Genomic DNA, 288,358 nt, shown 5'->3' on the forward strand with positions numbered 1-288,358 from the left:
CATAGAATAAAATCCAAAAGCCATCTAGAAACTCTCAATAGACCGCACACATAAAAATTTAGAATTTTTGCATGGAAAAAAAAAAAAGCTATGACAAAGCAAGAAAATGAAAAGGCAGATGACAAGCTAAAATAAGTTTACAACATTTAGGACAGAAATAAGTTGACATATTTGGAAGAAGTATTTTTAATCAATAAAATATTAAGTAACTAAAAATAAAACAAAAAACAAAAAACAAGTGAAGAACATGAAACAGGTCACAAATGGCCAGTAAAAATATGAAGTACTGTCCAATATCAATAGTCACCGAAGAATGCAAAGCATTCTTAAGATAATTATCCTTTATCACTAGGCAAAGATGTTTTTTTAAGTATTCTTAAAGATTCAGGAATTGCACATTCTCATACACCATCAGTGGGTGTAAACCTATATAACTTAAAAAGTGATTTGGCAGCACTCATAAAATCCATAAAATGTGCATAACATTTGACTTAATAGTCTTTCTTTCTTTCTGGAATTTATTCCATGGAAATAGTCATACAAAGGGTCTAACTATGTGAGCAAAAGAATGATTGTCTTGACCTGTATGAAAAGTGAAAATTTAGGAAAAGCTTGAATGTCCATCATCCGCCCAAGCCTGCTACAGTAAAGCATGGCAGGGTAGACTCCTGCACAGCCGTGAGAACTGATGCTACAGGTCCTGGAGCCAGGCACCCGCCCTCTCCACCGCAGGCACCCCCACCTCCAAGATGCCCGGGAGTCGAGGCGATTCAGCCCAAAGGCAGTAAAGGGACCCCAAGCAATGAGCAAAATGGTCCACCAAACCTGTTTCTGCAAAAGTTGCAGAAGGGCAACAGGGAGCACTCAATCTTCAGAGTGCAAATAAAACAGAAAAAAAAGGAGCAGAAGAAGAGGCTGAACTGGGTCACAAAAGAACTGTAGCCTGAACTGCCAAAAACAGAACAAACAGGAGCATCCAGCCTCTGATGAAGCAGGAGCAAAAGAAGCCAAGTCTGGTGATGAATATCACATCCCAAGGCTTCTCCATGACCCCCACACTTCCTGGATTGTCCAACTGTTTTGTAAAGGCAAAAGTTTTAGAAGCCCTGGAAATAACTGAAGTAACTGTTAAGAGGTTATTATTTTTCTTTTTACATATTTAGATAAGTGCAAATGCTTTTTTCTTAAAAAGTTCAATTAGCCCCTGTTGTTTAGCATTTCCGCACAACCAGGAATTACAGGAATATTGGATTAAGGAAGTCTTTGCCTTCTTGTGAACCAATTTGCCATTCTCCAGGCTGGTGGTGGGAAAGCTTATAGCCTATAATACAAAGCATAATTAAAAACAATGCAGGGCGCCTGGGTGGCTCAGTCGGTTAAGCGTCCGACTTCGGCTCAGGTCATGATCTTGCGGTCCGTGAGTTCGAGCCCCGTGTCGGGCTCTGTGCTGACAGCTCAGAGCCTGGAGCCTGTTTCAGATTCTGTGTCTCCCTCTCTCTGACCCTCCCCCATTCATGCTCTGTCTCTCTCTGTCTCAAGAATAAATAAACGTTAAAAAAAAAATTTTTTTTAAAGAGCAATGCACACTCATAATCATGCACCTAGCATGTCTCAAACATTTCAAATTGCTAATCTTCTGTTCCCCTGTTCTTTGGTGGAACTGTTTTCTCAAGGCAACTACTCCCTGACCTTGGCCCTCCCAGTTAGACTTGAGTGCCAACTGTGACGTCTTTGCTGGCAGTTGTCCAGGTTATCCTCGAGTTTTGCTAATACGCTGCTACAGATTGGATTTTTTTTAGAATGTTCCAAGTATGATATTAAGTCATGGATTAGTGGAATGTTAGACTTTAACTGAAGTAACTGGGTAATTTTTTAGAAAAAGATTTCAACTATTTTGTTTAGATTGTTAGTGTACAATTAAAACCTTGGTTTGCGAGCATAATTTGTTCCAGAAACATGCTTTTAATCCAAAGCACTTGTATATCAAAGCAAATGTCAAGAAACCCTGGCTCTGTTGTGATCATGTAACGTTTGGTGTCACGTACTACTCATATTGTAAGACATCGCTCATTTATCAAGTTAAAATTTATTAGAAATGTTTGCTCGTCTAATGGAACACTCGCAGAACAAGTGACTCACAATCCAAGGTTTTACTATACTTGTATAAGAATTATGTATAGATTCTTATGTGTACAGATTCTTATATGTAAGGATTATATGTAGATTGCTTATACTGTCTGTGAACAAATCAGGCAGAAGCCAATAATATCTCAATTATTAAAAAAAAAAAAAAAAAAACACCAACTCAAACACCTACATTTTTCACATAGGTGAAAATGCTAACTTCCTAACCGTTCGGAAATGCATGAACCCCAGCAAAGCTTCCATATAGTTATCATTTCAAATTCAGTTATGCACTTCATCGGTAGTAGATCCACTGAGTTTAATTGTTTTTTTTAAACACCTTTCAAAAGATTTCACCATAACAGGCATTGGAACAAATTTACATAATGTATGCAGAAAGATAAGGAAACAAAAAAGCAAGGCACAAATTTAATATTACCGAAGCAAATAATCTTCAATGGTAGGATGAATACAATTTCATATTTGTTTTCTGGAGAAGACACAACCAAATGCTTAAGGGGACCCAAGAAAGAAAATACCCAGAAGTGGCTGAAGATAAGAAAATGCAGTAAGATTGCTTTCACACACCGTGCAATACAGCTGAAGTGTGGAGAAACTGGCCAAACTCAGAATAGATGAAGGAAATGGTAAAGCATCAAGAAGCTGGTTCTATCAGACAGAGAAACACAAATACCATATTGATCTCACTTACATGTGGAATTTAAAAAACCAAAAGTCCAAACTCATGGGTACAGAAAACAGATAGGTGGGTGGCCAGTGGTGGGGACGGGGAGTAGGCAAAATGGGTGAATGGGGTCAAAAGGTACAAACTTCCAGTTATAAAATAACCCAATCCTTGGGATGTAATGTACAGCATAGTGACTATAGTTAATACTATATTGTAGGGACCCCTGGTGGATCATTCAGTTGAGCATTTGACTCTTGGTTTAGGCCCAGGTCATCATCTCGTGGTTTCGTGGGTTCGTGCCCCAGGTCAGTCTCCACTCTGAGAGTACAGAACTTGCTGGGGATTCTCTGTCTCCCTCTCTCTCTGCCCTTCCCAACTCACACTGCCTCTGTCTCTCTCAAAATGAATACAAAACTTTAAAAAGTAATACTGTCTTGTATATTTAAAAGTTACTAAGAGAGGAGATCTTAAAAGTTCTCATCACAAGGGAAAGAATGTTCACTATGTGTGCTGATGAATGTCACCTAGATTATCATGGTGATCAGCTCACAATACATACAAATATCAACTCATATTGTACACTAGAAACTAATATAATGTTATACACGTCAATTATACCTCAATTGAAAAAAAAAATAAGCAGCAGATTATGACACAGGACTAACAAAGCATTGTCCCACAGTTTAATTGGAAGATTTTTTTTCTTTCTCAGCAGTACATAAAATAAGACTCTAACAATCAATGATACCTTACATTCAGTGAAACGTAGTTTCTTGGTTAACATGGAAAGAAATCCTTGGTACATTGTAAGTTTTCCTTTTAGAAGCACATATGCTAAAATTAGAATGATCCAGGGTAGGACAGCACCTGGATAAGGGCCTCATACAACCATGAAATGTTCCATAGTCGTTCTATTTCTTAATCTAGGTGTTTATTTGTGAACATTCATCCATCTGTACACTTATGTTTTGTGCACATTTCACTAGGTGTGCCATGCTTTAATGTAAGTTTTCTTGAAATATCAGCATATAACACAGTTTATATAGTATGGATCCCATTTTTTCTAACTGGGTGCAGGTGCACGCAGTCTCCCGTTTGTGTGCATATCTGCGTATGTAGGCATAGAATCTAAATATCAGGAGGAATTATCAAAAGACAGGTAACTTTTACTTTCTTCTTTACGCTTTTATGTGTCTGAAGATTTTTTACAATGCTCATTATTTCTCTTACAATCAGGAGAAAAAGACAGAAAGACCTATGAGCACTTTAAAAACACGTGTATATGAAACAAAACCTGCATATGCTTTGAACAGCAATTGTGCTTCACAGAATTTGTGCACAGACGTAATTAAAGATGTGTGCAATTTAGCTATTAGAATATTCATCACATTTCATATCTTCTACCCAGTATATTCATCTCTGAAAATTTAGCCTACAAAAGATTAGAGATGTTGATAAATAGTTATTTATAAAGTTTTTCATCATAGTGTTCTATAAAATGTCAAACACTTCCAATAACCTAAGAATAGTTAAATAAATTAATGTACATCACATGATGAATGTAACCAACCACTAATATGGGTGTGGATTTTGAAGAAGATGTGATGACATGTGAGATGTTTATTAACACTGTCAAATGAAAATGTGCAATACAAAACTCTAAATGCAGCATAAACCAAATCTTGTGAAATATGCATAAAATAAGTATATGAAATATATACATAAATTAAAAAGTGAGGAACATATATAAATGTTTATAACGGTTATCCCTAACTGAAATTGTAATTTTTTAATTCTCTTTTTATACCTTTCTGCATTTTCCAAATTCTATAAATTGAATACTACATATTCTGTAATTTTTAGAAAGTTAATTTTTAAATCCCTGAAGTCAGAGACATTTATCCAGAGAGCAAACATCCACAGCAAAACAAAATGCTAATTCTACAAAGAAGCACATAAGGTGCCTCGAGCTCTGCTTTGCAGGCTTGCACTCAGCATAATTGAAGGATGGCCTATTAAAGCCTATTGAGTTCATTTAAATGCAGTCCTATTACACCTGCTCATCTCATTTTCTTCCTCAAAATAAACTATAAATACTGATGGAGGAAGGCAGAGGAAATTAGTTGTCAAGAGACATAAGGGGCACCTGGGTGGCTCAATTGGTTAAGCACCCAAATTCGGCTCAGGTTCTGATCTCCTGGCTCATGAGTTCAAGCCCCACATCAGGCTCTCTGCTCTCAGCACAGAGCCAACTTCAGATCCTCCATCTGTCTCCTTGTCTCTTTTTCTCTCTCTCACAAAAATAAATAAACGTTTAAAAAAGAGCGAGACATAAAAATTCATGTAAAAGTCGGGAAGAAGAAAACAAAAAGTAATACTAGGCATTGCCATAATGTAGGGTGTTTAGTCACAGGACATAGAATCTTATGGACTTGAGGGCAACAGTGAATTAAAAACATCCACATCCAATTCCAGAACATGAGTCAAGTCATTAAAAACTTTTATATGCAGCGCTTCTCTATTAAAACACTCAAGTTATAAAATTTCATAGAAATGAGTAGAGTTACAAAAGATAGACCAAAGAGTTTTGTAATTCTCCTGAATGTGCAAAAATAAGTATTTTAATAGGTTAATATTGTACTGCCATATTTATATAAAGAGAGAAATGTAAAAATATAATTTTTGAAGGATCAAAGTTAGAAATATGTGTTTTACATCATAAATGGGTCATCTTGGGCACTGATTTGGTTCAGAACTCAGCAAAGTAATGTCTATGATTTTTTTATTCACTCTTTTTACTACCGAACACTTCTTAAAACACAAGATAAATACAGAGAATCATTTTATTTACATTTTTACTGAGATTTCCCTATTTTTAAAAAGAAGGAGGAGGTAGAAATCACCACGTGGTCAATAGTTAATTTATTTGTCACCTTATGATCCTCCTGACAATCTTATAAGAGATCAGAAGAACAGACCATACCCCTAGTCTAATACTATTGGATGAATAAATCAGGCAACATTTTGATACATAATAAAGCATCTCTTTACCTGACAGGCTTAAGAAAAATGAAAAGCAGAATAGATCATCTTCATAATATCTATACTGTTACATGTTATATGGGGAAAGGGGAGTATCTTTACTTATGTCTGCTCATGTCTTTTATAGGTCACAAATTTTTCTCAATGTAAGCATCTAGGATTTGGGACAAAGGAAAGCAATTTTTGTAATCATAACAACAATAATCATATATACGGATCTATCTATCTATCTACCTATTATCTATAGTGAGTTATGCTAATATGTGAGCCCTATATTACATAGTAAAGGGTATTTACACTTAGAAGTGATTATGGGCAAAGATGAATTAGAAATAAGAATTGCACCAATAATTTACAATAGCATTTTTACCAACGGTAGCTGGCAAATTATGGGGGAAAGTATTCTAGTTAAGAGATATTTGCTTATTTTTTTAAATATTACATGAGCAGCTGACTAGTTAATGGTTATCACTTACTAATATTTGTAAAAAATGTTTACATATTATGTATTTTATCCCAGTGTTTACAAAAGCATGAGAGATGCAACAAAGAGAGCCACTGTAGACAACAGGATCAAAGGCAAATGTGGCTCGGCCACAACAGTAGGGCACATGCAACACACGTAGGAAACACTCCTGAAGTACCAGATTCTGGTCAACAAGGGACATTGCACTGCAGGGTACTATGGGACCTCTTCTTCAAAAGTTCACTACTTTCAATGGGAGACACATGGACTTTTCTAACACATAGAAACAGACACAGGCAGTTAGACAAAATGAGGAGACAGAGGAATGTGTCCCAAATGAAAGAACAGGACAAAATCCCAGCAAGAGAGCTAAATGAAACAGAAATAAGTAATATGCCTGCACAGATTTTAAAGCAATGGTCATAAAGATACTCACTAGATATGAGAAAAGAGTAGAGGATCTCAATGAGACCCCAACAAAGAGATGGGAAACATACAAAAAAATCCATCAGAGATGAAGAACTCAATAACTAATATTAACAATACACCACGGGGAATAAATAGTAGACAAAAGGAAGAAGAAGAATAGATCAGTAGCCAGGAAGACAGAATAAGGGAAAGCAATCAAGCTAAACAGGAGAAAGAAAAAAAGAATAATAAAAACTGAGAACAGATTAAGGGAATTTGCCGATACCATCAAACATAACATAATAGGGATCCCAGAAGGGGAAGAGAAAGTAAAGGATGCAGAAAGTTTATTTGAAGAAATAATAGCTGAAAATTTCCCAAATCTAGAAAAGGAAACAGAAATCTAGATCCAGGAGGCACAGAGAGCCCCTAATAAAATCAACCTAAGACACACAGTAATTAAAATGGCAAAAAGTAGTAATAGAGAGAGAATTTTAAAAGCAGTGAGCAAAAAGAAAACAGTTACATACAAGGGAAACCCGATAAGGTCATCAGCTTATTTTTCAGCAGAAACTTTGCAAACCAGCGGGAATGGCATGATATATTCCAAGGGCTGAAAGAAAAAAAAAACTGCAACCAAGAATACTCTATCCAGCAAGATTATCATTCAGAATAGAAGGAGAGATAAAGAGGTTCCCAGACAAACAAAAGTTAAAGGAATTTATCACTCTAAACCAGCCTTACAAGAAATGTTGTAAGAGATTCTTTGAGTGGAAAGGAAAGACCATAAGCAGGAGTAAGAAAAGTAGGAAGCACAAAATCAATAAAATTATGTATATCTATAAAAATCAGTTAAGGAATTCACAAAATAAAAATAATGTGAAGTATGACATTATTTGTCTAAAACATGGTGGGAAGGAAGAGTAAAAATTTAGTACTTTTGGAGTGGATTCAAATTTGAGAAACCATGTATAGACTGCTATATGCATAAGATATTATATGGCCATAAATTAAAAACTAGTAATATATATGCAAAATATAAGAGAAAGGAATCCAAGTATATCACTAAAGAAAGCCAACAAACACCAAGAGAGGAGAGCAAGAGAAGAAAGGAACAGAGAAGGACTACAAAAACAACCATAAAACAAGGAACAAAATGGTGACAAGTACATGCATATCAATAATTACTTTGAATGTAAATGGACTAAATGCTCTAATCAAAAGATACAGAGTGATGGAATGGATAAAAAAAAAACCCACAAGATCCATCTGTACATGCAGATTGAAAGTGAAGGGATGAAAGGTATTTATCATGCAAATGGAAGCGAAAAGAAAGCTAAGTAGCAATACTTAGACAAAATAGACTTTAAAACAAAGACCATAGCAAGAGACAAAGAAGGACAGTATATTATCATAAAGGGAACAATCCAGCAAGAAGATATAAAATTGTAAATATTTATACACCCAACATAAAAGCACCCAAATGTATAAAACAGCTATTAACAAACATAAAAGAAGTAATTGATAATAATATAATAATAGTAGGGGACTTTAACACCCCACTTACATCAATGAATAAACTATCCAAACAGAATATCAGCAAGGAAAAAGTGGCTTTGGGGGCACCTGTGTGACTCAGTCAGTTAAAAGCGTCTGACTTGGGCTCAGGTCATGATCTTGCAGTTCATGAGTTTGAGCCCCAGATCAGGCTCACCACTGTCAGCCTGTCAGCACAGAGCCCACTTCAGATCCTCTCTGCCCCCTCTCTCAGCCATTCCCCCACTTGCACTCTCCCAAAAATAAATAATTTTTTAAGTGGTTTTGAATGACACACTGGAGCATTAGAGCGATGGATGTAATGGGTATATTCAGAACATTCCATCCTAAAACAGAATACACATTCTTTTCAATTTAAGGAGAACATACACCATATGCCACAAAACAAGTCTCAACAACTTCACAAAGTCTGAAGTCCCACCAGTCATCTCTTCTGACCACAATGCTATGAAACTAGAAATCAACCACAAGAAAAAAAGCAAAAAACTCATGGAAGTTAAATAACACACTACTAACCAATGAATGGGACAACCAAGAAATCAAAGAGGAAGTCAAACAATACATGGAGACAAATGAAAATAAAAACACACTGGTCCAAAATCTGGGATGCAGCAAAAGCTGTTCTAAAAGGGAAGTTTATTGCAATATAGGCCTACTTCAAGAAGCAAGAAGAATTGCAAATAAACAACCTAACCTTACACATAAAGGAGCTAGAAAAAAAAAAGAACAAACAAAACCCCAAACCAGTAGAAGGAAGGGAACAATAAAGATTAAAGCCTAAATAAATGAAACAAAAACTTTAAAAAAGCAATAGAACAAATCAATGAAACCAGGAGCTGGCTTTGAAAAGATCAACAAGTTGATAAACCTTTAGCCAGAGGCTCACACACAAACACACACACACACACACACACACACACACACACACACACACACAAAAGAGAGAGAAAGAGAGGGAGTGGGGGATTCAAACAAATAAAATCAGAAATGTAAGAGGAGTAAAAACCAATACCACAGAAATACAAAGGATTACAAGAGGACATTATGAAAAATTATATGCCAACAAATTGGACAACCTAGAAGAAATGGATGAACTTCTAGAAACATATAATCCCCCAAAACTGAATCAGGAAGAAATAGATAATTTGAACAGACCAATATTGAGCAATGAAATTAAATCAGTAATCAAAAAACTTCCAACAAACATAAGTCCAGGACCAGACAGTTTCACAGGTGAGTTCTACCAAACATTTAAAGAAGAGTTAATCCCTATTCTTCTCAAACTATTCTTTAAAAAAAATAGTAGAGGAAGAAAGCTTCCATATTCATTCTCTGAGGCCAACATTACCCTCATACCAAAACCAGATAAAGACACTACAAAAAAAAGAACTGCAGGCCAATATCTCTGATGAACATACATGTAAATATCTTCAATAAAATATTAGCAAGCATATCCAACAATACATTTTAAAATCATACACCATGACCAAGTGAAATTTATTCCTAGGATGGAAGGATTGTTCAATATTCACAAATCAATCAATGTCATACATCATATCAAGAAGAGAAAGGATAAAAACATATGATGATTTCAATAGATGTTAGAAAAAGCATTTGACAAAGTACAACATTCATTCATGATAAACACCTTTAACGAATTAGGTTTAGAGGTAACACACTTCAACATAATAAAAGCCATATATGAAAAGCCCACAGTTAATGTCATACTCAAGGTGAAAAGCTGAAAACTTTTCCCCTAAGATCAGAGAAAAGACAATGATGTCCCCTTTCACCACTTTTATTCGACATAGTACTGAAATTCCTAATCACAACAATCAGAAAAGTAAAGGAAATAAAAGGCACCCAAATTGATAAGAAAGAAGTAAAACTTTCACTATTTGCAGATGACATGAAACTATATATAGAAAACACAAAACACTCCACCAAAAAAATACCAGAACTGATAAATGAATTCAGTAAAGTCACAGGATACAAAATTAATATACAGAAATCGGTTGCATTTCTGTACACTAATAATGAAATAGCAGAAAGAGACATTTAGAAAACAATCCCATTTACACCAAAAATAATAAAATACCTAAGAATAAACTTAATGAAAGAGGTGAAAGGCCTGTATTTTGAAAACTATAAAACACTGATGAAAGAAATTGAAGATGACACAAAAAAAGGAAAGAAATTCTATGCTCATGGACTGGGAGAACTAACATTGTCAAAATGTCCATAGTAGCCAAAGCAATCTACACAATTAACACAATCCCTATCAAAATACCAAGAGCATTTTCACAGAACTAGAACAAATAATCCTAAAATTAGGTTGGAACCACAAAAGACCCTGAATAGCCAAAGCAGTCTTAAAAAAGAGGAACAAAACTGAATATATCACAATCCCAGATTTCACAACAAAGCTAGAGTAATCAAAACGATATGGTCTGGCACAAAAAAAGACACATAGATCAATGGAGCAGAATAAAGAGCCCAGAAAAAACTCACAATTATATGATCAATTAATCTACAACAAAGGAGGCAAGAATCTGCAATGGGAAAAAGACAGTCTCAATAGATGGTATTGGGAAAACTAGACAGCTACATGCAAAAGAATGAAACTGGACCATTTCCTTACACAATACACAAAAATAAATTCAAGTGGATTAAGGACCTAATGTGAGGTCTGAAACCATAAAAATCCTGGAAGTGAGCACAAGCAATAATTTCTCTGACATTGGCTGTAGCAACATTTTTCTAGATATGTCTCCTAAGGCAAGAAAAACAAAAGCCAAAATAAACTTTTGGGACTACATCAAAATTAAAATCCTCTGCCTACCAAAGGAAACCATCAAGAAAACTAAAAGACTACCTACTGAATGGGAGAAGATACATGCAAATGATATATCCAATAAGAAGCTAGTATCCAAAATACATAAAGAAGTTATATAACTCAACACCCAAAAAAACAAACAATCTAATTCAAAATGGGCAGAAGACATGAACAGACATTTCTACAAAGAAGACATACAAATGGCCAACAGACACACGAAAATGTGTTCAACATCACTCATCATCAGGGAAATACAAATCAAAACCACAATGAGATATCACCTCACATCTGTCAGAATGGCTAAAATCAAAAAACAACAAGTGTTGATGAAGATGTGGAGAAAAAGAAACCCTGTGCAGTGTTGGTGGGGATGTAAACGGGTGCAGCCACTGTGTAAAACAGTATGGAGATTCCTCAAAAAGTTAAAAATAGAATTACCATATGATCCAGTAATTCCACTATTGGGTATTTACCCAAAGAATATGAAAACACTAATTTGAAAAGATACATGCACCCCTATGTTTATTGCAGCATTATTACAATATGTATATATTGTAATATATATGTACAATATGTATACATATTATAATATATATATATATATATATATATATATATATATATGCAGCATTATTTACAATAGCCAAATTATGGAAGCAACCCAAGTGTCCATCAAGAGATTAATGGATGAAGATACACACATACATATACATACCCGTAATGGAATATTACTTGGCCATAAAAAAGAAAATATTGCCATTTGCAATAACATGGATGGACCTAGGGAGCATAATGCTAAGTGAGCTAAGTCAGAGAAAGACAAATATCACATAATTTCACTCATGTGGAATTTAAGGAACAAAACAAATACACAAAATAAAAAAGAGACAAACCAAAAAAACAGACTCTTAACCATAGAGAACAAACTGGTGGTTGTCAGAGAGTAAGTGGATGCGTTGCCAGAAAGGAGGTAGGTGGGGAGATGGGTGAAATAGGCAAAAGGGAGTAAGGAGTACACTTATCATGCTGAGCACTGGCTGTTGTATGGAAATGCTGACTCACTATATTGTACACCTGAAGCTAATGTAACACTGTATGTTAATTACACTGGAATTTTAAAAATTAAAAAAATAATAATAAAATAAAAGCATGAGAAACACTCTTCGACAAAGCAGTTCTGTGATGAAGTAAGTTTAGGAAATACTACATCTTTCTTGGAAACTGACAGTGTCTTTAACATATCAAAGGCTCTGAGAAGGCCGATGGTAAATATTTAATCTAATCGAGAACTGTCTAACATGGAATTTCTCAAATGTATTTGACCACAAAACCCTTTTCGTGTGTGTGCCATCTACTAATATCTCATGGAACTAGTGTTCCTGGGACTATACTAGAGAAACTTTATCGTCAGTTTCCAATAATGAAATTAGCCATGGAGAAGTTGAATAACCTGTCCAAGATTTCACAGCAAGAAGAGGCAAAACTAGAATAAGTGTCCAGTCTTCTTACCCACATCCACAGTCTTCCCCTGACAATGTGTCCCTCACTCACTGTATGATTAATAAAAAAGAAGCCTGGCAGAGAAGAAATGTACCAATTCTCATTTAAAATACGTCTCCTTGTTTTGTAATCTTGTTTTGTGATTTCTCAGTTAAAAATGAGTCTGCTCTTGCCAATAGTCTTGTCAATTATTAATGAAAAAATGAGGGACTTGTAGTAGAAAAATAAACGCCTTGTGGAAACTGAAAAAGAAATGAGGGAGTACTTTATTCTGAACAAGATTAGGTTTTCTTTCCTTCAAAAAAAAACATTGAATGGTGAGCTTTCATTCAAATAAATTACAATTATACTTTATGCTCCAAAAACCGATTCTTGAAAGTATACAATGGAAAGAACCATAAGAACAATCACTATGCAGATCTTTTTCACGTATTGCTTTCTAAATGGCTCAAATAACATTAACATTGTATTGTGTTAAAAAAAGAAAAAAATAACTTCAGATACTAAGAACACTCTTACTGAGTTCCTGTGATATGCTAAGTACTTCATGTACATTATCTCATTTAATTCTCAGTGGCACCCTGCAAGGTACATGCTCATATTCCCATCTGAAAGATAGGAAAATAAATGTTCGGGAAGTTAGCACAGAGATTAGGAGCTCAGAACTCCGGAACCCATGTGCCTCAGTTTAAATCCTCCCTGTCCCATATATGTTACCTCAGCAAGGCCCTGGGCTTCTCTGTGCCTCAGTGTCTTTATCAGTTAAATGGGGGCAATAATCCTCAAAGTTGTCATGATTAAATAAGCCTCAGAAAAAGTATGTTTTCCTGTTTCTAAGTAAGTTTCACAAGCTCATCAAGTGGAGGCTTGTTTTCTCTCATGAACCAGCTCCCCCCACCCTCTGAATTTATTATCCTGTAAATACTTTGAGTCTCAATTCCAAAGCAGTAATGTGAGTGGTACTGAATACAGTGCATCTAGGTCACAGAATGAGCACCCACATTTGGCATTCCATGCCCATCACTTTTTCTTTTCTTTTTTTAAAAAAAAATTTTAACTTAATTTTCTTTAACTTGTGAGAGGAGAGAGAACATGAGTGGGGGAGAGAGAATCTTAAGCAGCTCCATGTTCAGCACAGAGCCCAATGTGGGGCTTGATCCCAAAACACTGGGATCATGAACAGCCTGAGCCAAAATCAAGAGTCGGACACTCAACCGACTGAGCCACCCAGGCACCCCTCCATGCCCATCACTTTTATACACCACAGGAAACCATGGAGCCCAGAGTCCTGGTGCTGAAATGGAGGCTGGCTGCCATAGGGCATAACCCCTGAGACAATGGACAAGCAAGGTCCCAAAACCACTGGCTTCCTGACTGCTGCAGATCCTTCCATGTTCGGTGAAGATGTGAATCAACAGAGCACACACCGGAAAACGTGGCCAATCCAAAAACAACAACAACAAAAATCTAGCAAGAAACGATGGAGAAGCTTGCATTTAACATGCTCAACTTTAATTTTCTCAAGTTTGTGAAGGTGGTGAGGAAGACACATCAGAAAAGCATTCAGACAGCTGACTGTGACCACGAGGAAAATTCACTTCAGCTGAGCAAATATTTATTGAGAGTCTATTTGCTCGGGCCCTGGAGGATGCAAAGGAGTGTAGGACTGGAATGTTAAGCAGTTTATAATTGGGCTTCCTATTAAATATGGCAGGTTGAACACCTGTGTTCCGTCCCTGACTCCCTCTAAAATGACTGTAAAAGAATTTTTCAAAAAGAAAAAGTTTAAACTCACCCCCCTCAGCTTACCCTCATCCTCACTCTCAGCTAATGACCTCACCTTGTGTTCCATGGAAACCCTGAAGCAATCAGAAAAAAACTCCCCCGGCCCCATCACATCTACCCCTCCAGCTGCCGCAATCTCTACACGCATGCACTTTTCCATCCTGTGGATGGAACATGAGCTGAGCATGGGCACCTAAGGCCACATTCCAGTCATAAAGCTCCCCATGCTGTCAGCTAGTTCAGGAAACCACTCCAAAGTTCTCCCTGTCCTGCATCACCCTCTCTGGGACCATCCTGCCAGCATACAAACCAGCTGGAATTCTCCTTCCTCCTTCAGCTCCCTCCATATTTCTCCATACAACAAGTCTGCAAAGCCATCTTACATACTATCTCATTCTAATTCTTCTCCCTTTTTAGGCCCACCCCAATCAATCAAGTTTCCCACCCCACAATGACCACCAATGACATCCACATCACTTATTCGAACAGTCCTTTCCTTACTTGGCACAATCCATCACTCCCTCTGACTTAACACACTTCTCTCCCTTCATTCCTCTAACAAACACACTCTTCTGACTGCCCCGCCTAACTGATCACATCCCTCACGGTAACCCTCTGTTCTCTATTCCTGTTCCAGGGGAAACTTGGAGGCCACATGTTGAAGATGGTGGCATCAAGAGCTGGAAGGAACTTGAGTTCCTTGAAGGTGTGGAGAACAACTCTTTACTTCCCTGATGACCTACACTGGGAAAGAAATAAATCTTAATTGTGTCAAGCTAGCATGATGGGGAGGTTGTCTATTACAGGAGCTAGTATTATGTGGCCTGAATAATATTCTCAACCACTGTAATGAGAAGGCAATGAAAAAGATGATAAATCAAGAAACCGACATTGAAGAAATTACTTAGATATATGGATGTACACAGCAAAAAAAAAAAAAACAAAAAAACAGGTAAAAGTGGTACATCTGAGGACTGGAACTAGGGTGGGATGAGACAGGTGACTGTTGGATTTTGTTATAAGCCTAAGAGCAATACCTAAATTTTCACTATATGAATGTATAATTTAAATAAAAATATAAATTATTGATTTAAAAGAGGTTTACAAGTTTCTAGGAGTAGATATGAACATAGACAATTATAAAATACATACTATAAATACCCAAAGTAAAGCATGACATGTTATGAGTAAACCACAGAAAAAGTTCTTAAAATGAATCAAACACACTTGAATGCAATAAAAGTTGTGTTCAATTCAGTTAGGTTGTTTTGTTGTAGATTTGGGGTATGGCTTCACAGAGGTAAAAAACTTGGCAGTGTTTTCTTTCTTTTTTCTTCCATTTTTTTTTTTCTTTTTGGTGGTAGGGGTGGTGTAAGAGGAAGATATTTTAAACAATAAGTGGAAGAAGGCTGAAAATCAGGACTTTACTACTACACACTTCCTTTTGTGCAAATTTTTTTAAAGTGCCCCTTCCTCATGATACTTTCATCTGTTGGAAAATTGCCTCTAACATACTTATGTTGTCAGAATGAGACACTTTACTGACATCTGGTGGATAAGCATCATAATAAATGCTCAAGTTCAAATACCCATACCTGCAAAGTGAATTGCCCTCCTTACATGTGTAATTTGTTCCATGCACAAACTGTACGGCTCATTCCTTGAGTGTTGTTGTTCCCAAAATATCTGTCGACTGCCCCAGGCCTTGTAGACCCTGGCCCCTCAAAAGATTCAATTGCTAGCACCCCTCTTTCCCCTTCTCCTCTCCCTCCTCTCCTTTCTCTCTGGCCTCCTGGTGAAGAGTGCCTCTCCCCTCCAAACTACCACCTTCTTCTTTGGTTTCAGCAAACAAGACCTTTAAAGCTTCACATTCTATCCAGAGCTCTATCCGAAACTAAGATGTAAATCCAGAGTCTGTTGTTAATAAAACAAGTTCTTTTCTACCCCAATATACACTCAGGCCACAATTCAGTATGTGGTTTAATTTAAGGCCCATGTACCAGGTGAATGAAGTCAGGGTGGGGGGTGGGGTGGGGGAGGGGGTTACTCCCAGCAGAATCTTGCCCTGAGGCTCCCCACCTCCACCACAAGGACCAGGAACACCACTTTCTTGGAAGGGAGTATTTACCATGCCCACTCCAGTCATCTTCCAGGGCTCAACTCGACCAGTGGCCAGGAAGGCAAGAGTGTGCTTTCTTGACTTCTCTTAGGAATCCAAGTTGGTTTTGCTGATGCTTGCATATAGCCTCTGCCTGATTCAGCTCAGCTGATTAAAAGGAAAGCCTTCCTCATTTTCCTCTGCTTTCTCCTGGTTTACTCAAGGGATTGGCTGATACACACCTGCAGAAAAAACATACTTCATTTTTTCCGGGCCTAACTTCCCTCGTTCTCTGTGAGGAATTGAATGAAGCAGACTATGATCTGATAATGTAGAGTGGCCCAGTCCCTTTTACCCACGTGCATGGTTCATGCCACCAATTCTCTATATTACTTCCTAAAACCCATAATCCCAAATTGGATTAAAAGATTTATTGTCAATGAATCCCTTTCTTGCCTTCCATCTCCCCTAACACTAGTAAAGGGAAATGAGGTGCCTTCAAGCAGGCAACCCGATCTCAGTGACTAGCTTCTGAATCATTTTGGTTCTTTTTTTTAAATAGATTTTTTTTAATGTTTACTTATTTTTTGAGACAGAGACAGACAGAGCACGAGCAGGGGAAGGGCAGAGAGAAAGGGAGAGAGAGAATCCCAGGCAGGCTCTGTGCCATCAGTGTGGAGCCCGATGCGGGGCTCGAACTCATGAACTGTGAGATCATGACCTCAGCTGAAGTCGGACACTTAACTGACTGAGCCACCCAGGGGACCCTGAATCATTTTGGTTCTTAAACATGCTGAACTCTAGGAAACATTGTCTCTAAATCAGGTGCAGTATAAATTCAAACATTTTTGACCAATTTCAATCATAATCTGAGGGTAAGTCCTAGATAAATTTTAAGAAATTGGGTTAATTTCATTTAGAAAGAAAAAACAAGTGAAAGAAGCCAGGGAAGGTATGAATACCTTCAGATATAAAAAGAGTTATTTTGGGGGGGTGCCTGGGTGGTTCAGTCAGTTAAGCACCTGACTTCAGCTCAGGTCATGATCTATCTCATGGTTCATGGGTTCGAGCCCCCCATTGGGCTCTGTGCTGACAGCTCAGAGCCTGGAGCCTGCTTCGGATTCTGTGTCTCCCTCTTTCTGCCCCTCTCCCACTCACACCCTGTCTCTCTCTGTCTCTCAAAAATAAATAAAATGTTAGAAAAAATTTAAGAAGAGTTATTTTTTATGTTTATTTTTGAGAAAGAGAGAGAGAGAGAGTGCAAGTGGTGGAGCGCAGAGAGGGAGGGAGACACAGAATCAGAAGCAGGCTCCAGGCTCTGAGCTGTCGGCACAGAGCCCAATGGGGGGCACAAACCCATGGATTGCCGGATCATGACCTGAGCCAAAGTCGAATGCTTAACCAGCTGAGCCACCTAGGCTCCCCTGCAAAGAGGTATTATAGAAATCTTACCATTCATTTTTATTTATGTCCAACAAGATTAGCTTAAGTGGCAATTCTATGGCATTCAGTTAGAGAAAGATTTTAAACGTGTGGGTGAACAATGTTTGGAAGACCCTCCTCACCCACACTGGGGAGCTTTTTGCTTTGAGGTACACCCACTGGAGGCAGGGGGATGAAGAGATGGCGTCCTGAGCTCCCTGGAGCCGTAAGTCTACACTGCTCATTCAACAAGCAGTAAGTGGGTGTCTCTATTTGCGAGACATTGACGAGACGAGGAGGACAGAGTAAATCCACTAAAATCCTTGCCCTAAGCAGCTCATGATCTGCCAGTGGAATCCAGCTTGCACGATTTTGAAACAGCTCAGTTTGTCCAACACATAAGAGGAAGTCACTCCCTGGAACTAAATTCCTGCCGATCTGAGCATCTCTCAGACCCACCTGCCAGTGTAAATGCAGCTGTAATTCAGCCCAAATCACTGAACACCAGGAATCCGTGCCCTCCCTGAGAAGACCCTTTGGCTCTCTGTTAGCCAGCCAGCATGGGAGGAAAGAGGATTTTGTACGTGTCCCAGAAGTACCTTTAGTTGTATTATACATTAGGGATGATTTAGGAGTAGCGGAGGGGAGAATTCTGACCCCAAATTGGAAAATTCAGCGCTGACCTGGATTTTCTGCAGCTCGACTGTCCAGGCTTACAAGGTTTGTAAGAAATCAGAGCAAGCCTAAAATCAAGACTGCACACACTGAAATCCGGACATGTTGTATTACCTGTTATATTAACTACCCTTCTTAATCCTCTTACAATTAGGTCATCATTATCATGCTTAATTCATGATAATTTTTCATAGGTCCTATTTATTATCAGTTAGGATTCTGGCAGGAAAGACATGACACATTCAAATGAGCATACTTTAAGAAATATTAAACAAAAGAACAATTTTCAGGCACAGAGGGAAACCACAAGGAAGAGTGCAGTCCCTGGACTAATGGAACTGGTACTAGACATCTGACACTCAGGATGGGAGGGGACGGAGCGGTCACCCACAAGAAGGTATAGGTGGTAGAGAGGACGCTATTTGAAGAGGAGCTGTGACCTTTTGTGAAAGGGCACAGGCATCCAAGGCCAGCCCACAGGGAGCAGAGATCAGAGAGAACAAAGACCCCCACCTGTCCGCCCTCCTTCCTTCCAGTCCTCCCCAGGTGGGAGATGGAGGGCAAGGAAGCCCATTGGTTCCATCAGGATTGTCAACAAAATGCAGAGAGCAGGATAGAGTAGAGGCGGACGGGCAAAGAAAACATCTAGCCCAGACTGCAAGGTCTGAAACTGATATCCAGTTCCCTAGAGTTCCCCAAACAACCTTAAAATTAACTCAGTCCACCCCCGGTGATTAGAAAACAGATGTAGCAAATCCTCAGTCCAAACTGGACCATTCTTCTGACCCGCCCTCCTACCCACCATGCACCGTTTCTAGCCGTGTATCATCAGATGCCGATGGACATCCTTAATAGGTCACCTGAATGTGTTCATTAACTTCATGAGGGAGACCCTTTCCTAATGCATGCATCTATGAAATCATCATGTGGTACACTTTGAATGTCTAACAATTTGTTTATGTCTCGATAAAGCTGAAAGAAATAATAAAAATTTTTTTAAAGTACAAAAATAATAAGGCACCTGAAAAAATAAAGATATTGGCAACAATTTAATAAATGTATTTAATATTTAGGATTCAGGGTCAGAAGCATGATGAAGGAGCACCGGTAAAAACCTAAAAAGCTTCCACTACTTTTTCTTCTCATTGTTCTATATAATCTATATTGTTCCATCTGTATCTATAGATACATATTCTAAAATAATAGAATGAGACTTTACATTCAAAATAACCAAAGCATTTACTTTTTCTGTCAACCATGTCCCACGGAAATAATATAAGAAATACTAATAATTAAAATAAATCCATAGCAATTCCCATAAGCCAGGGCAGTGCCACCAGAAGACCAGACAGTGACAAATTTAGAGGTAAAGCAGAAGCAAAACAGCAGATGCCACACTCCATGGACCCGAGGAGCTCATAAATGCAGAGTCAGCAGAGAGGAGCATCCAACAATGGTGAGAAAGGCTATTCAGAACCTCTGTATAAACCCAAGTCAGCAATAAGGGCCTGGAGAAGAAGCCATCAGGATGCGAAAATCTGATCGTGGTGCACCTGGGTGGCTCAATCAGTTGGGCGTCCGGCTTCAGCTCAGGTCATGATCTCATGGTTGGTGAGTTCAAATCCCACATCAGGCTCTATGCTGACAGCTCAGAGCCTGGAGCCTGCTTCAGATTCTGTGTCTCCCTCTCTCTCTGCCCCTCCCCGACTCATCTCTTTCTGTCTCTCAAAAATGAATAAACACGCTACCAAAAAAAAACCAAAAATTAAAATCTGATCATTGGCTCTAGCTTTCTGAAAACGCTCTTCTGGTGTGGCAGCGACCCGGGGTGGTGGGTGGGGCCACCAGAGCTGATGTTTATAAGGAACAGGGTTGGAGTCCAGAAAACAAGTTACCAGCATTCCAGCCTAGCCACACACCTGGCCAAAAGAACGAGCTCACCATGAGGGCTGCGGCACTGTCACCCACACTGGGACACTCTGGAGGGACTCGAAGACTCCAGGCCCAAACCAGTGAATGCCAGAACTTTCCCTAAGCCCAGGGAGTTCAGGAGGGGAGCAGAGGGTGAATGTAAACCACTGTAACATTCCACTTTCTAGCTGGCTGGCAGGGGTGGAAACATAGTTTTTGTTTTATTATTTACGCTTCTTGCGGGTGTAAATACCTCGTCATTTTTAAAGAACTATAATTTTAAAAGAATTGTTTAAAAGAGTTGTAAAGAACTCTGGTGATTGAAAAAACATTTACCTGGGCACGTCCCTCAGTTTCCTTTCAGCTGCCTTTTCTAACAACTTCAAATGATATTAATCTTCATATCTATTGTATTTAGAAATACAACCCACGGTATAATTGAGAAGGAAAACTGGTAAAAAGCAGATAAAAGGGGCCAGTCATATGTTCTGGCCAATACTCCCCTGGCATGCTCTTGGTTTCTGTAGTCTTGTTTGCCCCTTGGATCAGCCAGCAACCCGGAACCAGAAGCTTGACTGTACTAGCCCCGCCCATCCCGGAAGCTCCTATGTATAAAAGATCCGGTAAAACCTGAGCGGGATGCTCATCTTTTGGAGGTGACTCCACCGGGCCGGCACCGGTGCGAAGTCAAGTCTTTTCTGATTCCCGGAGTGCGTGTGGCTTGTCTCCTCCTGGGTGTCTTGTATTTGCTGCAACATAATCCCACCCTTCTGAAATTGTTTCTATACACATGTGTGTGCACACACCCATGTGGATGCACAGAAATGTATCTTTTCATTCAGAAAATATTAATGCGGTGTGTTGGGGATAGTTGGACTTAGTGTGATTGGCCATTTTCATTTTGTAGTTTTAAAACGTCACGTTAAATTTTTAAAGTGTTTTTTTTTTTTTTTTTTTTTAATGTTTGTTATTGAGAGAGAGACAGACAGAGTGTGAGCAGGAGAGGGGCAGAGAGAGAGGGAGACACAGAATCGGAAGCAGGCTCCGGGCTCCGAGCTGTCAGCACAGAGCCCGAAGCGGGGCTCCAACTCACAAGCTGTGAGATGATGACCTGAGCCAGTCAGACACTTAACCAACTGAGCCACCCAGGTGCCCCGATCATGTTAATTTTTTATAATGAGCATATGTCATTTGTGGAGAACAACAATCATTAGACCAAGGAGCTGAAATCCTTGGGATCTGGACCACTTGCCCTTGAACATAATGCAGAGGGAAGGAACGTTCTCCCATTTTTTGAGGAATGACCAAGGCTGGTCAGGACACGAAACCTCTGCTAGTTCACTGAGAGAGGTACCACTTCAGTCAACACGGGAGTGCAGATATCTTTTTGTGATAATGATTTCGTTTCTTTCAGATAAATACCCCAAAGTGGAATTTCTGGATCATACAATTAAAAATACAGTTCTATTTTTAATTTCCTGGGGGAAACTCCATACCATTTTCTGTAGTGACTGCACCAATGTATAGTCTTACCAACTGTGCACAAGGACTGCCTTTTCTCATCTTTGTCAAAACTTGCTATTTCTTTTTTTTTTTTTTTTTTCAACGTTTATTTATTTTTGGGACAGAGAGAGACAGAGCATGAACGGGGGAGGGGCAGAGAGAGAGGGAGACACAGAATCGGAAACAGGCTCCAGGCTCTGAGCCATCAGCCCAGAGCCTGATGCGGGGCTCGAACTCACGGACCGTGAGATCGTGACCTGGCTGAAGTCGGACGCTTAACCGACTGCGCCACCCAGGCGCCCCGCTATTTCTTATCTTTGCGATGATAGCTATTCCAAAAGGCGTGAGGTGCTCATTGTGGTTCTGATTTGCGTTTCCCTGATGACTAGTGATGTTGAGCATCTTTCCAGGTAGCTGTTAGCGGCTATCTGTATGTCTTGTTTGGAAAAATGTGTATTCGGTCCTGTGTTCGGTCCCCATTTTAAAATCTGTTTCTTTTCTACTGAGTTGTAGGTCTTCTTTATATATTTAGATAATAACCCTTATCAGATATGATTGATTTGCAAGTATTTTTTCCCATTCCTTAGGCTGCCTTTTCAACGTGTGGATCCTTTGCTGTGCTGACGTTTTGGTTGCAGGTTTTTTTTTTTTTTTAGTTTTTTTAGTTTTGGGGGTTTTTTGTGTGTTCGTTTGGTTTGTTTTTTTATGTAGTCCCGCTTGTTTTTGCCCGTGCTGCCTTTGCTTTTAGTGTCAGATCCCAAAAATCATTGCCAAGACTAATGTCAAAGGTTCTGGGGTTTCCAGTATTTAGTTCTCTGGTCTAATTAGATTAAAAGGCATTAGTAGGTCTGCTTCTAGTGGTAAAGAGAGGACCCGTCTTTCATTAAGCGATAAAACAAAACAAAGCACTGTTTGCAACACACTCTCTTCTTTAGCGCTGCTCTGTGTCAACTGTTCCGTCTCTTGAAAAGTTTGCTCCAGACGTAAGATTAGAAATTAGATATTACGCTACTCTTCCAACTAGCTGTGCCTGAAAACTAGAGGTTATACATTTTAAAACATATGACTTTCATGTTTTTATTTGATTTCTTAAAGCTTAATTTACCCTTTCTCTTTATAAAATACATTCTCTTTTATACATTTTATAATACATTAAGTTTTTGTTACTTTCCTCATTGATTCATGCTCTTGATTAACCCTATTATTCTATGTCATTTGGTATCTATTCACCCAGAGCCCTCCTATGGAAAATCACTCTATCCATAGCCCCTGTGGCCTAGTTTTAAAGCACTTGACCCTTTTACCCCCTAGTCTTGGCGTAGTGGATCAGAAAGAACCACTTAATCCAAGGGCACCCAATCCATAAACTTGCCAGCATACCATAAGAGGAACTAGACTGAGCAGACTTTCTCTGTAATTCAAATTGGGAAAATCAGAGATAGTGATAGTCACCTGCAAATTAGAGTCATGTGTAGGTAGAGCAAGCCTGTCCACAAATTTCATGGAATAAAGCAGGACACACAGAAAGCTACAGGGATCTTGGGAGCAGACTGGTGGCTCTTGAGACAGAGTAACCGAATCCTGGGTGATGTTCAGTCTTTGCCACTTTTCCAGTTCCAGAGCCTGTCCTTGCGTGCCATTCTCCTGAGTCATTTTCCTGAGATAATAGCCATCCAAGGCTTATCACAGATCATTATTTTCACTACTAACTAATAAACTTAAAAGACAAGAGACAAACAGAAAAACTGTCACAAAAATGACAACGTTAAGATCAGGTGATCTGTAAATAGCTCTTACCAATCAAGGAGAGAAACGCCAACACCCCAGCAGAAATATGGGCGAAAGAGAACAGACACTTCAGAAACAAAGAAGTACAAATTGCTAACGGACATAAGAAAGTAATCAAACTCAATTGTAAAAGGAAAAAACGAGTATGATTTTTAATGTATCAAATAGCAACATTTAAAAATGAATGACAGAGAGAGGGAAGGTCCAGGGTTGGGGCAATCAGTGCAAAGTGTGCATGTGCGTGGAGGAGATTGCTCACTGAGGGAGTGGTGACGGAACGGAGGTGGTCGCCCAGAAGGACAGGCCCCTCAAGAGCAGATTATGCTGTAGAGGGACCAGGCTCATCTCTCCTGGTGTCCTGGGGCAGAGCCCTCGGGACACCGTTTCCCCAGAGTCCTGTTTGGAGTGGTCCCTGATAGTCCCCATCCATCTGCACATTCTCACCTCCTCTCATCCTGGTGATGAGGGAGTGTAAGGCAGGCGGAGGGCAAAATATAAGCTAGCACACACCGTCCCCCCAGGTGGGACATGTGTGATATCCTTCGGCACTCCTGGCTGCCCAAGGACAAAGGAAAGGAAAGAAAACAAATGGTTAACTGGTAGAGATCACAGTCATACACAACAGGAGTCTTCATCGGTTTGCAAATATCGTAGAAAATTACAAGAGGCACTCTTATCAATAGCCTAATCTTCAGAAACCTGTAGACTCCGTTTCCTGGAGCCCCAGCATCACCCCTCTGTAGTGATGTGGGAAACAAAGGCAGAAGGAAATGGCAGACAGAATGAAATTTCCTTGTAACCTGCAGCCCATTGACAAGTACAGGAGGCAGGCAGAGCAGAAAGTTTCTCCAGGAACTCCCTACTGTCTTAATGTTGATGCTTTGCTAGAGGGAAGAACAACCTTAGCTTGACAATAGCCAGGCCTCAGGTACCTTAGGAGTCCTCTCTAGCAAACCAAAGCCCCCCTGGAGGCCTCCCTTAGGCTTTCCCTCCCCACCTTCATAGTATATAACCAGCCACTGTTCACAACCCCAGTGCAGCTCTTTCTGCCCACAGGCCCTGTCCCCGTGCTTTAATAAAATCACCTTTTTGCACCAAAGACGTCTTCAAGAATTCTTTCTTGGTCATTGTCTCCGGACCACCCCCTCATCACCCCAAAACTGCATCACTAGGACATGAAATCTTTTGAAAGTTTGAAGCAAAGTAGCTGTCCATACTTAAGAATCTTTTTGTTTGTTCATTTGTATTTTAGATTCCACACGGAAGTGAAATCATATAGTATTTGTCTTTGTCTGACTTATTTCACTTAGCATAATCCCCTCAGGTCCATCTGTTGTCACAAATGCATGATCTCATCCTTCTTTTGGCTGAGTAATATTCCATTGTATATATGTACCACATCTTATCCATTTGGCTGCCAGCGGGAAGGTGGGTGGGGGGATGGGTGAAATAGATAAAGAAGATTAAGAGGTACAAATTTCTAGTTATAAAATAAATAAGTCACCAGATGAAAAGAGCAACATCAGGAATATAGTCCACAATACTGTAATAATGTCGTTTGGTAGCAAATGGTGACTACACTTGCCATGGTGCACCCTGAGTCATGTGTAGAGTTGTTGAATCAATATGTTGTACATCTGAAACTAATATAACATTGCATGCTAACAATACTTGTAAACAGACAAACAGACGAATGAATAAATAAAGCAAAGTTGCTATAAGCCTCCTATGAACAAACAAATGCAGGACATCAGTAGATTATGGACCTCACCAGTCAATCGTCAACTTACTCTATCCTTCCTTGTCTGATTCTCTTTCTCAAATGGTGGAGACACCTTTCTTTTCAAGTTGTTTTGTAATAACATTAAACAAGTGACTGTTAGAAGGTTGGTTGGAAAAATCCATCAAATGCCCCGACTGTTGCTAGCTCTCCGAACTCACGAGCTTTGTAAATGTTTTTGAAACACAAAGCTTTCTCCCATTTTGGGGGTAGACACATCGGATACATCCAGCATTGGAAATTCAGAATTTACAGTTTCTCCGGAGAGGACAAAAGGAAAAAGGAAAAAGAAAAAATTACCCACAAAGACATTGCCTCTGGGGAAGATCTGGTAAATATTTAAGACTCTAATCTCAGCACAAGTTGACATCCTCTCCCCTAATCCCACCCTGTGGGGCCTTGTCAGCTAATTCATCACCCTTCCAACCATGAAAAGAACATTCTTTCTCGCAGAAGAGCTCCCAAGAACCTCCAAGGCAGGGAGGAAAAAAACATCTCCACAACAATAGTTTCAGGGGAAATTTACGGAAGGAAAAGCTGCTCAGAGGAAGAGGGGCAATGGAGCTGCTCTTCAGCAAATCTGTAAGAATTTGGAAGAATACTGGGAGGGGGGAAATTTGAAGTGGTCTCCCAGGCTGCAAACAAGGAAATGGAAACTGAGCGGGCAAGGAGTGAGGCTGGAAACTCCCCTGTGAAGTTACTTGGAGGGGGGTGAGCATCACAAAGAGTGGAAGATCGGAACACATTTCGGGTCTTGAAGCAAGTGTTTGAGACACCCAAGTGAGTCATCCAAGTGGCGGAGCTTTGTGAGGAGGGAGAACTCAGATTCTGAGAATGCGTCAAGGTGGTTCATCCAGAGCCTTGCTCACACCAGCTGGAGGGTATCTTCACAACAGGGTACGCTGAGATCTGAAACAGGAGGGCACAATGGTTTAAAGCAGCTTTATGATGCTAACAACTTCAACATAAAGGTAATTTACGCTTAGCTGTGGGGAAGCCACGCTGTGCCTCACTGCGGGCCTCCTGCAGCTATCAATGCCCATGGCCACAGCCAGCAGTGTGACATCGGGGCATAGGTGCATAAGGACACATTCTCATGTGGAACCTATCCTTTATGGCAAGCTCAGAAGAGAAGTTTTTGAATGAATAAAAAAAAGGGGGAGCTACATTTTGAAGAGCCACTTTGGGATTCTATAAGCGACAGTGCTGAAAGCATTTCCAAACAACTTCTAACAGTGGATCTTGCTCCCAGAATCACATCTGAGGAACTGTTGGATAACCAGTGGTTAGCAGGCAATCCGCTTTCTTTGGCAAGATCAGCCACGGGGCTAGAAATGACCTAAGAATGGAAAACCAACCCAGGGACTGATGAGGAAAACAGCAGACCAGTCCTTCCATTTAAGGACCGTTGAAAATTACCAACCCAGGAGACGCGTCCCTGGTTCATAAGACTGCAATTGAAGTAGAGGAAAACCAGCCCTCTACTTGTGAAAATGGTCTCCTATGACCCGGAGGAAGGCCCAAATGGACAGTGTGGACTGTTCTCTCCAGGCTCCATATCTAGGAAACTCCTTTCCAGCTGGTTTGAGGAAGAAATAGAGAAACCCTCTGTGACTTCAAGCCAAGGAAGAGCAAACAAAGGCAATACGTTTGATGCCCTGCGGAGAACCGAAAAGAAAGGTTACCGTTTCCTCCCCTGCTAACCGGCTGCTCTTTCTGGCCCTAAAATGGGAGGGCAGGAGGGGGAAAGGAGAGACCGTGCCAAACCCGTTAGTGCTGCTGACCCCCATATCTGCTTGCATCCGTAGAAAACTAAAGCTAGTCATCTCCAAAGCAGCGTGACCTGCACAGGGGGCACTGAAGGATAGACACCACCTGGCTTGATGGCGGACTGCAATGGGAATCCAGTGAAGCCAGATCCACATTTGTCTAGATAGACACCTTCAAGGCAGCAAAGCCAGGTGGGGAGGCTTCAGAAAGTACCCGCTCAGTTTTACTTAGATTTATTTTACATGGAGTCACAATGATCTGTAGGTGAATCCGAGAGGCCAGGTAGGGTCTTGGAGGTCCCAGATGAGGTGCACTTCACATTAGAGGACTTTGTTAGAAAATTGCTAGTACCCTTGCTGCAGTCAGTATTCAGGCAAGTGCTTTGCCACTTACATGTGTTCTCATGGTTTGGGGTTGCCAGAGATTGCTCGAGGCGCCATATTTCAAATTTAGAAGAATAGGAGAATTTACAACCGCTTGATATTAACCCGCCGCTAAATTAAACAGTATGGTGATTAAATCAATCAAAACTACACGGTATCTATATCACACACACACACACACACACCCCGCCAAAAGGAATGCTGCAAGCGTGTGGTGACACTCACCACTGGTCATAACGCAATGCAGAGCAAATTTTCTGAAAAGTAATGGAATATGCAGCAAAACCCTTAAAAGCACGCGTATTCTTTGTACAATCTCCCTCGACCTCAGGTTTCTCACTGTAAGGTGAGGACAATGACCCCCCCTCCTCGGATTGCTGGGCCAGCTGAAATTCTGTGTTCAGATCAAGTGAAAGGGACAGCCGTTCAATAAATGCCACTTCATTTCTCCCTTCCCTCTGTTAAAACCCCATCTTGTTCACCACCCGTGTCCCTTTGCTGAGGTCCCACACGTGCATAGCAATCCGGTGGATACATGATTAGCTGTGTTAGCACGTAAGACCTGGTGCCATGTGGCATAAGCTTTGAGATGGCTTTTCTTTATTTATTTTTAATTTAATTTATTTTTTTAATTTACATCCAAATTAGCATACAGTGTAACAATGATTTCAGGAGTAGATTCCTTAGTGCCTCTTACCCATTTAGTCCATCCCCCATCCCACAACCCCTCCAGTAACCCTCAGTGTGTTCTCCATATTTATGAGTCTCTTCTGTTTTGTCCCCCTCCCTGTTTTTATATTATTTTGGCTTCCTTTCCCTTATGTTCATCTGTTTTGTATCTTAAAGTCCTCATGTGAGTGAAGTTACATGATATTTGTCTTTTTCTGACTGACTAACTTTGCTTAGCATAATATATTCTAGTTCCATCCATGTAGTTGCAAATGGCAAGATTTCATTCTTTTTGATTGCCGAGAAATACTCCATTGTATATATACACCACATTGAGATGGCTTTTTTTTTTAACACTTATTCATTTTTGAGAGGCAGAGAGAGACAGAGTGTGATCAGGAGAGGGGCAGAGAGAGAGGTAGACACAGAATCCGAAGCAGGCTCCAGGCTCCGAGCTGTCAGCACAGAGCCCGATGCAGGGTTCAAACTCATGAACCGCAAGATCATGACCTAAACGGAAGTCAGATGTTTAACCAACTGAGCCACTCAGGCACCCTGAGATGGCTTTTGAATAGGGAAGGTGATCAGTGTAAGTCTGAGGCCAAGAAGTCGGTTGCAACCAGCTGATGAAACATGAAATTAGTGATGCCCCCCCCCATGTTAGCTTTAAGTTCTGAACAAATAAACCAAGGGGAATAGAAAACACACCGTGAACATTTTTTACATACCCAGTACTGTCCCATGTATTACCTTATTTAATCTACAACAACAACCTGAAATAAAGCATTCACTCCACTGCACAGACGAGGAATCTGCAGCTCAGAGCAAAGAGGTGGCTCCCACATAGTGGTCAGAGGCATATCCAGAATTTGAACCTAGGTCTTCTGACTCTTGAGACGCATCCAGGGTATTTCCTCCCCCATGCCACCTCAGTGATGCTCCTGATTCCATCTGACTCCACTGACCCTACATGCTGTGCCGTGGTGTTGCAGAGAGGGCAGTGGCCTGTCTTCTTCCGTCTTTCATCAGATACTAATTGAGCATCTTCTATGTGGGCGCCATGATAGTTACTGGGAATGCAGAGGTCAATGAGCCAAAGCCCCTATTCAGCACATGGACTTATATTTCTGTTGGGGAATCGGCTTGTGGGGAACTGGGAATGTGATGAGGGAGGCACTTGGGATGAGACAGCTACAGGATCCAATGGGGGCACGTGTGAAATGAGATCCAGAAGATTTGACCCTGTAAAGCTCTGTAAAGGTGGAGAGGTCCAGGCAGAAAAGTAGAAACTGCAAACGCACTGGGGTGGGTGGCGGGTGAACAAGGAGAGGATCAAGAGGATGCTGGTGTAGCTGGAGTACAGGAAGGAGGAGAGTGATGTGAGAGAGGGCAGGAGGTGAGCAAAGTCTCATCAGCCACAGCCTTGTGGGCCACAGTTGGATCATGCTCTAACATATGGGGGGAAGCCACTAAAGGCTTTTGGGCAGGGAAGTTACACCACGTGGTTCATATTTTTAAATGATTTTAAATGATTTAAATGATTTTAAACATTTCTGGCTTTTTGTGTGGAGAACGGAATGAGAGTAGTAAGACCACCTAGAGGGTCATTATAGTTCTTCCTGAGTGAGCTAACAGCAGTCAAGACAGAAGCAGTGAAGACGCAGGAAAGCAGACCATTTTGACACCTACGTTAGAGATAGCACTGAGGTAATGTGCTAATAAACTGAGTCTGTGACTATTGGGAGTGAGGTAGGGGCAGGGGAAAGAAAGAACTTGAACAAGGTGGATGGTGAAGCCATTAACTGAGGCAGGGAGGCCTAGGGGAGAGGCAGATTGGAAGCTGGAAACAGGGAATTCTATTTTGGCCATTTGAGATGCCACTTAGAAATCCAAATGAACATGAAAAGTAGGCAAGGGAATTAGCCTTTTGCCCTGAAGACTGGTCATCGTTGGACTGGATCAACTAGGAAGTGAGTATAGAGAAGAGAGGGAGTCTGGGTCCTTGTTTACAAAGTTGGAACAACGATTCCTATCCAGTCTACCTTAAAGATGGTCTTCGCTAGGGCTGCATGGGGGGAGGGAAGATCTCTGTTGCAATGCTGGGGGTCATCACTGAGTTGTAAACACCACCTTCCCAGAGGTACGGTGGCTGACGAGGATTTTCCGATATGGAAAAACCCTCCAATAGTGAAGAGATTAGAATGGGAGTTGGAGTGACCTCACCGCCCCTCCAGGGCCTGCTGGCTTCTCTGAGCCTTAGCTTCATCTCAGTGACCCTGGAACAACTTAGAGTGAGCCCACGTTCTTCCCCATCCCACCCTTGTTTCAGTGACACCTGTCATCACTGCAGTGAAATATGTAGCACAACAGAGCCCATCATGATGTTGAGATGCCCACGGAGACATTGGGCAGTTGGTCTGAGAAGTTTGAGTAAAGCCAGTGCTTGCTTTTTTCAAATTTTCAGAGGCACATTTTGTTTCATGGACAACTGAACATATGGAAGGTTCCATTCTGTAATTGCCAGATGTTCTTCTGTTATCTGTGAGGAAGACAGATCCTTTCTATTTTCTTTGCTTGCGTGTCACACACACACACACACACACACACACACACACCCTTCCTCCCATCTAACTGCAAAGCAGAGAACATCTTTTCTTTGATTTTTCATCTCCTGTCCCTGTGAACAAAGACCCATCATGGCAAATTTCCAGCCAAAGAAGTGATTCTTCCCCAAGCTGTGATGCGAGCAAGGACAGGTTGGTAACGTACACCTGCACGCATTGCTGCGGGCTCATTGCTCATCCTTGCTGCGGGGCGAGCACTGGTCTGGGTCTGCTCTCTAGTCACACCTCCACAACTTGTCCTGCCTTTTGGTGGCCTGGGGCCTCACTTCCCACTCTTCCGGGGAAAAGGATGAAAGCATTTGCTTCCTCCCCAGGGATGCTGTGGAAAATGCATGGGAGAATCCACAATGTGTGGTTGTGTGGGCTGAGTCACTCAACAATGGGAAAAAAAGGAAGTATAAAATAAATGCGTTAGGGAAGTCTTCTTTGATCTTGGTGATTAAATACGTCAGTATCACTCACTCAATACAAGGTTCTCCTCATGCCCTCAAAAACACTACATTCAAATACATTGTGCATGTATATGTACATCTAGTTACATAGACACACTGCTACATTTACTCCTTTTTTTAAATTTTCTTTTAATGTCTATTTTTTAGAGAGAGAGAGTGCGAGCAGGGGAGGGGCAGGGAGAAAGGGAGACACAGAACCTGAAGCCAGCTCCAGGCTCTGAGCTGTCAGCACAGAGCACGACACGGGGCTGGAACCCACGAACCGCGAGATCATGACCAGAGCCGAAGTTGGATGCCCCGCTGACTGAGTCACCCAGGCGCCCCCACACTTGCTTCTTGCGCACAATTACACACAAGGGGCTATAGTTTACATGAATATGTTACACGAAGCCCTACACTATGTCCGGGTCTATGCTGGAGAACTACTGATTCAAAAATGAATAATGCACAAAGTCCCTTTTCTTTTTTTTCTCCCCAATGTCTTTTTTTTTCCCAATATATGAAATTTATTGTCAAATTGGTTTCCATACAACACCCAGTGCTCATCCCAAAAGGTGCCCTCCTCAATACCCATCACCCACCCTCCCCTCCCTCCCACCCCCCATCAACCCTCAGTTTATTCTCAGTTTTTAAGAGTCTCTGATGACAAAGTCCCTTTTCTTGTGGGGTTCACGTCTGATAGCAGATACAGACTTCTAAACAATCTTGGTCTGCTTATCAAATACAACATGAGGATTTTTTTCAGATTTAGAGGACGTTCAGAGGACAGACAGGGCAATGCAATCTGGCAGAAAAATAGGTAGGCTGAATAAAAGCCCCCAAATATATCCACATCCTAATCCCCGAAGCCTGTGACTATGTTACCTTACGTGGACCTTGCAGATGGGATTAAGGATCTTGACGTGGGGAGATTATCTTGGATTATCCAAGTGAGCCCGATGTCATTACAAGGGGCCTTAAAAGAGGGCAGCATAGAGGATCAGAGTCAGAAAAAGATGTGAGGGCGGAGGCAGAAGGCAGAGGGCCTTCTTTCTAGATGGGCCACAAGCTGAGGGCGTGGCAGCCTCCAGAAGCTGGAAAAGCCAGGGAATGGACTCTTCCCCTGAAGCCTCCCAAAGGAGCACAGCCTTGCTCTCATCTTGAGTTTAGACTTTGAAACTCCAGACCTGAGACAGAATAAATGTGTCTTGTTTTAAGCCGCTAAATGTGTAGTAACTGGTTAAAGCAGCAATAGGGAACTAATGCAGAAGGCTAGGAAGGGGTACCTGGAGGGGACCAGAAACTAAGTGGGATGTTTCCGGAAGCCAACGCAGGGGTGACACGTTGCGGCGGCCCGGCAGAGGACCATGGGCCGAGGCTTAGCCTTCATTTTAAATTTGGTTCTGCTGGTAAAGGTAGTAGGGAGGGGGATGAGGTGACACTAAGCAGGCAGAATGGCCCCGAATTAGGACAATCAGTTACCTATGGCCACAGTGAGGTTAGGTAAAAAGCCACCCCAAAACTGTGCTTCCAAACACCGTCCACTCATCATTTCTCATAAATCACCGGGACATCTGGGTAGTTCTACTGATCTGAGCAGACAAGGTTGTTCTAGCTGGACTTGCTCATGTGTGTGCAGTCAGACAGGTCGGCTGTGGGCTGGTTGGTGCAGCCTGGCCTCAGCTGGGAGGCCGTGGCTCTCCTCCACCTGGGTCTCACAGCCTTCCAGGGGCTAGCCTCAGTATATTCTCTTAGTAGTGGCCGGGGTCGAAAGAGAAGAAGCACGGGGCACCTGGGTGGCTCAGTCGGTTAAGTGTCCAACTTCGGCTCACGGTTCGTGGGTTCGAGCCCCGCGTCAGGCCCCGTGCTGACAGCTCGGGGCCTGGAGCCTGCTTCAGATTCTGTGTCTCCCTCTCTCTCTACCCCTCCCCCTCTCACGCTCTGTCTGTCTCTCTTTCTCAAAAATAAATAAACATTAAAAAAAATTTTTTTTTAAAAAGAGAGAAGAAGCAGAGGGGTGCCTGGGTGGCTCAGTCAGTGGAGCATCTGTCTCTTGATTTCGGCTCAGGTCATGATCTCACACTTTGTGACTTGGGGCCCCACATCAGGCTGTGCGCTGACAGTGCTGAGCCTGCTTAGGATTCTCTCTCTGCCCCTCCCCGGCCCCCCTTAAAAGTAAATAAATCTTTAAATAGAGAGAGAAGAAGGATAAACTCACAGAAACCTTCTCAATCTTCTGTCCGCATGAAGATTGCTACTGCCCCATTGGTGAAAGCAAGTCACGTGGTATATTAGTTTGCTACGGCTGCCATAACAAAGTACCACAGATTGGCTGGCCGAAACAGCAGAAATAGATTTCTTCACTATTCTGGAGGCTAGACGTCTAAGATCAAAGCGTTGGCACAGTTATTCCTTCTGAGCTCTCTCTCCTTGGTTTCTGGGTGGCTATCTTCTTCCTGTGTCTTCACGTGGTCTTCCCTCCGTAGGACCTCCATGGGGTCCTAATTTCTTCATCTTATAAGGACACCAGTCCTACTGCTTTAGGGCCCACCCTCATGACCTCATTTTAACTTGCCTTTTTAAAGGCTGTACCTCCAAATATGATTACATTCTGAGGTACTAAGAGTTAAGACTTCAACATATGAATTTGGGGGAGGGGGCGCAATTCAGCCCATGACACATGGCCAGATCCAGGGTCATTGTCGTGAAGGGAGAGTATCATAGGGCATGGACCCAGGGGAAACATGAAAATGTGGGGCCATTAAAGTAATCAATGCACCACATGGAGAACTGAGAATTTTTATTTAGATCCATGAAATGATTAGAAGTCTGCAAATTATTAACTGGGAAGTATAATGATGTTTTTAAATGTTTTTAAAGAGATTATAGTTCCAAATATATTTTTTTTATACAGAACACTATTTACAGAACATTAGTAAGAATGGATTCTAAATGTCATGGCTCTTATCCAACATACTGATTTCAGTTATCTATTGCAAAACAGCCCCACGCTTAGGGCCTAAACAACCATTTTTCTTAGGTTTCACAATTTTGTGGGTTCGGAACTTGGGCTGGACCAAGCTAGGCACCTCAGAACACCCAGGGAGAGCATTCCAAGAGAGAGAAGGTGGAAGCTTGCGGTCTTTTAAGGACTGTGCCCAGGAACAGGGATGATTCCACTGCACTCTATTGGTCTAAAAAGTCACAAACAAAATCAGTCTCTTTATTTCTAAAGTCCTGTTGCTTCCTTAGGACAACAGGGTCTGAGTAGCTGGGTTTACATGTGATCCTTTTGCACGTGTTTGAGAAGGACTCTGCAAGAACATGAGCAGTGTTTCACTCCTGGGTAGGACAGTAGTGGATCTGCAAGGTGGGTTGGGAGCCCGTTCTCAGTCCTGCTGTGTGCGATTCAGTCTGGAGAACAGAGCCCATTGCATTGCATCCGGACCCAACTGGTGACAATTGAGGCTCACTCTAGCTGGGGGCCCCTGGGGCTCTTGTAGAGCGTGGTTCAGAGTGGCCCGGTCCGCAAGGCGGGAGCCAGGATATTTACCTTCCCTTACGGTGAGGAACACCAGCTCCCCTGCATATTCAGCCTGCCCCATGCACGGGCCTAGCAGCCAAGGTGGCCTCAGGCAGAGAACAGGTGCTCCCGGTAGGAAGCTGCCGGCACGAGCTGGGTAGGAACAGTAAGTGTCAAGGGAATAAGGATGGGGCACCAACAGGATCTACCAGAAACTCATACCCAGGGACCCACATTAGACCTCATATCGTGGCCATTTTTACCGATTACGTCGCTGAAAAATTTTTTTATCAAATAAGAAAAAAAGCAAAATTCAAATGACATACATGTCTTGGCAAAATAAAATACACTGAAATAAGATGGAACATGACAGAAATACACGCAATCAAAAATAAAAGTGCCTCTCATCTCTTTGTTCCTGAACCACATTCCACAGGGCTGTCCACTGTCTTAACTGTTTCTGTTGTAACTGGTTGGTTACAATCATCCCTCTAAATCATATATAGACAGGATCCTCATTATCCAAGTACAGTTGGCACCGGAAAAAAAAAAAAGCCACTTAAAGTGAATCCATTTGAAACAGAGATCAAAATTTCACAGTAAATGGTGATTAGGAGATTATCTTGAAAACTGAAACTAAAATTATAAAAATAAATGTGTTTTTATTTAATAAAACTTACGTTATAATGGCAGCGGGGCCCTAGTTCTTAGAAAGAGTCAAAAAAAAATCAAGCATTTAAAGGGTCGGGAGAGTCATTTTTCAGACAAATTGTACAGTAAATAGTAGGATACAACCTCCTTCGATTCATGTTTGACTTTCACGGTTCAATCATAGGATAGTCATTTTTGCCAAGAGCCTTCGAGGATTTCACAAGTGTTCCAAAGGACTTCTCTTTCTCCTGAGATATTAAAATTCATTTCTGGGCAACTGTACTGTTGCCATTCTGGTCAGGCTTTCCCTTCACAGTTGTTAACCTGCCTCATTCTGCCCGGCCCTCATTTGTCATTGGCTGAGTTTAGGGGCACCTGGTGGCCCGGTCGGCTAAGTGTCCGACTTCAGCTCAGGTCACAGTCTCATGGTTCATAAGTTCGAACCCTGCATCAGGCTGTGCACTGACAGTGTGGAGCCCACTTGGGATTCTCTCTCTCCCTCTCGCTCTGCCCCTCCCCACTCATGCATGTGCACACGCTCTCTTTCTCTCTCCCTCTCAAAAATAAATAAAACATTATAAATAAGTAAATAAATACATAAATGCATGGATAAATAATAAATAAATAAATAAATAAATAAATAAATAAATAATTTTTAAGAAGGGAGGGTGTCGGTGGGATCTAATGAATCGATATTCATATAATTTTTAAATACACGCATACTTTGACCACTTTTGACTTTGTACAACCTCGTAACCACAGAGATCGCGTAACAAATACTCAGATAACAGGGCCACGATACCTCCATGTCTTACCAGCTTTAGGCATATCTACTGACATTCCCACCATGAATGATGGGAAATTGTTGCCCACAAATTGCCTGCTTCATCCCTAGCCTATACCTCTTGATTTCTGCTGTATACTCTTTTAGTTCTCCAGGTTCACCTTCACATTTTCAGGCACACTTCAACTCGTACCTTCTGACCCAGAGATAGCAACCTGCATCTGTTGGCTCTGACCCGAGAACCACCGGATTAAGCCACCAGCCCAGCCTGCCCAGTGGACCGACCAGAGAGCATGGAGACAAACGTAGGAAGGCAGGACACGGAGCTGCTGAGAAAAGGTCACACTGCGCAGGGGTGCTGACCCTGGGGAAGGGCAGTCCTGAACCCCAAGGCAGTTGAAATGGAACTTGACTCAATCTGGATCTCCAGATCTGGTCCATCCTCAGTTTCCAGGGGAAACTGAGGTAGCTGACTCCACTAAAAAGATACATGCATGTCTGGGAGAGAAAAACATCTTTGATATAACGATCTGTCAAAAAACAAGCAAAACAGAAGCTAATGTGGATGAGACTTTTCAAGCCATACCCTTGTACCTGTATCTAAAAGAACAGTAACTTCCAGGACAGCAGTCCCCAACCTGGCGATACATCCCAAACACACGAGGAGTCCGATTCCCAGGCCCCACTTCTGGTCTCTGGGAGTGGGGCCTGGAAATTCGAGCTTTTCATCAGGAGCCCCAGGTTTCTGATCTTTCTGGGGACACTCCAAAGGGCATTTAGTGACTGCGTCTGCAGATAAGTGGTTCTCACTTACCCTGGCTGAGCCACAGCACGGGGAAGTGGGGGTGGGGTGAAGAAAAAGAGGCCACCAATGTTTAGTGGGGGGCTCCCACACCTGGCACAGGGCCAGGCTGTCTACATACACGATCCCCTTTAATCCTGACAACGCCACCATGAAGTGTGAGTGTTCCCATTTCACAGGTGATAAATCTGAAGCTCAGAGCGGTCAGGTAAGTCGTCGGGTCATTTGGCTTATAAATGGCACAACTAAGATTTGAACCTGTGTCACTTGATTCAGCAAGACCATTTCTGAGGACAGAAGTGGAGAAGAGGGTGTTATGGGCTGAACTGTGTCCCCTGAAAATTTATATATCGGAGCCCTAACCCCCAGCACCTTAGGACATATTTGGAGATAGGACGTTTTTAAAGGTAATTAAGGTTAAATGAGGTCACAAAGGTACACCCTAATTCAGTAGGACTGATGTCCTTACAAGAAAAGGAAGATATACCGGGGATGCACGGGTACAGAGGAAAGACCAAGAGAGGACACCGTGAGAAGGTGTCCACAAGCCAAGAAGAGAGACCTCAGGAGAAACCAAACCGGCCAGCACCTTGATCTTGGACATCCAGCTTCCAGAACTATAAGAAATAAGTTTCTGTTGTTTAAGCCACCCAATCTGTGATATGTTGTTATGGCAGCCCTAGGAAATGAATCCAAAGGGGCAATGGAAAAGGAATGGCAGAAGAAGCAGAGGCAGGGAAAATAAAAGAAAGGCAAGCGGAGTAAGTGAGGAAAGAGGGTTTTTTGCTGGTTTCACTTGTGCTGGGGGAGAAGCCTGCATCATGAATCAGTGAGAGAGCAAGGAACAGAACTTCGAGGGACACTCTCTTAACCATTGACAGGGAAGCTTCTAGAATGAGCTGTGCATAGACACGCCCTCCACACACACTTTCTCATCCCTCCAAAGTGTCTGTTGATGCTAACAAGAATGGCCTTTGTTCTACCATCTCTTGCACCCTTGACATAACACGATGCCCTCAAAGGGAGGTACCAAAAGGAAATCACACTGAATTCCTACTAAACAGTCAGATGCTGTTTTTCAGACGGGTTTCCAAATTCATGGAGGAATGGTTCAGATCTGCATGTTTTTCCTAACCTTGGAGCCCCTATTTTTCCCCCCCGCCCTCACTGCTTCTAGTTCTGACTTCAAAGCCCCAGGGAGATTGAAAGAAGCAAATTGAAGACAAGCTCCTTTGTCTCCAACAAAAGCCGATTCCACAAAGCACAGCAGTGCTCTCCACAGAGCGTGCCATCGCTCCGCGTCCACGGTTAACAGCATGCCAGCCGGAAAGGGGTCCGCGCCGGGGGCCCGAGGCACCCGCCAAGGTGTGTTCGCGGCAGAGGCTTAGAACTTGCTTTAATGTCGTGCAATCACTAGAGGGAGCAAAGCTTGAAAGAGATCCCGTCCGAGGACGCAAAGGGCTGAGCACCTGCCGCTGAGAAAGCAATGTCTTCAAAGATGCGATAAATTCATGACCCCAGAGAAGTGCCGTTAGTGTTGAAAAGGGAGGAATTTTTTTTTAACTTTTCATTAGAGGTTCTCAAGATAATAGACAGGACATATTTGACATATTTATAAACAACAGGAATTTCTTTCTCACAGTTCGAAGGCTGGAAGTCCAAGTTCAAGGTCCTGGTAGGGTCAGGTTCTGGTGAGACCCCTCTTCCAGGGTGTAGACGGCCAACTTCTCACTGTGTTTTCAGATGGTAGAAGGGGGGAGGAAGCCCTCTGGGGTGTCTTTTATAGGGACATGAATCCTAATTGTGAGGGCTCTACCCTCATGTGTCTTTATCACCTCTCAAAGGCCCACCGCCTAATAACATCACACTGGGGGGGTCAGGATTTCAACATACGAACTTGGGGGGTGACACAAACATTCAGACCACTGCATAACATGACCAGGAAAGATTCCTCCTCAATGAGGCAGGACCGTTGGAGTTGCAGGTCTTAACAAACCCAACTCCAGGTAAAAAGCACGCACGCACCAAAAGGCTTTATTGGCTTGCCTAATGAGAAAGTCTAGGAGTGGCTGACTTCAGCCCTGAGTGAATCTGCGACAGGGTCACTGACTGCATTATTGGTTTGTGTTTGGCTCTCACCCTGTTTTTCTCTCCGAGAGCTCAGAAGGCATCCTTGCCTTTCTTGCTCCCTGGCTTCAGAGCAGCATCGTGTTGTAGAGAAAACAGCCGGCATTACCTGTACCCCATTTGCCTTTTGTTTCACTGAAACATGGCATTTTTGAGAGGATGTCTGGGTTTGGGAGCCTCCAAAATAGTGCCCGAGGCAAGGATGGCGATGTCAGGGGGCCCCGTAGGAGCGCAGAGAAGCGAAGAAGGGGAGGGAATCGGCAGGTTTATCCACGCAGGCAGCTGCGGCTCGTGCCTGCAGGAGAGCTTTGGGAAATGGTGTCAACCACACCTCTGAGAGGTCCCAGCCAAGAAGAGAAGCATCCGGGGCATTTATCCACGATATCCCTTCCATCAGTGGTTGAGGGTTGCTCCTGGGGGGAACTTGACAGCCACATACTTCAGTCTGCCCCAAGAGCAGATGCTTATAAACAACAGAATTTTATTTCTCATGGTTTGAAGGCTGCAAGTCCAAGATCAGGGTGCCAATATGGTCCAGCTGCGGTGGCCAGAGGAAGGCAGAATCTGCACTTGTAGTTGGAAGTGGGCTTCCGGGGTATGTGAGAAGGATGAGAAGGATGAGGGCTGGGAGGACTTGGGTAGGACACCACAGTGTCTGCCACAGAGGTTACGCTAAGGGCAGAGAGAGAGGTGAGTGCCTTTGAGGACGGCAGGAGAGAGGAAGAGAGCTCCCAGGAAGAAATGGGTCATGGAGAACCCACAGGGTGCAGGTGGAAGGTGGTCAGGAACTAAGGCTATGAGCGCCAGAGAGGTACAGGCCTGGACTTGCCATCCTGTGTTTGGCTTCCACACTTGGGACCCGGGAATTATTCCTGGTGCCGGAGTCCAGCCTCCTTAGGTGACCACAACGGCCAATCAGAACAGATGCCCACCAGTCATAATGGACAATCAACCAATCAGAATAGATGCCTGACAAGTTAGAACTGACACTCATCAAGTCAAGAAGCAACGATGGCCATTAACAAGGGGTTGTATTGGTGAAGGAGCTCTAGCTGCAGGAAAACCCAGACTTAAATACAAGCTTGCGGTCAATGAGCTCTGACCACCAGCCTCTACTCTCTGTATCCTGTTCTCTCCCTCCCACTCTACCACTTTCAGCCATCCAATATCTTCATGTGGCCCAGTGCTCTTTGCTTCAGGATTCTCCCTCGGAAAAATGCTCGTGTGTCAGCCATTTACACTATAGTATGAATTTAAGACACTAAAGCATCTGAATGATGAAGTTCATCTTGACTGTGGAAGAAAAGGCAGAACCTCCATGAAAGACACATTCACAACAGGGGGGCTTTGTCCAGTAACCCCACGGTGGCATCCCGCAAGGGTAGGCTCTAAAGCAGGCCACTCTTAACTTTAGTGTTTTGAGGAAGCTTGCTGCCCGCCTTCCCAGATACGTCACAGCCTTTGGTCCTCTTGTCCCTCACACGTAAAAGTCTAATGACCCCCTAGGATACCAACTCAGGTCTTCCTTGGTGCCCCAGCCAACCACACATCACACCATCTCACCAGAAGCCAGCTCTGTGTTTTATTATTCCACTAGCTGGTGAGGAACCTTGGACCTATTCTAAACAGAAGCCCTGCTTTTGTAAGACTGTGCCAGCCGGGTTCCAAAGCACACCCTGCATGTGCTCTGTTATCTAGGATGGAGCAGGGAGCGGTGGGGGATGAGGAAGGACTGTCTAACCTCTCACAGCAGTGGCGCTTACACCGGCCCCTCCTCCCAGTCCCCACGGCCATGTTTACCCAAGCCTGTGTCTCTTCTACATCAGTCAGAAAAAGGCCGGGCGGCTTCCTCCACTCCACTTTCCAGCCTCCTCCCACCACCCTGTCTTGGATTTTGCTGCAGATTTTTCTCCTAAAAGCACAGCCTGAGGTAAGCTGCTCCCTGCAGCAGACCTTCCAGTGGGTTCCTGCTGCCTGTTTCCTAAGTTCCAGCCCTGAGACCAGACTTGGCTTCAAGGTCACAGAACAACCTGTGCCAAGCAGCTTTCCCACACTCATGTCCCAGTTTCAGCGTCCAGGGAACAACCACGCTCACCTCGGGGAGGAAAAACAACAATCCTTTGACGCACCCACGGATTCTGTGGATCAGGAACCAGAGAGGGCATACAAGGATGGCCTACCTCTACTCCGCCATGTTTGGGCATCACCTGGGAAGACATGGAGGTTGGGTGCAACTGAATGGGCCAGCAGGGGGTCAGGACTGCCCGCCAGAGCATGTACGCGCAGCCGCTCTGTTTGCTGGCTTCCTCATGCTCGGGGGTAGGACTTCTTACTGCGGATTCGGGGCTCCATCTGTGAGTGTTCCCACTCACAGGGTGGGAACTGCCACTCCATTTATGGCCCAGCCTTGGAAATCTGGCACCGTCATTTATACAGCATTCCAGTGGCTACATACAGAGCACCAGCCACACACTTCAAAGACAGGGGAGCAGAACATGGGGCATGGAAGATGTTTTGGGGTCCATCCTGTGAAAACATGATCTGCCTTCATACCTCAAAGCCAGATGAAACCATTAGCTGTTAGCCAAATATGCTCACACTGTCCCACCCTTTGTCCCCCTGTGTCTAAAAACAGCCTATCCTTTAAGGTCCTCTATGAAGCTAGTGTCCCAGCCAAAGTAGGTCTTCCCCCCATGCTCTCCCCATGCCCTAGCTGTTCTTCTAGGTGCCCCCCCCCTTCTACCTTGTGTGCTAGGTATCTGGGCCTGCCCGGCTCCCCTGCCATCAGAGCTCATGCCCCACACCTCTTTTGTGGCCCCTCGGTGTCTGGAAATTGGCCTGATTAACGTCGATGCACACTCTGGAAGTTTTCCAAGAGCACACCGCGATGGGCCAGTGTAATGGAAACAACATGTGCTGAGGATAGGTCTGTTGGCAAAACATGTCTCTAGAAAGTTGACCGGCCTCTGAATGCAGCCCCAGCCCTGGCCCAGCCCCAGCTGGCAAGCTGTGGAGAACAAGCTGGACAAGCTGATCATGACTTATGCTATCCAGGCCCATGCTCCTATTCATGGCTCCTTAAATACGATGCTCTGAAACAAGGTTCCTCAGGCTTCTGAGCCAGACAGACATCGCCCCTGGGGCTGCGGAGAGCAGACTGTGTGCAAAGCTCTTGGCTGTGCAAATTCTGGGTCTTGGATCCGTCTGAGATGTCTTTTCTATCTGGGCAATGGTACTCGTGCGACGACTATGGCTGCTCCACCTTCTTTTTAAAAACTTTGCCCACTTTACGGAGGTATAAGTGATAAATAAAATCGTAAGATCTTTCAAGTTGTACTTGGTGATGATTCGATATATGAATACATTGTGAAAGGATTCCTCCCCTCTGGTCCACCTTCTTGGCCAAGGTTGGCCAACTATACCTGGGGGCCGAATCTGGCCTATCACTCTTCTTGGTAAATAAAGTTTTATTGGAACACAGCCATGCCCATTCGTTGCATGTTGTCTATGGCTGCTTTCCCACTTCAGTGGCAGAGTTCAGGAGAATGACAGAGATTGTATGACCTGGAACGCCTAAAGTATTTACTCTCTGGCCACTGACAGAAAAGCGTGGCTGACCCCAGCTCTAGACACTCATAGATGGCTTCACCATCCCTCGCCAGGGAGGAAGAGTCCCAGCTGGCATGTTCAACGTGTGACTCAGCCCAGGAGTGCGAGCAAGGGAGGAAAGTCTCCGGAAAGACCACTACGCAGAGTCTCGCATTATATCAGGTCAAAGGCATAACAAGAAACAGACTCCCAGGACCACCAGGCCACCCAGCCTCTACTTCTCCCATCTCCCCTAAAGAGATGGGCCAGCTGTTTTTACCTGTCTCAGCTAAGAGACAGGATTGAAATTGTATTAAAAGAAAATCCAGAGAAACAAAAAAAATGGGGTGGGAGATATTTAAAACTCAGGGTCCGGCTCCAATCAGTTCAGCGAGAACTGCCCCTAGACTCGGAGCCCACAGCCCCCTTCAGCCAGGCTGGAGAGCAGGGTCTCCAACTGGCCACAAAATCTGGGTCCCGGGCATAAGATTCGGGTCTGCTACACCGGGTCGTGGTCGTCTGGGGTGATTTCCCTTCTCAGATCACAGCTGGCACTGTGGTCCCAGGGTCCCCTCAGATGGTACAAGTAGACCACAGTGAACCACCCACCAGGTGACTCTCCTTTACAAGAAGGACACCTCTATTGTCACCCATCTGCTGGAGAGAGATAAAGACCCTACACAGAGCCCAGGGAAGGCTCAGATGCTTTCTTTCTCAGGTGAACAACTCGTAGCCTTTTCCTTCAGGAAGGAAGCCTGCAGAATTCTATTCCATAAGGCTTTCACATAATGAGTTCCAAGAATGAGTCTGTCACTTGCCAGCTTTGAACCTCACGCAAATCACTTAAATCTCCTGAGCCTCATTTTAATCTTCTGGAAATGGGATAATAATACCAACCTCATATGATTAAATGTTTTTTGGAGGCCCTCACTAGAGTGACCAGTGCAAAGGATGAATGAGGGCTTTGAACAAATGGGAATGATAATACCTATAAGGCAAGGGAAGTGTTATTCACAGTACCTCTGGGGAATATGCCTGTTTTCTCCCTTTATCCTATTTCATTCAATTTACCCTCATTTGTCTCCACAGAAGTTTCTTTCCCTTTTTATTGCATTCTCAAGGCAATGAAGAATAAGAGATACACTTGTAAATTAAATTTCTATTTAGTTAATTATATTATACTGAAACATAGAATTTGGCAAGACAGCCAATCAAATTCCTACTTCCTTTCTTTCTTACTTCAGACCAAAGTTAGCCCCCCTACTTGCAGCCAGATTGATCGATGCCCAATACACATATGCACGTGCGCCTGGTTGGCATAAGGAAGTAACGAAATAAACATTTTAAGTGCTTGGACCGAGTGTCCAAAGACCGTAGATACTTTTGTGTACCCTGCAGAGATTCACTTGATCTCCGCGAGCCTCAGTTGCCCCATCTGCAACAAAAGGCATTTGGATTAGACTCTATTATGTCCGGCCCTGTCATAGGATATCAAATTGGAGGGAAAGCATTTGGATTCTCATGCATTCTTGTAGAACTGAGATTTTTTTTTTTATCATTACGTGAGATCCGTCTTTCTTTCTGACAACTTCCCTTGCTTTGAAGTCTGTTCTCTCAGAAACTAATACAGCTACTTGTTTTCTTCGGAATGATGTCAGTAGGATGTACATTTCCTCATTTCCTCGTTCCTAATCTGTATGGGTTTAAAGTGAGTTTCTTGTAGGCAACAGAGAGTTGAGTCTTGTGTTTTGATCCACTCTGGCAATCTCTGCCCTTGAACTGATGCATTCAGACCGCTGACGCTCAGAGTGGTTACGGATAGAGAGTGATAGCTATCATATCTGTCACTGTTTTTTATTTGTTCTTGTTCTATTGCTATCTTCTGTGCTTTCTTTTTCTTTCTTTCTTTCTTTCTTTCTTTCTTTCTTTCTTTCTTTCTTTTTTGCCTTGGGTGGTTTCAATTGAGCATTTTATGTGATTTCATCATCTCTCCTTAGCATGTTGCTGTTTATTTTTTTTAGGAGTAGATTCAGATACTCAGGCATCATGTGCTTTACACTCCAAGGTGCCTGCCGGAGCTGCCTCATCTTAACGGCCATACTCTGCCTCCAGGACTCCCCTGCGTTTCTCTGCAGGTGACGTTCCGGTGCTCACACGATGAAGCCGTAAAACCCTGGCCCACACATAAAAACCTTTTACTTGAGCTCATACAGCATTCTGGATAACTGAGAACTGGAACGGACATTTTTTTTTTTATTTTTTTTTTTAACGTTTATTTACTTTTGAGACAGAGAGAGACAGAGCATGAACGGGGGAGGGGCAGAGAGAGAGGGAGACACAGAGTCAGAAGCAGGCTCCAGGCTCCAAGCCATCAGCCCAGAGCCCGACGCGGGGCTCGAACTCACGGGGACCGCGAGATCGTGACCTGAGCTGAAGTCGGACGCTTAACCGACTGAGCCACCCAAGTGCCCCTGGGACAGACATTTTTGTTCCAAATTTTCAGTCTTTCTCCCACACAAACGGAGCTGCAGTACTCGTAACAGACCAAAACTGGAAACAATTCAAACATCGACCGGTGAGTGGGCAAATAGAATGCGGTAGGTCCATACCGTGGAATACTCTTCAGCAGTGAAAGGAAGCAGACGGCAGACAGAGAGACATGGATGGACCTCAAAAATGCTTTGCTATGTGAAAGAAGCCAGACACAACAGAGTGCATATTGTATGATTCCATTTATAAATAATGTCTGGAAGGGGAGCCTGGGTGGCTCGGTCAGTTAAGCATCTGACTCTTGATTTAGGCTCAGGTCACGATCTCAAGAGTTGTGAGACAGAACCTCACATCGGACTCTGTGCGGGACGTAGAGCCTGCTTGAGAGTCTCTCTCTCCTTCTCCCTCTGCCCCTCCCCAGTGTGCACTCGTGTGCTCTCGCTCTCTCTCTCTCTATCCTTCTGTAAAAAAAAAAAAAAAAAAAAAAAAAAAAAAGTCCAGAAAAAGGCAAATCCGGAGAGACAAAGTAGATTACTGCTTGCCTGGAGAGCAGGTAGGGAGAAATGGGGATTAGAAGTAAATGTGCATAAGAGATGTTATTAGAGTGACAGAAATGTTCTAAGTGTGATTTACGGTGATCACACAACTCGGCAAAGCTACTAAAAAACCAAAACAACAGCAACGACGTTGAATCATGCACTTGAGATGGATTGATTACGTGATATGTACAATACGCCCCAATACACCTTTTTTTTTAAATTCTAACATTCACAAGCCTGTATTTTAAAACACTTTTTGTAAAAAAAATAATAATAAAATAAAAAAATAATAATAAATAAAACACTTTTTGTGTGACTCTGCCTCCCAGCCTCCGTCAGTCAGTAGGATGGACCATGCTACCTTCTCGTCTAATTACCGCAGAAGAGTTTACACTACAGATGCAGAAGCTTCAAATACAGAGCTACTCTCCTGAATCCCACGGGACCTACCTAGAAAGCTCTTTTATTTTTAGTTTTATTTTTTTATTATTAATAAGTCTCCGGCTCCAACACACCTGCAAAGTGTTCATATCTCTGTAGACTGAGTTCTAAATTAATCAGAATTTTTATCGTATTTTCTTCTCTCGTCCTCCAGATTCCTCCTCCCCTGGGGAAAGGGAGTCAGGCCATCTGATGCAATTGAAGATGGGGGTCCTATTCACTGCTACACTCCCCGTCACTTAGCACTTAGTAGGACCTCCGTATTTGTGAAGCCGTAGAGAAAGGCAGGTCATTTGTACTGCACTTGGGAAACGCTCGTGACCCACTTCCAAAGCACCTTCAAGTGGAGCAGGTGGCTAAGCACAGCCCCAGTGCCTCAAATTTGTGTTTGCAGGAAAAGCAGATAATTAAAACAGATCAAAGACTCGATGTGATAATTAGAAACATGCTCATCACTGTGCACACACTGGCAAGATCTCTGTGCTCCAAGAAGGAGAAACAGCCCCAGGCACTATTTTAACCCTGTCCTCATTCCCACCCCCCACCACTTGGGTTCATTGCCTTTTTTTCCTGATGGGGTTTGAGGTTTCTGCTGGCTGTATTTGCAACCTAAGGACCCATTTTCTTTCTCAGCCCGTTGGCCTCTGACACATCCTTTAAGACAACCTCAAACGCCACGTGGTCTGAGAAGCTAGTCTTGGTCCCTGGGGCTCAGGCACATGGCCCTGGTTGCACTTCCTCCGTTGGGCTTTGTTGTACCCCCAGGATGAGGCTGCAGGTTTCACCCCCGGGCCTTCTGCTCCGTGAGGGGCAAGGCTGGGGCGCTCCCTTCCAGACCTTTGTACAGCCATTTGGGTCCCAGGGCCCAGCAGGTGGGCAGCATATCTCACCCAGAACACGAAGCTGTCTATGCAGTGTCTTTCCCATTCTTCCAAGAGCCACCAACACACCCACAGTGCCTGCATTTCAGCCTTTTTTCCCTCCAGACCCACAGAGAAAAGAGTAACGTTCAGAGCTACTATTTCGTCTTGCCAGGTCTCACCTGCTCCCTGAGTGTCGAGAGGAGGAGACCCTTTCCTCTCCCTTCCCCTTTCTTCTGCCTTATTCCACTTCCAGTATGATCGCGTATCAGATCTCCCCAGATGCTTCTATCTCTCCCCGCTGTATTTCTTACCTCACCTCCCAACAAACTCCAGTTGACTCCGCCTTGATCTCACCCAGGGGCGTGCTTGCTTGTCCACTTGCCCCCATGTGGCATGAGACACTCGATAGTAAGGGAGAGGCTGGGGAGGGAAGCTGAGAGAAGGAAGTGACTAGATTGGGGATGACCCCAGAGGGATCACCACTGGCTTCCCCAGGTCTCAGTCAACTTCATTCCCAGCTGAGGCTCAGTGAGGAGCGACAACCACACTGCCAAGCCGCCCCTAACTCGGGCCTCCCGCGAAGGTTCTACAAACAGGTAAAAATCTGCCCTTTGCTTGTCCTGCCCCGTCCACTCCATTCCCCCACCCCTGCCCGCAGGCCCATCTCCCTTCACAGAATCACATCACCCACCCTGTGGCCCACACACAAACGCTCAAGACTTCCCACGTTCACTCACCAAGGCCGGGTTTCCAAGCCTCCAAAATGATTCTTGGATCCTTCTCCCCGCACCACTTTGCTTCTCCTCAAGTCCCTGATGGGTGACATGAGAGACCCCACACCTACTCTCATCGACTCCAGTCTCACACGACATTTCATCTGTCACCTGCTTGTAAGCCTTTGCTGGCCCCTCATCACTCAGAAAGCAATATCCACAATCCTGGGCACAGCATTTTGAAACCTTCTAAAATCTCCATCCCGAGCCTTCCTGCCATCCCCCGCCCTGCATTCCAGCCACACCAAACTACTCTTACTGCCACCAAGCCTGCCCCAGCTCTGTGCCTCTTCGGAGGCTTTTCCTCTTCTCATCCTTCAAGATCCGGCTCCAAACCATCCGTTCTGGCTCCCTTCCCTTGGTGTTTATGGCACATGCGTGAACCCAGTGCTTCCTGCACTGTGCTGTCCATCTGTGTTTGCTTGTCTGTGTCGACGTGCAAACCGTAAGGGTCCCTAGAGCGGGGACTCTGTTGTGCTCATTTTCACATGGCAGTGCCTAGCACATTTTACTAAGTTTGACTATTATTCAGGAAGGCCAAAGCCAACAGGAGAGCACAGCTACTGAAAAGAGTTTGCTGCTCACACTTCCCATGAGAAGAGGGCACACCATGTCATGGTGGGCCATGCGGGGAAGCAGCTGAGTTGGCCAGGAGGTGGCGGGAGTAAGGGAAGAACGTGGGCAAGAGCCTTTATTGTGGTTTCCATGAGAAGGAACAGGTGAGGAGGGTGAGCAGGGTTAGGATTGGCTCTTTGGGATAATTTCAGAGGACAAGAGGATAGAGGAGCCATTCCTGGTAGCCTAGCATCTGGCCCTGGGGTGAAAGGCAGGTAGATAGTGGCCCCACGTGTGAGTCCCATAAGGGAGGCAGCTGGGTGTGTAGACTCTGAATTGGCTTCTTTGTGTTTGAAAAGCATACCCCTAGGAGGAGGACTCCTCCCAAGGATGTGGGAGACGCCGAGACAAGGTGATCAGGTTGTCCAGAACAACGCGGGTCTGACATATGCACGCGGGGCAGATGTTAAAGCCTCAGGTTTACGCAAGCTAGAAACACGGTTAATACAGTAGGTGCTTAAAAGAAGTAGAAATAGGGGTGCCCGCACGGCTCAGTCGGTTAAGCGTCCGACTCTGAATTTCAGGTCAGGTCATGATCTCACGGTTCATGAGTTTGAGCCCCGAGTCAGACTCTGCACCAACAGTGAGGAGCCTGCTTGGGATTCTCTCTCTTCTTCTCTCTCATCCCCTCCTTTTCTCATTCTCTCTCTCTCTCTCTCTCTCTCTCTCTCAATAAATAAATAATTTTTTTTAAAAAAAAGAAGTAGAAATAATGACCAAATGGGTGGATGGTGGGGTGGATGGATGGATAGGTGGATGGATAGATGGGTGCATGGATGTGTGGGTGGATGGGTGGGTTAATGGATGGATGTGTAGATAGACAGGTGCATGGAGGGGTAAATAGGTCACATGCTAGTAGCTTCGGGTAGTCTAGAGAAACCACCGAGGCATTTTGATTTTCCATCCTTTAGAGTTTTGCTTATTTCAAATATGGGAGAATTAGAATTTCTCCCTGAAGCATGCTTGAAAAAAAACCTAAGAAATGGCAACAGTTTTTGTTCATAGCCTGGTTATGATAGAGATATTGTACAGATACTATTAACTCACAATTTTTCCTTCTAATTACCGTTACATATAAAATTCATATTATAGTCCTAATTGGGGGTGGGGGGATCTATGTTCACCATCCCAGGAAATGCAGTAAAGACTGTAATATCCCACTTTTGAAGAGCTCATTTGCGCCGGTAGAGTCCAGACCTGGATAGGGACGTTCAAGGTCAGAGATAAAGAGGCTTTGAGGAGACTGAGGCTCAGCATAGTTCCGTGGCTTCAGAAACGGCTAAAACTGAGACTGCCAAGTCCCTGATGATGCCTGATGCCCAAGCACCCCCCACTCTCCCTCTTTTTCTCTGTCCATCCTCTCTCCCCCTCTCAGTGCAGATGCCAATTCTTCGCCACCAATTAAAAATTACTGGTGACTTTATAATTTTTTTTTAAGTTTTAACTTATTTATTCATTTTAAGTAATCTCTTCACCCAACCTAAGGCTCGAACTCACAACCCCAAGATCAATAATCTCACACTCTTCCAGCTGAGCCAGCCAGGCACCTCACAGATTACTGATGATTTTAAACCTAATGCAAACATGTTTCAAAAGAAAGCCACACTCTGGAAACAGAGCAGAAATCCAACTTCCAGGCGCATCCCAGGATTAGCCCCGTGGTGCGCCTGCCACTTTAATCTGTTTTATGTGATTATAAGACTTTAACTTTTTTCTTTTAACATTGGCACCATCAGTCTCATTAAAAAACACCCTGCCGGCTTACATAATCCAAGTTAATATAAATCCAAACAAATACAAAAGGAAAAAAGATTTCATTTATAAGACAGAAGACGGCAAACCACTGTCATTACTGAAATCTCATTTTCTGTTCTTTTTTTTTCTTTTTTCTTTTTGAAATCTCGTTTTTGATGGCATTGGTTTACCACCGCAAAAGCATTGGAAGACATTTGAGATGCTCAGAAGGCAAACGTGAAGCTAAGGTTTCCACTGCTCCCAAAAAGAAGGCCACGGGGGCCCATGTAGCAGAGCCCTTAGCTGGGAGCTAATAAAAAGTGGGGAAATAAAACACATTATTGCAGGCAGTGCAAGAGAGACTGTATTCCATTAAGTGGGCCAGAATGTTTATTGCTTATTTCTCAGGCCCCAGTTCATTAAGCATTGCCGTTGAAAGGGATGGTGGTTCCAAGTTCTAAATGAAATAGACTCTCCTGGCAATGAGAGTCTCGGGGAACCTCGGACCAAACCTTTGTTTGGTTTTCTCCCCACAGGGCGTCAGAAACAGGGCTACAGAGCACAGGGAGCAGATGCTGGGACGTCAGCCCGCCCAGCCCCTCATTACAGAAACACACAAGGGGCACCTGGGTGGCTCAATCGGTTAAGCGTCCAACTCTTGGTTTGGCTCAGGGCCTGATCTCACAGTTCGTGGGTTCGAGCCCTGCATGGGGCTCCACGCTGTCAGTGCAGAGCCTGCTTGGGATTCTCTCTCTCCCTCTGTCTCTGGCCCTCCCCAGTTCCCTCTCTCTCACTCCCTCAAAATAAATAAATAAACATCAAAAATAAATTTAAGAAAAGAAAACAAGAAACACACAACAACTCTGTGCGAAGGACAAGGCGTCCTCAGGAGCCTATGATCACCTGCCACTTTCTCTGGCCCCCAACACCAAAATCGCATCTTCCGCAGCTTTGTTACTTCATTGCTTGTTTTCTCTCTGCTGGGCTCATTGCAGTTACTGCCCTGACGTGGATGGCCACGTTTCTCCTTCCTGCCCCTGCCACCACCCCTGAGCCAGGGGATCCTCAGTATCTCGTCTCCAAAAAAATGTGCTAACCTGCAGAACAACTTCCAAGTTTAGAAAAACCCTCCCCTCCCACCCCTAACCCCCAAAGGTCCTTGAAGAATTTTGAATCCAAGATCCTGCACCTGTTGAAAACGGAGCCCCAAGTTTGTGATACATAAGCCCAGATAGAGAGCCCTGAAAGGTTTTCTCTACATATTATGTAGTGGAATAATACTCTGCATATACTGGGTTGGTTTGAATATGGACTAGACATTACATGATATTATGAACTTATCAATAATTTTCTTAGGTGTGATAATAGTGCTGTGGTTGTTAGGAAAACTTAAATACACACTCGTATAAATAGAGAGATAAATCCTACATAGCAAAACGTCAATACTTGAATCTAGATGGAAGCATGCAGGTGCTCACTGAACTATTATTTCAACTTTTCTCACAGTGTGAGCTTCTTCATAACAAAAAACTGCAATTAGCAAACAGCCAAATAAATACGATTCTCACAATTTATGAAAGAGAAAACAGCCCCTCATTCGGGGCTGATAGAGCCACAGGATGGGATAATATTCCACCATCACGATTTAGGATATGGAGCCATATATATTAACCCTGAAAGATGCCAATAGCTGGAAAAGGCAGGGTGGATAGAAAGAGGTAGAAACAGACACAGAGACACTATAGCTTTTTTTTTTTTTTTTGGTCTTTATGCTTTGTTTCCTGAAAATTTTCAAATTTTTTTAACGTTTATTTATTATTGAGAGACAGAGAGAGACAGAGCACGGGCATGGGAGGAGTAGAGAGAGGAGGAGACACAGAATCTGAAGGAGGCTCCAGGCTCTGAGCTGTTAGCACAGAGCCCGATGCGGGGCTCAAACTCACAAACCCAGTAAGATCATGACCTGAGCCGAAGCCAGATGCTTAACTGACTGAGCCACCCAGGCGCCCCATGTTTCCTGAAAGTTTTTTAAATGAACTTTCATTATTTTTGTAATTAGGGGAGAAAATGGCCATAGTCCATTTGGGAACCAAAAGGACACATGCCTGGTCACCCAGAGTAAACCAGCGGGGGCACAGCGTGTGTCACATGGCCCCACCTGTCTCCAGCAAGAGGAAAGACCATTCTCAACAGTCCCTGGTCACCGGTCACTGGGGGAATATGTCCTCCAGGACCCCTTCCGGGGACTAATGAGTTAATCAAGTGTGCAGTTCTCAGGAGAAAGAGGAGCACACAGGGTTATTATTTCCCTCTTTCTCTCCAGGCATGCCAGGCTGCATTTCATAGTTTGATTGAAATTGTGCCATCCAGTCTGTGTCTCCACAAACAAATGGAATATTCTCAGCTTCCAGCATTTGGAGGCACACAGCTTGCATCTTTCTATGAAGAAAAATAAACACGGTGTATGGTAACAACCAAGTCACGATGGGTAAAACATGCCTGCGATCCAGAACCACACGCCCAGCCCAGGCAGCAGACTCCAGGCAGGTGAGGGCCGGCTGGGCGGTGATGGGGAGCAGGCCGCCCCATGGGAAAACACGTGGGAGTTGCGTGCGGACGTGCCATCGGGGAGGACACCCTTATCTGGTCACGTCCCCACCCTTCCTGAAGGACAAAGCCACATGTTGTGTATTCCAATAGTGATGGTCAGTGATGCCGTCCAGTTCCTTCTACGCTTCTCATCCACCATGACTCCAGTCATTCAGATGGGGCCTCCCCCCCCCCCCCCCCCGCCCCCGCCAGATGTCTCCCAGCCACTCTGGGGACTGGAAGGAATCAAAAACCACTCACATGTGACTTTCCAACCCATTTCTTAGGATGGCTGAGCAGTGGTTCTCCCAGTGTGGTCCCTGGACCAGCAGCATCCACAAGGGCAGAAGCTGGTGAAAAATCCAAGTGCGTAGCCCCCTCCCCAGACCTACTGGAGGGGGTGAGCAAAGGGCAAAGAACACGTGCCAAGTGAATCTGCATCCACTTATAGACGCTCCAGAAGGTTCACCCAATAAGTTCTATTGTGCCTATAAACACTACTCACTGCGAGGGAGGTGGAAAATGTAGGCTTTTTGGTGGGGCCATTTAGTGGGGATGCATCCACACACATCCCCAGGAAACTAGGGTTCCATCAGTGTGGAAGAAGGGAAAGAAGGCTGCTGAGTAATGACCCGGGAAAGCAGTGATTTTGTACCTCTTGTTCATCCTTCTTCTCTCAACCTGTATTGCCCAAAGACTAAGGAGAACTGGTCTACCATCTACACATGGGCACACTGGAGAGTCCTGGAGTCATCAGCTTTCCCGCTGGTCAAATTCAGTTTGTCCCTGATCACCTTTGGCATTGAGGGCAGGAGAAAGTTACCCCCTCTCTGTACTCTGTCTTCTCTCATCGTTGGATAATAGTCCCTTCTTTGGTACCTCACTCCTTAGGTGTGACATTGAATCTAGAAGGAAGAAGTAGGAAGTCGTAGTAGGAAGTGGTTGTAGAAAGATGTCTCTATCCTTAGAATAGTGTCTTTTTCCCCACAAGTGCATTTTCTGTGTTTGGGAACTGCCCACGTCTCCGTCGTTCTCTCTCTGTGCCGAGAGGTTGATTGTGTGACCTCACCGTACCGCGAATCCCACTGTGGCTGCTCTTCGGTATACTTGATGCTCTTTGCTTGCTTGTATGGGACGCTTTGTCATTGTACTTGCAGTGCTTAGTAAAGCTTCCAAGCCCCGTAAAGGATGTCCGTGCAAATCCCTTGGGTTCCAGTCAAACATCACTGCATAACAAAACACCTCAGAACTTGGCTTGATACGATAACATTATCTCCCATAGTCCAGTGAGTTTGCTGACCTCAGCCAGGGGTTCTCATGGAGGCTCTCACACAGTTGCATTCAGATGTCGGCTAGGGTTGTATCCTCTGAAGGCTCAGCTGGCCTTGGCATGCCCATAGCAATGTCCTGGGGCAGGTGCTGGGTTCTGGTTGTCAGCTAAAAGCTCATCTGGGGCCAGACACTGGAGTGTGTGCACGTGACTTCTCCTTGTGGCTTAGGCTTCGCCCCAGCATGGCAGCTGGGTTACAGGGGGGAGTTTCTCAAGAGCGAGCATTCCAAGAGGCCCACACAGAAACCGCAAGGCTCCTTACGACCCTCTCAGAAGCCCCGGCCGCATTGTAGTGGTCAAGCAGGTCACTAAGGCCAGCTCAGATTGAGGAGGGGTGGAATCCGATGCCGTCACTCAATGGAAAGAGAAACAAAGGTTTTGTGACCATCTTTAATCCACCATGCATTGTTTAATCAATGAGGAAACCGAGGGCCAGGGAGGGTTTATCCATAGCTGCCCACACTAATGGCAGACTCTGAACTGACACGTCATTTCACCCACCCCACTCCAGCCCAGCAATCTCCACCACTGACTCATCAGCCTGAGTCCCAGATGAGGACAAACTGGTAAAAAGGACACAGTTTTTGTTGAGAAACACAAACATCATGCTAATTACAGAGGGGGAGAAAACTTTACGTAATAATTCCAGGCTTTGTTCTAGGGAATATTTATTGAATATAGACTTCTTCATGAAATGTCACAAGATCTCTCCCTGTTTCAAGTATGACAGAAAGAGGAGGCTGTCCATGAAGGCAGAACACTCACTTGTAATAAATAAATGGCGATAACCTCTTGTGGCCACTCAATACAGAACTAGATCCTGGGGAAATTCTCAAAGTATTTGTGACAAGGGTTTATTGAGCCTCCATATTTTCTAAGTATGTCAAAAAACAGATCATAAAGAAGATCTCTACCTGTTGGCAGGGAGGGGTTATATTCTAAGGCCGGAAACTGAATGAGCAAGTTGTCTTAGAAATCAAACTATCCTAAATGCCTCCCTCACCACATCTTTCTCAGATACTCCAACATTAACCAAAAGCATTCAGAATTTTTTGCCAAAGGGACCTCCTGGTGATGTCGCCAAATGGAGCCTCCAATGTTTCCACACATTTTATCGGGCCGTGTGGCCACTCACATAAGAACTATAATTCCCAGCAGACCATGCAGCTAGACCGGCCTTGTGACCACATTTGGACCAATGGGATATGCACTGTCTGGATTGTGACCTGAAAGGGAAGGGGCATGCCTCGCACCTCCTTTGTCCCCTTTCTGCTGAGTCAAACACAGATGACGTCCTGGCAGGAGCTCGAGCAGCCATCCCAGGGGTTGGAAGCCCTCTGTGAATTGCCGCGTGTGGCCACCGTTAGTGCTGCTGGCCAGCATTCACTTCTCATCTCTGTCCGGGCACACCGGTAGGAGAATATCTGTCCATTGGGCTGTGTGCATGTCAACTGCTGGTATGAGGCCTCTGCCAGGACCACCAGACGTGTTCCAGACAGTGGCTGTTCATCAGCCTGAGTCCCAGATGAGGACAACACCCCTCCGTTGACCCTCAGTGGATAAGTAGTGGGAAAGAGAAATAAAACTGATGTTTTAAGCTGCCAAGACGCGGGGACTGTTTGTTACTGTAGTATAACCCAGCCTCTGCTGACTGATACACCAGCCAGCGAGGCAGAGGTATCTGGGGTTCCTTGAACTCACACAATTCAATCACTCCTATATTGCGCTCACACCAGTAAGAGAAAAAACTCTTTTTTAAAGCCACTATTATTTTGGCTGTTCTTTGGCAACCAAATCATTTATCCCCTAATATAATTCTCTGTGAAAAATCCAATATTGGAAGACACACAGCCCCACGTTGATTTTTAAAAAAAAAGGTGAGGAGGGAAAACTGGGGGGCACCAGGAAGTTCTGATCGTTATCTGCCATGTCCAAGGTTAGACAAATGGAGTTTCATCCCAGAAGGGAAACTCTGACAGCTGGGGTCAAACGCTTCAGTTATCCCACCCAGGGTAGTGAGGGAGCTGGGGTAGGTATCCACTAACCCCTGAGAGTCACTGGTTGAGTGAGGCTCCTGGGACATTAATTTTTCAGCACTTCCGGCCTGACATACTGGCCGCAAAGCCAGGGCGGAAGAGGAAGAAAGCCCGCAGGTGAGGCGGCGCACGTGCGGACGTTGCCGCAGGTTGGACCTGTGGGCACCGGGGTGGTAAGGGCAAGTTCCAGATGCGGTGGCCACCACATAGGCCACGTGCCTGCAGGTCCCCATCTCTGTCCTGAGCCTGAGCAGGAGCTTCTGTGTGCAGGTGCTGACGGGGAGGCCATCCTCACCCTAGCAAGCGGACTGGAGTGAGGGATGGCCCCCCGTGGCCCAGCCCCTGCCGACCTCCCCAGCTTTCTTGTTCACTCCTTGCACGTTCTGCACGGAGCACCTGCGGCTTCCCCGGTGCCCTGTGCCTGCCTCCGGCCTTCCGCGTATTCTGTTCCTGCTGCTCACGATTCTCTTCTCGGGCTCCAGAGTCTGAAGTTCATTCTATAGGTCTCAGCTTAAACGTCATTTCCTCTAGAAAGACTGGCCTGGAGAGAATCCCAAGTAGGTTCCGTGCTGTCAGCACAGAGCCCGACACAGGGCTCAAACTCACGAACCATGAGATCATGACCTGAGCTGAAATCAAGAGTTGCACACGTACCCGACTGAGCCACCCAGGCACCCCCAGATGGGTCGTTTCTGGGATGCTTTCTTCCATAAAAAGTAGTCAGTGGGATAAAGGGACTGTATGAGCAGTAAGCAGAAGAGGGGAGGGAGCTGGGTCCATTTCCAGATTTTACACAACAGTAGAGAGATTACCACCCATCCCACCCAAAGCTGACCAACATACCCTCTCTGAGAGGAACGAGCAGGGGTGACCTTCCACACCAGGCTCTAAAGCAAGGTCTCGACTCTCCCCCTCGGGGCCTGCTTCTCTCCCTTCTGCTGGGAGTGTGTCCCCCAAAGTGATCACCAACTGTCTCCAGCCTCCCCATTATAGACAAATAAGGAGGAAACCCAGGTGATGGGGCAAAACGGAAATGAGATGGTAAAGACTACAGTTCTCACTGAGGGGCCAACCTGAAATCCTGTTGTCTCACACCTAAATACCAAAGCAGGCCTGGGAGCGCTGGCCAAGAAAGGCGACCTTCCGATATTAGATTAATTTCCAGCCCCATGGGAGAAACCCAGTCCCCCAAGTCCCCAGCCATTGCACGCACTGTGTCAGGGCCTCACTCGTCTGCAAATAAAACCCCCATTTCCCAAAGAGAGGTGAACGCCCCACTCCCCAAGAGAACAGCCGCATTCTTTCTCCTTCTTCCCCTCACCTTCCTGTGACTTTATTTCTCCTGTGTGTTCTTCCTCACTTAAAGACAGTAAGTCAGGATAGTTCAGGGAGATCACTGGTAAACAGTGGGGAAAAATAAAACACGGTGATGGAACCAAGTCAAAGGAAAGGAGAGACAGGAGCTAATGAGTGTTTAACTTAGTCTGTGCCGTGCACTAAAATAGCTGCTCTCATTCATTATCTCAACAACACCCACGCCAATCTTCTGTGGTCAGTATTGCCATATGCTACAAATGAGATGATTGGAAATCAGAGAGGTTCCGCAATTTGTCCAAGATCACACAGCAGAAGCAGGAAAGCCTAACATGATTATGTTTTTGTTGTTATCACGGTTTTCTCCTCACATTAACATGGCTGCTGGCTTTCTGCTCCCCTGGAATGCAATCCATCTGCTGTCAGGAAAAGACCCTTCCCCTCCTGCCTTGCCACCAGCTCACCCAGTCCCGTCCAGGCTCGTGTCTATTTGACAAACCGCAGGAGAGAAAGCTATAAGCTGGGGCTTGCACAAGCTGGGGCTGCAAAGTTCAAGCTACAAAGCTTTTTGGAACAAGGGGTTTAAAACACCTTTTTTGAATGATCCCCAATCTGGGGGAAACAAATAAAGACCAGAATTCTTCAGCTGTGGTCTACTGGAATATCTGGACACTTTTCCCAGCACCGTGACATCATTTTCCTTCCAGACTTCGGCGTTAAAAATAGCCCAGCAAACCCTTTGAACCATCGTCTTCTTAAAACACAATATGGATTGTATGTGTGTTTACCACTTTGAAGAAACGCTGCGTGACGGGAGGCAGGCTGGCAGGCTGCTCCAGTGGCCTGACGGATGCTAAGAGGATCCGCAGACTCGATGAACTTACACTAAACAGACGCACGCGCGCGTGCACATGGAGACACTCAGGCTGCTCTGACACGGGACAACCATGTCCAACCTGCAGCTAACATTCCTTTATTATTATCATTAATGTTTATTTCGTTTTGAGAGAGGGGATGGGGTAGGAGCAGAGAGCGAGGGGAACAGAGGATCCGAAGAGGGCTCTGCGCAGTCAGCACAGACGGACTGGAATCCACGAACCGTGAGATCGTGACCTGAGCTCAAGCGGGACGCTCAACCGACTGAACCACCCAGGCGCCCCCTGCCTTTTTTTTTTTTTTATTTACAGCTAACATTCCTTTAAAACAACCCCATGAGGGGACCAACCTCAGCACAAAGGCCCCACTTCTGTCTCCACTCAGGTGGATCAAAAGCACTGAGCTCATCACACCCTCAAGGACCGTTTTTAACAGCAATATGACACAGTGCGGCAGCAGCTGGAAGAAGTGGGTCCCCTAGTTCTTTTGGGTGGCGAGGAAGGCCCGCCATAGGCAAATAGGACTGATCCTTTCAAGTGGCATGAACCCCAGGTGGCAAGGATGTTCTGAGACCTTCCGGAAGGTGGGCAAGTGGATAAGTGCAGGCTCACTGTGACTACTAGGGAGGACGTCACATGGTGTCTGTGCCTGGGCCCCAAGGGGGGAAAGCAGGTGCCTGGACCCCAAGGGGGGAAAGCAGGTGCCTGGACCCCAAGGGGGGGAAAGCAGGCATCTGGGCCCCAACGGGGGAAAGCAGATCATTCAGGCAATCACACTCATCCTGCAGCAAAGAAGGAAAGGATGAGTGTCCCTTTGCCTCGACTTACTCCCCCATCAAAGACTTCCGGGTCCAGGGGCTACCCTGCAGGAACGAGGCACGCTGCTAAAATGCATATAAAATCCAGGTTTCCCAGTTAAATGGGAATTTCTGATAAACAACGAGTAAGGTCTTAGCGCAAGTAGGTCCCAAATATCACACTGTGGTTTATCTGACATTCGCGTTTCCTCGTGCGCCCTTTTCCTTTGCTAAATCTGGCAACCCTGGCCTCATTGCACAGTCTGCTGTGGGCCTCTTCCTGTGCCCATAACAGAGCCCTCCGCCTTCTTCCAGTGAACCAGAGGAGGCGGTGGGGCCCAGCAAGGATGAGGGTGGGAAATAGGAGTGGTTTTTTATTGACTCAAGATGGGCATGATATAAAAGGATTGATGCCTGAGGGCAATAGGTGTAAAGCCAGAGAAGGACCCTGGACTCTGTGAACTTGAACTCCCACCTTTCTTTATTCCCTTTGGAGCGCCGGGGCGACTTCCTGCTCTCATCCACTTTGTTGTTGTTTCTATCTTTTCCCCCCAAATCCTAAATCAGCAGGAACCTGGGCACAGAGGGCCACGACCAAGCTCTAGGGTTACCTGCTGACTGACCCTGGCAAGGTCTCCACAGCCAGGCCCTTCCCACTTGCAAAAGTTCGTGCCCACCTCACATCACAGCAGAGACGACCGAGTCGGGGGAGGCGTGGCTGGACCTCCTGTCGGAACGGAAGCTGGGCGGCCTGAAGGTCAAGGGCCCTGTGGGTGGCTGTCAGGGCTGCACCTCCTTTGGGAGGCCTTGGGTCAGACCCAGTGCACCAGCTAGTCACCATTCCCGCACCAGGCAGGAAGTGGTGGCCAGCAGAAGAGCCTGCCTGAGTCCACGCAACTGGAGATCTAGACGGGGGGGGGGGGGGGGGGGGGCGCGTCCAGCTCCTTGTGCCACCTCCCTCCAGGCCCTGACAGGCCCCGGGGACACCCGCAGCTGCAGACGATCCCCCTGCAGCCTGCCCCCTCCTCCTGAGCCGCTTCCACCTACCCACCTGTCCCTGGCTCCCAGAAGAGGACGAGAAGCCCCAGGTTTGTACTGACTTTAGGGAGCATCTATCTGCTGCGATTTCCCATCTCAGAGACGGGGAACTCAGTCCTTCACGGTCGGCTGGTTCTACCAGTCATTCCTGACACTGAGTCCAACTCCCCTGGCTCTCACACCTTCACCCAGAACCCCGGGCCCCCTGGAGCCCTAGTAACCCTTCTACCATATGGTGCCTATACCAATTTATCTGGCAGTTCTCAACTCGGGGGGCGGGGGAGGGGGGCGGCAGGGTGGACGCACAAAACGGTTTTATTTTTCTCCAACGATTATTTCTTCACTGAGGTGTAATTGGCATACAACTTTAAAGCTTATTGTTAGTATTTTTTTTTTTTTCTTAGTGATTTCTATACCCAACATGAGGCTTGAACTTACAACCTTGAGATCAAAAGTCGCGTGCTCCACTGACTGAGCCAGCCAGGTGCCCCTGACATAGAACTTTAGATTAGTTTCAGGTGTACAACATAATTCGATAGTTGTATGTGTATGCAATGATCACCGCAGTAAGGTCTAGTTAACATCCCACACCAAAAATAGTTTAAAAAAAAATTTTTTTTTCTGCAATGGGAACTTTTAAGATCTACTTTCTTAGCAACTTTCAAGTTTGTAATAGAATATAATTAACTACAGTCACCATGCTGTACAGTAGATCCCCAGGACTTATTTATTTTACAGCTGGAAATTGGTACCTTTTGACCCCCTTCACCTATTTGGCCCACCTTTTATTATTATTATTATTATTATTATCACTATTATTTTACGTAGAAGTGAGATCCTACAGTATTTACAGTATTGGGCTTTCTCTGACTCATTTCCCTTAGTGTAATGAGATTATCCTCGATCACACTGTGTCAAATCTCCCCTTTCCTTCCCCTGATGACATTTTGAGTTCAGGCCATAGACTTAACCTCAAATTCAGCCTCAGCTTCTCCCCTCCTCAAGGACTGACTTGACCAGACCCTGAATGCGTGCAGGGAGGGGTCAGGGTTGAGCTCTGAATAGGCTCCCGGTCGTCGTCGTCAACACTCCTCTGGAGTATTGGGTGTGGACCAAGGGGGAGGGAAAAGGGCCAGTGTTTCTTTAGCTCTCATTGGGCCCCAACGTAGCCCTTTTCCGGCTGGTTACGTCTGCTCCCCGGACTGAGAGTTAGGGACACGATCAGGCCCGGCTGTAAACCTCTCCGTTGGTTGTTGCAGTTTTCTGGCTCACACAGAACGGCGATGCAGGGAGGCATTTCAGGGGGCAGGTGTCTGAGTCCTTCAGACGAGCCTGGGCACCCCCGCCCCGCCATTCCCTGCCGTCTCTCTAGTGCCCTCTAGCGCTTGTCCACCAGCACATACCCCAGGGCTCTGGGGTAGGGTCGGCCCATCTGCAGGGCAGTGCCTGTGCAGGGTACACTGCAGAACCAGCCCAAACCCGGCTGCCTCCACAGGTCCCCCTCCCTGGGCCCACGGACACGCATGTGTCCCCATCTCACCTCCCCCACTGGTTCAGGGAACTGTGTTCACCATAATCCCACGTGCACTGAAGGCACAGGTAAGGCCACACCGGAAACCTCCACCTTCCTGATATTAGAAGGATAAAGGGGCCAAGATCCTTCCGACAAAATGGAACATTGTAGTAGATTCAAAAATCAAGGACAGCAGCCTCTGTGGCTGAGAGCCCTATGGAGTTGTGCAGTTGTAAGAACATCTACAGGTTACCAAGAGCTCCTCACAAACATGGACGCCCAAACCGGCTGCGTTGTTCGGGCCCAACTGGGTCAGACGGCTCCCAGACCTCATGGCAGTCATAAAGGATGCGCCGGGCTGCCTCATGAGCTCCTCTGGCACGTCTTTATCTCCTCCTGCCACGATCGAAACCAAACTATTAGTCTACACGGAGGGTTTAATCCCAGAGAACACCTTAAACATCAGTGCATTTGGCACAACGTGACTTTCTTAAATGAGGAAAGTATACTTTCTCACAATCACAGGGGATTCAGATAAACTCTCCGTACCCTCGCAGATAAATAAAAAGCAGCACCCTGACGCTGAGGCCGAACGTGAAACTTTGAGCTCAAGCCACACGGAAGGTGGTTAGTGTTGTCTACCCAGGGAGTCCCATTGCCAGCCGGCGAGAAACCCGCAGGATTGTCCCGTGGTAGCGAGGCAGTTGGCTTTCGGTTCTTTTTCCTCCTCCTCGTCTTCTCCATACCCCCCTTTGGATTCGTTTTCTATTGCTGCAAATGTAGCAGATTAAAGTTACTGCAAACACAGTGGATTAAAACAACACAAGTAAATGTATTGCCTCAGCTTCTCTCTGCAGAAGTCTGGGCCTAGCGGGTTCTCTGTGGTGGCAGAAACCACACAAGGCTGCAATCGAGGTGTCGCAGGGCTGTGAGGATGAGCCCACTTCCAAATTCGCTCAGGTTGTTGGCAGGAGTCCCCTCCGTGTAGGACTGAAGTCCCCCCCCCCCCTTACTTGCTTTGGGCCAGGGTCATTCCCAGGTTTAGCTCCCCCCCCCCCCCCCGCCCCTGCATTCTTTGGCTCTGGCCTCCCCTCCATCTCCAGAGCTGACAACAGCCCTTCAAATCTCTCTGGCCTCTCTTTCTGCCTCAGTTCTCCAATTGAAACTTGTGCCTTCCTCTGCTGTTCTTAAGGCTCTGTGTGATTACACTGGGCCCACTGGGACAATCAGGGTAGTGTCCCTATTTTAAGGTCAGCTGGCTGGATCACCTTAGTTATATCTGCAAAATCCCCTCAGCAATAACTAGATCTGCGGGTAGTTTTTTTTGTTAATGTTTATTTATTTTTGACAAAGAGAGAGAATGCACAGGAGAGGGACAGAGAGGGGGGGGGCAGAGGATCTGAAGTGGGCTCTGTGCTGACAGCAGAGATCCCCATGCAGGGTTTGAACTCACGAACCGTGAGATCATGACCGGAGCCAAAGTGTGTGGGGCTCAAACTCACAAACCGTGAGATAATGACCTGAGCCAAAGTGAGACGCTTAACCGACTGAGCCACCCAGGTGCCCCCTTAGATCTGTGTTTGATTGAGTAACCAGGGAATGGGACTCTTGGGCACCTGAATAGGTCACCCAAAATATGCCACTTAGATAACATTGATTATTTTGAATTAAAGTTACTTAAGAGGGGGCACCTGACTGGCTCAGTCAGTAGAGCATCTGATTCTTGGTCCCAGGGTCATGAGTTCAAGCCCCATGTTGGGCATGGAGCCTACTTTAATAATAACAGTAATAATAATAATAATAAAGTTACTTAAAAAACATCAGGGCAAGAAGGACACTCTGACCGTCCTTTGTCCCCCCTGAAAGCAGGAAATAAATTTCCCACGTGAGGTCACCCACCCTGTACTGGGAGGTAGAAAGCATCCTTATCACCAGAGTTAGGGAATTCAAGGCTGAGAAGACTGTATAAACCAACTTTGTTGCTTCTTTATTAATTTGCTACTCTGAGCCCAAACTCCCGTATTTTGTCAAATCTTCACAAATAATTGTTTCTTTGTCTAAAAGGTATAAAAGCAGACTGTTCCGGTCACTTCTCTGAGACTCACAGCTCTGTGGGCTTCCATTTTCTCCTGTTAACCTGTCTTACGTCAATGCAATTATTAGAGCAGCCGAAGAAACAGAAGGGAGGAAGGGAAGAGGTGTCCCTACGGAACGTGTCTAGAATTCTGCCCACCACACTCTCCTTCTCCTCCCATTTACTAACCTGTTTTTTAGTTTAATTTTCTTCTTTGCACAGAGATGCAAGCAATTGTAATACACATTGTCCCCTCTACTCTTCCAATTTGCGTGCATTTGGGTGGCTGCGTCTCCGTCATGGCAGGAAAAGGAAACGCCCTGGGATTGCGGCCAGACTTGAGGGCTGGGGCGCCGGATCCCCCGGGGACACAACGGATGACCTGCACATGTCACCTCCATCCGCCTGAGGGTCGGTTTCCTCGGTGGTAAGTGGGGATAATGACACACCACGTTCACGGTCGCTACACCAATTTGATGAGGAAATACATATGGCAATGCTTTGCAACTCTGAAGTGCGGTGCACATGGGCGCGCGCACACGCCCCTACACACGAAAAGTCGACTCCGTTCAACACGACCTCTGTCGTGAAGCCTTCCCTAAGTCCTCGACGTGAGCCCCCCGCCGGGCCCACCGTGTCCTGAAGAAAGTCGGGTCCTGTTGTGCTGGGAGGGCAGGGACCGCTGCTGCCCGTCAGCCCAGCGCCGTGCTCCCCCCGCGGCACCTCCCCCACATCGTCAGCGTCAGCGGGACGCACACTTGGTGCGGAGAAAACAAGCTAAATCCTGCAGAGTCTCGACGTGTGAACAGGTGGAGCTTCTCCGCCTGCGCCCGAGAGACCGGTGAGCGCTTTGGACCCCACCCGCTTAGCTGCCTCCTCACCATTCTCCAGCACACACCACACACACCACACACACACACACACACACACACACACACACCACACCACACATACACACACACACACACACACACGGCACACACACACATACACACACGGCACACACCACACACACACACACACACCACACACACATATACACCACACACACATACACACACACCACACACACACACGGCACATGCCACACACACACACCGCACACACACACACCACACACACACACGGCACACACCACACACACACACCGCACACACACACACCACACACAGACACACATACACACACACCCCACACACCCCACCCCACCCCCCACACACACACACGGCACACACAACACACACAGACACACACCACACACCCACACCCACACACGGCACACACCACACACACACATACACACGGCACACACCACACACACACACCGCACACACACACACACACACACACACCGCACACACACACCACACACACACACACACACCACACACACCACACACACACACATACACACACACACACACGGCACACACCACACACGCACACATACATACGGCACACACCACACACACACACACACACCCCACACACCCCCAACACACACACCACACCACACACACACACACATACACACACATACACACACACACACGGCACACACAACACACACAGACACACACCACACACCACACACCCACACCCACACACGGCACACACCACACACACACATACAACACACGGCACACACCACACACACACACCGCACACACACACACACACACCGCACACACACACCACACACACACACACACACCACACACACCACACACACACATACACACACACACACACACGGCACACACCACACACGCACACATACATACGGCACACACCACACACACACACACACACACCCCACACACCCCCCAACACACACACCACACCGCACACACACATACACACACATACACACACACACCGCACACACACACCACACACCACACACACAAACACACACACTGCACACACACGGCACACACCACACACACACACACACACACACACACACGGCACACACACACCACACACACCGCACACACCACACACACCACACACACACACATACACACCACACCACACACACACACACACACACGGCACACACCACACACACACACATACACACACACGGCACACACACCACACACACACACCACACACACTACACACACACACATATACACACCACACACACACACCACACACACATACACACGGCACACACCACACACCACACACCCACACACACACGGCACACACCACACACCACACACCACACACACGGCACACACCACACACACACGCACACCGCACACCACACACACACCACACACCACACACACACACACACACCAGACACACCCCACACACAACCACACACACCACACACCACACACACACACACACACACGGCACACACACCACACACACCACACACACACACAGACACAGCACACACGGCAAACACACCCCCACACCCCCACACCCCCACCACACGCAGCACACACAGCAGACACACCACACACACACCCCAAACATACACATGCACACCCATACCACACACATCACACACACTGCACACACATACACCACACACATACACAATACACCACACACACATCACACACCACATACACACCACACACACACACCACACACACATACACACACACACAACACACACACACCCCACACCACACACACACACACACACACACACACACGGCACACACCACACACACACACACCACACACCACACACCCACACACACACACGGCACACACCACACACACCACACACACACGGCACACACCACACACATACACACATACACACACACGGCACACACACCGCACACACACACCACACACACTACACACACACACATATACACACCGCACACACACACCACACACACATACACACGGCACACACCACACACCCACACACACACACGGCACATGCCACACACCACACACACACACGGCACACACCACACACACACACACACCGCACACCACACACCCACACACACACACGGCACACACCACACACCACGCACACACATGGCACACACCACACACACACGCACACCGCACACCACACACCACACACACACACACCACACACCACACACACACACACACACCAGACACACCCCACACACAACCACACACACCACACACCACACACCACACACACACACACACACACACACGGCACACACACCACACACACCACACACATACACACAGACACAGCACACACGGCAAACACACCCCCACACCCCCACACCCCCACCACACGCAGCACACACAGCAGACACACCACACACACACACCAAACATACACATGCACACCCATACCACACACATCACACACACCGCACACACATACACCACACACATACACAATACACCACACACACATCACACACCACATACACACCACACACACCACACATACATCACACATGCACACGTCTATCCCCCCCTACACTGCACACCACGTACACACACCTCCCAACAGGTGACAAGCTAGGAGCCTCCATATGGGGAAGAATATGTAAAAATGACACCACTTTTTCAATTACTTGGTCAATAAGGAAATTCTTGCTAAAGACCGATTTTTCTCAGGAACCCCGGCCCAGTCGCTCTAACTGGGGGAAAGCACCTGCCTCACGGGGGTCTGGTTGGTGGTCTCTGGTGAGAGGCGGCCCGTGTCTGTCTCTGGGCCTCTCGGGGGTGAGAGCCCCTCCCAGAGCGGAGGCCCCGCTGTCCCCAGCCCACCCCCAGCCCGGACCCAGAGCTTCTCCCGCTCCACTCCAGACTCGGGCAACATCTGCAAGCCGAAGCAGGGAATTCTGAAGGTACCAGAGAATCTCGGGGAGCCGGGCTGCCTCACTCTGGGTGTGGGGCGGCATCACTCCAGGACAGGGGAGCCAGACCCTGGGCAGGTAGGAACGCGCGCGAGGCCCGTGAGGGTCCGGGAAGGGCAGGCCCACCCCGGAGAACCGCTCCTTGCGCCGCCCCGGAAGTGGGGGAGGTGGACCAGTGGCTCTGCGCTCTTTTTCTCACCTTCCTTCTCTGCATCTGCAGGGCATTGGCACACTTTCCGGAAGCTTCGGTAAAGAAGCCGTGAGACCTCAGCCATACACAAGCTCTCCCTGGCGCCCAATGAGCCAGTAGCGGGCGCAGCAGGTGCTAACCAACGGGTGGGGACAGGGACCGAGTCCCCCACCTGTCCCCCTGGTGGGACAGAGAGGAGGCGGCCGGCCTCTGAGATTTCCCAAAGGTGAGCAAGCAACGGAGCCCAGCCCCAAACGAGAAGACGGATGCAAGGGATGGACACCCGCCCCCTGCACCTTACCTTCGTGTCCTCCCTGCCTCTCTGTCCCCCCTCCCTCCCCCACCCCCGTTTTCTGTCTTCTCTCCATCGACACAGAGTGTGTGGCTTCATCCGTCCTGCCGAATCAACCCATAAATGTTAATCCAACATTTCCCTTCCCAGTCCCACTTAACGGGGCTTCTACATTCTGCATCTGAGAGATAGAGAGTCAAGTTCAACGTGAGATGAACAGTAACGATAACAAGTCCAAGTACTGCTTACGACACTTGATTCGTTTCTGCAGTTAGCCCTCAGCCCGACCTAACAAGGACCCTGCAGTCCTCTGCCGGGTGGGTACTAGGCGGCCGTTCCCTCCAGGATACGGTGTGACACACCACCCCGAAACTCGGGGGCCCGTAACATCAAGCACTAACTCTCAGGTTCACGGGCCCGCAGGTCTACTCTGGCCCAGCCGATGCAGCCCGGGCTCAGCCGCGTGTCTCTGCTTCAGGCCGCCCGTGAGCTGTGCTGGACTCCAGGCGCGTCTGTTTGGGGACTAGGCCACAGGGACAGCAGTTACCCAGGGCACTCTCTTCTCCTGGTGGATCACCAAAAGGTAAAAGACAAGCCAAACTGCACAAGCACATTTAAGGCCTTGGCTCACCTCCAGTCCTATGTCAGAGTCCAAAGCAAATGCCTTGGCAAGGCCAACTTCAGTGAGGCAGGGAAGCCGTGGGAGGTGGAGGGTGGGAATGTCTGCCAAACGATCCCAGCCATTCTGGGGGGCAGGGGGTGGGGCGGTTGCTCCTCCACCCTGTTAGAACCACTGGTAGGGAGCGTCTGTATGTACCATGAATTGATCGAAGTTGTCAAAGTTAACGCGATTGCTTCGAGTACTTTCCATTCTACATGTAACAAAACCCAGAGAAACCTATCTAATGCATGTTTTAACAGACATAGTTGGGCCAAATCATTGAGGGATCACAGAGCTGAGGGACCTGAGGATCTCTCTACTCAATACTTTGACGTTATAGACAAAGCAGATGAGTTTCTAGCAAATGCACTATTGACTGAAGGGTTGACGAGGTCCGATGCATAGACAAGCTGGCTCTTCCCGATTCAGTTCTGTCCACTGCCCGAGCTGACTCTCTTCAGGGATTCACTCAGCAGGTTCATTCATCAGGAATGTTTGCAGTTCTGGGGAGAAGGAGAGCTATTGGTCACTTCCTGTAAGCATGCCTAGTTAGGGAACTTCATTCTGTGCCAACACTGATCTAGCCTGGAACCCTTATGAAGCCCGAAGATCCCTAGTTTGCACGAACTGATAAAATTCGAGAAGGAGGAGTAACTCTGGTGTGATTTGCACTGTCCACATTCCCTCTGGGCTCCCGGAGCAGGCAGAGCAGGCCCGGCTCAGGGGAAGGCTGGGGCTCATCTCGGAGGGTTCTTGAAGGGCCTGTTCCCGAGGAACAGCTAGTGGCCAGAGAGAACTGGGGGTCAGAGACAAACTCATCCCCAAAGACGGGAGTTGAGAGGGAAACCTAAGAAACCCAACTGGATTGGTTGTTAGACCCAGCTACAGCCCCTCACTGACCTACAGGTACGGATTCCACAGCAGAACTTCCTAGGCCCTCTGTGACCAGACCCGCCCGCACCTTTCCTCATGGTCAACCAACCTCCACCCTCTCTCATCGCGTGCCCTCTGTCTTGGAATGTCTACCCTGCTCACCTTCTCTCTTGCCCTGGCTGCCAATTCCCATCTCCACTTTTCCAATTCCCCGGTATTCCTGGAGATCTAGCCGGGATTCACATTGTGACACCTTACCCAGAGGCCCACATGATGATGAGTCAGTCCCTGGTGTCCCCTCGGCATTTTGTTCCTTGCCCTGACATCATGTTCTGCCTCACATCATTGCTGTTTATTGAAACTAGGTCTTTCTCCTCTACGAGACTCGAGTTTCCTGAGGGTAAGTAAGGACCATATCTTCCTCACTTTTGTGTTCCTTTCGCCCCCTCTGCTGCCATGCACGTCAGTACTTGCGAAAAGTCTGACGAATGAATGAGCGAATGAATGCTCTCAGTTAAGAGCAGCCAAGCACATAGGCCAGTGTCACATGTGTCTCAAATCTAGTGGCGGTTGGGACTTCTACTGCAAGAATAGAGCAATGAAACCACTGAGGCAATAGGAGAGAAAAACTTGGGGTTTTTTTTGGTTTTTTTTTTTGTTTGTTTGCCAGATCTACAACCAATAGCAAGTACCACTTGTAAACAAAGGACAGAAACATCAAACATAAAGTTTTTAAAAAGTCACTCCTGAGTTACTTTGCTACAATTCTGCAAAATAATCAAAATCTTAACCAGGATTTGGGCAACGGCCTGACATTTTGTGCCTTTCGAAATACAAAATGTGCCAACGTAACCGCGGACCAGTGATCAGAAAAATGGTGTCACTGACAAGTCCATTACCAGATCCCATTTGCCCAGATTTCTCATTTCCCATGAGCTTTCATCTTGCTGCTCTCCTATGCCACCACTTAAGAGCCTCATTATTAGGCATGGAGCATACACATTTGGATGGGGAGAGCATTTGCAATTATATTTTAAGGTGCTTCCCAAAGCTATAAAGTCAAAGCTATAAATGGCAAGATGGGCGATGTAATTGTCAACAGAATATGAAACAAGTCTGAAATTAGAGTCGGTTTCTGCTCAGCCTAAAAGCATGAGCCAGCAGAGTGCACACATCAGAGAGGATTTGGGGGTTCAGAAGCAGAGAGCTGGGTGGCCTCAGGCAAGTCACTTAACCTTTCTCGTATCAATTTCTTCATCTAAACAAGTGTGGTACTTCATGTCCTAATGAGGGCCAAGATGGAAAAGGTCTGAAATACTAAGTAGAATAAATGAAATGGAGTCAAATGGGCCACCACCCATGGAGATAATTATATGCTATTTATTGAGCTGTTATTTTGTGCCGGGCTTTGTGCCTAACACCCTACAAATGTGGGTCTCTGTAACTTCACAAGCTGTGATAGTAATATTTGGTGGATTAATTGAATGGACGTTAAATGCTCCACCCACTGTAAACTAATTCTAAATGAGAAAAGTTGAGCTATGACAGGACATCCTGTGTCCCTTTGAACAGAGTCCGACGATGTGAAAGAATCCGTGCTAATGAGATCCCAGGGCCCTCCAGCTAGCACCACAAAACACTGGGGACCACCGGAGAACCTGTGGGGGGTGCTGGTACGCAAGAGGTGAAAGATGAAAACAATCATTCTAAAGACTCTACGGTGGATTCAGACCTCTGGGTGTTAATTCTGTCCTTGTCAATCCTGAGACAGGTAGCTCTGGCATGGGATGGGGGCTATTTAATTAAGCAAGCTTAGTCAACAACAAATAAAAAAGCCTCCATAGGGGGAGCTGGGTGGCTCAGTCGGTTAAGCGGCTGACTCTTGGTTTTGGCTCAGGTCATGATCTCACGGGTCGTGGGTTCAGACCCATGTGGGACTCTGTGCTGACAGCATGGAGCCTGCTTGGGACTCTGTCTTGCACTCTCTGTCCCTCCCCTGCTCTCTCTCTCTAAAAATACACTTAAAAAAAAGTCTATAAAAGTTTTGGCCAACAAGCTGATCGTAAACTAGTACAAATCCAAAGTCAGGGCGCTTAGGTCATCTTATTCTTGTTTTGTGCTATAAGAAGATTATATTCCTCTAAATAAAACGGAATCTAGAAAACAGATCATTGTGGGTTTGTTTCTGAAACTTATTTCTTGGCCCAGCCGATTAAAGTGATAATGAAGCTACAGAATAAACTCTCTTCCCAATAAAAATGTAAATTCGGTTGACGAAAAGTGAAGCAAAACTTATTTTAAGTCTATTAGACAAAATGTGCATTACATTTCCCTTACCATCCTGGCTATAAAAAGCAGCCTTTCCAAGCCTTAAGAGAAACCAGAAAGGACAGAAAAAGACTTGTACTAACACACTACCTATTTTGTTAAACGTGAAATAAAAAAGACTCAAGGGTCTCTTTTCTTCAAAAAAAACAAAAATGTAAAATGGTGAGACACAAACAGCAGATGTGCCACCTCCTACCTAACCGTCCGTAAAGACAGTGATTTGTAAAATATGAGAGAAAATGTTTCCATCGATATCATTTTCGTAAAGCAGCCAGGAGAGTGAGTGTTCAACACAGGCCAGATACTGGCAGGGTTGGCTCTCGCCACCCTCCGGAGGGAGACCAGGGTGTGTGGTGATGGAACAGTCTCGTACGCTTTCGAAATTGTCAAACTGCGGATCAAACTCGCCCGCAGAGTTGGCACAGGCCATGGGTTGGCCGCCTGTGGGGGAAGCACAGGGCCACCAGCAGAGGGGGCCAGTGCTCGGCCCTGAGTCCCCACTTCGCTGCCCACCAGCAAGTCTGGGTGAGTCCTGTGGCCTGAGCCTCACATGTTAAGTGAAAATACCAAGGATATCTGCTTATTAATAGTGTTTTTGTGATGCTCAAATGAGGTAACTTGTACGGAAGCACTTCCTGAACTTTAAAGGGCTATTTACATGCTCTTTACCTGGGAATCCTGTGTGGATAGAAGGCAGGGGTGGATAGAAATATCTTTGAGACTGGTAGCTGCATAATACGAAAACTTCATCCCATTGTATTTGCTCATTCGTCTAACTGATGTCACCCAACAAAGGGATCTCTGATCCCTCTCAGCCTGCTCTCTGGGTGCATCTTGTCATGATGCTGCACCATTACAGAGGTACTCCCTTTCAGTATTAATATTTCACAGCATTCATGTTCTCCATTACTACAACAGAGAACTTTCAAGATGCTGGAAAGTCAGCTCTTGGGATAACATTACGTCTGAACAAACCAATGACAAGTCTCATAATTGGAGGAAATAATCCCTGGGTTTTAGAGCAGGATGACAAAAATATGGCTCATTTCTGGCCCAATAAGCTTTTCTGCTAGACACAAAATCACTTTGACATGCTTGAGAGGACATCTGCTGATTTTGCCTGTCCAGAGTGTCCCTTTGAGTAACAAGAACTTACCTCTCTCTCAGGATGTGTGCTTTGGGTCCAGCCATCCCTTTGAGGATGGACACGAAAGGTTGGTTTTTCAGGTAGGTTTGGGGCATATTTGTGTAAGACATACCCTCACAAGTAAAATTCAACTTAAATAGCTTGAACCACATAACTGTCCAATTCAAGGTTTCACATAAAGCTCGACACAGGCTCAAGTGACAAAAGGACCCAGTTTCTCTCCATGTCTTGGCTCTGCTCATTCAACACAGGCTGTCTTGGGACTGTTCTCCTCTCGGGGTTGCATGGAGGCCAGCAGCGGCTATACCCTCCCTTCTTAAGGAAGGGCCTTTGTTCTGGCATTACCATCCAGTCCCGACATTCGCTAGGCTAGGGTCGGCTTGGATCTCCAGTCTGCCTGACCATCCTCGTGATCAGCAGGTGGCAAGTGCCAGAGGAGCTCAGCTCAGGTCACGTATCCCCCCACTCCTGGGGTTTCAGGGCAACACGATGACCTCAGAACACACAGATCTTGAACACTGGTTAGGGCAAAGGAGAGAATGGCTCGCCAGGAAGCACACTTGCACTGTCCACCCCATCCTGTAAGCGATCTGGATCTTCACATGTGTGAGAACAGGGGTATCGTTTTTGGTATTTTTTCATCTGGTGTAGCCCTTCAAAAGGGGGAAATAAAAGCTGACAAAGGCGTGTGTGCACTGGACACTCCTCTCTCGACATGAAGTACAGCTTATAATCCTTTCGAAGGGGTATCTTCGGATTTTGAAAGTTATCTTTTTATATGAAATGATATAATCATTCATGGCGTCAAGTGCCCACACGCGAAAAGAAAAGCAGATGAAATGTCAAACATTTCTAAGGCGAAGATGAGGAAAACAGGAGAAAAAGCCATCACAGAGATGATACAGGAAAAAGCATAAATAATAAAAAAAGTCATGACATTGCCAACAGAGTTTGTAACTTGACTTTAGTAACTACTTAGCACTGAACATGAAGGGGAGTTTCCAGTCTTAAAATTCCCTATTTAATTAACTGGCAGGCAGAGAACAAGCTGCGGGGAAGCCCACTTACTCTCAAAGGTGCAGACTTGACTTGTAGTTACTGAAGTCTCACCTTTTCTATTTCAATTTTCCGTACCAAGCATCCTTGTCTTTCCTAATTTCTTCCCCTTTGCCATTCATCGCTGCTCTTTACGTGGTTTACGGGCACATTAACAACGTCTGGAAAATCAGCATCATCACTCCCGTGAGCAGAGTTTTGCTATTGCTTCACTTCATACTCGCTTGGCACTCCCGCAGGACATCTTTAAAAGGGACAGTCCCACATTAGTTGCTGTGAAGGGAAGCCTTTCTGAATATCGGGAGCTAATAGCGGGAGCTGCCCGGGTTTGCAGACAGAAGGGCATCACAGGCCCCCTTGCACTTTGCCCTGGCTTGTGAGCGTGCATGCGTGCAACTGCACAGACGCAGAGATCGCTTCCACCCTCGACAGTGTCAGCCACATCCCAGGCTCCAAAAACTTCACTCTGGCTGGTGGTCCAATGCCTCCAATGCCACCCTAGGAGGCCCACTCATTTGATTTAGGTCCTGCCTGTTTACTGACCTCAAACTGAAAAGTTTAATTACTCAATGACCCCAATAACCAACCAAGCTCAGAAGCCTAAGATTTGAGAGAAGGTGCCCAGAGATCAAAAGAGCTTGAAGTATAAAGAAGGCTTAGGAGGTAGAGGGAGCAGAAACAGGCCTAAGTTACTGCTCGGGGTATAGAAAGAGAAGGCCCTTAATGGTCAGCACCATGTAGGTCAATATTAAGGCTTTTAAAATATCATTAACAGTGAAAAACAACTGAAATTGGCATTCTGGGAACCAAACCTTCAAAATGTGACTTCTCATAAAGAAAATAGACTACCTTCTGAGTTTCCTTTTTTCTAGACAGGATTTTAAATATGCTTTAGCCAGAGAAATATTCACTTAATATTAATAAGAACATTCTAATGGATACAGTAGAATGATCTTTCAATTGAAATACTGCTGCAACAGGTTTTTCCTAATGGAGGGACCTAGCATTTACATGCAGCTGGTTCATTGAATTCACTGATTTTTCCATTCTTTTATAACCATTAAAGTGCATACAAGAAAACAAAAGGATTTATAAAGATACGTTCATGGTTTTGTCACTGTCATTTATTTCTGGATCATGCACAAAGACAATTCCATTAGTACATTTATTATATTATCCATTTCAGTGCTTATAATAATATGGTCATGTTAACTTGAACATTGGAAATGTAGAAAGATAGTATTCATTGCCGTTAGTGCGCTATCTGAAGTGAGACTCCAGGTTACTTATTTGTAATTAGGATTCAGACAAATGTCCATGTTTCTAAATACCACACAAAACTGGGAGACCTGGCAGGAACTGAGTAAGAAAGATACTAAGGCAGGACAAAATCCTGTCTTCAAACAGTACTACGACTGCAGTAAAGGAGAAGCTGATCTGAACCATAGGTTTTTGCACGCTGCCCTGCCTGAATACATTTCACAAACTCAAGACAGACCCTCAAGCCTTTCACGGTTCTCCCTTTCTGGGGAAAGGCCAACAACAGCATCTCCTTTTGCGGCAAGGAGACAACACAAGACTAGTTGTCTGCAGGCCTGGGCTGGAGCCCCTGTGACCTCGCTTGATCTCTGTGTGTCTATTTTCTTGATTCTACAAAATCAAGAAATTGCTTGATCTGGATTGCGTGCCCCTGTGACCTCGCTTGATCTCCGTGTGTGTCTATTTTCTTGATTCTACAAATTGGTTTGATCGGAACCATCCCTGGTGCTAACTGCCTCTTAGGAAACTGGAGGCTGGAAGAGTGCATCAGGGGAGACAGTGGTTCTGCCGGAGCGATGCCTACAGCATTACCACCTGAGGATTTTGAAGAAATGTACATTTGGGGCCCACGCAGGTCTACAGAATCTCTGTTTTAAGAAGCAAGTTCCCCAGGTGATTCTGATGCACACAACACAGGACGAGAACCGCTGGATTAGACCATCTACATTTAAGAATATTCATAGTTCCAAAAACAAGGCAAATTAAATAAATCTAAACTCTGTCATTAGACTCAGGTTGTCAGCCACACATTACTTTTCAGAAGTATGGCACTGAAGGCATCTCACTTGTTCTCTGAAAATCCTGAAAAGAAATAGACAACAGGGATAACATTTAGGGCAGTTTTAGCTACTAAGAGCCAATTACATTTAGCTTTACCCCTATCGAGGAAAGTTAGGATTTTAAATTCTTATTTTTCCAAAGCTGTTTATTAAGGAAAATATCATTTCCTAACTATAAAGGCTTTCTCTTCCACTTTGTGAATAATTATTTAATAAAAGGCATATTCAGTTTTATAACATATACTAAAAGATGTACCTCATCGATATGAAATATTACAGTAAGGGATTTTTAAACTGCCAACATAATAAATTCAAGCTTTGAGTTATTCTTCACATTACAGTAACTGTAATTGCTTCTAATACATAGATACCTTGGGTTTCAATTTTTAGTTTTATAAGAAGCAAGAAAAATTTACATACAGACACAGCGGCTCCAATCCACTCTCTGAAAAGAATTATAATTAAATATCTAATTATTTTATATATGAAGTATATAAATAAAAAATAAATTACTTTACTAATTATTGGATTATTAAATAAATAAGGTTCGACCTTACAAAGTATCCTCATCTTCCCCACATTAGCTCACCACACAGTAAGAGGACTGGCAATCCTCACAATCCAGTCCGTATTTTCTGAGATTCCTAAGAGTTAGGTTCCTAAGAGAAAAAGAGCTCAATTGCCCCGTGCTAGGTGTTTAAACATGGCTCCTAGGACACCAGAAATAAGTTATACCCTGGATAAAATGCCTCAAATAAAGACCGTGAAAACCACTGATTTGGAAAAGGCAAAAACATGAAATACACTTTTATCTTTTCTTTTCCATTATTACAGGTTTTTTAAAAAAGACCTAACGGACTTGTAACCAGGAATAAGCAAAGACAATGTACCAAAAGCAAAGCATGTGAGTCCTGGCAAGAATCCATGAATGAGGTATCTCCTCTGGGTTTGTGTTATTATAACAGAAACTTAGTTCTTAGGACACTTATCCAGAGTTGCTGAACTAGTTTTATTTTATTTGAAGACAAAATCATTCCTGCAGCAGGGCAGCTTAAACCCGCAAAGATGTCACTACAAGAAATGGTCTACCATCATCACGGTCACCTAGACTCGGACACCAGTCCGAGTCGGCACGCCCTAGGTGAACTCCCTTCAGTAAATCTAACAGCATCACACAACTCAGGAAACGCTAAATATCCTTAATACAGAGACACACACTTAACACTGGATCACACTCTCACTGCATCTTTAAAGCTTAACTGACTATAGTGATAAATTTCAGGTACACCCACGAGACACAGTTTTAGAGAAGAGAGCTGTTCAAATGTATCTTCTACAATAGGTACAGTTTCACGTATACCGTAAAAACTTAACACCGGTAAATTCGGCCCTTTTTTCTTTTCACAAGTTTTTATCAGTGTGTTCAGATGTTGGATTTTTATAATAGCCTCACAAAGGTTCCACAAACCAAATAATCTGGGCTGGTTAAAAAGGATGACAAAATGAATCCAATATTTAATACAGCTTTTATTTGTTTAACTTGGTAAATGGAGACTGTAATGGTTTCAAGGCAAACTCTGGGTGATTTCAGTCGCAACTCCACAGTTAACATGATTCTGAAAAACAGTCTTATCTTCGATGTCTAACCACACTACACAGTCACAGCTAGAGAAATCCATGTACATATATATTAGTTTTCAACAACTCGGGATTTTCAACCACTCTAGAATTCAGATTTTATATTCTCACACACTTTAAAATTTACCCCTTTGATGCAGGATATAACCATTAAAGATAAAAATTCATGCAGTGATACTCAGGTTTTTAAAAACAGGTAAATCCAGTATTTGATCATTCAGTGCGGTATCAAGTGCACCGAATATCTGAAATAAAACAAGTGCCAATGTTATCATGAATTAATAACATATTTATTGTCTTGAAACCAAACAGGCCCAAGTTACTTTTTGTCTTTCTCGAGTTAGCTATTTAACTCTTTTCTCTCAAACTTCCTGTGTAAGAAAACCCAAGATATTTCATTTCTTTTTTCAGTTAACAAGAGATGGTAGAAGGCTTAAGGTAGGTATGTTCTTGATAATTCGGAGTCAGAAAGTGCTTCTTCTTGAGCAGAAGGTTCGTAATCTCCTGCGTTTTCTGCCAATTCAGTATCTAAGTCGTCATTACTTTCTGCACTGTAATCCACTTCTTCGAGGAATCGAGGCTCATCTTCATCCAAGACGTAAGTGGTAGGGCTGTGGCCAGAGCACATAGAGCACATGAGACTTCATTAGATCCTAAGGTTCTAACATAAGGCTATTTGACCATATTGGGTTAATTTTGATTTCAATATAATGTAAGAGTTTGCATTAGCTTTAAAGATGTTATCCAAATGAACAAGTTAAAAGATTTGTAATAGCTGAAACCATAAAGGGTGAAATGCTAAGTATTAATTATATTAAAAGACTGTCACTCTCCACCCTATAGTCAGATAGCTACAAAAAACAAGAAACTCTCCCATGAGGTTGCCTTTTTAAAAGACTTCATCAATTTGCAGGGTTAAAAGTTCTATTTTAATCACTGAAAAGAAACAGACCGTTTCAATAAACTTTATTTTATTTATTGTATAATTCATCCATTATAAGAAACTGTGGTATTTAAACACTGAAACCACTTATTCTAAGTCTATACAATGATTATTTGCCATAAAAACAACCCATGCACTTACCCATCCGGTTTCCATTGGTCAAGAATAAAAATGAAAAACAAGTGAATGCTCCACACCCAGATTAATTACTTCCCCTTGAGACACAGAATAAGACATTTGCTTAAAAGCACTAAGTGCTTCTGAATATTTCATTAGGTAGGTTGTTTGGGATAAAGACAACCTTTCCACTAGGGTAAAATATTCTTTCCTCTTCAAAAAGTCACAGTATTCGGATTTCTCCCCATCTGGGAGATTTTCTACACACGTGTGCACATGCCCACACACACAGTGTTATCAAAGAAACACTATAGAAGCATTTCAATGTCCCCATTTTGTGACCCAAACTATCTTAATTTCACACAGATGTCTGTTTATATCCCACCTGCTTCCAAACAGGATTTCCCACCATGGGTGCAATTAAAAGCCATAAAATCAAGACAATAAAAAGGGAACAATAATCTGTTAAAATGAACAGAGAAGCAAATGTCATTAGGCAGCTCACATGAAAGAAGTCCTGCACTGAATATTAAATTCGGTTCAGATATCTAGAAGTTCAGGCAGGAAAGACAAGTTAATGGATTATGTGGTTCTCATTTTCTGAAATGAGAAAGCAAAACTCATCTGGTAAGATTATCTTTTTTCCTAAAGTTGTTTTTCTCCCGCTCATTAAAAATAGATTGCGAAACCACCTTGATCTTATATAGCAAACTTCTTAAAAAGTTCAGAGCTTGCACTATGATGCAGCAGTCCTGATAAGCCAGCTGAGTGGCCCGAAGGACGATGTGAGACTTTACAACCTATCTAACACGCACAAGAACTATTTCACCGCATTCAATTATGCAACTAAAATATTTATCATGAAACTGTTAGGTCTTTAGAAAAAGTGTTAGATTAAAAGGCAAAAAAATATTTGCCCCTTCAAACGACCATTATTCTCTTTCTTTCTTTTGAAAAACAATAATTCATCCCTCCCTGAGTTTGGTGATTCACATTCTCAGGGTGTCCCAGGTGAATCACAGCATCCGTGGAAGACACTTAGAAAAGATGGAGGCTTCGGCTAAAGCAAAGGATGCAGGAAAGAAGTGAGGAGAGAAACCTGCTTACTTTCCTCCTGGAGACTGTCCTAACAAGAAACGACCGTGGAAATGCAAGGGAGGAGGCAAGTTTGCTCAAAAGCCATGTACTCTCCTGGTACAGGGGCTGAGGACACCAACCAGGACTGTAGAGGCTGGCTCCATGGTGATGAGGGACTGTGACCAGAGCAGTGTAGTTACCTGCAGCGTTGCGGGGTCTCCCAATGTCTAGGAAGAGCACAAAATCCATGCGGTGGGTGGGTGGGCAAGCATCGTTCAGGAAGTCTATGGAACACAGAATTCCGATGCACCCCTGAACCCCCATACCATCACCAAGGAAAACAGACTGGCATAAAGGAAGCTGGTTACAGGAGGCCCAGCCACTACACTGAGGTCAGAGCAAGGACCTAGTTCTACATGGGAAGCTGAACACTAGAATATTAATCAATCTGAACTAAGAGAAAGGGTTTAAAGGAAAAGTCTACTCTTATAAGCTGAGGAAACAGAGGAAGTATGATTTTGAAGTAACAAAAATGCCTAAGATCAAGCCAAAAAAAGCTCCTAGACATCAAGGAGACTTGGAGCAATCAGATGCTGATTAGCATTTTTTTTAAGGCTGAAAAGCATAACCTGGAAAACAAAGCTCCTGGAAATTTCAAATAAATCCCGTAATAAGGGATGTTCAGAAAATAATGTGAGCCTGTTAATTCCCGATCTTGGCTCCTTCATATGCTGACTGTGACATAAATTTCATCCGTGTTCTGGCATCCCCCATCCCGATACCCCGGAGCTGGTGGGTTTCACACTCTAATTCCATTCCTGTAACTCAAACTTTGACGTCTGTTTCTGCAGGTCCTAACAAAGTTGCGTTCCTGGCCTCTGCTTCGTTAAGGTCTACACTCTGGCTGAAATATAGAGTCCGTCCAGCAGTGGTGAAGGGCTATCAGTGCTCTTGATGAGCGAGGAGTAGGCTTAGGGGTTAAAGAACTGGGGGAATCTCAAGACGAAGGGAAAAGGAGGAGATGACAACCTCTGTCACTCCCCTGAGAGCAGCCTTCCGACTGGTATTCCAGTTGTCACTCTCCAGCCCATTGTTTCTAGATCTCTCTGTTGCACTTAAATGGTAGGAATGCCAACACTCCTCTCCTCTGTCGTGCTTCATTCCCCTCTGTCCCTCCTCCCTGCTGATCAAGTGCTCTTCATCCTCCGTATAAAAATGCTCTCTTGGCCAACTGTTCTCATAAGCATGCCCTCTTTGAGTAAACTCACACATTTTCATTTGCATTCCGATCATTTCCACATCCAAATTTCTAGCCCTGACTTCGCCCCTGAACTTGCACTGTGCATACCGGGCATGGCTATCTCACATGTACCTCAAGTGTATGTTCACAATGGAACTCACCAGTCTCCCTACCAAGCCTGTGCCACTTGTCCTAGTCCCCAAATCATCCACTCAGTGAGTCGTAAAACCACACTTCTCAGCAAGCAAGTCCTGACAGTCAATCTCTGAACCACTTCTTGCCTCACGTTTTACATGACAAACCTTAACGGACATTCCTTCCTCTGTTTAGGACATACTTCCCACCTTCTTTCTCTCAACGACTCACATTTCTTTCAAACTGCAGCTCAGGCTCATCTTTAGATGTTCTTCCTTTATGAAAGCCCACCTTGGGATAAGTGCCCTTTCTCTGTATTCCCTTTGTACCCTGCACATTCTGTCCGATCACTTCTGGTATGTAGGTGAAACCACTGACTTGTGGGTCTGTCTCTTCCTAAGCACTTTAAGGTCAGGAACTGTGACTTACTCATCTTAGTACCTCCTGTCAGCTCCCGAAAGTGCTTGATACATTGTAGGCCCTAAACAAATGTTTGCTGAACTCTTTATAAGAAGCCACAGAGCCAATGAGACCATCGATTTTTATATTACCCCATCTCACTGATTATACTTTAGTAAAAAAACTTAAGGCTCAAGACCAATCACAGCAATTCAGCTTTGCTTTTATTAATAATTCCAACATATGTTTTGAACAATTCATGATTTAGGAAGGGCTTTCCTATACATTATCTCACAATAGCCTTCAGATAAGAAGAGAAAGACTTGAAGGTAATTTGCCCTAGAGTTATAAAATAAATAATCCCTTGACATCAACAGAAAGAAATTCAAGTAATAATTCAATCACAAAAAGAAACTCTAATCAGCACTTAATTATTTCCTGTCACTGTTACTTTTTTCCCACCACGACTTTCTTGTTCCCCTAATTTTCTTCATTTAAGTTGACTCCCGTTGCCTGTTTCTGCTTCATTCTCCAATAACTGGCCTCTGTTCACCTACCCTAACATCCTTCTACTCTGGATTTTAATCAATAAGAAACATTTGATTCTAAAAGAGAATAGCATTTTTAGTCCCAAACCAAATCTTCCTCATGCCGCTTCAGGAAAAATACCAAAATCTTCACCCATATGACTTTCTCACAGGATGAATCTGTTGAAATTCTCTGCTGTAGGGTGTCATTGAGATGCAGAAAGGTTTAAAATTCCAACTGATTTCTAAAGATAACAAAAAATTCTGCTTTATTCAGATTTAGAAAGTGTTCTGGCTATCCTTGTGTTAAACTATTAAGCATACACAAAATTAAACCTAAGAAATTCACCATCCCCCTCAGTGTGTGCCCAACTACTTGCATGAGAGCTGACTTGACATCTGAGACACCAGAAGGCAGAGCTGCAGCTCTGTTCCCTATACAAGCATGAAAGAAGCAAAACACTGTTTATGGAGTCAGAAATTCTGGGTCTGTGCCTCTCCTCTTCTACTAACCAGCTGCATGACCTTGAGCAAGTCATGTCCTTGGTTTCCAACACCGGTTTTTCTCTACTGTACAAGCAGAGATCACAATATCAGACCTACTACCTCGCAAATTGTTGTAGTAAAGTGGGAAAGCATTTAGAAATTCTTAGGTTAGACAAATATAAAATGTTATTATGAAATTAATAAAATCTGTTAAAAAAGGTTAATCAATCTTTGTTAATTCCTACAGAGCCCAGGCGATGGGCTGCCGCCAAGCCACTGACTAAAACCACTGCCTTACTTTTGTGACTCAGAATCCTACCTTAACCTTGTCCTCTTCAACAGTTTTGAGACTAACCTACTGTTTTTAGACAGCACAATGAACATATCCTAGGGGAGAAAGTCTGAAATTGATACACAAACAGAAAAATATTCCATTGTCCAAATTACCAATTTGTGACTTGCCGATTATGTCTTTCTTGTATTCAAATATCAGGTCTCAGGTGAAAGAAAAATCTCTATCTGCCTAAATATTAGAGAATGTTCCATTTATATAATTTGATTCTTAGCTCATAAGAGATTTGGCATCTACTAAATATCACAAAGCAAACAAAATTATCCATAGAAAATACAAGTAACAATTTTTGTCGGTCTTAACTGACCACAGTGTATACATAAGTATTTGCACATTCCTGCACACGTGCATACCCACACACAGAGTTAGAATTTCTAATAAAAGGATATCTATTTGGGGGAAAAAGAAGTAAAGAAAGTTGTTAATTTACTGATACTTCATTGGAAAATAATATATGACTAAGCTGCCTTCAAAAAAATAGTAATGAAGTCACTAACCTCCAACTTACTTTATTTTACTATTGATCTAGAAACATTTCTTATATGTAATGAAAGTGGTAAACAGTTAAGCTTCCCAATAATTTGGACAGCTTCAAAGGCTGAAACCATTCCTTTTTAGCAATTCTGCTTAGTTCCTTGGCAGATACAAGATACAACGAAAGTACAGGGGAATTCTGGGTTAGACGTGGGCACGATTCCTGGTTTTGTGAAGAATTACCACATGGATGATCTTGGGTCAGTTCATCTCTGAGTCTGGGTTTACACACATATGAAAAATGGTTACATTATCATCTGTCTCTGTTCATTCTCAATAGAACATGAAAATCTCGGAGATAATAATTGAACTTAACAGAAACTCAAAATGGGCATGTGTGTTGAGGGTCCCAAGGCCACCCCAGGTTTGGTGACATGCTAGCAAGATTTACAGGATTCAACACGCAGTTGTATTAACAGCTATGACTTATTACAGTGAAAGGATACAAAGCAAAATCAACCAAGAGAAAAGGTGCGTGGGGCAAAGTCCAGAGGGAACCAAGGCCAGGCAAGGGCAGCTGCTAAGAGGCAGAGAAGTCATCAGAGCTTTCAGCAATTTCAAAGGATTGGTGGCAAAAATTGGAGTTCAGAGCTGCCAAGTTTCCTGAAAGAAGGGAGTTGCAGAGATATGACCCCAACAGTTTTCCCCTGGAGGCATGTGACAAATTCTTTAAATACATAGTGCAAGAGGCTGAAAAGCAAAGCAGAAAGCAGCAAAACAAACAGAACACAAACAATAGAATTGAGGGCTGTCTTGAGGTGCCTCCTTGAATCAAAGAGAAGCCCTAGGCCACCAATCGTGACCTTGGGAGGGCAGGGAGGGGACAGGTGAACCCAGGGAGAACAAGCTTCCCAATTTCTGCAAACCTTCCTCAAGTCTGCTCAGACCCTAGCCAGACTACTCTACACCTGCCAGAGGATAGAATGAAGCCTCTTTGAAGGAATATGTATTCTTCCTTGTTCTGATATGCCATATTCTTACTTTGAAGTCTCAAATAGGCACTTATTGAGAGGAATAACCATTCTTCGAAGAGGTTACTGAGAATATAGCACATAAATATGAATAAATATCTACAATCATCAAATTCCTTGTACAGCTGTCTTAGAGACTAACAATAACTAACTTGATACTTATCTGGATCTCAATGATAAGGATCATTTCCTTCTCCTACAATAAGCCTGAAAGCTTTCATTATAATCAAATCTGCCCTGGGGTCCTGAAGTGTTCATGTAAGTCTCCATTTTGTTTTTCTAGATGATTTTAGGCTCCTCTGTACTTGTGGGTACAAGAGCATTTCACAAAAACACAAATGGTTCACTTTTAGTTATAAGCAACTATGATTTCAAGTGGACTAGGAGTTGTGATATGACCCTTCAATTATATGGCATGATTTATCTGCCTAGAAAATATTCTTTAAAAAACATTTTTTTATGTTTATTTATTTTTGAGAGTGAGAGAGACAGAGCACAAGCCAGGGAGGGGCAGAGAGAGGGGGAGACAGAGAATCAGAAGCAGGCTTCAGGCTCTGAGTTGTCAGCACAGAGCATGATGCGGGGCTCGAACCCATGGATCACGAGATCATGACCTGAGCCAAAATCAAGAGTCAGACACTTAACCGACTGAGCCACCCAGGCACCCCTGCCTAGAAAATATTTTAATGCAATTATAGCTGTAGGAATTTTCTACATGGTTGCAATAAATGTCTCTCAGAAATGCACAACAGCCTCAAGCATGTGCATCACAGCCATTGAAAAGGAATTTTTTTTAAGGATTAGCTTGATTAAATAATAAACTGTACATAAAAAACAGAGCAAACACACATTAGGGGCGACTGGATGGCTCAATCAGTTGAACATCCAACTCTTGATTTCAGCTCAGGTCATGATCCCAGGGTTGTGGGATTGAGCCCCGTGTCAGGCTCCATGCTGAGCATGGAGGCTGCTTCAGATTCATTCTTACTCTCTCTCTGTGCCCCTCTCCCCCGCTCCTACTCTCTCTCTCTAAAATTAAAAAAAAAAAAAATTTTAAAGCACATCAATATGAGTAAGCTTTACTACATTACTAGGTATTAGATACTGCCATTAACATGTGGCCACAAATGATCTGTACTGACAGATTCTCTCTGTGACCAAGCTTGAGTCCAGCTGCTCTCAGTCCTCTTTCAGACTAGGTCCTGACCTTGGGACCTGTCCTCAGTCAGGGGCTCTGCCTGCTTAGCCTAGCTGTAGCAAAAATCTTGCTGAGTCAGTTTATCGAAATCCCCCACTCTCTGTATCTCATCAGCCTGGCCTGCTTTCAGCAAAAACTCCGTCAAGTAGGTTTAGCCAGAATCTCCCTTACCTGGGATGGTTTCTCTTAGTCACTTTCCAACTGCCAATCCCCTACTCTACTCCCTGGCTCTAAGTCACCAGTGTTCCTCACTGTATTCACAACTGAGCCCAATCTCCCTCCCAAAGTACAAAGCCCCCTTGTTAGCAATCCTCCTGAGTAGACAACTTTCCTGTTCTGTGTAGTGTCACAAATAATTTTCTCTTTAACAATATTAATTTTCTCAGAAGAAAAAGGTCCTACATATTTACAAATAAACACTAGCTTCACACGAAGAAAGCACAGAAAATACATAGGTTAGTATTTCATTCATGTGTTAATAGTCTGCAGCAATGAGTATCTTTGTACTACACCTGACCAATAACTTCCCGCCAGTCCCTCTGATATTGCTAGGGGCAGGGGTAGAGCCTTTAACCACAAAACGTTATACTGTTAACTCATTTACAGACCTGTACTCATTCCCTATACTTTATTAGAAGTCAGGTACTCTATCTTTATCAAAACACATCAAATTAGATTTTTAAAAAAGCATTAACATAAAGTAGAACAAATGCTAAGCATATTTTAAAGGTTTTCTCCAGCTTAAGTCCTATTTATTTTTATTAGTTGCATTAAGAACAATTTCTCACCCCATTTTCTAATGTCCATGCTGTACACACAAATACAAATTAAGTACTGATACATGCTACACCACAGATAGAGACTGAAAACAAGCTAACTGAAGAAGTCAGACATAAAAGGTCACACACTGCATGGTTCCATTTATTTGAAATATCCAGAACAGGTGAATCCACAGAGACAGAAAGCACACGAGTGATTGTCAGGGGCTGGAAATGACTGCTTAAGGGTAATGAAGGTCTCCTTAGGGGGGTGATATAAGCATTTTGGAACTAGACAGAGTTCCCAGAACTAGAACTGATAGTTGTACGATATTGTGAACATATTATTCACTTCATTAATTTTCACTTTAAAATGGTTGATTTTATGCTGTGTGACTCCATCTCAAGAAAGACAGAAATAAAGGAAAAGAAAAGAAAAAACAGAAAAAAGACATCCAAATACTATCTGATTACAAGAGACTAATTAGGCCTCATTTAAACATGAGCATATGTTTTTATTATAAAATATTGTACAGAATTTGGTATTTTTCAGCTTCACTTTCCTGTAATGTTTTAAATATACTCAAACTTCAAATACTTCTTCTATATACCTAATATCCTGAAATGTAGTCCCCCTCACCATAATCTGATGAGAAGCACTGTTAAATGTTGTATCAATTCTCAAATCCTTTAAATGAGAGTCACGGAAAGGACTATTTTAATAGTTTAGGTAAAATAGAAACACTTTTGCTAAGTACAAAAATACTACATAGCTATAAGCTTTTATTTTATTTTTATTGTCCATGTATTTTTGACAGAGGAAGACAGAGACACAGTACAAGTGGGGGAGTGACAGACAGAGAGACACACACAGAATCTGAAGGCGGCTCCAGGCTCCGAGCTGTCAGCACAGAGCTCAATGTGGGGCTCGAACTCGCGAGCCGTGAGATCATGACCTGAGCTGAAGTCAGATGCTTAACCGACTGAGCCCCCCAGGTGCCCCAATAGCTGTAAGCTTTTAAATGAGCTCAACCAATATTCCCAGCTTAGACCTAAAAGAAACACACCCCCTAAGAAAGATATAATGTAGACTCAGTGTTACATCAGATGAAATTTTTATTATACAACAAATACAATCGGGGATAGTTAAAATGTTTTATGTGTGTAATTTCCAATGAATGCCCTGGGAATAAAAAACACGATTAATTTTCAACCGCAGGCTTCACTGAAAAGGAAGTTCTAGAAGTTCCGGTAACTACAGTGAATCTCAAGAGCAACTAAGATGACTGTAAAAGAATAACTTCTTTTCTAAAGGACAGTCCACAGGAAAAAGAAAACCAAAGAGGGAGTAAAAGCAAAGAAGAGATCTCAACGAAGTGTTGGCAGATGGAGGCAGATGGATGAAGTGAAAGGGCCTAGGTTCCAACTTCCACTTTGCTCAAGTCCATAGGACAGGGGAAGCCAACAGGGATGCACGGATTTGCATTACAAAAGCTGCAGCAAAGCTGAGAAATTGGAGATACTGGTGTTCAGGGTGCAACTGAAAAGAATAATTGATTTAAAGTCTTTATAAAGAGCAATTAGACCTTCAGATCACCTTCCTCAAGCTATTCCCTCGTTCAGAGAGATGGAAAGATGACTTTCCAAAGAGTTTTGTCACAGAGGCTATTCTGTTAGGGCCAAAACACAGAAATGGGGGTCTGGAGAGTAAGAGAAAGTCTGCTCAAAAGCAAGTCCGAGTGGCCCCCCAGGATACTGGCTACTGATCTTATGCCCCAGGGTAACATTTCTCAATTTTTCGTAAATCATCCCCCCAACCCTCCGCAAAGAGGTTTTTTAGAGTTTTTTTTCTAATCCCCCTAATTAACTACAATTAGAAATTAAAAAGATAAATTTCACATCAGATTAGACCCAGCTAAAGACAGCATGGGTGAATTAAAGGTCGGTTAGAAAAAAACACCTAGCTCTGAGTCAGCAGGACTTGTGCCCAAGCGTGTATCTGTGTGTGTGTGTGTGTATTTATATGTATATGTGTGCAAAGGTATATATATGCATGTATGTATGCATGTACATAGGTATGTGTGTGTGTGTGTGTGTGTGTGTGTGTGTGTGTGGTGTGTTCAGCACAGAGGGAGCAGGCAAAACTGCCCATCTCGCAGTCCTCCCCCGAAAAAGTTTCAGTGTATATTTTAAAAGCTGCAGCCTAAGGACCAGACTTCTAACTTGGCAGGCACTGTGGGTTGTCATCCTCTTCAGAGACTGGGGAACCCAGCAGATACATATCCTGCTTTCCCCCCTCAGGGGGCTCCAATAATCAAAGCAAGTCCCCCATACGGCCCTGAAAGGAGCTTGTACACACATCTGGCCCTCAGCTTTTGTGGCTGCCTCCAAAGAGACAGACCTGAGGATGGCCTACCCCTAGGAGCCAACAGGGCTTGCATTCATTAGTCCCATCCTATGGTAGCAAGCAAGGAAAACAGCTCTGACCAGGCACAGAGGCACCTCCTGCAGCTTTATCCTCAGGCTAGCACAGAGGGAATAGGCAAAAATGCCCATCTCCCAGTTTTTCTCTGGAAGGGGCTTAACCACATATTTTCTCAGCTGCTGCTAGAGGGTCCAGTTCCTAATCATCCTGCATCTACGTGCTGACTATGATCCTCCTTTTTGGGATACTACCATGACCTGGCACTTTCAACTACTGGGAGCGACTGAGAACAAAAAAAGAGGCTTGGGCAATCACAAAACCCTGAGAGACAACTAGGAGCTCAAGCCAGGCTGATCAAGGAGGTTCGTCTATTACACAAGAGCATTCTGTCAAGACTGGGAGAGACAGCTAGGTTCATCTAATGTGCAGGAACCAAAACAGACAAGTCACTGAAAACGAACAGAGGAATATATTCCAAACAAAAAACCAAAATAAATACCTAGAAACAGATCTCAAAGAATGTAAGTGATTTAACTGATACAGAATTCAAAATAACAGTCATAAAAATTTTCACCAAAGTCAAGAGAAGAATGAATGAACAAAGTGAGAATTTCAACAGAGACAGAAAATATAAAAACGTGCTGAAAAGAAATTACAAAACTGAAGGATACAATAACTGAACTGAAAAATTCAATAGAGGATTCAACAGCAGACTGGATCAAATAGAAGAATCCGTGAACTTGAAAAGGGCAGTGGATGGTTCAATATCCACAAAACAATTAACGTGATTCATCACATCAATAAAAGAAATGACAAGAACCATATGATCCTCTCAGTAGATGCAGAGAAAGCATTTGACAAAATACAGCATCCTTTCTTGAACAAAATCCTCAAGAAAGTAGGGATAGTAGAGCATACCTCGAGATCATAAAAGCCATATATGAATGACCCAATGCTAATATCATCCTCAATGGGGAAAAACTGAGAGCTTTCCCCCTAAGGTCAGGAACAAGACAGGGATGTCCACTCTCGCCACTGTTATTCAACATAGTATTGGAAGTCTTAGCCTCTGCAATCAGACAACACAAAGAAATAAAAGGCATCCAAATCGGCCAGGAGGAGGTCAAACTTTCACTCTTCACTCTATATGGAAAACCCAAAAGATTCCACCAAAGAACTGATAGATTTGATTCATAAATTCAGCAAAGTTGCAGGATATAAAATCAATGCACAGAAATCGGTTGCATTCCTATACACCAACAATGAAGCGACAGAAAGAGAAATCAAGGAACCAATCCCATTTACAGTTGCACAAAAAACCCATAAAATACCTAGGAATAAATCTAACCAAAGAGGTAAAAAATCTATACACTGAAAACTATACAAAGCTTATGAAAGAAATTGAAGAAGACACCAAAAAATGGAAAAAGATTCCATGCTCCTGGATAGGAAGAACAAATATTGTTAAAATGTCGATACTACCCAAAGCAATCTACATCTTCAATGAAATCCCTATCAAAGTAACACCAGCATTCTTCACAGAGCTAGAACAAATAATCCTAAAATTTGTATGGAACCAGAAAAGACCCCAAATAGCCAAAGCAATCTTGAAGAAGAAAACCAAAGCAGGAGGCATCATAATCCCAGACTTCAAACTATACTACAAAGCTGTAATCATCAAGACAGTATGGTACTGGCACAAGAACAGACACTCAGATCAATGGAACAGAATAGAGAACCCACAAATGGACCCACAAATGTATGGCCAACTAATCTTGGACAAAGCAGGAAAGAATATCCAATGGAATAAAGACAGTCTCTTCAGCAAGTAGTGCTGGGAAAACTGGACAGTGACATGCAGAAGAATGAACCTGGACCACTTTCTTACACCATACACAAAAATAAACTCAAAGTGGATGAAAGACCTCAATGTAAGACAGGAAGCCATCAAAATCCTCGAGGAGAAAGCAGGCAAAAACCTCTTTGATCTTGCCCAAAGCAATTTCTTACTCAACACATCTCCGGAGGCAAGGGAAACAAAAGCAAAAATGAACTACTGGGACCTCATCAAAATAAAAAGCTTCTGCACAGCGAAGGAAACAATCAGCAAAACTAAAAGGCAACCGACAGAATGGGAGAAGATATGTGCAAATGACATATCAGATAAAGGGTTAGTATCCAAAATCTATAAAGAACTTATCAAACTCACCACCCAAAAAACAAATAATCCAGTGAAGAAATGGGCGAAAGACATGAATAGACACTTCTCCAAGGAAGATATCCAGATGGCCAACTGACACGTGAAAAAATGCTCAACATCACTCATCATCAGGGAAATACAAATAAAAACCACAATGAGATACCATCTTACACCTGTCAGAATGGTAACATTAACAACTTAGGCAACAACAAATGTTGGTGAGGATGCGGAGAAAGAGGATCTCTTTTGCATTGTTGGTGGCAATGCAAGCTGGTGCAGCCACTCTGAAAAACAATATGGAGGTTCCTCATAAAACTAAAAATAGAACTACCCTATGACCCAGCAATTGCACTACTAGGAATTTATCCACGGGATACAGGTGTGCTGTTTTGAAGGGCCACATGCACCCCCATGTTTATAGCAGCACTATCAACAATAGCCGAAGTATGGAAAGAGCCCAAATGTCCATCAATGGATAAATGGATAAAGAAAATGTGGTATATATATGCAATGGAGTATTACTTGGCAATCAAAAAGAATGAAATCTTGCCATTTGCAACTACGTGGATGGAACTAGAGGGTATTATTAAGCAAAATTAGTCTGAGAAAGACAAATATCATATGACTTCATCATATGAGGAATTTAAGATACAAAACAGATGAATATAAGGGAAGGGAAACAAAAATAATATAAAAACAGGGAGGGGGACAAAACATAAGAGACTCTTAAATACAGAGAACAAACTGAGGGTTGCTGGAGGGGTAGTGGGAGGAGGGATTGGCTAAATGGGTAAGGGACATTAAGCAATCTACTGAAATCACTGTTGCACCATATACTAACTAACTTGGATGTAAATTATAAAATTAATTAATTAATTAGATACTATCTAAGCACTGTTTTCCACCTTGCTTATTTTTGGGTTAAAGGTAAACCAGTAAGATCACTAAAAATGCACTCAAAATATAAGGATATTTCATTACAGTCTCATCCAAACATCAATGTTAAAAGAATGAAGAATATTATTACAATTTGTAACAATTAAACATGTAAATAACTTAGATGTGTGAACTTAATTATATTAGTTCTAAAAATGCTTTTGGCTATCAACATCTCTGTCCCCTTCCTCTACTTAATTAATTTAATGAAGTCTAACATTATGCTACAACATAATGGAATGAAACAAGTGTGTCTTACCTCGTTACTTTGCAGTTCGATTCAATCAAGTCATTTTCAAAGTCAAGCAGGCTGGAAGGCAGATTATATTCCAATGGGGATGTCAGTCTTTTCAAACGCAGCAGACCAACACAAAATTTTGCTCCCATCTCTTCCAATTCTCGAGTACCAATCTGTAGGCCCTAGAAATAAAGCAATTTCATACATATAAGTAGGACATTTGCTATCCTCTGGCTATGTCTTATTACAACTGCATATAAGAAATTTGTAATTATATTAATAAAATTAAAAGCTTGGTACTTTGTAAATACCTACAACTCAACAAGCACAATGTCTTAACAAGATTATTTTAGATCACAAAGGAAATGGTCTCAAAAAAAACATTTCTAAAATGTCTATTTCTCATTTGCTACATGCAAACAATTTTCACCAACACACTGGGAAAAAAAATAAACATTTTGTGGTTATGTTACTCTGGGGCTCATGTGTGAAATTACATTTTTGCAAGATATTGCTAGTATTTCTTGTAATCCACGACTTTGGATGCCAATGTTAAAATATTGTAGTGTAAAAATCAAGGCCTTAATTTGTAGACCTAAACATTACCTTATACTTTTTACTGTATGATAAAAGAAACTGGTAAGTAAAGGGGCGCCTGGGTGGCTCAGTCGGTTAAGTGTCCGACTTCAGCTCAGGTCATGATCTCGCCGTTCATAAGTTTGAGCCCTGTGTCGGGCTCTGTGCTAACAGCTCGGAGCCTGGAACCTGCTTTGGATTCTGTGACTCCCTCTCTCTCTGCCCCTCCCCTGCTCACGGTCTGTCTCTCTCTGTCTCTCAATAATAAATAAACATTAAAAATTTTTTTAAAAATAAAAAGAAACTGGTAAGCAAAAACCAACAAAAGAAAGGTACCTATGTAAAACAAACAAACAAACAAAAAGAATCAAACAGATCTAGGCCAATGAGGTAGCAGTAAAAGAAGTTCCTATGTTCCATGTCAATTAAGAATGCCTATTTCAAATCTGGTCTAGTGAGGGCAGAAGAAAATTTTACCCCAACTCTACCCTTTCTAACTGGAAGTTTCCCAATAAACAATATAAAGTTTATCAAAAGTTAAATGTTACCACATAAAATGATAAAAATGGCCATAAACCAAGACACTGCTTATCACTGAATTTTCAGATAAAAATGAATCTCTAAAATAAGAGAATTCTCACACCAACAAAAGTTGCAGGTGCAAATGAGAGCACACATCATTTGGAGAAGTTACTTTAAAACAGTTTTTCAATGAACAGACTAAAAGCACACGGTAACTGAAGAAAATGAACCGTAAAAACTGTTACTAACCCCCCAAAGCACATTCCTTTATAATAACGATTGACTAACTGATTGCTTAGTTTACCCATGTCCAAACATTCCACGGAATGTGACCTGACTTTATTAGAACATTTATTTGCCTTCTTAGTTAAAAAGCTTTAGAAAGGCATGGCTGTTTCTGAATTAGTTCACAGAAAATAAAAATAAAGACCATTTACAGCCTAAAATCTAGTAATATAAGAGCATTCCTGAGGTGAAGAGAATGGTTTCTTAAAATATCGTTAAACTCATATAACTTATTAGCTAACATTAACAAGTCTGAAAAGTATAACATTAGGTGTGTGGGGACATATGGGGTATTTGAGAATTCTGTATTTTCTACTCAATTCTGCTATGAATCTAAAACTGCTCTAAAAACCCTAAGTTTATTAACAATAACAAAAAAAGCTTTCATAAAAAGTATATGTTACCATCACAGCATTGAATTTTAGACATTAATAAAAAACTTGATTAGTAAGAGATACTTCTCTCCATAAGAGTTTTAAATTAACGTAGCTCTAGTAACTAAATTATATAAAAGAGAAATGAGCATTTACTAGGTATCCATTTTATTTTTTAAGTCTATAGATTTCTTTCTAAAAAATAACTTTTTAAAAAAGTGGTCTAAGATTTTAGGTTTGAAAGTATATTTTAACTATTTTTTTAAATGTGGCTTTTTAAATGATCAAACTAATGTATCAAAACACAAATAGAATATTTGTGATTTTTTTAATGTTTATTCATTTTTGAGAGAGAGAGAGAGAGAGAGAGAGAGAGAGCGTGTGAATGGGGGAGGTGCAAGGAGACAGGGAACATGGAATCCGAAGCAGGGCCAGGGCTCTGGGCTGTCAGCACAGAGCCCGACGCCGGGCTCAAACTCATGTACCCCGAGATCATGACCTAAGCCAAAGTCGGACGCTTAACTGACTGAGCCACCCAGGCGTCCCTAAAAATAGAATATTTGTAAAAATTCAAAGAAAGTCTATCTGTAGAATCCAAATATAATAAGGAAACACCTTTGCTATATGCTACAGTTGATTTCAAGAGGCATGCAAGTCTCACCTTCTCTACTTCTCTTCCAGCCCACAGAGGGGAGCATCAAAAACATTGATGCTTTCAATTGCCTTCTCTTCTGACTGTGTAAGCATCTCTTTAAGAAGTTATCTACAGTCTGTTTCCATACATCATATAGCTTAAGGGTTTTTTTCCTAGAAGACACCTATTGTCTTATACAAAAGTGATTCATTCTTAAGCTTTTTTCCCATCCTACACACTTACAGAATATGAGACTCTTGCCAAAGCTGTCCATGACAGCAATGATTAGGGGACGGGGGTTGGGCTCTGGAGTGGCGCTCTGGTACATTTTATCTTTTACCACCATCACATCCTTGGTAGATGAGAAGTCACTGTTTTACAGTATTTGAATTCAAAAGATACTACATTTTGGAAGAATAATATACTGTGGTCAACCTAAAATTTAGGGAAGTCACTCAACAGAAAGTACTGAAATTTCATTAAGTTCTACTCTACAAGGCCCCCAAAATTTCAATGTCAGTTGAAAAATCTACACAATTTCTTCTCAGTTGGATACAGACTGTAACAGTTATTACTTAGGCTCTCCAGTTAAGCTTTTTTGACATTACCTATAATATGTTTACATTTTTAATACTAACCATTTGAAAGATTTTTTAACTCCTTCCACACATAAAGTTATAACCAACCATCTGTATGTGAGGTATATAAAGATCACTATTAGATTCAGTTTCCTCTTCCCCCCTTACCAAACCAAACCTAACAGAATAAAGAATAACTAGCATGACACATGAAAATCTTTCTGTGGCAAGAAAAATAAGTATTTGTAATATTTATTAGGTTGCTGTTGATTATCTAAGCTCCAGCTGATTGCCTATTTTTTCAGTCTTTCAAATTAAAAAATTCAACGTCACCTAATATTTTATTAGTCTTTAGTTTCAAAAGTAAACTTAAAACTCCAGTTGTTTCCAATAAAAGTCTATAGCACCAGTCTTAGTAAAGAAAAAAATTTAGGGAAGGGATATGCATTTGAAAGTAACACACACACACACAAAATCTAAATATAAAAAACTTTACAAGTAAGTGTAATGTGTTTATTTTCTAAATGCATAAAAACACGCTAACATCCAACAAATTAAAACGATACAAAGTTTGTGTTAATCATGTACTACTTGCACAGCTCGTTATAAATTACCAATTGGTATTTAAAATGTGTACCACAACATGCCTTCTTAAAAATTATGAATGTAGATGGACCCAACCAAGATTTCATAAAAACCCAAAGCAAGCTATTTAGTACAGAGAAGTAAAAAAGAATTGCATAGGATTCAAGGTCATGACTGCAATAGCTCAGTGTAACAAATGTGCCATTTAATATAAACCATGAGAACGCTATATGAAAAGAAAGTCCTTAAATACTTTTTACTACTCAAAGTCCTGAGACGTTTTACCTTATATTTTCCCTGATCACAGCCACACAAAGTACTTTCCATGGTATAGCTTCTTTGTACGCCTATCTCCCTCCAAACCACAACACGTGCCGTGGATTCTTTCGATTTCTCCACTACAAAGCTGCAGCTGCTCATGCAAAATGCTGGAGCAATATGGCTCAGTATCTTAGGCAAGGTCTGCAAAAATAAGAATGACAGAATACAATATTTCAAGAGGGCTTTTTTTAATTAAAAACACTTTTTTTTAGTTTTTAAACATTTTCATGAAAGCACAGTGACCAGAGCAGGGCCATGTGAATCTTCTTACTTTGTCCTCTGCTATTCCAAGCATCAAAACCATTCTTTACAAATTCAGAATTTTCTGCTTTCCTGGACAAACAGTAATCAGTTGGAAAACAAAATGGGAGAAAGGATCACATTCACAGTAGTAACCAACAGGTGAACAAAAACTATGGTAAAAAATGTTTCAAATTTTGAAAAAAAAAATGTTTAAAAAACAAAACAACTTTAGTCATGAAAAATGGCTTACTAATTAAGAGATTTAACATTATAAATGTCAACCACCTCTAAATTAATCAATAAAGTCAAGACAATCACAATCAAAATGCCCACAACATTTTCTGCAACTTCAAATTATTCTCAGGTTCACCTGGTGTGTGTAAGTATGAAGGCAGACAGGGGAGTTCTGAAAGAAGAGAAATAATCTAACAGATATTAACCTAATTATATACGTAAGGGAAGTTAAATTGTGATACCGTGTAGGAGTAGATACATCTCTAGAAAGAAAGAGAATTCAGAATTAGAACCAAAGGCAGATGTAAAAATTAGAATTATTAGTGTGGAGGGCCACCTGGGTGGCTCATTCAGTTGAGCATCTCAACTCTTGATTTCAGCTCAGGTCATGATCTCACGGTTCCTGGGATCGAGTGCTGTGTCGGACTCTGCACTGAGCTTGCTTGGGATTCTCTCTCTCCCTCTCTCTCTCTCTGCCCTCCCATGCTCAAAAAAGAGACAGAGAGAGAGTGAGTGAATCTCACACACACACACACACACACACACACACACACACACACACACACACACAGCTTGAGCAGGGGAGGAGCAGAGAGAGAGGAAGGCACAGAATCCAAAGCAGGCTCCAGGCTCTGAGCTGTCAGCAGAGCTGATGCAGGGCTCAAACTCATCAACTGTGAGATCGTGACTGAGCCAAAGAATATGCTTAACCGACTGAGCCACTCAGGTGCCCCAATAAACATTTTTTTTTTAATCATTATTAGTGGAGAGAAGAGTGATCACCCACTAACTGCTGGCACCACTGGAGAGCCACTGAGAAAAACAAGCTGAAGTCACTCTTTAGTAGTTCAGTTCTGACTGGATTAAGAATTTAAACTTAACAATTAGCAAGTAAAATTTCAAAAGGAAATTAAAAACAATAAACATGGAACTTTATTTTTTAAATCTTTGGATGAGATTTCTAAGCCTCAAAACCCAGAAGGCATTTAAAAAAAAAAAAAAACCAACAAATCTGATGCAAGTTTTTAATTATCACACAATTAAAAAAATGTTTTTTCAATATATTTGTAAAAGAGTTATTTTCAAAACAATAATAATTAGATGGCCAATGTAAATGTAAGCATAGTCATTTTATTTATTTGGGAAAGGGGAAGAAGAGAGAGGACACCAAAAAAGAAAATGTGCCTTTGAATTTCTGCTCAGGGCAGTGGTATGCTATCAAAATTCTTTTGGGAAAAAAACCTGGGGTGTTTTGTTTAGGTGCAAATACAGTAGGAAAGCCACTGTGCCCTTAATGGAAAGCACATAAGATGTGACGCAGTAAGATCTTCCTTCAGTCCTGGGCATACCTCAACACATACCCAGAGGTGTGGAAACATGGTACGTAACAGATGGCTTTATAAATCGGCACAGGAAGGATGTACTGTTTAATAAATGGTGCTGAGACAACTGGTTATATATGGGGACACTAAAATTAGATCCCCAACTCTCATACAAAAATAAATTCCCAATAGATTAAAATCTAAATACGAAAAGCAAAAATTTTAGACTACTTAACATGAAACAATCTGCAACAAAAAATGGCAAAATGGCAACACTTGCAGAGTCTGAGTGGCTGGGATATGTTACATTAGTTTCTGTAGTGTTATACGTGTTTGAAATCCCCAAAGTCCAGACTTATCTGTGATAATTACCCTGTATCCTACATCTTCCACGACATCACATGAAGCTGCATTATCACTGGTATGCCATACTGTCTCTTTGATGCTGCAGCCATACATAAATACATTCTTCTTCCGGGAGTGGCCATGATAATCACAATAAACCTTGAAAATATATTTTGAAAGTTAAAAACCTCCAAATTCATATATTTCCAAATAAAGCTAGTTAATAACAAGACAATAAATAGCTCTGTGTGTCTTTGCCCTTTCATTGTAACAGAGCCACCATTTAATAAGTAGAACTAATAAAAGTAATAGTATCTAGTTCTGGAAAGGATCTATGATTAATTCTAGAATGGCTAAATCCTTTCTAGGGCCTGCATCAAGCCACGAGTTCCACTCTAATATACCTACTATTCACAATTTATTTGTATTTATTTTTGAGAGAGAGAGTGTGAGCGGGGGAGGGCCAGAGAGAGGGAGACAGAATCCAAAGCAGGCTCCAGGCTCTGAGCTGTCAGCACAGCGCCCAATGAGGGACTCGAACTCCCGGAGTGAGAGATCTTGACCAGAGCCAAAGTCGGACGCTTAACCGACTGAGCCACCCAGGCACCCCCTCTACTATTCACAATTTAAAAAATAATAAATTCAGTCATAGGTCAAATCTACAGCAGCAGTCATCACTGATCCAGGGGTTATTTGAAAATTTAGGTAATTTGAAAGAAAGACAATGCGCTCATGAAAAACACGATTGAGAAAAAGGGTAGTATGGTTTCAATTTAATTTTTAAGAGCAGCATTTTTAAAATGAAAAATGAAGAACAGGCCTGCATGTCAATGTTCACCTTCTGCAAAGTTTTCCTATCTTTCCCAGAGGAAGATTACCTCATTCAAACAATAATATAACGGGACATTCTATGCAAAAGCTGCTGAGAACAGAAGCAGAATATATACACAGTCCAGTAGTGTTCAGCACTGTGCCCACGCCTTCTCTCATGTGTATACTCGAGACTTACTCGCTTCAGAGTTCACTAGCAAACTCAGAAATAAGCTTCTACCAGTTTGAGAACTTGGAAGACACATCCTGTTACCTTACTGCTATTCAAACAGTGAAGTTCAATACCTAAAACTTAAAACCAGGAGTTACCAATATTCATAGACAAAAAAGATAAGGAAAGGGCTCAGGGGAACACTAAAAATTAAACCTGACAAAATAAGAATACAAATGCAGTGTATTAATTACACACGTAATTAATAACAGAAGAAGATATTTGTAAAAAATTGCTTTTGAAATTAACACTTAGCTTTTATAACCAGAATATACTGAGTCATTAACTAACAAAATCATTTCTGTGACTAGATAAAGTACAAATACTTACTAGTGGTAAATGCTTCACAGCGGCCAGGTATTGTAGCAGCCCCTTAGCATGGTAAATTGTAGGATGTAAATCTGGATTTGGACTTTGCCACTGTCTATTCAGATCCTCTCCACTTAAAGAACAGCGGTGACTACACAATATAAACACAAACATTAGTACTGATAAACTCTTACCTATATTTGATTTTATGATTCTATTCCAGTAAATATTTCCAGTGAATATACTAGTCACTAAATAAACACTTATGAAGTATTTGCTTCGTGCAAGATCTTGTGTTACATGCATTTAACTGTGGCAAGCTTTCACATTTTTAGGTCAACATTTTCAAGCTATAGAAAAAAATTAATTCTCAATTCTGGGGTCTTATTCCAGACTCTCTAAAATTTACTAATGTTCCTATTTTCCATTCTGATTTCATAATAATCATTTGTTATACTTCAACACCGTGTACTTTGATTGTATTAGTTATTATGTAAAAGTACTATCTGGGCTGGGCCCTCCTAAGAAAGGTACGTATATGAAAAGTCTACATTCTTTTTTGACTATTATTTTTATTTGAGAGAGACAGAGAGAGAGGAGAGTGCCAGGGGGAGAGAGAGAGAATCCTAAGCAGGCTCCATGCTCAGTGTGGAACGTGACATGGGGCTCGATCCCACAACCCTGGGATCATGACCTGAGCTGAACTCTAGAGTTAGACACTCAACCGACTGAGCCATCCAGGTGCCCCAAAAGTCTACATTCTTGTAAAAATTCAAATACATTTTCACTTATTTCAGGTAGTAAGTACAAAGCAGAGCAGAAATTTAAGCAAGCTATCAGAAGGTGGTAACAGAAATGTAAACAGAATTCTAACTGGTCAATATGTTTCTGAATTAAAACTAGACATAAAATGCCATTTTAATTCCATAACGTATTACCTAAAAATAAATTATTCTGGTTTTTTCATTCAAAAACTTCCTAAAATGTGAGAAATATTCATGCTACATTTAGTGAATAAATAAAATATGGTATCCTCAGCTTTGGAGACACTCATGACAGCAAGACCAAATTCCCATCTTTCAGAAACAGAGTTTTCTAATTCCCACGAAAATTAAACTGCACTAACTATAAGCCATCTCCACCTAAAAAGAAGTTATCTTCCATTATTTCCAGTCTAAAGAATTCCTTCTGTCAAAACTACACCACCTCCTATCAGGACGAGGTCAGCAGATAGAGCCAATATTCCATATCAATGGAAAGAGATCCCAGGAGATTCTAAGTCTTAGATCAACTCAAGATCATGTCACTGACAAACAAAAAGGAATATAAGAAGTTATGTTAAAGACCTTATTTATGTATTCTCATATCCTGACATTGTGATTTTTCTAAAACAATTCAAGCAAGACATGAAATCATACTCTCATGGAATACAGAAATTCTCAAAATATCATACTGATACATAAAATGTATTTTCATTTAAAAATTCATCTTAGATGAATTCCCCACCAAAAATTTCTTCGTTCTAGAAACATCACTCAATTTGTTTTCCAAATTAACCTGGATGCTATTATTTTGACAAGTTTACACAGGATAGGCACATAACCTATAATATTTCTATAATGATTGCTTAACTTACTTTCCATTGATGACACCATCTGGATTTAGCATAGGGACAATTTTAAAAATATAGGATTCTCGTAAGCTCTGAGCAGTAGGGTTATTACTCATGAGATACTCCAATGTTCCTTTCATTACCCAACTTGCATTAGTTTCTCCAGGATGGACCCGAGCAGACAAGAAAACGTAAGGGCGATTTCCTAAAGTACACATAAAATTTCAAATTAAAATGAACAGCTACTAAGAGTCTGTATAATGTTTGACTTTGGGAATATAGAAATATTTCTACTCAATTGTGAGTTCTGATATAAATTCATACTAAAACTCACTGTGCACCTACTGTATCTGAGCACTGCACTAGGCCCTACAGAGAAAACAGATACACAAAACCCATATATAAGCCATGTCCTAAAGGAGTTCATAATATGAACGCAGCACAATAAATAGTATTTGAGTTTTATTTTCCAATGGTTAATCTAACATAGAAAATTAGTTCTTTTATATAATCTTGCTTTTATAAAGAACAAGTATTGGGGAAGTTTTAAATATAAATTTATTTTTCATGAAGTCATGAGGAAAATAGGGAAATACCATTTTACCCCTGTTTTACAGTTGCTATGCTAAGCACAGATGAAGTATATCTGTTCAACGATGAACAAAGAAAAACAGTTTCACTATGCATTTCGATACACAGGTCTACAATGTGACCACTCTGCTCACCTGCTCGTGTTTTCAGGCATATCAAGCTATTTCTCTTTCCTGAAAACACCTCACCTTCTTATCAAAATTAGGGCGCTTTCTCATTTTCCTATCACAGTTGTACATCTGAGGCAATTTTAAATATATAAATGTCAGGAAAAACCAACCAGCTATTTGGTGCTAGCATCAAAGCACATGATGGGTTTCTGGTGGTTTGATTTATAAACAAAATTAGTTGTAAATTTTTTAATTAATGGTATTATCATATGAACTCTTAAAACATTTTGTTGTATTACACAACAAAGGTAAGAACTACAGAATATGCATATCAAAAGAGACCTCAGAGATAATCTCATGCAGCTCCCTCGTTTCTGAGATGAGGAAACTGAGGCCAAGGGCTGGGCAGTAATAGGACCGAGACTAGAACCCCAGACTTCTGATGCCTGTTCTAGTCCTGTTGCCCTTACAAAACATATATGAAGCAAAGGAAAATAAGAATAATTGGCATTTTGAGTGAAGAAGACAGACTTACTGAATTGACAGATATGTTCATAATAATTAGACTCTGGCATTGCTGTTATAGTCACCAAGGGACAGGTGTTTCCAGACAGGGTTTCACATAACACATCTTTTCGAAAATAGATTTGCTGAGGATTGTGTGCTGATTCCAATTTTTGAAGATGCATCTTGATAAAAATTTAAAAGCAAAGTATACAATCATTTAAAAACTCCCTAAGATAAATAGAAATAAATGCATCCAGATCTCGACATAACTAAAAGCGAATCAGATTCCTAATCCCTTCTCTGAAACCCTCAGGGAGCCAGAGGTAGTTCAAACATCAGTTATTTGGGGCAGTTGAGAAAGGGCATAGCTACAATGCATACACCATTAATTCTGCAAACCCCCAATGGGGGTGGCCGTAGCAGCCTGTAATAAGCCCATCATTATTTCTGCAGCAAAACATGTGAGGAGTCACTCAAAGCGGAATCAATATTCTAAATAAGCTCACATCAATTCAGGCCAGGCTGCCAAATGGGCTAGGAGAAAGCTTTTGGTTTTCAAAGCCTTTTGAATTTTGAAATTATAAGTGACTGTAGACCGGCAGAATGGGGTATGTAGCACAAAAATTTTTTAACAACTTTTCCTGATTTCAAGATTCATACAGATTCAATGTAAAATGTCTAGAAGACACAGAAAGTACAAAGAAAAAATTTTAAACACCCATAACTGCATCACCTAGATTACTACTAACAAATACCAATGTAACCTGCTTTTACCACTTAATAATTTACACACACACACGTATGTTCATAATTACAAACACTATATCAGATCATTCAACAAGTGAAATATGTGTCTTTTGAAAACACAAGTTTTAATGGTTTTAATGTATGGTTATCCCATAAATAGACTGTTCAATCCCCCTTTTTTTTTTTTTTTTTTAAGATACTTGGTTTCTAAACTTTTGCCTATGTTCATTCACATAATCACAATTGACTATGTGCCCACTATTTCTGTGAGGGACACTGCCCGGGGATGTGTGAATGAATATACCCTACCTTTGGAAAAATACAGAGTGCTGTGAGAGCTTGTCATCAGGAATGGGGAGCCTAGCTGAATCTCGACAGTGTGGAAAGGTCTCCTAAAAGAAGTTACATTCAAACCAAGATCCAGAGGATGAGTGAGGAGGGCAGAGGGGAGTGTGGCAGGAAGAAGGAAGGTATATGGGGAGACCATGATGTAAGAAAGAGGAAGGGCATCTTACAGGACTGACAAAAATTCATTGCAGCCAGACCGGGAAGAGTGAGAAACAGAGACTTAACACAGACTGAAGGGCCTCACAGGACATTCTTTCACAAGGAGCAGCATATATACGCATACTGGTAATTTAGATAATGAAGTGACATATGCATAACGATTTGAAAAATGAACAGGTATATTTTTTACTGTGAATTAATACCATGGATATTAACCTAGGATGAGGATAAACTTTAGAGTTATTTTAGTTCCATTTAAAGACAAATATTAAGTAATAGTGCAAACAGTATGAGGACATGACAAAAATTGTTACAAATAGTAGGGAAATGATAGAAATGAACCATGGTAAGAATCTCAGACTTCATAAAAATGGCAAAAGAAATCACTAAGCTTTAAGCGGGAGATTTATGGGACCAGACGCTCCCATCACGAAGCCCTCCTGCTCCAGTGTGGGGAAAGGAGGAAAGAGGACAGAAGTGAATTCTAGAACACCAGTTAGAAGAGGCGGCAGAAGTCCAGATGAGAGACAGCAATAATGGCTGGAAAGGTTGTGGCAGCAGCACTGGCAAAAGGAGGGGAATTTAAAATATACTAAAAAGGTCACATCAGTAAAGAATAATAATATGTAACCCTGTGTGTAACAGCACTATATACTTTGATGCTGTATTATTCAGCACGGAAAGATAACTGATAACACCTTTATTGTAAGTTGTAACTTTTATTAAAACAAAGTCAGCCACACTGAGTGTTCTAAGCTTTGCTCTCTCTTCTGTTCAGTGGAGTATGTTTCTCTTCTTTTCCCCTAATAATTTGGAAGCTTGTTTCTAATCATAGTGTTCCAATCTCTCTCTGGGTAAACCGATCATACCTCTTTGATCCATAATTATTACGAAAGACTTTCTGTACTAAGAAGAAAAAAATCTACCACAGTAACTACTCGATTAATTTTTTAGTTTTGTTTTACAATGTAAGTACTCAAACATCTCAAAAGAACTCACAAAACAACTCTTACATCTTAAATTCTAAAGAATCTGGATCTAGAACTCCACACCAAACCACTAAAAGAAATTAATTCCCCACAGAAAAACTTACACATTTTTCTATTGCTAGATTTTCTATGAGATTCAATGCCTCTCATTAAACAAGTGGAAGTCTCACCTAGTTAATATGTGTAAATCATGGAATCTTAGAGAACTACAGATTTCTATAAAAAGGTGGAGAGTAAAAATCTTTTAAAATTTCCTTAGTATTTCTACTAAATAAAAATAAAGACTACATTCCCATTTTATTCCCTTAATGTTTTCAACAAACATGGTATTCTTTTCTAAAATATTCAGCACTGGATCTTTTCATTTTATTAAGATATTTAATTAAAACCCGTCTTCCCCCAATTATCTGACACATATGCATAGAGCACAATAAGAGCCATAATATAACTTAATGAGTTCTCACCTGTAAAGTTGAATATGTGTATGGATAGTGATAAGCAAAGTAGCAAACATCATCTTTATGTGGAAAATTGACAGTGAATGTAATTGTATAGTAGGATTTTCCCTTTTGCCCACCTGCAGCAACTGAACTTCTTGAGAAGTGATTTCTGCAATAGAAAAGCACAAAACCTGTTTACTTCTTCCACACAAAAGTTCTGAATCTCCTTGCTTCTTTATGAAACAGAACTTCGGGTGGGAGGAAACACACGGTTCATAAGGTTAGCTTAAATATTCTATAAAAATTAGAGTTGGTACTACTGAATCAGATAAATGCTATCAGCCAACATCAGTTTTCACTTCTGAATTTACTATCAAATGGAGCTGAGACTCCTCATCAATGAAAAGCTTAGAACCTAATTCCTTGTTACCAGACACATTACCGGATCTTGGCCAATTATCATCAATGGTTACTACCACCATTAGATGGAAGGCTAATGACCATCTTTAAAGCAGATGGATCAGGGGACAATACCTAAATTCACTATCAATCTTAAGGTTACAAAAAAAAAAAAAAAAAAGAAAGAAAGAACCAGACATGATATGTTTCCGGACATAAGGCAATAGGAATTCACGGCACCATCTATGAAGTATTCTTGCCAAAATCAAACCTAAAGTTGATCAAGCTTCTAAATCTAACTACTAGTTTATAGGAAATCAGTGAGATAGAAGAATTCATTATCACCACAGGCATGCAATCAGCAAAACCCCAAATGTGGAAACTCTGGCATGACAGATGACCCAGTTTCTCCAACAAATAAAGGAGAAATAACAGAAAAAAAAGGGGGGGGGGACCTAATGTTGAAACAAACAAACAAACAAACAAACAAACAAACCTGCTGAAACTCTAAAACAACACTTATGAGACAATTGGGGAAGTCTGAACAATGACTGGGTATTTTATTGTATTAGAGAATATTCTTAAGTGTGATAAAAGCATTATGGTTAGACTGTCTTTAAAAAATCTCTAAGAGATATGGGGTGCCTGGATGGCTCAGTTGGTTAAGCATCTGACCTCGGCTCAGGTCATGATCTCACTGTTCCTGACTTTGAGCCCTACATCAGGCCCTCTGCTGTCAGCTCAGAGCCCGCTTGGATCCCCTCCCCTCTCTCTGCCCTTCCCCTACTTGCACTCACGTGCTCCCTCTCAAAAATAACAAAAAATTAAAAAAAAAAAATCTCTAGGGGCACACGGGTGGTTCAGTCAGATTTAGCATATGACTGTGGCTCAAGTACTTATCTCATGGTTCATGAGTTCAAGCTCAGAGCCTGGAGCCTGCTTTGGATTCTGTGTCTCCCTCTCTCTCTGCCCCTCTCCCACTCACTCTTTGAAGTATTTATGGATAAATATGATATCTGGAAATGCTTTTAAAAATTCAGTGTGGGGTGCCTGGGTGGCTCACTCAGTTGAGCAGCTGACTCTTGATTTTGGCTCAGGTCACGATCTCACAGTTTTTGAGATAGAGCCCCGCATCAGGCTCTGCAATAAGCATGGAGCCTGCTTAAGATTCTCGCTCTCTCTCTCCCTCTCCCCAGCTTGCGCTCCCTCTAAAATTAAAAAAAAAAAAAAAAAAAATCTTTATTAAAAAAAATTCAGTGTGGAGGTAGGAGTGAAAGTATTCCTAAAGCAAAGCTAAACATGTATTGATAACGGTTGAAACTGGGTGATGAATACATTATCCTATTGCTTACTCTTACAAATGTTTGAAGATTTCCATAATAAAAAGTTTTTAAAACTACACATTACTTTCCAGACTTTAAGTATCACTGACATTTGATGGCCTAAAGATTGTCTATCAACCAACCTAATCTCTAAAATTTCAGATCATCTTCTATTATTTAAGTCATGAACTGAAGAAAATCCATGACCAACAATTAGATTTACTTGCACACACATAAACATGAACGGTATTTTCAAACCAGTATAGTCTTCATTCACTTAGCCACTATATCTTGAATACTCAATGACAAGGTGCTGTGGGCTGACGAAAACACAAAAACAAGTTCCAGGACTAGTCCTTGCCAACTCTTTTCCCCCAAAAGTTTAACATCTAATCAGAGAGGTATCGATAACACCACATTAGAGCTATATATTTTATAAGTTACATTCTCTTATATACTGGTGGAAGTCCTTTTACTCTCATTTTGCAAATGAAACAAACAAGCATCCAAGGACTTAGCTCACGTGAAAAGTTAAGACACATGCAAAAATAGTAGATTTTATCTTCACTATCTGGATTTCAGGCTTCAGGAAAGCAAGTAGTGCTTGCTGCACAGAAAACAGTTAATAGGCATCTGTTGAATTGACCTGAATTCCAGTTCCAGATCTGGAAGTAGCCAAAAGAAAAAACAAAAACTAAACAAATGAAAATCTTCACCATCCCCCTTACACAGAACAGAACCACCACCTGTCATGTTACAACCATTCACTTGATAATGTGGAAAAGAAAAACATTCATTGATTGATTATTTCTATTCCAACTTTATGAGAAAGAGATAAATAAGAGTATTTTTATGTTAGCCTAGCAGTAAAAGAAATATGAAATTTATACAAGTACAGATGAAATGCATATAATCTTACATTTCTATCCCTCATTTACTATTGATTTTGCTAATACAAGTAAGGGGGAAATCCTACTGAGATGAATTCCAAGGAACACTGTCTTTCTCAGAAAGTAATAGCACTTAAGATGCAGGTTTTTCTAAAACCTAGAGTCAGAAATCTTCTGATTTCTGAAGGAATATTAGTGCTACTTAAACCCACGATAAAAATTCAAAATCCACTAAACAAAAATGTCAGGATTAAGATTAATAACAGAGAAAACACAGGGAGGTCAAATGAATTCAGCGGAGGAAGTTATCTAGAAATATATTACATGCAGAAACAGTAAAAATGAGAAGCAAAGTATATGATAATCCCAGATTACTTAGATGTGAAGTTGCAGAATAATCCAATCATTCCACTGAAGCAGTAAGTGATTTCGAGCACTGATTTCTAACTTGATTAAGTAGATGACCTATTTGAGGTCAAATTGAACTGTATAAATTGATGTAAGGTAACTATGGAATATACCTCCAGGTAAAATATTCTGGAAATTAAGATGAGGTAAATATTTGTATGCAGAAAAGAATTATACTTAATATCATCAGAACAACAAAAAGCCACTGCAAATTATTTCCTAGAATTCCTAATTTCCATTTAGTCAATGAAGTTTACATGGCTTAAAAGCTAAGAAAGTTGAGGACACATAGCTATCTAACTGGTGGAGACAAGATTTGGATTAAGTCTGTCTGTCTATAGGACAGATTTTATTTCTACTAAATTTACCACCTCAATGAATCTCAAATTTTAAAGGACCCTGTTAGAGATAACAGTAAAGTATATCACCACAGTTCAAATAATGCAATAATGACTCTAGTTTCTAATCTTTAAACTGAAACAGAATGAAGTTAAGATCCCCTTCTGTCAGCTGATGTCAATATTCTTAGAATACTTACTTGTAATAACAAATGTCGGTTCCCACACGAATCCACCATGGTCTGGCATTTAATGCTTCTTGAACCGAATACATGAGTGGTTGCATACCTTTGACAGAGAGATTTAAAAAAAAAAAAAGAAGAAGAAGAAAAAGAAACAAAGAAAGAAAAAAAAATTCTTTTCAGAGCTTCTGAGTTAAAAATTAATCATTCCATTATAGAAAGCACCAAATGTTCAGGAAAGCTAAAAGAAAATACATTTCAGTTTTTAGTATATATAAAAAAATATGAGATATTTCTTTACAATCTCCTAAATCAATCAATGATATGCTTTTAATCCCAATTTACCTAAAATCGGATTTCAACTTTAGTGAGAAATCATTAAGCTTTTTTCTATTACCTTTTCTATATTAGATTAAAAATGGTAAGTAAAATGTATTTCTTGGAACAAGTCAAAGCGTCAAAAATATATGAAGAAACAGTATTTGATCATACTTCTAACTCTCCAGGGACCCCCGTCTACACTGAGGTTAAGGGAGAAAATGCCACCAACATGTTAAGATTGTTTTCTTCTTCAAACTTCTCCACACAAATATGTGCTTATAGGAAGGAAAATGTAAAGGGACTATTAGCAAAAATAAGATTAAATATATAGCATATTTTCTTGGGTAGTTTCAGAAATATATTCTACATATAAACTTTAATATTATCCAATTTCATAAAATCGTGCACTAGGCTTCTAACTAGAACCAATGAAATTCATATGTTAAGTTTAGAAATGTTGACAAATTTTACGGAGATCTGATTTGACTTTCCTTATATTCTAACTTAAAGATAGAACCATTTTTTTTTTCTTTTTCCTGCTACAGAACCATTTTGTTAAATTTAGCTCTGAGTATTTTAATTAGTGTTTCATAGTCTCTTGGGTTTTGTACATATGTAAATCATATAATTTGTAACTTAAAGTATTTGGCCTCCTCTTTTAGTATTTGTATCAGTCACTTCATTTTCTACTTTTACTGTATTAGAAAAATGATACAACCTTACAAGTGATTCTGCATATAGAAGAACACAACTCTGTCTTGTTCCTAATTTTAATCAAAATGTTTTACCACTTGATACAATATTTGCCAATTTTTTTTTGCATATCAACTGTATCATGTTTAATAAAAAGAGGTAACATTGAATAATCTCTATGTGCTAGACACTGCTCTAAGCATTTTTACATGTGTTAATTCATTAAATACTCACAACAACCCTCTGTGGCAGGTGCTATGATTACTCCCATAAGTGGAGTAGTTTCTTTCATAATTCTTATTACACTTGTTTTAATTTATTTTATCAAATGCCTTTTCAGCATCCACTAATAGAATCACATGGCTTTTCTCCTTTAATCTGTTGACAGAATATGTTGATAGGTTTCCTATGGCTATCTTTGCACTGCAAGAAAATGATATTCTTTTACTAGTATATAATTATATTAGCTAAAATCTTATTTAGAATTTTTGTATCTAGGGGTACCTGGGTGGCTCAGGCAGTTAAGTGTCCGACTTTGGCTCAGGCGTGATCTCAGTGTTCATGGGTTCAAGCCCCACTTCGAGTTCTATGCCCGCATCTCAGAACCTGAAGCCTGGTTCGGATTCTGTGGCTCTCTTTTTCTCTGCCCCTCCCATGCTCACACGCTGTCTCTCTCAAAAATAAATAAACATTTAAAAAAAATAGAATTTGTGTATCTAAAAACTGGTCTTTTTAAAAATTACCTTTACTAAGTATCAGTATAAGACTATACTAGCTTCAGAAAAATATACTGAGAAGCTATCCATTATTGATTGGAATAAGCAACAGTACAATCTATTCTTTAAAAGGTAAATAAAATTCAGCTGAAATGCCATCTCGATAAGGTGACTAATACTTTTCAAATTTCCTTTTAAAAAGTTATAGTCTGTTCAGACTCTCTACTTTTTTTAAAGTTTATTTTGAGAGACAGTGCACAAGCGTGCAAGCAGGAAAGGGGCAGAGAAAGAAGGAGAGACAGGATCCCAAGCAGGCTCCACACTCTTATCCCAGGAGCCTTGAGATATGACCTGAGCTGAAATCAAAAAGTCAGACACTTAACCGACGGAGCCACCCAGATAACCCCAGAATCTCTACTTATTACTCAATTCTGGCATATTTTATTTTATTTCTATCATTATTTTCAGCATTTAAAAAAATTCATTCTCTTCCTTTTGGTTTATTTTCTCGTTTTTCTACTATCTTGAGTACTTAGTTCACTTACTTTCAGTCTTTTTTATTATAAATAATGCAAGTTATTAAATGCTTTCCTGCCAGCTCCCAGCTTAGCTATGTCACATAAGTCTATAAAGTGTCCTCTTGTGAAGGACTTTCTACGTCAGAGTTGTTCAACTGAACTTCCTACCAGAACGGAAATGTTCTGTACCTGCAACATCCAAGTTGGCAGCGGCCTGCCACACGTGGCTAGTAAGGGCAGGAGATGAGCCCAGTACCACCAAAAAGTAGAATTTTTAATTTTAAATTAACTTAACTTAGCCATATGTGTGTGCTAGTCACTACCATACTGGACAGCATGGTTCTACAGGATTTGTAACACCAATTTTAAATTTCAGAGGGTTTTTGTTTTTGTTTTTTTAAGGAAGAACTTTACATCTCCAAGTACCCATTTTTTGTTCAACATTTTGTTGATTTCCATTAGTATTTTAAATCACAATGAAATCTGTAAAATCTCTGAGCTTTTTAGTCACCCATAAGTTTTGTCTGTAACAAAAAAAGTTAAAAATTTTTAAGTGTTTCATGAACATAAGGAAGATACCTTCTTGTGCTCCTTCTATAAAGCAGACCTTTTAAGGTGAAAAACAACAGTACTTACATCCAGATTCTGTAAATATAGCTCATTGCACAGCCAAAGTGCATTACCCACACACTCCCAAATAAAGTATTTCCAGGGTCTAGTTCAAATGGATTCTTTCATACACTTCATCAAACACTCCAACTCATGTGACGTTCTATGTCACTCACATTTGTAATGTGACTTTTTTGCAGTTCTTCTGTTTTATCCTTCCGTTGGAGAAGATACACAGGCCTTCTGCCCCATGTCCCTAACATGTCTCAGTTTCATAATCATATTATGTCACACTATTTCTTGAAACCCATTTCAATTTTTTTAAGGCATAAGTCCAGGATCCCACCAACTTCCAGTTCTAACATGGATGAGATGCTTTCCCGAAATGCTCCTCAACTTTCCTCCTGTTAACACTGGAATCCCAGATTAGCTCCACCATTTCTCCCACTTCCCATCTTACATCTCACTCTGTTGGCTGCAACACATCTTCAAATATGTTCTCAAACTGGAATCCCAATGAATCCCAAAATCAAGCTTGTTGACTATATTATTCAAATTTTCTATATTGTTATTTGTGTTTTGTCTTCTTGATATGTTAAATTCTGAAAGGGGTATTTTAAATTCTCACAACGACTGTCTTCTAATCGAGTTGTATTTCTTGGAGCTTTTGTTCAATCTCTACAAATGCTCTATGGTTATGGTCGTTGCTGTGCTGTATAAAGGTTTGTGTTCTGCACAGCAAAAGAAATCATCGACAAAATGAAAATACAACCTACTAAGTGGAAGAAAACACGTGCAAATCATGTATTTGATAAGCGGTTAGTATCTAAAATATATAAAGAACTCCTACAACTCAATAGAAAAAATAACAATCTGATTAAAAAATGGACAGCCATTAAATAGAAGGAAATCTTGCCATCTGCAATAACATGGATGGACTTTGAGGGCATCATGCTAAGTGAACTAAGTCAGACAAAGACAAATACCAAAATACCACATGATCTCACATGTAGAACCTAAAAAAAAAAAAAAAAAAAAAAAATCTCATAGAAACAGAGAACAGATTGGTAAGGCAAGAATAAAAGTGGGGGTGGGCAAAATGGGTGAAAGTGGTCAAAAGGTAAAAACTGCCAGTTTTAAAATAAGTCCTGGGGATGTAATGCACAGCATAGGGACTATAGTTAATATATAAATACTATATTTCATACCTGAAAGTTGCTAAGACAGTAGCTCTTAAAAGTTCTCATCTCAAGAAAAACAAATTTATAACTATGTGGCAATAGATGCTAACTAAACTTCTCAAAGGGATCATTTCACAATATATACCAATATTGAAGCATTAGGTTATACATCTGAAATTAATAGGTTATATGTTAATTATACCTCAATTTAAAAAATGTTTGTGATTATTCTACATCTTCAAGAACTGCAACTTATAAATACACAGTATCTATTTAGTGCTTTTGATCCTGATTTTTTCTTTGTCTGGATGGGAATGTAAATTGGTGACACCTTTACAGACAACAGGCACAAAGGCCCTTCAAAAATTAAAAATGTAAATACCATATGACCTGGCAATTCCACTTCTGGCATTAATATTACCACTTTTGCTATATTTTATTTGCATTTTCCTAGTTTCTCTCTGCCCAATCATTCATTTTCAACTTTTCTTTGTCATTTAATTAATACCCTCCTCACCCCCACCACTGTGTAACTTTTTTAGGACATTTCAACTCGTAATTAGTGATGACAGACACACATTTCATGTCATTCCTTCCATCTTATTTTCTTTCTACTATTTCATGGGTTTTCTTCTTCTTCTTCTTTGCTTTCTTATTATTACTGGCTTGGTTGATTTCTCCACATTTTTTTCTCCATTATTGGAAGCTTTCTGTTGTACTCTTCAATTCACTTCCCATCCTCATCGTTATGATTAATTGGTATTTCTCTGATACTGTATCAATAACTAAGCAATCCCATCAAGATAAGTTAACCTTCACGTCTCCCATATCACCCCCTTTAGAACATTTTTACTTTTGACAGATTTTATAAATTTCAAGACTTCTACCTTGAGATCTTTTTCCTCATTTATTTTTCTCACAGAGGGTTCAGGGATAATATAATTCTGAATTCTACATACACAAAGTGTATGGCAGTGACAAACAAACGACACACTTCGCAAAAGACATTTGGCTGTCCTCTAGCTTCCTGTGCCACTGATGAGAAGTCCGACACTAATCCACCCTTCTCACGTGCAGAACAACACAGTGATTAAGAGCATGCAGTCTGCAACCAGACCACCTGGATTTGAATTCCAACTTCACCACCTACCAGATGCGTGATCCTGGGCAGATTACTAAAGCACTGATGCCCTCTTTTTCTCTTCTGTAAAATGGATTCTGTTGTATGGATTAAGAGTACCACATGTGTTAGCACTTAGAACAAGGCCCAGCGCACGGTAAATACTCAATAAACGTTAGCTGCTGTAATATTAACATTATTTATGTAACCAGTTCTTTTAAAGTGGAAGTATGTTAAGATTCTCTCTTTATATTTGAAACTCAAGTATTTCACTGGTACATACAACAGATTCCTATCTTCTTTATTTCTTCCTAGGAATCACTGAGCCATTTTAATCTGAAACTTCAAACTCCCCCAGGGGCTCCTAGGTGGCTCAGTGGGTTAAGCGTCAGACTGTTGATTTTGGTTCAGGTCAAGATCCAAGGTCATGGGATCTATGCGTGGAACATGCTTAAGATTCTCTCTCTCGGGGCACCTGGGTGGCTCAGTTAAGTGTCCAACTCTTGATTTCGGCTCAGGTCATGATCTCCAGATTCAAGTCCCATATGGGGCTCTGTACTGACAACGCGGAGCCCGCTTGGGATTCTGTCTCCTGTCTCCTTCTCTCTCTCTGCCCTTCCCCCACTAGCGCTCACTCATGCATGCTCTATCTCTCAAAATAAAAATAATGACTCTCTCTCCTCTGTCCCTCTCCCCAGCTCACCCTCTCTTTCTAAAAAGAAAAAAAAAGCGGGGGGGGGGGGTGCGGGGGGAAGAAACTTCAAACTCCTCCAGATACACAAAACTCATAATAATGGTTGACTACAGTAAGGTTCCAGCTGAAGTCAAGGGCACATTAGATTTATTGAAGTGTTCTAATTTTATAAAAGACAATGTATTCTATTACTTTTTAAATGATAGTTAATTATGATCACAATGGAAGAGTGACATTTTAAAATTCCAACTATCAAAAAAACCATTTGAACCAAAGAGGTTGCCCTACTAAGAATCAATCAAATGAGGTAACTCAGACTGAATATACCACAATCTACTCGACCTGACATTTTGGCTATATTTGAGTAATTGATATTGTCATTAGCCAAAGGATAAACCTTTATATACATAAAAAATATGCCAAGAACTGTCAATCTTGTCACTTGAATACAGACCACCAAAATATTAAATTGCCATGGTGACGGCAAAATCCAATGGCAGTGGCTTCTAACAATATCTAAGTAAAAGCCAAAGTCACATTGAGTAGATGCTAAATGACAAGTACAGATACAAAAAAAGACAAGGTGTTTTGGTCCCTATTCATCAAATGTATGATGAACCACAGATTCACGAAATTTTCAAGTTGAAGCTAATACCCTCATTTAACAAGGAAGGGGGACAAAAAAAGTTTAAAATGGAACTTGAATAACCTACAGCCACCTATCACAAGTTGCATACGTTATCTGGACTGAGTGACTGTATGGAGAAAAAAATGCATGCTTATCATATGGCTAGTACAACAATAGAGATTTATACTAAAAATAGGAAGATCAGATTGTTGGTCTAGGAGATAATGGTAGCCACTTGAGTCTGCATCCCTACACACATCCTTACCACCAAAAAGTAAATAAACAAATTCAACAAGCAGCACAAATAAAACCCAGGCTTTCATCACTACTAGAAGACGGAATATAAAAACTTTAAATCACCTGTTAAAAATGGGCAAAGATACACCAGGAAAATGGAAACAAAGTAGGAGTTGAAATCCTGAGATCAAAGTAGATTTCAGGCCAAAAAATAATAAATGAGACAAAGAAGGAACTTTATAAAGTGATCATTCACAGTAAAATATAATAATAACCAATATCTATGTACCAGATAAGACCAATCTCCTAAGTAAAGCAGAAATTACAGAATACAGAAGACAGAAACATACTATCGATAGTAGACTAACACATCACTCTAGGTACACCACAAACCAAATGAACAAAAATGAAGAGATGTATACAGAAGATCTAAAGAACATAATAAGGCAAATCTTAAATACGGAACACTGAATCTTTATATATACACAGAATATGTATACCTTCTTTTAAGACCACGTGAGATAGTCACAAAAAATGATCACATATTAGATCAAAAGGAAATGTCAGAAGTTCCATAAAAGAGAAATACTAACCAACAAAACTGTCTAACCACCATGTAATAAAACTAGAAACTAAAAATAAAATTAACACTTGGGGCACCTGGATGGCTCAGTCAGTTAAGCATCTGATTTTTGATACAGGCTCAAGTCATGGTCTCACTGTTATGAAATCAAGCCCCGAGTCGGGCTCCACACTCGAGCCTGCTGGGGATTCTTTGTCCCTCTCACTCTGTCCCTCCCCCATTCGCATGTGGGCACTCTCTCTCTCTCTCAAAATAAATGAATAAACATTAAAAAATAATACTAATAAAACAAAATGAACACAAACAGGGAGGACACACATGCAGGGGGGTAGGAAGAAAGGCTGAATGAAGTGAGGAGGATATCTGCCCAAAAAGGCAGCAGAAAGATTGTAACATACACTGGAATTGATCAGGATTAAATATATTAAGGATAAGGGAAGCTCACATTCTCCACGTTGAAGGACGCTGTAAATATAGGTTAAAAAAAACACACAGAATAAAGCCTGTGGAATTGAAGGTATCAGTGTGACCTCATAGAGACTGTGTGGGAGTGTATACACATAACACATACACACAAACATAAACATATATATACATATAGAGAAACCACTACAAACAAAAATTTCTATATAAGTACTTATACACACATACAGTCCTCAGCTCTGTCTACTAAGAGGTCCAATAACAATGTACACACTATGCACACAGACCTTGGTTTTTAAGTACCATTCACCACTAAAACAAGCCGGGGCTCTTCCAAGAAATGATTGATACCAGGCTGGGGCAGGAAAAGGCAAGATGCGCCTTGAATATGTATGCCGAAAAAGCAAGGATGCCCATACAGAATGATAGGGATGTGTCCAAAGGACACCGAAGCCAGTATGAAAAGGATCCCACTGGCCAAATATTGGGCAATTTGAGCATAAAAATAAATAATGAGAGAAACAAATTACAACCTACTAAGTAAAACAGGAACCCAATCTGGATTTATATTAACATAGTAAAATCTGATGAGGAAAAGATATTTACATAGTTTCAAAGTACTTCCACCTAAGATACTTTATTAACTATAAAGAGAAAAAGGGTAACTTTATAGTGGAAAGGCTAGCAGACTCCAACTTAATCAAGTGATAAAATTATTATCATCAGTAATGGGACAAACAAAATCTGGGATGTCACCAGAGTACAACATCACTTCTATAATATTCCTGCCAAAGATACCCAACTTGAATGGAGTCACGAGGAACAAGAGACAACTCCAAGTCAAGAACTACTCTACAGAATAGGAGTTCTATAATTTTCAAAAGTGTCAGGTCATGTATGTTAAGGCCTGTAAAACTGTTCCTGACTTAAAGAGTGTAGAACCTGACAACTAAATACACATGGTTTGAGCAGAATTCTCTTGCTATTATAAGGATATTATTGAGAAAATGGGTGAAACTCAAATGAAGAGTCTATGGATTAGACAGGATTCACAAATCAATTATTTCCTGACATTGGTGGTTATATATATATTTAAAAAATGCCACTGTTTATAGAAAATATACTAAAAGTATTGTAGGGTGATGAGGTATCATTTCAGATCCTCAACATCTGGAGTCAGGGTGTAACTTTTCCGTGAATTTGAAATTATTTCAAAATAAAATATTTAGAAATAGTTGATCTTATATTAAACTAGAATCTTCTTGACATATATTTTGTGCATGTTCATTTTATGTTCCTAATGGGATCTTCATAGTTCATCCATCCATTGCCTCATTCATTTAACAAATGTTTACTAAACATCTGTTAAACGCCATAGTGTAAACATGGCAGTCAGCAACAGTGACACTGTCCCTGATCACATGGAATGTATAAACAAGGGGGAGGGGGCAGGAAAGAGATTAATAAGCTACACTTATAACAACATAAAACTGTTATGAGCACTCCAAAGGGAAAAATTACAAGGAACATTTATCCAGGAGATTCATCCAGCCTGAGGAGTCAGGGAAGACTTCCTTAGTCAAGAGATAGCTCAGCTCAACTTCCAAGTATGGAATTAACTAACGAGGGCAAGGTGGGAATGCTACAGACTAGACTCTAAAATTCTATTTTGCTGCCTGATTCCACACATGTTCAATTTATGTAAGGAGGTGGTTAAAAATCTTCATGTATCTGGGAGACATGGCTAAGGGGAGGAGCAGGGAGAAGAAAGGGTTAGGGGGTAGGATGAGAAAAAGAGTGCAGAAGTGCCAGGGAGGGAGCTTGCCAAGGAAAGTTCCAAGTTACTAAAATGCAAGACTGCCATCTAGTGGTAATTTGAGCAAACCCCTTTCAATTAATGGGGGGGTGTGTGGAGAAAGAAATGGATTACAACAGATGTGACATTATTATACAGTGATATAAATTCTCAAATAAAATTCACAAATAAGATCATTCACTTGTGAGAAAACTATTTAACAGAATCACCTAAAATATCCCCAGGAAAAGGGCAATTTAAGAAACAAAAACAATAGTAATTCTGCCCCTTTTGGGGGCACTGTCAAAGAATAAGCCATCTTTGGACATATTTGCTTAGAACCCAACACTAAAACCCCAGACCAATCCAAAAAAAAGATGTCCCAATCAAAAAAAAGAAAAGAAATAAAATTAATTAAAACTAATATTACTTCTGAATTTCAGTCATGGATGGCAATTAAACAAATCCTTTCAGCTGAACAAGATTCTACTGCAAATATTTTGTCATCAGTACCATCCCTGAAGTGAATTCAAAATTCAACCCGATGACAACATCAACTACATAGCTAGTTGCAATTTCTTAAACTGCTGAATTCCAGCTTACTAAAATATTAGTCCCTTCTTTCTACTGATGTTAAGACAAACCAAGATTTCCTTTATGTTGTACTAAACAAACCTAACGACAGAGTTTCACTTAAAAAAATTATATCTGCCTAAGAGCTCATTTCACAACTATAACCAACTTCCTAGTTAAATACTTACAAGTATATGGCAATAAAAAGAAATCACAAGAGATCACTTCTTGTCAGAATTTGGGAGAAATCTCTACTAAACTTAAGGCAGATGGAACAGGACTGAGAAAATCCAATGCAGAATATGCCTCATGCTCTATTTTTTTATATACATATTTTGGATTTCCACAATGAAACAAGTGTTGCACTACACCTTAAATAGTAACAGACAGAACAATCAAGAAGCACAAAAATAGCATAAAAATCTAAATGTATCAATTACAAAAAGAATTTTAAGTTAAAAGCATGTTAAAGACAAGGGTCAAACAATAAAATGCAACCTCTATTTATAAGAAACAAAGATGTATCAAGCAAACTTAAACCAAAACATTGTAAAAATAGAATTCAAGGTTAAATATACTTAAGTATGACTATTTTATACTGTTAAATGGTATATACAAAATAAATATGGAAAAGTTATAAACTGTGTGCCAAACAATGCTGCTTAAACAGAAAAAAATATATACGTTTTCGTAAATGAGGACTGGACAGAAGCACAACAGAACTGAAAGACAATTTTTTTAAGTCTTAGGCAGATAGGGTAAAAAATAAATAAGGACACCAAAAGCTGAATAAATGGATTTATAACACTAAACTAACAATGTATATGAAATTATGCTTCCAGCAGAGAATATATATTATTTTCCAAGTGCCCATGAAAACAAAAACTGACCAGATAGGAAGCTTAAAAAACTGTTCCAAATCATAAATTTTATATGTATGTGAACAAGATTCATTAAAACCTGAAAGTAATGAGAAAAATTTTAATCAAAATAATCTAACCAACCACGAATATAACAAATGTCTTCCGAAATAATTCTTGCATCAAAAAGGATACCAACACTACATACAATTAGAGGCAACCTACAAAATAACAAGGAGTCTTAATATTAAAATCCAGAGGGGAAGGGGATACAAAATAAGTTATAATTAAGAGCAAATTCAAGCCCTAAATGCTTGATCATCAAACAAAAATAAATTTAGGTAAACAAACTAGAAGTTAAAAAGAAGAAAAAAATCAAACTGCAGAGAGGAAAAGAGAAAAGTTAATTTTAAAACTTTTAATGGAAATAAGGAATAAAACCAAGAGCTAGGTTTTTAAAACACTAAATTATGTTTTAAGCACACACGCAAGGGAACGAAGCAAGAGAACAGGCAGCACACACAGTGCAGACATCATACAGAAATCCCTGCTAGTGAATTCTGAAAATCTAAATGTCATTTATATAATAAAATGTAAATCATCACGACTGCCACAATAAGAAATAGAAAACTAGACTACACCAAGTCACGGAAATCTGAAGAAGTTATCCAGACTCTCCTCCCACCGAAAAAGGAATACGCAGACAGTTCTAGAGGTGCGTTCTTTCCGAATTTCATGAAGACATGTATATGCTATTTAAGCTGTTCCAGAACACAGGGTGAGGAAATAAAAGCTTTTGTATTTAAGTGTTCAAAGTTAGCATCAGCTTGTTTGCAAAACTGGCCAAAGACAACCCTCCAAAAAAGAAACGGACTTGTCTAACTTACAACCAATGATGTAAAGCCTTTAAACAAAATACTAACAAATCAAAAATAGTTGTATATTAAAAGATTAACTCCCATGGCAAAGTGGATTTATTTCTGAAACCCAAGGATGATTTGATATTAGAAATATTATTAATACAATACAGCACATTAATAGCTCATATTATTATATGGTCACATCACATTAATAAACGCAAAAATAAAATACTTTCAGTTTTTAAAACTTAGTAAAAGTAGAAATTTTAAAAAAAATTTTTTTTATTTTTGAGCGACAGAGAGCATAAGCAGGGTACGGGCAGAGAGAGAGGGAGACACAGAATCTGAAGGAAGCTCTAGGCTCTGAGCTGTCAGCACAGAGCTGGACACGGGGCTCGAACCCACAAACCGCGAGATCATGACCTGAACCGAAGTCGGACACTTAACCAACTGAGCCATCCAGGCGCCCCAAAATAGAAATTCTTTACTATGAGAAAGAATCTGTATCTCAAAAAAAGAGCTAGTGTATTTAATGTAAATACTAGCAGCATTCACATTAGAGTCAAAACAAGGATGTCCAATGTCTCCTTTTTATTGTAAACATTCTCAAAATTATATCCAACAGCTACAAAACAATGAAAGATACACGATATAACTACAGATAAGGAAAAATTCTAGGGACCTAGCAAGAAAATCCGCAGTATCAACTCACAAACAATGAAAACTAGTAAGAACGTTCAGTAAAGAGGTCAATTTTCAAGTGAACATATAAAACTTGACAGCTTTCTTAATTATAAATAACAAACCTGAAAATGTTTGAAAGTACTCTTTCAAAACAGACGCCAAAAGAAAATACATAAAATACTTAAGAATGGAAATAAAAATGAACAAAACTAACAAAAAGAAAACTTAATAGCGGCACCTGGGTGGCTCAGTCAGTTAAGCATCCACCTCTTGATTTCAGCTGAAGTCATGATATCACAGTTCATGTTTTTGAACCCTACCTCTGCTATCAGCGCAGAGCCTGCTTGGAATTCTGTCTCCCTCTCTCTCCCTCCCTCCCTCTCTCTCTCTCTCTCTCTCTCAAGAAATAAAAATAGGGGCGCCTGGGTGGCTTGGTCAGTTAAGCGTCTGACTTCGGCTCAGGTCATGATCTCACGGTCCATGGGTTCGAGCCCCACGTCGGGCTCTGTGCTGACAGCTTAGAGCCTGGATGCTGTTTCAGATTCTGTGTCTCCCTCTCTCTCTGCCCCTCCCCTGTTCATGCTCTGTCTCTCTGTCTCAAAAATAAATAAACGTTAAAAAAAAAAAAATTAAAAAAAAAAAAGAAATAAAAATAAACTTAAAAAACTGTTTAAAAAAAACTAAACTTAAGTGAGGGCAGAAGAAAATGAATAAACAAAACTATACACCATGTTCCTAAGCAGTGAGACTTAATATAAAAAATTCCATTTCTCTCAGATTATTCTATGAGTTTAATGTAATTGAAATCTTTTGGCACTTAATAAAACTATTCTGAATAATATTTAGAATAAACAATTCTGGAAAAATAGGTAGAAAAATTCAATTGTTTTTGAAAAAGACTACAGGATGTTAAGCTGTATTATCAAGTCAGTTACACAGCAAAGGATGTTACACTAGACAGAAACGTCAGGATCATTAAATTCAAGTGGTACTAGAGCAAAAAACAGCCTCCCCCCAAAATGCTAGTCCATAGCTTCTGAGAACTGTATTGTTTCAAACCAGAGGGGACAAATAATATGACTAGGAGGTCAAAGTAATTCAACCCAGATTCAAAAAGTTAGGAACTAGGAGCAAGTCAGAGTGATATCTTACCAACCAGCTTCCAATCTGTGTTTGCTAACCAGAGCATTTTCTTTTCTTTTTTAATATTTATTTATTTTTGAGAGAGAGAGAGAGACAGAATGCAAGCAAGGGAGGGGCAGAGAGAAGGAGACACAGAATCCAAAGCAGGCTCAAGGCTCTGAGCAGTCAGCACAAAGCCTGACACAGGGCTTGAACTCATGAACCACGAGATCATAACCTGAGCCAAAGTCGGATGCTTAACCAACTGAGCCACCCAGGCACCCCATAACCAGAGCATTTTCTATATGAGCTACCACAGAGCAGCCATTCACAATGTCTTCTAAGTGATGTTTCCTCTCCATTTGTTACTAGTGGGTCAGGAACAGAGTTGCAAATGAGGCATAAATGTAAACATTTAACAAATAACTCAATTTAGCAACACCATTTTAAATCTCTTTGGAGAAAGAATGGGTTCAGTTGTAGCTGCTTAACTACTAACAACAGGATTAAGTTAGACCCCAAATTCACAGAATTTACCAAAATAAATCCTGGATGAAGTTAAATATAAACACCGAAAGCATATTATCAAATGCACTTCAAAAAGGCTGACCTAATTTAACACTCCTACCAGCACAGTAAGTATCCTTTTCCCTAGTTTTCAGCAACATCTGTTCATTTGCTTTGAGAAATTCTACTTAGAGAAATTTATGGCAAAGCAATAATTGTAAACATACACAAAAGCAAACAAGTAAGGGTATCAACAGCACAGCTTATAATTTTGAAATGTTGAAAAAGACTTAATAAAATCCCGAACTGTACATTACTCAATAGAATATTATATAAACATTAGTAATGATGTCACTGAAAATACTGAATGGCATGAGAATAGTTTCGGGTGAGTTCTCATACTCTAACCCCAATCTATGAAAGGATAACATTTCATTTTAAAATTATGTGAATGTAAGTCTGAGGATTACAAAATGCTAATTAGTGGATTTTCTCCCCTTCTTACATTCTTCTCTAAACAATTTTTAATTTACCAAATCCCCACATTAAAGATCCACTGCTTGGTTATCAGAAAAATAAACATATTTACAGCTGGCAGACAGAGGAATTCCACTTCTGTAGATTTGTAACTAAATAATTACAGACACAAATATTTCGTACAATAATGTTGATCTCAGCATTATTTAAAATAGAAAATAATTAGAAGCAGCTTAAATGTACAACAGAAAAAGGTTTGGATAAATAAGTTATAGTACCTCTTGTAGGATGTCCATTATACTCTGTTTTGGAGAAATATTTCATGACCAGAAAAAAATGTTAACAATCTAATGTTTGGTTAACATACAGACTATGAAACTGCATGGGACACAAGGCTTATTTTTTAAAATAAATACAGAATTATGTAGATGTGGAAATCACATATTGCCATATAAAAAAGGCTGGAAGGACACAACAATATTAAAGTGGCTGTCTCTGGATGATGCACTGTGGATGGTTTTAATTTTCTTAACACCATTCTGTTACCCAAATTCTCTATAAAGTGAGTTTGGAAAGTGTGACAGACATACAAAAATACCCAAAGGGCAAGGGCTAAGAAGCAGGGGAAATTTTAAAGTAAAGCAGCCATCTGTCCCATTGTTTTGATTTGGTTTCAGTTTGCAAGTTTCAGTTTATTTATTTTAAACTTAAAATGATACTAAAGGAAGACATTATTTTATCACATGGAAGTACTGATTTAAAAATAAAAATAGGGGCCCCTGGGTGGCTCAGTCGGTTAAGCAGCCGACTTCGGTTCAGGTCATGATCTCACGGTTCGTGGGTTTGAGCCCCATGTCGGACTCCGTGCGTCATGACAGCTCAGAGCCTGGAACCTACTTCAGATTCTGTCTCCGTCTCTACCCCTCCCCGGCTCGCAGTCTGTCTGTCTCTCTCTCTCTCTCAAAAATAAAAATTGACATTAAAAACATTTTGTAATTAAAAAAAAATAGAGAAGCACTGCTCTACAATGTAAGTTTTTAATTTTTAAAATTAAAATTATAATAAAGTTTAAAGTAGTAACAGTACTATTTTATAAAAGTGAATAAATGAATGTAGTTGTAAAGATGTCATCCACCTGCAGGCACTACAATTTGAAAATTACACTGGCTATCATTTCAGGAATAAATAGGCTTTTATATTTATATACTCTTAAGGAGCACCCAAAATACAAACATACTTCCACTTAAGTAACTGTCCTTTCCTTCTCTAAAATATTATGTCAGCACTATACTTACAAGTTAAATAAGGAAAACATGAAATTCTTTCATTTTTTACTATTATTCTGAATGAGTTTCAAATAAGGTAACTTTTTTAATTATATGAAGGTTTTAAGATCAAAAATAGGTCAAAATTGTTTTCTAAGAAATACAACATTCAATGATTACTAGTTAGGCCCCAAAATCACAAAAACAAAGAATGTGAAATAGATTTTATCAAGAATATTCACATCACTATTCATGCAAAATATAAGCACTGACTCCTTGGTCAAAATATATTTAAAATGCACTATTTAAAATTAGATTACTTAAAACGTTTAAAAACTTTAAATAATTTTATAACTAACCTAGATATTATGCTACATAATCTTCCTTTCATTATTGCATTAAATTAGTGAATCTGATTAAAGCTTTTATCCCAAACATGTAACCATCTAGAGTGTAAAATTTCCTATTTCCCACATAAATAATGACAACTGAGAACAGCCTCTTCAACTCTTGAAAACTCTAATTCTTAGAAACGCCCCTTAAAAAGCACCATCATATTCATGCCTTTAACAACTTTAATACTTTTGCTAGTGTGCTCTACACACACTAGAGTTTTTAAAAAATTGTTTCATGAGAAAAACAGTAGAGAAAACCAATGAAACAAAAAGCGGGTTCTTTGAAAAGGTCAGTAAAATTAACAAAGGTCAATAGAGCTGACAATTCTAGCAGGATTGACAAAGGAAAACAAAGAGAAAACACAAATTACTAGTACCAGAAATGAAGCAGGGGTGTCACAACGGACCCTGCAGACCTCAAGAGGACAGAAAGGGAATACTGTGACCAACTCTACACAGACATTTGACAATTCAGAAGAAATGGATCAATTCCTAAAAGGCACAAACTACCACATACCACAACTCACTCAGTAGAGAATAACCTGAATAGCCCTACAACTATTAAATTTAATTTGTAACTTAAAGACTATCAAAAGGGGCATCCAGGTGGCTGGGCCGGTGGAGTGTCAGACTTCAGCTCAGGTCATGATCTCACAGTTTGTGGGTTGGAGCCCCACATCAGGCTCACTGCTGTCGGTACAGAGCCTGCTTGGGATTCTCTGTCCCCTCCTCCCCCCACCGCCCTTCCCCTGCTGGCACATAATCTCTCTCTGTCAAAAATAAACAGTTAAAAAAAGTAAAACTAAAGACTCTCAAAAAAGAAATCCTTCCAGACCCAGATGGCTTCATTGGAGAATTCTACCAAATGTTTAAGAAGTAATACCAAATTTGGGGTGCCTGAGTGGCTCAGTTGGTTAAGCATCCAACTTTCAATTTCGGCTCAGGTCATGATCTCCCAGTTTGCAAGACGGAGCCCACATCAGGCTCCGCACTAAGCACAGAGTCTGCTTAGGATTCTCCCTCTCCCTCTCTCTCTGCTCTTCCCTCCATTCCTCGCCCCCAAATAAATAAACTTTAAAAAAAAGTAACATGAAATCTACACAGGCTCTTCCAGAAAATAAGATAATAATTTCCCAGCCCATTTTATGAGGTCAGTGTTACCATGATACCAAAACCAGATACGGTACCAAAAATAAAACAAACCAAAAAAGCAACTATAGCTTGATACCCCTCCTGAACATATAAATACAAATTTCTTAACAAAATGTTAGCAATTATCCACAATGACCAAGTGGGGTTTATTCCACAGATTAAAAAATGCTGATTCAATATTCAAAACTCAATGAAATAACACCATATTAACAATTTACAGACAGAAGATCACATGATCAAATCAATTGATGGAGATGAAACATATGACAAAGTTCAATGCCCACTCATGACAAAAAAAGAAAAAAAAAAAGCCTCAGCAAAGTAGTAATAGGAAGAAACCTCCTCAACTATATTTTAAAATTTATAGAAAATGACTACTAACATCGTACTGAAAAGTGACTAATAAAGGAGAAGCACAAGGCTTTGTGGTGGCGGGAGTATTCTGTACCTTGACTGTGGTGACAACTTCAGGAATCTACAAATGTAATAGAATGGCATGAAACTGCACCCACACTGTACCAACATCAAATCCTGACTCTGGGATGGTCAGTTACTGAAGATGTAGCCACTGGAGAAAATTCAGTGAAGAGAACGTGAAACCTTTCTGGAACTTCCATTATATATATTCACTTTCTATGAGACTATTCAAAATTAAACATTTTTAAAGACTGCTTTATGTAATTCTCTTCTAGATGAGCTGACACTGAAAACTTGATTTTAAGCAGGATAAGTAATAAATCTTTAGTTGTATTTAATTTGGATGAAATCAAAGATGCTCTTTACATTTTAAAGAGCTTTTCACCAACAAAGCAATGCACAGGTTTATTCCCAATTTTGCATTAATAAGTATCCGAATTTTGAGAACTAGAGAAAACAAAAGAACAATGAACCTTTTTTAAACACGTTAATAATTAGAAGAAAAAAAAAAGCCTTATGTACTATAGTTACAATGCCTGCATATCATCTACACTGGGGGGAAAAACATGTCTTACCATAATTAAATTGACTGTTGGACTTTTCACAGTTAATGATGTTAAACCTGTAAGCAACACCTGGTCGCATTCCACTGACTTCAAAGTAAAACCACTGATGATAATGATTGCTATTTATATCTGAGTTCAGAATAAGATCATATTCATTTCTGAAAATAGAAAATAAAGAAATCTGATGAAAATTAGGGAAATATCTGTGTACAGACAAAGTGAGAACATTTTAAATGACTTACTTTCTAATTTGAATTACTTTGCGCAGATTCCCAGATTCAAATTTGGAGTTAAACTTCAAAATATCTCCTTCTTCTGGAATACTGTAACTAAATAAAAGTATTCAAGTAAGTATTATAAAATACACTGCAATTAAATAGGTAAACAAAAAATTTAAAATAAAACTACACTACAAATTAAAAATATACCACTATTGCCACGTCCCCCCCTTCTTTATTTTTAAACCAAAGAATGTAACGAACACAAGCAAAACACGAACTCTGGTTAACATTTATAGACTTAAAAATTACAATTACAAGTAGAGACTGAATATTAATCGCAAATAAGAAATTCTGCCCCACTAAATAAACGTCATTCCTAAATACCAATAATCAAATAAAAAGACTAGATGTATTTTTAAAAAGGCATATGACCAGTGCTGAGTAGCAATAATTCTAATTAAACTATGCAGTTCTCAGATTAAATTTGCAGAGCTATATTAGATATAGATACTAGCTTATTTAATTAGTGCCAGGAAGGTGAAAGTACTGTCTTCACTTTACATATTCACTACTTTAGTATTTACTGAATGCCTACTAGGTACCAGATTCGGTTTTAGTTGTCTGTCTGTGTCTCTGATTAAATACAAATTTTTGCTCTTCTGGAGCTTACATTCTAACAGAGGGAAACTCAGACCTTAAGAAGCTCAATGATTTTGTCCAAAGTCATTTCAATTAGAAATAGCAATGGTATATGTATGCCACGCTCAGGGTTCCTGAGTTTCTGTTTTCACCACATCTGCCTGATCTGACACCAAATTATAAACAGTGAAATAACTAAGACATTTTGAATAAGGTACATTTGGTTTTCATTTTTAAAAGTATTATTTCAAATTCAGTCACTAGCTTTGACATAATTTTTACCCTTATTTCTTTACCTTTAAAGATAATGATCTTTAAAAAGTGTTTTATTTCCTCCAAAAAGACCAGTAAGATCTGAAATGTCCATCAGAATATTAGAATGTTGAGAGATGGGGAAACCCACTGAGGGCTAATTACATTTCTTGTATAAAGAGGCAAATGACTAAATAATAGTCACATTCATCATTTCTAATTTTCACTTATTTAAACCCTAAAATGTGCTGATAACAGTGATAACCCTAAATTGTGAATTACACTAATGCATCAAGCATCATAAACACATGGGCTTCAAAGATCAGGAAAGTAATATAAAGGACTGATGCACATTGTAAGCAGTAAGAGGCGACAAAGACTAGTGGGGACTATGGAGAAATTAGCAAGCACGTGTCCCTTCTTTTTTTAAAACGGATGGTAATTTGTTGTCCTAAGGAAACGAAGGCTCAATATTGTCAATAGGACAAAATTGCAGCATTTCATGTGACATTTCCACTCTCTAAAATGGAGGTAATTTCACGTTTTTTAAAAACACAGCATCAGTTTGTGACCTTTCCCTTATTGAACCCATTAAGTACACCTAAGAACAAACAAAAGCCTGTGATACATTCAATTTAATATGATTTACTATTACATTACCATTATGTCCCTGCTAAAAGATGAAAACATAGCAAGGGCAAACTAGGTGGAAGTTAGCTATATTTTTTTATTTTTAAAAATAACACTGAAATCTTAGAGTACTAATAAAACTAATAAAACTAAAAACAACAACAGACTTACTTTGGGTTATCCAAGTCATATACCACTCGATCTATGATATCACTCTGATGTATTAACCTCTCAATATCTTGGGCAATTTTTGTCCTGAAATCACAAAAGAGAAGCATGACCACCAAAATTCATTATTATAGGCCAAGGCACAACTTTCTCCAAAATAAGTTTGGGATGAAAAAATGTAAAAGGATAACACTTTCTTAAAATAAAAATGATCATTCATATCAATATGTCGCAAGACAGTATCTGTATTATTAAAGCCCGAATTCTGAAAATAACCATGTAGAATACAGTTACAAGTTCAATACCTTAAAAATAAATTTTGAGGGGTGTCCAGGTGGCTGAGACAGTTAGCACCTGACTCTTGGTTTCGGCTCAGGTTATGATCTCACAGCTTCATGGGTTTGAGACCCACATTGGGCTCTGCACTGGCAGTGCTTGGGATTTTCTCTCTCTCTGACCCTTCCCAATTCAAGCTGTCTCTGTCTCTCTCAAAATAAATAAATAAACTTTATTTAAAAAAATCTTGAATGTCTTATTTATGACTTTCGACATCAAAATGGTAACAAGCCACTCTGTAGACGAAAAGCAAATAATTTTACATATATAAGAACAGCATTATTAGAAGCAGTAAAGATCCAAAAAGCCAAAAATTATATATGAAGATTCTTAAAAGCCACCATTGCTGGAATGTTGCTAAAATGCAACTGGCAACCAGCATGCGCATTTGTCAGAATCAGTGCTCTCTTCTGTGAACGGAGAGGAAATGTGGAGGAGAAGGGGACACTTGTGTCAGGAGGCAGAGCATGGACCCTGCATCTCCAGGATTCTCTAGGCCTGAGAATTCTCTAGGCCTCCCCCTGAATCAGTCCAATGAAATGGTCACCAACTGGAAAATTCCTAGAATCCTGCCACTATCCTAGAAAAAGGAGTCACAGACAGATTCCACCATCTTCCCTGTCCATAATTAAGCCAAGGAAGGCAACAATCACTGAAGGTGTCACCAAGGGTAACCAAACCAGAACAAATGTAGGTCATACAGCCAGGTGCCTGGAACTCCAGGTAGACTGGCCACAACGCTCATACTGGGAAGATGCCTACTGCTGTTATAGTCACAGTACCACTTGTCATATTATCACTTATTCTTTTTTTTTTTTTTTTTTTTTTTTTTTTTTTTTTTTTTTTGAGAGAGAGAGCTTGAGCGGGCAAGGGACAGAGAAAGAAGGAGAGAGACAGAATCTCAAGCAGGCTTGGCACCAACAGCACAGAGCCCGATGCGGGGCTCAAACTCCTGAAACTGTGAGAATCATGACCTGAGCCAAAATCAAAATCAAGAGTCAGATGCTTAAGCGACTGAGGCACCTAGGCGCCCCTATCACTTATTCTTAAAGAGGAAGCCGATTATATGAACGGCTTTAAATTTCAAATTTGTCTGTTTCAGGTAAAGATTGGTAATACAGATTGAAACTGTGGTTTATTGATTTATTGTTAGAACAGAGTGAGGAAAGTTGCCAAAATGGTTATAATAAAATCTTAAAAATACACTAAACACTGAAAGTCTCCTGAACTTCAGGTAGATGTGAAACTAGTCTCCTGCACCAAAGATACTTCTTTGTGATTAAGCAGTCTTAACTCTCATATAGTTCAGAATTATCTCTAACAATATCAGTATAACTTTGACTTCAGAATAAGCTAAGAACCTATTCTGATAAAAAGCTAATAGTTATCAGGAAAACATTAAAAGGTGTGATAGTTAAATACAGAAAAAATATTAAAGAGGTACAACTCTAAATTTATTTTTAGTTTTATTCTACAAAAAATAACTCTTCACTGACAAGCAGTCTATCAAGAAAAAGACCCAGTATCAAAGGATTAAGATATAAATCTTTGATTTACATTCAATGTCATAACTTTCAAATGCCAAATTCTTTCTAAAGAAACATTTTTAAAAAGTTATTAATTGCAATAATAAGTCCAAAATTTATATTGCCCAGAACTTTGACAATAAAAGAGGTAGCACTCACATACATTCAGATATACCATACCAAAAAAAAAAAAAATGTGAGTATTCAAGTATGGGTGAATGACTAAATAAATCCTAATTATATCCATTTGTTAGAATATATCCATTTGTCAGAATAATTTATTAAATAAGGCTGAAACATACCACAAATGTGCAAATACGAATACTTACAAAAGTCTGGGTTTTTTTTTTTTTTTAAAGGAAAATGGTATTAACAGGCTGATACAACACCTCAGTTCCACAGCAATGCTCCATAATATAAAACAGGGTCAGAACAGCACAGACAGCCACAGGTCAGCCATGTGTACCCGTGAGATGGATGGATAGTGTGTGGAACACTGCAGGGCCCAGGCTCTGTCTGAAAACAAACTGACTGATGCCAGGTAGGAACCAGATACTAAGGTTGTTATACCAGTTTTTCAAGAAACATCAGAAACTTGGATTTCTATGAGGAATCTCCCAAATTTTAAATGCAAAAGTCAGTAAAAACAAAACAAACAAACAAACAAAGTCTGCAAAGTGAAGCCAAAATCATGTTCAAGTTAATATGGCCTACAGGCCACTCGTTCTCAACTTCTGACACTGTATTTTAGGGTACATAGTGGCCCATGTATATTAGACTAGACCTAAAATTAACACTTTAGGAAATTACCTGCCCTTCCAGGAGCCCCCATTAATAAAGAGGAAGGTCAATCTTTTATTCAGACATGGATTTGGGTGAAGCACCACAACTTCCATAAAAATAATGTCAATCCTTCCTCCCTTTCCCTCACCGGCCTATTAAAATACATGACTCTCCAGTCAAAACAAAACAATAAATATTTTCCAGATACCCTCGGGGACTATAATCTCAAATTTACTGACCTCCAATAGCTAGCAAAGACTTGGCCCAGAAGACAATAATTTATGCAGTCTGAACAACGTCCAGTGCATTCAGTCCAGTAAATGCTCTAAAGTTCGCAGGACATGCGGCCACCAGTGAAACTTTCCTTTGTTAGTTAGGTTTCCACCAGTACAGGGCAGTCTTACAGGAAACAATTTCATACATCTCACAGCTATATTTTCTGTACGAATATTATGGGCAATGTTGTTCATTACATAACTATTCCCGAGGGTCCACAGAAGATGATCTTCTTTATAGAGAACATGGTTTAACCATATGTACATGATAACTATATATAAATGATTAACAGGGTAGGCTCATGACCTAGACCAGAGTTTGACTCTTGGCTCTGCCACTTACTAGCAGTGTAACCTTGGATAAGTTAACTCAAGAATCCTAAGCTTCAGCATAGTCTTCTATAAAATAAGAGAAAGAATAGTAATTTCCTCATAGAGCTATTATACCATGAAATGGCACACTCCATATACACATATACATTCCATACGAAGTACTTGTTACTTAGTACTATGTCTGGCCTAAAAAAAAAACACTCAATGTAAGTTATCTGCTGCTGTGCCAGTACTAAGATTTCTGCTACTGTCTCCATTCCATAAGTACTTATGTTCCCCCAAGCCATTCTAAACTTAATATAAAGAAATCCAGGGGTTTGCTTTCCTTATTTTGCTTTTGCCACAATTCTTTCACCTACTTTTCAATTTTAAATTTCTGAACAGGTAATATATTGACATGGAGCAAAAATCATATGCTACATAAAAGTATAAAATGGAGACTCTCACTTTCTATACAAGCCATATCCTCCATCCATCCAGTTAACTACTTTTATTGCTCTCCCTCCACTAGCATCTTACAGCTTTTTCCATCAGTATATACAGATCTTTTTGTTTTTTTAATCACTGCATAGTATTCATATGTAAGATATACCATAATTTATTTAACTAGTTTGATTGGTGGGCACAATGCCATAACAAAAAACTTTGAACACCATTTCACAGATACGCAAATTATGTGAGTGTGTGTGTGTGTGTGTGTGTGTGTGTGTATGTATATAATGTATATAAATTATAAATTCCCAGATGCAGGATTAACGTGTCAAAGGAAATAAGTACTGTTAATCTTGATAGACACTGTCAGGCGGCCCTCCACAAGAAGTACTATCAATTTGCAATCCCATTATTAATGTATAAGAAAACCTGTTTTGGGGGATGCAAACTGGTGCAGCCACTCCGGAAAACAGTATGGAAGTTCCTCAAAAAATTAAAAATAGAACTACCCTACGACCCAGCAATTGCCCTACTAGGTATTTATCCAAGGGATACAGGTATAGTGTTTCGAAGGGGCACATGCACCCCCCATGTTTATGGCAGCACTATCAACAATAGCCAAAGTATGGAAAGAGCCCAAATGTCCATCGATGGATGAATGGATAAAGAAGATGTTGTATATATATACAACGAAGTACTACTAGGCAATCAAAAAGAATGAAATCTTGCCATTTGCAACTATGTGGATGGACCTACAGGGTATTATGTTAAGCAAAATTAGTCAGAGAAAGACAAATGTCATATGACTTCACTCATATGAGGACTTTAAGATAAAAACAGATGAATGTAAGGGAAGGGAAGCAAAAATAATGTAAAAACAGGGACGGAGACAAAACAGAAGAGACTCTTAAATATGGAGAACAAACAGGGTTACTGGAGGGGTTGTGGGGGGGGGGGGGATGGGCTAAATGGGTAAGGGGCATTAAGGAATCTACTCCTGAAATCATTATTGCACTACATGCTAACTAACTTGGATATTAATTTAAAAAAATAGTAAGAAATATGTGGTAGGGATGGATAAAATGCAATCAGAATTTGGTATGACATATTTAACCAGAATGACTAATATAATGTAAAAAAAAAATCTTACTTTATAAAATTAATATTTACCAAGGTTGAATTGAGAACAAATCATGTTTTAGAAAGTAAGCATTTAAGGCAATATGTGCATTTACTACATGTTCATTAAAGTTTTAATTCATATTTATGTTACAGAATTTGATGAACTTACTGAAAAACAAGATATAAAATTGCTACTTTACTGGCCATAATTAGCCAAGAATGGAATTGGTTTAAAAATCCTATTCACACACACAAAAAAAAAAAAAAAAAAAAAAAAAATCCTATTCACAATAACAGAAATCCATAAAATTACTTAGGAATAAAATTCACAAAAATAGATGAGTTAAGTAAAACTACTAAAACACTTAAAATATAATAAAATCTAGAATAGAGGGAACAATTAATATTCCTAGAGATAATATTAAAAGAAAATTTATTGCAAATTGCAGTATATTACTATACATTAACAAAATACAAAATGTTAGGATAAAAAATAGTATTTATTTGTTATGTCAGAATAAATTTCCAGAACTGAAGATATTCTTTGGAAATAGTAATTGAACTTGAGAAATATTTTGCATTGTGCAGAATGGATTTTTATAGTGTACAGCCCAGCAATTCCATTTTGATATAAAATGCAAATAAATTTTCATTGAAGGAACTATGAAACATGAAAGAACATTTAAAACATAAGAATTTTTTTTCTGAAAGCAATATATTAGAAACAAACTATGTTCATCAGCAACAAAATAAATAAATTGTGAGTATACTCATACAATACTATGTATTGATTACCATGATGAACATCATAAACCTGCTATTGACTGATGAAGTTTCCAAAAGAATACTATCAGTATATTATTTACATAAAGTTTAAAAACATGAAAAACAATGCCATATAATATTTATGTATATATTTAACTATGCATATTATAAAATAATCAGAAATGTATGATAATAAGAAACATCAAATTCAACATAATTGTTATCTCTGTTAAAAGGACTTTACAAATTAAACAATGAGTGTACAGGTGTCTGGGGAAAAAAGAGAGAGAGAGAGAGAGCGCGACCCTGTTTCCCTCAACCTCATCAGTAAAACATGCTATCAAACTTCTAGATTTTAGGCAATTTGATATGTGGGAAATGATATCTCAGTACATTTTAATATGCATTTCTTTTATTTTGAGACAAGTTGAACATATTTCTCTGATTGTTACTGTATTTCTTTGCCATATTTTTCATTTTATTTTGATAAAAGTATTTTTGTAAAATACCTTAAATGCTTTGTAAAACAAAGCAATATGGATTATAATTTACAATAAAATACAGCTAGACAATTTTTCTAAAAACATACAGAAAGCTGGAAAGTAAAATCAAAATACTAAAAGTTATTACCTCTAAGAAATGAGACAAAGAGTGACCTTTATCCTTTCTACTTTTTCTCATGTTCTAATTTTATGGAATATGAAAACAAGAGAGATGCACCCAAAAATGCTAAGCGTACTTTATAAGAGATCAGTTTCATTTTAATTTATAAGCCAATTTAAGCCAAAAATATGGATTCAAGTAATTATCAGTATGGGATTACAATTAAAAAAAATTTTTAAGTATTTTTAAAAAATTTACATCCAAGTTAGTTAGCATATAGTGCAATAATGATTTCAGGAGTAGAATCCAGTGATTCATCCCCCATTCACATGAGTGAAGTTATATATTTGTCTTTCCCTAATTTTGCTTAGCCTAATACACTCTAGTTCCATCCACATAGTTGCAAATGGCAAGATTTCACACTTTTTGATTGCCAAGTAATACTCCATTATGTGTATATTCTTTATCCATTCATCCATTGATGGATATTTGGGCTCTTTCCATACTTTGGCTATTGTTGATAGTGCTGCTATAAACACTGGAATGCATGTACCCCTTCAAAACAGCACATCTATATCCTTTGGATAAATACCTAGCAGGGCAATTGCTGGGTCATAGGGTAGTTCCATTTTTAATTTGTTTGAGGAACCTCCATACTATTTTCCAGAGTGGCTGCACCAGTTTGCATTCTCACCAGCAGTGCAAAAGGGTTCCTCTTTCTCTGCATCCTCACCAACATCTGTTGTTGCCTGAGTTGTTAATTTTAGCCATTCTGATAGGTGTGAGGTGGTATCTCATTGTGGTTTTGACTTGCATTTCCCTGATGATGAGTAATGTTGAGCATTTTTTCATGGGTCTGTTAGCTATTGGATGTCTTCTTTGAAAAAGGGTCTATTCATGTCTTTTGCCCATTTCTTCAATGGATTATTTGTTTTCTGGGTATTGAGTTTGAGAAGTTCTTTAGAGATTCTGGATACTAACCCTTTATCTGATATGTCATTGGCAAATAACTTCTCCCATTCTGTCAGTTGCCTTTAAGTTTTGCTGATTGTTTCCTTCGCTGTGCAGAAGCTTATTTTGATGAGGTCCCAATAGTTCATTTTTACTTTTGTTCCCCTTGCCTCTGGAGATTTGTTGAGTAAGAAGTTGCTGCGGCCGAGGTCAAAGAGGTTTTTGCCCGTGTTCTCAACTAGGATTTTGATGGCTTCCTGTCTTATGTTTAGGTCTTTCATCCATTTTGAGTTTATTTTTGTGTATCGGGTAAGAAAGGGGTCCAGGTTCAATCTTCTGCATGTTGCTGTCCAGTTTTCCCAACACCATCTGCTGAAGAAACTATCTTTATTCCATTTGGATATTCTTTCCTGTTTTGTCAAAGATTAGTTGGTCATACGTTTGTGGGTCCATTTGTGGGTTCTCTATTCTGTTCTATTCTGGTTTTGTGCCAGTATCATACCATCTTGATGATTACAGTTTTGTAATACATCCTGAAGTCCAGAATTGTGATGCCTCCAGCTTTGGCTTTCTTCCTCAGGATTGCTTTGGCTATTCACAGTCTTTTCTGGTTCCATACAAATTTTAGGATTGTTTGTTCTAGCTCTGTGAAGAATGCTGGTGTTATTCTGGTAGGGATTGCATTGAATATGTAGATTGCTTTGGGCAGCATCAACATTTTAACAGTGTTTTTTCTTCCAATCAATGATCATGGAATATTTTTCCATTTTGTGTGTGTGTGTGTGTGTGTGTGTGTGTGTGTGTGTGTGTCTTCTTTAATTTCTTTCACAAGCTTTCTATGGTTTTCAGTGTATAGATTTTTCACTTTAGTTAGGTTTATTCCTAGGTATCTTATGGTTTTTGGTGCAATTGTAAATGGGATAGATTCCTTGATTTCTTTCTGCTGTTTCATTATTGGTGTATAGAAATGCAATCACTTTCTGTGCACTGATTTTATATCCTGTGACTTTGCCGAATTCATGGATCAGTTCTAGCAGGTTTTTTGGTGGAATCTTTTGGGTTTTCCATATAAAGGATCTGCAAAGACTGAAAGTTTGACTTCCTCTTTGCTGATCTGGATGCCTTTTATTTCTTTGTGTTGTCTGATTTCTGAGGCTAAGACTTTCGCTACTATGTTGAATAACAGTGGCAAGAGTGGACATACCTGTTGCGTTCCTGACCTTAGGGGGAAAGCTCTGTTTTTCCCCATTGAGGATGATATTAGCATTGGGTCTTTCATATATGGCTTTTATGATCCTGAGGTATGATCCTTCTATCTTTCCTTTCTTGAGGGTTTTTATCAAGAAAGGATGATGTATTTTGTCAAATGCTTTCTCTGCATCTTTTGAGAGAATCATGTGGTTCTTGTCCTTTCTTTTATTACTGTGATGTATCACAATGCCTTGTGGGTATTGAACCAGCCCTGCATCCCAGGTATAAATCCCACTTGATCGTGGTGAATAATTCTTTTAACGTATTGTTGGATCCAGTTGGCCAGTATCTCATTGAGAATTTTTGCATCCATGTTCATCAGGGAAATTGGTCTGTAGTTCTTTTTAGTGGGGTCTCTGTCTAGTTTTGGAATCAAGGTAACACTGCCTCACAGAATAAGTTTGGAAGTTTTCCTTCCATTTCTATTTTTTGAAACAGCTTCAAAAGAACAGGTGTTAACTCTTCTTTGAATGTTTGATAGAATTCCCCTGGGAAGCCAACCAGCCCTGGACTCTTGTTTGTTGGGAGATTTTTGATTACTAATTCAATTTCTTTACTGGTTATGGGCCTGTTTTAAAGTTTTTATAGCTTCCTGTTTCAGTTTTGGAAGTTTATGTTTCTAGAAACTTGTCCATTTCTTCCACATTGCCTGATGGGCATATAATTGATCATAATATTCTCTTATTATTGTTTGTATTTCTGCAGTATTGGTTGTAATCTCTCATCTTTTATTGATTTTATTTATTTAGGTCCTTTCCTTTTTCTTTTTGATCAAACTGGCTAGGGACTTATCAATTTTAATAATTCTTTCAAAGAACCAGCTCTTGATTTCACTGATCTCTTCTATTGTGGGGGGGGGGGGGGTTGTTTGTTTTGGGTTTTTGTCTTTTGGGGGTTTTTTGTTTTGTTTTGTTTTTTGGTTTCGACAGCATTGTTTCTGCTCTAATCTTTATTATTTCCCCTATTCTGCTGGTTTGGGGTTGTTTTTACTCTTCTTTTTCCAGCTCTTTAAGTTGTAAGGTTAGGTTTTGTATCAGAACTTTCTTCCTTTTTTAGGAAGGCCTGAATTGCTATATACTTCCCTCTTATGACCATCTTTGCTGCATCTCAGAGGTCTGGGGCTGTGGGTGTTAGCATTTTCATTGGCTTCCATGTACTTTTTAATTTCCTCTTTAACTTCTTGGCTAAACCATTCATTCTTTAGTAGGATGTTCTTTAATCTCCAAGTATTCTTTTTCTTTCCAAATTTTTTCTCGTGTTTTTGAGTTTCATAGCGCTGTGGTGTGAAAATATGCACAGTACAATCTCAATCTTTTTGTACTTGTTGAGGGCTGATTTATGTCCCAGTATGTGATCTATTCTGGAGAATGTTCCATGTTCACTTGAGAGGAATGTGTATTCTGCTGCTTTAGGATGAAATGTTCTAAATATATCTGTTAAGTCCATCTGGTCCAGTGTGTCATTCAAGGCCATTGTTTCCTTGTTGATTTTCTGCTTAGATGATCTATCCATTGTTGTAATTGGGTGTTGAAGTCCCCTACTATTATGGTATTATTGTCAATGAGTCTTTATTAAAGCGTTTACATTTGTGATTAACTGATTTATATATTTAGGTGCTTCCACATTAGGTGTATAAATGTTTACGATTGTTAGATCTTGGTGGATAGACCCCTTAATTATAATGCATTTATCTCTTGTTACAGTCTTTATTTTAAAATCTAGATAGTCTGATATAAGTATGGCTACTCCAGCTTTCTTTTAGTGACCGTTAGCATGATAAATGGTTCTCCATCCCCTTATTTTCAATCTGAAGGTGTCTTTAGGTCTAACGTGGGTCTCTTGTAAATAGCATATAGATGGATCTCGTTTTCTAATCCATTGTTACCCTTTGTCTTTTGATTGGAGTGTTTAGTTCACTGACATTTACAGTGAGTACTGAAAGATATGAATTTATTGCCAGTGTGTTGCTTATAGAGTTGGAGTCTCTGGTGATGTTCTCTGGTGCTTTCTAGTCTTTGCTGCTTTTGGTCTTTTTTGTTTTGTTTCGTCTTTTCTCCCCTCAGAGAGTCTCCCTTAAAATTTCTTGCAGGGCTAGTTTAGTTGTCACAAACTTCTTTAGTTTTTGTTTGTCTGGGAAATTTTTCTCTCTCCTATTTTGAGTGACAGCCTTACTGTAGAAATAATTCTTGGCTGCATATTTTTCCGATTCAGCACATTGAATATATCCTGCCACTCATTTCTGGCCTGCCAAGTTTCTGTGGATAGGTCTGCTGCAAACCTGATCTGGCTTCTCTTATAGGTCAAGGACTTTTTTTTTCCTTGTTGCTTTCATAATTCTTTCCTTGTCTGTGTATTTTGTAAATTTGACTACGATATGCCTTGTTGATGGTTCTTGTTGAATCTAATGGGAGTTCTCTGTGCTTCGTGGATTTTGATATCTGTGTCTTTCCCCAGGTTAGGAAAGTTTTCCACTCTGATTTGCTCACATAAACCTTCTACCCCTTTTTCTCTCTCTTCATCTTCTGGGACTCCTATGATTCTGATGCTATTCCTTTTTAATGAGTCACTGAGTTCTCTAAATCCTATATTGTGCTCTTTTGCCTTAGTTTCCCTCTTTTTTTCTGCTTCATTATTCTCCATAATTTTGTCTTCTCTATCACTGATTTGCTGCTCTACTTCATCCATCCTTGCCGCCATGGCATCCATTCAAGATTCCATCTCTGTTATAGCATTTTTAATTTTGTCCTGACTAGATTTTACTTCTTTTATCTCCGCAGAAAGGGATTCTATGCTTTTTTTCAACCCCAGCTAGTATTCTTATTATAGTGATTCTAAATTCTAGTTCAGACATCTTGCTTGTATCTGTGTTAAGTCCCTGGCTGTCATTTCTTCCTGTTTTTCTTCAGGGGTGAATTCCTTCTTTTCATCATTTTGGAGAAAGAGAATGAACAAAATTTTTAAAATTTATAAATTAAACACAACACAATCAAATAAAGGAAGACAGATCCTAGGTGTGTTTTGGTCTGGTTGTTTAAAGAAGCTTGACAGAATAGAGAAAAAAGGGAAAGAAAAGAGAAAAAGAAAAAAAATTAAAAAAAATTTTAAAAATGTATACAATGAAACAGAATAAAATGAAGTAAAATGGAATGAAAAGTTTACAAAAAAATACAGTAAAAAAATTTTAAATGTTTTTATAAAAACAAAACAAAAATACATTTTCCTCTTTTTGTATCTAAGAATAAGAAAAGAAAAAGAGAAAAAAATGAACAGATGGGCCAGCGAACAGAATGAAATTACAGTCAGTTTCCCCTAGAAGTCAAACTATGAAGCATCTTATAGCCTGTACACTAAGCAGGCAGGAAAACTTGTGGTCGTCCTCCAGGGCTTAATTGGTGCAATTGGACAGGGCTTGGTGTAATGGCTCCATTCTCCACTAGGTGGTGCTGCTTAGCTTACTGGGGTGGATCAATGTGGGCACATGCAGGGGTATGTGCCAATGAGGTGAAAATGGTGTCACCCAGTTTCCCAGTCACTAGCATCAGAACTCTGTGCTCTCCCCAGGCAGCCATCAGGCAGCTCTCCTTTGTTTCCAGCTTTTGTCCACTCCCTGCTTCTACGCTGTCCATGACCAAGCCATCAACCTGCCAGGCAGCACCTTTCTCTCAAATTTTATCTCAGATGGGGCTGTTTTTCCAAACACCTCACTTCCAAGGGCCCTGCAGCTTTGACCTACTCAGACCTTCTGGGGGAGGGCCTCGCTGAGCAATGGCCAGGTGCTGGCTTGCCCCCAGGACCACTTGCACGACCACACCACTGCAGAGACCCAGAGACTGCCTCTGGGTGCCAGCCTGCCCCAGAAAAAGTTTGTGAGATCATGTAGCAGCAGTGGTTCAAGGGACTATGGCAAATCACAACACACACAACTGGCACAAGGCTTCACTGCACCCTAGCGTCCTTGTTCCAACACCAGCAAACGTTGCTGTTCTCTGGGACCTTTTCCCATGGGGACGCCACACAGTCTCCACCAAATGTACTCCCAGCAGGGGAACTGTCTCTCCCCATGTGGCCCAAAGACCCCTCGCACCTCTCTGTCTGCTCCTGGGGATTCATCCTTCCCACCAGAGCACTGCCAGGTATCTATCTGGCTGCGGAGTTTCTGACTCTGCACTCTCCTGTTTATAGAGTCCTAATGGTATTGAAATTCTCTCCTTTCTTCTTTCTCCCTTTCTTGTTCACACCCTTGTGGGTACTTCCACTCTTTCTCTTTCTCTCCAGCTGCTTTGAGGGGGAGTGCTTTTCCTATACTCTCTCGCTATCTCTGTCCTCTCTCTGCAAACAAAAACAGCTCCCTACCCTCCACAGCTTCTCTCCCCACCCGTTCACCTCTCCACGCCAGGTACCTGCCAAGGTCCGTGGCTCAAGTTATACAGTTGTTGTGTTAATCCTCATATCAATTTTCTAGGTGTGCAAAATGGTTTGCTGCTGATCTAGTTGCATCTCAGGGACAAGAGAAGCAGAGAGCTTCCATGCTGCTCAATCATCTTGGCTCCACCACACAAAATCCCAAATTTTTAAGTATTAATGTACTATCTACATTGAGATATGAATCTTATAATGGGTTTTTCCCCTTCCAAATGAGGTGGAGAAATTTTTAGTGAAGTTTTATTCATTTATTGTGTTTAAAAAGATTAATGAATAAAAGATCAGTGATAATCATAAAGCAGAAACTCAAAGTAACAAAAACATATTTTCACCAAGTAATTTTAAGAAGTCTAATGCTTCCTTTTTCTGAAAATGGTCCTTATTAATTTTGACATTATTCATTTACGGTGTTACTACATTTGAATAAGGACTGGCCTAAAAGTTAGCAAATAATTTACAAAATGCTATCATTTGCCCAAAAAATAACTTGCAGAAGACAAGGCAAATAAGATAAGCAAACCAGAAACAATACCCTCAATGTAGGACTTCAGAAAAAGCAGCATTTCTGACTACTCAGAAATCCTTACTACCTGGCCGATATTGAGTATTTTATTGCAAATACAGAACCATAAAGCCTTCAGACTATGTAGCTACTGGGGTGAAGCAAACTTTTCCTTCAAGGATCAGTTAGTATATATTTTAAGTTTTGCAAGCCACATGTCTCTATGACAACTATTTAACTTTGCCATTGTGGTACCAAAACAGCCAGAGATCATAAACAAATAGAAATGGCTGTGTTCCAAAAAAAAAAAAAAATCTTTATTTATAAACACAAATATGAATGTCATGTAATTTTCATGTGTCACAAAATGTTATTTTCTTTGGATTTTTTTTTGAACCATTTAAACACATAAAAACCATTCTTAGCTTGTGGGATGAACATAAACAGGCTATGAGCTGTATCTGACACAATGAGCCATAGTTTGTTAACCATGGTCAAGGTGAATGAAAAACTTTTTTGATCATGACCTGTAAGAAATACATTTTAAAAATCACAGCCCTGGGGCACCAAGGTGGTTCAGTCAGTTAAGCATCTGACTCTTGGTTTTGGCTCAGGTCATGATCTCACAGTTCATGGGAGCCCTGCATCAGGCACTATGCTGTCAGCACAGCCTGTCTCCCTCTCTTTCTGCCCCTCACCCGCTCACGTTCGCTCACTCTCACTCACTCTCTCAAAAATAAACATTAAAAAAAACTCACATCCCTGCATACATGTGAGCACGCGCGCGCGCACACACACACACACCCACACACCCCCAAAGGTTTATGAAACAATACGTTGCTGCACTACGTGTGACACAGCTACTTTCTCTTATAATACTGGGTACTAATGGGTGTCAATCCACAGTCTGGAGAGAAAATTGGTATCTAGAGAAATTAAGTTATTTTGCTCAAACATACACACACGGAATCAGTGGGACAGCCAAGTCTAGGATCCAAACATTCTGACTTGCTTTTCAGAATACCCCATCCTGCTAGGACACACCACACTGACTCATCACTCTTATCAAGTCAAATTCACTGGTTCCAGTATGGCTGCTACATATGTGTGTTCTTCCAGTCTTAATGTCACTTGAAGGAACAAATGCAGCTCCCCCACAGTTCTTGTGGGCATCTCCTAAGGAGAAACTGAGAAGGCAAACATGAGCAGGCCAAACTTTGTCCCCATCACCGCAACTGTTCTCAGGGCTGCAACTCTGAACAGTGCAGTGTGTGATGCAACCAGTGGATGCCTGGGCACATGCCCACTCCCACACATCTTTCCAGCAAAGTGAGTCCCTGTTCTGATGCTATGTTGTATGTGATTCCATAGCTGTGGGGTCAAGCAGCCAACTGGTAGCATTAAACGTATACTAAGTTGCTAAGTAAAATGATTAATTTATACTATACATTAAATATTTAAAAAATCAATAAGATACAGTTGTTGCTTTAAAAAAGCCTACAGTCCAAGGAAAATCAAATGCCCACAGCAGTGTCTTCCTTTTATCATTACATACTATACTTGTAAGTGCATGTACATGGTTTTAGGTACTGGTAAACCATCATCACAAAACCCTAAAATAATCACTGAAAATAGTCAAGTTGCACCACAAATGTACTTATATGCCAAATATTACTAGTTGGCAATAATGAATACTATTTGTAATTTCTAAAATTAACTGGCAAGATTTAAGAACTATAGCTACTGTTTTTATGAATCCCATATTTTCAACCTGAGTATTTCTAATTTCAATTTTTATAACAAAATAATACTGTCCACATCTCTTTTTAAATCATACAGATTTAGATATATCTAAATCAAGTTCAAATTAAAATCAAATTACTAAATAAATATATATTACTACTAATATTTATTGAAAGTTAGTAAATAATCTGTACTTTCGGATTCCATATGAATAAAAAATCTCTAAATTTCTAAACTGTCCTATGGTCAGGTTTATTATGTTGGCTTCATCTGAATAAGTAACGAGCTTAGAAAATACAGTAACCCATAAGGACCATTTTAAAACAGTGCAAAATTTCCAAAGCAGGATAAAAAATTATAATAACTTTAATTCAGAGTACTTTTCTTCCTAAATACCAAAGCAGTTTTTTGAAGTACGTCTTATATTCTGACAATGGTCCTGCTTAAAAGAAAGAAGAAATCTGAAACTCACCTTTGTACACCGTAAGGTCTTTCTAAGATAGGCTCTTTGAATGGAGGTGGAATGTGACCAAAATAATCAGGATAAGCCACCTCTGAATATTCTGGGACAGACTTTGTATTTTTCACAATCTCAATATAGAGATCTGAGTCGTGGAGTGTGGGTCCATCTGAGACTTCCACTGATGTCTGTTCCACTGATGAAGTAGACTCTGTATCTTCATCATCCTCAGTTTCAACTCCAGTACAACAAAGCTTCCCTAGCTGAACTGTTCTTCCCTCAAACAGAACATTTCCACAAGCAGCCATGTGTGGACAAGATTTAGTGCACGTAAGGACAGTGAGAGGGAGACTGTAGTCCTTATTCCCTCCTGCGGTAAAACCCGGGCCTGTCTGAGAAGGAAGATTCTGCAACGTAATTCGGTCCAATGCCTTCACAATATCATTGTTTAGGCCCTGGGTGGAAGAAATAGTTCTATTTTGATCACCCGGCTGCTGTTGTGATGTTCTGCCATTATCTTTCATATCTTCTTTTGCCAGATCCATACAGGTAGGTTTCTTACCACCTTCGTCTCCTTTAGGAGACACATGCACCTTCCTTACAACTCCTTTTCTTAAATTGCCTGAATTTCCAGATGCTTCCTCTCCAGCTGTAGGAACAACAATAGGGCCGCGTACTTTCCCCTCAAATACAAAAGGCTTTGGTTCTTTGGAGATTAAATCATAGTCCTTTGAAAATAAAAAAGACATATGATCTTTTAGCTGTAAATACTAAAATGTATTAATAAAATTAAGACTATATTCATTGCATATGCTGCTTCAGAATCTAACATTTGAAAATTATAAAGATGGAGCGCCTGGGTGGCTCAGTCGGTTGAGCATCCGACTTCAGCTCAGGTCATGATCTCACGGTCTGTGAGTTCGAGTCCCCCATCAGGCTCTGTGCTGACAGCTCAGAGCCTGGAGCTGCTTCGGATTCTGTGTCTCCCCTACCCACCCACCTCCCTGTTTCTCCCCCACTCACACTCTGTTTCTTTCTCTCTCTCTCTCTCTCTCAAAGATAAATAAATATTAAAAAAAAAAAATTTTTTTTAAAAGGAAGCACAACACCCAAACTGTTACTTCAACAACTACAGTGTCTGTTTTGTACCAACCAATGTTTCAGGCTCTTAAGGCCCATCCATCAGCTTAAAAACAAAAACAAATCTTCTTCCCTCCTGCCGCTTACATTCTTTGATGGAAGGAAGGGCGAGGACTGTCAACACAAGTAACAAACATGACACAAATATGAAAACTTAATAGACTAAAGTGTTAATAGCAAGAAGAGGGGGGAGTTGGGTACTGTGGATGGCGAGTGCCAGAGGGAGGAAAAGTGGGCTGCAATTTTAAATGCCATGGATTAGGGAAGCCTGAGAAGATGATACATAAGCAAAGGCAGGAAGGACTGCCACCCACACGCCCCAGAGAAGAAGGGTGCTTGGTGTATGCAGAGAACAGCAAGGAGGTTAGGATGGCTGGAACAGAATGAACAAGATGGATTCTAAGATGTAAAAGAGGACCAGATACTGTAGGGCTTGGCAGGCTATTGTAAGAATTTTGGTTTTTACTGTGAATGACACTGGGAGCCAGTGGAGGGTTTAGGGAAGAGGAGTGCCATGACACAAGACTTACACTGAGAAAAAAAAACAAAACAAAATAGAACCTGTAAGTACAGAGTGTCTTAACCACCTGCAGTACAGGGTTTCTTAACCAAAGGGGTAAGACATTTGATCTAAATAATTATTCTTTGGTTTTGGTTCTATGTTTCAGGGGCCGGGGCTAGCAAGATAGGGGGCACCATCTTGTGCACGGTAAGATGTCTAGCAGCAACCCTGGCCTCCCTCCTCTGTACACGCTAGATGCCAACAGTATCCTCACCCATTTGTGATCGCCCAAAATGTCTCCAGACATTGTCAAATATCCCCTGGAGACAAAATCATCCCAGTTGAGAACCACTGCTCTAGTGTCCTTCTGAGAACAGACTAAGGAGGGGAGAGTAGAAACAGAGGACAAATTAAGAGTCTGGGCAAGTTGGTAAGAGGGGGTTGGATTCTAAATGCACCATGAGGCAGAACTGACATGATACTGTAAAAGACCAGATACAGGACAGAAGGGACAGAGAGGTATCATACACGGTGCCCAAGTGTTTGCCTGAATAAATGAAAAGCATCAGGAGTTTAGCTCTGAGATGTTAAGTGTGAGCTATTCACAGCTAGTCAAGCGTGTAAAGTAGGCAACTGGACATATATGAGTCTAGAATTCAGAAGAAATGCCCATCCAGAAGATTTAAATCTGGGAATCATTAGCATACAGATATCATTTCAAGCCATGAGGCTGGAGATCTTCAATGAAAAGAACTAGAGAAGAGAAGAAGACTGAACTTTGGGTCACTATCATCTACAGAGGTTGAGGGGATGAAAATAAAGCTTTAGAGGAGATGGAGAAGGAAAAGCCAGTCGGGAAAGACAAACACCAGGAAAGAAAAGTGTCCTGGAAGCCAAGTTTAAAAAAAGGATGTCACTGACAGGTCAAGTAGCCTTTTCTCTTTTTACACTTACAAAAATATTTTTTGTGTCTATATCTTATGTAGACTCTACCAAAGAAATATACCACAACTGATTTAACTTTTATTCTACTGTTGGGCATTAAATTTTTTATTCAACAGAGGATTTAAACAAACATATAAACAAAGTATATATTTAAGCCATTTCCAAAATTTTGCTATTATAAAAAAATCTCTAAAGAACATCTTTTTGCATAAAACTTTTTGTTTAGGATGACGTCCTAAGCACTGAAATGGAATTACAGGGTCACATAACTATAATCAATTTTAATGTTTAATACAAATTCTCCAAATACTCTCCAAAATACTTATCCAAGTGTACATTCCCAGTACCTGTGTATGAGATTATCTATTTCAACTGCTCTCTTCCTTGCCAACATCAAGTACTATAGTTTTAAAACACTTTTCCAAAAGGGACAGATAAGAAGTACTGTCTAATGTTATTTTAATTTGAATTTCCCTATGAGAAAAGCAAAAAAATAAAAATAAAAATCTATACATCTGTTAACTGGTTTAATCCTTCATATGTAATTTATTTGTTCTTGAAATACAGGATTTTTCTTATATTGCATAAATTCCTACATTACACACACAAACACCCCAATCCTCCATGTAACCTATCTTTGCAAATATTTTTCTGAATTTGCAATTCATCTTTTAACTTTAGCTTCTTTATACACATTATGTGGTAAAAATTAAGAATCTTTTCCTTTGTGATTCATTCTTTAAATGCCCACTGCATATAAACCAAGGACCTTAAGACGATTCACTCTCAGCCCCTACACAATGTCTAATCCAAGGAGATTAGACAGTGGAGGCACAAAGGAGGTGGTAGAGGTAGGTGGCTCTCCATTAAAAGTGTTGAAAGCAAGTAAACTTGCATTTAAAGACTAACATACAAAGAACACTGCTACATAAGTGGTATTTTATACTGAGATGTCATTTTGATCCAGGATGTTACTTCAGTATCAAACTCAGTATGCAGCACCTGAAGCTTTTCCATAAACAAATAGGGGTATGATATGAAAGCTGCTTTTCTTAAAGAGTAAAAGTACATTCCATGTACATAAATGCATTTAAAACAGTAAGTTGAGGCAAACAGTTAAGAGGTTTTATTCTTAGAACAGTAAGTTAACCATAAATATTTTAATGTTAGTTTACTCATCTATGATCTGGGGTCATGCTGAAGTGAGAAAACGTCCCCCTAAGTACAATTGAATGCATGAAGGAAAAAAAACCACTAAAAATAGTAATTTCATCTACAATCTTCAGATCACCCTTATAATGTATTATGGGCCCATTTCTCCTGAAATACCTTAAACTGAAGTGGTCTCCCCTTTTTTGGAGCTTTTGTAGTTAATTTTAATTTTGACTATGGTTTGGAAAAGAGGGGTTGCCTATTTAGATAGGAAGGCTAGTTTTTCCATAAAACAAATGTTTATTTTATGTTAAAGATACCACTGTACTTGTTTTACACTATTTGTATACATGTGGTGGTATTAATGCTGAACTGTAAAATATAAAATTATAATGTGATCCTGTAATTCTAAAAAACAAGAGCAACAAAAACTCTGTTTGAAATACGGTGGGCTAGATATCCACCCACAGAAACACTTACAATTGTTGGATATTAAAATATTTTAAGTACCACAACAAGTGGATAAGACAGCAAAAATAAAGAGCAAAGGGTAAATGATGACGGGATCCCAAAGTGGTAAGACTAAATGGCCTTCACTTGGAAAATATCTGCTAAAACAGGAGACCTGGGGGTTTAGGTTTTCCCATTTCAGAGTATAAAGAATAGAAGACTATCCCAGAACCTGCATAAGGTGGGGACTCTACCAGAAGATCCTTCTCCCATAAAGATGAAACCCCCAGAGAACTAACTTTCGATATGGGGGCCTAAAAATACCCCCACCAGAAAACAAACAGCAAGGAAAACCAACTGTCTCAAACCTGGGCACTAAGAGAATGAAAAATATCACTACCCATAAGTTATAAATTGATATCAAAAGCCTGCCATCACATCACACAGACTGCAGCCTGAACTCACGTATCTGAGTGGTCCAAAAACCCTTCAGAAGGAATGTAACCTATTAAGAGTGCCTGTCAAAAGTAATAAACAACAACTTCTGGAGTTTCCGCATAAGTTCCACAAACAGAATTGTAAAGAAAATGACCAGCTCATAGGGAAAAAAACAAAAACAAAAATACAACTAAATGAAAAATTAAACAAGTAGAAGAGAAGGAACTAAAACAAACAGATGTGGAAAAAGACCTGCAAGAACTTCAGACACTAATATTATAACACTAATTAAATGACTATATTTAATATGTTCAAAGAAATAAAAGACAAGAAGCAAGAAGTTTAACAATGATGAAACAGATTTTTTTTTAAACCTTCCAAACCCCCCCGCAAAAAAACAAATCTGGATGCCTAGTGGATGCTTGTAACAACCAATCAGAGCCAAAAATAAAATTAGGGAACTGGCAGACTGTTTTAAGGAATGTAGTTGACTATAGCATAGAGAAAGAGAAGGAAAACATGAAAAAGAGTTAAAAGATATGGGAAGAAAGTAAAAAAGTCTATGTCTAGGGGCGCCTGGGTGGCTCAGTCGGTTGAGTCCAACTTCGGTTCAGGTCATGATCTCACAGTTCATAGGTGTGGGCTCGAGCCCTGTGTCAGACTCTGCTGACAGCTCAGGGCCTAGAGCCTGCTTCAGATTCTGTGTCTCCCTCTCTCTCTGCTCCTCCCCCTGTTCGTGCTCTGTCTTTGTCTCTGTCTCTGTATCTCTCTCTCTCTCAAAAATGAATAAACATTAAACAAAAAAGTTTTTAAGTCTACATCCAATTAGTAATGCCAAAAGAAAAGAGAGAAGAAAAGGGAAAGAGGCAGTATCTGAAGGAGAGAGAGAGTTTTTCCAAACCCTAAACGAAAACAACTCAGAGATTCCAAAACACAGCAAATCCCATATAAGATTTAAAAAAGAATACCTGCCCTTAGTCAACATTATTGGGAAACTGCAGAGCAGGAAGCTAAAGAAATGATCTTGAAAGTCACCAGAAACAATGTGTTGTACAGTGAAAACATACACTTCCTATACATACTACCCAGCAATTTCACTCATAGGTATCTACCCAAGAGAAATGAAGGCAAATTTCCACAAAAAGCTTTTTACACAGGTGCTAATCTCAATTTTATTCACAGTGGACCCAAACTGCAAGCATTCCAATACTCATCAAGTGAACAGATAGAGAAACCATGGTACGTTCATACAATGAAATATTACTTAGCAATAAGGAAAGAGCCACTGATATACACAGTAACATCAGTGAACCTCAAAACCATAAGATGAGCACAGAAACCTTACACCAGAGCACATTCATGCAGGATTGCAGTGACGAGAAGTTCTAGAACAGGCAAATTAACCTACAGTGACAGAGAGCAGATCAGCTGTTACCTGGGCAGGAGATGAAGAGACTGACCACACAGGGGCCCAGGGAGATATCTGGGGTGACAGAAAGAATTTCATTATCTTGGCTGGGTGGGTAGTTGCACAGTAATTGGTCAAAACTCACTGGATTTAAAGATGAGTATTTACTGCATATAGATTATATTTCAATATTTCAATAAAGCTGATTCCTAAAAATTAGCCAGAGAAAGAAACTAACTTCAAGAATGATTACAAAGTAAAAGCGCTTTTAGAGCACACTAAAAGGTGTATTTCAGGCAGAAGGAAAGTAATTCAGACTAAAGGTCTGAGAAACAATAAGAAATGAAAAACAAAATAGTAAAAATGTGAGTAAATCTTAAACACTGAATGTAAAGCACAAAGCAGTACCATACACAATGATTTTTTAAAAGCTAGAGTTAAAATGTAAATTAAAAGTGTATACACTGGTTTGGGAGGTGATGATACTTAAAAGTATTCCAAGTTTCCCTTTGTAATTAAGAGAAAAAAGAAAGGTCCTGATTAACTTCTGAATAGTAAAAACTTACATCAAGAGTAACTAGAATTTCTGCATGTATGTCAATACTCAAACTTATACTTTAAAGGAATGGAGTTTATTATATGTAAATTACACCTCAATAGGGCTGATTAAAATAAAAAATAACAAGACTAGAGCTTTCAAATGAATAAGCGTGAAAAAGTGAAACAAAAAACAGTCAATCCAAATGAAGGCCAAACAAAAGACAAAGATACAGAGATGAAACAAAATCTGATCTCATAAATATAAATCTAAACAAAGTAATAGTTATATGTAAATGAACTGAATGCTCCAGTTAAATGGCAGCCTCAGACTTTTTAAAAATCCAACTGTATGCTGTTTAAAAGATACATGTCTAAAGATATCAAAAAGTTCAAAGCAAAAGGCTTTAAAAAGACACCGGGCAGCTCATCAAAATTAATTTAGCTACATTAATAACTTTCTAAACTTTTTTGCCTTAAATGTCTTAGAGACTTTATAGTATCAATAACTTTATAACCATTAACAGTTCATTTCAGAGGGAACAGAAATCAATATATACTCGTATGCCTCCAAAAACATTTAACAAAACTGACCTACAAAACGGAGACGCATTTGCAATCACAGCGAGAAATTTCTAACACATTTTTCACAGTAATTGATAGCACTGGAATAAAAAGCCTTAAGTACAGAAAAGATCTTCTCAACATGATGAACAATCCTGTCACAGTGTCCAAACCCACAACCGTGCCTAACAGGTGCAGAATTATTTTCAAGGGTACAAGAAGTAGTAACGAAAATTGACTGAATTCAAAGCCATAAAAGAAGCCTCAAAAAATTCAAGAGATTCTAATCATAAAGAATGTCCTCTTCTGCCACAGTATGCCAGATAAATAAAAAGATAAATACAAAATTGGGAAAGCCAACTTTCACATTATCAACAGATGAAAGAAAAAAATCATAATGGAAATAAAGTTTCCAAACAAAGTTAATGAAAATACTAAATATCAAAACATGTGTAAGGTAGCTAAAACAGTAATTAGAGGGAAATCTGTAGCTTAAAATTTTAAATACAGTACTAAAAAAGAAGACTAAAAATTACTGGATGCCTATCTTAAAATAATAATATAACAAAAAAGAGCAAAAGCAGGAAAATCAAGAGATGACACTGTGAGCCTACCATTTAGAAATATGGGGATTAGTGTCAAAAACATGCTAAAAGTGATGGTAGGAAACAGTAGTGGGAAAGGGACCCAGTTTTTCCTGATTAAATTAGGTAAAGCTATGTGACTCTTTAAACTCTGTCCATACATAACTTTAATAAAAATTTAAAACCAAAATAAGAAGAGGAAAAAAAGAAAAACAAAAGTAACAGAAGTCCATATGGTAACCGTCATCATGCCACCACAAATACATGAAAAAAGAGCCGTGACAATTCAGAATTTTGACACTTCCCATATTCTGCCATTAAGAAACAAAAGCAAATAAAACTGTAACTGTCACTATGAATAAATAATCATAGTTTTAAAAAGGTCCCTCAAAAGTCTGTTGATAATTACTTTAACACTTCTACAAGTTGCCTTCAAATGTATTCAATTTGCCTCCATCTGGCCACTGAATAGTAGCCTTAACACATCTGGAAGCAAAGTGGGTGGTGTTCAGAATTCTAACAAATGCACCAAGTAATTTTAAACTCCAATGGTTGATACTGAAAATGACATGTAAATCCAAATGGAAAAAGTCATTTAAAAAGTTGAAATTAATTTCATTTGTGTTTAATATCTCATAATCTGCCAGTATCTGATAAGATGATGGCTGAAAAAATTCTTTGAAACACTTCTTATCTGGAACCAACCAATATTTTTAATTCTCTAAAATGTATCACTTAAATACTGCTGCTTAGATACAGCTCCAACACACAATTCAAAAAATAGAGATTAATGTATCCTAAAGATGCATTCATCTGAAATTTAAAAATGAGAAAGACAGTCAACTGCCAACACAGCTACTTTAGAAATAACTGTCCAGTTGTGTAAATAAAAGACCATGTGCTATTCCTGTAACACACGCCACAGAAATACAGTTAACTATTCTACACTATACTTGGTGGCAAAATAGAGAACACATGGATAAATACGTATTGACTGAAATACTTGAAATAGCTTCTTTTGCTTACACATAATAAAAAGGAGTAAGTTACTTGGGAAGACTTTTCAGAGCACTTACACTCTGACAAACCCGTCTTTACCATCCGGCCGTGGCCAAGTCAGAGCACAAGTAGGAACCCACTTCTATGAGCAGCCAAACTAAAGGACAAGCTGACCAGCTGTTAGGTGCCAAGCAGGAAACCATCAAGGGTAGCCTATTCTGGGTGATGAATTAACAGGCAGATATACAAGAACTCACCATCGTAGCCTACAAGAAAGAAGTAGCCTGCGAAAGAATGAGAACCAAAATCCTGGCCTTGACACCCGTTAAAAAATTATTTTTCTTTATTCACACATCAAAACTCCTACCATTTTTAATCATGTTATATAGTTCCTATACACACACAGAAAAGAAAGAAGAAATTCCTTCCCCAAATTCCTTCTGCAGTATTTTTCTGCTTTGAGGTAGCACTATCTGTCACCTCCCAGGTGTTATTTTTAAGCAGTTCTTAGCTGGGCACAAAGATGTTTAAAGAACAGCCATACATCTAGTAGGTTCAGTACCCTTTCCCAAACGCCTCCTCCTGTCTTCTTCTTTTTCTCTTTTTGACAAATACCATTCTCCTTTACTCCTGCCTTCTTTCTAGTCCGCCTAATTTTAGAGTACCTTCCAACATCCCTCAAATCTTTGCGAGCACCGAGGAAATGGCGGGGGTGCGGCGGGCGGCAGGGAGCAACTAGAGGCTGTTCCTATTGCGTCCCAAGCTCGTTAAGATCCCAAAGAGAACCCTGAAGAATGAGCACGGTGAGTGTCAACACCACTAACCCGGATTGTTTCTGATACGCACAGTACATACAGTACAGTGCTGTATACGTATTTTCTCTTCCTTATGATTTTCTTAACGACATTTTCTTTCTTGTAGCTTGCTGTATTTGTACGAACCCGGTATACAATACATACAGCATACAAAATGTGTTCATCAACTGCTTCTATTATCAGTAAGGATTCCAGTCAACAGGAGGCTATTAAGTAGTTAAGTTTTGGGGGAATCAAAAGTTATACATGCACTTTTTACTCCGTTCAGAGACTGACACCTCCAACCCCCACATTTTTCAAGGATCAACTGTTTTTCTTTTTTTATTTCTCATACATAACTTCATATTAAAGTCTTTTTCTTTAGGCAACTAAGAATTATAATGGAAATAAATGGGTTTATGGGGTATGGGGCTTGTAGTAAGAGCTGAATAAATCTGAGATTATCTGGTTCACCCTTTATTTTACAGTTTAAGATTCTGGGCAATTTCAGGGACTTACTCAAGGACCCACCACAGGCAGGCAGCTGAGTGGGAATAAGAAACTAAACCTACTAATCACCATCAATTCAATCAGGTTTACCTGCTACGTAACCCATGCTATGTACGCACACTCCAGTAAATAAATGAGGGTAAGAAATGTTAACAAGAAGTCACTCTCCCTGTGAACCAAATCAGATATAAAGACTTCAAGTTGTCCTCCCCACCCCCCACGCCCCGTCCCGTTACATGGAAACCTCCAGGAAACACAACAAGCAGACTACAGTTTTAATTTAGCACTTTCTTAGCTCTTGTCTCCCCTTCAGTTGGATGCAACTGCTACAAAGATGACTTTAATGTCAGATTCTGAAATGCCATTTTAAAGATTATTTTCTTACAAAGAGTAAGAAACTATGCCAATTAGAGCAATGAGCCAAAGTGATGAAAAAACTTTTAAGCCAGCCCAAAAACTAAATGAGCTGGTCCCCTCATTTTATAAATAAGCAGTTTGCAGCTCAGAATGCTAAAGCAGCAGTCCAATGTCACTCAGAAAGGCAATATTACTTTCACATTTTAGAAACAGGAAGGAGAAGGAAAACAGTGATTATAGGCCTAAGGAAGAAATAAAAAGAATTTTTTCTTAAAATCAATTAAGATGCTGTATTTTCCATATTTATACCTGAAAATCATCAACAAGCTCAGGGAAAAGGTGTTCATACATTTTAAGTTCTTCTATCGTTCGTCCTGGTTCCTGCTGGGGTTTTAGCTTGTTAATATCCGTTTCAATATCATCATTCTGAAATAATAAAAATGTCACCAGTTAAGAAAAAGTTACAGAATATAATTCAGACTAAAATTTTCCAAATTATTAATCACATGTAGAGAATAATCACTGAATAAAAGCTGTATAAATTAAAATGTGCTTGTATTTTTGCTTCATTGTTGCACATTTCATTGTTTTGGTTGTTTTACTGTGTTAAAGGTTACTCTAATAGAACACAGTATTTGGGCACCTCAAGATGGAAAACCTAGCATCAAGATCCAGACTAAAGTATGCCCTCCTGAACTGTCAAAATTTTATTCACATTTAAGGGCGGTAAAACTTAAAACTAAATTGAAAAATATAAATACAAGATAGTGGTGGTGATAATCATAACATTTACTAAGCAGTGAAAATGTGTGAAGCGCTAAGGGTTTTACATAATTTAATCTGCACAAGAACACTATGAGGTAGATAACATTATTACCTCCCTTTGACTGAAGAGGAAACGGGAGGTAGAGAGAGGGTTAAGTGGCTTGCTCAAAATTACACAGCACGCAAAGAGAACACCCAGGATGTAAAATTCATCATTGATTTCAGAGCATACACTGTTGCTCAATGGACTGCCTCAAGACAAATTAATGATTATACCGTCGTCTTGTATTCCTTGGTCAATAATTTCCCTTAGAAAAGCTCAGTGTCACCATTCACTTTGTTTTTCAGGGGGAAAAAAGTGAAAAGTTGAACAACAACCAGAAATGATTTTCATGCCCTTTTAAGAAAGAAGAGGGTAAATTTAAAGGAGAGGTCTGACCTTAGGAAAACAGGATATGCATCCGGGATTAATTTTATCTGTATCTGCTCAAAGACCAGAAGTACGCTGTGACAGAAGGACAAGTGTCAGTTTACCTACTACCCAAGCTATTCTCACCAAATGTGGCCTCACACAAATACAAACTTACCACCACCTTCACTGCAAAAGAGAGATGTAAGATTTGTCTGCAATGGGCATTCATTTTTAACTTTGCATTTACCTTACTATCAGAGTGAACTTACTTTTAGCCTTAAATTTATTCTACCATGCCCCAATTCTTACAATACTTTCTATACGTGTATATGCATATACACAGTCTCCATAGACTCTATGTACATATTTCATAGTAAGTAATTTAAAAGGAAAAACATACTATGTATTTCTCATATTTTATATTCAGGAACTCAGCTATCCCTTCCTTGTATAACCAACAAAAAGATTTTCTCCATTGCCAGAAATAATAAACACTACGTGTATTTAAAGAGTATCATGATAATTACTGTATCATTATTATATAATTATTAGTACTTGAATATGTAATTTCATGTGTCTTCAAATTATTAATTGATGAATCAAAATATATAATTTCCTTGATTGGCACCTAATAGAGAATGCTTTTAAAATAACAAAAAGTTTACAAAAGTATTCTTTCTCTAAACATACTAGAATTCAATATTCAATACTTTGTGAAAATTAAGCCTTAGAGATTGGCTCTCTACTTTCAAAAAAATAATAATAATTTATCTGTAAAACAGTCATTGTGGACCAAAAAAAACTGCACTTTGAGAGGTCAACAGCAGGAAATTCTGTGTTTTGGTTTAGGGAAAAACAAAGATGAAGAGCTACTGACAGCCTCAGGGAAAAACAACAACAACAATGTCTATCACTCCTTAAAGTTCTTCTAAAGTAAAGGAGAGGGAAAAAACACATTGAAGTGTGTATACTGACAAGTCCTGGCTCTCTGGAAATGAGTCTTCTAAACCTCCAGGTTTCTATAAATGCTCCAAGCTGAAACATCTGGGGTAAAGAGAATAGGGAATGGGATTCTATGGTGAGGGAAAAAAAAGTCTCTATGAGTATAAACACAATGGAACACAAATAAATATTAAACTCAATGCATATATCAGGTTCACCTGACAAGGAAAGAAGTAATGGGATTTAGAATAAAAGGAAAAATTAAGTTTTACTAAATATGTAACTGCCAAAGACAGTAAGAGGCAGACTGTGGTAAAGAAGAAAAATAAGAGAACTCAGTAGTCTCAAAGAGTCAACAATTCTGTAGCCCTTTAAAAATAAACAAATAACATTTTGGTATAGCATGGTGGTAAAGAAAGCTGACATTCACATCCGACTGCTTTATTCTGAATCCTGTCCCCCCTCTTATAAGCTACATTAGTAATCTTTTTGTGCCTCCTTCTTCTGATTATTAGCCATGTAAAGCAGAGGTAATTAATACCATGTAACTTAGAGGACTGAGATGAGGCTTTATAGTTACTATATGTAAAGAGCATGGATTAGCATAAATGGTAAATTCAAGTGGTAACTAGACTTACCATGGTGAACATTTCATAGTGTCAAATCACTATGCTGTATACCTGAAACTAATAAAATAGTGTATGTCATAGTATACTTCAATTTTTAAAAAAAAGCACAGGCGCCTGGATGGCTCAGTCGGTTAAGCATCCAACTCTTGATTCCGGCTCAGGTCGTGATCTCACGCTTTGTGAATTTGAGCCGCACATCAGGCTCTGTGCTGATGGTGCAGAGCCTGTTTGGAATTCTCTGTCTCCCTCTCCACCCCTCCCCCAGTCGTGCTCACTCTCTCTCAAAATAAATAAATAAACTTAAAAAAAATTAAAAAGAGCATGGACTAACAGAAGATTGGGGTTCAATAAATTCATTCTATTATTTTTTATTATTACAACTGCTGTGTTAAGGTAAAGTGGGGGAAATGTGAGCAATCATGGACATTGCAGTGAGTAAGACAGCCAACAACTGTATTTTCCAAAGATGTGAATGTCACAAAAGAGAAAGAAATATGTGAAAATGTTTTAAATTAAAGGAGATCTAAGGGACAAGATAATTAAACACAATACCTGATGTTAGCACTAGAGAGAGGAAAAAAAAAAAATACTAGAGAGAGGAAAAAAAGTGTCATAAAGGACATTTATTAGATCAGCTGACGGTCAAATATGGATGGTAGATTAGATAAAAATGTTCTATCACTCTAAATTTATGAAGTTAATAACTGCATTGTAGTTATGTAAGAGAGTATCACTATTCTTAGGAAATATACACTGACATATTTAGGGGTATAGGACCATGATACATAATATACATAACTTTACTCTCATATGATTTTTTAAAAAAATTTTAAGTAATGTATTCATGCATCTACACTGACAATTTCCAAGGAGCAAAATAGAATCATTGTTATAATTCCTATTGAGTTCTATTTTCCCACCAATCTCTCTGTCTTTACATCTGTAGTGATCCCAATAACAGATATTTTAATGAGGACCCTGAATCATAAAGAACGAATTATACTCAACATACTATGTTTTTAATAACATGGAAACATACAGCACATAAAAGTTTCTATCAAAATATAATACTTCAAATCATAAATTTAGTGTCAATCTGAAAAATTTTACTATCCTTAAACACTCACTTCCCAAAGAATCCAAACAGGTGATTTTTCCTATTATCTAAGGAACACTTTACATAACAGAATCTAAATTCTCATCCCATAGTTCTTTCACTTCCATCAAGTCCCTAACCACAATCACACAGTTAGCCCAGATTTTTTGCCTTGACCATCAGAGCCTGCATGGGTTTTCTTCTTTGCAGCTTCTTGAGGTAAGAATGTAGACCATCATGCTGTCCAGATTGGCTAACTTGACATTTCTGCCAAAGCCTGCCTTGGTGATCACAGTTGGTGATAATAAAACTGGTTCTCCATCTCCTATTAAGATGGAAATCTCAGGGTGCCTGGGTGGCTCAGCTGGTTAAGCATCCAACTTTGGCTTAGGTCATGATCTCGGGGTTCATGAGTTGGAGCCCATCAGGCTCTGTGCTGACAGCTCAGAGCCTGGAGCCTGCTTCGGAGTCTGTGTCTCTCTCTCTACCCCTCTCCCACTCACGCTCTGTCTTTCTCAAAAATAAACAAACATTAAAAAAAAAATTAAAAAAAAAAAAAGGTGGAAATCTCCCTCCTTAGATTCTATCTCCAGAGGGGGTCAAATACGCAGTGTACCCAATTTTGATGTAACATTTCAAGACAAAAAGGTGCAAGCAGGCAAAGGTCAAATGAATCCCTCCCCATATGCCAAAAAAGCACTAAGTTGAACAGCTGAAAACTGAAAGAGTTAAACAGATACTTTTCCAAAGATACTAAAACAACCCCCTCTAACACTAAATAAAGCAAATATAGTCACTATACTTCTAGGGGTGCCACCAAATTCTGAAAACTCCCGTGCCTTTTCACTTAATATCACATGACAATACTTTTCATCTAGTCTCAATTCAATAAATACTTTTGTCCATTTTCTTCTCCAATTACCTGAAACCTAAGAATCATCATGTAGACACTAATTCTTACCAAAGAGCCAGCAGTTACAGATTATTTTCCTACTATTTTGATATCTCCAAAAGATTGCTGAAAGAGGAACAGGTTGCCACTTAGAGTCTCAAACCACTTTCCTTCAAACTCAGATTTCCTTAGACTTTGAAACCTAAGCCAGATGGGTTACCTGAGGTCATCCTGGCCAAAAAGAGTGAAGGTAAGTTATTCTCACACCCTTTTCAGACCAACGCATTCAGAATAATATTATTTTCCCTTTCATTAATTCAGTGTCCACCCTCATCATAATAAACAGATGGGGACTACATGAATTAATCTACCATTAAGCTATACCTACCTCCCCAACCTTTGTTTTACAACTGTGGATACAATTTATAAAGTCGACTAACGATGGAGTCACACTAACCTTAAAATTCTGATCTACGTCATCTTCATTTTCAGTTTCATTTTCGGCTTCTAAGTCAAGCTCATCGTTGTCATCACTTTCATCCACTACGTCGTCCACTGTGACACAAAACGCGCTATGAGTAGGTCAGAGTTAAGCATTCTGCAACATGCACATCCGAAGACAGGGTGGCACAGACATACCACATCGGCGTTTCAATCACCAAGGGAAAAGTTAATGAAATGCCTCATTAAAAATGTCTCTAACGCTGTTGAAAAACCTAGCAGATAAAGTGAAAGTGCTTTAAAATTTGAAAAGCACTGTAAAAATGCATGGGTGTTTTTACTGATGTTCTCGGTTTTTAAAAATGAATAATGTCTTCTGTTGCAACAGCCTGAATGAAACATCTTATTTCCTGTACATGACAAATTTCAAGAACTGCTTTCATGCCTTTATCAACTGACTTCCCATCTATTTGTTTCAATGGCTACCATGTGCCTTATATAGTGCAATGTGCTGGGTATTCTTTTAAATATGTGTAAATATATTTACTCCCTGTCTGCAGGGAGCTCATGAGGTTAAAGAGCAGCAAAGAGTAAACAGATAACTACAATACAAAAGATTTATGTTCATGAAGGCATATACGTAAAACAGTTATGGGAATATGAGGATGGAATAACTGCAAACTGCTTGGGGTCACGGGGCTATGAATGATCGCCTCACAAAACAGGTAGTGATTAAGCAATATCCTGAATATCCAGAAAATATGGCAGCTTTCTAGGTGAACATAAGGGTGGGTGAGTGTGGCTTTTAAGAAAGATGAAAACAAAAAGCTGAGATGGTATCTTTGGGAAACAGCAAGTGTAACTAAACTTGTATGCTTGGAAAAGTACTAAGAAAGGCAAATAAGAATGAGAACATGCAGGGCACACAGTAGGCCAAGTAGTTTAGATTTTTAACCTCTGGAAGGTAAGCACTGAGAATTTTCAAGAGGAAAATGGCTTAATTCAACTTGAAACTGTTCAAAAGATCACTCTGGCAGGTGAGAGGGAGAACATATGTGGAGGGGGACCATTTAACTGGAGACAGTAACTGTCTGACCAATATAGCAGGAATGGGGATAATGAATATACATTAGAGAAAAACTCAGGGAACAGAATGTAAAGAGACATGAGGACCATGGCTGTAGGAGAGACAAGGAAAGAAGAGTAGAGTACTCAGGTGAGTAACTGTGCTTTAAAACAAGATAGAGAATATTTTAAAAGAATATTTTGAGGGGTGCCTAGGTGGCTTAGTTGGTTAAGTGTCCAACTTGGGCTCAGATCACGATCTCATGGTTTGAGGGTTAGAGCCCCGCATTGGGCTCTGTGCTGACAGCTCAGAGCCTGGAGCCTGCTTTGGATTCTGTGTCTCCCTCTCTCTCTCTGCCCCTCCCCTACTTGTGCATGCATGTATACTCTCTCTACTCTCTTAAAAAATAAACATTTTTTAAAAAAGGATATTTTTCTAAACTATTTAACTCCATTGAGGAAGAAATGGCCAATAAAATTGTATATATTAAAGTATACAATGTGATGATTTGACACAAATACACAAGACAAAATGATCACCAAAACAAAGATAACTAATACATCCATCACCTCACACAATTAACATTGTCAATAGTGTCTGTGTGTGTGTTTGTTGTACAAATGCTTAAAAGCTCCTCTCATAAATGTCTAAGTATGCAATACCATATTAGTAACTATAGTTACCAAGCTGCACACAGATTCTCAGAATGTAATCCTCTTAAACTGCAAATCTGTATGCTTTGACCCCATTAACTAATTTATCACTCCCCTCACCTGTGGCACCCAACATTCTATTCTCTGTTCATACAAAATCATTTTTTGTGCTGCTGTTTTTTTTTTTTTTTTTGGTTTTTATTTTAAGATTCCACATATAAGTAATACCATACAGTATTTGTCTTTCCGTCTGGTGTATTTTACTGGGCATAGTGCCCTTCAGATACATTCATGTTGCAGCAAATGGCAGGATCTCCTTCCTTTATTTTGGCTGAATAATATTCAGATATATATACATGACAGAATGAGAGGAAGGAAGGAAGTTTTATGGTCTTTTATCCATTTATCTATCAAAGGACATTAAGTTCATTTCTAAATCTTGTCTATTGTGAATAATGCTATAGGGAATATGGGTGTACAGATCTCGCTTTAAGATAATTATTTCAATTCCTTTGGATATATATATATACTCAGGAGTAGGATTGTTAGATCATATGGTAGGTGTATTTTTAATTTTTGAGGAACCTCCATACTGTAGCTGTACCATTTTCACATTCCCACCAGCAACGTTAAAGAGTTCCATTTCCTTCACAACCTTGCAACTATTTCCCATGTCTTGTCTTTTTGATAATAGCCATTCTAACAGGTGTGAGGTGATACAGTAAGTGGTTTTTATTTCCATTTCCCTGATGATTACTGATGTTGAGTACTTTTTCATATACTATCAGCCATTTGTTTGTCTTCTTTGGGAAAATGTTTATTCAGGTCCTTTGCCTAATTTTTAATTGGATTACTTGCTTTTGTACTCTTCAGCTGTGAGAGTTCTTTATATATTTTAGACAGTAGCTCATTCTCAGATATATGTTTTGCAAGTATCTTCTCCCATTCTGTAGGGCAGTAAATTGAAATTAAAACAGAATCTTTTTAGTTTGTCAAAATACCACTTGTTTATTTTAGCTTCCATTGCCTGTGCTTTTGGTGTCCTACCCAAGAAATCACTGCCAAGACCAACGTCAAAGATCTTTTTCTGTAAGTTTTCTTCTAGAAGTTTTATAGTTTCAGCTCTTATAATTAAGTCTTTAATCCATGTCAAGATAGTCTTTTGTGAGTGGTATAAGACAGGAGTCCAGTTTCGTTCCTTTGCATGTGGATATGCAGCTTTCCCAATACAATTTATTGAAAACAATGTCCTTCCCCCAACTGTGTATTCTTAACTGACCCCATATGTGTGGGTTTATGTCTAGGCTATCGATTCTGTTCCACTAATCTATGTGCCTGCTTTGAGTACCATCCTGTTTTGATTACTATAGCTTTGTAATAGTTTGAAATCCAGAACTGTGATGCCTCTCTAGCTTTCTTTCTCAGGATTGCTTTGGCTACCGGGGGGGGTCTTTTGTAAGTTCCATAAAATTTTAGAGTAATTTTTTGTATTTCTGTGAAAAATGCTATTGCAATTTTCATAGAGATTGCATTAAATCTGTAGATCACTTTGGGTAATATGGGCATTTTCACAATATTAATTCTTCCAATCCAAGAACACAGGATATCTTTCCATTTATTTGTGTCTTCTTTAATCTCTTTCATCAACGTCTTATAGTGTCCAGTGTACAGATTATTCAACTCCTTGGTAAATTTATCCCTATTTTGTTTTCAATGCTATTGTAAATAAAGCTGCTATCATCTCTTTCAGATAGTTTATTAGGTGTATAAAAATGCAACTGATTTTTGTATATTTGATTTTGTATCCTGCAACTTTCCTGAATTCACTTATCAGTTCTAACAATTTTCTGGTGGAGACTTTATATATATATAAAGACTTTATATATATATATATATATATATGATCTTATATATATAAGATCATTTGTATATATAAGATTATCTGCAAGCAGATAATTCTACTTCTCCCTTTCTGATTTGGAGGCCTTTTAATTATTTTTCTAGCCTAATCATTATAGCTAGGACATCTGGTATTGTGTTGAATAGAAATGGCCAGAGAGGACATCTCCGTCTTCTCCATAATCTCACAGGAAAAGCTGTTAACTTTTTACTACAGAACACAATATTAGCTGTGGACTTGTCATATATGACCTTTATTTATTATGATGAAGAACATTCTCTCTATACCTAATTTGTTAAAAGAGTTTTTATCATAAAGGATTTGAATTTTGCCAAATGCTTTTTCTGCATCTGTTGCAATGATCATATTATTTTTATCCTTCATTTTGTTACTGTGGTATATCACATTTTGATTTCTGGATGCTGAAATGTCCCTGCATCCCAGAGATGAATCCCACCTGATCATGATATATGGTCCTCTTAATTTGTTGTTAAAATCGGTTTGCTATTATTCTGCTGAGGATTCTGCATCTCTGTTCACACAGATACTGACCTGTGTAGGCGTGCCAACAAACCGACTCCACCTGCGGCCCTCCATCTTGGTCACATCCAAGCAATGCCTCCCTCAGGGCCCAGTGGAGGTTAATGTATGCCCTGACCAGAATGCAGACAGGCTTGCTCTGAGCTTCCCTAAAGTGGTGCACAGATGGCACCATTTTGGATAACGGGTAGAGATCCTCCGGCGCACACGTGGTGCCACATTAGATAACTACCCTTTGACCTCACCACGAATGCCCCTCGCTCCATAAAAGCTGTGGATTAAGGTCTGGACTGGGCAAAGAATAGCTGTGTAGCAGCACCTAGACCGCCCACCTGCTCTCCTCAATAAGTTACCTTGAATAAAACTCTGTAAACGGTATGGAGTGGCTTACGTAGTTTTCTTGGTCTCAAAGTGTCGTCTCAGTCTGGAGGATACTTCACTGTCCCATTTGAGGATGCGCTTGCTTCTTCCAGCCTTTTCGGATTGGCTTGGGTGGGAAAGACTCTCACCTGAAAACAGCTGTGACGACAGAGGCTGGGGAAGATGTAGTATCTTTGCTCCCTGGCAAGGCACAGCAGCACAGTCCCCGTGCAGCTCTGTCAGCAGAGATCAATGTCAACATTGACTCTGAGGGGCTTCAGGTGGCAGCGGTAGCTAGGGCTGGAGGGTTCCTAAGAGGCAAAAGCTTCTAGGGCCTCCTTGTTCTCCTTGAGACAGACAACATGGGAGAGCTCTGGGCAAGCGGCTGCCTCTCAGTCCCTGGTCTAGCATGCTAGCACTCAGAGCAGCAGCACAGCTGGGAATCCGGGGTCAGGCACGTGTGGAACCACCGCCATGCCTGGTCCTAGGGCACAGGTGCCCTTGCTGCAGTGGTGGTGTCGGCTGTCAGAGCATGCAGATCCCTTGTGGAAAACAAGTGTGGGTGTCTGGGGCTCCCCACAGTGACTCCAGCCAGTGGGGAGACGCAGCAGCAGCAGCAGCATGGGCTCAGAGCAACAGCTCCATCCCCAGAGAGTAAACGCAGCAGGCAGGACTCCGTGCAGCTCCATCACCTTTGGTGCAGACCTGGAAGGCCTCAGCAGCAAAGGCGACCAACATCCACAGTGCGAAGGCGTCCTGGGGTTCTCCCGCTTCTTCCCCCCAGGGTGAGGTTTCTCTGAAGGAAACCCCACCTGGCGCTGCGCTGGTCTGGACTAAGAGATGGGGTAGTGCAGAGAAAACACTTCCCATACTTCGCTCTGTGGCCATCCTTGGATTTTGAGCTCTTCAGGGTTTTAAAAACACTCTTTCTCATATATTTCCATCACTTTGTGGTTGGTTATTTATTGTTTTTGCTGTGTTTGTGGGGGTGATGAGCATTAGGACCTCCTGACCCTCCCTCTAGCTTACATCACCTTCTTCAAATTCCTTTGGACTTCCGTTTCCAATGTGCCTTCTTACGGTGAAGATTACAAACTCCTCCCTACCTCCCAAGTGTCTGTTCTCTCCTTCCCCTTAGTAACAGAGCCTCTGAGGTTTTGCTAGAGGTTATTGATTCTAGCCTCCCTCACAGTGGTTATAGACATATGATAAGTTTTTAGCCAAAAGTATGGGAGGCAAAGTGGTAAACACAAAATTCCAGGCCACATTCTTTAGAAAGAAAATTGCCCGTTCCAGTTTCTTTCATGACCATTTTCCACATGTACTTGAGGAAACCACCATAGGAGATGATGAAAACAAAGAGAACTGTTCCCTTTGATGATCTGTGAAACAGAGGCCTACTGCCCAGGCTTATCTGCCCATCTTCTGGATGAATATGTAAGAAAAAACAATCTTCTATCTTGTTGCAGTATAACAAAGCGGCTCTGGAGACAGAATACCTAATTCAAATCCGGGTCCTCTATTTACTAGCCATTTGACCTTGAGCAAGTTCCATAAGTTGTGTCTCCACTTCCTCATCCATAAAATGAGTGTTGCTGGGAGCATTATACAGGCTAATACGTAATGTGCCAGGCAAGAAGTATGTGCTATGAAAGTGTCTGTTACTATTGTTGCCTGAGTGACTATGGTACTGTCCTAGGTCACTCTGTAACAGCAGCTCAATTCATCCTAATTAACACAGTCACCAAATTGCCGTAAGTTCCTTTGGAAATAGCAAAAGATTAACTATTCATATTACATATATGTAGTAACCTGGGTCAACGTATGCCAATGTACTAATAGCAGTTAGCCATGGATAAACAAGGGAAGAACTGACATTCAGAGAATGAACTATAAGAGAGAAAGAAAGGGACTGAATTCAAAAAAGTCTATTGCAAACAAGAAAGATGACTGCCTGGATAGGGAGGAAGGAAAGTGCAGTTCAGTATCAGAGAGAAAATGTTTTTAATTTTTAACCAAATCTTTCAAATATTTTCCTTTACACGTCATTTTCCTTTGGTTTTCTGTTCCAGATGTGAAATGTCATTTAGCTTAGAGTGTCTGAGGCCTTCTTTTCTATTCTAATGAACAATGTCAATCATTATAATTATACAATTAAAATCAGGGAATATAAATCAATCCTTGTTACTCGGTCTTCAAAATGTCCTTGGCTCATTTATACTAAAAACTAATAAAATACAGGGAAAAACTTAAATGCCTTTCAACAGGACACTACTTAGATAAATTACATTATATCTATATGATGTAACAATTACAAGGAATGAGTCAGTACTTTTTGTAAGGTTTTGGAACGTATATTCCAAGGAGTTTATTTAGCTTTTGCTATTGCTCCTTAAATGTAATCCACTTTCCCTGTTTTCTAAATGGTTTTGTTCCTGTATCTGCATACATAACCCAGGAAAGCTACTGAATTTTATACATGTATCTTATAAACAGTACTTCAAGAACTTCTATCTTGTCTAAGACGCATCTTCTTAACTGACTTGCTGGGATTTTCTACATAGACAGTAATATCCTCCACAGATACTGACAGTCACTGAAACAGTAGGCTAAAGTTAAGACCCTTCCTTTCCCAGGCTTATGGATCTGCCTAGAGCTTTCAAAATGATGTTACTGAACAATGGTTGAGCAAGGCATTCTCTAACACTTCATTACTGTGTGTGATGTTGGCTATTGATCTGAGTTGGATAATATCCAGCCTGTCTGGGAAATATTCCTGGATTCCTTAAGAAATTTTATCTGAAACTAAGAATGATTTTTATTAAATCTCTTCGTGGCATTTAGCAAGGGACTCACTGGTTTTCTTCCTTTGACCTATTGTTAAATTCTATTAATTAAAATCTTAATATTACAATGAACTTACTTTTTAAAAAATAATCCTTAATTGTCATGAAAAATACAGCTCAATTCAATTTTCTAATATTTTAGGACTTTTATATTTTCGTGAGTGACAATTATCTCCGGTTTCAGGTTATTCCTACCAGGCTTTGATTTCAGAACGAAGCTGCTTCTAAACTTTCCCTTTTATCCTATGCTCTGGAAAACAAAGCACAGGAAAGTTTCTTGAAAATTAAGATCAAGTCATCAGTGTCTGGGGTCTTCACTGAAGGCAACCTCACCTGCAGATTTCCTACTCTTTAGGTCAATTTTAGTTACTCACATTTGTCTAAAATATTGTCCATTTAAATCATATTTTGAAATGTATTAACAGGACTTATCTTTTGCATCCATTTGGATTGGATGAACTTCCTCAATTTGTTTTGCAAGAAAAATAACACTGTGTTTCCATGAACTTCTCCTTTTTAGTCAATGTTTACAGTGTTATCTATCTTTGCTGTAGTATTTATGACATACTTATTATCTAACCTGTATGAAATAATCCCTGCTGTCTTGTTTTAAACATTTGTTTGGTATAATACTGAGTCTTCTGAGATGGGACTAACAGCTATACATCTGCCAATCTATTTACTTTCAAGCTTTCCATCCTGCTGTGTTAAGAGTCTCCAGAATGTATCAGCTACTTACACTCTAGAACCCAACCTGAGATTCTTCTCCTTTTAGTCAGAGTATTTTATCCACTTAGATATCTTATTACTAAAACTGATTTGCTGGTTTTTGCTTTGTATTCAGCACTCTCAGGATTTCTGTGCAACTCTGAAGTCTCCTTGCTTTTCTAGAACAATAAATAGATCTCTTCAACATTTTTTCTCAAGGGAAAAAAGTACGTAATTTTATATAGAATGTCGAAGTGTTCACAGTCTCTGAACTCCATCCATGGATTCCTATGGTTCAATAGATCCCACACTAAAGATCCCTGTTTCAGATGTTAATTTTACATTTTAAAACCCATATCTGAACCACTATTTCTATAATTATTTTAGAAATGCAAGAACAGTGTAATATTCCTAAGAATAGGAACTCCAACAATATAAATAATATAAATTATATATAATATAAATATTATAAACTTTAGTTTATTTGTGTAAAAGATCCAGTTTGCTATAACTGAGGATTATGTATCTTTGGCCAAGAGTTTGTAGATGTATTTCAAAAGAATATTACAATTATCTAGTGTTACATAATTAATAATTTGTAATGTTTAATATAATTATTCTGCTACCATGTATTCTTAATTCATCACTGGCTGAGCTGGAGTTATATTTCATATGATTACTTCAGAAAGGATACCTGGATAATCTACTTCCATACCATTATATACCGAAGAATATGTCACCTTCACATACAGAAGGAAACTAATAAGTTTTCAGAAATCTTGAATCAGGACTCTTTCCTTCAAATCTCTGTAGATGCTCCTTCACTATCTCTTGGTATTTAATGTTCTAGAGACTAAGTCTCAAGGTCAGCTCAGTTCCTTCATCAACAAATGTTACATGCACACAATCTGTGTCTAATAGATGCTGAGGATAAAATGAAGGGAAAAAAGAACAGTCCTATCCTCATGGAACTTATACTCTACCTGAGGAAGGTAAAAAATAATGAAAACTGTGGGTGCCTGGGTGGCTCAGTTAGTTAAGTGCCCGATTTCGGCTCAGGTCATGATCTCGTGGTTCGTGAATTCGAGCCCCTTGTTGGGTTCTGCGTTGACAGCCCTGAGCCGGGAGCCTGCAGCCTGCTTCAGATTCTGTGTCTCCCTCTCTCTGCACTTGCCCCACTCGTGCTCTTTCTCTCTCTCAAGAATAAACATTAAAAAAAAGTAATGAAAACTGTGATAAACATAATTAAGCCTGATACATGAAAAAAAATGGTAAACAGAAAGAAGGTATTTTCCTTGTGTCTGAACAGTTGCTGTTAAAACCCTCCTCTCACATCTTAATCACGAAGGCTTGTTAGTCAATGTAAATGTCCATTTCTACTTTAGTGATCCATTAGTCTGAGATGAAAAAGAAAAGGAGCCCTCAGGAAAATATCTCTGTGTCATTTTTTTTCCCCATGTTTGCTGAATTCACTGCACCAGAAGCCAGTTTTCTCGACCTATGTGATTATTCTGGACACTGAATAAAGAACACTATGGGGTGTACCCTATATCCTATCCTCCTCCCAGCGTTACTACCTGCTATATCGACAGAAGTCTCCCCAGCTTTCTACCAGTTGCAACCACCACTTAAACCCCTGTAATTCTACACTGAGATACAGGACAGAAAAGGATTCTAACTGCTCCTTGACTGTCCCTCCAAATAGGTGCTACTGGCACCTCAACTTGCAGTCTGAGAAGTTGCATTTACAGAAGGCTGAGTAGGGAGTTGATGCTCTTCTTTAATATATCCGTATCGCCACCATGTTTGTTGCATGTTCCATATTTGATTTTGAGTTGTTTTGTTTTGTTTTGTTTTTTCAAGTAGGCTTCACGCCCAGTGCAGAGCCCAACGTGGGGCCTGAACTCATGACCCTAAGATCAAGACCTGAGCTGAGATCAAGAGGCAGTCACTTAAGGGACTGAGCCATCCAGGCGCCCATGCATGTTCTGTTTGTTTCATGAGAATGCTTCTTTTACCTTGTTTTCACTTTTGGTACAGCTCTTACCCTATTTTTAAAGTCTGTGGTAATTTAAAATGCAATGGGAGAGAGAAATTAACTGTTTTCACTTCACTGTCTTACTCAAGTCCCTGACTTAGTTGTAGATTTTTAAACCTTTTAAAGGAAGTTTCTGAGTAATCCATTTTGATATTTTGTGTGGACTAAACTTGTACTTTAATAATAAAGTGTTTTTTAAAATAATATCTTAACAGTATACTCTGTGGCATATACCACTAATAAATATATATCAAGAATAATAAAATTAATTATAATTACCTGGAAATTCTCTTAAATCATTTATTTCAAGTAATTGCTTTTAAATATAAAACATCTTCCATTTGTTTTTGCAAAAAAGTAACTAACAAGAAAATACTTTAGAAATTCTATCAATAGCCTAGACTACATTCTCTTTTCCATTTTGCTAGGTCTTAACCCCCCCAAAAAAATCTTTTTCCCCACATTAAGAAATTAAACTCTTACTTCTTTTACTATGTTCTCAGCATTGTACTGAAAATGACAAACAGCCAACTTCTGACCATTTCATTATTTTCACTCGGGTAAGTCATGTGCAAGTTTTACTTAGCATAAACCATAACATTTTTGGTGATTAGGTATTCTTGACTTTAAAAGAATGAAAGCTCATCAAAAAGTTATAAACGTAGGCCCAAATATAATTACCTAAACATTTAATGTTACGTTCTTATCCTTTGAAAATTTATTTAAACTATGAAATAGTGCTCCTATATGTAATGCATAAATTTTTTCAAATTTGAATGTACGTAAATGTTACATTCCACACTATTTCCCTTAATTATCAGACTTCAATTTCTTATATTTAAAGAAATATTTAACTAAAACATAATATGAAAGTTTACTGTGTGTATGTAGGCCTTCTTTTGTTGAGGAACTGGAAACAAGAAATAAAAAAGTCAACAGTCACACAATTCCAAGAACCACTGAAAGCCAGCAGTAAATATGTCATCTTACCTTCAGGGGGTAAACTGTAGAGCTGGGCCACAGGCCCAGTCACAGGAATAACTGGCAACTGGAAATGGAAAGAACTTTTAATCGTTGGGAGTGGCAGGCGATTTTTAGGAAAACACTTCCTCATTATTAGACTGGAGGTGTTGACAAGAGGATCAAGGGTCCTAACTGCCAAACATTCCTGTTTTTTAAGAAAACAAATAAAGAAAGAGAAAAGAAAAAAGGTAACATGCCTTTGGCGAATAACTGAACCGATTTTACATTACTTCATAAAGTAATATATCAATAAATTTCAAGAGACAAATATCACAAAAAAAAGTATTTTTTTTTTAATTATAAAATAGCTTTGGCTATTCAGAAGGGTCTCTTCATAAATAAGAACTTCATATGGCAAATCTAGTTAATACTTTTCTCAAAATATTTTAACTAAGCAAAAATCAGTACCATCTTTGGCACCAAAGTCACTGAAGTGTATCAACCCCTTTTTACCCCTGGTTTCAGTTACCCATGGGCAAGTCTGGGCCAGAGCCAATGATCTTCCTTCTGACCTAAGGTCAACTGTCAGAAGGTCAATATTAGCCCTAATGCTACAACACGACATAACTACATCACTCACCTCCCTTCATCTCATCACACAGGCATTTTATCATCTCATGTCATCCTAAGACAGATGAGTGCAGTACAGTAAGATATTCTGAGAGAGAGGGACCACATTCATTTTTTTATTACAGTATATTGTTGTAGTTGTTCTATTTTATTATTAGTTGTTAATCTCTTACTGGGCCTAAGTAGTAAACTTTATGATAGGTATGTATAGTATAGGAAAAAACACATCATATATATAAGGTTGAGTACTGTCTCAGGTTCCAGGCATCTAAGCCAGGGGGTCTTGGAATGTATCCCCCACAGATAAGGGGGGGCTACTGTGCCAAGTAATATTTATGAGTAAAATTTATAAATATAAATATTTATATTTACTTAGCAAGCCTAGGGCATAAAATAAAAATTCTTTTTAATATAAGGGAAGAAGGCAAAAAAAAAAGCATTAAGTAAAAAACACAGTAAGAGAGAAAGGTGTAAGAAATAAAAAGGAATGTGCATTAGCTAAGCCTGTCTCAGAACTGTATCAGTTATCATACAATAGCACCTCCAATAAGCTGGCTCTTCAACTTATAAAAAAACAAGTAGCCTGAATACCACGATTTTAAGTTTCAATAGTTTTAATTTGCTGTCCTGGTATCTGATCTTGAAAAGGGCTAATGAACAGGGAATTTGAATCTATAACATATAACACTATTATTATTATTACTGACAGCTGGCATTTAGATAGCACTTTGATATCCCATAAAATTTTCAATACAAATTTTCACATCTAACCTGTCGGAACAGATGAGAGATTAAGGCTCAGACATGTTAAGTGACATAAACAAAGCCACTCAACTCTTCCTAATATACCAATTATCCATTACTGTCTATATTAGGAATAGTAAATACAAGTGCATATGATTGATGTGGAAAAGAAAAAGCTTAGGGTAAACGTAAATCGTGTGTTCAGATATCTTAACTACTGCCACGTAGAAAGAGACTTGTGTGTAAGACCGAGAGGGCACAACCAAGATAATGGCTGCAATTTTCAAAAAGACAGATTTATTTCTAATAATTAGTTATAGTTATATAATTAGTTATATAATTATTTAGAAGGTTATTTCTAAAAACAAAAGGGTTGCACTGTAACATCTCCATTGCCCAGAGCTGACAGTCCTCTTGCTAAGCCTTTTGTCAAGAAGGTTTATGGTTAAGCTGGCTGGCAGGACTAGGATTCCTAACTCCAGGGTTCACTTTTGTACCTTCTCTATGTAAAAATGCTCTATCCAGAAGGAAGACATTGACAGCACTCAGAGGCAACAGAACTATCTTACCAGCTGTAAAGGATCCATAAATACCTTATGAGGGGAACATGCAAAACTGAGTACAGTCAACTGCACATCTTAGAAAACATGGCTATATGGAGTCCCTTCCTGCCCAGTGGATGGATTTAGACATACATCATCCTTTTTACCTATGAGGAAAAAATCTTATATTGTGGAGATATGCACCGGGCACTTTCTCCAACTCACTGTGAGGTCACGTGAGAAATGACTGCACCTTTCGGTTTTCAGATTTTTTTCTTAAACATATTTATCATACTTTCGTGAGTATTTATAGAAATACTAACTTTCTTAAGAACGAAATATTAACACATAACCAGGAAGAAAACAAAAAACTCACTTGTGAAGTGTTATAGAGAATTTTCATCCCATTGGCATCTATAAATGCTTTTCTTCCCAACTTGATGTTTGTAACACTTTTTAAACTCTGTAAAATTCCTTTCCGAATGAGCATGTTTCTATGCCGGTTATCATGGCGGTGCCAATCTACATAAATTGTTAAAAGGACTTGGACATATCCTCTGTCTACAGCTCTCCTGGCGTTTGTTTCTTTAACAAAAGAAAATTGAGAAAGAATATTTTTTAAATGACAAGAGAAACTGTTTGAATAAATCAAATTAAAAATACCACTACAATCTTGTAATGAGTTCTTACAACTTTTTTTCCAAAAAGAAAAAATATGTAGGAGCCACACATTTAAATATTCTTTTTATCTAACAAAATAAAAGGTTCAGATGACTACATTTTCCAGAAACCTGCCCAATATATTGTTTTATGGTTAATAAATATCAAAATATCTTTAATACAATTAGGGCTACATCTTTTTAAACGTGAATACTAAAGTTTCATGTAGTTTAAAACTTAAACCAACTTTGATTACAGTGAATATATAAGCCTTTACCTTACTAGCTGTGAGTATGATTTTGTTAAAAGACATTATCATTATTGTAAGTCCTATCATAAACCTTGTGTTTCCACTGAAATTAACTCCATTGGATTGTAGCTTCAATTAATACTATTACACAGTATTACAATCTATATGTGTTTCCAATGATATCAACTGCTTCAATTACCCCCACAACTATATAAATATCCATGCAATAACAATGGTAAGTTAAAAATACAACTTGGGAGCGCCTGGGTGGCTCAGCCAATTAAACATCAGACTCAACTACAGCTCAGGTCATGATCTCACAGTTCCTGAGTTTGAACCCCACCTTGGGTCTGCGCTGACGGCACAGAGCCTGCTTGGGATTCTGTCTCCCTCTCTCTCTGCCCCTCCCCTGTTTGCTCTCTCTCTCTCTCTCTCAAAAGAAAAAAAAAAAAAATACTTACACAACTTTTAGTAAATGAAATGTAAGGAGCACATTACTGCTTTCTGATCATTAATTGTTTAATGTAATAAAAACTACATTAAAGAGCTTTTTTGTAAATGGTCACTTTTACTGGGGTAGAATTAACAGAAATCTACAAAGTTGATCTACTTTATTATTTTTAAAGTGTTACTATTTTAGATTATTAACCAAAAGGGTACATTTCACTAGAATAGCAGTAGGGGAATCCTATCATAGCAACATCCTGAGCCACCCATCACCACATAGGTAGGCCATTGATAAGAGCACAAAATAATGTGGAATACCAACCCATTGATTGGTTGGTATTTAATTATTTAATTACTTAGCTTCTTTAATTACAAAGAAATTCCCATCTCTTCCTAAGTTTACCGCCTGCCTCATGGCATAGGCACTAAGATAACAGTAATGTTCTGCTGCTTTTAGTTACCTGAAAGAATTACTACAGCTTCCAAATGTGCTAATACGTACCTAAAACATAAAGATACTGAGATCAACAAACTTATTAATGCCCTATCAGAAGGCATTACAGAGCTGGAAGAAATTCATGTGGGGAGTGAAGCCTTCTTGTGTAAAAGCTTTAAAAACCTCTATTGTGTCTTGAAGAGTTTGTTGGCCAAAGCTGTGGCTATTTACAAAATCAGTTCAATAGTTTTGACTAACAGGAGTTTCGTGTACTTTAAGGGAATACATATTTTGTTTACACCACCTGGAATATATAAGCCTTTCCTTTCGTTTACTGTCTGTGAATACGATTTTTCTTACAAGACATTATGATCACTGTAACACCTATTACAAAACGTGGTTTCCACTAGAATTCCCAATAGCCAAATGGTATTTATATGAAATAATTTAAATTCTTTATTAAAGATCAAATAAGAAACCTGCCCATAATTCAAACACAGGTGCTGAGTGAAGAGAAGTGAACAGAGCTATCTGCAATCTGCAACTGAGCACAACTAAGAAGTTTAGTAAAGGGCTTTTTATTCACGTGTTCAGGATACCTAACTCAAAATCAGCCTATGTCTCTTCTTCCCTCTCTGGTTAAAAGAAATTCAGGTTCCCCTTCAGACTGCAGCATCTCATCTATACTCTAGCGATGGCACCCAAGTGCCTGTCACTCCGCACTGGGCATTAATCCATGTTCTTTGCTTTACACTCACTCAGGCTTATTACAGGAATCTCATTTACCCTTTTAAAGTAAATGACTGCGCCCTCCAAAAAAAAGCAGTTAAAAAAAAAATCAATGGGTAAGAATGTTCCAAAATGCCACAGTGCATTTAAAAACATGCAGTGTGCTACTAAATATGCATTTAAAAATATGCAGTGTGCACTATCCTTCTAGGGCCATGTGCCACATGAAAACACGTTAGATAGGAACTAGACTCATCCTACTGATCAGTCACATTTTTACCTGATGGGGTAAAAGGATATGTTTGCCCACCATAGTCCTTTGAAGGAAGAGGGAGTAAAAGGAAGAATACTTTTTAAAATGGAAGATACCAGATTTCAGTCATCTTAACCAATTCCTACAAATAATTGGAACTTATGAGGGCTTTAGTTTTTACTGACTTAGTGATTTTGTCATCAGTGATTCTGAAAACTAGTAAGCTTCAGTTTTAATAGCTATTTTAATCTATTCTAAATCAAAAACATATGCCTATATTAATTTAAAAATTAATCTTTAAATAACAACTTGAACCACAAAGTCAGGGCACAACAAAGCAAGGCTACAACTATCTTTGAAAATTAACCCAAGTATTCTGATCTTGGTCTAAAGTTTATCCTATCAAATATGGAAATAAAGCTACATGGCTAATCTAATGGAGTACTACACATTTCATTTCAAAGATAAAACGGTTAACTGAATTTTATATTCTCTGGTATGTAATACTAACACCTAAGTGACTTTTTAAATAAATCATTACCAAACACCAGATTTTCAAACAATTAATCATTTGCTACTGTTCAAATGAACAACTCTGGTCATTCAAATCTAAAGGCAACCTGGTCGTACCCTTGATTAGACAGTTTTGGGGGAAAATAAGATAGAAAGCCACAACACCTACCCTTAGGACTAAATGTTACTGTGGTCAAAATGTTAACTTAGTCAAGCAATGAGACTGGAAGTGCTAACAAAAATTACTAATTAAAAAGTAGATACTGAGTATCTTAGAGAAAATATATAATGTAGATAAATTACTTTCCAAAGGAACTGTATCATGAGACACATTTACTCCAAATGCTTAAATTCTGAAGATCAGAAAACAGCTTCTTTAGTTTGTAAATGAATTTAGTAAACTGTAAATTTACATTAAGTCACTTTTTAATGATATAAACTTGAATTTGATAGAAATAAAATTTCTAATATGAGGTTTCTACATGAAAATCGTGTGTTCGATATAGTAGAGACAGTAGTTGTTCGAAATATTTTCATAGTAAATATCCTCAATACCATGTTACCTTCACTTTTTAAAAGATGATACTTAGGTAATATTCACATATTACTTTCTTCTGTTGACAAGATTTTATGTTTACATAATGAACTTATAAAAAGGAACCCCATGTACTTGAAAAAATTCCATAAGTGTACTGAACTATAATATATAATAGCTCAATAAACATAAATGACATTAGCTAGGACATATATCAATCAACCATATGAAAAATCAAGTTTGACATTTCATTATCACAAACCAGCTTTATAACTACAGACTAAATCTACATTTCGAGTTTCTTTAACATAGAATACTTGGAAAAATAGTATCTAGTATTTCTAGTATTTAAAAACTTACTTGATTTTAGCAATGCAGCAAGAGTGTCTAAAGCAACCCTGTCAACGTGAGAAAACACAAACAACAACAAAACTAGTAAAATTAATCTACAATAGTAAATTCAGACATCTTTTCAGATAAGTAATTATTATCTATTCCAAAAGTCATTCCTGTTATAGTCAATTACATATGGTCTTTCTCTGTATGGACCTCTCCCTTTAGGTTAAAATCGAATAGGAGGAAGATTGAAATATTAATAGGCAAGCACCAAAAAATATTTTTAAGGAAGAAAATTAACAACATTTTAGTCTTTATATCAGAGATTAGATGAACAGACTCAATTATTGTATTTGTATCTGACCCTGACAGTTCACAAAATAGCAATATTAAGAATCAGAGGCCTTGATTCACAAAAATTTTAAAGAAGTGTTAACGCAAATAAAATTCTTAACTACAAAACTCTACAGATGTTCATAGTTACCTGACTCAAAATTATTTTAGCTCTATCACACAATAATCCTAATATTTAAAGTGATAACAAATGTAAAGTATTTTTAGAACTGGGAGGTTTGGGGATAAGTATGAGACATTAGCATTTTTCAGCCATAAGGCATCAAAGAAAATAATGAACCTAATCAATACCTCAAAAACTCTTACTGCCTATTAAAGGACAAAGGAATTGCCCAGAAACTTAAAAGTACTTATATTTTCTTTGAACATAAATACTCAAATACACACAGTAAAATCAACTGCCATTAATCAGCTTTAAAAATACATAGAACATCACTGTGGAAAATCCTAGAATCAAATACTTTTTTAACTAAGTTACTGAAAACTTGGCACTTGATTTCAGTAACTTTAAAAATATAAGGCTACATACAACATACAGTACCTCTTAGTAAGACTTCAAAAACTATAATTAATTTGCATAAAAATATGCACTTTGTCAAACTTAAGCACGTCACTCATCATGAAGCATTTGTTGAATGCCTACTAGACACCCAGAGTAGCCAGTTTCTTCATTGGGATCAAATCAGCAAACTTCTCTCTTCCACACTTTTACAGTCTAGATACTGTGATAGAATGTACACACCTGTGAAAAAACTACTCAAGAAATGAAAACCAGAAACAAAGCAATGAGGGAAAAGCTGCACACATTAGTGTAAAGGCAACACGGAATGCCCAGAGTATTTGTTTAAAGGTAAAGAGCACAGCTGAGTGGGAGACTGAGGATGGATACTGGTTCATGGTAAAATGTGCCGCAATGATCTAGGACTAGGCACAGAGTAAGTGCTCATTTATAATAAATGCTCATTAGCAGCCATACTTTGGTTTATTGACACCAATAAAGCAACGATATAAAGCTTTATTTAAGATGACATTCATAAAAAGGAAAACAAAAGTATATGCTTTAAAAAATGCTACAAATTCGTACTTGTTATTTTCTCAAAACAATGTGAAGTTTTCATAACGGTGAGTTAAAATTAGACAAAAATTATAAAATTACATACTGAATTTTCATAGCACTAAATCATCAGTAAGAAACTTTCCATAACCTCATAATTACATAATAAAACGTACACAAGACTGTAAAACAGAAATAAGGATGGCTTTGAAATTGGTCAAAATTAAAACACAGAACTAAAGCGATACTCCAAGGGAAATGCCAATACAAAGTACAAAATAGAAAAGAAGAGCTGATAAGTGCCAGAAATTATTATAGGTGCCTCATATATGTGTTTTCTAGTTAATTCTTAAAACAATCCTGGTCCATAGAACTGGCACATTTTATGGATAAAGAAACCAAAGATTTCAGAATATAATGTGCCTAGGTTCCCATAAAAACTAGGTGCTATGAACAATGAGTAATACAGGCCTCTTGTTGAGAAAGAAAATTATGAAATCAGAAATACTGGTTTCCTCCAAAAAAGATGTTGAAATCCTAACCCCCAGTACCTCAGAACGTGACCTTATTTGGAAACATCGTCACTGCAGGTGTAATTAGTTTAAATGAGATCATACTGGAGTAGTGGCCCTTAATCCATCCTGATTGGTGCCCCTATAAGAAAAGGGGAGACTATCTGAAGACAGACACACAAGAAGAGAACACCACGTGAGGAGAGAGGCCAAGATTGAAAAGCGGCAGCTACAAGCCAAGAAACACCAAAGACTGCCAACAAACCACCAGCTAGAAAGAGGGGAAGGATTCTCCCACAAAGGTTTCAGAGGGAGCAGTGGCCCTGCCGAAAGGGTGATTGTGGACTTCCAGCCTCCAGAACTATGAGACCACAAATTTCTGTCATTTGAAGCCACAAAATTTGTCCTAGGTACTTTGTTACAACAGTTCTAGGAAACAAATACAATCACTTAGCTGCAATCACTTGCAATGACTTAATCTACTGTTAAGTCTTTATTCAAAATATAAAAATCCTAGAGTACTGTTAGAGAAACAGTCTGTCTTTCTTTGAACCAAATAAAAGTGTCTCTGACAGTTTCTAATCCTTAAATTACATGTGTTTTGGGTTCATGTTTATTCTTCAATACTGGCAAAACTGGGATGTGAACCCAGTTCTTTCTGATGCCAAAGCCCATCATGCTTGTTCCACAGCTGCACATTAAAAGAAATTATGAAGTTCAGTGCAAAGTCCTCTTGATGTTTTTACCAAAATGTTACTTAAAAGGTTATTTTTAAAACCTTCAGCACAAAAAAATTCTGGAATTCTCTGACACATATAATACAAATTTATAATATAAAACTTACAAAAGAATTTTAGAATAACAGATTTATTGAAATGCACAGTTTGTATTATGTTAGCTGATTAGAATTCTTCAGTTTCACTATTTTATACTTCTTCATATATTTTCCCAATCTTCCTATGTCCCAAACAGAATAATACAACCAACAATGAATGGCTTAAAAAGCTGCCTATGGCTTATTCCTTTAGGAGCAGTAAAGGAAGAAAGCTTTAGCTCCAGGTTCTCATGAAGTCACATTTCCTTTAAATTAGGGGCTCAATCCTTATCGGGACATTCAAGAACCCACTGCGCCCTAAATTGCTTCCTTCTGGATTAACAGTGCATATATCTAAAACCTAAAATTGGAAACGGAAGGAAATCCTCAAGGGCTACACTACCGTTCAAACATAAATAATAACCCTAATCTTATTCCTCTAAAAACATGGAGCATTATTTCAGAGGAGGAAGAACAGCAAAACAAATGTTCTATATGTCAAAATTTTATAATTAAGGGAGAGACCCTAAGATTATTAAAAATGATAAAGACATCGAGATACTGATGCTCAGCCAATGAATTGTTTATTGTTTTTAAAGTAAAAATAAAGTAAAAAATTTGTTTTTTGTTTTTAAATATAAATACAGGAAGGAATGAAGGGATAATTTAGATAGCTCTATTCCTTGCTTAGAAGCTTATACCCACTATTTCTACATAATTTTGGATATATTCCCATATTGGATATTCTAATGACATTTGTGAAATGTTCTGTTTCTCCTAGGAACATTTTATATTAGATTTGGTAACTGGTTAGAATAGACTAATGTAGACTTTAAGAATGAGATCAAAACCATGAGATAAAAGATAAATTAAAAAGTACTTTAGGAGCGCCTGGGTGGCTCAGTCAGTTAAGCATCTGACTTCGGCTCAGGTCATGATCTCGCCGTCCATGAGTTCGGGCCCCACGTTGGGCTCTGTGCTGACAGCTCAGAGCCTAGAGCCTGTTTCAGATTCTGTGTCTCCCTCTCTCTGCCCCTCCCCTGCTCACGCTCTGTCTCTGAAAAATGAATAAACCTTAAAAAAAATTTTTTTTAAAGTACTTTATAGGTCAAGGGGAGAAATGGCATATAAATTAAAAAATAAAGAATATACTTTTAGTACTAAAATTCACTCACACCCTCATTACTACATTAGTTATCGAAACTAACTACACTGCACTCATAGGCACTGTGATCATTATAAGAATCATCTCGGGGCGCCTGGGTGGCTCAGTCGGTCGAGCGCCCTGCTTCAGCTCGGGTCATGATCTCACGGCTTGTGGGTTCAAGCCCTGCGTCAGGCTCTGTGCTGCGAGCTCAGAGCCTGGAACCTGCTTTGGATTCTGTGTGTGTGTGTGTGTGTGTGTGTGTGTCTCTCTCTCTGCCCCTCCTCTGCTCATGTGTGCGCATGTGCTCTCTCTCAAGAATAAACATTTAAAAAATTTAAAAAAGAAAAAAAAAAGAAAAAAAAAAGAATCATTTCATTAAATCCTCAAACCAAACTTCTGATGTAGGGGTCCATGTTACCATTTACAGACAGGAAACCGGGGCTTAAGTAAGGTAACCTACTTCGTACCTAGAGCCAGTCAATGACCTGCAAATCCAGTTCCGCCTGCCTCCAGAGCCCACTCACTACACTACACCAATTCTATAAGTTGGTTTTACAAATTGTGATACAACCATTTTCTTTGTTTTGTTACATTTCATGAGATGCTCTAGGACTGTGTATGATCTCTGCATAAGTAAATATGTTAAGACATCCCACCAAACAATAGTTAATGAATGTTAAATATGCACAGTCAGCTCCATTTTCTAAAAGGGTAAAAGCTGAAATATTTGACCTTTATTTAAAAAGAGTGGAAAGACTGGAAATGTTCTGAACTTATTTGTAAAATGTGGTAAAATAGTTGATGTGGATAAATTCTTTCTCATAAAAGAACCATAGCTAATAAAAGTAGAAAGAATGAGAAAATTAGAAAAGTCACTATTCTGCAACCCCTAAAGAAATAATGGATCTAGACAATGTCATGAAATACTGCTAAATTATTAGGTGGAAAGTAGAGCCATCACCTAAATTCAGTGATCTCAAGTAGCACAAAACAGAGTACCCAGCACATCTGAAACATTTTGATCAGAAAAAATGAACCCAAATCTAATCAATCCTCTAGATCTATCAGTCTACAGGAAATTCAAGGGATATACCTACATGTTAAAGGACCCCAGGATACAGTCATCTTAATCCAGAATGTTGGGACAACCTACAAGACATCACCCAGGTCCTTCAACAAATAAATAAAACAGAACCAAAAAACAGGGGAACTGTTACTGATTGTTAAAGATTATGAGACACAGCAATCAAATAAAATGTACAGATCTTATTTGGATCCTGATTGGAACAAGCCAACTGTAAAAAAAGACATTTCAAAGACGATCAGAAAGTATCAGGGGCGCCTGGGTGGCTCAGTCGGTTAAGTGTCCAACTTCTGCTCAGGTCATGATCTCACAGTTTGTGGGTTCGAGCCCCGCATCAGGCTCTGTGCTGACAGCTCAGAGCCTGGAGCCTGTTTCAGATTCTGTGTCTCCCTCTTTCTCTGCCCCTCCCTGTTCACGCTCTGTCTCTGTCTCAAGAATAAATAAAAACATTAAAAAAATTTTTTTAAATAAAGGAAGTATCAGATGATATTAAGGGATTATTAATACTGCTGGACAATGAAACAATATTCTGGAAACACTAAAAGGAAAAAGTTGTGTCTGATGATAATCATACTAAAGAATTCACAGAACAAATGTTACAGCCAATATTTGCTTCAAAATACAGAAAGAAAGAAAGAAAGAAAGAAAGAAAGAAAGAAAGAAAGAACGAACGAACGAACAAGGAAGGGAAAGCTGAGATAAAAATGGCCAATGTTGGTTACTGCTGAAACTGGGTGGTGGGTACATCACAGGGTCCTATTCTAGTTCTGCACAGGTCTGTAATTCCTCTAGTCTATTTTTGTGTAGGTTTGGAAATTTCCTAAATGTGACAAGGAACAATGTGTGTGTCCTGTTTGGATTCTGATTCAAACAAACCCATTAAAAAAAGGGCATTTTGAGACAACAGGAGAAAAATGAACACAGAATAGATTTTAGGTTATATTAAGGAATTAATAATTTGGTTGAGTATGATTTTAGTATTTTGGTTATTTTTTTAAGTCCCTATTTAGTAGAGTTAAATACTGAAGTATTTAGGGAAAAATGATAAAATATCTCGGATTTTTTTTACAGAAATATATATATTTGAATTTCATATATGAATAAAATATATGAATGGCATCTGGGATTTGCTTAAAAATACCTCAGCATAAATAAAAGTATAAAGGGGGATTAAATGGCAGAATGTTGATAACTGTTGAATCAAGTAAGTGATTAATAAACCTAATTCAAGATAATCATTCTAATATAATATAAACTCCAGGTATCTTTGAAAAACTCAGTATTTTTTTTAAAGAATATGGCTTAAGAAAAAAATACTAAATATAACCAAATAACTGGAAACTGCTTTCATTTTTGAGGCTGAAAGACCTACAAATGAAGAGATATATATCTTGGAATATACATATCTCAAGAAAAAAAAAGACATTATTTTGACAAAAAAGAAATGTATAAATTTAAAATATGTTCAGATAATTGTAAGAATGAAGGATGCAGTCACTGAAAGACTGCAAAACTGGGTAGGGGATATAGTAGGCATCCAATAAATGTTTCTGAATGAATGCTACTCTGTCAATGAGGTTTTTCCTCTTCTAGTATCTAGGAATGTTCTACATCTAAATTTCCATAACACTATATTCAATGACTTTAAAGCTTTCTAATTTTGATACACCTTTGAAGATTAAACTTTATATTTTAAAAATCTTTATCATAATAAAATCACTAAGAACTAAGAAAGGACCCTCGATACAATATAACTCAACCTGCTGGTTGCGCAGATCAAGAAGAGGCCCACAATAACAAAAGATAGACCTCTATTTATACTCAAAGCATTTACTCACTTCATGAGACCCGAATTCTTCTTACTAAATGGTCCAATGATTTTAAACAGCAGCTCCACAACTCCATTTTTCCCTAAGGATACTGAATTCACAGCTAGGAGGGGGAAGAAAGAATGTAAAATGATGTTAAAACCTCAATAAATAGAAATGTGTATTCTTGGTAATACATGGCCAAAAACATACACAAGTTCTGTAGCAGATATGAACTCAAGGCCTCATGACATTCACCTTAGCCAATCACTTGAAGGGAAGATTTGGTTGGGGGTGGGGGTGGGGAGAGGGGGAAGCAGTTATTTACTACCTTGCAGGGAAATTATGAAAGAAGTTATATAAAACAACACAATGTTACTACAAAAAAAAATAGTTTTAAATTGCTCTGTTTGTTTCTTCAATAAATTTAGAGAACTCTTAAATACAAGGTCATGGAGATTCAAGGACAAAAACAGTGAGAACACAGTAAGGAGGAGCATGACAGTAACAATAAACAAATCATTACTACATTATTTTCTAAATAACTAAGAGTTGTAAGCTGTTTAGGTTACACCTGTGTGGAGCCCCAAATCCATAATGAAACTGAAGGTATCTCTGTAGCAATTGATGCCTGGGCTCAGTCTTTACCAATGAAGAGGAGCTAGCAAGGACAGGAATTGCTGTAAGGGAATGTCTCTGGAGACAGGGATAACACGGAAAACAGAACAGAGTCCGTGAACAGCACGGGTATAAAGTCACACATTAAAAGATAACAGTATCAGGGGGTGACTGGGTGGCTCAGTCAGTTGAGCATTCAACTTCAGCAGGGCATGATCTTGTGGTTCCTGAGTGTGAGCCGCAAGTCAGGCCCCATGCTGACCCTGTGGAACCTGCTTGTAATTCTCTCTCTCTCTCCCTCTTTCTCTGCTTCTCCCCTGTGCACATGTGCTCTCTCCAGAAAATAAATAAATATTTAAAAAACTTAAAAAAGCAAGATATAATACCAGACAGAAGTTGTTAATTTGTTCAACTACAGGGAATTGCCCAAAAGGAACAACCAATCAGACATGCATTTTAAATACAGGTCAGATCCCACAGCACTGTGGGGAAGACAGATTTGAAAGACATGTAGATCCTGAGAAACTTAACAGAAGACCATGGCGGAGGGGAAGGAAAAAAAAAAAAGTTAGAGAGGGAGGCAGCCAAACCATAACAGACTCTTAAAAACTGAGAATAAACTGAGGGTTGATGGGGGGTGGGAGATGGGTATTAAGGAGGGCACCTGTTGGGATGAGCATTAGGTGTTGTATGGAAACCAATTTTACAATAAATTTCATATTAAAAAAAAAAAAAAGAAAGAAAGACATTTGTTAGCAGGCTGTGGTCTACGTGAGAGGTGATGAGACCTCAACCAAAGCAACTGTGGTGGGGGAAAAAGAGGAAACAACTTCAGAGTTTCACACAGAATACACAATTACCTATCCAGAAAATTGTGCCTAACGTTTTAAACTCTGAACACATAGATTTTTAAAAATTATAGATAAACCATTACTAGCCTTCTAGTGGTAAATTCAATATGTTGCCACCAAAAATATAAGCTCAAGTTTTGTATGATTATTTTAATTTCTTCTGTATCTAGTTTTCCATTATCCCTTCTAATTTTACCTCTGCCCTGTCTTCTTTTTTCCTTCATTGGGGTATTTGGTGGTTTACCTGTTTATTTTTTTAATTTTACTTGAGTGTAGTTGATACACAATGTTACATTAGCTTCAGGTATACAATTTAATCATTTGATAAGTTTATACATTTGGTATGTTCACCATCAGAATAGCTACCATCTGCCCCATTACATCACTATTACAGTATTATTTTAATCCAATCAATTTATTTTTTACATCAACTGGGTGTTCTTTTTCCTGTACTTTTCCTGCTTTTTCCTCTGCTTTCCTTGTGTTTATTGCTCTCTTAACTTCTTTGGTTAGAAATCCAATTCATTCATTTTCTTCTGTTCTTTTTAAATTATCTAGTGTTAATTCTTTAAGTGGTCAGAGCTATTTTCCTATGAGCTCACCTTTAGCCATAGTGTCAAAGTATAGCTATCGACAAATACATATACACGCACATTTTTATACATACACGCAAACACACACACACATCTCTACCACTTGGACTATCATTATTCTACAATGATATTCTGCCATGATATGGCAGAATCATGTACTCTCCATGTACATCATATCATGTACTCTACAATTTCAATTTCAAGGTGTCTTGTTAACCACTCCAATCCCATAGTCAGGGAATAGAAAGAAAATTCACACCTCCTAGGTTTGGGACCTAATATTAGTGAGAGAGTGTGTGTGTGTGCGTGCTAGGAAGCTTTCGCTCTGTGATCCCTCTTCTCTGCAGCTTCCTCAGAGGCTCCTATACTATTTTCTTCTGTTCCACTACTTCCTTATTGATTGCTGAAGGTAATTAGCTCTAGGAGACTATGCTACCACATGCTTTCCCTCTCAGTTTTCCTCTCATCTGTGAAAATCCAAATAGGCTCAGCAGTTTTTCTAGCTGCCAACACTCACCTATTCTTCCACATCTTCCCACAGGCTGTCTATTCATCCCCTTCACTACAGGCTTTTACAAACGGCAGGAAATGAGAATTCTCAAGATTTTGTCAACTTACCTTCCTACCACTTATCACTTTTGTGGCATGGGGTTAGGAGTTACCAAGAGTCATATTAAATATTCTCTTTTCTTGTCTCCAATTTTTAGAGATTTATGGAGCTTAGGTACTTCCCCATTTGCATTTTGTGTAACTTGACAACACTGAGTCAACTAAAAGCAGCCCTAAAATACTTACAATTGGCAGAATATACTCGTAAAAGCTGAAGACAAGGCAAAACCAAGCGATGATTCTGCAAATTCTGTTTGACCAAATTCAGAGTTATATTCAGAGCTCCATTAATTCTAGCTTTCACTCCAAATTTTTTGTCTGTTAAAAAAAAAATGAACAAACACATTTTAGCCATGTATAACTTTTGAATGAAATAAAAATGTCATAAAGCAATGAAAATTTAAAAACTTATATTATGAATTCATATTATCACACATAAAATTGACCAGAAGTAACTAAAATTGGAATTGCTTTCTTGTATATTTTTTATTTTTTTTTTTATTTTTTAGAGGGAGTGCGCAAGCAGGGGAGAGAGGATCTTAAGCAGACTCTAAGTTCTTTCTGCAAGGAGGCTGGCAAAGGGCTTGACCCCACAACCCTGAGATCATGACCTGAGCCAAAATCAAGAGTTAGATGTTCATCCGAATGAGCCACTCAGGCGCCCCTCTTACATAATTTTAAAAGATTCCTTAAACTTTTAAAACATGGCCTGAAAGAAAGTACAAAAGGGCAAGTTGGGAGGACAGCACACAGGGACAGAGGTTGAAAAAGTTCGACTGTCATGAAAGGAATAATTTAACTGCTCCACTACATACATTATTCAAAGGAACACCATCACAAGGTTAGGGAGAATTATAAAGAATCTAAATGTCCATTACCAATATTATTTATTTCATATTAACCATATTTTTCAGACTTAGAATATAAATTAATGAAAATATAAACAGCTTAAGTAAAAAATAATCTAGCAAATATTATCAAATAAGTTTCTAAAGGATCTAATTCAACACAGAAAAGGAGAAAAAGAAAAGTTCTGGATTTTTATTCTCACAAAGAGATTAAAATAGTCTAAGAAACAATCTGGATAACAAGAATAATGTTAAGATTTCAAACACAGAAAATAAGCAGGACCAGCAAGCAGAGTTATTTCATTAACAACAGGAATTTTACATCAAAAAGAACTAAACATTCCTGAGGAAAAACTACTCCCATGGGGGGGGGGGGACAAAAAGTATAGAAAGTCACTCAAAGAATTACAGCACAATTTCCTTGAATAACAAAAATGGAAAACTAGTACAAATAATAAAGGAGATACCACAAATTTAAAAGTACAGAAGACAATAAAATAAACCATAACTTAGAAGAGACATTAAAGAAATACAAATATAAATTCATGAATGTCTTAATTTCATGAAAAGCAAAGGAAAGCTCTAAAAAAGGAGGAAGCATGAGATAACAATAGTCATCATGAAATAAGGTTTTCTTGTTTTATTTCTCATTTACAGCAAAAATCTCAGCAGGGAGCCCTTAAACTTCAAATATGAGAGTTAAGGAAAAATAAAAGTTGACATATTTCTTACATTAACTGAATATTTGTTTAAGTATTAAGGCCCTTAAGACAACTGGAAAATTAAAGTCATCTCAGAGATGCTTTGAGGGAACAATTGTTAAAAGTATTAAATATTTATACAGTAAGGATATGTATGAAATACATAATAATACACTGAATACACATATGTAAACACTTTTTAGAATAAACAGTTTAACCAAAAGCTTCAAAGTTTAAAACTCATAGGTACACCACAAGGCAATGGCAGAACTCTTAAAAAATTGCTATACTAAGAGTTCAGAGAATCATTTTAATCTGTGTAGCTAGACTACTATAAACTGAATTTAGGTTCTACTCCAAGGATGCCCTTTCTCTGTTAACCTAACCTAAATCACCTTTGTTTCAAATCCCATGTTTTCTCAATTTCTATTTTTTAACATATTGCAGGTCTTAACTGTTATAATAATCGGTCTTACAATATTTTATATCTCTTTTGATCTTGACTAGGTCATAAGCTTTTTAAGCACTGAGACTGTGCAGTACAAATATGACTATTAATGAAAAGTGAACACATTTCACCTCCATGTTCCTCAAAGCATTTCCATCCATACTCCCTCCTTCCAGCTCCAACAATATCCATGCTATATGTGTCCTTTACACACATACAAATGCAGGCACACATACACTAAGACACACTTGTGATTTTGACATATTTTTCTTCCTTTTTTCCAACCTACGCAAAGGAATTCCTCGTGAATTTAGGATCTCCCATTCTTGCAGGCTACTGGAGTTGACTGTAAAAAGTAGTCCATAGCTAAGACTGAGAAAAAGCCGTACCATTTTAGATGTTCAAAACTGACCAAGTTTCAAGGCACACAGAATCAACGTCACAAATGGTTCTATGATGAACACACAAGTGAAACCCTTACCTTTTGGTCCAATCTTTGCAAGAATAGAATGAATCTGCACCATTAACTCCTCATTCTGGGGAGATTCTTTGCTAGCATTCGTAAGTAACTGCAACAATATTTGTGAACCACCTTTGGCGACCAAGAAACTCGCTCTTCGACCTCCACCTAAAAAAAAAAAAAAAAAAAAGATTGTTTTTAATTGTTTAAACAGCAAATCCTCCCATAACATATTAAAAACATCACAACTTGTTAGCATTCAAGAAATACTTCAAGAGATGACTTCTGAAATGAAATACCTCAAAATCAAATTTTCTTTCATTTCATTTAGTATTTTAGTTAGAAAAACAGCAGAAGGAGTAAATAAAAGTGATGCCAAAATTCTACACTCAAGGCTCTGGAAATAGGTTTTGGAGTGGTTTGAGGGATACTGGAAGATCCCTCAAATCAAAAACAAAGCAACAGTAAGAGTATGACATTTCAGCTTCCAAATTCTGATACTCAGAACTGTCTCTATATGAGTATCAAAAAATTCCAAATAAAGTACACATAATACATTGTTGATCACTGTTTACAAACAGAAATTAGACCAAAGGAAACAAAAACTTACCAGCTGACACCAGCTCAACAAGAATGCTTAAGATATTAAGTGTAGTTTGAAGATCTTTCGTGTTCTGAAATAAATAGTTTATTTGCTGTATTAAACCATTGTAAATCTGTGATTCCCAAACCTTTTCTGTTCCTGTTGTGAACTACATATATTTTTACAAATGACCCTTCCAATTTCTCTGAGAACAAATGTATTTGGGCTTCCACTATTCCCACTCATCACTTCAGGAGCTTCTTCTTGCCCAGGAGACTGTTTGCAGGTCATCTGAGCTATTATTTTCTTAGTACCAACATTATTACAAGAGGAATTCATTTGTCATTTGAATTCATCATCTTCTACCAAACAGAAAATACAAATAAATGAATCAAAATGTGAAAGGCACTACAGTGTATATATGGTGACTACCCAGTCACCTAGCTCCCCTCACAGAAGGCAACTGCAGTACCAGTTGCTTGTGTATCCAGCCGAAGATAATGTGCACACATAAAAGAAATCCATGTAAATGGAGGTGTATACACAGATTTCTACAAATGATATTCCCCTATGGATACTATTCTATACATTGATATTTTTATGTATGAACAAATGGTTTCTTAACTCTTTTTTAGGGGCTACAGGATATAATCCATTATATATGGTGATGCCATTGTTTATGAAACCAGTCACCTACTAATGGAGTATTTAATTTTTCAAATCTTTTGCTATTAAAAAACTGTAACAAAAAATTAAGTACATGTTTATACGGAATCCAGTACATCTCCATATGGGACGAATTCCTGGAGTTTCTGGGTCAAAGAATATGAGCATTTACTTTGATGAATATTACCAAATTGCTCTTCATGGAGTAATTTACACTCCCACCAACAATGTGGAAGAGTATTTCCCAAAGTCTGGACAACCAATCTAAGAAGAGAAAATGTTTAAATACTTTCCTTTGGTTACATTTCTCTTATTAAAAGCGATGCTTGGATCAAGAAAACCACAGATAAAGCAGAATTATGACCTACTTAGAGAATTTCTTCACCCCCAAAGTAGAGGAATGTTACAATGTTTATACAGAGGAATTTCAAAAGTGCTGTGTATCAGTGACTGGCAGGAGTCTCTTACTCTTCCCCTTTCCAAAAGGGAATGAGTGTTGTCTCTGCTTCACCATTTTAGCTTATAGACTAATGGAACCAAAAGGCCACATCTAGACCAGTTAGAGGATTATGCATTAACCAGAAACCCTTGTCTTAGCATTGGAGATATTAAATGGACCATCAACTCACTAGAGAGGAATCTGAAAGAAGAGAGGGCCAGACAGACATCTGTTAAAAAGAAGAATGGACTATGGCAGAATATTATTACGTGTTTGGCAAACTGATTTCATCTTCTTCCTGGGTACACAGTCAAACCACATTTTCCAGCCCTCTGTAATTAGGTTTGGGCCATGTGACTGAGCTCAGGCCATTGGAACCTGAATGGAAGTTGTATTGTCATGTCTAGGCCTTACCCAGACAAGTCTCCCATATGTAATTTGCCACCTCCCACCCCTGCTGACCTCAGTAAATTGTGATAAAGCAAGCAAACAAACAAAACAAATGGTGTTCAATCTCAAGTGCCATTTGTGTTTCTTTTCCTGGGAACTGTCCAGAACGTCTACACATTTTTCTATTGGGTTACTGATTTAATTTTTCCTTACTCGTTTGTAAAACTTCTTTATATGTTAAAGAAGTTACACAAGTTGAATGTTTTTTCCTCAGTTTGCCAAGTGTCTAGGGTGTTTTTTTCCTATGTACTTTTGTTAATGGAGTTGAATTTATCCATATTTTCCTTTATAACTCCTGAGTCTTTTTTTACATTAGAAAAGCCTTCCAGGGCACCTCGGTGGCTCAGTCAGTTAAGCGTCCAACTTGGGCTCAGGTCATGATCTCACAGTTCGTGAGTTCAAGCCCCATGTTGGGCTCTGTGCTGGCAGCTCAGAGCCTGGAGCCTGCTTCAGATTCTGTGACTCCCTCTCTCTCTGCTTCTCCCCCGCTCAACCTTTGTCTCTCTATGTCTCTCAAAAAATAAATGAACATTAAAAAAAAAATTTTTTAATAAAAAAAAAAAAGCCTTCCCTGTTTAAAGATTATTTAAAGATTTCTCCCATTACTTCCTCTAGTATTATGATTTTATTTTCCAAGCTTAAATCTTTGCTGGATATAGAACTTACTTTGGTGTAGGAAGTAAGGATCCGCTACACTTTTCTAAGTGGCTACTAATCTATCTGAGCTCCACTTAGTAAGTAATCCCTCCACTTCTCACTGATCTAAAATGCTACCTTTCTTAGATGATATTAAATTCCCATGTGATCTTTATTTATTTCCAGAATTTCTATTACACTGATGTCTATTACTCATGCACAATTTCTAAGCTATCTGAATTACTAAAATTTTATAGTGTTCTTTGATATTTGGTGCAGCAAGTCTTTTCTCATTTCTCTCCTTTTTCAGAAATGTCCTTTCTACTCTTGCTTTTTATTTTCCCATCGGACTTTAGAAAGAAAACTGTTAATGTTTTTATTGAAATTACTCTAAACTGATGAATCAATTTAGGGAAAAATGACATATCATTTTGAATAGAAAGTGATTCCTACCAAAAAACATGAACTTACTCCCTGTTCTTTTTTTTTTCCAGCTCTACTGAGATATAATTTGACATATAACACTGTGTAAGTTTAAAGCATACAATGTATTCACTCCCCACTCTTAACACCGCACTGAATAAAATTTAAAATCCTGATTCTGAATATATCCTGCTGTTCCACCCAAAAATTTTACACTGGGATAGAAATTTAATTATTACCAACATAATATAGTTATTCAACCAATACATGCAGTAAACTAAATCACAAATATATATCACCTAACACAATAAATGAGAATTTCCAACATCAATCATTTATTTCCAGCTAATGCTTTCTTATTACCAACTGGAATGGCATGTTAAAATTTAAAATATGGTTACATGATAATCATCAGGGAATATACTTAGAGGTTTACCTAATATATGTTAGAATGCTTCTGCCACCGTTCCAAGTGATCATTTAAAACATAAAACTAACTTCCATTCATTGGCTTTACCTCTAGAATAAAACTTTTATACTTCATATATACATTTTTTCCTTCAGTCCTGGTTGGTATTAATAGTTATATTAATTAAAGCCTGTCAGCGATTTACCTCTAGGGTTGACAGCAGAACTTCCATTCCTGTAGAACCTTTGGCTGTCATTTCTCTCCTTGTCTTTTCTGAAAGGTATAAAAAAGTTTTCTTCTAAGATATGAAAGAAAAAAATTACATATAATTCTATTGTATAGCTAATGTAGAATCCACAGGACTCCATTGATTTAGTAAACATTCTAAATTGGTTCTTAGATGTTTCTCCCTCTGATACTGCTAATTATACTCTGTGGGAACTTCCAGATCTCAGTTTACAAGACCTTCCTTGCATTTGATCACATTTCCTATCATGAACTAGATGAATCCTTATCAATCCATCTGTAATCTTAAAATCAACAGTAAAGTGTAGATACCAGAACTGCAGGTGAGGTAGGAGTAGTAATGGTAGGCCTCTTTATTATCTTTATGACTAGAATTAGAAAATATTTAGTCAAAATTGGTGAAAACAAAAACCTAGTACCATTTTCAAATGTTTTTACTGAACTAATACTATTTTAAAATTCTGAATTACACAAAAATACAAAACTAGGGAAGAGCTGCTTCTGCAAGACTCTGGAGATCAGATCACCCAAATAATCCCTTTTATCTCACTGAGATTGGGAGCAGGGGGAACAGTATACATTTTCCTCTATTTAAAGGTTTCTAGAGCTTCTCCACGATTCTTTTCCTTTGATTGACAAGATAAGAAAGGTAGAAAGGTAGACATTTAGATAGACCACACACAAATTATATGTACTTTACCTATATCACTTCATTTATGACTCACTTTAACTGTCCAGGAGAAAAATTACTATTTTTACAGACCAGAAATTTGAGTTCAGAAAGAAGAAATCTGTACAATGTCATTGAGCAGGTAAGTGTAACAGTAAGAGACTGAGTGATCCGGATGTTTCTGAACCCAAAGCTTACAGTCTTTCACTGATTTAGTGTATTTCTAAAAGAGCCACAGGAATCATTCCTTTATATAGGACTGTTGGTACAAGAGACATGATGACCCTCTCCAACTGTTTCACACCTAAACATTAGTGCCAGAAATTCTTTTAACATAGAATGACAATGCCATTCCTTTCACATTTTGAGATTTTAAAAAGAGAACACAAATAATCCATTCTCAATACAGCACATATTACATAGTAAAGTTCAAGAGATTGGTAATACCAAATGTGTTCTACACAGGGATGATCAAGGAGTCTAAGAGCAGAATGAGCCCCGAAGCCCTGATAAGGGGAGGGGGTAAAAGTGAGACTAGGCCTTTAGAACACCACACTTCTGCCCAAAGCAAATCCTGTTCAACTTGCATCGTGAAAGAACGAAAAAGCCATACGTGGTATAATTCTGCCACATACAAATTATATATTTACAATTTCACAAGGAAATGAAGTGTAAAATGTAGACAAGTCACAAAATCTTGGGAAAAAACTCATTAGTCTGATACCCATCTGAAAATTAGGTTATTCTAAATTATAAGTTATTACAAAAAGGGACAAATGTGCTACAGAGAAGTTATAGTAAAATATTATTTATAATAACTATTAGTAACTACCTACAAAATAAATATGGAGATTAGAAACCATATTTTTCTTTAAAACAACAAACTCATGCTATCATGCATCATCTTGGGTCCAGATAACGAATTTTGTAAAACTTACAGAAGTCTTACAATCTGTTTAAATATAAACTTGAATAAGTGACTGTTCATCTCCTTACCCCTTGCCATAATTACTAATGCTTAGAAGAATGACAAATTTCTTTACCTACAAAAAAAGGAAACACTCATAAATATTCGTAAAACTCAATTCCCTTTTAAAAAGTATATGATTCATGGGGCACCTGGATGGCTCAGTTAAGCAGCCGACTTCCACCCAGGTCATGATCTCCTGGTTTGTGAGTTTGAGCCCCACTTCGGGCTCTGTGCTGACAACTCAGTGCCTGGAGCCTGCTTCGAATTCTGTGTCTCCCTCTCTCTCTGCCCCTCCCCCACTCATGCCCTGTCTCTCTCTCTCTCTCTCTCAAAAGTAAACATTAAAAAAATTTAAAAAATAAAAGTATGGGATTCCTCTGCTGACCCTTCATTTCTCTGGGCCAGCTGCCTCCATCAGTAAGCACTGAGTTATAAAATAAATATTGTTTAAATATCTACAATGTACCCTTGATTTAACCTTTTAAATAACACAACTGATTTACTATTTTTTTTTTACATTTATTTATTTTTGAGAGACAGAATACAAGTGTGGAAGGGGCAGAGAGAGAAGAAGACACAGAATCCAAAGCAGGCTGAAGGCTCGGAGCTGTCAGCACAGAGCCCAAAGCAGGACTCTAACTCACAAACCGTGAGATCATGACCTGAGCCAAAGTCAGACACTTAACCGACTGAGCCACCCAGGGACCCCCACAATTGATTTACTACTAAAGCCAAATGATTTTTCAATATTAATCACACAGAATAGTCAGAAGACTGAGATCTCCTCTACTAACAAACCATTACATTTTCACTTTCATGGAAGACCAAAAACTCTCCTTATTGTAACATCCACAATCATCTAGTTTATTCCACACGCTAAACGAAAACTAGGTGCCATACAGTTTTTTACTATACTCTAGATTCTGTCATAATCTAAGGAGGTTTCGATGTCAATGATTCAAATACCTAGCTGCATAGTTTTTTGACAACAAAACCCTTCTCCTTTGCTCTAATTTATCAACCCTTGCAATTCTCGTACCCCAAACTGTCCTACCTCTGGAATCTTAACCTACGATCTCCCTCTATCAGACCCCAGACTCCTAACACTCCTTCTTTCTTTTCGAAAGATTAGGGAAGTCTCACTGTCACTTTCACTGAAACTTCCTAACTCATCAAAGGTAGTGCTATTTTCAGGTAAAATCAGGTCTAGACTTAACCACCACAAAGCTTTCTAATTAAGTAAATGCTAAAATGTGCATTCTCTTTCCTACATCACAGTAAAAATAATGCCATAAGAATTTCTTCTCCTAGTTTAAGATTGTTAGTACCAAAAATTCACCATTTCCATCCTTATTTGGAAACACAAAACTACTGTTTTCACTTACCTCAACTCACAGCCATCACCATCTGCCCTGCCATAGCCCACAGCTATTCCAAACGTTGTACCAGTCCTCTACCTGTGGACTCTCAATCCCTGGGCCTCTGTTCCCAACTCTCAGCATCTATATTTCCCTCAATGAATTGAGACAAAGTGATCTGTTAAGTATGGATGAAACTCTATAAACAATTACCAAAATCCATATACTCATGTATCAAAGCCTTGACAATTTTGCATTCCTTTTTCCAGTCAGGGTATTGGAAGAGGATGTGTCCTTTTTACTACATTCTGAATCCCATCCTTTCTACCTACTTATAAAGCTATAGCTTCAACCTCCACCCACATACTGTTTTTTATTTTCCCATATACTTAACAAACCTTATTTTACCTTGCCTCTTCCTCTATTTCTTTGTTTTCTCAGTGAAACTCTCTCCAACAACAGCAAAAAAACTCTATACTCCCCATCGTTATTTCATTTGCCACTCATATTACAGCATACTGTAATCTTCCTTCTAATTCCACCACTTGAAAGTGCTCTTGTTGTGGCCAGTAATTTATTATCAAGTCAAAAAGGTCTTTATTTTAACTGACCTCTCTATGTTACTTAACATTACTGACAATGCTTCCTCCCTTGGCTTTTTCAAAAGTCCTTCCCAGTTCTTATACCGCTACATGCTTTCCTCAACACTTTCAATAATCTGAATGTTATATTTAACAGGCAAGGATTTTAAAGCAGCTATTATAATTACATTCTATTACATTAAGGAAAATACAAGGTCACTATGAACAAAAATATAGGAAATCACAACAGAAAAATTAAAAGTATGATGAAGAACCAAATGCACATTTCAGAAAAGAAAAATACAATGTGTGAAATAAATATCAGATAGACATAATGGTAGACTGCAGAGGAAAAGGGCAGAGAACTTGAATAGAAAAAGGGAAATTTATCCAATCTGAATAACAGAATTAAAATTGAATAACAGGAGCCTCAAGGACTTCTGAAACAATCTCCACAAGTCTAACATATGTATAATTATAGACCCAAAAGAAGAGAGAATGAAGAAAATAAAATTTTTTGATCAGCCAAAAATTTCCTAAATGTGAAAAAAGACACAAATGTAAAAGTTTGAAAAGCTCAGCAAATTCCAAGCAGCATAAATACTAAGAAAACTACAGGCAAACTTCTGAAAACCAAAAGTAATGGAACAATCGTGAACTCAACCAGAGAAAAATGACACATAACTTTCAGAAAACAAAGATTCAAAAATAGCAGACATCACCTTTGAAATTATGGAGGCCACAAAATAGTGGAAGCACTGTTTTATGTGCACTCTAAATGCTGAAAGATAAAAACTGCCAACCCAGAATTCTATACCCAGTGAAAATATCCCTCAAGAATTAGGTGAAATAAATCCACTGTCAGACAAAAGGAAAAAAATTCTTAGACAGCAGACCCGTCCACTAGAAATGCCAAAGGAAATTCTGTAGGCTATCAGGGAAATTATACCAGACCAAACTCACATCTTTAGGAAAGAATAGAGCTTCAGAAATGGTAAATATCTGAGTAAAATAAAAACTACTTTTTTTTTCTTAGTGTCTTTAAAATACACATGATTTCTTAAAGCAAAAATTGTCTTTTGGGGTTTGTAATGTATACAGATGTGATAAATATCACAAGTATCGTTAAAGAATGTAAATATAAATGGATATATAACGTGCCAAGGATTCCAAATTTTATATGAGGTTACAATATCAATTCTAAGCAAAGGATAAAAAGTTACTGATTGTTTATTATGATTTTCAGAGGAATGATTTCTTAAAAATGCAAATAGGTATAACTAAAAAGTCAATAGGTAAATTAAAATGGAATTCTAAAAAATGGTCAAATAATAAAAAAGAGGACAGGACAAAGAGAAACGAGAAATAAAAACAGAAAGGACAGAAAACAAATAACTATAAACCTAAGTCCAATTAATGTTATATTAAATTTTATCAAACTAAATGCTCAAATTAAAAAGCAGAGAATGTCAAACTGTTACCTACAGAAGACACACTTTAGATTCAAAAATACAAATAGGCTAGAAGAAAAAGAATAGGAAAAGCTAATCATGTAAACAAGTATAAAAAAGCTGGAGAGGCTATACTAATATCAGACAAAACAAACATCAAGGTAAAGAAAATTACTAAAGATAAAGATGAACATCCCATAATGATAACAGGGTAAATTCATCAAGGACATAAAAATCCTAAACATGAATGCACTTTGTCATTTTCACAGGACTCTCTTATAGCAAAATACAAAATGTAGACCGTTCCCAGAACACAAATCTCAGCTTTCTCCCTCTCTACCTCCTCCTGAGAAAATATCGCTTCACTTCCATTAATTTAACTACCAAGCTTTTGGTTCTCAATCCTGATCTTTATTCAGAACTCTGAAATTCAGCAGAATTTTCCACTTTTTCTCCTAACTATTTTACAAGGCATAAACTTGTGGAAGCAGTAATTACAATGTTGTAATTGTTGGGTTTCTACCATCTATGAACACAATATGTATGATGATAACAGCACAAAGGAATAAGAGAGAAATGGAGCTATATTGGGAAAAAAGTTTCAATATTTTATCAGAATTAAATTAGTATTAATCTGAAGTTCAATGTATACTGTAATCCCTATAGGAGCCACTAAGAAAACAACTAAAATCTTTAAAAACTAAAAGATCAACAGATGACACAAAAGAAGGCAGTAGAGGATGAGAAGAGGAATATAAAAGACCTGAATCATACAGAAAACAGCAAAAAGGCAGATGTAAACCCAATCATCCAAGAAACAAGTACATTAATTTGGAAACCAAAAATACTCAGATTAGATTTTTAAAAAGCAAGATCCAAAAATATACTATTTCCAAGAAACATGCTCTAGAATAAAAAGCAGAAACAGACTGAAAGGAAAAGGAGAAGGAAAAGGTATAATATGCAAAGAGTAACCATAACAGCTAGAAGGGTTGCATTACTAAACAGATTTTCAATCTAGAAATATTACTGGAGACAAAGACAGACATTTCATAATGGCCAAACAGTCTTTGATGTCAGGAAGATTTAACAACTCTAAATGTATACACACAGCCTCAAAATACATAAACCAAAACTGCCAAAACTGAAAAGGAAAATATACAGTTCACCAACAGGTAGAGAATTCAATACCCAATTTTTAACAATTAACAGAGAAGCTAAACTAGAAAATCAACAAGGTATATAAGATTTGAACACTGTCAACCAAACTGATGTAACCAACAACATTGATAGGATACTCCACACAACAACAGCAGATGGAATACTCAAGTGCACATGGAACATTCTCCAGTAACCATATACTAGGCCATAAAACATGTCTCAATAAATTCAAAAGGACTAAAATCATACAAATCTCCAACCACAGTGGAATTAAATTGGAAAACAACAGAAAGAAATTGGGAAATTCTGAAATAATGGGAAATTAAACAACACAATGCTAAATAATCCATGGGTCAAAGAAGAAATCACAAAAGAAATTAGAACAAATGTGAACTGAATGAAAATCAAACTACAACATATCAATATCTGAAGAATGCAGTGTTAATAGGGAAATTTACAGCTTTAATGCCCACATTAGAAAAGAAAGGTCTCAAAATCAAAAATCAATAATCAAAGTTTCAATTTAAGAAAATGGAAAGGGAAGCAAAAATCAAACTCAAAGCAAGCAGAAGGAAGGAAGCAATAAAGATTAGAGATCGATGAAAGAGAAAAAAAGAAAAACAGAGGTAATCAAGTTGGTGCTTTCAAAAGAGCAACAAAATTGACAAATGTTTAGCTAGACCTGAGTCTAGCACTGTTGACATTTTGGGCCAAATAATTCTTTCTTGTAGGGCATTGTCCTATGTGTTACATAATGTTCAGCAGCATCCCTGGCCTCTCTCCACTAGATGCCAGTAACAATCCCCTTCTCAAATTTCACAACCCCAAATATCTCCAAACATTACCAGTATCCTGAGGCAAGTGGAGGGAAAAATCACCCCTGGTTGAGAACCGCTGAGCTAGACAGACCAAGAAAAGAGACAGATGACACAAATAACAAAAATCAAGAATGCAGAAAGAACATCACTTCCTACCCTACAGAAACTGAAAGGATTATAAGGGAATTATTATCAACAGATGTATGCCAACAAATTAGACCATTTACCTGAAATGGATAATTATTATGTTTCTAGAGAAAAAAATTAAGGGTAAATTACAAACAGTATCATGCATGCTGCAAATAAGTAGTACATTATTAAAGACAGAAAATGTAATGCGTCCAAGGAAAACTAGCACTAAATTGTGGAAATACATGTTTCAACTATGTAAACAGGTATTGTAGGAGTTTGGTGTTATTGTTGTTGTTGTTGTTGTTTTTTAATTACAAGTAGTACATTTAAATTATGAGTAGCATGTCCTTACTGCAACAAATCTAACAGTAGAAAAGTACCTTAAGTAAATTAGGAACTTACCTCATTCCCCTCCATTTCTATCCCATTGATAACTACTGCTAAACATTTGGTATGCATATTTATGGTTTTGTTTTTGCTTTTTTGCCTTGCTCATACAAACATTACATACATTTATAATGATTTTGTATAAAAATTAGTTTACACATACAGTTATATAAGCCAAAGAAACTTGCTTTTTTACTTAATATGTTAAACTTAGGACTCCAGAAACAATGCATATAGTTCCGCATACAAACTGTATGTTCCATATATCACAAATAACTCACTGATAATAGCTGCATAATATAGTTTTAAAGTTCCACAATTTGGCTACATCAAAATTAATTCAACCATTTTCTCACTGATGGATATTTAGGTTGTATCTTAGTCTTTGATAGGCAAACAATGTTGCAAAACATCCTCACACACTCTCTTCTATACTACCATTTTTATTTCAAACACATTCCTGAGAGTCAACCAGCAAGTGCACTTTAAATTTTAATAAATATCGCCAGATTCTTTTCTTCCAAGTTAGTAATAATTACTGCACCACCAACAGTGTATAAGAATACCCTATTTTCCATGTCCCCAAAACAGGATATTATCATTTTCTAATTTCTGCCAACCTAACCAGTGAGAAGTATCTCTGTTGTTTTTATCAGTAATTCCCAACTTTCAAGGAGGTAAAGAACCTTTTCCTAGGCTTACTGGTTATTTGCATTTCTTCTTCTTTGAACTACAAATTTCTAATCTTTCTCTCTCAAATGGATAGCAAACAGCATCATCCTATAAATGATGACGGGACAATCTTCCACTTCTAACTTACACTGTGTTGACTGCCTAATCCAAGGCACTATAAACAAAATCCCTGTATTACACAACTCAGGGGACAGTGCTTAGGGGCTGGTCCCCCAGTGGTGAGTGGCATAGGAGAGGGGCAGTCTGGGTAGTGGTACACTTGGGGCATTTTCAGTGGTGATGCTGGAATAGGAGGGCTTCCAGGCTGTGATGGGAAAAGTCTGCAGCGGCAGAGGCAGGGTACACAAGTGTTATTCATGTGTCTGAGGAATTTGTTTTCTTTTGGTTTTGTTGGTTTTGTTCTGAAGAGGTATTTCATATAACAATACAATGAATATCCTTGGTACATCTAACTTTGCACCATTACAGTGTACATCCTTGTATATAGACCTTGGTTGATAAGCACAATACTTCCAAAGGCTAGAATCCAGTTAGTGACTTCCTGAATTAAAAAGTACAGGCACGTATTTTAGATTTTTGTTAGAAATAAATGTCATCTGTTAGAGATATCTCCTCAACCACCCCCGAAATACATGGACTGAATAGGAGGAAGTTATCAAAATAGTAATAGTCTATGACCATTTAGAAGGGTTAAGATACTGAGTTCTTAAACACAGTTCAATGCTTACTGAAGGACCTGAAACTTCAGAATAATGAAATAATTGAAAATTAAATAAAATACTAATTAGGGGCACCTGGGTATCTCAGTCAGTCGGTTAAGTGTCCGACCTCAGCTCAGGTCATGATCTCACGGTTCATGGGTTCGAGCCCCACATCGGGCTCTGTGCCGACAGCTCAGAGCCTGGAGCCTGCTTTAGATTCTGTGTCTCCCTCTCTCTCTCTGCCCCTACCCCGTTTGCATTCTATCTCTCTCTTTCAAAAATAAAAAAAAAAAAAAATTCTAAAAATTATTTTAAAGAATAATAAAAATAAAATACTAAAATTACAAAATGTCTGGACTTTAATTTTAGCAGAATGTCTTCAATGTATCACTGTTAAATATTAAGGCAGCTGCTGGTTTACCCTTATTTAACTAAAGAAAAATCAGGTGTTTTGTGGTTTTTTTTTTTTTTTTTTGGTTTTTGGGGTTTTTTTCTGTTTTTGTTTTCGTTTTAATCAACCACAGGTTTTGGAACCTTAAATTCCTTTTTTAGCATCTACTGAAATGATTACATAGATTTTATTTGACCTGTTCAAATAATGTTATACTGGTATAGTTCGTGATATTAAGCCATTTTACATTCCTAAAATAAGTGCTCTTTAGCAATGACATTCATTTTTTAATGTATACTTAGACTTAATTCACTAATGTTTTATTTGGGATTTTTCATATTTGTATTCCTAAGTGCAAAGTCAGTACCCTTCCTCTTTCGTACTCTGTCGAGATTTTGATACCAATTCAGTAATATTGACTTCATAAAATAGAGCACTGAAGCCTAACTACAGGTACCATTTATTGAACATTTTAGCATTCTTTTTTTTTAAGATTTTTTTTTAAGTTTATTTATTTTGAGAGAGAGAAAGAGAGAGAGCACAAGTGGGGAAGGGGCTCGAACTCACTAACTGCCAGATCATAACCTGGGCCAAAGTCAGATGCTTAACAGACTGAGCCACCCAGGTGCCCCTGAACATTTCAGCATTCTTTTTATATGCTTCCCATGTAAATTTCATGATAATCACATGATTTCTTATCTCTATTTCGGAGATGGTGCAGCTGAATCCCACAGACTCAAAATCTCCCTCAGATCACCCACCACTGAACGAAAGAGTTTGCATTTCAAAGTAGGGATCACACTAGTAACCAATGTTCAATGCTACTTGCCATCTTTGTGTCAACATTCTAGAACAAGAAGCACTGGAATTAAGTATTGTTTGAAAATGGTTCAGGCAATCATAATCATTTCTGGAAACAATGCTTTGAATAGCAATACCTTTCACAGTTATTCAGTTTTCTACTTCCTGAGTCTATTTGAGAAAGTTCAATTTTTACAGAAAATCATCTATTTCTCCAAAGTTTGAATATTCTTAGCATCGACTTTCGAAGAACTAAAAAAGCATTTCAAAAACAAGAGACTAAAGTTTACCTTGACTTTGAGCCAGATGAAGAATTTTTGATGTAACATATCGGGCAGTATCTGATTCTGCAGATTCAGTATTGATCTTCTCCAGCTGAGCCAGGAGTCCCACGATCCGTGAATTATTGGTAAGGCTAAGAAGAATGTTACTTTATATTAGGACACATTCTACATCAATTGTAAACTCAAAACTAGAAGATCACCATTTAAAAAAAAAAAAAAAACTCTACCCTTCTAAAAACATTAAGCTTTTATATCACATTTCCTTACCCTGTGTTATATAGCTCAACATTGCTAAAAATTCTATTAATTTAAATGAGAAACACATTCCATTTCAGAAAACCACAAATATGCACTCAACCCTGCCCAGCAATCTTAAATCACACCCTGAAAGTTCATCTTTACACTCTCCAAAAAGATGTCTTACATTTCCTATGCTCACCTCAAAACTCTAATCATCCCACCCACCCCAGTTCACTCTCAGTGCCTTGCTTTATAATCGTTATAAGCTCAAAAAGGCACACACTCATCTTCCCACTACCAGATCCTTAAACCTATCTGATTCTCTATCCACATTCTTTCTTCTTTGTTCTCTTTCATTATACATTGCACATTTGATACTGTTCTAGGTATTACAAACAGTAAACACAACAAAAATTCATGCCCCCTACAGACTGAACATTCCAATGGTGAGAGATAAATATGTTGATAATCATACAGTATTTAAGGTGGTGGTAAGTGTTATAAAGAAAAGCAGATTGGGGGAATAAAAGGTGCAAGGTAAGGGATGCAATTTTAGACAGTGGTCAGGGAAAACCTCATTGACAGGGTATCATTTAGGGAAAGACCTGAAAGAAGTAAAGGAGTAAGCTGTGCAGAAATCTGCAGAAAGAGCTGTCCAGGGAAAAGGAGTCACGACCACGAAGACCCCAAAGCAGGGGTCTGCTGCATTCAGCTAAAGTGAGGTGACCCATGTAGCTGGAGCAGACTTAAAGGAGAGTAACAGTAAGATTTGAGGTCAGAGTGGGGATGGGGTTGGACAGAGCACCAACATTTAAAGCTTTGCAGGCCACTGTAGGGATTTTGGTTTTTACCCTAAGAGGGATGGAAAGTTTTTGAAATGAGCGATGTGCTCTGATGTTTTAAAAAGGCTCTTTGGCATTTGGAGACTCAAAGAACAATCCCTCCCCTATTTACTTGCCTCAGCACCCCCTGCATTTTCAATGTCTTTGCTCCTTCAATTACTTGTAGTACATCATCTCCCTCTCCCTCTTTCAACTGGATCATACCCCCCTGGCACACGAATCTCCTGCAGGAGCTCCCACTAGCTGCCACGGCATTTCCGTTACTCCTTGAAGGAGATGTCTGTGCTTGCTCTCTCCATTTTCTCACATACTGTTCACTTTTCAAGCTTGCCTTCTGCACCTCAAGATCTTCCAACCTCCTGTGGTCACTTCCTTCCTCGTTACACTCAGTCTCTCAGCACTATCAGCTCCCTCTTCCTTCACCTCCTTCTTTGGGCTTCAATGACTCCACTCTCTCCTCATGTTCTTCCTGTCACCACCTCTCTGAGATCTCGTGATTGGCTCCTCCTCCTGTGACACATCTCTACATGCTAAAGACCCCACACAGCTCTATCCCCAGCTCTCTTCTCTTCACTCTCTCCACTCTTCAACCAGTGTGGTCTCATCTAATCCCACCACTGTTAATTATGATCTAAATGCTGCCTGGCTCCTACACTCAACTCCAGCCTCACCCTGATAGCTTACCCAACCTAGCAAGCCCAATATAAAACCACCCATTCTTCCTCTCAACCTATCCTTCTTCCAATCTTAATGCTCCCAACTCCCAAACTCACGTGAAACCATCAGTTGCTCAAGACAAAAATCTGGGCTCCCTTCCCCACACACCAACCCAATAACAGCTCCATCTCTGAAACATCTCAACTTCATCCACTTGTCTCCCTATCTACTATTACTACCCAAGTCTAAGCAATCATTCTCTCTTGCTTGGAAATCAGAGCCTCATAACTAGTCTGCTTTCATTCTTGCTTGCCAATAATCCATTTACACGGTACTTTTTTTTTTTTATCTTTTTGTTTTGAAATAATTATAAACACGCACAGAAAGTTGAAAAAATAGTAGAGTGGTCCCTTCCATCTTTCGCCTAGTTTCCCCCATAGTTACATTTACATGAACTACAGGGCAACAGCAAAAACCAGGAAATTGACGTTGGTTAATTATACAGTTTTAGGCCACTTTATCACATATGTAGATTTATAGAACCACTAATATAATCAAGTTGCTGCCGAGCTAAAACCCCTTCAATGGCTTCCCTTCAGCCGTTAGGCCAAATCTTATTTACTTATCACAACATACTAGACTTTATATCATTTGACCTCTGTCTACCTCCCCGACTTGACTTCTCACAATGTTCCCCTCACACACTGGGATCCAGTTCCAGTGGCTTTCTATCAGTTCTTTGAATACGACATGTTTTTCCCCAACCTCAAGGTCTTTGTATTTGCTGTCTTCTCAATCTGGAGGGAGGTTTCTCCCAGCTCTATTTAGAGCTGGCTCCTTCTCATTTCAGGCTACGGCCCAACCATGGGACCATTTCCTCACCAGCCCTTCCACTTCCAATATTAAAGTGTACCTATAGAGAATTTATCACAATCTGTAATTACGTAAGCTCCACAAAGGTAGAGATCTTGCATGTCACCCAGTATTTCAAACACTGACTGGTATAGCATAGGCGATACACATCTAGAAACATATGATAAACAAACAATATATGTTTTTTCAGATTAACTGTGCCCAATGCTTTGAATTTGGAAGTACTTCAACTGAAAAGGTATCTGAAGTTTGAAAAATACACATTAAGCACACATTTGAAAATATACCTAATATACCATTTAAAATAACGCAATACAGGGCACCTGGGTGGCTCAGTCAGTTGAGTGCCCAATTTCCACTCAGGTCATGATCTCACAGCTCGTGAGTTCAAGCCCCATGTAAGGCTCTGTGCTGACAGCTCAGAGCCTGGAGCCTGCTTCAGATTCTGTGTCTCCCTCTCTCTCTGCCTCTCCCCTACTTGCTCTCTGTCTCTCTCAAAAATAAACAAACATTAAAAATATTTTTTAATTAAAAAAAAAGAACACCACAAATGCACAAAACCCATGTATGTGTATGTATAATATATATGTGTATATACTATATGTAATGTATAGATACTTATATCATTAAAGACTGAACTCAGGAACACATAAGAGAATCTAGCTATCTTTCATTAAGCCACACATTAAAGATATTTCCAAAAATGTAATAAAAAATGCCAGTCTTCTATCTTTTTGAAAATATAGTTACTTCTAAAACAAAATGTTATATTATTATACAATTGGTTTATTTCATTTTAAAATGAATAGTTTTAATTTCTCAGTTTTAATGTATAATACCATAAATATCAATAGATAAAATAACTCACATCAACAAAAACTTTTTGGAGTCTTCATCAATTTAAGAGCACTAAAAGGTTCTAAGCTAAAAAATTTAAGAACCACTCCTCTAGGCTTATCTTGCACATTTTGTGCTCCTGACCTAGAATCAGCCCTTTCTCCAAAGAGCCCTGGTTCTTTCTGGTGAGAAGTGGTACTAAGACACCACAGTTTGCAAACTAGGGAGCAAATACATCTTTAAAAACAGTTCCATAACCCAGATTTAAGAGAAATTTGCATTAAGGAAACCAAATTCTGAAATTTAATAACTGAGTGTTTCTTAAATTTTCTCCATATTATTTTTCTCTTAAAGGTCATCTCTGTATTTTTCAGTAGCTAATAAAATATCTACTATTCAAAAAATTCATGAACACACAAAACACACTAAGTGTAACACACATTCTGTTCTATTCCAAATTAAAAATTTATCAGTAACTCTTAAAATTTTTAAATTACACCAGTGTATACAAAGAAAAAAGAAAAAAAAAAAACCTTTCATCGGAGTGATTCCATTCTGAGAATCATGCTCTTTCAAATGGATGGATGGATGAATTTTTGGAAGGGAAGCAAATAATTGACAACACTGGCAAATCAATTTCCCTTTCTATTCCTATTTTTCTCATCTACAGAATGAAAACTGAACAAAATACTTTAAGCCACCCCAACTTCGCTCTAAGAACGTAAAGCTGCAGACACTAATATTGAAAGAATCACCGGGTGAACACCAGAGGGCAGCTCTACCTTCTGAATAATTTTCAGACTTTGGAAAATCTGAGGGTGGTGATAAGCTACACAACTATTCAATGGACAATCTGAACTACACTGAGAAAAATTTTAAACAACAAGGCTCAGAAAAGAATGTTATCTTCCCTGCCTTACCCTATTCTTAGACGAATCAAAATGAGGCTCAGACCAAAGTTCAGAGATTCAACTTACAATTGTTAATTATTATGTAGTGAAAAATCATGTAATTGGAAATATGAACAATATGAAACACATCAAATCAAGTTAACCTCCAAATGGACATTTTTTTAGGTTTTTTTTTCTTTTTTTTTTTTTTTTGAGAGAAAGAGGGAGGGAGAGACAAAGAGAGGGACAGAAAATTTCAAGCAGTCTCCACACTATCAGTGCAGAGCCTGGGGCAGGGCTCAAACCCACAAACCATGAGATCTTGACCTGAGGCAAAATCAGGAGTCAGATGCGCTTAACTGACTGAGCCACCCAGGCGCCCCTCAAATGGATATTTTAAAAATGATATCATTCAAATATCTGTTTCACAGTGGTCACCTACTGCTTTGATATTTGGGTTTACTCTCAGAGCTATTTTTCTAAAAGCATAAATTTTCTTGGATATTACAAAAGTCCCAATGATGTACAGATATTAATCTGCAACAAATTATTTCCCAAGCAAGTGCAAGGGCTATAGAACCTACCTTCATATTATAAACAAATGTTATTATCTTTTTCACCTTAAAATGTAGATAATAAAGATGTCCTTGTAAAACAGGTAAAAATATCTCACAGCAAAAAAAAAAAAAAAAAAAAAAAACAGAAATATACTAAAGTTTTAGACTTAAACATGAATCACAGAAATTAAGTTTTAATTTCAAACAATACAGTTTCATTTCTAAAATGCACATTTTAGAAATGTCTGTTCCTCATTTATAGGTCTTTTTTAACTGTCTTTTATTACTTTTGCTTTGTTTACATTTTTACTGTTTCTCTCCAAATACTGAACACAAAACTTTATTTTCTTCCATCATAAATCAAAGGACAATGAAAAACAGAAATTTCATTATCATTCTTCTGTAGAAATAGTTAAGTATTTAAATATGTATGTTTGGAAAACAATATTATTCTAACTGGAAGAGAATAGTAACTATTTCTCTGACTACTTATTAGAATTAAATGCAATAAAGTCTTCTCTAACAATAAATTCTAGTTCAATACTACCAAGTGACTTGTTGTTAAAGACAACCAATAAAATCTTGTTAAAATTGCAAACTGCCTAAATTTATACTAACATCAGCAATAATTAGTCAAGTTTTCCTTGAAATTCCTTCACCAAAGTTAGTAACATGCTAATTATTTTCTATTCATTATTCATTATTTTTTATAACTTCTCTGGTAACGTTCCACTGGGATTTTAGGTACACGTTTATGGCTAACTGCTTTGCCCTGGTATCTGTCCTATCTTTCAGAATAACAAGTTTCAGTCAGGTGTGAGTCACCCTGGTAAGCCACACTTCTCATTTTTAGGTTAATGTAGAAGTTAGTATAGGCTAGATCACAGGCTCTCAGTTTTGTTTTAGTGCTGTTTTTTTTTTATTGTCTCATGATATCTTTATATTCAAAAATTACTGGGGACCCCCAAAGAGGTGTTATTGTCAAGGGAAACAGAAATCATCCGACAAACAACCTGAAAGACCAGGACACATCAATACAATAAAAACTACAAAACGCTGCTAAAAATACTAAAGAAGATCATAAAAAAGGAATATGCTGTCCTCAAGGGTAAAAAGACTCAATGTTGTCAAAATATCAATTCTCCCCTGTGGGGCGCCTGGGTGGCTCAGTCAGTTAAGCGTCCAACTCTTGATCTCGGCTCAGGTGACAATCTCACAGTTCTGGGATCCACGCTGGGCTGGATGTGGAGCCTGCTTAAGATTCTCTCTCTCCCTCTTCCTCTGCCCCTCCCCCACTCACTTGCAGGTACACTCTCTCTCAAAAAAAAAAAAAAAAAAAAAAGAGAGAGATATCAGTTCTCCCCAAACTGATCTATAGAATCAAGGCAATCCAATAAAAATCCCAGCAGGTTATTGTGTAGAAATTATAAAACTGATGCTAAATTCACATGAAAATACAAAGAAACCTAAAATACACCAACCTTTGGAAATAAAAGAACAAAGTTGGTGGACCAACACTAATTATGAGACTCATAAAGCCACCAAGGCAGAGAGGTATCAACACCAAGATAAACATCTAAATCAGTGGAATGAAACAGAGTCCAAATATAGATCAACACATACATGACAACTAATTTTTGACAAAGATACAAATTGTTGATTGAGAGGATTTTGCAGGTATAAACAGACCAAACTTACCAAACTGCACTCTCTATGTACAGTTTGTTGCACAATGATTGTATGTCAATGAATTTGTTTACAAATTATAGGTGGCCTTAGTAAGTACTCTTGGGTAAGACAGAAACTACACAGAAATGGATGGAGCGTGTGAAAGGAGATGTAGATTGCATTTACAGACCATTTCAAATTTTTTTGGCTTTTAAGGAAATCATATATATTGGGTAGTGACAGAAGAGCAGAGTCTAAATACTGGGAAGCCCAGATCTTGTTTAAATAGTAATGAATGAAGAAGTTAAACATTCAAGACAGAAGAACAAATGATTAAAAGACCCTGAGAAGGAAAGAGGGAGGTGAAATCAATAACACAGGTGTATTAGTCTTTGACAATAAAAGAGACACATTCTCTGCTGCAATAAGTAACAAGACGATAGGCAGAGGATGGGATCAAATAAAGGGGAATATGGAAATTTTTGGTGCCAGAAATATGAGGATAATAGATTGTATTATCTCTGTGATATCATAAAGGGAGGCCATTTGTTAAGGATATGTATTTGAGATGTCTGAGGATTTCAAAGGTTTGAAGGGTAAAAGAAAGTATAAAATAATCATTACAAAAATTGAGAAAATGAACTTTCCAGAGAACCACAGTCACAAGATTGCTGGGCTCAGTTCAGGCCGATGATCAATAATTTTTAGTGATATCTGCCAAGTTAGTTCATCCTCCAATGTCATTTAGCTACTCAACAACAGTTTATCCAGAGAAAGGACTCCGTCAGATGGGTGTGATGGAAAATAAAAAAACGAGGTAAAGCCATTTCAGGTATTTTCAAGAGTGTAATGATAGACAATGGATTCTACACTGGGTAAGAAAGGAGGAGGTGAATGAGAAAAAATAGAAGTCAACAGATTAGCACTCTCAGTAAGGGAGAACTCTTGTAATACAGACACTGGAGCAAGTGAGCTAGAGAGATAAAAGATTAGAGCAAGGCAAAAGAAGGATTTGACCCTTTTCTATCTATCTCAATTTATCTTACTGAATTCAGGGTTTTTCTTAGTTTATTTATTTATTGTGAGGTAGAGACAGAGAGCACAAGCAGGTAAGGGCAGAGAGAAGGAGAGACAGAATCCCAAGCAGGCTCCATGCCATCAGTGCAAAGCCCAATGGAGGCCTCGAACCCATGAACAATGAGATCATGACCCACACCAGGATCAAGAGTCGGACACTTAGTCGACTGAACCACCCAGGTGCCCCTGCGTCCAGTTTTCTTCACAGAGCAGTATAACAAGTATTACTAGAAACTATAATTTCTCTTAGATGAAGGCCATTTGCAATGATCCCAATTTAGTTCACCTAAAACAGCAGCAAAAATAACAATAAATATCCAGTAAAATCTATTTCAGGAGAAAAAAATGAAAACTAACACTAAGAGCCAGAAGTTGTCAAACTATAACTTCATATTCTTATGAACAACAAGCTAGTAATTCTAGATACTTTAGCTAATCAACAGAAATAGCATTACTTGTTCCACCTAATCCCAAAAAGAAGACTGGTGCTCCTTTTTAAAACACAGTCAGTACTTAATTCCTTTACTATAGAAATTACAGAAATACTTGAACAATGAAATTTGTTACAATGTATCACATAGTTAATACCTGGAAAACCTAACAATTTAAGGAATAAATCTTATCTAAATAAACTGTGTGGGGCACCTGGGTGGCTCGGTGTGTTGTGTCTGACTTCAGTTCAGGTTATGATCTTGTATTTCATGAGTTCGAGCCCCACATTAGGCTCTGTGCTGACAGCTCAGAGCCCAGAGCCTGCTTCGGATTCTGTGTCTCCTTCTCTCTCTGCCCGTCCCTTGTTCATGCTTTGTCTGTCTCCCTCCCTCCCTCCCTCTCTCTCTTTCTCTCTCAAAAATAAACAAACATTAAAAAAAATTTTAGGGGCTCCTGGGCAGTTGAGCATCCGACTTCAGCTCAGGTCATGATCTCACGACTGATGGGATCAAGCCCCACGTTGGGCTCTGTGCTGACAGCTCAGAGCCTGGAGCCTACTTCAGATTCTGTGTCTCCCTCTCTCTCTGTTCCTCCCCCACTCACACTCTGTTTCTCAACAATAAATAAATAATTTTCTTTTAATTTTAAATAAACTGTGTATATACTTCTCATTAGAAAACAGAGTAAACCATACTTGTAAATGCAAAGTTGTAGTAAATGTAACATACAACGCTGCTACAAAGCAAAAAAACTCTATTATCAATATTAATAAGTTGTCATTTACTGAGCCTGCTAGACGCTATTTAATATTTGCAACTTCATAGTGATAGCATTATTATTATACCCATTTTATAGACACTTAACAGGGTTAAGTAATCTAGCTAAAAAAAATTCCAAATTAGAATCAATGAGTTTGACTTTTAATGAAAGAGTCCACAGTAAAACCTTGCTAAGGACAATTTCTTGGTACATTCGAGCTTTAGTCGATATGATGCTTTAACTCAGGGGTAGTTAAAATTTTCCTGGAAAGGGCCAGACACTGTGGACTCAACAGTCTCTGTCATGATTACTCAACTCTGTCACTCTAGAGCAAAAGTGTCCAGACAATATATAAATGAAGGAGCACAGCTTGTTACAATAAAACTTTATTTATGTACACAGAAATTTCAATTTCATATAAACTTCCTGTGTCATAAATATTCTTCCCCCCCACCCCCCCAACCATTTAGAAATGTTAAAAACTATTCTTCGGGTGCCTGGGTGGTTCAGTCAGTTAAGTGCATCTGACTCTTGATTTTAGCTCAGGTCATGATCTCACAGTTCATGGGATCGAGGCCCAAGTCAGTGCTTTCCCACTGAAAGCACAGAACCTGCTTGGGATTCTCTCCCCCGCCTCCTCTCTCTGCCCCTCCCCTACTCTGTTTCTCTCTCTTTCTCTCTCTCTCTCTCTCAAAATAAATAAACTCAAAAAAAAACTATTCTTAGCTCATAAGCTATAAAAAAACAAGAGGTAGACCAAATTTGGCTCATGGGTCAGTTTGCTGACTCTTATTTTTAACTGAAAAGTTAAACATTAATAAATATTAATTTAAAAATATAAATACAACATACAATCATTTAAACATAAATAATATTTTCAAGTAAGGAGTTTCAAATAACCATTGGAGTATTATTTCCGTAACTGATACATATTGGTATTTAGAAGTACAGTACCTCTTCTCTGATACCACTTTTAATTTGCTCATCTTGAGTTACTTCATTTCATCATTGCAGATAATCTAAAAGAAAAAACGTTAATGATTTTAAACACATGATTGTTTCTAAATATTAGGTGACATAAAAGCCAGACAACTGAAAGTTTTTATTGTAAAGATAACAAGATAACACAAGAAACCAAAGAAGAATGTTTTGAGTTTTATGTGCTTCTGGCAAGCTACTTCAATGTGCAAAAATGTGTGACTAGTATAAGACCTAAAACCAGCCAGTAAAAGGTTATCAAAATCCTGGTGCTACAAAAATGCAAAAACCTAACATAATAATCTAATATCTAGTGTTAACATTTCTTTTGAGACAGTTCAAATTATCTTTCCTGTTCTTACATTCCTCCTTAAAATACTCAAACCAACCACAGCAATGTACTTACTTGTCCACCATTCACACTGTGGTCAAATACTGTTAAATGTGTACCATTATTTCTATGAGAGAGCACTTTTTAACAACAAATTGTGTACACAGTAAAAACCATCTATAATATCATCTCATTCAATATACGAAATGCATATTTTCCTTCAACAAAGTTTTATCATTAGAAAGTGCACATTATACATTTTAAAGCTTTAAATCTTGGCTTGTAGAATCTTTACAACTTTTCATATTTCTTTTGCAACTATTCACCCTCCAAAAAAGAAAAAAAAAAAAAAAAACCCTGGACATTTTTAAATTTTATATATAAATGCTTACTGAGGCAGAATTTTGTGGCATCACTAGAAAGTTTAAAAATTACTGCCAATTCAACAAGTTTCTCACATATTTATGCAATATATAGTAATGCCATTTAGTTAAAGGGAAGGAAACATGCAAAAGAACATAACAGATTTAGAAGATACAGGTATTCTGGATGTTTTTCTTCAATTAACAAAGAACTTTCAACTTCAATAAAACACATATGATTTTTTTTCAATTTTTTCATTAACTCAATTATAAAAGAGAAAACATGTATTTAGGATTATGTATAAAAATTACATAATTGTTTTTAAGGTTACTAGAAATTTTAAATTGCTATTCTTTTAATTGACTTAAAAAAAAAAACCTACCAATTGAAAGTAACTTTTTCCAATTTCCAAATTAATTAAGAATCAAAATTCCAAAGGAGGAAAAAAATCCTATGTAATTTCAAAAGCACTAATGCTGCCATAAACTTATAAAGTTAAAGTAAGTTACTTCTACTTGTTGGGTGGTAGGGTGCTCTCTAAAAATGCATTAATAGCACATCTCATGAAAAGTTCACTGCAAATCTCATTAGAACTCATAAAGTTGGGGGGCACCTGGGTGGCTCAGTCGGTGAGTGTCTGACTTCAGCTCAGGTCACAATCTTATGGTTTGTGAGTTCGAGCCCTGCGCCAGGCTCTTTGCTGATGGCTCAGAGCCTGAAGCCTGCTTCAGATTCTGTGTCTCCCTCTCTCTCTGCCCCTCCCCCACTGTGCTCTCTGTCTCTCAAAAATAAATAAATGTAAAAAAATAAAAAACAAAAGAACTGATAAAGTTGGATAGGTTAATGTTGGGCACTTACATCACAGCCAATTCTATTTCAACAGTTAAGAAATGATTCAAATTTCCAATTCACAATAAAATAATAGTCGAACAATAGGCATTCCTATCCTCTCCCTCCTAGGACTGAATTAAAGTAGACAGCGGCAATAAAGAGAAATTAAGTTATGTTGAAGCCCCACAGTGCCAAAAAGGAAACAAAAGTTGGGGATGGGAGGTAGGTGCCTTGTCCAGAAGAACTCAGGACACTTGGAACCCAGGGACTAGAAGATGCCAAGTAAAACAGAAAGAGACTGCTTGGCAGCTAACTAAAACCTTCTAATCCCAACTTCTTACCTCCTCCATACCTCATACCTCACCATTGTGGGAAATGTTCAACAGCTAGTCACAGAACTCCTGACAAATAATCTTCACTAAAGAAACTGACAACCTCAAAGAATTCTGCTTTCTGGGACTAAAGAGTTCCCCAGGAAAAAGGCCAGCTCTCAATCCCATCATCCTAGAGCTAAGCCAGTATGGTCACTTTTTATAGCCTAAGGCCAGAGTGTCCCCAGAGAACTTGGGAACTTTCTGTTTTGAAAGTCTGTGTCCATTACAGTATCACATACTAAAAAGAGGCACCTACAGAAGTGCTGCATTTCACCAAGTTTGTGGCTTTGCCAACCAAGTGTGACAAAGCAAGAAAGGGGCAGAGAAACTGAGAATGTATAACAAGGGCATAATGATAAAAACTGACCGTGAAGTTTAGGTATAATCTACTCATTCCTCTTTATGGGGTCATTCTCATCACCATAAAATCATGTTATTTCCGAGTCTTGAAGGGAAAAACAACCTCTCTTGTTCCCACTTCCTCAATCCTCAATCAAGTCTCATTTAGTTGTTTACACACATTGCCAACCAGTCCTCTCTTCCCATCCTCTCCTAAACACACTCCAGCCAGATTCTCCCCATCCCACTTGTCTGTGTCAGTGACCTCCATGTCCCTAAATCTAACTGTCAACTCTCAGTCTTCATCTTATTTGTCCTATCAGCAGCATTTGATAGAACTGGTCACTCCTTTTTCTTGGAAATACTTTCCTCATTTGGCCATACTTTCTAAGCTTCCCTCACTGGATGCCCCAGGCTCATTTCTTTCTCATCTGTTTCTAACTCCAGTCTCTTCCTTGGTGACCTCATCCAGTCTCATGACTACTCAACATCTCCACTTAGATCTCTAATAATATCAAAACTCAACATATCCAAAACTGATCTCCTGACCCGCTCTCCCCTACCAAGTATGCCCTCACCTAAGCTTTTCCAACTGTAAAGACAATTCTCTCTTTAGTTCTCAGTACAAGGCCTTAACTTCCTCCTCGGCTCCTATCTTACATCCCACATCCAATGCATCAGCAAGTTCTGATCATTCTACTTTCAAAATACATCCAGAATCTGATCACTCCACCATAGCTACTACAATGGTCAAGCAAGCCATCCTCATTAGTTTCCCTTCTACCTCTGGCCTCCGACAGTCTATGCTCAACACAACATCCTGACTGATCCTATTAAACCCTTGGGGAAATAAAAGGGGGGGGGGGGGGGAACATTAGGTAAATCTTGTCACCACTCTGCTCAATGTCCTGCAACGCTGCCCATTTCGGTGGCACTAAGGGCCCTAGGTGAATACCCCCAGCCATTCCCCTCCCTGACTTCATCTCCTACCTACAACTCTCCTCACTCACACTGCTCTAGACACACTGTCTGTGCCTCCTTGCTTTCTTCCCACTCTTACCTTAATGCCTTTGCCCAAGCTGTTTCCTCTATCCAAAATGTTCTCCTGCCAGATAGTCTAATGACCAAACAACTCCCAAACTTCTTTTGCTTGAGTATCACCTTTTCAATAAAGCCTAAATTTCAACCATCCTATTTAATTTTGTAAACCAGATCCAGACCCCAGCATACCCACTGTCCCTTGCCTGAATCTACTCTCTTTTCTTCTGGAGCACTTACCACCTTCTAACACTGGATGATTCACAAATTACTGAACACTTGTAAGACTGTACTATGCAATAACTGATAATATATGAACATGCATCAAAACAACTTTCAAGGGAACAGTTTAGTTTTATAAACTTACAAATGTTCAACAGATACCCCATCAAACCATATATATCAATCCTGTAATCAAATTCATCCCAGACCCTCACCAGTTTATCACTACTGATGACTACCAAGGCAACCACAGTAGGTACCTTCATTTTCTTGAGGTTCTGAGGAAAAAGTGATAGCAACCCACAGTCCTTGGTATGCCCACCTAAGAAATCACACGGTCTAATATCTAATATCTCGCTGGCCAATATTTTACTCATTTAATCACCTTGTAAACTAGACAATTTACTTAACTCTGTGTATTGCTTACTATCTCTATTTCCCTGCTAGAATTAAAGCTCCATATAGACAAAAATCTGTTTTGCTTACTAAATGCCTCCCAAGTATCTAGAAGAGAGCCAGCACACTGCAGGTGCTAAATAAGGATACTTAATATTTTGTCTTCCTATCTAGAAACAAAAGTCTTGAAGAACAATGTTGACATCTATACTGACAATGTCCCATGGATAGCTGGCTTCATCTGAAGATTTGTCACTCTTGTTTAAAAAAAAAAACAAAAGCTGACTTCACGACACAGTGTTTTCTTCACAAAGAGGTGCTAGTGTCAAAAACTCTGGCAGGTGAGAGGAAAAAGTTGCTTGAAACTACAAAAAATGATTAACTTTATTAAACAAAAACCTGTTCACTTGAAAATATTTATGGGTGCCTGGGTGGCTGAGTCGGTTGAGCGTTTGACTTCAGCTCAGGTCGTGATCTCATGGTCCGTGGGTTCGAGCCCCGCGTTGGGCTCTGTGCTGACAGCTCAGAGCCTGGAGCCTGTTTTGGATTCTGTGTCTCCCTCTCTCTCTGCCCCTCCCCCGCTCACAGTCTGTCTGTCTGTCTGTCTCTCTCTCTCTCTCTCTCCCCCTCCCTCCCTCCCTCCCTCTCTCTCTTGAAAAATAAACATTAGGGGCGCCTGGGTGGCGCAGTCGGTTAAGCGTCCGACTTCAGCCAGGTCACGATCTCACAGTCCGTGAGTTCGAGCCCCGCGTCAGGCTCTGGGCTGATGGCTCAGAGCCTGGAGCCTGTTTCCGATTCTGTGTCTCCCTCTCTCTCTGTCCCTCCACCGTTCATGCTCTGTCTCTCTCTGTCCCAAAAAATAAAATAAACGTTGAAAAAAAAAAAATTAAAAAAAAAAAAAAAGAAAAATAAACATTAAAAAAAATTTTAAAGAAAAAATAAAAACCAATGTTTAAAGAACTATGTTACAACCTGAACAAGGAGCATACGAATCTCCTGTTACATCCAGAAGTGCAGTGACTTAGTGCATGAGGAGTTCTCAACAGGGTGTCAGCGCTGAAAGGTGAAGTGCAGAGTACTTTCACACAGTAGGCTATGTGCTTGGAGAAAAAAGGCTGCCTACTGAAACCAGCCAACTTAGCAAACACTTGTTATCACGTGAAACAAGTGAATGACTTTGCAAGACCTTAGAGAAAATGTTTTGACTTCAAGGGACAAGATTATTGGGGAGAAAATCAGGTGACAAACAAAAATCATAAAACTGCTCCTACTGCTGCTTGGGTTTGAGAGTGAAAAAGGGTATCTGTAAATCTCAAGTCTTGCGGACCTAGAAGAACAAAATTGAAAAGCAAAATTAAACAGGATTTCCTCCTTATTTTCAAACAAGTGTAAGACTGAATGAGGAACCCCTCCTCCGAATCTACTGCTCAGGCTGAGAACTTGACTTTGAGGAAGAAGAATTTCATATGCTATGGTCTAATTACACACTCAAGATGAGACTTCCTGATCTGTCCCTAAAAGAGTTCTTAGTGTCTACAAACGAGTAGTATCCTGAAAATCTTAGGAAAGTAATGAACATTTCGCTGTAGGCTTTCAACCTCTCATGCAAGAAAGATTTTGTTTTTTAATAGCATCAAGAGCCAGGAAGAAATAATCTTATGTTGGTTGAAATGAAATCTGTGAATGGTTATTTCAAGTTCAACATAGAAAGCAAAAACAAGTTTCATGAGAGATAAACTTCATTCTTTTGGCTTCAAAAAATAACAATTTTATTGTATAAAGCCTTTTCATAAAAAATCAACACATATAATCATTCATAACTTCTGAACCTATATTCACTCAAGTGAGTGAGTGGGAAAAAAAGTTTGTTTTTTTCAAATTCTTACATAAATTGTATATTAGGCTCTATTTTCGTTAATATTATTTTAACCTATGGTTTTTAGTAGCTTTGCTATTTGACACTGTTAATGTTCACATTGTATTTTTTTTTTATTTTTTTTAATTTGTTTTTTCTTTGAATGTATACATTGTAAACAACGTTAATTAGAATCAACTTAAAGTGGTACTGGCAAAAAGACAGAAAACCAGACCAACAGAATAGACCTTGAAGTCTAGAAGTAAGTGCACACATCTCTGGCCGACTGATTTTTGGCAAGGTTACCAAGTCCACTCAGTGAAGAAAGAATATGAGCACCCCTCAGAGATATTGTGGGTTCAGTTCCAGACCACTGTAATGAAGCGAGTATCATAATAAGGCAAGTCAAATAAATTGTTTGGTTTCCCAGCACATATAAAAGCCTTGTCTACACTATACTGTAGTCAATTAAGTGTGCAAAGCACAATATCTAAAAAAAAAAAAACAATGTGCGTACCTTAATTAAAAAGTACTTCATTGCTAAAAAGTGCTAACCATCATGTAAGTTTTCAGCAAATCAGAATCACTGACTGCAGATCACCATAATAAATATAATAATGAAAAAGTTTGAAATAATGTGAGAATTACCAAAATGTGACACACACAAAGTGAGCAAATGCGTTGGAAAAATGGTGCCAACAGGCTTGTTAGATACAGCATTGCCACAAACCTTCAATTTATAAAAAACAGTATCTGTGAAATGCAATAAAGCAAAGCACAAGAAAGTGAAGTATGTCTGTAGTCCCTTCTATGCTGGGACAGCGTGACTTCCACATGCGAAAGAATGAAGTTGGTACTCAAACCGTATTATAAAAATTAACTCAAAATGGATCAGTGACCCCAATATAAGTGCTAAAACTTTCAGTAGAAAACACGGAGGTTAATCTGCAGGACCTGGAATTGGCAAGAGATTCTCCACTGCAGCAACAAAAGCACAACCAACAAAAGAAAAAAAAAGATAAGGTGGACTTCAAAATTTAAAGCTTTTTGTGCATCAAAGGACACTATCAAGAAAGTGAAAAGCAAACACAGAATGGGAGAAAATATTTGCATTTATATATCTGATAAGAGTTTTGTAGCCAAATATATATACAACTTCTCCAACTCAACAACCAAAAGAGAACTCAATTTAAAAACGAGCAAAGGACTTGAGGGGCGCCTGGCTGGCTCAGTCGGTAAAGCATGCAACCTTAGGACTTGAATAGACATTTCTTCAAAGAAAATATTCAAATGACCAATAGGCACATGAAAAGATGTTCAACATCATTAGTCATTAGAGAAATGCAAATCAAAATCACAGTATTACTTCATACCAACTAGGATGTCTATAATTTAAAAAACAGTAAATAGGGGTTGAAAATGTGGATAAACTAAAACCCTCATTTGTGGCTGGTGGGAAAAATGTAAAATGGTGCAACCATGTAGAAAACAGTTTGGCAGTTCCTCAAGCTAAATGTAAAATACCATATGACCCAGCAACTCTACTCCAAAGTACACACCCAAGAACTGAAAACAGTGACTTGAAGAGATAATTGTCATTAATGTCCTTAGAAGCATTATTCACAATAGCCAAAAGTAGAAAAAATCCAGGTGTCCACTAACAGATGAAGGGACAACATGTGGTAGATACACACAATGGAATATTATTCAGCTTTTTATAAAAAGGAATGAGGTTCTTGTATATGCTATAACATGAACCTTGAAAATATTATGTAAAGTGAAATAAGCTAGAAACAAAGCAACAAAAATCATATGCCCCCACCTATATGAAATACCTAGAATTGGCAAATTCATAGACATATAAAATAGATTTTAGAAGTTAGCAGGGGTTGGAGATAAGAGGATGTAGGGAGTCATAGTCTAATAATTAAAAAGTGTCTGCAGTGACAAAAAATTTCAGAAATAGTGGTGATGGCCGTACAACTTTGTGAATGCAATTAATGCCACTGAATCAAAAGCTAAAAAATGGTTACACAGGCCAATTTTATATTAGATATGTTTTACCACAACAAAAAAATACAAAACATTAACTTACATTATTTATTTAAATTAGGTCTATCCTATCTTTTATAAAAATGAATTCATTTTACTTTAAGTCAGTTAAACAGAAATGTATTATCTTTACCACATGAGGTTTTAAAAATCATGAGGGGCGCCTGGGTGGCGCAGTCGGTTAAGCGTCCGACTTCAGCCAGGTCACGATCTCGCGGTCCGTGAGTTCGAGCCCCGCGTCAGGCTCTGGGCTGATGGCTCGGAGCCTGGAGCCTGTTTCCGATTCTGTGTCTCCCTCTCTCTCTGCCCCTCCCCCGTTCATGCTCTGTCTCTCTCTGTCCCAAAAATAAATTTAAAAAGTTGGAAAAAAAAAAATTTAAAAAAAAAAAAAAAAATCATGAAAAGGAAGAAAGATTAGTTTCCAGAATGGTAAGGTAATTTTAACTACCTATTTGCTTTTCACATAAGGTTAAAGTCTTTTTTGTATGCTTTAAATAAAGAAAAATAAAACTACTTTTGTATACATCATATACCACAAGGCATAATTTATTAATGTCTTGTGTAGTAAAAATTCGTAGTAAGACTCCTTAGGCCTACTTGTATAAGGTAAAAAAAATAAAGTGGGAAATTTAAGGAAAGGAAAACCTGTTTTTCCTACCTGCATTACTAACTCACATTAGAGTTCATACTGTTTGTGGGGATGGAGATCCACACAAAAGAGCAGACTAATTAAATAGCCACAATAAACAGATGTGCAGGAAAATACTCTCTTTCAAAAGAGCATTAGCAGTCATTACTGAGGTACTATTATACAGACTTAAAATTTCAATTACACCCCGCCAACTCTGAGCCTCATAAGGCCCCGAAGGCCTACTGTCCTGCCATGTGCAATCCCATCCAGCAAGAAGGGCTCTCCACCCAGCTAGTTCCACCATCAGCTGAACCAGCTGCACCCCACTCAGTCCTCAAGCTGTCAGTGCCTTGCCCTGCCAGCCCTCAGAATTATTCAAACAAATTAATCACATCCTCCCATGAGGGCAGTCCTTTTGTTATTTCATCCATTTGTTACTACAAAGCCTGCCTCCCATGGCCACTGTGACTGGTTCACTCTACTCCCAAATGCAACTTCCATGAGGCATGCAGTATCCTCCTCTCCCAGGTTGTGAGTATTTGACGAATAAACTGTTGTTAATAGCATCTGGTCAAAGTCAGGCAGTAGCCATCTCATACCATTTAAGACATAAGATCCCTCCTTCACCAATGAATTGATCAGAAGAACAATTATCAGAACTAATTATCACAGCTGCTAACACAGATGTTCTAATTTTTATGCAGGAATTTCCTGAGACCTGAAAATTATCTCGTGGACCCTTTGGGGTATAGAGAAAGGCCAGTAGACAGGACTGGTGTAGCCATAACAGGTCTTGGCCCAGTGTGGTTCTACAGCTAGTTAAGTACAGCAGGACATTCCTGATCACCATAGCCTCCTGACCACCACAGTTTCCTGATTTTAATTATTCTTTTTTTATAAAGTAAAACTTCAGTTTACTCATCTGTTTATCACACAGTACATGAGTACACGAGGTAAAGTGTTTCACATTACATATTCCTCTTCCAACTCCTTGGAATGTTCACTTCTTTGGTTAAAAGGAGAGACTAGACATGAGGGGCAGGCAATGCTTACATAACTGAAATAAAGTTGAGGAGGGGGCAAGGGCACCTACGTGGCTCAGTCAGTTGAGCATCTGACGTCAGCTGAGATCATGATCTCACAGTTTGTGGGTTCAAGCACCGCACCGGGCTCCGTTCTGTCAGAGCCCACTTCAGATCCTCTGTCCCCCCTTCTCTCCACCTCTCCCCCACTCGCACTGTCTCTCAAAAAATAAATACTTAAAAAAAAATTGAGGAGGGGCAATGCTAACATCACCCTGGCAGGGATGGGCAAAGGGGACTGTTAGTCACAGCTATTTTCTAGAACTGTTAGCTGGAAACAAAGGAGCACCACTCCTGGACGCTCTTGCTGTCATGGGCCTCAGTCAGCCCCACCACACAGGTACAGCAGCGCTTTTGGGTAGTTGCCTTTGGTGCCTCACTGGATGCAGCAGTACAAGGACTCACCACACTTTCTCTTGAATTCAGACCTAATTTTCAACATGTCCACTGAGAGAGACCATGACTCTAATCAGGACTTTACTGGGGCACCTGCCTGGCTCAGTCAGTACAGCATGCAACTCCTGATCTCAGGGTCCTGAGTTCGAGCCCCACAGTGGGTGCAGAGATTACTTTAAAAATTTAAGATTTAATCAGGACTTTATCACGAGTCCTTCTGCCCTTCCTGGAGTCATATAGTCAGCAAAATATAGGGGCTTGTTCTGAATGCACAGCCCCGGCTTCGGGAAAGCATTTTCCAGATCTCCTTTGACCTCCTTCTTGATGCTGTCCAGCATGTCATACTTTCTGGATGTGTCACACACTTCACTTGTTTTGATGCTGATCCACTTGGGCACATCAGTTCCTTTCCTCTTCACTCCAGCATCATAGAGATCCCAGGCACCTTGGTCCATCAATCAGTTCATAACCAATGACAGAGCCATCCTCTGCTCTTCTACCCTTTGCGAGGGCAACCATCAGCTTGCAGAAGTCACCAGATGTGTCAGAAACAATAACCTCCAGATCAATCTTGTACATTTCCTCATAGACTCTATTAATTTTTTGAAGCTCCTAGTTGGTCCTTAAGCAGACGATCGCAATGAGGGAGTCCTCATGAGTGCCCAGGCCGTTCATGGAGGATTTCAGCACAGAAGCATCATACTGAACAGGTGTTTGCAACAGGCCCCAAAACACGGTCTCCAGGCTGACTTCAGTGCTGATACAAGTTCCCTTTTGGTCCTTCTCTGGTGGGGAAGGCAACATCCTGTTTTTGTTCATTGTTGAGGCTGGTCAAAATGGTTGACAATGGTGACCTCATCCACACCTTTGGTCTTGATAGCTGTTTCAATGTTCAGAGCATCACACTCAGTATCAAAATTGGTATATGCAAAATTGGCATCACCAACCAGCATGAACTTGGGGGTGGGAGTTTTCACCCTCCAAGCTGAGCTTGCAGAGAACGTCGTGAACAGCAGACATTCTGAAAGAAGCTAGGCCAGACGCCGAGAGCCGCAAGCATCCCCAGTTGTGGAGTCAACAGTATCCTGATTTTAAAATATCAGTGTGGTTCTAGGAATGAAGATCTGAAAGCAATTTCACAACTAGACAGGTCTCTTAATCATAAAAGAGACAATATCTCCCTTGGTCTCTCAGTTTTGTGTAGAGGTTTTGGGAGTTGTTCCTTAAAGCTCAACCTAGAATCTCTTTCTTTAAATCTCCGAACAATTCCGTAAACCAATTAAAACCCGTGGCAGGTATTGATTTATTGCCCCTCATCTCTAAATTCACCATTTTTGCCTGCTCTGTGAAAACGGATGTGTGCCCTTAAAATACTAATTTCTTTGCCAGCTGGCAAGACATTAAGCTTTGTCAAGAGGGCACTGGAAAGACATTGCAGAGGAAAAGGATTTTGCTTCCTGGCTCCGGGGTGTTCACTTGGCTGCAGCAGCCAAGGCTTCTCTGGGACCCATTCCTGCAACAAGGATGGTTTCTACAGCACCAGGCTCCTACAGCACATGCAGCCTCTCCAACAGGGGTCTACGCTGCTCTGTAGCAGAGGGCCTCCGGTGAGACATCTCCCCATGAACAGCTTTCCCTGGCACCCTACAAGGTGAACATGCAGCAAATTCCACTAGTGTCACACCACACCTACTTGCCTTGACCTTACCTTTTTCAACAAGTCTTCAGTGGGGAAGAGGGGCCCACTCTATCTCAGCCTTGGGGCCAGTAACCAGCTATCCCACTATTCTTTAGAGTTATCTTTACTTCTTGCTGACAAATCCCTCAATTCTCCAATCCCTGTTATAGTCAATAATTTTTTATATTAATCTTTCCCTGTTAAATTACTGTGTGGTTTCTATTTCCTGATTGGACCCAGACTGATATATCCCAGCAAACTACTTAGTACTCTAACATAAATAAACCTTCTCTGCCTAAGGTGTCTGAGTGAATTTCGTTCTCTGAAATTCAAACTTCAATTTTCTTTTTCAAAAAGACTTTTGTGAGGAAAAATCATACAATCAGAGATTAGAAAAATCTATGACCTCATTTTTTAATTAGCAAGTGATACTAATTAATCATAGGTTTTAAGTATTAATTCTGAGAATTGTATTCCTAGATCAGCCTATTAAATACTTTAACTGTAAAATTAACTCCATCTTAGAGTACTATCATTCTTGTTATGCTTAACTACTATTTAAAAAGTTAGTCTACAATGAGATACCACTTCTCACCCACTAGCATGGCTATAATAGTTTTTAAAACTTTTTTTTTTTTAACGTTTATTTATTTTTGAGACAGAGAGAGACAGAGCATGAACGGGGGAGGGTCAGAGAGAGGGAGACACAGAATCTGAAACTGGCTCCAGGCTCTGAGCTGTCAGCCCAGAGCCCAACGCGGGGCTCGAACTCACGGACCGCAAGATCATGACTTGAGCTGAAGTCGGCCGCTTAACTGACTGAGCCACCCAGGCGCCCCTAGTTTTTAAAAAATACAGACAATAACAAGCATTAGCAAGGATGTGAAAAACTGGAATCCTTATACATTGTTGATAGGAATTTAAAACGGTACAGCTGCTTTGAAAACAATCTAACAGTTCCTCAAAAGGTTAAACAAAAAGAAACCATGTGACCCAACTATTCCATTTCTAAGTATATACTCAAAGAAATGAAAATTTATATCCACACAAAAATTTGTACACAAATGTTCCTAACAGCATTATTCATAACCAAAAAGTGGAAATAACCCAAATGTCCACCAACCAATGAATGGATAAATGAAATGTGGTATAGCTATATAGAATATTATTCAATGATAAAAAGAAACAAAGGACTGATATATGCTACATAAATGAACCTTGAAAATATATTAAATAAAAGGAAGCCAGTCATGAAAGACAACATCATTGTATGATTCCATTTATATGAAATATCCAGAATAGGTAAATCTATACAGAGAGTAGATTAACGCTTATCTAGGACTAGAAGAGAATGGGGTGGGGCTGGGGAAGGAGACACACTAAAAGGATGTGGGATTTCTTTTTGGGGCAATAAAAATGTTCGAAAATTCACTGTGGTGATGGCTACACAACTCTGTGAATATACTAAAGGGCACTGAATTGCATATTTTAAAGGGAAAATTGTATGGTATGTGAGTTATATCTCAATAAAGCTGTTAAAAAAAAAGGTTAGTCACTGCAGGAACTTTCTAATTCAATCCATCCTTAAATTAGGGTTAAGGGCTTAACACTCTCTGTAGTTCAGTGCCTGATTCCCACAATAGAATACAATATCCCTTTTACACAAAAGCAAAACTACTGACCCACCTGGGTCTTTAGGGAGAAAAAAAAACACAATCCTGCTATGCTGCACATAAAAAAAAAATCCGCAGTATACATTTCCCAAAATGGCGGGGGGGGGGGGGGGAAGTGTCTGTATAACTTGACTTTTATATATATTTAAAGGTGGCTTGAACTTGAATTAAATGTGGGCATATGGCCTTGGCAGAAAACCACATAAGCAAGATCAACTCACTCAACCTAGCCCACACATAAGAAAAAAACAAGCAATTTTATATACTCTAGCTCAAGAAAAGTATTGGATTTTCTGATTTGTGTTTTAGATTCTCCTGATCTTTTGCTCTCAACTAGAGCTAGTTCCAGAGCCCAAGAAACCAAAACTGAAGGCCTCAGGTTCCACTGGCTTAAGCTTAAAATCAAACCTATCAGCCAAGTCAGTACGTGTGCATAAACACACTTCATACATGTAAGCCTGTCCTAATTTCCATTCCACAAACAAGCCATAAAAGAAATTCTGGCACATGCCCCAAAGTTAAGGTTATATTTTCTAAATATATATACCTCACAAACATACATGGTTTTTAATGTATTTCAAATCAAACTGCTAAAAATGCAAAGAAACATACACTATTCACATGAAATCTTTTAAATACAGTCTGAGGAAATATGATTCCTTTTCACTTGCATTGTTTAAACAACCTGGTTCTATTCCTATTCAACCAGAACAACTTCACTATTTTACTCTCAAATGTCCACAAATGGGCCTCCCTACAAGATATAATTAGGCAAAATTTCCACTGTTTAAAAACTTTGGGGAAGCACTGCTCTAGTCAACAATGATTACCTTTGCTGTTAAATAGTAGACATTGTTCTTATTGTAGTGGATGTGGACAACTAAGGAAAGACTGCAGTTAAAGATCTGGGTAGTTGGTTCTACTGCGAGGAACCGGGAAACAAGTACACTGAAAAGGCATCATCTTTTGTCAGCTTTCTCTAATTGTTTCATTATCTGAAAAGAAGAAATCACTTTTCAAGAACATAAGGCAGCTACTATTCCCCCACACCAGCTATGTCAATGTGATGGAAAACTGTAAATTCTGATTACTGAATAAGAAACATCCCAAAGAATATGACCATACCCTTGGCAGCAACCTTGAAGGAACAGTGAGAAATTTTAAGGGGAGAAGGTATACAGTATCTGTTGTCTAAGGAAAGAGAAGTAACATTCCCAGCAAAAGGCATATAAAAATCATTTCCATTTAAATTGAAAGAAATATATATATTGGACACAGTCTGCATATACTAACCCACATCTCCATATACATTGACCTACTCTAAATTACTACTATTAGAGTATACAGTTTCATCTAGTTACCTTATTCGTATGGTATTCAATGATTAGAGATGTGGGAACAAACACAGATCCCCATGCACTCAAAAATGCACATATAACTTTTGACTCCCCCCAGATTTAGTTATCAATAGCCAGAAGCCTGGCTGGTCAATTGACCAGAAGCCTTACCAATAATGTAAACAGCCAATTAACATATATTTTGCATGTGTATGTATATGTATTATACACCATATTCTCACAATAAAGTAAGCTAGAGGAAAAAAATATTAATAAAATCATAAGGAAAAGAAAATACATTTACAGTACTGTACTGTATTTATAAAAAACAACATGCAGATAGGTGGACCCACACAGTTCAAACTCATGTTGTTTCAAAGGTCAACGGTAGTTTATGAATGTTGCAGCCCAATCTGCAAACAGGCAAATTTTTTTACCTATATTATTGTCATTAATTTTACCAAAAAACTGTGGATAAGAGGAAACCTATAAAAGTTATACCTTTTACCTTTCTTCATCATGCATCCTCATTAAAAACCTAAGTTTGGATAGTTCACATGCTACTCCACAAAGATGTTCCAGCACTCACACAAGGTCTAATTTGTTTTGCTATATGATGTTTTAATTATACTACAAATAATGTGTTACCATTGGGAGCAGAATTGCACCACACTTCAATCCAACTAAATAATTTATTTAATATTACTCTTCCCTCAACTCAGATTCCAACCATTTTTAGATTTAAACAAATGTCAAAATTCATAAACCTATATAGGTGATATTTGACATTAAAATTCTTACCCTGAAACACATATTGTCCTTGCCTCTAACCTATGACAAGCCCATGAAAATGGTTTCAGTTTTGTCTGTTTGTTGTTTAAGTAAAGTATCACAGCCAAAGTCGGTCCCAATAAAAATCAAAATATACAGGATATAAGAGACTCAAAAAGCCATAAGGCATATAGAAATAAACAAGAAAAACTAAAATAAATTAAAAATTAAAAATTTAGGCAAACCAAACATAGTCATAAAAACAAAACAAATAATAATAAATAATTTTTAAAAATATAAAAATGACAAAGTTCCTCCTTATCAGTAATTACTTTAAATCTAAATGGGTTAAAACCTCCAATCAAAAGGCAGAGATTGGCAGAATGGATTTAAAAAACATAATCCAACAATATGCTATCTACAAGAAACTCATTTAGATATAAAGGCACAAATAGTTTGAAAATAAAAAGACAGAAAAAGATTCCATGCAAATAGTGACCAAAAACAATGCAGGGTGGCTATACTAACATCAGAAAAAAAAGGGACTTTAAATCAAAAAAGATTACAAGAGACAAAGAAGGACACTATATATTAATAAAAGGTTTAAGACAGCAAGAAGATATAACAATTATAAACATTCATGTACCTAATAACAGAGCATCAAAACACACTAAGCAAAAATTGACAGAATTAAAGGGGAAAACAAACAGTTCTACAATAATTGTTGGAGGCTTCAATATCCCATGGTCAGTCTTGGAAAGAACAACCAGACATAAGATCAATAAGAAAACAGAGGATTTGAATAACATTGTAAACCAACGAGAGATAACAAATATAAAACACTACCTAACAATAGAATATATATTCCTCTCAAGGGCACTTGGAGCATTCTCCAGGATAAACCACCTTTTAGGCCACAAATTGGGTCTCAATAGATTTTAAAAGACAGATATTATACAAGTAACCTCTCCAAACACAACAGAATGAAGCTAGAAATAAATAAGGAAAATTGGAAAATGCACAAGTTTGTGGAACAAAACAACATACTGTTTAACAACCAATGGGTCAAAGAAAAAAAATCACAAGGGAAATGAGATAAATGAAAATAAAACATACCAAAATTTATGGGATGCAGAGAAAGCAGGGCTAGGAGGGAAAGTTTACAGCTATAAACACTTACATTAAAAAAGAAAGATCTCAGGGGTGCCTGGGTGGCTCAATTGGTTAAGCATCTGACTTGGACTCAAGTCATGATCTCATTCATGGTTCATGGGTTCAAGCTCCACATAAGGCTCTGTGCTGACAGTTCAGAGGCTGGAGCCTGCTTCTGATTCTGTGTCTCCCTCTCTTTCTGCCCCTCCCCTGCTCGTGTGCACACAGCACGCTCGCTCGCACTCTCTCTCTCAAAAATAAACATTTAAAAAAAAAAGAGAGAGAGAGAGAATGACCTCCTATCAACAACCTAACAAATTAAGGAACTAGAAAAAGGAGAACACAAAGCTAGCAGAAGGAAGGAAATACTAAGAATTAGAGCAGAGATAAAGAAAATAGAGAATAGAAAAATAGAGAAAAATCAACAAGTAAAAAAAAAACTGGTTCTCTAAAAAGATTAACAAAATTGGCAAAGCTTTAGTAAGCTTACGAAAAAACAGAGAAGGCTCAAATTATTAAAAGCAGGAAAGCAAGTGGAGACACGACTACTGATTCTACAGAAATACGAAGGATTTTAAGTGAATACTATGAACTGTGCACCAACAAATTGGATAAACTAGATGAAATTGACAAATTTCCTGAAACACAAAACTTACTGAAATGAAATCACAAAGAAACAGAAAATCTGAATAAATCCATAACTATTAAGGAGATTGGATGAGTAATCAAAAATTTCCCAACAAAGAAAAGACCCAGATTTGATGGCTTCACTTGTGAATTGTACCATTTAAAGAACATCAATCCTTCTCAAATTCTTTCAAAAAACTGAAGAGAAGGAGACACTCCCTCTTTCTATGAGGCCAGCACTGCCCTGATACCAAAGCCAAACAAAGACATTACAAGAAAACCAGAGATCAATAACCTTTATGAACACTGTCATACAAATCCTCAACAAAATAGCAGCAAACCAAATTCAGCAGCATAAATGCAAATCTAAACCACAATGAGATAGGACCTCACACCCATTAGAATGACTCCAATGGCCAACCCTACCCCCAAAAAGAGACCAATCAACCAGAAAACAAGTGTTGACAAGGATGTGGAGAAACTAGAATCCTTGTACACTGTTGGTATAGAAATAAAATGGTGCAGCTGTTATGGAAACAGTAGTTACTCAAAAATAGAATTACCATATGGCCCAGCAATTCCATTTCTAAATATGGACCCGAAAGAACTGAAAGCAGGGTCTCGAAGAAGTATTTCTACACCCATGTACATAGCAGCATTACTCACGATAGTCAAAAGGTAAAAGCAACCCAAAAGTCCACTGACAGATGAATAAACAAATATGGAATATACACACAATGGAATATTATTCAGCCCTAAAAGAAGAAATCCTAAACGGATGAATCCTGAAGACAATGCTAAATGAAATAGCCAGTCACAAAAGGGTAAATACTGCATGATTCTACTCATAAAAGGTACTCACACCAGTCAAATTCATAGAGAGAGAAAGTTGAATTTGTGGTTGCTAGTGATTACAGGAAGGAGGAAATGAGAATTTATTGTTCAATGGGTACAAACTTTCAGTTTTGCAAGACCAAAAAAGATCTGAAGATGGATGGTGTGATGGTTGCATAATAACGTGAATGTACTTAATACCACTGTAAAATGATTAAAATGGCAATTTTTATATTTTATATATACATATAAGTTTAAAATAATTTTTAAATCAAAATACGAACTAAAAATACAAATATAAGAATTGGGAAAAATAAGCTTCAAACGAAATCACAAATTCGAATTGATGAGATGGAGTTAAGAAATGACAAAGATGTCATCAATAGGCAAAGAAAATAAAAACAAAAAACCTAGAACTCTAGAGTTGTAAGAAACTTCAAAGATCACCTGGGAGTCAAATCCTCTTACTTTGCAATTAGGAGAGAAGCTCATCAAGGAGGTTTGCTGTCTTGCCTTATTCAACATCACTTCTACCTACATACAACTAGAAATTGTGCCTACAATAAATTAAAAAGTCTGGAGAATTCCTGTCAAAAATAGTATTCTTTTTTTTATTTTTAATTAAAAAGAAAAAAATTTAACATTTATTTTTGAGAAAGAAAGGGGGGGGGGAAGGGCAGAGAGAGAGGGAGACACAAAATCTGAAGCAGGCTCCAAACTCCACGTTGTCAACACAGAGCCGGATGCGGGGCTCAAACTCACTAACCACAAGATCATGACCTGAGCTGAAGTCAGATGCTTAACCGAATGAGCCACACAGGAACCCCAAAACAGTATTCTTTTCAATTCATTCAACACTTATTATATGTAGACAGTGTTTACATTTTTATTACCATTATTCTATCATAGATCTTTCATAAGCCTTACTATTGCTTTTATTCCCCATGTCACCTATATACCCTTATAACCTTCATAATCTTAAGTCATTTTCCTAGTAAGGTATGACGTGAAGCAAAGAGAACAAATGCTGGGTACCTCTGCTTAGGGATGGTTGACCCTCAGCACGAATTAAGTGAGAAATGAACTTAAGAGATTAAGAAGGGAAGCTAAGATGTTTATTTTAGCTTAAGAGCTTGATATCAGTTGAGCTTTTCACATTTTGTGCCTTCACTATTTATCTAATATTTAAACCCCCCAAATTAGATTTGCTGAACATTAATGTGGAAATATACTCCCCAATCTTTTTGCTTTTAGATAGCATAATTTCAAATTACTAATACTATAGTTCCCCCATATCAGCATCTGACTAAAACCCCTAAGAGCCTCAACTTTCTAGAAGTGAATTGCCTTTACTGCGCTTTAAAAAAAAAAAAAAAAAAAAAAAAAATTCTTTTAAAGGTGGCCTTCACTGGGCGCTAAAGACTGAAGCAAAAACAGACTAGTAATTGTCACTACCACTTCCCCTCCTAATCAAAGTTTGGTAGGAACTGCTGATGTGTACCAGAAGTCCTCAAAATGTGGTCCATAGACACCTGGGATCCTGACACCTTTTTAAGGGGTCCACAAGGTCAAAACTATCTTCATAATAACATAAAGTATTATTAGCCTTTTTAACTGTATTAACATTTATACTATGGTACAAAAGCAATGATGTATAACATTTCTAGCATCTTGGAACAACTTCTGATACTGGCACCAAACCGCACTATTGGTCATTATATTTTTCACCATCAAGTACCAGTAGCTATTTAAAACAAAAAAAAAAAAAGCCTTCTTCACTTAAGAATGTCCTTCAGGAGAGCCTGGGTGGCTGACTTCCACTCAGGTCATGATCTCATGGTTCATGAGATTGAGCCCCGTGTCAGGCTTTGTGCTGACAATGCAGAGTCTGCTTGAAATTCTCTCTTTCTCTCTCTCTCTCTCTCTCTCTCTCTCTCCCCCTCCCCAGCTTACTTACACAAGCTCGCTCTCTCTCTCAAAATAAATAAACTTTAAAAAAAAAACTCTAAAAAAAAGTCCTTCAAATAGTAAAAATTAATTTTATTAAATCTCAGCTCTTCAGTACAGATCTTTTTAATATTCTGTGTGATAAAATGGTTAAGTATGCACAAAGCATTTCTGACCACATACTGAATTGCAATAGTTGATGGGTGTCTCAAGGTAAAGTACTTGTGTGACTGAACTGAGAGCTTTCACTAGCCTCTTTTTTTTTTTTTTTTTTTTTTTTGTGAAACACCATTTTTACTTGAAAGAATGACCATGGTTATTCAGACTTGGGTATTCTGGCAGAAGTTCTCTCACAGATGAACAAAATCTGCCTGTCACTTCTAGGAAACAACTGGCAGTCATAATTCTTGCCAACGATAAAATTTGAGCCTTCAAGCAAAAATCAGATTTCTGGAAAACTCACATCCACCATCATGTCATGACCTGGATAGCTTCCCAATAATCTGTTTCTGATGGGATGAATGGTGATATTAACAAATGTGATTTTCTAATAATATATAATGAAATGTGCCAACATTTTGGAGATCTGCATAACTGGCTGAACCAATACTTAGAAACGACCATGGCATGATGTTATAAATTCAGGCATGGTTATGTAAGATCCATTCAAAGTTTAGACCAGTGGATTTTAATATAACATTATGAAAAGTCCATTGATATGATTTCAGATTCCATAATACAAGTAACTAGAAAACCAACACATGTTGAGTTCTGATGTAGCACCAAGCAAAAAAATCCATTATTATCTGAAAAGGCTATTAAAATACCCCTCCCTTTTCCAGCCATTAACTATGTAAGGCTGGGCTTCTCTTTCTATATACTTCAAACCAAAAAACATAGTGCAACAGACTGAATGCAGAAGGAGATGAGAATCCAGCTGTTTCTATTAAACCAGACATCAGAGATTTACAAAAATGTAAAACAAGGGGCACCTGGATGGCTCAGTTGGTTAGGTGTCCGACTGTTGATTTTGGCTCAGGTCATGATCTCAAGATTGTGAGACTGAGCCCCATGTCAGGCTCTGTGCTGAGTGTGGAGCCTGCTTGGGATTCCGTCTCCCTCCCTCTCTGCCCCTCCCCTTGCCTCAAAATAAATAAACATTTTTTTTTATGTAAAACAATACCACTCTTCTTATTGCCTTGTTTTGAAAAATAGTCATTTTTCACTAAAAATACGCTTATATTAAGATATTATCATATTTAAGTGAATTAATAAAAGTTGTACATTTCTCTTTAATTTATAATATAATAAATACAGACATAATCCACAAAAGCTCTTTGGGGTGTGCAATAATTTTTAAGAATGTAAAAGGGTACTAAAATCAAAAGTTTGAAAACTGATTTCAACAACTGAGTATTAACATCAGATCCCTGCAAACCAAGAAAAACAAGTACATAAAGTCATTAATTAGAAAAAAACTTTCCTAGCAAAATTACATGAAAGCTGAAAAGGTACAATGTCCAATCATAACTAACCTCACTCTGTAACACCAATGAAGAAAAAAACAACAGAATGTGCAATATCTTGATCAGATAAACTCCTGTATACCCAGTAACAATTTGATACATAGTATTTTTGATAGAAGCACATGACAGTCAAAGAAACACAAGTCAAAAACAGGTGATTAAAATAGCAGTCACCACCACCATAAGGGAGACAATCCAAGGTTCTGTCAGAAGGGACAAACATGGATACTTCAGCACCTCTCCAGCAGCATCTCAGCACACCCAGCTTTCAGGGTCTAGCTGTTCTATTTAAAACTAAATTACATGCTTCCAAGGCAGGACAGTGAGACTAAGCTGTCATTTAGCTCCAAAGGAGTCAATGGGTCACAGTGGAATGATTCTACAGTAATCATGCTCCACCAGCCTAAAGTCCTTCTTGAGCTTACTAAACCCCTTGGAAGAGTGAGAAAAAGCAGTAGCAGTAATATTTACTGAGCAATTACTATGTGCCAGGCACTGTGGGTTAAGCACTCCATGTGTATTAACTCGTTTAATATTCAAGATCTTAAGGATATAACCATTATTACCCCATTTTTGGAACAGAGAAAACTGAAGCACAAGGAGGATAAATAACTTGCCTCAGGCAAAGCCAGGATTCAAAGCCAGCCCTGAAGCCCAACTCCTCAGCCACTGCATTACAGTACACAGACCCTATAACCTACAGTAATATATAAAATTTAAAATTCGGTGCCCACTCTAAACTTCTGTTGTTGTCACCAAGACCAACTGCCTAAGGGAGGCTCCCAATTTGAAGAGCCCTCTGACAATTTCATCCATTACTACTGATACACTGTTCAACTTCAGGTACTGGGGGACTTTAAGCAAGAATACATTTTGGAAGGTGAATACTGTGGAGATTTACTAAAAATTCCAAAATGTAGAATCTAATACAAATTGGGTAATTTCACATTTGGGTCTCTTTTCCCTCTGTCAGAGATAACCATTATTATAAAAGGAGTCTTGCTAGACTGCTCCAAAAAGTAATAATGCCTCAATTCAAGTCAACGGGAAAAGATTTATAAAAATTGCTTCTACAAAAGCTTAGGTTACATTAAAACACTTAAATGTTTTTGCAGTGTTGGCTAGTAACAAGAGGAACTCTAAGTCTACCCCCTTCATTACAAAGTTCAGAATGAGACTGCAGTTCTCAGTAAGTGTGGAACCAATTAATTCAAGGCAGATTTTTGAGGTCATTAAAAATGAACCTATAACTTCATTGCGGAATTTAACTCAAGCGAGGTGGAATGGGAATTAACCAAGTCATATTACGATAAGAAAATAAGGCATAGATAAGACATCCCTATCTCACAGCAATTACAGGACTAATCACAGCCATTATAGGAAATGCTTACAGATCTTCCAGGGTTTTGTCTGGTTTTCATTAGTATTTTGGCACATGTTTTAAAATACTACCATTTAAAGTGCCTTAAATAAACTACTATTTTTTTAGCATACTGAACTGAAAACATTTCACTGTAAAATTACAAAAGTAACTTTCTAGTTTTCTTAGGAAAAAAGACAATTTATAATAAGGGTTCAGGTTACTAGCTGGATTTACATAAAGATTACAACACAGGCATCAAAGTAAGTGAAAATGAGTGATAAAGAAAGCTGTTCAGTCCTAACTACAAATTGTCATACATTACAATTAAACACTGCTACAATTTTCAACACCTGAAGAAAAACAAAACACCTACAAGGAATTAATACTGCCAAAAAAAAAAAAAAAAATCCCCTCAGTGTTACAATGTATTAGGTCATCAGCAGTGCTGGACCTTTAAGCCCTTGATTGAGCAATCTGTATCAAAACAAGAAGTGGCCTTTAAATGATCAACATTCATATCGATTACGCTAAGATGTATAAAAACTCCATTCTATAATGGGTAAATGCCCAGGAAACCAGCCGATTCAAAATTGCACTGGTCCTAGTAAGAGGCTTAACCGGCACAAGGGGAAACCATGTAGACGGGGTTGCAGGAGTCCTCGAGTACTTGCAACGAAGAACCCGCAACTCACTCAGGAAGGCAGGCTGTAAGGAAACTCTGCACTGTCATCTAGAGCGATCTCATTCAGGCTCAAATCAAACCCAAAAGGCGACAAGTTGTAAACGGAGAACACACTTCAGGCCAACCACCCTGACACGAAGCAAACCTGGCCACCGCCAAAGTCACACCACACACCAAGCCCACCGCGAAGCAAGGTGTGTGCCGGGGTGGGTGGGGGAGGCGGGGCGCGTGCCCGTCCCCGGCCCGCCGCCCCCCAGCTCGGCTCCGCGCTGCACCCCGGCCCCAGAAAAAGGGCAGGGCACGGGGGCCGCCTGTGCCCGAAAACCGCGTCGGGGACCCTCCGCCGGGGATTGAGGCGGGGGTCACCGAGTGTCGCGGGTGGGGGCGGCGTGGGGCGCTTTCCAGAAGCCAGCCAAAGCCCCAAACCATCAGGGGTTTTCCTCCAGCTCCGGTCCACTCGCCCCGAAAGACACACGTTACACAACCTGTCAGGTGAGGGGCGGAGGGATCCCAGGACGCAGACCGCGGCGGGCGCGGGGTCGCTCCTCCCGGCTTCTCCCGCCCCCGGGACTCGGTGGCCGGGGGACTGCGGAGGGAAGGCGGACGGGCGGGCAAGCAGCGGCCGAGGGGCGGCCGGCCCGGACGTGCGGACGGCGGCGGGGCGCTCACCGGCTCAGGATGGGGCGCTGGCGGGACTGGGCAGAGCCGCGGCACCAGCTCGGCATCCGCAGCGCCGGCGGCTGCTCTCTGGGAGCACAGCGGAATTCTCGCCGCCAGCCGCCCGGTGTTTTCATACAAACCCCGGTGGCAGGCGAGGTGGAGGCGGCGGTGGCGGCGGCGGTGGCGGCGGCGGAACCCGCCCGCATCCCGGGCAACGTCAGCGCGGCGCCCCGCCCACCGCACGCCCTGGGCCCGAAGGCTCGCGCGCGCCGGCTGGCGGGGAGGACGGAATGCGCGTGCGCGCGTGCCGCGTGGGGCACGCGCTAGGGAGGAGGGTGGGGCACGCGCTAGGGAGGAGGGTGGGGCACGCGCGGGCCGGAACGGGGTTGGGACTCAGGGAGCGCGCGTGGGTAAGGAGCGAGCGTGCGCAGGAGGGAGGGCGGGGCGCGCGTGCCGGCGTTAGGTGCTGTGCTGCGTGGTAGGCGCGGCAGGGGTTTGGGGAGGAGGGTTGCACGCGCGCTGCAGGCCCAGACCCTGCAGCGAGCGTCCAACCCAACCGAACCGAACCGGTAGGCGGGCGGCTCCCCACTCTCTGCAATTCACCTTCCTGTACGCTCCCAATTAGAGCGGCCCGCCTTTCTCCGGAGCTAAGCCGGCGCCCACCCCACTACCATCAATCACTCTGCTCTTAGAAGGCTGTTAGCTGCTGTGGACGAGCGGTTAACTCCCCAGTGTGGCACCAGCGGGCGGGGGGGGGGGGGTCGCTCTAGTCCCTGGGCACCACTGGAAAGCTCAGCCCTTTCCTGACCTCGAGGAGAGTCTATAAAGAGACAGCTGGGCTCCAGAACACAAGAAAATTGCACCTTGTGGCCAAACCTCAATAAATTAGATGCCTAGAGCTGCAGTGAAAAAAATAGCAAGCTGATATATTTTTTGCTTTTTCGTAATGTGCCTACGTATAGTCAAGAAAATGGTCATGTTAAATTGGCCACTGAAGGCAAAGCCAGTGTTTTTTAAATCAGAGCCAAAGTGATGTGTCAGAAGGACTGAATACTGATTCACCCCCTTCTGTTTTGAGACTGCCTGTAAAGCCACTGTAATAGATTCTTAATAAATACTTGACATTTACTTTTTTTCCAAGAGCATGGATCATGTTTGCTGCTGTTTATGGTAGCTGCTGCAGAATGCAAAATTATTACAACCAGGTTGAGAAATAAATTGAGACCTGTGAAATTTTTGCTTTGTTTTCTTATCATCATGTTTCAACAAAATTAAACAGTTGTGAAGGCAGTTCAAAAGGTAATCCAAGGTGCACCACACCTGCTTCTTGCAGTTTGCCCTTGGCAGAGTCTTTAACAAGAGATTGCCATTTCAGAAATGCCATAATTTCCCTGGCTGTGAGCACTGAAAGGTAGATTACAGTATTTTAAGGAATTTTGAAACAAGAACCACCCCAAACCACCCAGACTGAAAAGCATATCTGACAACACCTAATTACAATTACCTAAGAATATTTAACATTTTACAGACATTATATATAACACACATAAAACTTTATTCAAAGAGCATCTTCCTAAATGAATCAACCTTCAATATAGAAAGATATAGAAATAAATGTAAATGTGTGTGTATATAGAATTTGAATCCTACTTTAGCAAAACATCATTAGTATGGTTTGATGGCCAGGACACAGATCTAGTGGATTAAACCACACAACTAGGGAAAGGGCCAAGCCATTCCCTGCCTGTCACTCTTTTCCACTATTTTAAACAGTTTCCTCAACACTGTTATGATATATAAAACTGAATACAAATAATCGTGTGATGTAGATCAGTCTGATCACATAATAATATTCACTTAACTCTGATTCCTCAAATCAGTCTAGTCAGCGCCTTTAGGTATTTGGTAAATGTTTGGGGCTTTTTTGTTTTTTGTTTGTTTGGGTTTTTTTTTAACTCTGGACTAGGCAGAGAAAGAAAGATGAGCAGTGGAGCCCAGCTATCTCTTTCTCCTCCTCTTCTGCTGATTTTCCTGCCTCCATACTTTTAGTAGAGTAACATACAAAATGCAACAAACATTGTAACAAAACTATATAGTCATATGATTTAGAACAGCCATGGACATATCCAGTCCTCTGGAGTTCTAGGATTGTTATAGCTATTCTATGTTATTCAACAATCATCAGTTTATCAAGCACCTTATGTGCCAGACCAATCCTGAAATCTTTGGAAGAGATAAGCAAATGATAACACTCAACAAAAACCTAACAGCTGCCTGCCCTCTGTGAAACTAAAAGGTTTGATGTATCCATAGATGGATAGACAAAGAAGATGTAGTATAAAGATGTGACAGATAGACAATGGAATGTTACTCAGTCATTAAAAAAATAAGTGAAATCTTGCTACTTGCAACAACATAGGTGGACATAGTGGGTATTATGCTAAGTGAAGTAAGCTAGACAAGAGAAAGGCATGATTTCCCTCATGTGAAATTTGACAAAACAAAGCAAATGAACAAACAACAACAACAAAGAGATTCTTAAATACAGAGAATAAACTGGTGATTGCCAGAGGGGAGGTAGGTGGGTGGGATGAGCAAAATAGATGAAGGATATTAGGAGGTACAAACTTCCAGGGGGCACCTGAGTGGCTCAGAGTCAGTTAAGTGTCGAACTCTTGATTTCAGCTCAGGTCATGATCTCACGGTCTGTGATTCGGGCACTGAGTTGGGCTCTGTACTGAGCATGGAGCCTGCTTGGGATTCTCTCTCTCTCTCCCTCTCTCTGAACCCTGCCCCCACTGTTCTCCTCTCTCTCTCTCTCTCTCTCTCTCTCTCTCTCTCACACACACACACACACACACACACACACACACACAATCAAATAAATAAACTTAAAAAAAAAAAGGTACAAACTTCCCATTACAAAATAAATAAATCACGGATGAAAAGTGCAGCATAGGTAACATAGGCAATAATATTATAATAACTTTGTATGGGGGCAGATGGTGACTACACAGTAACATGTTGATCCCTGTGCAATTCTAGAATTACCACATCACCAGATTGTACACCTGTAATGAAAATAACATTTCATTTCAACTATGCTTCCATACAAATAAATAAATATCCATATCCGTAAACCACTGCACCCTCATTTTCTTTATTTGTGAAATGGAACTTAAATATTCTTGCCAAATTTAAAGTTTTAAAATTTGGCATACCCTTTAGCCTCATCATAGGAATTTATCCTAAGGAAATAACAAGGAAAATATGCAGAGATTTAGCCAGAAGGATGTTCATCCCAGAGTGGTGTCCAAGCTGTCTTACATGCTCAACAGAAGGCACCCAATTAAACACAGTATTTTACACCCATGCAATAGATCACTAGGAAGCCATTAAAAATAACGTGGTAGGGGGGTGCCTGGGTGGCTCAGTCAGTTGAGTGTCCGACTTCGGCTCAGGTCATGATCTCGCAGTTTGTCAGTTCGAGCCCCGCATCGGGCTCTGTGCTGACAGCTCAAAGCCTGGAGCCTGCTTCAGGTTCTGTGTCTCCTTCTCTCTCTGCCCCTTCCCCACTCATGCTCTGTCTCCCTCTGTCTCTCAAAAATGAATAAACATTTTTAAAAATTTTTTTTAAATAATAACGTGCTAGAGCAAGAGTTCTTAACGTGGGGTGCAACAGGTTTAACTCCTCCTGTACAGCCATGGATTTACCTTGAGGCTGAAGAAGGCCCGCTGAGTTCTGAGTTTGCTGAGAGTTAAAGGATTTTCTAGACATGAAGGAGAAGCCAGATTGCAATCGAGAAGCATTTCTATATAAGCATTTCTGGTAAACTTCCTGAACAGATCCAATTTAAAAAGGATCTGAATTGAATAGATCACATATGAGGGCATAAAATGAGCCTCAATAATTAGAGAAGGCTGGGTCTTTGAGGAAAGGCGGTCACAGCTACAGTGGAGCTCTGGGCACCCCTGCTCCTGACTCCCTGCTGTTTGCCTCACCAAGGAACAAGTCAATCAGAAACCCACACTGCAGCCTAGCCTTTGGTTTTGGTTTTTGTTTTTTTCATTTTTTAAAGTTTCTTTATTTTCAGAGAGAGAGGGGGAGAAAGAGAATCCCAAGCAGACTCCAGGCTGGCTGTCAGTGCAGAGCCCAGTGTGGGGCTCAATCCCATGAACTGTGAGATCATGACCTGAACTGAAATCAAGAGTTGGATGCTTAACTCACTGAGGCACCCAGGTGCCCCCAGCCATGGCTTTTAAAGTCAGCAGGAAGATATCCATGAATCCAGCGGTGGCAATTCACCAAAGTAGAATTCCTCTAACCAGCTGCAGTGTAAATCTTTGGAGAAGGTATGTGCTGACTTGCTCATACAAGGTGCAAAATAAAAGAATCTCAAAGTGAAAGAACCAGTTCAGATGCCTACCAAGACTCTGAGCATCACTATAGGAAAGACTCCTTGTGGTGAAGGTTCTAGGACTTGGGATTGTTTTCAGATGAGAATCCACAAGCAACTCATCGATTTGCACAGTCCTTCGGAGATTGTTAACCAAATTACTTCCATCTGGGGGCGCCTGGGTGGCTCAGTCAGTTAAGCATCCAACTTCAGCTCGGGTCATGATCTTGTGGTTCATGGGTTTGAGCCCTGCATTGAGCTCTGTGCTGACATTTCAGAGCCTGGAGCCTGCTTGGGGTTCTCTCTCTCCCTCTGTCTCTGCTCCTTCCCTGCTCATTCTTTCTCTCTCTCTCTCTGTCTCTCAAAAATAACTAAACATTAAAAAAATTTTTGAATTACTTCCATCTTTGGAGTACTTCCATTGAGCCAGGAGTCAAGGCTGAAGTCACTATTATAAATGCTTAAATCAACCTTTTTAATAAACTGATTATCAATTGTTTAAAAAAAATCAAGGGAAGAGAAGCAAAAATAATATAAAAACAGAGAGGGAGACAAACCATAAGAGACTCTTAACTACCAAGAATAAACTAAGTGTTGCTGGCAAGGTGTTGGATGGGAGAATGGGCTAAATGGGCAAGGGGCATTAAGGAGGGCACTTGTCGGGATGAGCACTTGGTGTTACATGTAAGTGATGAATCATTAAGTTCTATTCCTGAAAAAAAAATATTTTTTGAGGGGCGCCTGAGTGTCTCAGTCACTTGAGTGACCAACTCTTGATTTCAGCTCAGGTCATGATCCCAGAGTCGTGAAATCAAGCCCTGTGTCAGGTTCTGCGCTGAGCTTGGAGCCTGCTGAAGATTCTCCCTTTCTCCCTCTGCCCCTCTCCCCATTTTGTGCTCTCTCTCAAAAATTAAAAAATTCTTTTAAAATTTTTTGAGAAGATTGAAATCATACCACGCTCCTTTTCCAATCACAACAATATGAAACTACAAATAAATCACAAGAAAAAACGGAAAAATAATACAAACACACAGAGACTAAACATGATACTAAACAAACAGTGGGTCAAAACTGAATCGAAGAAGAAATTTTAAAAATGCATGGACACAAATGGCAATGAAAACACAACAGTTCAAAATCTTTGGGACACTGCAAAAGCATTCCTAAGAGGAAAGTATACAGTAATATAAGCCTAAGTCAAGAGACAACAAAAAGAGGAGTGCCTGGGTGGCTCAGTTGGTTAGGCAACCGACTTCGGCTCAGGTCCTGATCTCGCGGTCTATGAGTTCAAGCCCTGCGTCGGGCTCTGTGCTGACAGCTCAGAGCCTAGAGCCTGCTTTGGATTCTGTGTCTCCCCCTCTCTCTCCCCCTCCCCTGCTCACGCTGTGTGTCTCTCTGTCTCTCAATAATAAATAAACGTTAAAAACAAGTTAAGAGACAACAAAAAATTCGAATAAACAATCTAACCTTACATCTAAAGGAACTAAAAAAAGAGAACAAAGCCCAAGGCGAGTAGAAGGGAGAAAATAATATAGACAAGAAATAAATGTCATAGAGACTGAAAAAACAATAGCGAAAATCAAGGAAACCAAGAACTGGTTCTTCGAAAAGATAAACAAAATTGATAAGCCCTCAGCCAGACTCATCAAAAAAGAGAAAGGATCCAAATAAATAAAATCAGAAATGAGAGAGGAAACGTAACAACTGACTCCACAGAAATACAAAGGCTTCTAAGAGAATACTATAAAAAAATCATATGCCAGTAAATGGGACAACCTAGAAGAAAGGGATAAATTCCTACAAATATATAACTTCCCAAAACTGAGTCAGGAAGAAATAAAAAATCTGAACAGATCAATTATAAGTAACAAAATTGAATCAGTAATCAAACAACTACCAAAAAAATGAAAATCCAGGATCAGATAAATTGACAGTGGGATTCCATCAGGCATTTAAATAAGGGTTAATACCTATTCTTCTCAAACTATTCCTCAAAATAGAAGAGGAAAGAAAGCTTCCCAATACATTCTATGAGGCCAGCACTACCCATGATATGAAAACCAGACAAAGACACCACAAAAAAAGAAAACTATAGGCCAAAATCCCTGATGAACACAGATGCTAAAATCCTCAACAAAATATTAGAAAAACACATGCAAAAATACATTTAAAAAAAAATCATTCACCATGATCATTGAATTTATTCCCATGATAAAAGGATTATTCAATATTCATAAATCAAGCAATGTCATACACCACATCAACAAAACAAAGGCTAAAAATCATTTGATCATCTCAATAGATGCAGAAAAAGGATTTCACAAGATTCAACATCCATTCATCCATGCAACGTACAGATTCAATGCAATCCCTACCAAAATACTACAGCATTTTTTCACAAAACTAGAACAAATAATACTAAAATTTGTATGGAACCACAAAAGACCCCACATAACCAAAGCAATCCTGAGAAAAAAGAACGAAGTTACTAGATTTCAAGATATACTAGAAATCTGTAGTAATTAAAGAAATATGATATAGACACAAAAAATAGACACATAGTTCAATGGAACAGATAGAGATTACAGAAATAAACTCACAGTTATTTTCAGTTAATCTATGACAAAAGAAGCAAGAATATACAATGGGGAAAAACAGTCTCTTCAATAAATGGTGCTGGAGAAACCGTAAAAGAATAAAACAGGACCACTTTCTAACACCATACACAAAATAAACTCAAAATGGATTAAATCCCTGAAACCATAAAATTCCTAGAAAAGAGCAGAAGTAGTAATTTCTCTGCCATCAACCACATTTTTCTAGATATGTCACCTAAAGCAAGGAAAACAAAAGCAACAATAAACTATTGGTACTATATCAAAATAAAAAGCTTCTGCACAGCAAAGGAAACCATTAACAAAACAAAAAGATAGCCTACTGAATGGGAGAAGATATTCGCAAATGATATATCCAGTAAGAGGTTAATATCCAAAATATATAAGGAACTCAATACCAAAAAAAACAAACAATCCAATTAAAAAATGGGCAGAGTACTTAAAAACATTTTTTCCAAGGACAGACAAAAGGCCAATAAACACATGAAAAGGTGCTAATCATCTTTTCTAATCATCAGGGAAATGCAAATCAAAACTACAAAGAGATATCACCTTACATCAGTTAGAATAGCCAAAATCAAAATGACAAGAAATAACAAGTGTTGACAAGGTTCTGGAGAAAAACAAACCCTCATACACTGTTGGTGGGAATGTAAATTTGTACAGTCACTGTGGAAAACAGTATGGAAGTTACTCAAAAATTAAAAATAAGAATACTGAATGAGTCAATAATTCCACTATTAGGTATTTACCCAAAGAAAACAAAGACACTAATTCAAAAAGATATATGCACCCATATTTTTTGTTGCAGCATTATTTACAAAAGCCAAGATATGGAACCAACCTAAGTATCTAACAATAGACAAATGAATAAGGAAAATGTCACACACACACACACAGACACACACACACACACACGCACACACACACACACACACAGAATATTGCTTAGCCATAAAAAAAGATCAGACTGTGCCATTCAAGATAACATGATGCATCTAGAGGGTATTATGCTAAGGGAAATAAATCACACTGAGAAAGACAAATGCCATATCACAAAGCAGAATCACACCTATAAATACAGAGAATAAATTAATGGTTGCCAGAGGAGAGGGGGATGGTGGAATGGGCAAAATGTGTGAAGGGGAGAGGGTGATACAGACTTACAGTTCTGGAATGAATAAGCCATGGGAATAAAAGTAATGGCATAAAGAATACCATCAATGATACTGGAACAGGGATGTAATGGGACAAACGGTAGCCACACATGGGGTGAACATAGCATAATGCATAAACTTGTCAAATCACTAACTGATTTGTATAACTGCAACGAATATAACATTGTGTGTCAACTATACTAAATTTTTAAAAATGCATAAATGAAAATAAATTTTAAAATAGAAAATAAAAAAGACTTGAGTCTCCCAAGTTTCCAGCAAGATATCGCAATCACTCATTCTACAAAAATGTTCACATTTATATATGTGAATTATATATAAATATTTATAATTTTGCATTTTTTTTCCTTTTAGAGGGCTCCCAACAAGTGTGAGAAAAAGAAATTTTTCCATCATTTTCAAGTCAGTTTCTCAATCCTACAATTTAGACAACTGTGTTTGTTTTAAGTGTTTATTTCAATTCCAGTTCGTTAACATCGAGTGTGCAATTAGCGTCAGGTGCACAACATGGTGACTCAGCACTTCCACACAACACCTAGTGCACATCGCAACCAGTGCACTCCATCTCTTTGTTTTGTTTTTACTAACCAAAATAAAATAAACTTTTTAAGCAAAAATCATAAACACCAGAAGTACCATTGTTTCCTATTTAATAAAACTGTTCAGCATTTCCAAAAGACTTCCTCATCAATAACTAACTGATTCGAAAACATTAAAGAAATGTTTCATATCAGCTATTCAGAACTTCCTGGGTATAACCTGAAACAAGCCCCCTCACCATTGCCCCCCACCACAGGGTGGAGGGCACAGAGAGATAAAAAAAAAAAAAAAAGAGAGAGACAATCCACTCCGGATTGGTAGGTCTTGAGCGGCCGCGAGATGAGCTCTCTGCAGCCATCTGACAATTCTTAAATTGTGAAGGCCTTAACTGGGTTCAGCCACAGATACCACCCAGAAAGTCTCAACACCAGCCATCTCAAGGGCAGCCTCCAGGAGTAGGGGAAAGCAAGGAGAACGCACGTTCCAAACACAGGGGAGGGGGTGAGGAGGCTGTGATTTCAGGGGTTCAGCTCACATGGGTCATGTCATCTTGATACTCTCCCCTAATACTAACCATTAATCAGAAGAAATTTAGAAACAGAGTCAAAACTAAAATCACTTTTTCACATTTAAGAAACTTTTCGATGTCTATTATTGAGAAAAGCAACTTGTTGAGCTGTATAGATTATATGAGCCCATTTGTATTTTTTAAAAATCAATACTATGGATGGGGCGCCTGGGTGTCTCAGTCGGCTGAGCATCTGACTTCGGCTCAGGTCAGGATGTCTCAGTTTGTGAGTTTGAGCTCTGCATCGGGCTCTGTGCCGACAGCTCAGAGCCTAGAGCCTGCTTGGGATTCTCTCTCTCTCTCTCTCTCTCTCTCTCTCTCTCTGCCCCTCCCCCATTCACACTGTGTCTCTCCATCTCTCTCAAAGCTAAACATTAAAAAAAATGTTTTTAAATCAATATGATAGAAGAGACCACGCATTTACACTCTCATTATCAAAGTTATGTCAGGAAAAATAGGATTCTATTTGCTAAGAAAGAGACCATTCTAGTTACTAGAATTACTTGAGGACAAGTTGAGGAAGGTGCTACCACTTTATATATTTTGCACTGTTTAAAACATTGTTAAAGTAAGCATGTGGTGTAACCAAAGATAAAATAAAAATTAAAATCCAAAAAATAAAAGAGAGCCTCAAAAAGTATATAGGCTTCAAAGCCCACAAATGCTAGATCCTAGAATATACTTTGAAGTTCTAACAACAGTTATCACTTGGCAGTGGGGGTGCAAATCATTTCAAATTTGTTCTTTTTCTTTCTCTGTTTATTACATTTTCCACAATAAAATATTTTAACAAAAAAACTAAAACATTACTTAATTTATAGTCATAACTGTGAAGTTGTGAGTAGATTAAAAGGTAGAGTATATGTCAAAGCAGTAAATCGTAAGGCACTTACAAATGTTAATTACTGTTCACCTGGCTTTAAAGCAGGTGAACACAATGGGCTGGATTAGCCTGAAACCAGGAGTAAGCATTAGAGAATCTCATTCATACATTAATCTCTTCTGTCACAATGAACCTTGTAGACAAACACCGTTTTTTTTAATTTGATTTTTTTTTAGTTTACATCCAAGTTAGTTAGCATCTAGTGCAACAATGATTTCAGGAGTAGATTCCTTAGTGCCCCTTTCCCATTCAGCCCATCCGCCCTCCCACAACCCCTCCAGTAACCCTCGGTTTGTTCTCCATATTTAAGAGTCTCTTATGTTTTGTCCACCTTTTAAAACAAGACTTTATGCAGATACGAAGGATTTGGATTTTTTTTAAGTTTATTTATTTTGGGAGAGAGAGTGCAAGTAGGGGAGGGGCAGAGACAGGAGGGAGTGAGAGAGAGAGAGAGAGAGAGAGAGAGAGAGAATTCCAAGTAGGCTCCATGTTGCCAGCGCAGAGCCCAATGCAGGGCTGAACTCACGAAGAGGTGAGATCAGACCTAAGCTGAAAACAAGAGTCCGAGGCTTAACTGACTGAGCCACCCAGGCACCCCTGGAAGTTTTTAATTATAAAAAAAAATTCACCTGGAATTATTTTAAAACATAATGAATACACTTTCATGATTTCTTGAAGAAATGTTATTTGCTATTTAAGGATATGTGAAATTTGGGGATACCTTCATCCTCTTGGGACTCAACCGGACTTGGATTCCTGATTCATCACTTTGATTCCTTTGACTCATGTTGAGATGGAAATCTCTGGACAATAACCGATCAGATCAATGAAAGGGCTTATTTATTCTCTGTTTGCATCAGTCTCCATGTTTGAGAGCCAGATCTTGGAGAGAGCCCAGCAGTGACTAACTGGGTGGCTGAGAAGTCACTGTGGTCTGTCTGTGCTTACAGACATGGCTGGAAATCCACTACCCAGGGTGCTGGGAAAAGCTATTCAAGGGGAGGTGCCTCACTGGAGACACTCCAGTATGACACTGCCTGAAAGAGTGCCAGCTACTGGCCACTGGGTGCTGGTGGTCATCTGGTGATCATTGGTGATTATCTGTGTGCTATAGGTGATGACCTGTAGAAGCCATGTGTTTGGAGAAGGCACCCAAGGGGACATAATGTTTTGCTGTTGGCAAATGAGGCATGTAGCAGCAGCATTAGCCAAGTCACCCTCAGTGAATGTGAGTCCATGTTCTTGAGCCTCCGTCCCTGCTACCACAGTCACTGTGTCCCAGGGCCTGTTGAGCAAACCCTGGGGTGGCTTGATAAAGTGACTGACATCCCAGAGAGTATCATTTAGTTCACCTGATAATTAAGAGCCTTCTCTGCAGTGGATGCCCTGTGGCGGGCCTTAATGTGGATCTCACATATCTTTGCAGCTTATGCCCTTTTAGAGAGGCTCATCCACATACCTCTTCCCTAAGAGGTGACCCTTCCCTGTCACCCATCTTTCAATCCTGTTTCTTCCAAGCCTCTGACCCACTAGCAACTGCCCGAGAAGCAGTGTGTAGACCTGTACTTCTGGCCATCTCTCACTCCAGACATGGACAACCAAATGTATTGCTTCCAACTCTTGGTTTCAATTCAGGTCATGAACTCACAGTTCCTGAGTTCAAGCCCCACATCGGGCTCTGCGCTGACAGCACACAGCCTGCTTGGGATTGTCTCTTTCTCCCTCTCTCTCTGCCTCTCCTCCCCTCCCCCATTCTCTCTCTCTCTCTCTCTCTCAAAATAAAAAAATAAACGTAAAAAAAAAAAGTTCTGCCCACCGAAAGGATTTTCCTTCACCCTTGTCCTTTGGCATCACCACCGAGTAGGGCTGTAATGCTGTAGCTGTGAACTGTGGATGGTTCTAGCACATTGAACAGACCCATCTGTGAGCCAGGTTTGATTATTTTTTCTTCCTCAGATGACTAGTCATATATACAACGTCCCCAAAATATCTAGGTAGTGTCTGTAATGCCTTCACTCTTCTTCCTGTCATGGGAATCCTCAATTTTCCAAAGGATTCTAGACCTGTAATTCCTCCCTGAGAAATTGAGGGTTTCTCATGACCTTACTGTGAAGTCTCTGCAGACGCAACCAACTTTAATTCCGGAATACTGGTAAAAATACTTTACAACTTCCTTTTGCATGGTTTGAGACTCAAAGTGACAAGCTGATACCTTGATTATTTATAAAGAAATTCATGTCAAAAAAATAAGGACATGGGATTCACAAATAAGAGGGATTTCAACCAAAGGATGACCAGTGAGACATGAAAATATTTTACAGGAAAATACTCAGTGACTCTGACCTGCCTTATTGATGAACAATAGTCATAATATGCTAATGTATTATTTCTGTAAGAAATGAAAAAAATTGCAACTTAAGTAGGCCAGACATTTCAGGCCCCATTTTGGGATTTTCCTGAGAAAACACAGGACAGCATAGAAGGAATGCTCCTTTCCTTTAGGAATTCCCTTCTCTTGGTCCCTGTGGTAGGCGTAATGATCCCCCAAAGATGTCCACATTCTAATCCCCACAACCTGTGAATATATCACATTACATGGCAAAGAGATTTTGCAGACTTGATTAAATTACGGGCCTTGAGATAGGAAGATTATTCCGGATTATCAGGATTGTTCTGAATTATCTGAACCCAATGTAATCACCTGAGAACTTGAAAACAGAAAGCCTTTCCTGGCTGCGGTCAGAGGAAGATGTGATTACAGAAGATATCTCAGAAAGATGCAACATTGCTGGCTTTGAAAAAGGAGAAGAGGTGGTGAGCTGGAAAATGTGTGTGGTCTCTAGAAGCTGAAAAAGGCAACAGAGATCCTCCCAGAACCTCCAGCAAGGAATGCGCCCCGTGAGTATTTTATGCAGGGGCGGTGGGGGGGGGGGGGGGGGCTCAATCTCACAAACCTGGGATCACAACCTGAGCCAAAATCAAGAGTCAGATGCTCAACCAACTGAGCCACCCAGGCACCCCTCTATACTGACTTCCTAAACACACATTTACTCAATTCTAAATGTGTATACGCTAGGATTTTTTTTTTTCTTTTAAGCTTTCTCGACAGAAAACGTAAATGGGTTTTTTTACTTCTGATTTGGAAAAACTTTCATTGTTATGCAATTCTCACCTTACCAACTGCCAACTCCCACCCCCAAGTCAGAATAACTGATTCTCTAAATGAAGTTGCGCTTAAAGCAACATGCACACAATAGAGGCTTCATAAGTACGTGACTTCTGATCATTATAACAGTAGTAGTGACCACAGATGAGAAGCGTTCTCTAGCCATAAAGAATAAAGCATAGGAACAAAACAACAAAAACCAAAAAATTTTTTAAAGATTCTACTAAATTAAAAAACCACTTTCACATAGAAACCAGAAATCCTTTCTTCAAGCTAACTGTTACAATTGACAGATATACCCAGAATATCTCAGAAAAAGTAAACAAGGAATTTATAGCAATGTTGGCCTCTGAAGAGAACTGGTAAGCTATAGTTTGTTGAATGCCATACTGTGCTTGTAGATTATACCATATGCATGTCGTGCCTACCGAAATAACTACTTGATTTTTAAATTTTTGAGGCTTTACATTAGCTTCTATTTAGAATTCTATATAGACAAGATCAAGCTGCACCCGCGTGTAACAGATGATCAAACCGATGAGGACCAGCCAAGTGACATTACATTGTGAACTCAAAATTTAAAAACCCCTTTCAAAAAATAAGGCGTGTATGAGTGGGTGTATATGTGTGTGTGTATGAATAGCTACTATCTTGGGATGGTGGATAAGGTGATTTTCACTTTGACCTTTTTGTTTTTTAATTTTCTGAAATGTTATAAGGGACACTCAGGTCACTGTTGGAATTAAAAGAGGAGCCTATTAATTAATTAATTTATTTATTTAGACAGAGACGGCACAAGTGGGGAAGGAGCAGAGAGGGAGAGAGAGAGAATCCCAAGCAGGAGGCCCCCAGCGCAGGGCTCAAATTCACAAAACTTTAAGATCATGACTGGAGCCGAAACCAAGAGTCGGACACTTAACCGACTGAGCCACCCAGGCACCTCTATTTATTTATTTATTTTTAAAGGGACTAGCCACAAACCTTTTTTGTTGTTGTTGTCTATTTATTTATTTTGAGAGGCAGAGGGCGTGTGAGCAGTGGAGGGGGAAAGAGAGAGACAGACAGAATCCCAAGCAAGCTCCGTGTTGTCAACACAGAGCCCCACACAGGGCTCAAACTCAAGAACTGTGAGATCATGACCTGAGCCGAAATCGAGAGTTGGATGCTTAACCAACTGAGCCACCCAGGCGTCCCTAGAAAAGGACCCATTTTAAAAGGTAAAAGCTTCCCATGAATTGAGCCCAGCTCACCTAATTGACTCATTTTCCACTTTCCTTGTAGCAGAGAGAAAGTTTCCAGTTGCTACATGTGAGAGAAGGAGCCATCAGAAAGGATGGTGTGCTGACCACTCCAGGAAAAATCTCAGAAGGGCAATTCCTCATCAGTGGGTCTTGTCTTCAACGTGGCTAATTATGAAATTCGAATTTTCAGTTGGTGCGTCCCAACTTTATCAGTTGGTAAGAAACTAACCGATGTTAACCAAACTCACAAGTGGCTGAATTATTCCCAGAATGGTAATTTGTTAATAATAAGATATGTGCTCTTCTGGTGAGCCAAGAGCTCTGGCCTACTATTTTCAAAAGTTTTTTTTAGCAGTGGTCTGCTTTCTTCAAGCAACGGGTTGGTTGGTTTGCTTTCTGTTGTTCTTGTTTTTGTTTTGTGGGGCACCAGTATGTAAAACAAAGAAAATGAATCTGCTCTGGTGGCAGATAGATGAAAATCTGCTCAGCCTCATGTTAATCCTCCTCCCTTCCCCAGATGTCCCCTAAGGGAGCTCCTTAGAATTCCCAGGACTTTGAAGAACACCACTGAACACCAATTCATCTACTGGTACCAAATAAATAAGCAGCAAATTGCTCAGCGAGCAAAGAGCATTGTGGGAATGGTAGGTGCAGGTTCTGGGAAATGCACGAGCTATTCCAGCCCCACAATAACACACACCTCTGTGAAAGATGGAAACACACACTTTCCTGACAGATAGTCTCTGCCTTCAACGGTGCTAGGCAGTGGTAGCCCGCTAAACTAGCTCTCTGAAAACAAAGCAAAACAACACTAACCCACAAAAAGCCCTAGTCTCTAGCAATTGCCAGTTTCTGTGATATAAACACTTGCATGATGGCTGATTTCAAACCACCGACAGAATTTAACGACGGCTCACAGAATTCCCAAGTATTTCACAATCAGCTCATATAAACCTGTACTGCCGGCTGCAGCACAACACTGCTATATGTGTGCTCCACGCGGAACACAACATGCTGTGCCTTCATTGGTTCACAGATTTGGTTTATACTGTAGTTAATTAGGATACAGCCTTCTCTGGTGATGTTCCTCTCTTAATGATCTATTTGATCATCTTTATCAAATGTAGGGGTCTCCTGGATCTCTAATGATCCCACACCTACAAACCATCTCTAGATGATGCTTACGGTAAAAAGGTGAATCTACTTGTCATGCGTTCATCCTTACTGGCATTGTGCAGAGAGCATCCAAATTCGGAAAGTCACATTCTTTATTGACAGCAGTGATTCTGGCAAATTGTAGACATCTCTTCGGCCTCGTGATGATTTCATACCATACAGGCCTTTTCTTCCCTTATAAATCATGCTACTGTTTATTTCTGGAAGGGAGATGGGCAATCTTTAATAAATGCTGTGTTCACATGGGCATGGGAGAATGGGACCCAAACAAATAATTGGGTAAGTCCCTTTTCACTGTGTCTTATCCATGTGTTTTAGTTTTGTACTGAGGACCTGGATGGCCAGTTCTGCTTCCCATGATAAAGTAGTTCCTGGTTCCGCTTTTTGCACAATCATGTAAGATTACCATCTTGCGCAGAATCACAAACATACTAAAACTTTTCTATTCATCTTCTAGGCAATGTTACCTAGCGTTAGTGGCTGTGAAGGAAAGAAAGTTCAAAATAATTGCCTACTCCAAAACCCATATCTCCAACTGCAGGCACATTGAGTTACCTGAAATTCCTAGCGTAGGAGTCACTGATATCACATCAATTACACTTCTCCAAAGGAACTTATAGCTATGATATATTTAACCTATGAGGGAGATGGCCTTAGCAGTTAGAAACACAATTTTTATATATTTATGAATTTAATGAAAAGGACACAGGCAACCAAAGAGATTATCACGAACGGAAGGGAGCAAGATGCAGAGCTTGGAAGGATGCCGTGTGCAGGCTCTGGGCAGAGCAAGACTCAGCGAGCTATGAAAGTGAGTATAAACTCAGTCATGAAATGCAAGGGAATAGAAGACAGAGTTTAATTCTGTCACTTTCCTTTGTTTCTCTTGCTGGCTTTGATTCTGGCACATACATGATTCTGGAAAACAAAACACATCTACTGCAGTGCTTTAATCTCCTTTGGTACTGCAGTTGAAACTGACAAGTGTGTGAAGACATACCAGCCCCGTGCAGAGCCCTTTCCTCTAGGAATCAGCAGTAATCGTGAGTATTAGCCAACAGATTACACCTGGAAGGCCGCCAGCATGGAATGCAATCAGGTACCGCTAACCATTACAGGAAAATGAAAGTCAACAGTAGCTAAAAGAAGAATTTGAGCCAAGGCGTGCAGCCTGAAAGCAACTGGAAAGCTGAATCATACTATGTGCAAAATTGATCCTTCCGGTCAGTCTTTGGGAGTCTCCCTTATTGCCAAGAAGGGTTTAATTCAATTAGCAAAGAGCTGTGGGAAAAGGTCTGTGCAACCTTGAGCCTGGCTGGATATCCTTAGCTCTGAAGCAAAGTTATTTTAGGAGAAGCATCATAATTCACTTGCTTCAGCACCTCAGCCCATCCTGGATATGCTCCCTGAAACTCAAAAAAAAAAAAAAAATGCTCTGTCCCACATCCTGTGTTTCTGAATGTAACCTGCCATGAACTTTACTAATGCTCCCTACGCTCACTCCTCCCCCACCCCGCTTCCACTTCCTCTCTACTGAGTTTCCTCATTTCAGAGATACAATCTAGTCCGTCTTTTGCATCCTCCATACACTCCCCTCTCCCTGAATTGGCTGGCCCTATCTCTCCCCCCCACTCCCCCCCAACAAGTCTCAAGTTATACCCTCCAAGCCAGAGCATCCCTACCAATACTCTACATAATAGCTAGATACTCCTCACAGTGCGGGTCAGCGTTGTGGCAAGACCCTGGAAGTTTCTCATTTACATAAGAAGAAACTGAGACTCAGAGAGGTTAAGTAACTTACTCATGGCCAAACAGCTAAAAAGAACAGCAGCCATAATAGCTATTATTTATTAAGCATTTATATGTCGAAACTGTGCTGAGCCACTTATATACATTATCTTAGAATCAGAAACCTAGGGTTTGATTCTGGCTTTAGTGCCCTTTCCACTTTATCTAATCTATAGTTCCAATTAATATAAAAAGTACTCTAACATGAATCAATGTAAAATACTGTGGGGATACACAGCAGCTTTATTCACAATTGCCCATTTACTGGAAATAACCCAAATGTCCATCAATAGGTAAACAGTTAAACAAATTTTGGTCTATCTGTACAATGGATACTCATCCATGAAAGGAAAAAACCACTGATACAGACAACAACATAGACAAGCCTCAAAAATATTTTCCTGAGCAAAAGAAGCCAGAGGCCGGAGAGTATGTATTGCTCAGTTCCATTTTTACAAAATTTTGGAAAACAGAAATCTATAGTGACAGAAAACAAATCAGAGATTCCCCCTAAGGCTGGGATATGGGGTGCGGGAGGATTAACTTTTGGTCATGAGGGAACTTTTGGAGGGGACAGAAATGTTATATATACTGACTGAATACCCAGATGTATTCATTTTTCAAAATTCATTGAACTGTATACTAAAAATAGGCTCATTTCATTGTGTGTAAGTTTTATTGTATCGAAGCTTTTTTTGTTTGTTTGTTTAAATAAATCACTGGTAAAAAGAAGAGGGAATGAGTAAAAGAAGAGGGAGTGACTAATCGCCCAGAGGGGCTAAGGAAGATTAGACAAAGGAGGTAAATAATCTAACTGGGTTTTGAAAGATGAATAGGAGTTCATCAAGAGGGAAGGGATAGGAATGGAAAAATGGAGTGGTATTTTTGCATATATCTGTTGCCTCCACTAGACACAAACAAAGCAACAGGAAGTTGGGGACCCTGGACTACAGGCACTGTGAAAGGGCCTGACAGTGGCGAGAGGGAGTCATCTCTAAACGGAGCCCTTGGGAGAAACTCCCATTCCGTATATGCCCTCGGGTAAGCCATCCCACCTCTCTGGGCCTTGGTTCTCTCTTTTCTAAAACTGAGAGGCTGGAAAATAAACTAACAAACTGAGGGGCTGGACTATACAATCTCTAAGGTAGCATTTCCAAGTGTGTGTGCCAGGTAATACTAATGCGCCAGGAACGGCTCTATGGGCAAGCTGACAGTCATCTGGTGACCCCCGAGTGGTCATGCTGGTGTCCAGCGTGCATTCTGATTGGTCAATGGCTGTGCAATGAAGGTTGTTAACAGTGTGAGGACCATCTCTGGAGACCCCTGGGTCTGCTTTTTCCAGCCACAAACTGCCAGATCTGTTTTTCTTGGGGTACAGTGTATATACCCCAATGTCTACGAAAAATGCTGGAAAACATTAGATCCCTTTCAGAGCTAACATTCTATGAACATGTGAGAGTAGACTTTGCATCTTCCAGAGGGAGAGCTTCCAAACCCCTGGAGAAATATGCATGGGAAGTCATGAAAAAAAACAAATTGGTTTCCTTGGGGAAGCTCAAAAAGGCAAGAAAGGTGTTTTACAGCAGAGGTAGAGAATTTGCAGAAGTAAGAAGTTAGAAGTAAGAAGAGTTGGCCTTTGGAGACACATGAATATTTTTTGCACCTGAATAATATTGATAAAAATAAGAAGTCCCTCATTCAGATCTGGCATAAGGATATGCTCAGTAAAAGATGAATGAATATATGACCTTTACTAAGCGGCCGCAGGGTACTAGGATTATACCGATAATCCTGAAGTTCCCTTGGTAGGTCTTAAGCTAGCCATTTAGGTATATCTGTTGCCTCCAGTAGACTCTGAGGGCCTCTTGAGCAAATAAAATTTGTTTTACAGCACTTTGCAAAGTGCTTTGGATATACTATCCACTCAATGCAAATTTACTGAGTTTAATTTAATTTAGAGATACCAGTTTGGAACACTCTCTGCTTTTAAAAAATGTGCACTGCATTGGACAGGAGGAGCAAGGCTAATCGACTTTAATAACTATACACATTACGTTTATTAACATTATAAATTATGTTTATTAATATGCAGATAATTATAAGAATGCTTATTAATAAACTGTAGATGCAATTCAGTCTTCATTAAATGCACTTTTCTCTTTACCTTTCAGAGCTCTCCCCTGGGACCTGAAATTGACATAATTATTTTTTTCTTCCTTGATGGGAGAGTTCTACTCTACTTTTTGAAAATCACAGTCTTCTTCCTTCTCTCTCGGTGGCTGGCTCCTTTCCAGGCTTCTGGGCTCAACTGGGTTTCAGAGGGATATCTCCAGGGCAGGGACTGACAAAAGGACTTAGGGAGGGAATTTTGCTTTTTTTTTTTTTTTTATGTTTATTTATTTTTGACAGGGCTGGGGAGGGGCAGAGAAAGAGGGAGACAGAGGATCTGAAGCTGGCCCAACATGGGGCTCCAACTCCCAATTGGTTAGATCATGACCTGAGCCCAAATGGGATATTTAACCGACTGAGCCACCCAGGCACCCCTGCATGTGGAAAATCTTGGTAGCCAAAGCTACCAAGAAAGCTCTGAGGCAGAATTGGAGGTGGGGTGCTTGTCCACACATAGGGGAACTGACTCTGGAGGTGCAGTGTAAGTCAAGGTGAGTTTAACACCTAGAGAGGCTCTCCACGAAAGCTGGCAGCCCTTCAATCATCTTGCATAACAATACAGATCATCGTTAAATATTTTTTTAATGTTTATTTTTGAGAGAGAGAGAACCAGAGCCCAAGCAGGGGAGGGGCAGAGAGAGTAGATCATCTTTAAGTTACTGATCAAGGTGCATCATTGTTGGTCTTTGCTCATGAAACAGCTAATGTTTTGGGAGCTTTTTTCCCTCTGGGAAAGCCTCCTTCGCTGTTCTCAATCCAGGAGCTTCAAACGAAGACTCCAGTCTGGGTTCTAATAATGGCAGGGAGGCTCCTGTGGGCCAATCAGAGCATCACGTTCCCAATCAGCCAATGAGAAGTAGCGAGATATATTCTGAGGCTTGCTCTTCCCCCAAACTGCTGCAACACCTTGGCACAGCTAGGGGCAAGCTTGTTTCAGCAAGGAGACAAGCCACAGAATGCATTACCAGAAGCACACTTGAGAGAACTCGTTTGGTGACCTAGCCTGAGATGCTAGATAAAACTTTACAGGAAGCAAGCTCTATTTCTGGATTTATTTTTTATTAGCCAAAAAATTCCCCCTTTTTCCACAAGCCAGTTTGGGTTCAGCTTTTCCATCACTTGCAAATCAATGGGTCTTGTTATATTACCTCACTTACCCGCCTCGTAGACTGTGTATCCCATGACAGCAGAGACCTTATCTGTTTCATTGCCTATTGTATAAGCAGATATTTGCACACTCCCCGGCACATAGGTGCTCGATGAATGTTTGTTGACTTAATTCTCCTTTGCCTTTGAGCAGGGTAAAATACAAAAGGAAGAAAACTCTAATGTTGAAAATAGAATGTTAGTAAAGTGGAGGTCCTGGCAGGAACTCAGGCTCAGATGTCTTAACTGAGGAGGCTTTAACGAATAGACTATTTAATGAGAGGACAATTGGTCCTTCATGCAAGAACCAAGCAAGAGATGTTGGGGCATCTAGAGCTTGCAGCAGTGGGAATCCACTGCTGTGCTAGGGCTAAAGAAACAAGGGAATGAAATACTGTCATCTGAGCTTAGGAAGAGCGGAGCTGGGCAAAAGGAACCATCCTGGGAGAGCTGGAGCCATGGAAGGAAGCTGCCACTATTGAAACCACAGAGCCCCCGGGGGTAGGAATGATGGAATTAATACCCGGACCTCTGTCTCTTCCCCATAACCCTGGCAAAAACTAACCAGAAATCAGTCTATAAGGGAGCTGGATGACAGAATCCCTAGAGGTAGCCTCCAGGAACAAGGCAAAGAAAGGCAAGAGAATGGATCACGGGCAGTCAAGTGGAGAACAACTACCACAAGTACAAAAGAAGATTTTCTAGAGATAGTAAAGAAAACAGACCAAAGAAAAGAGGGAGGAAGTGAAATATGACAGAAACCTTCAAATCAAGTGTCAATGCCGCTGCGCTTCACTTTCATGGGTTTTTTCTCCTTGTAGTAGGTATATCTGTCTTCATTTTTTCCAGTTGAACCTAATATTACCCTCATCTTCCTGAACATTGCCTTTATGTATACAAATTTTAACTATTACAGAAATTCCCAAGCATACATAAAACTAGAGAGCATTGTATAATATACCATCATACCACCCAGCTTCAATAATTAAAAACTCATGGGCAATCTTTCTTCCTCTATAATCCCAACCGTTACCCCTACCCAGATTATTTAATGCCAACTCTCAGGCATCATACACACATGTTCAGTATGTATCACTAAGGACGAAAATTCTTTAAAACGTAAGTCCAATATCCTTATCACACCTAAAAAGCTAACCTGAGTTAGCATCTAAATACCAACAAATACACAATCAAGCTTTCACAGTTCCCTGATTGTCTCATAAAAATTTTTTATACTTTGTTTTTTGAATCAGAATCCCAGTAAGATATGTCTTAGTTTGTTTGGGCTGATGTAACAAAAATACCATAAACTGGAGAGCCTAAACAACAAGCATATATCGCTCCCAGTTCTGGAGACTGGGAAGTCCATGATCAAAACACATTCCGTGTCTGGTGAGGATCCTCCTCCTGATTCACAGGTGGCCATCTTCTTTCTGTGTCCTCACGTGGAAGAAGGGGGAAAAGATTTCTCTGGGATCTTTTTCATAAGGGCACTAATGCCATTCCTGAGCACCCTATCCCCAAAGACCTAATCACTTCCTAAAGGTCCTATTCTCCAAATACCAACATATTGGGGATTGGAGTTCAACATATGAATTTTGAGGAAGCACCTTCAGTTTATTTATTGCAATTGTTTAATATGTCTTATAGCTCAATCTATAGGTTTCTCCTATGTTTTTTAAAATGTCTTGCAACTTTTTATTAAAGAAAAAAAGGTTAGGGGCACCTGGTGGCTCGGTTGGGTGAGCGTCCAACTTTGACTCAGGTCATGATCTCACAGTTCATGAGCTCAAGCCCCACATCAGGCTCACTGCTGTCAGCATGGAGGCTGCTTAGGATCCTCTGTCTCCCTCTCCCTCTCCCTCTGCCTCTCCCTCACCTACATTCTCTCAAAAATCAAAAACATTAAAAAAAAAAGAAAGAAAGAAAAGAAAAAAGACTAGTTGCTTCCCACAGGCTAGATTTTGTCCCTAGGATTTCATTTAACATATTGCTCTGAACTCTACCCTGATGCTTCAATTTAGAGTGTTGACCAGATTCAAGTTTGATATTTGGGGGTGGAGTGCGGGGGGCAGGCAAGACAATTCCACAGGTGGTGTTACATTCTTCCATCAAAAAGCCTATGCTGGGGGCGCCTGGGTGGCTCAGTCAGTTAAGCGTCCGACGTCGGCTCAGGTCATGATCTCACAGCTCATGAGTTCGAGCCCTGCGTCGGGCTCTGTGCTGACAGCTCAGAGCCTGGAGCCTGCTTCACATTCTGTGTCTCCCTCTCTCTCTGCCCCTTCCCTGCTCATACTGTGTCTCTCTCTGTCTCAAAAATAAATAAACATTAAAAAAAAATTTAAAAAAAAAGCCTATGCTGGCTACTTGTCTTTACATGTGTGTTTGTGTTAGCCACTGATGATGATGTTGACTAGATTGATTACTAGAAACTGAAAAATGGAGATACCCTACTTCTATCATTATTCTTCATTTGAGGGCTGTAATGCATCTATAAAGAGAAGCTTTACGTCATCAATTACTGGGTTACCTTGTGGTAATATAGGAAAGATAAAATAAATGCTTGATTCTTTGGTCTTTACCAGTTTTTAAAATAATGAGTTAGCTGGGGCACCTGGGTAGCTGGGTCTCTGCTCTCAACAGAGCCTGCTTCGGATCCTCTGTCTCCCTCTCTCTCTGCCTCTCTCTCTCGCTCGCTCGTTCTCTCTCTCTCTCTCAAAAATAAAAATACACATCAAAAAAAAAAGTAATGAGTCAGCATCCTCCAAAAGATGACCAATGGTATTTTTTCTTTAGTGTCATTATGAAATCATGGATTTTAAACATACTTGAAGTATTTTAATATCTTTCCCTTATCGATGCTCAAATTTCTCCATCTTTGGCCACTGGAAGTCTATGCAAGTTGGTTCCAAGTCCCCTCCCCATCTTTTTTACTAAGTGCAGTGTTTCATAATCGTAGTATATATCCTCATATGTATTAAGCAGTATTTTTTACTGAGGTATAATTGACATACATTATATTAGTTCCAGGTGTGAAACATGATTCAATATTTGTATATCTTGCAAAATAGTCACCAAGTAAATCTATTTAATATCCATCACTGTATGTAATTATAGACTATTTTTCTCGTGATAAGTTTTAAGATTTACTCTCGTGGCAACTTTCAAACATGCAACACAATTTTATTAACTATACCCACCATACTTTACATTACATCTCCATGACTTATTTATTTTATAACTGGAAGTTTGTACCTTTCAACAGCCTTCACCCATTTTGCCCACTCCCCATTCCCTGCCTCTGGCAGCCACCAATTTGTTTTCTGCATCCATGAGCTTGTTTGTTGTTTAGTTGTTTAGATTTCACACATGAGTGAAATCATAGGATATTTGTCTTTCTCTGACTTATTTCACTTAGCATAATGTCCTCAAGGTCCATCCATGTTTTTGCAAATAGCAAGATTTCATTCTTTATGGCTGAATAACACACACACACACACACAGAGAGAGAGAGAGAGAGAGAGAGAGAGAAAGATTTCACATCTTCTTTATCCATTCATCTGTCAGCAATGGACACTTAGGTAGTTTCCATAGTCCAAGGCCTTTTGATACAACCCTACTAGACTTGATAGCTTTCTATTTTCTGGTATTATAAGATACTCCAGCCTTATCTTTTACTTTGCTTGCCCAGACCTGGAATCAACCATTTCTCCAAAGAGTTTTGGTGCTTATTCCAACTCATTTGAAAATATCTAGAAACATGGTTTCCCTCTCTCTCTCTCTCTCTGGGTGGCTCAGTCCGTTAAGCTTCTGACTCTTGATTTCAGCTCAGGTCATGATTTCGTGGTTCATGAGTTCAAGCCCCAAATCGGGCTCTGTGCGGACAGCGTGGAGCCTGCTTGGGATTCTCTCTCTCCTTCTCTCTCTCTCTGCCCCTCCCCCACTCATACTTTCTCTCTCTCTCTCTCTCTCTCTCTCTCAAAATAATTTCAGAGGTTGCTCTGAAATCATGATAAATTGTAAAAATGGGCATAAATCCCTCTTCTTCCTGTATGCAATATGTCTCAAAGTGTGACTTTGACACTCACATCAAAAAGTGGAATCTATTTCTCTAACCCAAAAATCTGGGCCTGGCTATGTGGCTTGCCTTGGCTAACAGACCACAGTAAAGTTGACAAAAGCGGAGATTTAAAAAGCACATGTGTGGGGCGCCTGGGTGGCTCAGTCAGTTAAGCGCCCAACTCTTGGTTTTGGCTCAAGTCATGATCTTGCAGTTCGTGGGTTCGAACAGCTCTGTGCTGTCAGTGTGGAGCCTGTTTGGGATTCTATCTTTCCTCTCTCTGACCCTCCCCCAAGTGTGCTTGCGCTCTCTCTCTCTCTCTCTCTCTCTCTGTCTCTCAAAGTAAATAAAAAATAAACATTAAAAAAAAAAACAAAACATGTGGCCAATGCAGGCTTGTTCACTGTACTTCTAGGAACAAGACTCAGTTAACTTCCTGGAGGATAAAAAAACCACATGGACAGAGGCACCCACCATCCTGCCTGATCCAGCTGAGCCCACAGACATGTGAATCATGCTGTCCTACACAATCCCTCCCCAAACTAGCCAACCCAAACCAGAAGACCCACCCAGGTCATTCACAGAATCATGAGAAATGAAAATGTTTCTTGTTTGAAGCCATTCAACTTTGGGATGGTTTGTTAAGCAGCAAAAGCTGACTGATACAAAAATACAAATTTTAAAGATAAAGTATATCACATGTTCACATTAATAACTTAATAACCTTGAGTTAAAATCCATAGCTGCAGAGGTTTTTATGTAAGCCTTGATCTTCCACTGAGACTTCTTTCTCCTCCGAAAATTCTGATTTTAAGCAAACTGGACATGATTACTCATTTGTTTTACCTCAAGCCACACATATAAAGGTCTCAGAATAGTAGCAAAATACTGCCTCTGTCACAAGTTGGGTTTTCTAGAAGGAGACACTGAGTTAGAGTTAGGATAAAACATGAGAAAGGTGAGGGTGGGGTGGTGCAGAATTAGGCAGACTCCACCCATGTCTACCAGGACCTCTGACAATATGATTACTGAAAACAGTTGAGGATTATTTCTACAGTTCTTAGTCTTTTGGGTATATACCTCTAGGTATATGCAATCAAATTACTATATTTTAAAGATACTTGGAATAATGCCTCTGTCTCTACTTATGCCATCAACTGGATCCACTTTTTTTTTTTTTTTTTAATTTTTTTTTTTTTAACGTTTATTTATTTTTGAGACAGAGAGAGACAGAGCATGAACGGGGGAGGGTCAGAGAGAGGGAGACACAGAATCTGAAACAGGCTCCGGGCTCTGAGCTGTCAGCACAGAGCCCGACGCGGGGCTCGAACTCACGGACCGTGAGATCATGACCTGAGCCGAAGTCGGCCGCTTAACCGACTGAGCCACCCAGGCGCCCCTGGATCCACTTTTAAGTTCATTTGATTATATTTTAATTTTACACCTGATTTTATGTTATGATTATGTGAAACATAAACATGGTTCCAAAATCCCAAACACGAACAAAATACATCCGAAGAAATACATTTGAATATTTTTCTGCCCCCTCCATTCTTTCTCTCCTACAGGCAACCTATTTTTTAAATGTAGTGGTTTGTCTTCCCAGTGTATTATTAATTTTAATCACTTCACGAAGTAGTTTTATTAAGTAACTTATTTTGTTTGGGAATTAGAGCAATTTTGTTAAGGCTTACATTTGTCTAGAACATCACGGTTTACACAAGTCTTCATTGATTCATGATCGCGTCACATAAGGGGCTTCCAGAGGAAAAAGTACCACGAAACCTCTTGATGGACCTAATCTCAAGTGAGGTATGATTTTAAAGATGCACATTCCCCTCCTTAAAATTAAAAAGACAGGGGCAAGTGTATCAGAGGGCCTGTTTGAAGAATAAAGGTGGGACCATAGGCTAACTAACATTTTTTTCCAACTGTTGGCCCAGGCTCCTCTACTCTTTCTTGGTTCCACTCCAACAGCTAAATTAAATGAAAAAAAATTTGTCATTTGCTTCCACAACGCAGCGCATATGATTTGGAAAATGGTTGCTAAGTGCCGTAGGGGCTAGAACAGAAGGCAACACCCAGCCCTTGACTCCAGAAGCTAGGAATCAAGCGGATTTTTAAAACCATTTCAACAACCTCAAAGCATCTTTGTTCATTGAAAACAGTCCTATTTCACCTCGAGTTGGTATTTTTCTAGGAAGCTTCACCAGACCTTAAGACTTTGAGCCCGAGTTCCAGAGTTTGGAAATTAATCAAATAGCTTCTGCTCCTTTGTTTCTCTTCAGATTAATTGTGGAAAAACTACCTTCTGACTCTAGGGTCATGCCCATGATTCTGTAAAACCAGACCCTTGCTTCTTCAACATTTCTGTGCAGGGTGCAGCTCCCTCCAGCACAGATTGTTCCTGAACAGAACCTCGGGATAACGAGCTAACATGCTATGCTGTCAGAGAGACTTATGCAATATTTCCACATAGCAGCAATTTTTCTCTCTGAGGTTCTGAACTAGAATCTTGAGAGCTGATTGAAACAGTTTTGCAAAGTATCCATAAAATAAATGAACAGAAGGAATAGTTTTTTATACTTTGCATCTTATTTCTAAATTCTCGTATTTAGGAAAGAAAGTAAAGAAAAGGCAGATGACTTTAATTTTTTTCCTGTGTTGTCAACCCTTTAGAAAGTTAAGGGTGTAAAGGTCTGTGATTGTAAAACTTGCGGTCTGCGGATAAGAAGGTGGTGTTTGGGTGTTTTTAAAGGTGGTCATTGCAAATATACAATTGAAATTATAAATCCAAATCTCATCATCTTGTAAACATTCACTTTCTAGCTGCTACAGTTATAAAAGAAATAGATGATAATACTAATGCTACTAATGTACTGTTACATACTTTTTGAATTTAGTGAATACTTAGACCAGGGGTCAGCAAATTATGGTCTGTAGGCTGACTCCAGCCCACTGTCTGGATTTAGGATCTTAAAAAATCCTATCCTCATTTCTGGATTTAAGATCTTAAAAAATCGTATCCTCATTTCTATTTCAGTTTCTTCCTAATCTTCTCATTTATTTCTTCTTTTGACAATTGAAAGAGCTTGACTTTCTGGCCAGCTAACTTTGATGCATGGGCCCAGAGTGAGCTTTAGTTCCTGCCTAAGAACGGTTTTACATTTTGAAGCGGTCAGAGGATAAAATCAAAGGAAAAGTAATATTTCATGGCACATGAAAATTACATATGCAATTTAAATTTCAGCATCCATCAATAAAGGTTAATTGTCACCTTGCCACGACCATTCATTTACATATTGTCTGAGTCTGCCTGTGTGCTACCGCAGCTGAATTGAAATGGTGTAACAACCCATGTAGTTCATAAGGCTTAAGATATTTTCTATTTGGCTTTTTATAGAAAAAGTTTGCTGACCTGTACCAGGCAGACCAGGGGTGAAGGTGCACCGATAAGTCATAAAAGACAAGATTCCTTGCCTCATGGAACTTACTGCCAAGATACTATCTCATTTAAATCTCACAGGAGTGCCTAGGTGGTTCTGTCGGTTGAGGCTCTGACTCTTGATTTTGGCTCAGGTCATGATCCTCAGAGCCCCGAATTGGGCTCCGCCCTAAGCATAGAGCCTGCTTACGATTGTCTCTCTCTCTCCCTCTGCCCCTCTCCCTGACTTGCACACACTCTTTCTCTCTAACATAAAAAATTAAATTAAAAAAATAAATCTCACAAATTTAGGAGAGGAGGTTTGTTGCTATTCTGTCCACAAGGCAACTGATGTGCAGAGAGGCTAAGAATCTTGTCAAAGCCCACACAGATCCCCGACGGAAGTGGGTTCTGCAGCTCGCCCTACACCCCACGACATGCCTGCTCATCCAAGTGAGCTGGCTATTAAGTTACACTCTTTAAATTTTAAAGAAGAAAGAGTTACACTCTTTAGATTTTAAAGAATTTTTTAAAGAAGAAAAAACTATGAAGACATAGTAATGAAGATGCTATTTTATCAATAGACCTGTTTTTGGACAGTTCTAGATTTACAAAATGTTGACCAAATAGTATAGACAGTATCAAAATACTGCCCCCACCTCTGCACAAAGTTGCCCCATTTTTAAAAATGTTTATTTATTTTGAGAGAGAGAGAGCATGAGCAGAGGAAGTGCAGAGAGAGAGAAAGAGGGAGAGAGAGGATCCCAAGCAGGCTCCATGCTGTCAGTTCAGAGTCTGACGTGGGGCTCAAACTCACAAACCATGAGATTGTGACCTGAGCCAAAATCAAGAGTCGGACACTCAACCAACTGAGTCAGATTTGCCCCGTTTACAAGTGTGTTACATTTGTTACAATTAATGAGCCAATATTGGCTCATTATTGATGTATTATTAACTATAGTCTACACTTCATTCACATATCCTTAGTTTTTCCCTTATGTCCATGTTTCATCCCAGGATCCCATCCAGGATACCACATGACACCCAGTTGTCAGGCCTCCTCTGGGTTCTCTTGGTTGTGACAGTTTCTCAGACTTGCCTTGTTTTTGATGACCTTGGCCATTTTGAGGAGTACTGGTGAAGTTTTTATAAAATGTCTCTCAGTTCAAATTTGGTATTTTTATCATGATAACTAGGATTATGGGTTTGGGGGAGGAAACCACATTAAGTGTCATTTCCATCACACCAAAGGTATAGACTATTAATGTGATTTCGAACTGTTGATGTTGACCTTCATCATGTGGCTGAAGTAGTATTTGCCAGGATTCTCCACAGTGAAGTTATTCCCTTCCTCCCTTTCCATACCATACTGTTTGGAGGGAAGTCACTGCACAGTCCACACTTACAGGATGGGGAGTCATGCTCTCCTCCTTTTAGGGCACAGTACCTACATAAACTATTTAGAATTCTTCACAGGAGATTTGCCTCTTCTCCCCTGGTTATGTATTTACTCAATCACTTATTTATATCACTATGGACTCTTGGATATTTATTTTATCTTTTAATTGTTTCAAATGTTTATTTTTGAGAGAGAGACAGACAGACAGACAGAGTGTGAGCAGGGGAGAGGCAGAGAGAGAGGGAGACACAGAATCTGAAGCAGGCTCCAGGCTCCAAGCTGTCAGCACAGAGCCCGACGTGGGGCTTGAACCCATGGACTGTGATATCATGACCTGAGCCAAAGTCAGCCACTTAACCAACTGAGCCACTCAGGCGCCCCTCTTGGATATTTATTTTAAATTTTGTGTCATAATCCAATACTACTTTATTTTCTTACTCAAATTTTTCCAAATTTAGCCATTTAGAGCTCTTCCAGTTGACTCCTGTCTGCCTTTAAAACACTCCCATAGGGGTTCCTGGGTGGCTCAGCTGGCTTAGGGTCCGACTCTTAATTTTGGCTCAGGTCATGATTCCAGGGTTGTGGGATCGAGCCCCCACCAGCCTCTGCACTAAGCATGGAGCCTCTTTCTCCCTCCCCACCCCCACTTGTGTGCTCTCTCTCTCTCTAAAATAAATAAAATGAAATAAATAAATAAATAATTTAAAAAATAGAAAATAAAAAAAATAAAGCACTCCCATAAATGTTTTTTGCTGTCATTTTGAACACTTCCTTACTTTCTTGCACTACAAAATGTTCCAGGCTCATCTTGTATATTTCCTGTCCCAGTTACAGAATCAGCCATTGCTTCAGGATCCCTGGTTTCTTCTACTGGATAATGGTATTAGAAACCAACATCTGGACAATGGATATACCTGTTGCTACCAGGGTGTTGTTTCTCTTAGGCCCTCTAAGCTGTCAGGGGAAACACATGTGTGTGTACTAATTTGTGTATATAGTAAGCCAAAAACGTGCTGCCCCCTCCCTCTCCAAAATCCCTGGAGCCTGTGAATGTAAATCATTTGGAAAAATTGTCTTTGCAATTGTGTTTAAGACTCTTGAGATGAGGAGATAATCTTGGATCATCTGGGTGGGCCCTACATGCCACCAAATGCCTCCTTATAAAAGAGACACAAAGAGGAGGAAGTGAAGAGATACCACAGAGGCAGAGATCAGAGTGATGCAGAAATACACCAGGGGATGCCCAAAGCCACCAGAATCTGGAAGAGGCAAGGAATGGACTCTCCCCTAGACTCTTGAGAAAGGGTACAGCCCTGCTGACACATTGACTTTGGACCTCTAGCCTCCTGAACTGTGAAAGAATAGATTTGACCTGTTTCAAGCCATTCAGTTATGGTAATTTGTTACAGCAGCTACAGCAAACTAAAACACCTTGTATATGCACATACATAAATATCTCTCTGTATGATCACCTGTATCTATTTCATGTTAAACCTAAGTTCTTCCTGATGTCGCCAACTCTAAATTGTTACCATATGGGCCATTCTAACCTCCTATCCTGTCAGCTCCTACTTCAATAGTGGGAAACCTGGCTCCCACATCTGTCCTCAATTTACTTAACTGTTCAAGTCCAGTATACATGTATGGTATCAGCCTTCCTATCCCATTAAAGGAAACAATGCTATCAAATGGAGTAAAGTATTACTGTGGTTCATTTTGCCCTTAGTCTCACAGACTCCATTCATTGCCAGAGTTATTGAGGTCAGCACGTTTTTCTTTGTCCCTTCAGTGAGGTTGTTTCATACATTTGTCATGCAGTTGGAGTCTCCTGTCAAGAGTCTGCATGTTTTCCTGGTACCCCCTGACCTCCCAAATACATCTTTAAATTTCTATACGTTACAATTCACTCTTTGCGTTGCAAGGATCTGTGTGTACGTTTTGACCAATACATGATGTCATGCACACACCACAAATAGGTAAATATCTGGTAGTGTGATTTAGTTATTTAGATATTTAGTTAAGGTAGCAAGGATATTTATGGATACTCTTATTCTAGAAAGCACGAGTATTTCAGTGAGAGCCTTACTCCTTTAGGTAAGAGAATCCACTATGTTTCAGCATCTGATTGCTTTCTCTGTGTCTTTTTTATTCTCCAGGTCATTTTATTGCCGTGGCAATAAAATCTCATGCATTTGGAAAAATCTATCACAAATAAGAAAAACTCTGAATTAGATAATTTTTAGAAATAGTTTTACTACCTTCATACATGTAGAGTCAGGAAATTAATTGCCAAGTTTGCACTGACTAATAAAGTTCTCATTTACTAATAAAAGAATGCTTTTCACTAACAGATAAGAATGATCAAAGGTAGTACAATATGTAACTGGATTTGAAAACTGTATGAAAGCAATTTGTTTATTAATATATGCCTGACATTCTTTATACTTTTATTAGGATTCTAAGCTTGCCCCTTCTCTCCCCTACCAACAATAAGGTAACCTGTGTGCCTGTGCTCTGCTTCCATTATTTCCCTTATGCATGGCTAATGCTATATATCTCCCCCTAATCCCCTTGAAGCAGGGACTATACTCTTTTCAGTGCTAATTTGTAGCCCAAAGTCTGACATATATTGGCCACTAAGTCAGTGGTCATTAAAAGAGGGATGGGGGCACCTGGGTGGTTCAGTCAGTTAAGCGTCCAACTTCAGCTCAGGTCATGATCTCACAGTTTGTGAGTTCGAGCCCCACATCGGGCTCTCTGCTGTCAGCACAGAGCCTGCCTCAGATCCTATGTCTCCCTCTCCCTCCCTCCCTCTCTCTTTCTCTCTCTCTCAAAAATAAACATGTTAAAAGAAGAGGAGGGATGGATTATCTTGAAACTAGAAAGAACTTTGGTTGTGAGTCAGAGCATCTAGACAAATAACCATCCTCCCAGACCTTGTCTGGACTATCACATATTCTAAATCAGTGGACTCTTAATTAATAAGGTAACTGTTGAAGAATCTGTGCCTCCATACCCAGCACCTTTTACATTTTACTTCTGTTCAGTGTTTATTGTCTGTTACGAACTCAGCAATGTACAGTCAACCACAGCCTGGACGACTTGTCCCCCAACCACAAACCACAAGGTCAGGGCTGTGTCTGTGGTAATTAACGGCCATCAGATGCCTGGACTAATGACATCCTACAGACACAGAGATCCCACAACCTTGGGAAACGATCTGAGTCAAAATCAAGGGTTGAACGCTCAAATGACTGAGTCACCCATGCACCCCAACATGGGTGAACCTTGAGGGTATTATGCTAAGTGAAACAAGCCAGAAAAAGAGGGACAATTTTATACCATTTGATATCACTTATATGGAAACTGGAAAAAAAAAAAAACCACCCAAGATCATAGATACAGAGGACAGACTGGTGGTTGCCAATGGGATGGGGTGGGGGAAATGTGTGGAAGGCATCAAAAGGTACAAACTTGCAGTTATAAAATAAATAAGTCAAGGTAATGTAATGTACAGTATGGCAACTATAGTTAATAATACTGTAGTCCATATTTTAAAGTTTCTAAGAGAGTAAATCTTAAAAATTCTCAAAAGAAAAATAATTATACGTGTACAGTGACAGGTGTTAACTCGAATAATAGTAATCACTTAAAATATATACAAATATCAAATCATTATGTTGTACACTTGAAACTAACATAATGTTGTGTCTCAATTATATCTCAAAAAAGACTTTTTAATAAAATAAAATTACAAGCAAAGACAGTAAAGCTAATAATAGCTTTCACATGCACACTTTTAAAATATCGAAGTTAGCTTATACCTTACAGAAAGCTGCCAAGATTCATTTTCTTTTGGTAATGGTATTTTTTTAACGTTTATTTATTTTTAAAGAGAGAGAGAGAGAGAGAGAGACAGAGCATGAGCAGGGGAGGGACAGAGAGAAAGGGAGACACAGAATCTGAAGCAGGCTCCAGGTTCTGAGCTATCAGCACAGATCCTGACACAAGACTCAAACACACAAACCACAAGATCATGACATGAGCCAAAGTCAGAGGCTTAACCAACTAAGCCACCCAGGCACCCTGGTAATAGTATTTTTAAAAATTAGATGCAGTAGAATTATTTCATACAGGGAAGTTAGATTCTTTTCTTAATGTTTATTTATTTTTAGAGAGAGAAAATGCATGAGCCAGAGAGGGGCAGAAAGAGAGAGAGAGAGAGAGAGAGAGAGAGAATTCTAAGCAGGCTCCATATTGTCAGCACAGAGTCCGATGCAGAGCACAATCCCATGAACCATGAGATCATGACCTGAGTCAAAATCAAGAGTTAGACGCTTAAGGGGCGCCTGGGTGGCTCAGTCGGTTAAGCTTCCGACTTCAACTCAGGTCACGATCTCGCAGTCCGTGAGTTCCTAGCCCCGCGTCGGGCTCTGGGCTGATGGCTCAGAGCCTGGAGCCTGCTTCTGATTCTGTGTCTCCCTCTCTCTCTGCCCCTCCCCCGTTCATGCTCTGTCTCTCTCTGTCTCAAAAATAAATAAACGTTAAAAAAAAAAAAAAAGAGTTAGACGCTTAACCCACTGAGCCACCCAGGCACCCTGGAAGTTAGGTTCTAATCCAAAGACAAAAATTGTCAAAATTCTCTTTAAAAGCCCTTAAGACACAGAAAAAATATAGTACGTATATACATTTATAATCAGTTTTCGTTTTTGTCAAGTACATGTAGTTGAATTCATACAATTTAAAATCATGAGCTATGCTAGACCTCTACTATATAGCATTAGAAAAATAAAAATGCTAAAAACGTATTTCATTAATATCTATTCATCATTTATTCTGGTTTTGTTCAATTAGCAGATAGCTGTTACTCATTTGGTAAGTAAATCTAGCATCTACAACAAAGAAGAAAAGGTCCTCTTGGGTAGAAAAAACATTCTTCCATTCCCTGAAATTAAGATCTCATGCATTGGGCATGACTCTAGAAGACCTCAAGGGATCTTAGTTAGCGGTAATATTGTACACGTATACATGCTTTCATATAGCAGAGGGGGAAGACATAAGCTATGAAATGATCAGTGAACATTTGGAACCTGTTTTGTTGGCAGTGAAATCCTGCCATAATGATCACATCTCTCATAAAAAGATGCAATATGCATTTCTTTCATGACTTAATAACCTTACCTAAGTCAAGAGTGGAATTTTTTTTAAATTTTTTAATGTTTATTTATTTTTGAGAGAGAGAAAGAGTGAGAGTGGGGGAGGGGCAGAGAGTGAGGGAGACACAGAATCTGAAACAGGCTCCAGGCCCCGAGCTGTCAGCACAGAGCCTGACCTGGGGCTTGAACCCACAGACCGTGAGGTCATGACCTGAACCGAAGTCGGACACTTAACTGACTGAGCCACCCAGGCGCCCCTAGAGTGAAATTTTATTCTGCCTTTAGGATTTCATGCTGTCCACCCATGAGCTTTTGGAAATGTTATTCAGCCTGCAATTGTTACTGAACAGCTGCACCTATTAGAGCACAGTCTAGAACCTGGGTAGAGAGATCTGAATTTGAATGGTTAGCAAAACCAGCTTTAATCAGCCTTAGAGTACATGCAGACTTCTGAGACACTGAGTCCACCGAAAGGAGGAATGGGCATTCTTCTGCTACAACAATGTTAGCTTCAATTTTTTTATAATACTCTCACAGTCTTTCTAAAATTCCCCTGATTACTTTCAAGACTGTTGGTTTTGTCTTGTTCCCCCCATCCCAGCACGGGTCTTAAAATAGCTATTCATGTTGGTAGTACTTGAAGTCTTTGAGCACTGGAAACATCTGTACATTTTTTTTTTAATTTCGGTCTTTCCATCCCCCAAACTAAAAGTAGAAATGATTTCACCCCGGTTCTACAGTAAATGCTTTATTGTAGTTATTAGCTTTTGCCTTTCTGGGACAATTATGAGTCACTCAGAAACATACATACTCTCTTGGTATTGACTGTTTTCACATTTAATAATTTCCAAACCAATTTTTAGAACCTATCACCAATTCATGTGCTAAAATTATTTGTGCATATATCTTATCTCTTTGGTGTTAGATTATAAGCAAACTGAGAGGTAGGGTCCTATACTATGCCTTACAATAAATGTATGAATGTTCTTTTCTTTCTATAAAAACTTACATTCTAGAATATTCTTTGACAACATTTGGGAGCCACCCTTATAAAATTGAGAGCAACCAATGCAAAAACATAAGTTTTACAATTTTTTGAAACAAATATTATACATTACTTGGAAACAAGTATTAATTGATTAATTTTTTTGCAAGTATTACTTTAGAGAGAGATTTAAGTCAATGTCTGAATTTACTCAAGATTTGAAATATCCAGTAGATATACATATTGATTACATTTATATATGGAGAAAAAAATTCAGAAATGCCAATTTTAGCATTATCTGCAGAGTAATATTTTATCAGGTATAGTGTTAGGGTCGGCTAAATTGCTGTAACAGAGAAACCAAGAAATGCAATGGCTCAAACACAAAAGAACTAGACTTCTTACTTGGGTAACACTCCTGATCAGCGGAGTCCAGCGTCTGCTCTCCAGGAGGTGACTCAGGAACCAGACTCCTTGCATCTTGTGGCTCTAGTTTAGGGTCTTGTCTGAAACCACATGATGGAACAGGAAAAAGGGGACAGAAGGCATGCACTTATTTCTTTAAAGTCACTTCCACCCATAAGCCATCATCTAAATTCAGACACATAATCACATCTCACTGAGAGGAGGGCTGGGAAATGGAGTCTAACTGTGCCATTAGGAAGGGGAAACACATTATCTGTGAGCCATTAACAGTGAGCCATTCCTGCCACATACGGTCAGACAACCACGGGTGATTACTGCTATTTGGGAAGTTATTTTCTAGGTTTGTGGAGTTGTTTGGGTTATGATTTAGGCTAGTCTTTCTTTTTGAAAGATTTTAGTCTGGAGGAGTAGTTTGCCTCCAGTCTTAGTGAACTGTGGGTGTGTATCATAGAGAGGCACTTAGATATAAAACCAGAGCTGACAAGTTGACCTGTCTTCAGTGACAGGAGCTGCTGCCACCTGGAGGAAGAGAGAAAACCCCGTTCATGGGAAGCTCAGAACGTCCACGTGAATGCCTTCTCTCTTGCTTCTTAAAGTCTCATCTGCAGGTGTAATGGCACGTTGGCTCAAAGTCTTTTCCTTCCTAATCTCTACCCAAGCAACTGTGTTTTTCACCCTCAGAAAAAATAGATACACATCACAGCAAAACAAAGATGAGTCAAATCAAGCTGTGGGGGAAAGCTCTGAGTGCCAGTAGCAAGGCTTTGCTGTGGGGTTTTGAAATCTTTGCATTAAGACCTGGATCTCTTGGGACCCCTGGGTGGCTCAGTCAGTTAAGCATATGACTTTGGCTCAGGTCATGATCTCGTGTTTTGTGGGTTCAAGCCCCGTGTGGGGCTCTGTGCTGACAGCTCAGAGCCTGGAGCCTGCTTCGGATTCTGTCTCCCTCTCTCTGCCCCTCCCCCACGTGTGTGTGTGTGTGTGTGTGTGTGTGTGTGTGTGTATGCACGCGTGTGCATGCGCTCTCTCTCATTCTCTCTCTCAATAAATGAATAAACATTAAAAAAAAAAAGACGTGGCTCTTTTGCAATCTAATTGGTTAAATTTGTTTTCTCTCTTCAAGTGTATATGAAATAGGAAGAAACAACTTCTACGGATTAAGAATTCCCAGAGTCAGAGATCTTTAAGTGGACAAGGATCAACTCTGATGTGCAAGCTGTTATACGCTGTCTGGGCATCCATCTGAATGTTCAGGCATCTGCCATAGTCACAAACATTTTTTTTTATTTTTTACTTTTTAATGTTAATTTTTGAGAGAGAGAGGGAGAAAGCGAGCAGGGGAGGGGCAGAGAGAGGGAGACACAGAATCCGAAGCAAGCTCCGGGCTCTGAGCTGTCAGCACAGACTTCAACACGGGGCTTGAACACACAAACCGCATGATCATGACCTAAGCCGAAGTCACACGCTTAACCGACTGAGCCACCCAGGTGCCCCCATCATCAAACATGTTTAATATCACCTTGCACAGATCTCTGTCCAAGAATCATTCTGTCAGACTTAGGGATAAGGACTCAGACCTCACAGGAGGGCCTCCTTAAAGTCAGATTTTGATAGGATGCTTCTACTTTGTGAGTAAAGGTTTTTCCCCATTTGGGTAAGGGGTCTGTTCCTCCAAAGCTGGCATCACTATGCCACCTCCGGTAAAAGACATGTGCTTCCCTTGAAAGCTATCTCTGAACAAGAGAGGATGGCCCACTTCCATAGGGAATTAGCAAATAAAATTACAAAGTCCCAAATTCAATGATGCTTCTATTTTGATTGATTTCTAGACACTACAATAGACACACTTCTATTTTGATTGATTTCTAGGTACTTAAATCTAAAATAAGAAGTGTCAAAGATTTCCAGGGGTGGGGCGGGGGGAGAAAGTAAAAGAAAAGAAGTAAAACCTTTAATGCTATATGAGCTATGCTCTATGTTCTTTGAGAAAAACTTTCCAGGATGGAAGAAATAAGTGTGAAGTTCATGGAACTGCCAAGCAGTATGATATACTCTATAACTTGCACAAATACTTTAAAATACATTAAAGAGATCAGTCTTTAGGGAACTAAATCTTATAATGGTTTTCTACCTGGAGAAGATCCTTTTTCTATTCCAAGTAAAAATCAATTACTCAACTGAGTTATGAGACCATTACTTAAAGGTAAGTATCTTTAGCAAATGAAAATATAACTTCGGTTTATTATTCTTCAGGGTCCTTGCATCTGAGTTACAAGATTAGGACCTAAGAAATGCACATTGGCACTGTCGGCATTGGGCCAACAATTAGCAATTGTAAGAAATCTTTAAGGAACGCTTCTGTACTAAGATGTTTTACTAAGATTTAGAGAGTTTTAGTACTAGACCATAGAATTGATTTGAAGAATTCTGGTTTAAGCATTAACTAAGTTCACTTAATACTTCTAATACTAAAAAATCCTTAAACAAATTAACTTTATTTTATGAATTGGATATGAAAGGACAGCTGAGTGTGTTCTCTCTGATTTATATCACAGTGAAAAAATTAAGTGCAAACATGACATTGTCATTTGTGCCAAATCTGAATTTGTTTCTTGGAAGAAAGGTTAATTAACTGTAACCTCCTAAATTTGTTATCCTAATTCCTTACACCATCAATTGATAATACATACAAGGAAACGGATTGCATTAAACTGAATTTTTAAAACAATTGTTACATAATTGGCTTGTAAATTTCTAACATTACTGAAGACTTGCAGGCATTCTCCAATCACACTATCCTGGGAGGTTTTCTTTTTCTGATGCCTTCTTAATAGTAACAGGGATTTAATGATTTAATGTCAACTTAGATTATACAGTCTAACTGATTTTGAGAACTTGGAATATCGGTAAATTGAGGTAATTAATGAAGAATCTTATGTCACCAGGAAATTTTCTAAAGAAGTTCACATTTTGAAGGGCAGAGAAGATAAATTATGTGTTGTGTGTGTTTGAATAAAAATTTTATTATTTTTTGGATATTGACCAGGATATTGACATTGATACAGTCAAGATACCGGACAGTTCTATCACCATGCAGCATTGTTTGGTCAACTCCCCCCCCAAACCCCACTCTGTCCTTAGCCCCAAGCAACCACTACTCTGTTCTCCCTTTCCGTAATTTTTTCATTTCAAGGATGTTACACCAATGGAGTCATTACAGCATGTAACCTTTTTAGATTGGCTTTTTTCATACAGGTCAATTCTCTGACGGGTCATCCAAGTTAATATGTATATCAATATTTCATTCCTTTTTATTGCTGAGCAGTAGCCTGTGGTGTAGACATACCACAGTCTGTTGAACCATTCACCTGCTTCAAGGTGAAGGGCATACAAGTTATGCTGTTGAACACAAAATTTCATCTCTATGGAACAAATGCCCAAGAGTGCAAATGCTAAGTTGCATGTTGCATTTTAAGAAACTTCCAGCTTCCCAGAGCAGCTGTACCATATTACATTCCCACCAGTAATATATGAATGATTCAGCTTCTCTGCATCCTCAACAGCGTTTGGTGTTGTCACCATCTTTAATGTTAGCCATTCTCATAGGTGTGTGGTGATATCTCCTCCTGGTTTTAATTTTCATTTCCCTGATGAGCCATGATGTTGAACATCCCTTCAAGTATTTATTTGCCATCCATGTGTCTTCTTCAGTGCCGTGTCTCTTGATGGCTTTTGCCATATTTTATTTGGACTGTTTGTTCTTTGTTCTTTTACTGTTGAGTTTTGAGAGTTGTTTATATATTCTTTTTTAAAAATTTTTTTTAACGTGTATTTATTTTTGAGACAGAGACAGAGCATGAAAGGGGGAGGGGCAGAGAGAGAGGGAGACACAGAATCGGAAGTAGGCTCCAGGCTCTGAGCCATCAGCCCAGAGCCTGACACGGGGCTCGAATTCACAGACCGTGAGATCATGACCTGAGCTGAAGTCGGACGCTCAACCGACTGAGCCACCCAGGTACCCCTGTTTATATATTCTTAATACTGTTCTTTTGCCAGGTATGTGGCTCACAAGTGTTTTCTCCCAGTGTGTAGCTTGCTTTTTCATCCTCTTATCAGAGATTTCCACAGAGCAAAAGGTTTTAATTTTGGTCAAGTGCAGTTTATGGATTTTTCCTTCTTTCGATCATGCTTTTGGTGTTGTCTGAGAACTCTTGGCCTAGCCACAGATCCCAAAGATTTTCTGCCATGCTTTTTTCTAAAAGCCTTATACTTTTACATTTTATATTTAAGTCTGTAACCCACCTAAGTTCATTTTTGTATAAGGCGTGACTGAATCAAGGTTCATTTTTTTTTTGCCAGCGGGTTTCCGGTTGCTCTGGAACCATGTATCAAAAAAGGCTACTCTTCCTCCACTGAATTGCTTTGCACTTTTGTCAAAGATCAGTTGAGGGTCCATTTTTGTGGGTCTATTACTGAGTCCTCTGTTCTTTTCCACTGGTCTATGTGTTTATTCCTTCCCGAGATCACAGTCTTTATTACTGTACCGATAAAATAAGTCGTGAAACCAAGTAGATTGGTCCCCCCATTTTATTCCTTTTTTTTTCAAAAATTTTTTAGCTGGTCTAGTTCCTCTACCTTTCCATATACACTTTAGGATGATTTGTCTATATCCACAATTTTTGCTGGGCTCTTGATTGAAATTGTATTAAACCTACATATCTATTTGCGAAGAATGAGCACATTTACTACGTTGACTCTTCCAACCGTGGACAAAGTATGTCTCTCAATTTATTAAGATCTTCTTTGATTTCTGTCATTAGTATTACATTGTTTTCAGCATACAAGTCCTATACATTTTTGTGGGATTGACACCTACATATTTCTCCCTTTTTTGAGCAATCGTAAATAATACCACATTTTAAATTTTGCTGCCTACATGTTTACTGCTAGGCTATAGAAATACAATTGATTTTTGTCTGTTTATCTTATATCCTGTGACCTTGCTGAACTTAAGTTTTAGGAGCATTTTTATATATCCTTTAGGATTTTCTATGTAGACAATCATGTCATCTGCAGATAAGGACAGTTTTATTTATTACTCTTCATGCTTGATAAATCGTAGCTCTGGGCATAATGTTAACTCAGAGATGCAATGTGGCCACTGTTTTTAGGAATGTCTCTGTATTCTTAAATCATAAATACTTGTCAGATTTCTTTACCAACACAGAAGAGGACCATTGGAAGCTTGACTCTGCTGACACATGACTTGTGAATCTGTCTTAATTTAGCATAAGATTGGTAATTTAGAGAGACTTTCATTGGATACCTACATGCATTTTATTCAATAATAAGTTTTCTATTTAGATTTTATGATATCTTTTAAATGCCATTGTAGAAAATAAAATAAATATGAAGCCATTGCTCCAAAATATTAGTCTGTACATTCCTCCTTCCAGATAATCAAATTTTCACTGATCCGTATGAAAGGAGAAAAATAACAAGGTGGTGAGCTTTACATAACACCAGTTTATCCAATTTTGAAGGATAATCGTTTATGAAGTTATGTCCCGATTTTTTGGCTGAAGTATACCCTTTTATACTTATAGTATGAGTTTGCTGGTGATGACCTCTCATTTAATGTTTTTTTTTTCTTGAAAATGCCTTTACTCCTACATCATTTCTAAAGGGCATTTTCACTATTTATCGATTTTACCAAGTAGCTATGGCATCTAATTTCTTCAGCAAATTGAAGGTGCCATTTCATTGTCTTCTAGCTTCCATTTTGTCTATGGAAAAGTAAACTTATCGTTTTAGTTGCTCATTTTTAAGACGATCTGCCTTTTTTTCTGGCTGCTTTGAAGATTTTTCTCCTTTTTGCAATTTTACTCCAAAGCGCCTAAGTGTGCTTTCTTTTTCCAATCCTGCTTAGGGTTCGTAGTGATTCTTGAGTTGGTTGGCTGATTATATGATCATATATCTGTGATTACTACATGATTTATATTTCCTCTGTTTGCTCTCTGTTCCTTTTTCCTCTCTATCTTGACCTCTTTTGTGTTGATTGATTTTTTTTAATTTGACTTTTAATCTCTATTCACTAAGAAGTTACATATTTTACTCTTCTTTTGTGGTTGCCTTAGATATTATAACATGCAGGGTTTTCTAAAAAATATTTTTATAACGTGCAGTTTTTAGCTTGCCAAAGTTTAATATTAGTGGCACTTTTACCCATTCCCAGTACAATTGGAGGTTTCTGGAACAGCACAAATCCATATACCTCCCTCCCAAATTATACACCATTGTGGTCTTATATTCAACCCTACAAATATTTGAAACTAAGACATTATTAATTTTGTTGCATATCATAAAAACACATTTAGATTTACTAATACCATGATTTTTATTATTCCTCATTCCTTTCTGCATCTCTGATCTTCTACACACATTAAAATAAAATAAAATAAAATAAAATAAAATAAAATAAAATAAAATAAAAAGAAAGACAGGTCCTAAAGCTGCGGTGACCAGAGAATTAGAAAGCAGGAGGCTAAGACTCTCCAGGAGCCAAAGCACCGGTCTCCTGGCTCAAGCCTCTTTTATTTTTGCAAATTGTCTGATAACAGCAAGCACATACAACATAGTATTTGGCATCTGGACAGGTCATGTACCTGCGGTGTATTCCATACTGGGTCAAGAGTACATCTGGCGCCAGACAAAATATTCTTATCCCGAGGCCTGGTGCCCATATGATGTCCTTCTGGAGAGAACGAGCAGTCCCAGCGGCCTTCCGTCCTGGGAATAAAACTGCTTTCAGTTTCGTGCTGCTCCGTCCCTTTCCTCAGGACATTCCTACAGTGCCTCCAGCTTCTTTCTCTCCAACACAATTCAAACACAAAAACCACAAGCTAATTAAAAAAATAACCCCCCAGGAAGATAGTTCTAAGTTCCTCTTCTCAAACGTATCTATATCACGCAACTAACTGCATATAGCCACTTAGCTTTGGTTTGAATTTGTAAACTGTAGGAATCTCACTATGTCACTACATCCTAATCCAGATCATTCTTTTCAAAATTCAGATCCTTTGCCTCCAATATTAAAGTCCTTTCATTATTGAGCCACAAAGTTCATCCGAGTTTTACTTTATGGAGGCATAGACAATATATCTGTCTCTAATTCCCTGTGATAGTTCTCCAAATAGATGAATATGGCTACCTCCTTTTTCCTTCTACCTATCGCAGGTTCTTTGTAACAATGTTTTACATGATCTTCACCATCTTTTTATATTATTTATGAAAACAGCTTTCTTTGGATTTGACCCAGCCTGTCAAATTATTTTTGGATTCTGCTGCCGCTGTTCATCATTTTGGCATGTTCGTCAATTTTGTATCATTGGGAAATGATCCTAAAGCATGTTTTTTCTGTTTTCATTTTGTTCACTGAGAAACGTACTGAAAAACAAAATATTGAATAGAGCACTTTTGATGACAGTGCTTCAAAGCAGGCACTGCAGAACCTTCTCTAAGTTGACCTTGATCCACTGGTCAGCATGCTGAAGGTCTGAGCATTTAAACGTTAATGACAAATATAAATCAATGATAGCAATAACAAGTATAAATCAATAGCCAGCTCACATTTCTCCAATTTGTTTACAAAGTTAGCACGAGAGGCTTTGTTAGAACATTTTGCTGAAATTCAGACATGCTAGATCCACTTATCAGACTAGACATAACAATCTCAGTGTGCTAGTAAATCTCACTTCCATTTGTTTATAGGGAAGAGAGTCAACTGTAAAATGCAAGTCTACAGATTTAGGTTATTTTAGTGCAACAATCCAGTCCCTCGTCCGTCTATAGGCACTGAAACTGCTGGGCTTTACTTTACTAAGAAGATGCCACGTTGGAATGTACTGGATCTTTGAAATCTTGGAGAATCCCCAGTGGTCCCAAAAGCATATGTAATAAGTAGGTGATACTGTTCAGAGACTTCAGGGGCCATTGCAAAGAATGGCAAGCTAGACAAAAGTCTCCTGGCCTACAAAAAGTTAAAAAAGGGGTCCAACTAAAGCTCAGAGGGTGCTGGTCTCAGCATCGAGGTGAAGAAGATCTCTGGGACATTTGATTCATAGCAGCACCCAAAATCTGAGGTTCTTCTTAGTGAAATGGAATCATGGCTATGGACTCCTTTCCTAGGGGATCAGTTGGTTGAGCGTTCGACTCCGGCTCAGGTCATGAACTCATGATTGGTGGGTTCAAGCCCCGTGTCGGGCTCTGTGCTGACAGCTCAGAGCCTGGAGCCTGCTTCAGATACTGTGTCTCCCTCTCTCTCTGCCCCTCCCCCACTCATGCTCTGTATCTCTCTCTCTCTCTCAAGGGTAAATAAACATTTAAAAATCAGTCAGGGAAATATTTTTGATAGTCTAATTTGTCACACATACTAAAATTTACAGTGCATGCTAGAAAGAGGAATTATTAGATGAATCACTGAAAATGAAACAGTGATTTTGCCAGGAATGATTTCAATGTTCTTAGACATGTATATTTGTCTCAGTCATGTGGATTGCTCTTTCAAAGAGAAGAGTATTGAAAAGAAGAGAATTTCATTTCTACAGTAAGATGAGTGTGTAACTTCTGTTGACTAAGAATAAAAATTGCCTTGAATTAAAGCAAACCTCATTCAAGCCACATATTTTCTGTCTAGCTCTACCTTTGGGGAGCATATAAATTTCCAAGAAATAGACAAGGAGAGTGCCAGATTTGCATACAAATGCTGGTACTTTTTCCAAATTTAGCTCTCCAATGCAGGAAAGCGATCTCAGAAGCTGATAAAATATATTTGAACAATGGAAGCGTGGGTTTAGAAAAGAAAATGTATCTGATGCTTGCATTGTGCTCCATAAATAATTGCAAGTTAATTTTTATATCAATATTTTAACGCAAATATTTCAATAAAACTTTAAGACTCACTCAGCTTCCTGTGTATTAATTTAGCTAACTCTTTGCAACTTCATAATTCATTACTTCGTTCAACACATCTGATATGTGCCAAACAACCACTGTTCTAGGCATTGGAGATATAGTGAATACGATGGGTATATCCTTGTCCTTGAGGAGATTACATTCTTGGGGTGAGGAGTAGGGAATAACTACGCAGACGAATGAACAAGATAATTTCACATAGTAATAAGAAAATGGGGCAGGATGGCAAGATAGAAAGTGATATAGGAATACGACATGAGCTAGTCAGACATGGCCTTTGCAGAGGTGATCTTTGAGTTGAGACAGCAATGATGCAAGAGAGGCATCCACCTGCATAAAATCTTAATTCATTCTGATATGAATGATATATAGAAAGGAATAGTGCAGGAGTAGCACAATGGTTATTCCTTATGGCTGCCTAAGCACTCAAAAACTTGTCTCATTGATGGGGCACCTGGGTGGCTCAGTCAGTTGAGCAACCCACTTTGGCTCAGGTCATGATATCGCGGTCCGTGAGTCAGAGCCCTGCCCACTTTGGCTCAGGTCATGATATCCCCGTCCGTGAACTCATGATTGGTGGGTTCAAGCCCCGCGTCGGGCTCTGTGCTGACAGCTCAGAGCCTGGAGCCTGCTTCAGATTCTGTGTCTCCCTCTTTCTCTCTCCTTCCCTGCTCATACTGTGTCTCTCTCTTCTCAAAAATAAATAAACGTTAAAAAAAGAATTTTTTTTAAACTTGTCTCGTTGAAAAGTTTCACATTTAAATAAAGTGCTCACAACTGTATATGATAATTTGTTAAGCAAAACAGGAACAAATCTAGCACCTGCCTTAAGATGCTGATGTCTGGACTGGGGGTCGCTGAGGACCAAAGGAAGAACTGTAACTTGCTAACTTCTATCTCCAGCTTTACTGGTCAGTTTCAGTTAGTAGGGCCTCATGAAATGCTCTTAGTGCAAATGTGAGTATCTATGGCTGCTTTCTTGTTTGATTTCAAGTTGGGATATAAGTTACTTAACAACACAAAAAAGTAGACAGTCACTTTCACATGTCCGAGACACATCTTCCTTAAATATTTCCATGTGTTCTTACTGTAACTATGAGATGGTAGATATGATCAAACACAGAAATGCAGCGGGCTGTTGTCCAAAATATGCCAGTTGGTAACCTTTCATGAAAATGTATATACGAAGACGCAGTCCTGCCCCTAAACCTTTCTCTAATATTACTTTAAAACAAAATTTTAAGGCAATTTCAGGAAATTACATGATTTTATAAATGTTGAATAACATGTTTTTATACATGTTTAGTATATGTGCTGCCGAAGCGAGCCCATGAATGTTTATAATGGTTCAAACGGTCGGAAATGGCTCATATTGAACATGATATTATTTACACCTCCTCAAGAGATGGGAATTATTCTAAGAGGATTTTGTTTTCTGAAAATTCATGACTTAACTCCTGTAATTACCAGGTTGTAACGGAAAGCAAAATTCATATAAAAGACAAGAGATGCCATGCAACCTGACATATCTAGGACAGTTAATAAATGAGGGGGAAAAATTAATGAGGATGATTAGGTTATGAGAGGAGCTTCAAAATGGAATAAGTTAACCATCCAAGGATTCAGAAAGGCCTCTTGAGAAATTTGATTACACCCGTAAGTATTTTTGCAAAAACACTCATGCTGTGGAAGTCGGTTATAAAGGATGGCATCTCCACTATCCTGTAAAAGTCAAAGCTAGGATTCTTCTACTTCATTCCATTATTCAAGGCTTAGCTGAAATTATAATCTAAATTTTGTTCAACATAAGAGAAAATGTTTACACTGTTTAGTTTTGTCTTTCAGGATAAATTTCTAACTGAACTTTTTTTTTAACAGTTTCTATGAAATTCCCCCTATTCGAACTTCTCCCATTGTAGAGAACTTTTTCTAGTACTAGTTATTCCTGATTACCGAATACCTACCTATGCTTCTTACGAAGACTCCCACTCCATAAACCAGGTTCTCATCTGGACCTGCAGCCTTGCTTCCCTCTTAACAGTTAGAAAGTAACTGGCGTGCCTGGATGGCTCGGTAGCTTGAGCGTCCAGCTTCAGCTCAGGTCATGATCTCACGGCTCATGAGTTCGAGCCCCACGTCAGACTCTGTGCTGACAACTCGGAGCTTGGAGGCTGCTTCGGATTCTGTGACTCCCTCTCTCTCTCTGCCCCTCCCCTGCTCATGCTCTGTCTCTGTCTCTCAAAAAATAAATAAATGTTTAAAAAAATTTTTTTTTAAAAAGTAACTTAAGACATTTGTCACATAAGTAATCAAGGGGTGGGTAAAGAGGGCAGTGCACTAGCTGACATCTCTTATGCTATGTAACATCCTAATAAATCTCAACACAGCCACTGATTCCACTTCTTCTTCCTGTCTCCCAATGGTTCCCCCTGGTATCATGGGCTGTCCCCCCCAGACCCAGAAGAGGAAGTTGTGCACTGATTTAAGGAAAGTGCCATATTCCTGTCTGTAATGCAAGCATCTCCTTTTAGTAGATTTATATGAGGGAGGAGAAATACAACTCCTTCCGGCATTGTTAATTTCCTTGCCAGCTTTTGTTTTCTTCTGGTTTAACACACACATAACACTAGTTACATGCTTGCTTTAACCCATTTAAGCCTCAAAAGTGCCACACAGGATAGGTACTGTTGTTGTCACCTGCACTTTTTAAATGTTTATTTATTTTGAGGAGAGAGAGAGAGAGAGAGGGAATGTGCACACAAAATCAAGAGTTGGACGCTTAACCGACTGAGCAACCCAGGCACCCCTACCTGCACTTTTTAGATGTAGAAATATCTACAGACCTCCTTAATGGCAGAGTTGGAGTTTGAACTAAGAGTTTCAGACTCCAGAGCCTGTGCTCTTAACCCCTAATCTTTACTCCCTTCATTGACTATCCTGCCTGTAGTTGAAGACATTCTGTAAATATGTCGTGTATTTGTAAGGTGTAATCAACCCTGATTCAGGCCTATTGCTTTGTATAAAATGCAGACATTCAACAAGCCATAAAGAATTTCCAGATAAGTAATAATCAAGATTGCAATGCTTTGTGACCTGTGTTTACCCTTATCAATGTGACATAAACCACTGTCCCAAAGCTATCACTATCAACCACTGAGGTAACTACAGATAATGTTAATGCCAATCTAAACTTCTCTAAGGATATTATACTATTGAGCAAACAAATTCAGAACAAACATCAGAAAAGCAATTTGCTTTTATTAAGAAGTTGTTAAAATTGTCATTCTATAAGTATTAATTGAATGCTTCTACTTGACAGATAATCGGGGAATTTTAGGGCACTTAATAAATAACATGCTTTCCCCCTCCAGCATTCCAAGTTGATTGAGAAGTGGATAGTCTATATATTAGTTTGTTAGGGCTGCTATAGTTATAAGACATAAAAAAGCAGGACATATTTATAGCAGCATTATTTACAATAGCTAAATTATAGAAGCAGCCCAAGTGTCAATCAATACACAAGTGGATAAAGATGTCATATATATATGTATATATATGCATATATATATATAGAAATATTACTCAACCTTAAAAAAGAATGAAATCTTGCCATTTACAACATGGATGGAGCTAGAAAGTATAATGCTAAGCAAAATAAGTCAGTCAGAGAAAGGCAAATACCATATGATTTCACTCATATGAGGAATTTATAACATTTTTTTTTTTTTTTTTTTTTTTTTTTTTTTTTTTTGAGACAGAGAGAGACAGAGCATGAACGGGGGAGGGGCAGAGAGAGAGGGGGAGACACAGAATCGGAAGCAGGCTCCAGGCTCTGAGCCATCAGCCCAGAGCCCGACGCGGGGCTCGAACTCACGGACCGCGAGATCGTGACCTGAGCCGAAGTCGGATGCTTAACTGACTGAGCCACCCAGGCGTCCCTCATATGAGGAATTTAATAAACAAACAAGCAAAGGAAAAAGAGAGAGAGAGAGAGAAACCAGGAAATAGACTCTTAACTACAGAAAACAAACTATGGGTACCTGGGTGACTCAGTGGGGTTAATGTCCGACTTCAGCTCAGGTCACGATCTTGCAGTTAGTGAGTTCGAACCTGTCATCAGGCTCTCTGCTGTCAGCACAAAGCCCTCTTCAGATCCTCTGCCCAATCTCTCTCTCTCTGCCCCTCCCCCTGCTCTCTCTTCTCAAAAATACATAAACATTAAAAAAAGAGAGAGAGTAATAACAAACTGATGGTTACTAGAGGGGAGATGGGTAGGGGATGGGTTAAATAGATTGATGGGGATTAAAGAGTGCACTTGTCATGATGAGCACAGTGATGTATGGAATTGTGGAATCACTATATTGTCACCCGAAATTAATATAACACTGTATGTTAATTATACTGGAACTGAAATAAAAACTTAATTTAAAATTTAAGAAATAAAACACTTAAAATTTTTTTTTAATGTTTACTCATTTTTGAGAGAGAGAGAGACAGAGTGCAAGCAGGGGAGGGGGAGAGAGAGAGGGGGACACAGAATCTGAAGCAGGCTCCAGGCTCTGAGCTGTTTGTTAGCACAGAGCGCGACGTGGGGCTCGACCCTACGAACCGTGAGATCATGACCTGAGCCAAAATCAAGAGTTGGACACATAACCAACTGAGCCTCCCAGGTGCCCCTAAAAATAAAAGATTTTTTATGAATACAAAAAGAAGGAAATAAAAGTGACAGCGGCCAATAAAAGCGGATGCACAGATGGACACAATGTTAGACTCAGCAGACAAGGAATTTAAAATAACAGTGACATATAAAGATGGGAAACATGCAGGCAGGGAATTTCATCTCAGAAATGGAAAGTATAGAAAAGATGCAAATGGAAATGCTAGGACTGGAAAAGACAATGTTAGAAATAAAGATTTTACTAGTTGGGCTTCATAGCCGACTTAACAGATAGAGGAAAGATCAGTGAATATGTTACAAATTATCCAAACTGAAATGTAATAAGAAAACAAGTGTAAAAACTGAACAAATCCTCTGAGACCGGGAGGTTATATTCTAATCATCTGATGCACATGTAATTGAAATCCAAGAGAAAAATCCAAAAAAAAAATAAAAAAAAAAAATGGGGCAGAATAAATACTTGCACAGGTGATGCCCAAGGCTTTTCCCAGATTGGTGGGGGTTGGGGAGCAGTTCACAGATCCAGAATCTTCAATAGGGGGAGTTTTTGCTGACTAATCAGAAGGAATGGAAGCCAGAAGACAATGAAACAACATCCTTAAAATGCTAAAAGAAAAAAACAATCTGTGAACCTAGAATTCCATCTCAGTAAAAATATCCTTCAAAAATAACAGTAAAATAAATACCTTTACAAGCAAAAGCTAAAGAATTTATCTTCAACCAGTA

The 288,358-nt window shown here is 39.4% G+C and overlaps 1 protein-coding gene and 2 pseudogenes across 6 annotated transcripts; 1 reads left to right on the forward strand and 2 right to left on the reverse strand.

Moving 5' to 3' along the window:
* Positions 1 to 76,691: 76,691 nt before the first annotated feature.
* On the reverse strand, positions 76,692 to 237,895 carry AGTPBP1 (ATP/GTP binding carboxypeptidase 1). Of its 6 annotated transcripts, none has more exons than XM_060609935.3 (26): positions 237,674 to 237,788; positions 213,481 to 213,545; positions 203,701 to 203,825; positions 193,256 to 193,323; positions 190,055 to 190,118; positions 189,466 to 189,612; positions 187,174 to 187,305; positions 184,347 to 184,440; positions 177,568 to 177,605; positions 173,761 to 173,969; positions 171,496 to 171,673; positions 160,411 to 160,508; positions 155,527 to 155,643; positions 144,850 to 145,565; positions 129,337 to 129,420; positions 127,666 to 127,752; positions 127,433 to 127,581; positions 109,046 to 109,133; positions 105,513 to 105,657; positions 102,834 to 102,987; positions 101,622 to 101,802; positions 100,007 to 100,136; positions 98,662 to 98,793; positions 96,455 to 96,631; positions 92,637 to 92,797; positions 76,692 to 78,690 (listed from the first exon to the last, which is right to left on the reverse strand). In XM_060609935.3, the coding sequence occupies exons 2-26, from the start codon at positions 213,510 to 213,512 to the stop codon at positions 78,513 to 78,515; spliced, it is 3,684 nt and encodes a 1,227-aa protein (XP_060465918.1). In that variant the 5' UTR covers positions 213,513 to 213,545; positions 237,674 to 237,788; the 3' UTR covers positions 76,692 to 78,512. The 6 variants fall into 6 exon arrangements, with proteins under 6 accessions (XP_060465918.1, XP_060465919.1, XP_078293027.1 ...); XM_060609936.3 differs by lacking the exon at positions 237,674 to 237,788 and adding an exon at positions 237,490 to 237,670; XM_078436901.2 differs by lacking the exon at positions 237,674 to 237,788 and adding an exon at positions 218,371 to 219,107.
* On the reverse strand, positions 221,704 to 224,488 carry LOC132663561 (annexin A2-like; annotated as a pseudogene).
* A 4,021-nt stretch (positions 237,896 to 241,916) lies between the features above and the next one.
* Positions 241,917 to 242,526, forward strand: LOC132663560 (small ribosomal subunit protein uS10-like; annotated as a pseudogene).
* The last annotated feature ends 45,832 nt before the right edge of the window (positions 242,527 to 288,358 follow it).

Source organism: Panthera onca, chromosome D4, assembly GCF_046562875.1.
Source record: "Panthera onca isolate mPanOnc1 chromosome D4, mPanOnc1 haplotype 2, whole genome shotgun sequence".
Classification (NCBI taxonomy): Eukaryota; Metazoa; Chordata; class Mammalia; order Carnivora; family Felidae; genus Panthera; species Panthera onca.

Bases quoted from the DNA above. Each gene is read 5' to 3' on its own strand.
- AGTPBP1 (XM_078436904.2), bottom strand. From the start codon at position 237,870: ATGCGGGCGGGTTCCGCCGCCGCCACCGCCGCCGCCACCGCCGCCTCC. The intron at 190,119-193,255 runs GTAAATCGCTGA...TATTTATTTCAG, and splicing joins TTCTGCTGTCAACCCTAGAG to AACACGAAAGATCTTCAAAC. The intron at 160,509-171,495 runs GTAAGATGACAT...TTTGTGTCACAG, and splicing joins CTACAGTTTACCCCCTGAAG to TGGACGACGTAGTGGATGAA.